Source organism: Oryctolagus cuniculus, chromosome 15 (assembly GCF_964237555.1).
Source record: "Oryctolagus cuniculus chromosome 15, mOryCun1.1, whole genome shotgun sequence".
Lineage (NCBI taxonomy): Eukaryota > Metazoa > Chordata > Mammalia > Lagomorpha > Leporidae > Oryctolagus > Oryctolagus cuniculus.
In genome coordinates this window covers 88268208-88556565 of record NC_091446.1, presented here as the reverse complement: position 1 = coordinate 88556565, position 288358 = coordinate 88268208, and the positions used below count along the sequence as shown (strand labels likewise).

The window sequence follows — 288358 nt, the reverse complement described above, 5'->3', positions numbered from 1 at the left end:
AAGATCAGCTTAGTATACATTAAGTATGGATTTCAACAGTTTGCTCCCACACAGAAACATAAAGTGAAAAATAATAGATGATTTTTTTTTAAAATGATGATGAAATCAGAGCAGACCTATTGTCATGTTTAATCCCAGTGAGAGTCAAGTTGGGAATTGATAATTTCTTTTTTTTTTTTTTTTACAGAGGATCAGTTTAGTATGCATTAAGTAAGGATTTCAACAGTTTGCACCCCCATAGAAACACAAAGTGAAATATATTGTTTGAGTACTCGTTATAGCATTAAATCTCAACGTACAGCACATTAAGGACAGAGATCCTACATGAGGAGTAAGTGCACAGTGACTCCTGTTGTTGACTTTACCAATTGACACTCCTGTCTATGGCATCAGTAATCTCCCTATGCTCCAGTCATGAGTTTCCAAGGCTATAGAAGCCCTCTGAGTTCTCCGACTCTTATCTTGTTTAGACAAGGTCATAGTCAAAGTGGAGGTTCTCTCCTCCCTTCAGAGAAAGGTACCTCCTTCTTTGATGACCTGTTCTTTCCACTGGGATCTCACTCGCAGAAATCTTTTGCCAGAGTGTCTTGGCTTTCCATGCCTGAAATACTCTCATGAGCTTTTCAGCCAGCTCCGAATGCCCTTAGGGCTGATTCTGAGGCCAGAGTGCTATTTAGGACATCTGCCATTCTATGAGTCTGCTGAGTATCTCACTTCCCATGTTGGATCACTCTCCCCTTTATTTACTCCATCAGTTAGCGTTAGCAGGTACTAGACTTGTCTATGTGCTCCCTTTGACTCCCAGTCCCTCCACCATGACCAACTGTGAACTGAAACTGATCACCTGGAACAGTGAGATGGCATTGGTACATGCCACCTCGATGGGATTGAATTGGAATCCCCTGGTATGCTTCCAACTCCACCACTTGGGGCAAGTCAGCCTGAGTATGTCCCAAATTATACATCTCTTCCCTCTCCCATTCCCACCACCATGTTCAACAGGGATCACATTTCAGTTAATTTTCAACACTTAAGAATAACTGTGCATCAATTACAGATCTAAACCAGTCATATTAAGTAGAACAGATAAAAAAACTACTAAGAGGGATAATGTATTAAGTTGTTCATTAACAGTCAGGGCTATGCTGATCAAGCCACCGTTTCCCATAGTGTCCACCTCACTCCAACAGGTTTCCCTCTTGGTGTTCAGTCAGTCGTCACCGATCAGGGAGAACATATGGTATTTGTCCCTTTGGGACTGGCTTATTTCACTCAGCATGATGTGTTCCAGATTCCTCCATTTTGTTGCAAATGACTGGATTTCGTTGTTTCTTACTGCGGTATAGTATTCTAAAGAGTACATATCCCATAATTTCTGTATCCAGTCTATCGTTGATGGGCATTTAGGTTGGTTCCAGGTCTTAGCTATTGTGAATTGAGCTGCAATAAACATTAGGGTGCAGACCGCTTTTTTGTTTGCCAATTTAAATTCCTTTGGGTAAATTCCAAGGAGTGGGATGGCTGGGTCGAACGGTAGGGTTATCTTCAGGTTTCTGAGGAATCTCCAGACTGACTTCCATAGTGGCTTGACCAGTTTGCATTCCCACCAACAGTGGGTTAGTGTCCCTTTTTCCCCACATCCTCGCCAGCATCTGTTGTTGGTAGATTTCTGCATGTGAGCCATTCTAACTGGGGTGAGGTGAAACCTCATTGTGGTTTTGATTTGCATTTCCCTGATTGCTAATGACCTTGAACATTTTTTCATGTGCCTGTTGGCCATTTGGATTTCCTCTTTTGAAAAATGTCTATTGAGGTCCTTGGCCCATCTCTTAAGTGGGTTGTTGGTTTTGTTTTTGTGGAGTTTCTTGATCTCTTTGTAGATTCTGGTTATTAACCCTTTATCTGTTGCATAGTTTGCAAATATTTTTTCCCATTCTGTCGGTTGTCTCTTCACTCTCCTGACTGTTTCTTTTGCAGTACAGAAACTTCTCAATTTGATGCAATCCCAATAGTTGATTTTGGCTTTGACTGCCTGTGCCTCCCGGGTCTTTTCCAGAAATTCTTTGCCTGTGCCAATATCTTGAAGGGTTTCTCCAATGTTCTCTAGTGACTTGATGGTGTCAGGTCGTAGAGTTAGGTCTTTAATCCATGTTGAGTGGATTTTTGTGTAAGGTGTAAGGTAGGGGTCTTGCTTCATGATTCTGCACGTGGAAATCCAATTTTCCCAGCACCATTTATTGAATAGACTGTCCTTGCTCCAGGAATTAGTTTTAGATCCTTGATCAAATATAAGTTGGCTGTAGATGTTTGGGTTGATTTCTGGTGTTTCAATTCTGTTCCATTGGTCTATCCATCTGTTTCTGTACCAGTACCATGCTGTTTTAATTACAACTGCCCTGTAGTATGTCCTGAAATCTGGTATTGTGATGCCTCCGGCTTTGTTTTTGTTGTACAAGATTGCTTTAGCTATTCGAGGTCTCTTGTGCCTCCATATAAATTTCAGCACCATTTTTTCCAGATCTGAGAAGAAGGTCTTCGGTATCTTGATTGGTATTGCATTGAATCTGTAAATTGCTTTTGGGAGAATGGACATTTTGATGATATTGATTCTTCCAATCCATGAGCATGGAAGATTTTTAAGGTGTGATATTTTGGAAGAAAGAAATGATGATGGGAGAGAGGGAAGTATCATTATGTTCGCATCTATGAACTACATGGAATCTGGTTGCATTGTACTAAGATTATTTTAATATGAGAATTGTGTTGTAGTATTTATCACACATTTGCTGTGATCCTGAGAATCCAATGTATTAATAAAGTCCTTAAAATATGCTGTGGGATAGCAGGTAAAACTGCTGCCTGCAGTGCCGGTATCCCATATGGGAGCTGGGAGCTGTCAGAGTCCCGGTTGCTCCACTACCAATCCAGCTCTCTGCTATGGCCTGGAAAAGCAGTAGAAGATGGCCCAAGTCCTTGGGCCCTGCACCTGTGTGGGAGACCTGGAAGAAGCTCCTGACTCCTGGATTCGGATCGGTGCAGCTCCGGCCATTGTGGCTAATTAGGGAGTATACCAGCAAATGGAAGAGCTATTTCTTTCTCTCTTTGCCTCTCCTTCTCTCTCTGTGTATCTCTGACTTTCAAATAAATAAATAAATCTTAAAAAATATAACAATATATAATGGTCAGATAAGGGTACTTGGCCTATCCATGATCTCAAATATTTATAATTCCTTTGCATTATGAACATTCAAAATACTCTCTACTATCAATTCTGAAATATGCAATTAATGAAAGATTTTCTTACAGATGTCTTTGCAATATAGAACATTAGAGGTTATTTTCATATCCAATTGAACTTACATACACATTAATCATCATTTCTACATTCTTCCATGCCTTTATCTGCCCCCAGAGTCTGTTTTCCACTATTTTACTCTCTACATTGAGGACATCAACATTTTTAGAGTCTACCTAAATATAAGGACATTTGTTATTTGTCTTTCTGTGCCAGACTTTCTTCAGTTAACACAGGTCCATCCATGTTCTCACAATGACAGAATTCCATTCTTTATTTTAATGTATGAATAATATTCCATTATGTAGAGATACCATATTGTCTTTATCCACATTTCTGTCAAAGAATAAGAAGGTTAATTCCTTTTCTTGACTATGGCAAATAGTGCTGAAATCCATGATCATGGGAATGCAAATATTTATTTGATTCAGTCACTCCCTTTCCTGTTGATTTTATAAAAATGTATTTTAACATTCTTCATGTTTAGTATCAGCCAAGAAGCAATGAAGTCCCTTAAATAAGAAAGTGTTTTAATGGCATAAAATAATATCAATGTAAAAGTTAATAATTAGAATGAGAAAAATATCAAAATAAAAAACAGCAAATTGAAATACATGTGGACTTGGGACTTCGTGAGTTCTGTAGACACTCTCATTGCAAGCTGCAGCTTAACTGGCTATGCTACAGTGTGGCCCTGATTTGTTTTCAAGCTTTTGTTGGTCTTAATTCTGCCCCTTTGTCTCTGTTGCTCCTCCTTTGCTGTGTACTGTTTGAATGTTTTTAACGTTTTCACTGAGTTTATCTTTAGGGAGTTTTGTACTGCTGCCTGGACTCCTTACGCACTTCCACCAATCCCATGGCTGAATTTTATTAACTATGTTCTTCAGACACTGTGCAGCATTTCTGCTGTTATCTTTACATTTTGACTACCAGGGGGAGGCATGCACAATATCAACTTCTTTGTTTATCTGTGTTTACAGGCACATGTTCAGTTCCCCTGTCATTCCCTTTTTACTAAGGACATTGGCCATGCTCTTAGTTCTAGCTCACTGCCTTTTGCATGCCCAAAACACTGTTTGCCTTCTTCTGAGGCATTGGAAACACAGTCACTCCTCAGTAAGGGCTCTATAAAATTGTTCTATACCCTTTATTTCCTGAAGCCCTAGCTTGTGAACATGCTGCTCTAGATTTCAGTTCCTCTTTTACTTCAGTGTTAAAAATAGCTCTGCCTTCCTTTTTTAGCTCTGCAATTAGGTTTTCTGATCATTTTTACCCCCTATACTACACCTTGTACAAAGTATGAAAATTGTAATAAATAAACTACCTAAACTCTCATCAATAAGTAGACAATAAACTGTGTTTTAGTAGCACAGTAAAGTATTTTACATCAATTAAGAGTATTTCTACCTGCATGTGTCAATAGTGACAAACAACATTTCAGGAATGTACTAGAGAACCAAAGCGCAGGCACAGTATGACTTTTGAAGTACAAGGCAGGTAACAATATAATATAATTTAGGTATTGAACACCGAGACAGGCATGAGCCCTGTGTATGAAAAAAATAAAATTGGGAAGTTCCTGTGGTTAAATGAAGGAAGGGACATAGATGTCTTAGAAGCATGCCTTGAAAACAACCTACCTTTGCACATCAAAAAGGTGTCCTAATCCACTGTTGGTGGGATGTAAACTGATAGAGTCACTGTGGAAGACAGTATGGAGATACCTCAGAAATCTGAATATAGACCTACCATGTGACCCAGCCATCCCACTCTTGGGAATTCACCTCAAAGAAATGAAAGCATATGAAAGATTGATCTATGCCCTCATATTTATTGCAGCTCAATTCACAATAGCTAAGATATAGAATAATCCAGATATCTATCAACTGATGACTGGATGAAGAAATTATGGTATATATACACTACAGAATACTACTCAGTGGTAAAAAAAATGAAATTCTGTCATTTGCAACAAAATGGATGCAACTGGAAACCATTATATTTAGTGAAATAAGCCAGTCCCCAAAAGACAAATACCATATGTTTTTCCTGATCTGTGGTAACTAACAGGGCACCTAAAAAAGGTAATATTTAAGAGTAAAATTGACATTTTGAGCTTCTATGATTGTATGCAACCCTTGTCTTGACTGTTGAGGAACAATGTTTTTTTCTTCATACTATTTGATGAACTCTTAGTGTAGGGTTAATCTTATGAGTGTAAGGTTAACTGAAAATAGATCTTTGTAAAAAGTGGGAATAGGAGAGGGAGGAGGAAGAAGGGTGGGGGTGTGGGCAGGAGGGAGGGTAGGGTGGGAAGTATCACTATGTCCCTGAATCTATATAAAAGAAGTACATGAGGGACCAGCGCTGTGGTTTAGCGGATGAAGCAGCAACCTACAATGCTGGCATCCCATATGGGCTCCGGTTCAAGTCCCAGCTGCTTCACTTCTGATCCAGCTTTCTTCTGTGGTCTGAGAAGGCAGTGTAAGATGGCCCAAGTCCTTGGGCCCCTGCAACCCCATGGGAGACCTGGAAGAAGCTCCTGGCTCCTGACTTCAGATCAGTACAGCTCCAGCCATTGCAGCCAACTGCGGAGTGAACCAGCAGATGGAAGACCTATTTCTCTCTGTCTCTCCTTCTCTGTGTAACTCTAACTTTAAAATAAATAAATGTCTTAAAAAATGAAATACATGAAATTTCCATCATAGTGCTGAAATCAAATTTCAAAAGGAAATAAGTTCAAAAAGGAAAATAAAAAAGAATAAAAAAGGAGTAAATTACATGAATGTATATCAGAAACATTAATAAATGGACTCTTCACAGTTTTAGCCATCTTTTTACTACCTGAAATATTAAGGTCATGTTGTTCTAAATAAAATATGAAATAGTAAAAGAGAAAGTCCAACCCTACCATCTTGTAGTCTGTTTTCAGGAATCTTCCCGCTCCTTCATAACACTGTATCTGATATCACCCATCCAGGGGAGGTGGATCTCACCCCACAGAGGATGTCCCAGAGTAATGTACTTGGCCCCAGCGAACTTTCTGTGTGAAAACAGCCACCAGGGCAGACTCTCACACCTGAGAAACCTTCCTCTCATTATCCTGGAATTGGGAGCAGGTGTATGGAGTAGGGGATGGCCTGAAAAACTCCATCCTGTATCCACAAAAACTTCAACCTATGCAAAGATGGGGCACTCTGTTTTCTGCCAAGTTACATACCTGGTCTGTCAGTTGTACTCCTTTGTTAAACTTCACTAACTTGCTTACCACCAAAACCTGTATCTCATCTGTGTTCTTATTTTATGAGACACCAGGACCAGCCATCATCCCTGCCTGACCGGTAGCACTTTCATACAGGTAACATAATTTTTGGCAGAGATAACCAGAAGTAATCAAGAGCAGTTCCACATCTAAATAACCTTACCAGAGTGCTTGAGGAATGCCCCATATCTAGTTTATTTCTATCATCCCCTTCACTTTGTCTTGCTCAGTGTGAGCCACAGTCTCTTTTTACCACACCGAAGTGGATGCAGGTGGAGCAGTTAAATACCATTAGAGTGATCACTGCAAAGAAATTCCCTTGATAGCATAAGCTGGGCATGGAACAGCGGGCAGGCACTAGGCACTCTGCAGCCCCAAGACAGCACCACGCCTCATAGGCACACTAAAAAGCATCCAACTATGGGGGCTGGTGCTATGGTGTAGTGGATGACACCACTGACTGTGGTGTCAGAATCCTATATGGTCACTGGATCAAGTCCCAGCTACTCTACTTCCCATCCAGCTCCCTGGTAATGCTCCTGGGAAAGCAGAAAATGATGGCACAATTGTTTGGGCCCCTGCACCCACACAGGAGACAGAGAAGCAGCTCCTGGCTCCTGGCTTTGGGCTGGCCCAAATTCCGGCCATTTGGGAAGTGAACCAGTAATGAGAGACCACTCTCTCACTGTCTCTCCCTCTCTGTACCTCTGTCTTTCCTGCCTTTCAAATAAATAAATAATCTTTAAAAACAAACAAAAATAGCACCCAACTGTCTACTCCCCACAGGCAGACCCATCAAAAATATCTTACAAATTAACTGAGGCTTACTTGATGTGGGATAAATAGGCAGGAAGTCAGTTTACTGAAGCTGAAACTCCTGCAAACTGGCATAATGATACTCTCTCTTTAACTGATGGTTTGATATGCCCACCTTCCCAATATGCACCATCTCATCTGGGACGGAGGTCTTTGCTCACACCTCAGGCAGTTTGCACAAACAATTGAAGCACCAACCCCTTCCTTATGAAAGGAGGTGGACAGGTGGATGGCAGGAGGGAGCTGTTGCCCCCATGGAGCTCACCTGGACGTACTGCTCCTGTTTTTACTCTCTCTCCACGAAGAGCACACCTGGACATAAGGCTGCTTGGCACACTCTTCTACCATGAAGCTGATTGAACTTTTCCACTGTCCTACTAACTCACTCCTGGACAGAGCTTCCCAATTACAGGTGCAATTTTTGGTTTTTCTTTTCTTTCTACTTTATGGCAATTCTTTGGGCCACTGGTGTTGGGTATTTCTCAGTGTGAAGTGGCCCACAATCACACATGAATACATACCCCCTCACTACTAAATAAACTCCATTCCTGTTTTTGCACAATTCCAGTCTTCTCAGGAGGTGAGAACCTGGATCAATTTTTTTAAAGTTTTTTTTTATTTGAAAGAGTTAGAGAGAGAAGGAGAGGCAGAAAGAGAGAGAGGTCTTCCACCTACTGGTTCCCTCCCCAGTTGGCCACAACAGCCAGAGCTGTGCCAATCCAAAGCCAGGAGCCTCTTCTGGGTTTCCCACTGAGGTGCAGGAGGCCCAAGGACTTGGGTTGTCTTCTACTGCTTTCCCAGGCCATAGCAAGAGAGCTGTATCAGAAGTGGCACAGCCAGGAATTGAACCAGTGCCCATATGGGATGTAGGCACTGGAGGTGGCAGCTTTACCCACTATGCCACAGTGCTAGCCCCCCTGGATCAAAAATTGATATATTAATTGCACACATCACACTTATTGTCTTTCTTTTAGACTCAGCACCTAGTTCTTTATGGCCTTCCCTTTCTGGACGCCCAGTGCTTGTTTTCTGCCCCTTCTCCCTCACTTCAAATATCAGTAAGGGAGGGGGAATTTTGGCTCTGTTCTGCAGCTGAGATCAATGCCAGGTCTCTGCCCCGTGATAAGAAAGCAACAAAGTTTCCTTTTAAGTTTGCAGGAAATTTTGATCTTTTAATTTCAAAATCTGATTTTCATTAATTTTTTCAATCCATCTTCTAGACCGTAGTTTTGTTTTTGTTTTTCCTCTTCTACGGTTTGGATTTAATTGGTTACTCGGTTCTTCAACTTATATTCAGATCCTATGTCTTAAATGTCCAGATAACAGAATTACCTGAGTGTCATTCTCTGGCTTTTCCTTGATGTATTTCCACTGTTCCTGATAATGAGATGATGTCATGTGCTAATTCTGCTATTCAGTTTTTCTATGGTTTCTGTAACTTATTTAGGAAACAAAAATTTTTATGTATTATGGGGCAAAGATATTGAAGTCTGTGCTCTTACCTTGGGAACCTCAGCTCAGTTAGCAGAACTGTTCACCTTAACCAGGGCACAGAACTAGGCAAGGGAAATGAATATATATATATATATATATATATATATATATATACACACATATATATACACACACATACATACATACACAGGCACACACACAAAAACAGATTTCAAATATGTCTTTTCAGGCTTATATGCTCATCTTATATACTATCTGGGAGGGGGATACTTGTTGGTCTGATGTACCTCCATTAAGTTTGGACATCAAATTCTCAAACTCCTTGATGTGGTAAAACTTAAATACTGCAGAGGCCATTAAAAGTAGTTTGATGACATCTCTCTAGGTAACTCTTCTACAGACTCAGTGGCTAAAAAAGTCTTCCACTTATCCTGCTGTTTTTACTCCTCTAACCCCAGAAATCTCAAAGAAAGCCTCAACTCCAAAATACCACGTGGAGTAGGATGCCTTGGTCAAAGAGCAGGGATATGCCAAGACAATATGAAGATTATGTTAGTGAGAAGAGATAGTATGTTTCTCTAAGGCATTACCATGGGAAATTACAAAAGGCTTACATGATTCCTGTCATTTTGTGAGACAAACTTAAGTTTGTGGTAATTGTTTTATGGAAAGGACCCTGCAAAACTATCCAATGAATCTGCCAAAATTATACTCTGTGCACTACAAATAATCCTCGGCTCCCTGACTTGCACCCTTGAACCCACACTGAAAAAGGGAGTTTACTCTGGAGATTAGTGTATAGATTTTACACAAATACCACTCTGTCAAGGTTCTAAATATCTGAATATCTGATAGTTCTCACAGATATCTTTGCTGGATGGATAAAAGCTTTCTCAAACAGACTCAAAGGGCTCAGGAAGTGGTCAAAATACTCATTAAAAGGGTTTACTCCCCCTCTCGCCTCCCAAGATATCTACCAAGTGACAACAGGGCCTCTTTCATTTGACAGATTGCACAAAAGATTTGTAAATCCTTAGGAATACCTGGTATCTTCATTTTGTTTAGATACCTTAGTCCTTCAGTAAAGTAGGAAACTCAAACTAGATCCTATAGAAAAGTATAGGAAAATTTAGCCAGAAAACAAACAAGAACAAAAACCAAACCCCCAATTTTTAGTTATCTCATTTTCAAAAGGCAATCTAATATCTTGGGCTTCAAACAGGCCAGCATGGCAACCCACTTCATTTATATTCACCCAGAACCAGATTCTACTTAAACCTTGGAAGGGCAGCTCCCTCAGATCTCAGCTCACTCTTTTATGCCATTCTTTTCCCACCTACAGAAATAAAGGTTCCTGGCTTCCCAGCTAGATCCACTATACCAGGGTAAAGCCATACTGCTCTGAAGACCAAGTACACTCCAAGTCAGAGGAGGCTTTGTCAATATATCCCTGAATAACTTGTGTCTACTCTATAAAATGAGCCTAGGTAAGAAAAACATACTCTTCCACAGTCCCCTTTCCTTTATCTGCTAATATGCTTCCATTGGTACTCCAAGATAATGTCTGTTCCTTTATCAGATCAATTCAGGACACAGTTAATTTACTAGCCAATAGTTCCTATGACTCTTTCTGATGGATTTATTTAGATGCACAGGACTCTTTTGGAGAGGCATGACCAACATCTCTGAAAGAATGAGCTTAAAGGAGCTTGTGTATTATTTATGTATTATTCAACTTCTTCCAGGTATCAGTGCTTACATGTATTAGTCATGGAAGATGTCAATTTATATCCTGTTATAGGGGCTATTTATACACAGTTCACCTGAAGGCTATAACCCCTCCCTCTATGACTCCATTCACCTGAGTATTCCCAGCGATATTCTCTAGTTTCCTAAATAACACTTTCTATAACTACATGGTCAACTACTTACTATTGATTGGACATTCACCCCACCAAACATATCTGTGATACATTGACTAAATTAAGTTAGGGGTTTCTTTCAGGGAAGGCCTCTGTCATGTGGACACCTAGCTATGGTGGCCAACTCCTATTGAGGCTGCTAAGGGGTAAGCAGTTCCTCCCTCATCCATGAGGATGACAAAACAGCTCAGACTTTATTGACACCACCTGGGAAGACCTGACAATGTCTCCCACAGCACCACTCCTTATTTTGGTACACTAACCACAGTGTCCTTTGGTGCCATAAATTTCTTGAAATCTGATATTAGCTAGAAAAACAAATTTAATATCCATCATTTTCCAGGATGTCTCTTTCCTACAATAGCATGTATGGGCATGCAATTTGTGGAATTTCTGCCTACCAATGCTTACTACTAACTAGATGGGGCTCTGCACACTAGTCTGTGTCTTACCTACTATACCTGTTGCCTCAACTCCAATCCTGACTCTCTTACTACTTACTGGGTCTCCAGAAGAGTTGGCCCACAGTACCCCATCCTAAAGGGATTAGCACAGGTCATCAGAGAAAAAATTGGGACATTTTCAGTAAACAAGACTTTTGTAAACCTCTCCACTGAATTAGTTGAACTGAACACCCAAATTGCAGTTTCCCCCTGTACCTTTGAAAATCAGTTCATTGCCTGCAGCTATCCTTCAAAACAGATAGATCTTCGATAACTTAACTGCTCCCTAAGGGAGCATCATTGCCATGCTCCAAGAAGAGTGTTGTTTTGGGTTCAGTCAAGTTGGACAGGTACAAAACCATATTCAATGGTTCTTGGATAAGGCCAGACAACTTCAGGACACAGCTTAACATAGTTAAAAAATTTATACTAGCATCTGGTCATGGTAAACCTGGATATTGCCCCTCCTTGGCCCTATAACTCCCATACTGTTATTATTTCTCATTTTGGGCCATGTACCTTTTATGTCTTCATCTGTTTTGTTACCAACAGAATACAACCATTCAGCTCCAGATGGCCGTAAGGGAGGACTTCAGCCTACTGTGTTGGATGATATGACCAGTCTTCAAGAACATGCAGACTAAAATTTTTCCAAACTATTTTCAAATTCCATGGGGCAGACAGCAAGATAATACTTATAACCAACTCTATACCACTATGCCCACAGGAGATAGATACAGAAGACAGACATCTACCCATGCTTCTCCAATAAGATGTTGCTTCACTTGAGTAGGGGAAAGTTAGGCAGGCAGACAGACATGAACCTGTTTGTGTGTGAGACAGAGAGAAGATGTTTTTTAAAAGGCAATTCTATGTGCTATCCTTGTGGGAAGTGGGGGAATGAGGTTTCAATTTTATACCTTGGCAGCGTTCCACCTAGCAGCATGACAAAAGAATAGTGGTAGAGAGAAAACATGGCAGGAAAACTTTCTTTGTACCCCTAAAAGCTCCAGTATAAGAAATGACAGGATTCAGTTTTCTGCCAGGCTGTTCACCTGGTCTCTCATGTGTGCCCCTTCATTAAACTTCATTAAGTTGCTTAATGCTGTCTCTGTCTCATCTGACTTGTTTTCTTACAGGGAGACAAAGACCATTCATTGTTTCTTACTTGTAGCACTTCTAGTCATACTGGTAATAGATATATGAACATATAAAGTTGTAAAATATTTCCAATACATGAAGACATCACTTTCTGAAATTAGATAACTTCTGGAGATATGAGATGCAATTTTGTGGTTATTGCAGTGAATTTTAGCTCTTATTATTTCAGTCTTAAATGATAAAAGCTAATATGGAAAAGTAGTATTTGACAAATCTAGTATACAGCACTCACTACTCCAGAGTGTATTGTGCTACTTATCTATCTATTTTTAAATATTTTACACATTTTCTTGTATTTTTATTTTCTAGGTTGTAACCTTAAATTTTTAGGCTTCCACAGATCACAATTACTATTTTTAAATAACATGTGCATTTCTTGTCCATCTGACAGTAAAAGATGACAAAAATCATCATGCTTGTACCATGTTTCACCTGTTCATCCCCTTTCCTCTAATTCTATACTTTGTATTATTTCAAAGTGTCATTTTTTTTCTCTTTCCCCAAATTTTGGTGGCAATATTAGCAGAGAAATATGTTAATGGAGATGGCTGCCTGGAGGTTATTGTCTTTGCACAAGAATGAATTCAGAAGTGAGACAGAAAGTAGTGGTAAGCAGACTAGTCATTATTAATGAAGAAAATAATGAAAAGGAGTACACCTGGTAGCCCAGGCAGCACCTCAGTAATGGGCTAAGATCCCAGGGTGTGTTCACATTGCAGTTTTTAGTTGACATGAGTATGGTTCCCCTGTTTCTATTCTCCTCCTCCCTCCTCTGGGAAATTGTAGGAAGGTGTTTTCTGAATGTGGATTTCCTGAAAATCCTACCAGAAACTTATCAATACAGTGCTATCATGCCTAACAGCCTCCTTGGTTAGGGGGCAGGGAGAGGGCTAAGCCCATTTGACACGAACAATTAATTTCAGTGTAATTGCTTGTCTGCTTTCAGGATTTGTGATTCGTTCCATTGCACATAATTTTTTTTCAATTCTCATTTTCTTCCCATTTTCATCAGCTCCTCTTACACACCTAAGCTAATATCTACCAAGCTAAACATCACTAATCTTCTCTGTGAGCTACATGTAATATCAAATATTTCTGTAAACATATATATTTAAAATTTTAATGTGTAAACCTATGTATAGATTTCAAAATCCCTACAATCAATCTCTTTTTAGATTCTCTGTCATTTGCTTGACAAAACTGATTCTCTGATATTTTCCATAAAATAGATATGATGGGAGCTCTATTCTTTGGATTGTTAAATATTTAGAACTAGTGATACTTTTTCCTTTTTATTTCAGTGATCACTCCTGTAAATTTAACCAGAAATATTATTATTACTATCATCATTATTATTAAAACCTAGCAGGCACTGAGCCTGTTTGTTACTATATTTTTTAATTCACTCCTTCATTCACAGAAAAAAACATTGACTTTTTAATGTGATTGGCTGTGTTCTAGAGTGAATGCATAGCAAAACAGGATAATACTACGGAAAAGTTTGCATGTGGCATGCTTTATATACATTAAGGGTTAAATATCTTATTAATTTGCTTATAATTATTTTTCCAAGCTTTAACAGGGAAAAAATCATGTCAAACTGGGTCATGCTATAACAATATTCCTTTAATATCATGATTACTATCTGCTATTGATTCTAAGCTCCTTTAAATACTGGAAATATTATAATTGTATATTTAAAATAATATAAATGATTCTTTATTTGTCTTCTTCTTGGGCACATTTAGAACTCCTTTGGTTCTGATTCCTAAAATATAAGTAGGCAGAAATTAAGACTTGGATGCTGAATTAGGTGTTTGGCCCAGCTAGTAAGATACCCAGGCACCAGGTCTAGGATGTCTTGGATTTGACTCCAAGATCTTGCTGCTCATTCCATCTACCCTCAAAGCACACCATGGGAGGCAGCAGTAATAATGTAAGTAGATGGGTCCCTGCCGTATATGTGGGAGACCTGGATTGAGTCTCAGTCTTCCAGCATCAGTGTGGCCCAGTGTTGGTAATACAGGACATTTGTGAAGTGAGCCTGAGCCTGCAGATTTTTTTTTCTCCTTCTTAAAAAAAAGAGTAAGATAAGGATACTGGAACTTAGATATTTCTCTCATTGCATATTGTAAAAAAAATTAAAGAAAATGCCTTTTATTAATTTATTTAAATAGTCTCTTAAAAATATAACAAAAATACAGTTTCTCTGAATTATCTGAGTGGCCAGAAGCTGGTCTCTGATCATTAACAATTTAGTGCTATAAATGTTTCAAACCAAAGGACACATGCACACATATTTCTTTAAAATAATTAAATAGAATGCATTAAAACACAAAAAAGGGCCATATACATCATCTGCAGAAATAGGTGCCCTAGCTATTGTGGGACAGAATCCAGCGCCCCGACCAGGACTAGAACCCAGTGTGCCGGTGCCGCAAGGCAGAGGATTAGCCTAGTGAGCCGCAGCGCCAGCCTTCCTTTTACATTTCTAATAGATTATTTGCATTTCCTAAAATATCATCTTCATGATGTCAAAAAAATATATTTCCAGCCAGATCTGAACGCCTTAAGGGCTGATTCTGAGGCCAGAGTGCTGTTTAGGACATCTGCCATTCTATGAGTCTGCTGTGTATCCCACTTCCTATGTTGGATCATTCTCTCCTTTTTTTTTTCTATCAGTTAGTATTAGAAGACACTAGTCTTGTTTATGAGATCCCTTTGAATTTGAGCCTATGAAAAAACACCTACAAGAAAGATCTGTTAGTGAGATCCCAGCAGAAAGAATGGGCCATCAAAGAGGGAGGTACCTTTTTCTGAAGGGAGGAGTGAACCTTCACTTTGACTATGACCTTGTCTAAATAAAATCAAAGTCGGTGAACTCAGAAGGCTTCCATAGCCTTGGCAACTCATGACAAGAGCCTAGGGAGATTACTGACACCATAAACTAGAGTGTCAATTTGTTAAGTCAAAAACAGGAGTCACTGTGCACTTACTCCTCATGTAGGATCTCTGTCCTTAATGTGTTGTTTAATGTGAATTAATGCTATGACGAGTGCTCAAACAGTATTTTACACTTTATGTTCTGTGTGGGTGCAAACTGCTGAAATCTTTACTTAATATATGCTAAATCGATCTTCTGTATATTAAGATAATTGAAAATGAATCTTGATGTGAATGGAATGGGAGAGGGAACGGGAGTTGGGAGGGTTGCAGGTGGGAGGGAAGTTATGGGGGGGGAGAAAGCCATTGTAATCCATAAGCTGTACTTTGGAAATTTATATCTGCTAAATAAAAGTTAAATATATATATATATATATTTCCAGAATTATTTGCTCTAAGTCCAGTTTTTTATCAAATTCAGTACAAATAGTTTATTTGTATGACATCACCTCTGTCACTGATTATGTTTGACTATCTATCTCCATTTAAATTTTCACTTTTCATTTTTCTTCCACTATACCTATTGCCAAGTTTCAGCCACTTCCTAATTAGGAGATCTCATTTGTGATATAATCTCCAGTGTGTACTCACCCTGCAACAAGATATCACAAGTGAAGAAAAGTCATGGAAATCCTGGTTTAGTTTTATGGGACAATATACCCGTTTGACTTCCCTCAGTTTTTCACTGAGCAGTGCTAGTTTCAAGAGTCATATGCAGGTAACACCTGGAATTATTCTCTAAATTGTCCAGGAGTATTTTTTTATGGACAAAAAAATCAGAGTAAGATTTTTGTGAAAGAAAACACACACATTATGTCATTTTAAAATTATGTAAAAAATACTAAACTATAACTAGTAAATGCTATAAATTCATCCTTCATCACTTCAATAGAAGAAATTTAGTAGCATATATTCCCAACAAGTATACACTTATTCAAAACAGCTGCTTCAATTGTGAAACATGACTATTTGGACCAGAACTCTGGAAAAGAACAGTCCTTCAGACTATTAGAAAACCACTGAATAACTACATATCTTTTCTAACACAATATTTAGATGGAAAATATATATAAATAATTCACCTCAGATTAGCATACACAATATCCATAAAATATTGCCTTGAAAATATTCAACAAAATATTTTTTTAGAGTTGAAGTTAACTATCTTCAAATTTTTTTACTTTCAACATTATAAATAATGTAACAAAATTTCCTGTTACCAATATCAAATGAATATTTTCAATGGTATTAAATATATACAGAATATTGTACATCATCACCATCCATCTACAAAACATGTCTAACTTTGTGAAAAACACATATTGGAGTTGTCTGTAAAATTTACCAAGAAACCATAAAAGTCCACGATAAAAAATAAATTCTCCAATATAAAAACTGAATATATAAAAACTGTTACATTATTATATATGTATGTGTGTGTGCCTGTGTGTGTATATGTACATATACACATATGTATATGTGTATGTATATGTATATGTATAAAGCACATAAACCATTCTGGAGATTAGGGGATTACAAAAAAATGGAGATACTGTGCATTAATGAAAAGCACATTTAAACTGCAACAAGACAGTCATACTTAAAAATAAATATGACAATACAAATGTTTTTCAAGAATACCTAATAGTAAAATATCTCTCTCATCACTGATAACAATGCATGGAGATACTTTAGAAGACATCTTGACATTACTAGAAAACCATCCATAGTATGAGCATATCATACAGAGTATTTGCCCCTATATATTTTCCCAGTTGATGTAAAAATTTATTCCTAGATAAAACATTAATATATATTATATATCATATATTTTATAGCATATATATTAAATATAATATTCTATAGCATATACATATTAAATATAATATAGATATAGATATGCCATATATATATGTAGCATATCTGTAGGCAAAAGGGATGGTAGGAACTTTTGAGAGCTGACATGGATGATAGATTTTAAAAATAACACAATAGTAGCTCTTTCTCCTGAGCATGCCTGTGTTGCTTTGTCAGTGTGCCTTATGCTTTAAGTAAGCCTTACCTCTATTCGATTTTCTTAAATCTCTTCCTTGAGTCCTTCTGGCTAGGGGTCAGCTCAGAACCTAAGAGACTGTAGATTTTGATATAGATGATGAAGGGTGACTAACATTCTGATAAGGTAACATTCCAAGTAATAATAAACCATGCAATCATCTGAGAAAAGAGCCTTCCAGGAAGGAAGGAAGACCACATGCTACTGAAAAGAAGGGGTTGAAGGGTCTCAGGAGGATGACGGAGATGGGCTGGGATGGTGTTGAAGTCTGGGAAGGGGTTGAAGGTCATGTAGGGCTTACAGGCCCTGGAAAGGCTTCAGATTTTTACACCCAAGTAACGAAGCCATTGAAGGAGTTTGGCTTTACTTCAATTTCACAGAGATGTTTCTGGCTGCCTTCTCTGGGAAGCAGGAGGAAGGTAGCTGTGTCAAATCAGAACCTGAAGGATTAGTCCAGGTGAGAGGTTCAGGGGCTTGAGAGCAATTGTGGCAAGGGAGAGGAACTCCTGCATGTCCACCATGATGCCCCTTTCCCTCAGACTTCCATCAGTGGCTCCAGCTCCCCACAATACTGACATTTCTGACACCCGCCTCCTCTCCCTTTCCAAAACCTTCTTCATATGATATTTCCCATACTCTTTTCATGGCAGTTCTCACTGCCTAAATCCAACACCTCAGCTGTGAAGCCTTCTAAGAGGAAGTCCTGTTTTGTGCCTGACCCAGCTTCTCTAAGGCAGCTTCTAACTTATGGTTTGGGAGAACATTCAGCCAAATTCCAGACCTTTCCAGGGCTCTAAAAGTAAAGAAAAATTAAAAAATTAAATAACACAATAGACAACAGTTACATGGAACTGTAGGTTTATGGCATCATAATTGATTAGGATGGTAACCACAACATCACAATGGTTTCTATGTTATCACAATTTATGTTGCCATAAAAAATGTTTTATGACATCACAATAGTATGCTTATGTTTTTGCTAATGGTGACATCACATTTTATGGCATTATACTTGATTATGACATCACAATGGATTTTAGGACATCACAATCATGACACAGCAATAGCTTATGACATCAAAAGTGATTTATGACATCACAAATATTACAAAACTAGTGGATTTATGACATCACAATGGAAGTTTTATGGTATAAAATATTGGTTTGTAATATCATAATCAATTCTATTTTAACATTACAACTAATAGCAACATTATAATAATAGATTTGTACATTACAATAGATTTGGATATTACAATGCTTTTAGGACCTTAGAATTGATTGTGATATCACAATATACTATTTTATGACATCCCCTTGACTTACATCACAATTGCATATGAGGACACTGTTGATTTATGATATCACCATTGATTTTGACATAAAAATTGTTTGACAGCATGATGGTATATGGCATCACAAGTGATTATGCCATTAAAATGGTCATTTTATTATGTTGCAGTGGTTTGATTATGCTTTCACATCATTGGCTTATAACAATGGTGGTTTATCATATTCAAATTTATTATGAATCAGAAACATGATTATGAAATCATGATTCTGAAATAGCACTGATTGCTTTACAACACCACAATATTTATGGGTTGCCACGTTTGATTTTGACATTCCAATTTTTAAAAAATATCACAGTGCTATAAAATTGTTTAGGACAGCATAATCATTTTCATGACATCACAATATTTTCATGACATTATAATTGATTTGGAACACAATTGTATTATAACATCAAACTAATAGATTCATGACTTCACAACTATTGCTTATATATCACAATTCTTTTTATGGCATCAGAACAGATGATTACATCCCAATGATTTTTAGAACATCCCAATTATTACATAATATTGGTGGCTTATGATATCAAAAAGATGACATTGGAATGGTATTATGACATCACAATAGATGTCAATATCACAACTGTATTTATGAAATCACAATAGCAATTTTATGACCTCAATTGTATTATATAGTACAATGGTTTTTGTGACATCACAATTATGGCAGTAAACTATTAGTTTATGAAATCATCATTTATTTTAATATCATGATTGTTTATGGCACGATAGTGTTTTATGACCTTATAATTGATTACATCACAATGGTAGTTCTTAAATTTGAGAATTTATTTATGCTTGTGTTGTAATAAAAATGTGTTTAGTATTTGTCCTGGAACACTGGTGCAAGTATATTAAGGGTTCAAATAAATTGCATCCTAATACTGAGACTTTCATTTACTAAGAAGACAGAATATGCATTTGATTTATGGATCCAATGAATTTTATATTCAATTTCTTAATTTTGTTAAGAGTTTTGACATTGATGGTGTTACTTTGTATATCCAATTTTAGCTCTTTGTTTCCTCCTATAATTTTATTTTTCATGGTTATATAATCTGAGTTTTTGTCATGAGTTATTTCGTATAGTCTCACAATGCCTGATTATACACAAATAGCTTTCTGAGTGTACATTTCCCGAAGTCCCCAGGGTGACAGCTATTATCAAAAGAGCTGTAAATATTTGTAGCAAATATGATGCAAACTTCAAATGACTGCTGTGCATCAATAGGAGGATGTTCACAAGAATTTCCTAATGAATTGGAGTTTCTTTCACATGTAATGATTATTGTTCGAAGGAGCAAGATGCTTCTCTGTATTGTACATATTGAAGAGGTTTTCTTTTCCATTGGTAATCCTAATAGTTCTTTTTTTTAACTTTTATTTAATGAATATAAATTTCCAAAGTACAGCTTATGGATTACAATGGCTTCCTCCCCATAACGTCCCTCCCACCCGCAACCCTCCCCTTTCCCACTCCCTCTCCCTTTCCATTCACATCATGATTCATTTTCAATTCTCAAGATAGCAAGAATAGATTGGAGCTACAGCTAATTTGGAATGAGCACCAGTCAGTGGTAGTGACAAGAGGAAAACAATTTACATTTCCATGATTTTAAATGTGTCACATTACATTTTTGAAACTTGTTTACACAATAACCTTTTATGTTTTAACCCGAGAAAATCACAAGGAAGCATTTTCTGATGTTGACAGTGTGTGGCATATGCATGAATATCTTCAACAATGTAAGTCTTATATTAGTTGAAGTCTTCATGACCTATTTTATTTTTGCCTGTGTGACTCATTAGTCAAACTTGAAATGATTTCCTGCATGTATAGGACACTGTATCCAATTAGGTACTCCAGTTAAAATAAATTTTCATACTCCTTAGAAAACTATGTAATGTAGTATTAAAACCAATATTTTAATTCAAATGAGAACAAATTAAGTAAGTTGACATAATGCAAGTCTCCAAAAAAGAAAAGACATTATTAGAAAGATTTCAGCCCGGCTTTTTTTGCTGTTGAGAAAATGTGTTCTTGATGCCAACTTTTAATTTTTTTTGGATTTTTTTTTCTTTTCAAGTTTTATTTAATAAATATAAATTTCCAAAGTACAACTTTTGAATTATAGCAACATTTCCCCCATAATCTCCCTCCCTCCTGCAATCATCCCATCTCCCACTCCCTCTCCCATCCCATTCTTCATCATGATTCATTTCCAATTATCCTTATATACAGAAGATCAACTTAGTATAGACTAAGTAAAGATTTCAACAGACTGCACCCACAAAGACACACGAAGTATAGAGTACTATTTGAGTAGTAGTTTTACCATTAATTTGCATAGTACAACACATTAAGGGCAGAGGTCCTACATGGGGAGCAAGTGCACAGTGACTCCTGTTGTTGATTTAACAATTGACACTCTTATATGACATCAGTAATCTCCCTAGGCTATTGTCATAAGCTGACAAGGCTATGGAAACCTCTTGAGTTTGCCAACTCCGATCTTATTTAGACAAGGCCATATTCAAAGTGGAAATTCTCTCCTCCCTTCAGAGAAAGGTACCTCCTTCTTTGACAGTCTATTCTTCTGGCTGGAATCTCATTCACAGAGATCTTTCACGTAGGTTTTTTTTTTTTTGCCACAATGCCTTGGCTTTCCATGCCTGCAAAACTCTCATGGGCTTTTTAGCCAGATCCGAATGCCTTAAGGGCTGATTCTGAGGCCAGAGTGCTGTTTGGAACATCTGCCATTTTGAGTCTACGGTGTATCCTGTTTTCCATGTAGGATCATTCTCTCCTTTTTAATTATATCAATTATTTGCAGACACTGGTTTTGTTTATGTGATCCCTTTGACATTTAATCCTATCATTATGATCAATTATGAACTGAAACTTCACTTTAACAAGTAAGATGACGTTGGTACATGCCACCTTGATGGGAATGAATTGGAATCCCCTGGAACATTAGGGGTAAGTTTGAGTGAGCATGTGCCGAACTGTACATCTCCTCCCTCTCTTATTCCCAGTCTTATATTTAACAGGGATAACTTTTCAATGAAATTTAAATAACTAAGAATAATTGTGTGTTAATTAAAGAGTTCAAACAATGGTATTAAGTAGAACAAAAAAAAAACACTATAAGGAATAAAATAGTAAGTTGTTCCTCAACAGTCAGGGCAAGGGCTGATCAAGTCACTGTTTCTCATAGTGTCCACTTCACTTCAACAGGTTTCCTTTTAGGTGCTCAGTTAGTTGTCTCTGATCAGAGAGAACATATGCTATTTGTCCCTTTGGGACTGGCTTATTTCACTCCTTGATGCTAATTTCTCAACATCTACTTAGATACCAGAGTATTATACTCAAATTGTAAAGAAATCATCAAAAAATTTAGGAACTAGAGGCACTGGATATACTTACACAAAATAAAATCTTCAAATACAGTGCATCTATTTTTGGAAAAAAAAGGAATAAATAATAACCATTGTTAAATAACATGAAAAAACACACTTTAATGAATAAGTGATGCATCTGAGCTTTTCGGGAATCGTGGATGTGTATATATTATCTCTAAGGGAGAAGTGATGTCAGAGATGCTGTCATCATTGGCTATGAATTTCTATTTCTAATACATATTCAGCGCAGTTCTGAATATGGCTCAGGCATGGGTTGTATGTGGTTGAACAAGACAGTTTTTCCTTCTTGATTCTCCATAATAAAAAGATATATCCATGCTTCATTTCATATTTACAAGTGTTAAATCTTTCAATACTGCTTGTTCCTGATTTGTTTGATGTGTTTCTGCTTCTCTTTAATTTCATTTGAAAGATTTCAAAAGTAACTTTTACATCTGGTATTGGCATTTGCCCCTATACACAGTGAATGATACAATTAGTCAAGCTATGGAAATCCTTCCAGATTAAGAAACCATTTTGGCCATTTGCACAGTGCTTTTCCATGACAGGTTTTCCTGTGACTAGAATGATATCAATTTCAGTTTAGTGTGATTGCCTCATTGAAAAAAAAAGGGGGGGGAATTTTGATGTTTTGAATTCAGTTATCCCAGGAACCACTGAGGTTAATAGAACACAGAGTTTCTGACCTTGAGTATGTTTCTAATTTAGTGGAGACAAAGGTATAGTTGAGATTCTAAACATGGGAAATTTAAGTACCTTGCTTTAAGAGGAGAGGAGTGACTGGAATATTTGTGCTTTGCCTATTTGTAGAATGGCCATGGTTATTTTTGTTTCCCAAGCACATTTTACATAAAGTTAGTCAGCTATTCCATGCTGTGGTAGAAGGGGACAGACAGTAACAACTTTTTGGAGCCAGTATTGTGCAAAAAGCTATGTTATTGCCTGTGATGCTGGCATTGGAAATGGGTGTTGGATCAAATCCCAGCTTCCTCATTTATGATGAAGTTTCCTGATAATGTGTCTCTGAAAGCACCAGAAAGTGGTCCAAATCAATGGGTTCCTGCATCCAAGTAGAAGATCCAGATCCTGTTCCAGGATTAATAAAGCTTAAAGCAGGGCCAGAAGTGTTTGGGCTTTCTTTTTTTTTAATTCTGGAATATTTACATGCAAATTCTCCCATAGCTTTCCATGGGGTATGTATGGGAGACAGATTTTTGGCTTCAGGCTACCCCAGGTTGGCCATGGTTACCATTTAGGGAGTGAACAAGTGGAATAAATATTTATCTCTTATCCTTGTGTCTATGCATTTAAAATATAAACAGATGATTCAAAAATAAATAACAGCTTTTTATGTTAGAACAAAGAATATCCATTTGCTGTCTATTTTTACATTTGTTAATGTTTGCATTACTAGAGAATGGGCAATTTCATGATTATTTCTATATCAATATATCCATTTTATCTTGTCCAACTTGTCCCTGGCTAGGTAATTCACAAGATGCATAAATTTATTCCCTCACAGCTGGGGACAAGGAATTTTTAGCTTGACTCTTCACTGTATCAGTAACTGGTTCCAGGATGACCCTGTTCTCTTTAGGGTAAGACTGTCTTCACATAGGAGAAGACTCAGGTACCTGAAATGGATGAGTCCCCTCTTAGTTATGTTTACACAAATAACCCATTTACACATAAGCGTGTACTCAGTGACTCTAATCACTTGAAAATGGCCTTGCATCTTAACTCTATTGTCTTGCTGATTGGGTCTCTACATGAATTTTGGAGGGAGACATTCAGATCATACTATTCCCTTAATCTTAAAAAAGAAAATTAAGAACAAACCCATAGACATAAAATGATATACTTCTTTAAGTGGAAAGTCCTAGTGCTGGCTGAGAGAATGACAATACAATCTGCTCACTATTAGGACAACAAATTTAGAATATTTGTACATTTTAAATATTGCCTATTCAGAAAATTTTATGATAAATTTATATAATAAAGCTTAAGGCAGGGCCAGAAGTGTTTGGGCTTTTTTTTTTTTAATTCTGGAATATTTACATGCAAATTCTCCCATGGCTTTCCATGGATTATGTATGAGAGACAGATTGTTTGGATTGCTTCAAGGATTTGGTCCCTTGGAAATGCTGAGTGAACTATGCATTGTACTCCTGTTTTGAATATGATACATCACATGAGGTTACATATGAAATTTCCAGTACTAGCATCATGTCAGCGCATAAAATATCTCAGATATGAAAGCTTTTTGGATTTTGTGCTTAGGAATACACAATTAAATAAAAGTTAAAAAAAATTTTAAAAAAGCAGAAAATCTAATTAACTGGAAAAATAAATGTAATTAAAGAAAACATTTTCCTTAGTATATGCATGGCGATGCATGAAATACCAAACACAAAATGCAAGTATTGTATATCATTAAGCAAACTAAAATTGAAGATTCTGAATTAGTGAAATTAATTTTGTAGCAAGTAAAAAAAAAAAGTTGAAGCCTTTTACATTGAACTATTTTTACATTTTTGTCCAGAAATATCCAACATATTCCCTGTTTGAGTACCAGAGGCCTTAGTCTCTAAATTTCTTCCCAGAAGCTTGAATCACAACTCTATATTGAGTCTGCCTTATTTCTTCCTGGTTTTCATGTCTGGTTTCCTAAATCTAACCATGTGTTCTTAGATACAAATTGGTTCCTGGGCTCTGGGTACATTCCTTCAATCCCCAGTCCTAATAACCAGACATGACTCTACAACTTAAATTCATTATTCTGTTCCTGGGAGTATTTTCTAGAAAGACAATATCCACATTTATAGCTTGGATGTGACTCCACATCCTCAGTCCACCTGGAGGCTTAGAACGTTGTCGTCCACTGAACTTAAGTTCCTAAGTGCGGAATAGTCCCTTGCACTCATAGACACCTATTGTTCATTTCATGCACTGCAGTCTGGAGTATCAGAACTGGAACAGTTTAGTATCCAGTGTTAACTCTTATAGGCAGGGATAGGGAAGGTGGATTGATCCTCTGTGCACCAAATTGGTTCAGCTGAGCAAGGAAAAAGGGTAATTTCTCTGTGCTCTTATTTCTTGCTTTTTTCCTTTCCCCATGAATTTACTCACATGCGCATGTTCAATGTTACATACCAGCTCAAATTGCAAACTGTGGCCCCATGGAGAAAGGGCCCCCCAAGAGAAGTGTCAATGTCCTAACGTGCAGCTGTGGGAACATCAGAAAAAGTAATGAAATGAGACTCAGCCCTTGAGAATCTGATATGTGACTGAGCTGAGAAGGAACAGTACTTGAGGAGGTGGATTGGATGAGCCAAAAGGGACAGAAGGTCTTTTCAGAGAACTGGAAGTTGAAATCATTTCCTTCCTCCCACAGGCAAAATGCCACCTTTGCTGCAGCACTTGCCATATAAATTGCTCACATTATTTATGACATCACATGGATGGTTTATTATATATATTTAGAATATGATGCCAAAATGGTGAAGGATATCACAATGATTTATGACTTAATAATGGGTGCTTTATGACAACATAAATTTTTTTAACATGCTATGGGTTGATTTATGATATCACCATGTTCCATTACATGATGGTTGTCACAATGATGAATAATATCACAATGTTTTGTGATACCACAATAGTTAGATTATGACATCTCTGCATGGTTTATGAAATCTCAACTGTGAATGGTATCACAATGTTTTATGATATCACAAGTTTTGATTTATTACACATGGTTTGTGACATCATGATTTAAATTCTATCACTGTAGTTCACAACATCACAACGGTTATTCAAGTGCATCACAATTCTGAATGTTTATGGCACCACAATATTTCGTATGTGACATCATGAAGTTGAATGACATCACAGTGGTTTGATAATGTCTGAGTGGTGAATGATGTAAACTATTCAGTTTTATCATCTCAATGTTTGGTTCATAACCTCACATGGGTGAATGACATAATTTTAAAATCATGATGGTTTATGACATCAGAATGTGATTGACAAAATTTTACTCCATCAAAAGGTTCGTTTATGACATCACAGAGGTGAAAGAGATCACAAATCTTCAAGACATTACAATGTTTGGTTTATGACCTCACAATGGTACAAAATATTACAAATGTTTTTGACATAACTGTTTTAGGGAATCACAACAGTAAGTTTATAGCATTACAGTGCTAAATTATATCAAACTAGATTATTACAACACAATGGTTTAACAGCACAATAATTCATTTATGATATCACAGTAGACTAAGCACAAATATTTATGATATCACAACAATCAGTTTAGGACATATCAATTGATGGGAACTTACACTAAAAATACGAGTGACATAATATTCTATGACATCACAATGATTGCACTATGGCATGTCAATGATCGGTGTCACAAAATTAATCACATCACACAATATCACAATGTTAGTTTATGATCACAAAATCCTTTTTATAATTTCAGAATTGATAGTATCAGTGCTAAGTGTTTTAAAACACAATGGTGGAGGGAGGAGGCAAGATGGCGGAATAGGAAGGGAGCACACTGATAGTCCGGGGAGAGATGGTTTAATAAAAGTGGAGATACTGCAGGTTCAAGGAAGAGTAGGGGAGGAAACAGCAGAAGAAACTCTTCCGGAACGTGTGATTCACAGCGGACCTGCGTGGAGAGCGTGGGAGCCCACAGTTCGGGACACCAGCGGCAGACTCAACACACCAGCGCTGGAACGCGAGGTGAGCCGAACCTCAATAGCCCAAGACACTGGCAGGCAAGCCGAGAGAGGAGACTAGGGGGAACGACCCCCGGGGGGGTGTGGAAGTTCACCAGGCTAACTGGAAAAGAGAGAGAGAGAAAAAAAAAGGTGACTGGTATGGACACGGGTTTCTCTCTCTGCTCACCTCTCAAGGGAGAGCAAGACAAAGAGCAGGCGCCATCTTGGACATACTTCATAAGCAGAGTGACCTCAGGTCTGCACCGGCCCTGAGCCTAGCAGAAAAACCTGACTCTGGGTGGGGCGAATTAACAGGAGATTAGGACCTAGTGAATTTGTGGTGCTACTGAACTGAGACTGTGAAAAAAGAGACGGTGGGGGAGAGAACTAATGGAATTCATGTCAGCACTCTCCAGAGACGCTACAATTCTGTAACTTTGGCAACCCAGTGGGAGTCTGAAGGAGAATTTGAGCCCACTCTGAGGGCAGAACAGATTCCCTGTGTGGTCCTTGGGAAAGAGCTTCCAATCTCTGGCTCCTGTGGGTATATCATTTGCCGGCTAACTACCTCCAACTTCGTTCAACTGTGCGGAATTACTTTCCTTTTGAATCAAAAAAAGAGAGAGAGAGATTTACCACGCCTAACCTGGGAGTGTCACCTTTGGCACACCAAACAGAGCTCTCAGGCCACACCCATCTCAAGCCCTAAGGCTCCATCAAAAACAGATAGTCCACTTAATCTAGAGTCATAGGATAACAAGAAAAAGCACCACAGTGAAGAAACCAACTATCTCCAATATGCCAAATAACAAACGCAAAAACCGAGGTAATAAAAACAAGGAAGTCACCATGACGCCCTCAAATGAAAAAAATACCCCAATTCAAGATTATGAAGATGATGACATAGAAGAAATGCAAGAAGCAGATCTCAAAAAATTGATAAGAACATTAAGAAGTTCTCAAAAACAAATTCTTGAACTACAGAAATCCTTAATGGACAAGATAGAAAATCTCTCTCGTGAAAATGAAATATTAAGGAGGAATCAAAATGAAACGAAACAACTAGTACAACAGGAAACTGTGATAGTGACTGAAGTGAAGAATTCAATAGATCAAATGAAAAACACACTAGAGAGCCTTACAAACAGAATGGGTGAAGCAGAAGAGAGAATATCGGACTTAGAAGACAGAGAACAGGAAAGGATACAGTCAGACCAAAGAAAAGAAGAGGAAATTAGAAATCTAAAACATATTGTCGGGAATCTTCAGGATACTATTTAAAAAGCCAACATTCGGGTTCTAGGAGTTCCTGAAGGCATGGAGAGGGAGAAAGGATTAGAAGGCCTTTTTAGTGAGATATTAGCAGAAAATTTCCCAGGTTTGGAGAAGGACAGAGAAATCCTAGTACAGGAAGCTCACAGAATCCGTAATAAACACGACCAAAAGAGATCCTCACCACGACACGTTGTAATTAAACTCTCCACAGTGAAACATAAAGAAAAGATCCTAAAATGTGCAAGAGAGAAACGTCAGATTACTCTCAGAGGATCTCCAATCAGACTCACAGCTGACTTCTCATCAGAAACTCTACAAGCTAGGAGGGAATGGCGAGATATAGCCCAGGTACTAAGAGAGAAAAACTGCCAGCCCAGAATATTATATCCTGCAAAGCTCTCATTTGTGAATGAAGGTGAAATAAAGACTTTTCATAGCAAACAGAAATTGAAAGAATTTGTTGCCACTTGTCCAGCCCTGCAAAAGATGCTTAAAGATGTGTTACACACAGAAACACAGAAACACGGTCATCAATATGAAAGAAGATAAAGGAAGGAAACCAAGGAAGGAACCTCACAGCAAAAGATCACAGGGAATTCAAAGCATATATTAGAACTTATCTTTGGCAAATGGCAGGGCAAAGTTACCACTTTTGATTAGTCACATTGAACGTGAATGGCCTGAACTGTCCAGTTAAAAGACACCGATTGGCTGATTGGGTTAAGGAACAAAACCCATCTATTTGGTGCTTACAAGAAACACATCTTTCCAACAAAGATCCATACAGACTGAAAGTGAAAGGCTGGAAAAAGATATACCATGCCAACAGAAATGAAAAAAGAGCGGGCGTAGCCATCTTAATATCGGACAACATAAACTTTACCACAAAAACTGTTAAGAGAGACAAAGAGGGACACTATATAATGATTAAGGGATCAATTCAACAGGAAGATATAACAATTATCAATGTATATGCCCCTAACTACAGGGCACCGGTTTATCTAAAAGATTTGTTAACGGACTTAAAGGGAGACTTAGACCCCAATACAATAGTACTGGGGGACTTCAATACTCCACTCTCAGAAATAGACAGATCAATAGGACAGAAGATCAACAAGGATACAGTAGATTTAAACGACACTATAGCCCAAATGGATCTAACAGATATATACAGAACTTTCAATCCTACAGCTAAAGATTTTACATGCTTCTCAGCAGTACATGGAACCTTCTCTAGGATTGACCACATACTAGGCCATAAAGCAAGTCTCAGCAAATTAAAAAGAATTAGAATCATACCATGCAGCTTCTCAGACCATAAAGGAATGAAGTTGGAAATTAGCAACTCAGGAATCCCTAGAGCATACGCAAACACATGGAGATTGAACAACATGCTCCTGAATGAACAATGGGTCATAGAAGAAATCAAAAGAGAAATCAAAAACTTTCTGGAAGTAAATGAGGATAACAGCACAACATACCAAAACTTATGGGACGCAGCAAAAGCAGTGTTAAGAGGAAAGTTTATATCAATAGGTGCCTACATCAAGAAATTGGAAAGGCACCAAATAGATGAGCTTTCAATTCACCTCAAGGATCTAGAAAACCTACAGCAAACCAGACCCAAATCTAGTAGGAGAAGAGCAATAATTAAAATCAGAGAAGAAACCAACAGGATTGAATCCAAAAAAAAAAAAATTACAAAAAATCAGCCAAACGAGGAGCTGTTTTTTGAAAAAATAAACAAAATTGACACCCCATTGGCCCAACTAACTAAAAAAAGAAGAGAAAAGACCCAAATCAATAAAATCAGAGATGAAAAAGGAAACGTAATAACAGACACCACAGAAATAAAAAGAATCATCAGAAATTACTACAAGGACTTGTATGCCAGCAAACAGGGAAACCTATCAGAAATGGATAGATTCCTGCACACATGCAACTTACCTAAATTGAACCAGGAAGACATCGAAAACCTAAACAGACCCATAACTGAGACAGAAATTGAAACAGTAATAAAGGCCCTCCCAACAAAGAAAAGCCCAGGACCAGATGGATTCACTGCTGAATTCTACCAGACATTTAAAGAAGAACTAACTCCAATTCTTCTCAAACTATTCAGAACAATCGAAGAAGAGGGAATCCTCCCAAATTCTTTCTATGAAGCCAGCATCACCTTAATTCCTAAGCCGGAAAAAGATGCAGCACTGAAAGAGAATTACAGACCAAAGTCAACAACAGGAGTCACTGTGCACTTACTCCTCATGTAGGATCTCTGTCCTTAATGTGCTGTACACTGAGGCTTAATGCTATAACGAGTACTCAAACAGTATATTTCACTTTGTGTTTCTATGGGGGTGCAAACTGTTGAAATCTTTACTTAATGTACACTAAACTGATCTTCTGTTAAAAAAAAAAAAAAAGAAAGAAAGAAACTATCAATTCCCAACTTGACTCTCACTGGGATTAAAAATGACAATAGGTCTGATCTGATTTCATCATCATTTAAAAAAAAATCATCTATTATTTTTCACTTTATGTTTCTGTGTGGGAACAAACTGTTGAAATCCTTACTTAAGGTATACTAAGCTGATCTTCTGTATACTAAGATAATCGAAAATGAATCTTGATGTGAATGGAAGGGGAGAGGGAGTGGGAAAGGGGAGGGTGGTGGGTGGGAGGGACGGTATGGGGGGGAAAGCCATTGTAACCCATGAGACGTACTTTGGAAATTTATATTCATTAAATAAAAGATAAAAAAAAAAGAGAGAATTACAGACCAATATCCCTGATGAACATAGATGCAAAAATCCTCAATAAAATTCTCGCCAATAGAATGCAACAACACATCAGAAAGATCATCCACCCAGACCAAGTGGGATTTATGCCTGGTATGCAGGGATGGTTCAATGTTCGCAAATCAATCAATGTGATACACCACATTAACAGACTGCAGAAGAAAAACCATATGATTATCTCAATAGACGCCGAGAAAGCATTTGATAAAATACAACACCCGTTCATGATGAAAACTCTAAGCAAACTGGGTTTGGAAGGAACATTCCTCAATACAATCAAAGCAATCTATGAAAAACCCACGGCCAACATCCTATTGAATGGGGAAATGGTAGAAGAATTTCCCCCTGAGATCTGGTACCTGACAAGGATGCCCACTCTCACCACTTCTATTCAATATAGTTCTGGAAGTTCTAGCCAGAGCTATTAGGCAAGAAAAAGAAATTAAAGGGATACAAATTGGGAAGGAAGAACTCAAACTATCCCTCTTTGCAGATGACATGATTCTTTATTTAGGGGACCCAAAGAACTCTACTAAGAGACTATTGGAACTCATAGAAGATTTTGGCAAAGTAGCAGGGTATAAAATCAATGCACAAAAATCAACAGCCTTTGTATACACAGACAATGCCATGGCTGAGGAAGAACTTCTAAGATCAATCCAATCCCATTCACAATAGCTACAAAAACAATCAAATACCTTGGAATAAACTTAACCAAGGACGTTCAAGATCTCTACGATGAAAATTACAAAACCTTAAAGAAAGAAATAGAAGAGGATACCAAGAAATGGAAAAATCTTCCATGCTCATGGATTGGAAGAATCAATATAATCAAAATGTCCATTCTCCCAAAAGCAATTTATAGATTCAATGCAATACCAATCAAGATACCGAAGACCTTCTTCTCAGATCTGGAAAAAATGGTGCTGAAATTTATAGGGAGGCACAAGAGACCTCGAATAGCTAAAGCAATCTTGTACAACAAAAACAAAGCCGGAGGCATCACAATACCAGATTTCAGGACATTCTACAGGGCAGTTGTAATCAAAACAGCATGGTACTGGTACAGAAACAGATGGATAGACCAATGGAACAGAATTGAAACACCAGAAATCAACCCAAACATCTACAGCCAACTTATATTTGATCAAGGATCTAAAACTAATTCCTGGAGCAAGGACAGTCTATTCAATAAATGGTGCTGGGAAAATTGGATTTCCACGTGCAGAAGCATGAAGCAAGACCCCTACCTTACACCTTACACAAAAATCAACTCAACATTGTGGGGAGCAACCCGGACTGGACTGAGTTACTAGTACTCAAACAGTATTTTTCACTTTGTGTTTCCATGTGGGTGCAAACTGTTGAAATCTTTACTTAATATATGCTAAATTGATCTTCTGTATATAAAAAGAATTGAAAATGAATCTTGATGTGAATGGAAGAGGGGAGGGAGAGGGAAAGGGGAGGGTTGCGGGTGGAGGGAAGTTATGGGGGGGGCAAGCCATCGTAATCCATAAGCTGTACTTTGGAAATTTATATTCATTAAATAAAAGTTTAAAAAAAATAAAATAACAAACATTAAAAAATCTGTAATTATAAGGTACATTTTAACTGTTATTGCAAAAATTAAAGAAAAAAGAAAGCAAGAGGGGGAATTGAGGGAGGGGGCAAATTGTGGTCATTTTCCTGGAATTGTATCTATAAACTTCATGAAATCTGTTCTTTTAACAGGAATAAAAATTTAAGAAGAAATAAAATTCATTTATAATTACTGTGAGAACAAATGAATAATTTTAGTTGAAACAGTAATTTTGTGAAAAGGAAATATGACATTACTCTAAAACAGACTAATATAAGTACATGGAAAAAAGGAAAACAAAAGTATATTTCAGGAAAGAGAAATCAAAGACTATATAACTTACCACAATAATCATATTTTTCTTTCCTAACCACAATTTTCTTAAAGGAAATATGTATATAGAAGTATTCATCAAAAATTTCAAAAATTGAAGAGTCTCAAATAATTAATATTTGTTAACTGCAAGAACATATTATCAGATGAATCTAGGACATCTCTGAAAATACATGTCCATGATGGTTACCACAAAAACTGTAATATTTTTTGGAGCTGATGATCTCATAATGAAAAATTCAACCATGATGACCATGCATTCACAGTGCTAAGACTGGCTTACAATACCAAGTTAAAGAGATATATAGGGGACCAGCTCCATGGCACAGTATGTTAATCCTCTGCCTGAGGCATCTGCATCCCATATAGGAGTAAGTTTTATCCTGGCAGTCCCTCTTACAATCCAGCTCTCTGCTATAGCCTGGGAAAGCAGTAGAAGATGGTCTAAGTGCTTGGGCCCCTGCACCCACATGGGAGACCAGGAAGAAACACCTGGCTCCTGGCTTTAGGATTGGCGCAGCTCCTGCCATTGTAGCCATCTGGGGAGTGAAACAACAAAAGGAAGACCTTTCTCTCTGTCTCTCCCTCTCATTGTCTGTAACTGTACCTGTCAAATAAATAAATAAAATATTTTTTTAAAAAAGAGATATATAGGTGTTAGCTATAAACTCAAATGCAAAAACAAAAAAGATGTTATGAAATAAGATATAATGATTACTATGAGAATAAATAAATAATTTTTAATAGCAATGATAGAATGACAAGGATATAAAGAAACAGTTGAAAACTAGACTATTAAGGCTGATATTGTGGCAAAGTGGGTAAAGTCACTGTCTGAAGTGTTGGCATCCCATATGGATACAAATTTGAGTCCTGGATGCTCCACACTGATCCAGCTCTCTGCTAATATGTCTGGGAAAGCACTGGGTGATAGACCAATTCTTTGTCCATTGCACCCCAATGAAAGACTTGGAAAAATCTTTTGTACTGTGCCTTCAGTCTGGCCCAGTCTTGGACTTTGTGGGCATTTGGGGAGTGAACCAAGAAGGAAGACTTCTCTCTCTCTCTCTCTCACTCTCACTCTCACTATCTCTATTCCTTTCTCATTGTAACTCTATCTTTCAAATATATAAAATATATTTAAAACATACACTATTGTAATTAAGGTAAAAAGAAAAACAAATAAAAATGTTCCATGAAATATAAAGCAAAGAAAACATCACCTGCTAGAATAATAATACAGGTAAGATACATGGATTTAGAACTAACCTACTGACATTTTCAAAAAAATCAAAGGTAATCTCACAATTTCATAAATATCCACAATTACCAAGAAATACGATGCTTTGTAGGAGGCAGTGTCCAGATTCTCCTAAAATGGCTCTGAAAAACTGTGTCCACGAAAATTCCCAGAACAACTTACACAATTTTATGGCAGTTGATAACCTCATAATGAAAACACCAAGCAAAATGGCCTAAGGTTCACAGTAGAAGGATTTGCATAGAATAGATTGTTAAGATATACATAGGTGATAGTTACAAGACCGGAAAAGAAAATTAAAGGAGGATGCTGGAGATGTTACAAAATCAAATATATTATAAGAAACAATAATTTCACAGAAACAATAGAACAAGTAGGTAAAAGTTTGGCTGGAAACTATATGACTACAATTACTCTACAAAGGAAAATGAATGAAATGATACAAAATGGAAATCAAAAAAAGTTCAAAGAAGTTAGCAGAAAAAATTCAATGAAGCCAGTGTCTGTACCTCCTCTACTGTAACACTCGTACACCGATAGTAATTATAGAGTCCCATAAATTTCATGTAAGTTAAAAATTTGTTCATGAGGGCCAACATCCTGGTGCAGCAGGTAAAACTGCTATCTGTGAAACAATCATCCCACATTTGTGCTGCCTCACTTCCAATCCAGCTCCCTGTTAATGGCCTGAAATATGCAGTGGAAGACAGCCCAAGTGATTGGGCACCTGCAACTCATGTGGATGATGGGAAGAAACTCCTGGCTCCTGGCTCTTGGCTCCTGGCTGCAGCCAGATCCACCCAAGCCATTGAAAAATCTGTGGAGTAAACCAGAATATGGTAGATTTCTTTCTCTCCTCTCTGTGTATCTCCTTCAAATAAATAAACAAATATTTTTAAAAGAAAAAAGAAAAGATGGCTCTAAAAATGGATTACATGGACAGTGTGAGTTTTCAGGGATGCCAAGATTTCTCAAAATATATGTGCATGACAATTTTCAGTACAGCTTAAATAATCTTGCTGGAGTTCATGACTTCATAGCCAAAATTTAATTTGTTTACAGGTTCATAAAGAAGGATAAACAGACTAGGATATTAAAACACACACAGGGGTAATGGTAATCTGAAAGATGAAACATAAAATTGGATTTTTATGAATTGAAATATATTGATTAAGTGAGTAGAAATGAGTAATTCAGTGGGACAAATGATAAGTTAATAAAAGAGTTATGGAAAATTGGTGATAAATAGACTATTACAACACATTAAAAAGACTCAAGAAAAAAAAATCAAAGACAATGACACGTACCATAACAGTCTTCAACTACTTTAGTTTTCCCAATTAAAGGGTAATTTAGAGTCCCACAAACATCCATAAAATATGCACGATATATGACCTGGAAGAGGTGAATGATTACCCCATCCTAAGATGTCTCTGAGAAACTGTGTACTTGAAAGTTGCCAAGACAACTTACAGAACTTTGAAGAAGCTGATGACCTCACAATGTAAACCCTAGCAAAATGGCCTCCATTTCAGCAGGCAAATACTGACTTAAACTAGGATATTAATGATGTATGTAAATGGTATGCTGAAAATAAAACATCAAAAAATTCTAAAATGCTGCAAATATTATGAAATGAAAAGCAATATGCTGCCATTATTGTGACAAGGAATAAGTATTTTGTTCAAAACAATACTAATGTGATAGAAGGAAAGAGAAATTACCTAAAAATAGAGCATTCAAATTACATTAAATCTGTATTTGTGGTAGTTATATATTCAGAGACAGCATCAAAACATAAATGTTGTAGGTGTTTTAAAATAAAAATATGGTAATTATCATGAGAAGCAATGATTATTTTGTGGTGCATCTAATTTAAAATGAAAAAAAGATTTCATTTTTCTGTCCTCTTAGAATTTCACTTTTATAGTAATTATTATTCATTTTACTTTATTTTACAAAATATTAATTTACAGTGGGATGGCGAAAATCTTGGTCCTTCCCTACAGGTGGTTTGAAAAGCACTGCTCTAGTAACAAGGAGCTGCACCATTAAACATTTATTGACATTATGCAGAGTACAAATATTTAACTGAATAATAAACTCCTTCTTAAGAGCAGGCTTTGTAAGTATACCCATAAGCTTTCAGTTTTTTTCAGATTTATTTATTTACGTGAAAGTTGGAGTTACACAGAGAGAGGAAAGAGAGAGAGAGTCTTCCATCTGCTAGTGCACTACCCAATTGACTGCAACTGCTGGAGCCATTCCCATCCGAAGCCAGGAGCCAGGAGCTTCTTCCAGGTCTTCCACACAGGTGCAGGGGCCCAAGGACTTCGGCCATCTTCTACTGCTTTCCCAGGCCATACCAGAGAGCTGGATCAGAAGTGCAGCAGCTGGGTCTCAAACCAGTGCCCATATGGGATGCCAATGCTTCAGGTCAGGGCATTAACCTGCTGCACCACAGCACCAGTTCCCACCCCATAAGCTTTCTAATTATACTCACATTCCATTTCTCAGAATACAAGTAGATATGCATATTACTAATTTAATTTTATATATTTTTTTTTGACAGGCAGAGTGGACAGTGAGAGAGAGAGAGACAGAGAGAAAGGTCTTCCTTTGCCGTTGGTTCACCCTCCAATGGCCACCGCGGCCGGCGCGCTGCGGCCGGCGCACCGCGCTGATCCGATGGCAGGAGCCAGGAGCCAGGTGCTTTTCCTGGTCTCCCATGGGGTGCAGGGCCCAAGCACCTGGGCCACCCTCCACTGCACTCCCTGGCTACAGCAGAGGGCTGGCCTGGAAGAGGGGCAACCGGGACAGAATCCAGTGCCCCGACCGGGACTAGAACCCGGTGTGCTGGCGCCGCTAGGCGGAGGATTAGCCTAGTGAGCCGCGGCGCCGGCCTTTTATATTTTCTTGTCTGTATTTGCTTACTGTATCAGTCTGGGTTCTTAAGGAATTTGCATATATATATAATATGTATATATACATATATTATATATATATATAATCTCCTTTATTTAGATGATGATAGATGTTAATCATATCTACAATATGCCTACACAGCAATGTCAATAACAGTGTTTGGCCAAACTCAGCACAACAGCCCAACTAAGTTGCCTGAGCTAATATTTACAATAGGATCTTTATCAATCCTGAACTCAAAACATCTCCTTAAACCAAATGTAAACCCCACATAAATAACTGTCCTACTTCCATGTCAAATAATACAAAAATACTTAGAACCAAAATCACACAAACTCCCTAGAAGAGAATGCACATTCCTTGCATAAATAGTCACTCTTCTTGATATCTTGTAACAATTTTTTTAGGATTTAAAGTTAAAAATACTTAAATACTCTGAGGCAAACTGTTATAAGATAACATGATAAAAAAGAGCAGTATTTGAAGCACATAAATATTTACATAAATAGATTCATAACAATAATGAAGAAATATTCAAAGAACACAACCCTAGGCTCCAGTTGCCACTGCCATGGCTAGAAGCCAGGTGACCCCATGGCCCAACCACTGGTGTCAGTTTCATCCTTCATCCTAATGGGATTTGCTGCTCATACTTCCCTGCCCACCCCCAAGTAAGATTTTAAGTGGTTGAATATGCATTGTCACACTTAATTTTCACAACAACCATAAATGTCTGTTTTCATCTACATTTTATATATGTGGACTTCAGGCTTAAAGACATTACAATGGTGGCCAACGTCATACAACTCAAAGCCTAGAACTCTCACAGCCTGGATTCAGTCAGTCCATTTGTTCATATAGCTCACACACATCATCCACTCTTTCCTTAAATGAAGACATCAACACAGGATTTCTCATTTCCTTGTGTTGTTATGGCATCACGTTCTGAAATATTTGGTCAATGAAGCAAGGAACAATGACAAAAACAGAGTGTTTCTAACTTGCAGAAACATTCAACTTTGCCCACTGGTTCGACCAAAACTGACTACTTCTGAGCAATAAAATCTTGGTTAAAATATAAAGTTCTGGGTCCCTGGCCCAGGAAACACTGGGGGAAGGGAAAGTACTTCTGTTCTCATGGGCACTACCCAGTGGACATGCAAATCCTATACCAGATCTGATACCAATTGTTTTTGTTAAGTTATTTGAACATGTAATACCAACTACTTCACACAAACAAAAGTCCACATACGAACATACCCTACCCTAAATATAAAACTGTCACTGCAGAAAGGATGATTACTCTCAGAGCTAAACCTCTAAGGATGAAATGCACAGATTTTGGTTTAATACAAGTTTATGATGATGATAAAAAGAATGCACAGAGCCATAAGGAAAGTTAACCAACTTTGGACAACAGTTAATCCTCTGCCCTCTGTAGCTTTCCTTTCCTTTATCTTTTAGTCATTGCGAACTGCCATAAGGCATTGGATAAGCATTTATCAAATAGATCTCTAGTCAATAATGAGATCTCAAAGACTGTGATAAGTGTCCTGCAGGGGAAATAATAGGTTCCACATGCTGGCCCTTATCTGAGCTTTATAAGCTTCACTATGTATTAAAAATGTTCAGGACTTTGTAAACTGATGATTCTGAGCCTTTTTAAAATGAATATTACCCCATATTATTTCGATGAGTTTAGTATTCTCCAGAATATGACTTTGGGAAAAATGAACTATGCAAATAAACACTACTACTAAATGCAGGCTACCTGAAAGAGACTTAAGCCTAGCCACCAATGGTCTTCTTGTCTCACATACTATCACTGTCAATACTGCATGAAGGGATAGGATTAGTACTATACCTCTACCTCAATATGTGTACCAATTAATAATTATATGAACCATTACTACAGTTGTCACAATAACAACAACTAACATTGTCTGGGGCCTTACACTCTGCCATTGTTGGCTGTGTGCACATGGGTAACTGCATAAAAATGTCCAGACATCTGGCCACAGGGCAATGTCACTTCCACCACAGAGACCCCAATCACTTCTTCCACTCGAATCCACCAACTAGGAAGTCAGTACCAGAGAGTGTCATTGGAAATTCATTATAAAGCTTCATTGATGGTGATGCATTTCCTGAGATATGTTTTTTAAAAATATTTATTTGAAAGGGAGAGGGAAGGAGGGAGGGAGAGAGGGAGGGGCAGGATGAATCCAGGAGCAAGGAACTTCATCCAGGCCTCCGACATAGATGCAGGGGCTAACCACTTGGGCTGTCCTCCACTGCTTTCCCAGGTGCATCAACAGGGAGCTGGATCAGAAGTGGATCAGTTGGGACACAAAATGGCATGCATATGAGACGCTGGTATTACAGGCAATGGCTTAACTTGCTACCCCACAATGCCAGCCCCACCATTGGAAATCTTGATTCATTAGATCCTCAATATCCTAATGGTGGGAGAGGCCTCTGACAAACAGCAGACTTGGCAGTTCCCTAGGTGTGTTGACTTCTGGATGACACCCAAAGAACTCAAAGCTGGCTTTGCCTTCTGGGCTTTACTGACACACACACAGTTCCCTGCCACAGCCTACACCCAGCACAGCCAGGTTTCCATCTTGGGAATGGACCATCAATCTGCTATGCTGGATAACTAGCAGCCAAGGCCAACAGAACAGAAGCAATATACAGGAAGACCTTGTGTTCTGACTCAATGTTGGTGTTTTGTGGTACATACCTGGCAGACCTAATACACAGATGGGCAGACAGTCTCCAGCAGTGCATGCAGAGTTCTGATTTTGTCCTCTTCCTACCCACAACACACAGCTGCATGTGAGCTAGTATTTGTGTATGCTGCTGCCTGTTCTCCAACCTTCCTGATGTGAACAGACAGGATGTAAACAGATTCAGAGTCATTTTTAATTTTAAATAGCAGAAAGCTGAAAACTTCTTTTAAACAGGGCAGAGAGCTAATGTGTCTGGATGTTTCTTACATATTTCTTCAGAACCCAGGACACAGCCAGTGCCACCAAGAGCAGATGTTATAATACCACATTACAGACAACAACAAGGTTTCTCATCCACCAGTAATAGTCTTTGAGACTTCAGGAGTTACTTTGATTTGTCAAACTCAGTTGCAGCAGCACCACCACCACAATCTAGTGAGGAGGGGAACACAGTGAACAGCAGCAAAATGACAGGTGAAGGTATAAGAATCCTAGTTAGAATCATGGGGTTAGAAAGAATCATGCCAAATATAAGACCTTGTTAAAACTGAAGCACAGCCAAAAAATTGTTTTTCTCAACTTAACGCCATTGCACTATAAACAGAAACCACAAGAGAGACAACATGTAGACTGTAATAAAGTTGATTCTTCTACTGATTCTGGGAGCTAGATCTGATCATTGCTCTTTTGCAGAATAGTCTGAGGCTCAGAGATGCAGGACACAGCTTGGACTTTTGCTCAAAACAACAGCAAAAGCAAACCAGTACCTGTTAGCCTACCCACAATGAACTGGCATAAGCCCATTTAAAAACAAAGAACAAAAATCTGGAAACAATATTTGGAATCTGACTCTCATTTTTCCTCTTATGCAACCAACAGTATCTCTCACTCAAGCATCTACCTACTTGCTTCTGTTTTTCTGACACCTATCTAACACCTATCTGCCTGCTTGTTTCCTTAACCAGCAATCATGTAACTCTCAATATAACTCCTGGAGATTGATTTAAATATAGCTCTCTGTGTGTGGGCAGCTGTGAACCTGGGTAATCAAGGGGGTCATTATATGGTCATCTAAAGTAACTTGATTAACAGAGTGCCTACTATATTAGCTTTACAGAGCTTCTCTAAAGAAGTACCTCAAGCTGAGTTGCTTTAAACCACAGAAAGGTATTATCTCATAGCTCTGAAGGCCAGCAGTGCAAAATCAAAGTATGAACACCCTTCTGAGGCCTCTGAGGGAGAATCTATTCCATGTCTTTCCAAGCTTCTGATAACTTTTTGGGTTACACAATTTATTTACTTCTTTTAGAGATTTATTTATGCATTTGAAAGAGTTACAGAGAGAGGTAGAGACAGAGAGAGAGGTCTTCCATCCACTGGTTCACTCCCCAGATGGCCACAACAGCCAGAGCTGTGCTGATCCAAATCCAGGAGCCAGAGCTTCTTCCAGGTCTCAAAGCAGGTGCAGGGGCCCAAGGACTCAGGCCATCCTCCACTGCTCCCCCAGGCCATAACAGAGAGCTGGATCAGAAGAGGAGCAACAAGGACTAGAACTGGCACCCATAAGGGATGCTGGCACCTCAGGCCAGAACTTTAACCCACTGCTCCACAGCATTGGCCCTTGGAGTACACAATTTAACACCTAGCAACTGATGTATGCCAGGTACGAGGGCCATGACATTTCATTTGGTCCTAAATGTGTTTATGAAATTTATTAATAGCTATCTATCCTGGAAGCACACAGAAATGTTAGAATGATTTTGTTCTAACTTATTCATGCTTAGTCCCACTAATTAGGTTAAGGCACTGCCTGTGATGTGGCATCCCATATGTGCGCTGGTACAGGTTCTGGTTGCTCCACTTTTTTTTAAAGATTCATTCATTTGACAGAGAGAGAGATAGAGAGAAAAAGAGGGGTTTTCCATCAGCTGGGTCACTCACAAAATGTCCACAGTGGCCAGAGCTGGACTTGCCAAAACCTGTAGCCAGGAGATTCCATCTAATCTCCCACATGGGTTCCCGAGCCCAAACACTTGGGTCATCTTCCACTGTTTTATCAGGCCATTAGAAGGGATCTGGATTGGAACTGGGGTGTCTGTATTGGATGCCAGGGCTGCAGGCAGGGGCTTAACCTATACCACAGTGCCAAAACCTGTCCAATTCTGATCCATCTCCCTGCTAATGGCCTGGGAAAAACAGTAGATATTATAAGTACCCAATCCGATGCCATGCATGTGGGAGATTTGGATGAAGTTCCTGGCTCTTGGCTTCAGCTTAGCCTAGTACTGGGTTCAGCCAATTGGGGAGTGACCTAGGAGATGGAAGACTTTTCTCCATGACTCTCCATATATACAACTTTTTGAAATTAAATAAGTTATTTTAAGAAATATGCAATCTACCAATACCTACACATCTGTTCAATTCTACTAATGTTGCTAATGAAATATTTAACCTGGAGAAACCCATGGAGATTTTCTAGTCTGATCTCTTGTCCAAAGAAGGTTTACATACTCGTTTTCAGCATCCCTAAGAGATGTTTATTCAAATTATGCAAGAACTCTCCCTTTGCATTCATCTCTCTGGGCCCATTTTCCTTTGATGGACAGGAATGATTGTTAAAGTCTTTGTTGGGGACATTATTGGGCACAACAGGTTCAGCTACCTTTTGTGATGCCTGCTTCCCCTATCACAGCATCACTTTAGGTTCCAACGCTCCACTTCCAGTTCAGTTCCTCGTTAATGTACCTGTGAAAGTAGTATATGGTAACCCAAGTGGATGGGCCCTGCCACCCATGTTGGATATCTACTTGGAAAGCCAGGCTTCAAGATTTGGTCTGCCTATCATGGGACATTATAGCCTTTTGGGGAGTGAACCAGCAGATGACAAATACAATTTTTTCTTATTCAGATTTCTCAAAGTGCTGACTGTGGGCCATCTGCAATAGAATTATCTGGGGGGCTTGTTATAGGCACAGATTCCTAAACCCTACTCCAGGCACACTGAGTCAGCATTTGGAACAAAGCAGGAAACCATAGTTTGCATTGCTCACAGGATTCCCAGAGGAGGCTAATTTGTAGGTGAGGGTGAGAGACACTAAGGACATCAGAAGGTTCTCTACAGGTAACTCAGTTCCAACTTCCCAGACACAGTAAGCAGGCTACTTCTATTTTCTCCACAGCAGCTCTTTGAATACTAAAGCTATCTCCCTACCTCTCCTACTTAATACTTGGCTATAACCCACATGATTCACCTCTTTCTCTAACAAGAATCCAGAACCAGAACCACCTTGGGCACACTCTTCTGGGTCCTGTCCTGCTTGCCAGTGTCTCTCCCAAAATACAATGTCTAAAGAGGACACTCCTTGTGATGCAATCTTGGGCAAGAGAGAAGGAAAATTATTAATGCCTTTACTGCACACTGACAATTTTGTGAAACATGTCAACTAATACTCCTCTCAACTGATGATGAGAATCCCCATTTAGCCTAAAGTAGCCAGCAGCAAGTACGCTCAATTCATAAATATCTGCTAATTTAACAGCCTCATGATGGCTGTTTTAATTTGGGTTTTGTTTATATATATATATTTTTTTTTCTGGACAGGCACAGTGGACAATGAGAGGGAGACAGACAGAGAGAAAGGTCTTCCTTTTCTGTTGGTTCACCCCTCAATGGCTGCTGCAGCCAGCATGCTGCAGCCAGTGCACTGTGGCCAGCACACCGTGCTGATCCGAAGCCAGGAGCCAGGTGCTTCTCCTGGTTTCCTATGGGGTGCAGGGCCCAAGGACTTGGGCCATCCTCCACTGCACTCCCGGGACACAGCAGAGAGCTGGACTGGAAGAGGAGCAACCAAATCTGGTGCCCCGACCGGGACTAGAACCCGGTGTGCCAGCGCCGCAGGCGGAAGATTAGCCTAGTGAGCCATGGCACCGGCCGGATTTTGTTTATATTTTACACACACACACACACACACATGGACTAGCCGTCGCTTTTGTGAATTATCTGTTCTTGTGGTTTGGTTTTATTTTGTTTCTTTTAATTCATTATTTTGGCTACTATGCCAAGTAAGCCCTTTCTATGCATCACCTCATCAAATCCTCAACACAGACTAACACTACGTTACAGGTTAAGAAGCTGAGCCTGAAGGAACTTTGAATAAAGAAACACAGTCAGGACTTCAGCTTCCTCATTGATTTATTCCTTCTTCAGTTAGGACTTTTTGGATGAGAGCTTTTGAACTTCCAGACCCTCTGTCAAACGTGTTCACACAGTAAAGTCCCTGGGATGAAATCATGAAGAAGGTTCAGAAACATACTGAAAAGTTTCCCAGCTCGGTTTCCACCCACTTCTACCTAAAATGTCCTTTATTCTATTTTCCCTGTCCTATAAGCAAGAGTGACTAACTAACAAGGAGTTAGTGGGTAACAGTGTTACTTACAAGTGTGATACAAGTTTTGTCTGTTCATATATTTGCCAAGATAAGTAAATATATAGTTAATTCCAAAAAGCCCCAGAAATAGTTAAAAAGGGGAAATCTGGAGATAAGACAGAACTCTGTAGCAAATCACAGTCCATCTGCTAGCAGCACGATTAAAACAATTGTTAAAAAATGTATGTGTAAGCAGTGGTTACATGTTTTCTTTTTAAATTATCTGATATCCCAAGACCAGTGTTCACACAATTAACTAAGACTCAAATGTTAATTAATTTTTATAACATTTTAGTCCAAACAGCTGGACTAAGCTCATTTAATTAAATTATGCACAATTATTCTTTAATTAAAAATACATACACATAAATTTGAAATGACATTATTTGAATCAATTAAACTCAGAACAAAGTTATGGGAAATTTAAACAATTAATTACAGACCTGGGTTAGAAGCAAAATATAAAATAATTTAATCCTACTCTTTTTCTACCTCAGAACAGGTCAAGATCCAAAGAATCTGATTTTGTAATGTCATACATTGAGTGGTAACACTGGGATTCATATCCATGTTTCTTGACTTCAAATCAAGTGGCCAGAGGCTGGTGCTGTGGCGTATCAGGTAAAGCTGCTACCTGCAGTGCCAGCATTCCATAAGGTCACCGGTTCAAGTTCCTGTTGCTCCACTTCTGATCTAGCTCTCTGCTATGTCCTGGGAAAGCAGTAAAAGGTGGCCCAAGAACTTGGTTCCCTGGAATCAAGTGGGAGACCCAGAGGAAGCTCCTGGCTAAGGATATTCACAGCTGCAGCCATTGTGCCCAATTGGGGAATGAATCAGCAGATGGATCACCCCCCTCTCTTTCTCTCTGACTCACCTTTTCTCTCTGTATAACTCTGACTTTCAAATAAATAAATCTTTAAAAAAATCAAGAGGCTGTTCATCTGTGTAACTCCCTGACAAGGAACTGTTCCTAAAATCACTCATACAAATCTTGCTCTTCCTAAAACTCTTGAAGATTATTTCCTATAGGCCTATAAATTAAAGCCTATAAATGCATTCTTTAATAGATTCAACAAACATTATTTATCACTGGACTGGTACCAGGCAGTAAGATATTGCCCATGGAGTACATGAAAATGATCTATAGACACTTGATTCTGAGACTCTGTGATTGTAGGCAGATTATTAATATCATTGGCAGCCAAATGTATTTTTCTGTAACTTTGACAGAAAATAAATGCCTTCCTTATTTATTATTAATATGAATATGTTTGCAATTTCAAAGACCATTTTGTCCCATTTTTTGATGTAATAAAATTTTTATATGTATTATGTCAATAATGACAGTTATTTCCCAAACAAGAAGGCACATATCTTTTCTTTCTTCTTTACTATTCTACTTCTCATTTCTCTCTTTTGGGATCAATAATTTTAAATTACACAACAATTTCTCTTTCTCAAAACTAAGGTTTCATAATACCAACATTAGCCACAATGTTTTCTCTCTTTTTTTTTTTCAGGGAAATAGCTAATAATTCTTTATTGCTTCTGGACTCTAAATATGCCCTCAAGAAATGGAGTATCTTCAGGAAAGTCTCTTCAGTTTCCTGAATTGTTCATTAAATATTACCAAAGTGTTTCCTGCTGTGACATCATATCAACAGACTGCCAGGTCAGGGTGCCCACAAACAGCTTTTGTCCCAGTATCAGGTCTAACTTATTCTTCCCCCTTTGGTAGCTCAGCCCCACCCTTGTAGTCAAAACTACCATTCTGTTGAACCATGAGAGTGCAGACATCTCTACAGGAAGCAGAAAATACCTTCTAGCCAAGCACTGGAAAAAGCTGGACATTTCCTTTTCATAGCATTTTCTTTCCTCACACTCTGGGGATGCTCTAAGTAACCCTCTGTTCTAGGCACTGTCATCCCATATCCTGTGGACTTATTTGCTCCCCAATGGAGTCTGATATCCTGGAATACAGAATACAGTATCTCCAAGAATCAACACAGATTCCAGCACAGAAAAGGCACTCAACAAATGTTTGACAGATTGATGAGTGTATAAATTACTTATTTCTGAACTAATACATTTGCAGGCTGAATAGTTTGTGAAGAATCACTGCCACCTTTGACATCAACATCATCTATGAAGTCCTTCTGAGGTGGGACTTTTCACACCTCATAATCCCATTGACAGATAGGGATGTGGATGCTGAGAGAAGGCAAGTGACTGTGTCACAGGAGGGGCAGAGACAGGATTTAAAGAATGTTCTTATCAACTATCCTCCATTAGACTCTACTTCACTAGAGACGATGCTTGGTTCATTAGATATATTCAGTTTTGGGGCTCCTTGATTCATAGACCACTGGTTCATGCATGCTCCTTTTAAATTTTAATTATGTTTGTGTACCTATTTCACTTTTTAATCATGCACACCACATAAATATGCTCTATATTATGGGTAAAGAGTTTATTCAGTACTGCAGTGGAACAAATGTGATCTCTGAGAAGACAATATTCTTCCTGAACAACAACTGAAAGTGCTCAGGTGATAAGTGAGCATGCTCAGAATAAGCACACCTCCACCAGGGAAGGTACTACATTTAAATTACTATTCTGTGACAGGCATGTAACAAATGCCGACAATATGTACATTGGTGTGCCCAGAATGGGAATTAATAATGTTAATACGTGTGTGCTGAGAGAAGAGGAAATGATGTTAAAATAAAGAACATTAAATTTGGGCACATGTGTTAAAAGCAAAACCAAGCTAAGCACTGTTCCCATACCCTGTTGTTCTCTTATGTATAGGAGAAAGGGATATTTGTAACCCACTCTACTCAAATACAATTAAACACCCAAAGAATGACTCCTCATCAGGACAGGCTGGCAGCATTTCAGAGCACCTATCCCCTGTTGTGGTTGATTCAGGAGGAGGCAAAATCTTTTAGTACACAGGTAGAGGTGGCTTTGACTATGAATTTGATTCCTTATAGATTTCAAAGAGACCTAAGAATTTCAGACTGCAGTCTTCCCAATTAAGTGACTAATTCCTGTGGGTGTATTTTGGTTACAATGTTAACACTGTCTGGTATACAAAGCCCACTAATGCAAGCCCCATCTGCCTTTGGCTCATGGGGAAAACGTATAACCAATGGGACAGAAATGCCTCAAAGGCAAAGTGAGGCCATTCTCTGTCAGGAAAAAAAAATGCTGGTTTGAGCTAGGGCAATCAAATTCCACAATGCTGCCAAAGATAAGCAACACTGTCTACTGATTAACAACTTCAAAGGAACCAATAAAGCACGTGTGCAAATACTTTTTATCTCACAGCTGTAAACCCAGGCAGTAGTGTTACACATGGCTCCTGAAGTTTTAATTTTAGGTTTTAACACACCTGACTTCATATAAAGCAGCTATGGTCTTCCTAGGAATCTAAAACAGAGGTGCTGCGATTTAGCTATCTGAAGACTGAAGATCAATGTTGAAAATAACTAGGTTGGGATGGGGGGGAAATGGCAGATTAGGGAGCAGCAAGCTAAGCAAGGCTAGGAAGAAAAAGTGAGAAGAATAGGGTAGGAGGAGTACAGTCCGTGAATATAAGAGGAAACCACCCAGGAAGCCCTATAGGTGGATGAGAAATGGCTTGAAACTGCATGGTGGGTGCTAACACAGGCACAGTGAGCCATAGCTGCAGACAGCCCCAGCTGGTTGCATTGTTGAGAAAGCACAAGGAGGTACTTCTGCACCAATCTACTGGGATAGAGCCAGACAGAAGGTGGTGCAGTTATGGACTGCAGCAGCGACTGCCAGCAGTTGCCTGGGGTCCTAGTGAAAATGAAGAGGGACAACTGATTCAAACCAATCTCTCCAAAACGAGACCCATGACTCAACTGAGAGCAGGGGTGGGTGCCAGTTTAAATCAATGCTACAATGTGGAACCCTGCAAGCATGTACATAACAGACAGCTTAGCTGGGACATACAAATGCATTGCCGCCAGAAGTGACGGACAGGCATTAAACCAGGGACTCTACTGTGTGCGAGTGATCCAGAGCCTCCGATGAAGGGAACAGCAAGTAGCTCCCATTGCCCCAGAGCTCAGTAGGTGGCCTGGAAAATATGAAACAGAGGAGCAGCTGCACCAACAGAGAGCTCTGGTCTCAGCATCTGCAGGAGCCCTCTATGCTGAAAGCCTGTGAAAAACATGTAGGGCACAGCTGGCTCTGGAGTTCCACCAACCCAATATGAGAAAACTAGCTCAAACCTAGAGTATTAACCACAGCCCCTGGCCACACCCACCACCCACCTCCTGGTATCCAGGAAAGGGCAGACACTCTATGAAAACAAAGTATAACCCCAAAGATAAAAACAAATAGAAGGAAAAAAAATTAAAATAACACCACAAATGATAAAAAATCAGAATTGAAACTCAGGAAGGATGAGGAAACCACCATGACGCTCCCAGAGGAACATAACATCTCAATATTAGAATTAGAATATGGAGATGAAGAGATCGAGGAAATGCAAGACATAGAAATCAGAAAATTAATCATAGTATTACTAAAAAAGAAAGAAGAAGAATCAAATCCATAATCTAAAGCAATCCACAGATGACATGAATAAAAAATTTTCCTAAATAATTGGGAATATAAAGAGAAACCAAAATGAAATTTCAGAAATTTAGAACTCAATTGAATAAAAAATGCAGTTGAAAGTCTTAGTATCAGGTTTGATGAAGCAGAAGAAAAAATATCTGGGGTAGAATACAAATCCTTGAAAGTCTTATGGTCAGAAAAAAAGAAGAAGAAAATAGAAAACTTAGAAACAGTGTTGGATATCTACAGGATACTATCAAACAACCTAACATATGGGTCTTAGGAATTCCTGAAGGGGAGGAAAAGGAGAAGGAATAGAAAGACTATTCAGTGAAATAACTACAGAAAATTTTCCCAATTTGGAGAAAGAAAGGGATATTCGACTAGAGGAAGCACATAGACTCCTAATAAATATGACCAGAAAAGACCCTAACCGCAAAACTGTAGTCAAACTTTCCACAGTAAAACATAAAAAAAGATTCTAAAATGGGCACAAGAGAAGTGCCAGATCAATTTTAGAGAATTGCCAATTAGACTCACAGCTGACTCCTCATCAGAAACCCTACTTGCCAGAAGGGAATTGCAAGCTATAGTCCAAGTCTTAAATCAACAACTCAAAATTCCCTAAAACATACTTAAGCACATGGAGACTGAACAACATGCTCCTGAAAGAACAGCAGATCATATGAGAAATTAAAAAAAAAAAAACTTGTCAACCCAAAATACTGCAAAGCTTGCATTTATGAATGAAGGTTAAATAAAGGCTTTATAACAAATAGAAATTGAAAGAATTTGTTGACACTCATCCAGCTTTATAGAAGATGTTTAACGATTAGCTACATACAGAAACACAGAAATAAAGCCATTATTATGAATGAATGAGAAGGGAAAATGCAGAAATACCACCAAAAGACTACAAAAAATCCAAAGTAAAAATAAAAAGGAATATACATGGAAAAATGGCAGGGTCAAGTCATTGCTTATTAATAGTTACCTTGAATGCATATGGCCTCAATTCTTCAGTTCAAAGATACAGACTGGCTGCATGGACTGAAAAACATGACCCAGCTGTGTGCTGCTTACTAGAAATACATCTCACCAACAAAGATACATGCATATTGAAAGTACTGAATGCATGGAAAAACATAGTCCATACTAACAAAAACCGAAAAAGAATTGATGTTGCGATCCTAATACCAGACAAAGTAGACAACAAAGGAGATGAAGAAGGGCATTATTAATGATTAAGAGATCAATCCAACAGGAAGATGTAACTATAATACATGTATATGCACCCAATTACAGGGTGCCTGGCTACTTAAAAAATGTTAACAGACCTAAAAGGAGATAGAGACTCTAATACAATAGTAATTAAATACTTCAATGCCTTTCTTTTACCAATAGACAGATCAACCAGACAGTAAATCAAACAGGAAACAGTTAATCAACACTACAGACCAAATGAACTTAATATACATCTCATACAACAAGAGGATGAAAATATAAATCAACAACTCAAGATTCTCTAACACATGTATAAGCAAATGGAGACTGGACAACATGATCCTGAAAGAAGAGTGGGTCATAGAAGAAAACAAAAATTTCTGGAAACAAATGAAACTAACAATACATCTTATCAAAACCTATTTGATACAACAACAGCAGTATTGAGGGAAGTTCATAGCAATCAGGGTCTACATGAAGAAACTCAAAAGGCACCAAGTAAAAGAGCTATCAGTGCATTTCAAGGACCAAGAACATCAACAACAAACCATAATCAAACTAGTAGGAAGAAATATTTAACATTATACAATAAACAAAATTGAAATACGGGGCCTGTGGTATGGCATAGCAGGTTAAGCCACCACCTGCAGTGCCAGAATCCCATATGGGTGCCCGTTTGAGTCCTGGCTGCTCCACTTCTGACCCAGCTGTCTGCTGTGGCCTGGGAAAGCAGTAGAAGATGGCCCAAGTCCTTGGGCCCCTGCAGTCACATGGGAGACACAGAAGCTCTTGGCACCAGGCTTCAGATTAGCGCAGCTCTGGCCATTGCAGCCAATTGGAGAGTAAACCAGTGAATGGAAGACCTCTCTCTCCCTCTCTCTGCATATATCCTTCTCTCTCTGTATAACTCTTTCAAATAAATAAATATTTTAAAAACTGAAACATAAAAAATACAGAAAATAAGTGAAATGAAAACCTGGTATTTTTGAAAAAAGAAAATTCACACACCATAGGTGCAACTAACCAATCAAAAAAAAAAAAAAGACCCAAATCGATAAAGTCAGAGTTGAAAAAGGAAATGTAACAACAGAAACAACAGAAATAAAAAAGATTCACTAGAAATCATTACAAAGAGCTATATGCCAGAAACTAGAAAAGTTAGGAGAAATGGATAAATTCCTAGAAAGAGACAATCTACCAAAATTATGTCATGAAGATACAGAAAACCTAACCAGACCAATAACCAATATGGAGATTGACTCAGTAAAAAAGACCTTCCCAACAAAGAAAACCCGAGGATTGAATGGCTTCACTGCTGAATTATACTGGATGTTTAAAGAAGAACTAACTTCAATTTTTCTCAAGTTATTCAAAACAATTGAAAGGGAAGGGATCCTCCCAAATGCTTTCTATGCAGCCAGCATCACCATAACTTCTAAAACAGAAAAAAACGCAACAGCGAAAGAGAACTAGAGACCAATTTCCCTGATGAACATAGATGCAACAATATTCAACAAAATTCTAGCCAATTGAATCCAACAAACATCAGAAAGATCATTCACCTTTACAAAGTGGGATTTATCCCTTGTAGGCAGAGATGGTTCAACATTCCCAAATCAATCAATGTGATATACCACATAAGCAAACTAAAGAACAAAAAAAATATGATTATCTCAGTAGATGCAGAGAAAGCATTTGATAAAGTACAACACACTTTTATGATGAAAAGTCAAAGCAAATTGGGTATAGAGGAATATTCATCAACACAATCAAAGCAATTTATGAAAAACCCACAGCTAGCTTCCTATTGAATGGAGAAAAGTTGGAAGCATTCCCACTGAGATGCGAACCCAGACAAGGATGCCCACTCTCACTACTGACATTCAAGATAGTCCTTGAAGTTTTAGCCAGAGCCATTAGGCAAGAAAAATATTTCAAAGCGATACAAATTGGGAAAGAGGAAGTCACACTACCCCTAATTGGAGATGCCATGATCCTCTATATAGGGGATCCAAAAGACTCCATTAAGAGACTGTTGAAACTCATAGAAGAGATTGGTAAAGTAACAGAATCAACACACAAAAATGAACAGCCTTTACATACACAATTCCCAGGCTGGGGAAGAACTTTTCAGATAAATCCCATTCACAATAGCTAAGAAAAATCAAATATCTTGGAATAAATTTAACCAAGGATGCCAAATGTTTATTTGATAAAAATTATAAAACTTTAAAGAAAGGAATAGAATATACAATAAAAATATAAAAATCTTCCATGTTCATGGACTGTAAGAATAAAAATCATCAAAATGTCCATAGTACCAAAAGCAATTTACAGATTCAATGCAATACCAATCAAAACACCATGGACATTTTTATCAGATGTAGAAACATGATCCTGAAATTCATAGGAAACACAGGAGACCCCAAATAGCTAAAGAAGTCGTATACAGCAAAAGCAAAGCCAGAGGCATCACAATACCATATTTGAAGAGCAATTATCATCCAAAGAGCCTGGTACTGGTACAAAAATAGATGGGTAGATTAATAGAACAGAACAGAAACTCCAGACATCAGTCCAAGCATCTACAACCAACTTATCTTTGAAAAACAGTTAAAATCAGTCTCTGGAGTAAGGGCAGTCTCTTCAACAAATGTTGCTGAGAAAACTGGAAGCCACATGTAGAAATATGAAGAAAGACCCCTAATTTACACCTTACACAAAAAGCCTCTTGAAATGTATTAAAGACCTAAATCTATGACCAAATGCAGTCAAATTATTAGAGAACACGGGAGAAACCCTGCAAGACATTGTCACAGAAAAAAATTCTTAGAAACAACTCCAGAGACACAGGCAATCAAAGTCAAAACTGACAACTAGGATTATACCAAATGGATAAGCTTCTGTACTGCAAAAGAAACAATCAGCAAAGTGAAAAGGAGAAAATATTTGCAAACTACACAACTGATAAACAATAACCAGGGGCCGGTGCCGTGGCTCACTTGGTTAATCCTCCATCTGTGGCACTGGCATCCCATGTGGGCACTGGGTTCTAGTCCTGGTTGCTCTTCTTCCAGTCCAGCTCTCTGCTGTGGCCTGGGAGGGCAGTGGAGGATGGCCCAGGTGCTTGGGCCCCTGTACCTGCATGGCAGACCAGGAGGAAGCACCTAGCTCCTGGCTTCAGATTGGTGCAGCACTGGCCATGGCCGCCATTTTGAGAAGTGAACCAAGGGAAGAAAGACCTTTCTCTCTGTCTCTCTCTCTCTCTCTCTCACTGTCTATGTCTCTACCTGTCAAAATAAAAAAAAGAATTAATAACCAAATTATATAAAGAGATCATGAAACTCAACAATGAGAAAACAAACAATCTGGTTAAAAAAAATGGACAAAGGACTTAAACAGACATTTTTCAAAAGAGGAAATCCAAATTGCCAACAGACACATCAAAAAATGTTCCGGATCACTAGACATCAGGTTAATATAAATCAAAACCACAGGTGGTTTTATCTCAGCCATGTTAGAATGGTTTTCATACAAAACCCAACAAACAACAAATGCTGGTGAGAATTTGTGGGAAAAGGTATTCCAATCCACTCTTGGTGGGAATGTAAAATGGTAAAGCCACTATGGAAGACAGTATGGAAATAATGCAGAAATATGAATATGGACTTTCCATATGACCCAGCTATCCCACTCCTAGGAATTTAAACAAGGGAAATGAAACCAGAAGGTGAAAGAGTTATCTGAACCCCCACATTATTGAAGCTCAATTCACAATAGTAATTTGTGTTGGAATCAATACAAATGCTTGACAAAGACTAGATAAAGAAATTAAGGAATTCTCAAGGGGCTTCCATAGCCTTGGAAACTCATGACTGGTACATAGGGAGATTACTGATGCCATAAACAGGAGTGTCAATTGGTAAAGTCAACAACAGGAGTCACTGTGCACTTACTCCTCATGTAGGATCTCTGTCCTTAGTGTGCTGTACATTGAGACTTAATGCTATAACGAGTACTCAAACAGTATATTTCACTTTGTGTTTCTATGGGGGTGCAAACTGTTGAAATCTTTACTTAATGTATACTAAACTGATCTTCTGTAAAAAAAAAAAAAAAAAAAAAAAAAAAAAAGAAGAAATTATCAATTCCCAACTTGACTCTCACTGGGATTAAACATGACAATAGGTCTGATCTGATTTCATCATCATTTAAAAAATCATCTATTATTTTTCACTTTATGTTTCTGTGTGGTAGCAAACTGTTGAAATCTTTACTTAATGTATGCTAAACTGATCTTCTGTATATAAAGAGAATCGAAAATGAATCCTCATGTGAATGGAAGGGTAGAGGGAGTGGGAGAGGGGAGGTTTGCGGGTGGGAGGGACGTTATGGGGCGGAAGCCATTGTAATCCATCAGCCGTACTTTGGAAATTTATATTCATTAAATAAAAGTTTAAAAAAAAAAGAAATTAAGGAGTTCTGTATACCATGGAATACTACACAGAAGTAAAATAAATGAAATCTGGTCATTTGCATCAAAATGGATGAATCTTGGAAACACTATTCTTAGTGAAGCAAGCCAGAACCAAAGAGACAAATATCATATGTTCTCACTGACCCATAATAAGTAACAGAGCACCCAGAATGCAATCTGTACAAGTGAAATTGGCACTTTGTGAAGCAAAGACTTTGAACAGCCCTTGTCTCTAATTCTGAGGAACAATTTTTTTTTCTTTTTCTCTCTTACTATTTGTTGAACACTTCTCTTAACATAGTTAATCAATGTGTATAAAGTTAAATTAAAATATATACTAGCCAAAAATATAAGTGGGAGTAAGAGAGGGAGGAGGAAAAGGGGTGTGGATGTAGGTGGCAGGGCAAGCACAGTGGGAAGAATCACCATGTTCCTAAAGTTGTAGTTATGAAGTATGTAAAGTTTGCAACTCTAAAGCTGTATAATTCTGTATACATTACCACAGATCTACTTCTAAGGGTACAGTCTAAGAACTTGACATGAGACCCCAGTGTCTATGCTTGAAACCGCAGTGGAAAGAAGTGATCATTAAAGGAGGTACTTTTCTCTGAAGATAGGAGAGAACTTACACATTGCTTATGGTTTTGTATAAATACTGACAGATTTTGTGGATTCAAAAGGCTTCCATAGCTTAGGCAGCTCATGTCAAAAGCCCTGGGTGATCATTGAGGTCAATATAAGAGTGTTAATTGTTTGGGCCAGCACAGTGGTGCAGTAGCTTAATCCTCCACCTGTGGCGCCAGCATCTCATATGGGTACCGGTTCTTCTCCCAGCAGATCTTCTTGCAATCCAGCTCTCTGCTATGGCCTGGGAAAGCAGTAGAGGATGGTCCAAGTCCTTGGGCCCCTACACCCACATGGGAGACTGGAAAAAGCACCATTTCCTTGCTTCTGATTGGCACATCTCCAGCCATTGCAGCTGTTTGGGGAGTGAACCAATGGACAGAAGACCTTTCTCTCTGTCTCTCCTCTCACTGTCTATAACTCTACCTCTCAAAAAGTAAGTAAAATCTTTAAAAAAAAAAAAAAGAGTGTTAATTGTTAAATTAACAACAGGAGTCACTGTGCACTAACTTCTCATGCATAACTTTTGCCCTCAAAGACTTGTATTAGAAGAGTTAGTAATAAAACTTGTTTTCAAAGATTTACTCCATATTAGCGTATTAAATGGAGAATATACTTACATCTCTTATAATTTAAGCCAATGTGTCCAACTCCATTGTTCGTTTTCGTAGGTACTTCATTAACTATCAATAAAATTGTTCCCAAAGATTTACTTTCTCTTAATGTATTAAATAAAGGATACTCATGTCTCGTAAGCTACAGTTATGTCTAAGTGCTCCCAGAAGATGCATCACTCTTGGCTACTTCTTTAAAGTTAAGTTTCCCCCCAAAAAGAAAGGAAATTATCTTTGAGATGCAATGACTTTGTGCAACCCTGTCTTGCTGTAGAGAAAATTTGTTTATTCTTTTTTCTTTTAGTTTTTTTTTTATTATATGAATTGATGAACTCTTGACTTTACCATAGACTTGATCTTCTGTGTATAAAGTTAACTGAAAATAGATGTTAGGATAAAGTAAAACTGACAATAGGAGAGAGAGGAAAAGAGAGGTGGGAGGTTAGACATGGTGGAAGATTCTCTATATTCCTAAAATTGTACTTAAGAAATACATGTAGTTTCTATTCATTCAATACGAGGTTAAAACAAAGAAAATGACTAAGTAAATATTGCTTATAGCTATAGATATCCTGAGAATAATAGAAACATAACATGCAATTTCAATGATGTTTTTAAATGAAAAAGCTGACAACATGACACTCTAGTCCAGAGTCACTCTGGGCTTAATTTACCAAAAAGAAGGCTGAGGAGATGTGCAGAATCAAGATGTTGCAGGCCTGCCTGGGAGACTGCTTTCTTGAAGAAAGAAGAAAAACATTTTAAAGAAAACATCAGAATCTCATACAGAGCTCAAAATTCCCTGTGGGGTCAAAACAATGCCTGAGTGAGCCTTCCACATCTGAAAATCATTTCCAATACGTTAGAATATACTGTTCTTAAGAGAAAGTATGGCATTTCCCAAAGACAAGGAAGCTGAAGGGGCTTCTCTAGGAAAATATTAGTTTAGGACCAGAAATGTAAGCCCTTATTCAGGTTAGAGGATAGGAATGAAGTCTTCCCATTTATGAAAAATATATAGAATTTGGACACTACCAATATCTGCATAATTTTCAAGTAGGCAGAGACCAAAACAACAACTGAAACAAAAAGCAAGGTAAGAAAATGAGGCTCATGAGGTCCCCATTGGAATTCCCTTCATTTCCCAGTAAGACATACTGCATCAACTTTACAGCTCAAAGTTCACTATTACCCCACTCTATTCTCAAGGAAATCATTTACACTTGCAGAGGACTGACCACATTAGCTTGGAGTTATAAACAGGGACATTGATTTGCACCTGCCAGGAAATTACAACTGTGAAAAAGACCAATGCCTGTATCTGAAAAAAACCCACACACAGTTGTCAGAGTTTAAGTTTGTAAGGTGAGACCTGATGGGATTCTAATCAAAAAGGAGGGGTTGGATGAGGAGAGGCTGAGATAATCAAGCCTGACCTCATATACAAAAATAAGAATTAAAAGGTGCTTTATCAAAGCAAAATGATCATCATTGAGCAATGGACAGGGAGAGACAGAGCATCATGGAGAGAAAATGACTAGTAATAAAAAGGAAGAACATGTGAATCACCTTGGGAGTTGTGGAATATTATCAAGCATAAGAGAATTTCAATTTCTTGGCTGCCCATCAAAAGTATCAGAAAAGGGTCTCAAATTTGATTATGAGTGATGCTGTGTTGGTTATTTCTGGCTCTCAGGAAGGGAGTGAGACTTTCCCTATGTTGTAGTACCTAAGTGTGGTCTGAGACTACCTAGATCAGAATCAGGTGGATCTTGTTAAGCTCCAAGTAGGCACAGGAGTCTGCACTTACACAGCTCCCAAGGTATTTCTTCCGAGTATAAAGTCTTAAAACTTTGCTTCTTTGGGAGCAAGTATGCTTGAGCAGGTGGTAGAGCAATAACCTACCAATGACTACCAAAGGAGAGCTCTCAAGAAAACATCAGAGATTTTATCATTGATTTAACTTCCAAATGGGTCTCTGCATTGTTTCATGACATGAACACTGCACTAAGAATTCATCATATCTGATGCTGGACCTGCAAGCATATCAGATTTCTTAGGAGGCCCAGATTCTCAGACTTTTTCACCTTCCTCACCATATAGAGGAGCAAGATCATCATCAGTGAACCAGAGAAAGGAATGTAGTGATAGAAAGATCCACGATGAATTTTATCACAAGTGAGCTACTAAAGAAAAAGGTGTGTGCCCATGAAAGAGGACTGTGTAAAGGAAGCATCTGCTAGCTTCATTAAACCTTCATTAAAAGGCAAATACCCTCAGTTCTAATCATTGGTCTCTACAAACATGATCCAGAAATGGAATTTACGAAGTTGAGCAAGATGAACAGTGGCCCCCACCACCCAAACTAAGGGAAAGATGGAACAGCATCAAGTGAAATGAATAAAGGAGTCTGTGAATATTAGTAATTACCAAGTATTCAAGAATTCAGCAAGTGTCCAGCCCTCAACCTTTCCCTGCTTTTGTCTCTCAGACTCCTAAACAGTAAGTCCCAAAAATAGTGGGTAAGTCTTCTTTGTTGAATGAGATCATAACAAGTTTGCTCATAGCCTACTTTCAAAATTTCCCACTGGGCAACAGTGGAATGTACTTGCTGTATACAATCCCCAAAAGACCCCTTACAAGTATGGAGGCCTTTATTAATCCAGGCTGATAACACAATATTCCCTTTCCTCATTTTCTTCAAGGCAAGTTATTAAAAATATCAATTTTTACCATACCCCCAACATGTATCCATATGCCTGAGCAGTAGGAAAAGAACAGAAGAGAGAGAGAGAGGATGTTGGAGGGGCACTGATTTTCCATCCACTGGTTCACTTCCCAAATGACTGCAGCAGCTAGCATTGGGCCAGGATGAAGCCAGAAAGTTTTTCCAGAACTCCTGCATTGGTTGCAGGAACCAAATACTTTGGCCATTTTCTGCTGCTTTTCCCAGGCCATTAACATGGAGCTGTTTAGGAAATGGAGCAGCTGGATATTGCTCCAGTGTCCACAGAGGATGCTGGCCTAAAGGGAGGTGGCTTAATCTGCTATACCACAAAACCAGCCCCAGAAAACAACAATTTAATATTCTTCCATGAGATCCTTACTCTCATTTTTCATTGAAGTTGAAGGAAATTTATCATTTTCACCAGAGTTTGAAGAGCTTTGTATGGTATTTCTGAGCCACAGTTTTTATGAAAAGAAAACTAAATCTCTGTGGATTTGGGATCTACAACTTGCACCTTTGATTTTCTAAAAAAGTTTAAACAGTACCTACACACAAAATTTTAGGCTCAAAAATGCCTAACTCTCTGATGATTGCATCTTTCATCTATCCAGGAACTTTCCCAGACCATTGTGACTAGAAGAGAACAGGGGAGATGCAAGCTGGCTGAATAGGAAAAAGCTGTGCTGATTTAGACGATGGGAATGTAACAGAATAAAAAGGGAGGAACTGCATTCCCAGGCGACAGTTAGAGAGACTTTGCTGTAGAAATTTTACAGAAAGAAGAGACACACCATGGAGCAGCAGAGATGGTACAATCACATAATAGGGAGCAGGACACTGCCAGTGACTCCTGCAGCCAGTGGGTTCAGGGACACCATTTTCCAGAAGCAAGGTGAGAGGAACTGTGGCAACCCATGCCGCTGGTAATGCTGCCTTAGGGAGAGCTTCCCAGACCCCACTGACTTTGAGTTTGGACTGGAGCATGAATAGGGGGAAGTGAGTGTGCCTGCCAAAGCCCTTGAAGGAAGAGCACATTGCTTTTCTCATGTCGCCACACACTGGTGCTCAGTAAACAGCAGGTAAGTGGCACCATAAGATGAATAGACTGTTGCACCCCAACAGTCTATTCACTGGACCTGCAGGCATATCAGGAAGGATATATAGAAAGGATGAATCTGTGACCCCCATTGAATGTCAGTGTGTTCTGCAGGGATGCTGTTGGTGGGGCACCCACCAACAAGGCACAGCACCAACCAACTTCTATTAGGCATGTGGATGGCTCTAGGAATACTGTGGCTCTATCCATGGATGGGAGAGACTCTTGGGCTGAGAGTGGATCCCCTATTCTCTATTCCTGTAGGAGCCATGCTTCTTCAAGAATTCTGTGATTGTGCAATAGAGTGTGGAGTGTGGCAATATCTTAGTGCAATCACTGTATCTGGCTTCAGAGGCTCAGAGTTCTCTGAGTGCCTGGAGTGGGTCATCACAGAAGTCCTGCACTCACACTGGGGAGACCACAGATCTTTGTGTAGTTCAAGCACCTGCTTGGGTGGGTACATAGGCACTGAGGACTCACCCTGGAGAGTGTTAATATTGACAAAGAAGGGCTCAGGCTGTGTGCACACCAGCCGACATGATCATAATGCTACCCCTTCTGACAGTACAGGAGATCCACCAATCTGTGTGGAGTTGCCTGGTCCACCCAGCACACACCACTGTATATGTGAAGGAGCAGACATTACACTAAATCATAGAGGCATATGTCAAAGATAAAAGCCCTCAAAGGAGAAAACCAAGCATTTCCATAAGTGCCTAAAAATGAATGTAGAAATACAAGAAAGATGAAGAAGGAACAAAACATTATTCACACAACATTTCACTACTAGAATGTGAAAAGGAAAAGGTCAATGAAATGCCTGAAAAGGAGTTCAAGGCCGGCACCGCGGCTCAATCCTCCACCTGAGGCACCGGCACACCGGGTTCTAGTCCCAGTCGGGGCACCAGATTCTGTCCCGGTTGCCCCTCTTCCAGGCCAGCTCTCTGCTATGGCCCAGGAGTGCAGTGGAGGACAGCCCAAGTCCTTGGGCCCTGCACCCCATGGGAGACCAGGAGAAGCACCTGGCTCCTGCCTTCGGATCAGGAAGACCTTTCTCTCTGTCTCTCTCTCTCACTGTCCATTCCGCCTGTCCAAAAAAAAAAGAGTTCAAAACAATGCTCACAAAATTACTCAAAGCACAGAGAAGCAAATATATTAGTTAAGGAAATCCATACCTGACATCAATTAGAAATTAGGGTATCATATGAAGATAGTGAATAGAAATCAAAGTGAAATATCAGAAACAAGAATTCAATGTGTTAACCAAAAAATTCAGTGCAAAGCATTAACAACAGACTTGTTGAGGCAGAAGAATGAAAAGCTGAGATAGAAGACAAATCCTTAGAAATAGCTCAGAAAAAAACAAACAGAAAAATTTACAAAAACTGAAGACAATGTTTTAGACTTATGGGAAACTATCAATCATCCATACATATATCTCTGAAGAGTTCCTGAAGGTGTGGAATGAGAGAATTGATTATAAGGTCTATTCCATAAAATAACAGCAGAACAATTCCCTTATTTGGAGAAAGGCAGAGGCATCCAAGTACAGGAAGCACTCGGAACTCCTGAAAACAATTATCAGAAGATATTTTAACACAACATATTATAATCAGACTTTCAAAAGTAAAATATAAGGAAAAGATCCTAACATGTGCACAAGAAAAACACTAGATTACCTTGAAAGAATTTCAAATTTGACTGACAGCTAATTTCTCCTCAGAAAACCAATAGCTAGGAGATAATGGAAAGATATAGCCCAAGTACTCAAAAAAACTGCCAATCCAAACTATTGTTCCCTGCAAAGATCTCATTTATGAATGAAGGTGAAATAAAGGCCTTTCAAAGCAAACAGAAATTGAAAGAATTTGTTAGCACTAAAACAGCCCCACAAATGATACTTAAGAATGTGCTACACACAGAAACAGAGAAAGATAGTCACATCAAGAATTTGAAGGGAGAGAATCGAGTAAAAGTACAATGGAACTCCAAAACAAACAACAGGACTATTGATGGAAAATGGCAAGAACAAGAAATTAATAGATTTCTGGATACATAGAACCTACAAAAATTGAGTCATGAAGTAATATAGAAGTCCAGTGTACTACCCATTGCACAACAATTCCAGCTCATGAAGGCATATAAACCTAAACAAAAACCAAGACAGAAATTTCATCAGTAATATAGACCCTCCCAACAATGAAAATCCAGGAACCCAATAGCTTCTCTGTTGAATTCTACAAAACTATTAAAGAATAACTAATTCTTTTTTTTTTTTTGACAGGCAGAGTGGACAGTGAGAGACAGAGAGAAAGGTCATCCTTTACCGTTGGTTCACACTCCAATGGCCGCTGTGGCTGGCGCACTGTGGCCGGCACACTGCGCTGATCTGAAGCCAGGAGCCAGGTGCATCTCCTGGTCTCCCATGCAGGTGCAGGGCCCAAGCACTTGGGCCATCCTCCACTGCACTCCCGGGCCACAGCAGATAGCTGGACTGGAAGAGGGGCAGTCGGGACAGAATCCAGCACCCCGACTGGGACTAGAACCTGGTGTGCCGGCGCCACAGGCAGAGGATTAGCCTATTGAGCCACGGCACCGGCCAGGAATAACTAATTCTAATTCTTCTGATGCTTCTCAAACTACTCAAAAAATCAAAAAGGAGGGAATCCTCCCAAACTCCTTGTATGAGGACATTGTCACCTTAATTCTAAAACCAGAAACAGATACACAAAAAAGAAAGAGAACCATAGACCAATATTGATGCGAAAATCCTCAACAAAATACTATCTAATTGAATTCAACAACATCAGAGTGATCATTCACCTGGATCAAGTGGGATTTACTGCCTGAGTGTGCAGGGATGGTTTATCATATACAAATCAATAAATGTGATACATCATATTAAGAAACTGAAGAATAAAAAATCATATAATTATCACATTAGTTGTGAATAAAGCACTTGATAAAATGCAAATATATTCAGGATGAAAAAAAAAAACTTAAACAAAATGGTCATAGAATTTACACACTAACACCATCAAGGCAGTTTATGACAAACTCACAGCCAGCATCAGATTCAATAGGGGAAAGCTGGAAGCATTTCCACTAAAATCTGGAAGCACACCAGTAAGTTCACTCTCACCATTCATACTCAATATAATTCTGGGAATTGTAGCTAAAGCCATTACTCAAGGAAAAGAAATCAAAGGGATGCAAATGGGATGGGAAGAAATCATATTATACTTGTTTGTAAATGATATGATCCTATACATACAGGAACCAAAAGACTCCACACAGAAATTGCTGGAACTCGTAAGAGTTTTGAAAAAGTACAAGATATAGAATCAACAAACAAAAACAGTCTTCATATAAAGAATTTCATGTATGAGAACGAATAACTAAGTTCAGATTCATTCACAATAGCTTCAAAACATGTATACACCTTGAGGTAATTTTAACCAAGTATGTGGAAGAGCTGTACAATAAAAATTACAAAACAGTAAGGAAAAAATAGAAGACAAATAATTGAAGTCTTCCATGTTCACTATTTAGAAGAAATAATATCTTTAACATGTCTAGAAGTATGGAACAAGACTCCTACCTTACACCCTATATATTAATCAACATATAATGTATCAGGGATCTGAATATAATACTTGAAATAATCAAATAATTATAGGAAAACATAGGGAACATTTCAAGAGATTGGCATCAGCAAAACTGCTTGGTTAAAACCCAGATGCACAGAACATCAAGACAAAAAAACAGATAAATGGCATTACATTGAGCTAAGAAGGTTCTGCACTATAGAGAAAACAGTTAACACAGTAAACATCAACCAACAGAATGGGAGAAAATATTTGCAAATTTTTATCTGATGAAGGATTAATATTCCATTTATATAAAGAGCTTAAGAAACTCAACAACAACAAAACAAATGATCCTGTTAAGACATACGCAAAGCAAATGAAAATGCCTTTTTCTGGGAAGTGAACCAGCAGATGGAAGATCTCCCTCTCTCTCTCTGCCTCTCCTTCTCTCTGTGTAACTCTGACTTTCACATAAATAAATTCATCTTAAAAAAAACACAGTGAGGTTTCACCTCACACATGTTAGAATGGCTTTCATCCAAAATTAAAGAATAACAAATGCTAGCTAGAATGTGGGAAAAAGGGTACCCTAATACACTGTTGCCTGAAATGTAAATTACTACAACCATTTTTTAAGACAGTATGGTTGGGGTCGGCACTGTGGCATCACAGGTAAAGCTGCCACCTGTGGAGTCAGCATCCCATATGAGCACCAGTTTGAGTCTAGGCTGCCCAACTTCTGCTTTCTGCTGTGACCTGGGAAATCAATGGAAGATGGCTCAGATTCTTGAGCCCCTGCACCCATATGGGGGATATGGAAAGATGCTCCTGCCTCCTATTTTGGCCATTATGGCCATTTGCATAGTGAACCAGCAGATAGAAGATATTTTCTCTCTCTCTCTCTCTCTCTGCCTTTCCAATAAATAAAAAATAGCTAAAAAACACTTATGATGCAGAAAATTTGGGGAAAATAAGCAAAAATGCACCAAAGTGGCTGCCAGTTTGTAACTGTAAAAGAGACTCATAAAAAAAATCATATGAAGGACTCCCCAAAAATTTGTCAAAAATACAATTCAAGTGGGAAACAAATATGTGTGTAGAATAATGGGCCTAAAGAACTGGAGTGTAGAGCCGAGGTTTCAACTTCTTAAGAGAGGCTTTAAACACTGATAGGAGAAGCCAAAATGGACAATTTCCCTTATTATCTCCTTCCAATGGCAGGTGAAATTTCCTCATACATACTTTCACTGAGGATGTAGCCATTTGAGGTTCCTGGCTTTAGCAGCTGCCACATTTTCCATGAAAGCCCAGAAACCACAGGCCTCCATATGGCTGGTAAAATCCAGTCCTCTTAGCAATGGAAGAGAACAAAGAAAAAGACTGCTTCTTCCAATGGCTTCCTGTTCTCATTTTTAAAAAAAAAATGTTTATTTATTTATTTTCATTGTATTTGAGAAGCAGATTGACAGAGAGATGAGGGAGGAAGATCATCCACTTGCTGGTTCACTTCCTGGGTGCCTGCAACAGCTGGGACTGGAACAGGCTAAATCCAGGAGCTCAGAACTCAACTGGAGTCACCAAATGGGTGACAGGGACCCAGGTACTTGAGCTATCACCTTTTCCTCCCAGGGTGCACATTAACAGAGCTAGGACTCAAAGTCAGGCACTCAGATACGGGATGCAAGTGCCCCCAAAGGCAGCTTACCTGGTGCTCCAAATGCCCTCACTCCTTTTCTCTTACTCCAGAGAAACCTTTTAAACTCAGCAATGCCTTTAAAAGGATATTTAATGTATTTAACTCCAATGTGCTAAATGAATTGTAATTAAAACTTTTTCAGATTATCTAATTTATTAAATTGCTAGAAATGTAAGCACTCAGCAGAGTGTTAAATATAAGATTACTTAGTAAATACACGTGTTAGCTCTTCATTTAAAATCACAGGAATGAATCTGTATAGTCTCATTTGTGCATGTGATAGATATAAATATGTGCAAAAATCTGTGTGTCAGGGGCTGATGCTATGGTGTAGTATGCTGGGCCTCAGCCTGCAGTACTTGCATCCCATTTGGGCACTGGTTTGTGTCCTGGCCACTCTTCCAGTTGAGCTCTTTGCTATGGCCTGGAAAGGCAGTTGAGGATGTTCCAGGTGCTTGGTCCCCTGCACCTGTGTGGGGGACCTGAAAGATGCCCCTGGCTCCTGGCTTTGGATCCATCCAGTTCTGAATGTTGCAGCCATTCAGGGAGTGAGCCAGTGGATGCAATATATCTCTCTCTGTATCTCCAACTCTTTCCAATAAATATATCTTAAAAAAATTAAGAAGTGCAAATTCTCAAGCCATAGCCCAGGAATTCTCTAAGGATGAAGCTGTAATGTGTGTACATTTTTACTGTATGTATGTGTATGTCTCTGTATATGTTTGTGCATGTGTGTGTTTGTGTATGAATGCACATGTGTGTTTGTGTGTATATGTTTATTACATATCCACATATAGTTACTGCAATAAAATTTACTTACTTCATAATTCAAAAAATAAATAAAATTCTGGGAAAGGCAGGCATTTCTGATTACAGCTTTTCATTCTTCTGAGTATGCAAGATAATACCCTTTTCTAATAATTCATGAATATATAGACCCGTTCCAAATTAAGAAAGTTATATAGTTATACTGCACATCTCAACTAAAAGTGCTATATGTTATTTTTCTATTTGAATTGATTTTTATTGTAGAAAATTACATTTAAGGGTTTGGTACAAATAAGGGATCCAAAGATGGCATTTAACAACCAGCGTTAAACTTACTTGTTCACTAACTCCTGCTTGACACAAGTGCAAATAAGATAGTGCTGGGTAAACAGTAAGTATTTGATACTAGGCATGGTGCTGGTCATGAGTGAGGAGTAAGACTGCTATTGTTATGCCTTCCAGATGGGCAGTCAATAAGCACATGATGGTGTGAACATATGGGATGCTTGGTTGGAAAGACAGAGTTCAGTTGCAAGGGCACTGAATAATGAGAGAAGCTGTCCTATAACAAGAGGGTAAAAAAATACTCCAGAAAACACAGTTATACTCCACTTCAAAATGAGTAAAAGTTATCACAGGAAGAGAGGAATGTAAGTGTGTTCTTCTAAAGGAAACAGGATAGTCAAAAGCTCTGGGGTAGAAGAATGCATGGCATATCCATGGTATCATACTATCAGATATTGCCAGCCAGACCCCAGAGGTTGTTAGGATTCAAATTCTACCTATACCAACTACAATTTGTATTACTTTAGGCAAAATATAAAACCATGATGAGTGCCCTTCATCTGTAAAATGAAGACAATTATTGTACTTACTTCATAGGCAGGTTGGATCAAGCAAATTATCATGTAGACAGTACATATCTAGTATTGTTAGTTATTGTTAGATATTATTGTTACATATATTATATAATATGATTTGAAATGTTGTACTACTTGTCTTGATAAAATTAAAACATTGATTATTCTCTCTTCTGTTAAAGGTAAAAAGACCATGCATACACTTTTTTAATTTTTAGAAAGATAAAGCAGTTTGTATATATCATATACATAAAATAACCATGCACTCTAACAGTACTGTTCCATGACTTTTAGTAAATGTAGACAGGTGGAAACCATCACCACAATCCAGCTTTAGGAAATTCCCATCACTCCAAAAGTTCTTACAAGCATTTCTGAAGTCTTTCTCCAATTTTACCCAGCAGACCCATGTAAGTCAGAAACTGCTATCTCTCCATATATATTTGCCTTTTCAGTATAAATGGAATCATAGAACATGTGAAAAAAAGACTGGTAGAATGAGGTGTGTGGTGGAAGAAGGCTTGGGGGGCAGTGGTTTTATGCTGTGCAATGCTCCCATGAAAAGAAACATCAGTAGAGTTTCAACTTATTCTTTCCCTCCCTTTTGGAATCTCCCAAGCCCACAGTCAATAAAACCATGAAATTGCAACCATTCTATTATTTTTGCAGCAACATGTTGTAAGCAATGACCAGAATCACAAAACTATCTTTGAGAATTGTGAAATTTACTTTGAAATATGAAAGGAAGGCCAGCACCTTGGCTCAATAGGCTAATTCTTCACCTAGCAGTGCCGGCACACCTGGTTCTAGTCCCGGTCGGGGCACCAGATTCTGTCCTGGTTGCCCCTCTTCCAGGCCAGCTCTCTGCTGTGGCCAGGGAGTGCAGTGGAGGATGGCCCAAGTGCTTGGGGAGTGCAGTGGAGGATGGCCCAGGTGCTTGGGCCCTGCACCCCATGGGAGACCAGGAAAAGCACCTGGCTCCTGGCTCCTGCCATCGGATCAGCGCGGTGCGCCGGCCGCAGCGCGCCGGCTGCGGCGGCCATTGGAGGGTGAACCAACGGCAAAAGGAAGACCTTTCTCTCTGTCTCTCTCTCTCTCACTGTCTACTCTGCCTGTCAAAAAAAAAAAAAAAAGAAATATGAAAGGAAAATATTCCATAATGCAATTCCAAGGGTACAAAGTAAGAATTAATGTCAATTAACTAACATGAACGACCTAGAACATATTTTAAGTACAAAAGCCATCACACATTTTAAATAAAAATACATTATGCCCCTTACTTCATTCAATAAACCTACAAACTCCTAAAGTACAGGACTGAATTCATAGACTAAACTTGTTACACTACAGCCATGGGCAGACACATATATTTTCAATAAATTACTTCTGAGTTTATGAATGAACTTTACCAAAAAGCTAAGCACAGTTTTCTGATTAGATCAAGCATTGAGAAATATGATTGGGATGATTTGAGTGATGTACCTGGCCTCCCATGTCAGTGTTACTCTTTCTTGAGAGGTATGGAAATCTTCCATATCAACTCTAGTGAAAATTGCAAGTGAGGTGGAATTCAGTGTTAAGTCTAAGAAACTGTAAAACAGCTTTGTAAGATCAATATTAAAATGGAGTCCTATTGCCACAACACTTGTGTCACATTATATTGTGATCACCAAGACATACAGAGTATACTCATCCTAAAACTAGTAAGAAAACATGTAAATGAGCTATTTAGCCAGAATACTTTCCAATGATTCACTTTGCAAAAGTTTCTCCATTCCTTCTGGTTCCCCTCTGCATCTGGGTTTATGTTGCCCCATATTCAGTCCATCCCAATCTTGCTTAACATGGAAAAATAGAATGAGGATCTTTCTAATGTGACTGGACCTAGATATTTACATATTAAAATATACCCATTCATTCACCCTTACTGCTGACCTATTTTAAAGCACCATTTGAGATGTGTAGGATAGATGAACAAAACTGATACAAATCAGTGGCTTTGTGAGCCTTACATTGTATGAGAACCACAGTTTGTCAGACACTGAATCATTTTGTTTTTATTTATTTAAAAGGCAAAATAAAAGATAAAGAAGGCAGTAAAGAGAGATGGGGGAGAGGGTGAGGAGGGAGAATAGTGGGAGAGACCATCCAACCACTGGTTCTATCCTTAAATGCCCACCTTTAAGACTGAATCAGGCCAAATCAAGAGCCAGGAACTCAGTCCAAGCCTCTCACAGGTGTGGCAGGACTCAAGCCCTTGGGCCATCCTCTACTGCTTTCCCAAGTACATCAGTTGCTAGCTGGATGGTGGTTGCTGGCACTCAAACCAGCACTCCAATATGGGATGTGAGCATCCCAAGCTTCAGCTTAACCTGATGAGATGCAATGCATACCACACACTGAATTATTTTACACAAGTTATATATCCCTCACAACAAGGAGGCTGGTGCCTTTATCATCCACACTTTATAAGAAATTGTAATAAATGTTTAAATGCATGGCTACATGTCCAGGTTTACACACAGGAATGAGTCCAATCCAGGCATCTAACTCCAGACCATACAGACTTAACCCAGGCAAAACCCCACACCTTATGAAATGCTGGTAGCATACAAATACATAGCAAATGAGGCATACACCACAATTATCCCCTAATTTGCTAACTTGTAATTGTCCTAATTATGTTTACTTCCCAGAAGAAAGCACGCTTTATGAGACAAGCAGGCTTTATAGCACAGGAGTTAAGGGTATACCTTATTGTATACTGTCCAGCTGCTTGGCCTCTTTTGGCCTCAGTTTCCTTATAGATGAAATAAAACCCCAGTGTCCAACTCACACAGTAGCAGCAAGGATGAAAAACAAATGTGTGAGGGATGCTTGGATTACAGGAAACACAATAAATTGCTGCTGCTATCAGTATTCGTAGACACAGAACTGGCTCCCACAGCTTGCAGCCAAAGCTGGGTATACAGTAAATCACTTAAAAAAAAAAAATATGGGCTATGGGCTTTCTCATATCTTCCAGGTTCCTTGGATATTTCTACTCATTCAACAAATATTTTAGCAGTTTCTATTCCATGTCAGGCTGTTCAAAAGGGTGAACCAAACAGAAAAGTTGTCTTCTACTCATTACATAATATTATGGTTGTCACCCTCAACTTGCTTTCCTTCCTAATACAAAGTTAGAAGACATGCACTCTCTCCAGGAAAATTTACCAAAATATTAAACATCTAACCCTAATGCCACAGAATTACTTTACCACATTCTTGCAAATCAATGCAGTCTGAAAATTATTTTTTTGTTTAACCTGTAAAAATAGGCTGGTTGGGGTCAGGGTTTTTTTTTTTTTTTTTTTTAATTTTTTGACAGGCAGAGTGGACAGTGAGAGAGAGAGACAGAGAGAGAAAGGTCTTCCTTTGCCGTTGGTTCACCCTCCAATGGCCGCCGCTGCAGCCGGCGCACCGTGCTGATCCGATGGCAGGAGCCAGGATCCAGGTGCTTTTCCTGGTCTCCCATGGGGTGCAGGGCCCAAGCACCTGGGCCATCCTCCACTGCACTCCCTGGCCATAGCAGAGAGCTGGCCTGGAAGAGGGGCAACCGGGACAGAATCCGGCGCCCCAACCGGGACTAGAACCCGGTGTGCCGGCGCCGCAAGGTGGAGGATTAGCCTATTGAGCCACGGCGCCGGCTCTGGGGTCAGGGTTTTGAGGTAGGATGTTAAGCTTCCACCTGTGGTGCCAGCATCCCACATCAGCACCAGTTCAAGTACTGGCTGCTGCTCCTTTTCTGATTCTCTAATGTTGTTCTGAGATGGCAGTGGAGGATGGCCTAAGTGCTTGGGACCCTGTGGGCCTCTGTAACCATGTGGGAGATTCAGAAGAAGTTCCTCCACATGTTGCAGCAATTTGGTGAGTGAATCAGATTATTTCTGTCTCTCTATCTCTGCCTCTCTGTAAATCAGCCACTCAAATAAATAAATTTTTTTAAAAAGAAAGCCATAGAGCAAATATTTTTTTTAAAAAGCATAGTATCCTGGGGCTAGCACTGTGGCATAATGGGTAAAGCAGCCAGTTGCAGTGCTGTCATCCCATATGGGAACTGGTTCTAGTCCTGACTGCTCCACTTCTGATCCAGCTCTCTACTATGGCCTGGGAAAGCAGTGGAGGATGGTCCATGGCCCAAGTCCTTGGGACCCTGAACTGACAGGGAAGACCTGGAGAAAGCTCCTGGCAACTGGCTTCAGACTGGCACAGCTCCAGCCATTGCAGCCAATTGGTGAGTGAACCAGTGGATGGAAGACCTCTCTCTGTCTCTCCTTCTTTGTCTCCTTCTCTCTAACTCTCCTCCTCTCTCTGTATTAGTCTGAATTTCAAATAAAATAATTTATTTAAATTATAATATTTAAGAATATCAGATAAGATTCAATCATTACATAACAAGATTAGTCTCTGTGTTACTCTGAATTTCAAATAAAATATTTTTAAATTATATCTAAGAGAATCAGATAAGAATCAATCATTAAATAACAAGGTTCTGTTTTCACTGGAGTAGGCTAATTAGAACACACTTTAAAAATAGCATTTAAAAAGTCAAATCTAATCATTTTTCTTACTTAGAATTTGGAATACTTTTATTCCCTCGGCTCATGATTCAACTATAGATTTGAATTCTCTGTGTGTGTGTGTGTGTGTGTGTGCTTGTGTTTGTGAGTATGTGGGGAATGTGTTAGAAAATCTCTTGAAATCAGTTATTTTATTCTCTAAAGAGTTACAACAGTGGCTGACACTGTGGTACAGCATGTTAAGCTGCCATATGCATCCTTTCTCTCTGTCTCTCTCACTGTCCACTCTGCCTGTCCAAAAAAAAAAAAAAGCCGGCGCCGTGGCTCAATAGGCTAATCCTCCGCCTAGCGACGCCAGCACACCGGGTTCTAGTCCTGGTCGGGGCGCTGGATTCTGTCCCGGTTGCCCCTCTTCCAGGCCAGCTCTCTGCTGTGGCCAGGGAGTGCAGTGGAGGATGGCCCAGGTGCTTGGGCCCTGCACCCCATGGGAGACCAGGAAAAGCACCTGGCTCCTGGCTCCTGCCATCAGATCAGCGCGGTGCGCCGGCCGCAGCGCGCCGGCTGTGGCGGCCATTGGAGGGTGAACCAACGGCAAAGGAAGACCTTTCTCTCTGTCTCTCTCTCTCACTGTCCACTCTGCCTGTCAAAAAAAAAAAAAGCTGCCATATGCAGTGCAGGCATCTGATATGGGTGCTGGTTTGAGTCTTGGATGCTCCATTTCTGATCTACCTCACTTCTAATGCTCCTGATAAAGCAGCAGATGATAACTCAAGTGCTTGGGCCTCTGCGCTCACATGGGAGACCCAAATGAAGTTCCTGGCTCCTGGCTTCAGCCTGGCCTTGCACTGGCCATTGCTTCAGATTAGTGCAGCTCCAGCCTCTCCCTCCCTCCTTCCCCTCCTGCTCTCCCCACTTCTCTGCATTTCAAATACATAAATAAAGGAATAACAACAACAATCTATTGGGCAGCTAGTATGGTTAAAAACATCTTTCCATGGATGAGAAAGACTCTGACACAGCAATTTTCAGGAGACTTATTGGAAAAGGCTGGCTGGAGTGGAAAGTAGAATCAGCAAATTAGAAGTTGAGCCACATTGCAATCACAACAGAAGCCTCCATTGATCTCACAAGATGATCTGAGGTTCCAATGCCCATTCAGAAAAAGCCCAATTTGAGATAAAGGTAAGACTTTGAACACCAAACAGTTGTTGGGCATAGTATCCATCAGAAGAACAGAACCATGGCTGACATGGGAGATAATATCTGAGGAAGACCATCAAGAGCTAACACTACTGACAGATGGCAAAATAAGGAAGAAGTCATGTTGGCTGCAAGCCACAGCACACCTTTTATTAGAGTATTCTCATAAAAAGCTTAATGAAATAAATAATTCTATTATGGCCATTTTACAGATGTGAAAAATGACCTTAGAAAGTGTAAAGTTTAAATAACTTATATAATTCATACAGTGAGTTGGTAATAAGGCCAATGTTTTGCTTCTTAAGTCTGTCTCCAAAGATTCCATTATTATTCATTTTCTCTGAAATGAAGAGGGAGAAGAGAAGAAAGCCAATACACAGGGGAGGGAGAGAAGGTTCTACAATATGGTACAAGGCAAGACAGACAATAGACTGAAATTTCACATTGCTGTGGCATCTATGATAGTATAACCACTCTGATAAGGCCAAGAGTTCAACTGCAAATGTGAGGCCTAATTGTGCACATTCCTCTTGGTTAACTTTACTTTTTAAATAAGATTTATTTATTTATTTAAAAGTCAAAGTTATACAGAGAAGGAGAAGCAGAAGGATGGGGGGAGCTTCCATCTGCTGGTTCACTCCTTAATTGGCTGCAACAGTCCAAAGCAAATCCAAAGCCAGGAGTCAGGAGTTTCTTCAGGGTCTCCCATGCAGATGCAGGGGCCCAAGGACTTGGGCCATCTTGTACTGCTTTCTCAGGCCATAGCAGAGAGCTGGATTGGATATGGAGCAGCTGGGACTTGAACTGGCACGTATATGGGATGCCAGCACTGCAGGCAGTGGCTTTAGCTGCTGTGCCACAGCACTGGCCCCTTGGTTAACTTTCAGAAGGAAGTCAACCAGACAGTGTCACGAATGGATGGCACATAGTAGTTAGAGGGCAGACAGATACTATCAACACAGACAATGAACCAGTGGTGGACTACTGAGTTATGCTTCAGAAGCTTCATTTGTATCATTGGCTTCAAATATAAAAGTGAATGAAACCTGTCACAGACACCAAAAAAGATATTGTTTCCTCATCAATAATGCAAAGTTAAGGCAGAGGCATCTGCGCATCTTAGAAGATACTGACAATGACTGGTAAAAGGAGGTAGGACTTTGCTTAGGTTGTGGTAATCAGAAGTATGCCTCTTTCTCCAGCCTTGAAAAGGGGCAAGACTGGTAAGTTACAGACACAAATTTCAGAACACAGGCTTCCAATATGTGGTGATTAACTGAAGCAACTTCTACTATGGCCTGCTTGAGTGTTGATGCTGCAGAGGGGCTTGAGGAAATGTGCAGGCTCATCATCAGCATACCCCAACTGTACAAGCACTAGGCTTGGTGGAGAAGAGATATTCCAGAGTGTCCATGCCAACCAAGGATCAGAAATGGTAAGTGAGAAGTGGGGAGGAACAATACCAGGGTTCATGGTAAAAGAAGAGTCCTGCCTTAATATGTTGACCATGCAGGTATACTAAGGGCTTGTCCTTTTTGCCAATGACCCAGCAGGGCTAGTTCATCACACTGATGAATACCTAATTCAGTGCCCAAGAGGTCACAATTATTTAGGCTATGAGCCCAGTAAACAGGTGACTGTCACCCAGAGAGGTGTCTGTGGAACACATGAACTACTGTGCCAAGGGACCTGCTATGGAGACTGACTGGGAGGATGAGTCACATAAGTGCCAAGGAGTATCTAAAACAACACATGAGGTTTACCTGAAATGAGACAACTTGGGATCTCCCTTTGGCATGGCATCCAGCAGTGATCACTTTGATGAGGATGGCCAGGTGTGGTACCAGCAATGTGGAAAATGGATGAAGAGATGTCAAAGAAAACAGCACTTGATGGCACACCTCTAGCTGCACAGTTCTGAGTGACAAGCACAGCAGGAAGCTGCTGCGGTAAACACTCCATTGGGTGATTATGCTTGGGTATTTTCTAGGGTGTTGAGGGTCTGCACAGCTAAACTTCAGGGACTATAACCATCAGGGCCAGGAGAGTTGATCTGGACTGCTGTAGGAGTCCTCTTAAAATAATAGAGGGGTGAGCATTGGGGAACAGCATGTAATACGGCTCTTTCAAGACCCACATCCTATATTAGGGTGTGTGGGTTTGAGTCTCACTCCACTTCCAATCCAGCTTCCTACTAAAGTACACCCTAGAAGGCAGCAGATAATAGCTCAAATACTTGGGTCTGTGCCACCCATACTGAGTTCTGGGATCTTCACTTCATAAAACCTGATGTTTTCACATCACAACCTGGTTCAATCCCAGGTGCTGTGAATATCTGGAGAGAGAACAGTGGTTGAGAGATCTCTGTGCCTTTAAAGTGAATAAAATTAATTTTCAAAATTTAAATAAACCTCCTGCATCCATGTGGTCAGAGTGGGATTATTCCAGTTGTGCTCCTTCCCTGTGGGGATGGCAGCCACACAGAATAACTGAAAAATGCCTAAATACCTTAGTGGCCTCCTTTTCTCAGTTGTGCATCATTGTTTGACATAAGGAAGTTCGTGATGGAGTGTGTTATTTTCCACATCACCAACACACACTGCAGCAAAGGAACACCTTATGTACATCCACTCTGCATGGAGGACCCCATCAGTTCTGCTTCCCAGATGATATGAGTCTTCCATGTGGTTACAGGGACCCACATACTTCAGCCATCACTCCTTCCAAAAGTGAGTATTGGCAGAAAGCTGGAATTGAGAGTTGTGACTGTAACCTAGGCACACCAATATGGGATGTGGACTACTAAGCAGGGTTGTAACAGGTGCCAAATGTCGATCCCTCGATGAATTTTGGAAGTGCCTCCGTATATCCAAGGCTTTCAGAGAAAGGAGACAGAGCCTTCTGGGCCCAGCCCCTTCACTACATAGTTTCTACTTCTCCCCAACATTGCACACCGCTTCACATGTCTCTCTCTGTGCATGCTCACATCTGAGGTCTAGACAGAGAAGAGCAGCAGAGCACAGCAAATGGGTGTGGGAGACAAGGCAGATTAGGGATAAAATGCACTGTGACAGTTTCTGCATGGATCCTGCCCAGTTAGAGGCACATCTTTGGGGATGTTGGGACCAGCAAGTAACACCACAGTTACCAAGTGGCTATACACTATTTAGTGACCACATCTGAAGCAGAGGAAAATTGGACATCTACATGCCAAAAACTGAAATATAATATCTTTATATTACACCAGGCATGAAAGTCAACTCAAAATGAATTGAAGGCTTACATAAAAGGTCTGAGAATATAAAACCCATTACAAATGGAAGCAGATTCATTGATATTATTCTCAACGATGATTGTTTAGGTATGACACTAAAAGCACAAGTGAAAAAGCAAAGAATGCAAAAAATCTAAGAAATATTCTGCATACGACAGGAAAAACAGAACAGATAAAGCAAGGAATGGAAGAAAGTATTGGAAAGCCTGAGTTTGAACACAGACAACTCAAAAGCAAATATTGCAATAAAAATCCCACAAAGGATTGATCAGTTTTCCATTGAATATATACAAGTAGCCTACAGATAACTGAAAGGGGGCTCAAAAACTGCTAATGAAGACTACAGTGCTAATCAAGACCACAATGGTTATCATCTCATATATGTTAAAATGATTATTATCCAAAAGTGAAAAGCTAACATTGAACCATGGAGGAAATAATGGAATATAAAAACTGTTGGTGAGAAAGTAAATTGGTACATCCTATATAGAAAACACTGTGTAGGTCTTCAATCAAGATTAAACAGAACATAGTGACAAAACAATCCCACTACTGCATATGTATACAAAGGAAATCAAATCAGTATCTCAAATACACACAGATCTCCACATTAAAGGCAGTATTATCTACAAGAAAAAGATATGGAAACAACCCCATTATCAACAGATCAATAAAGAAAATGTGACACACACACACACACACACACACACATATACACAGAAATCACAGCCAACCTTAAAAGGGAAATTCTTCCATTTTGTCAGAACGTGGATCCAAAAATATGAATGTGGATATTAGACTATTTGAAATAATGCACAGAAAAATAAATGCCATACAGTCTCACTCATATATGTCATCTAGGAAAGTCACACTTAATCACAGGACAGAATGGTGGTTATCATGGGCTGAGAGTGAGGACATGGGAAAATATTTGCTGAACACACATTTGCAGCTGTGAGATAAATTAACACCCCAAGACCTTAATATTCAACACAGTAACTAGATGATTATGGTATCACACACTCAAAACTTGCTAATATCTTACATATTCTTTAATAACATAGGGGTGTAAAGTGATGGATATGTTAGATTGTCCTAATCATTTCATAATATATATATACAAAAGGATTCCAGAAAGTGTATGAAAAAATGTAATCAAAAGATAATGTGAATTGCCCATAACTTTTTAAAATCCCCTCACATAGCAAAACATCAGGGTACACACCTTAAATATGCACAAATTGTGTCAATCATACTCTGACATTCTTGAAAAAATTAAAACAACCAAAACAAAACTTCTATATCAAAATGTAAATCCAAAATAACTTAGTAAACTAGACATATCTTCGAGATTGGGAAGGCTTTAATGGAACAGAAATCGTTTTTAAAACACACACAAATTTAAGTAGCCAAATTTGTATCTTGAAAGTGCAAATATAGATGGCATCTGTTAGGAGGAAGTGTAAGGGCTAAGATGATACCCCAGTACCAAATTACAGGGGCCTCCTGCCCTTCTAAAACCTCGGTAAAAACTCTGAGCCAAATAAAACTTCTGTTTCTACCTTACTCAATCTATGTTACTGTTTTACTGCAAACAGAAAACGGAGACATCCCAGAAACAGTTACGTGAAGAGGCCAGCGCCCTGTAAAAGACCCTGCGGCGACATATTTAGAAACCTCGGGGGAACCAGGTCCGTGTGGGGAAGGGAGGAGAAACCCACAGCGCCTAAGCATAATCGCACACACAGCGCCCGCGTTCTCCCTAGTGACCACCCACACCCCGCTGCACAATCAGGGAGACGCGGAGCTGCCGCCACACAGCTGCCCGCTATGGCTCCGGGGCCCAGAAGTCCCCGGGAGCAGAGAAGGGGCACGACGTCGGGGGTCCTGGTGCCGGCAGAGCCCTCAACCCAGGGGTCTGGGAGACCGAGGGAAGCCCTGGGCCAGCGCCAATATGGAGTCCACGGTGCCGGGCCCGCGTCCGTTTTCCCGTCTCGGGACCCCCAGGCCCACACACTCACCGTGGCGCGGTTTCCGGCTCTCTAGGTACCCAGCGTGCCCGGCGAGCGAAGGTGGAGAGAGGCAGAGCCCGACTTCACTTGGCAGACTCACGGCAGCTGAGCTGCCTCCCCAAACCTCACTCCACCGGAAGGCTAAGACGATTGTGACGTCAAGGCCCCGCGTGCTGACGCAGCGTGGACGGCACCATGCCTGATTGGACAGTTTCTCTTTTCTCTTGTCAATATTTGTTGTCCACTCTGCCTATTGACTTTTAATATTGTCTATTTCTTTCTTTCTGGTACTTGGTAATCTAATGGATTTTTAAATCATTGCTCTTTCCCACAAACTCATTAAATTCATTTATCATTTATTTCCAGTCTGTTGTGAGCCTCACATTGATAGTACATCTTGAGCCAGGAACTCTGAGTCTCCCCCATGGGTGGCAGGTGCTTAACCTTGAACAATCCTTTTTTCTTTCCCAAGCCTATTACTGGGAGCTGTGTTGGAAGCAGATAAGCTGGGACTCTAGCAGTCCAACAACAGATGCCAGTTAAGCAGTAGCTTAACCTGCTTGGTCACAGTGCTGGCCTCTCACTGTTTGCTTTGATTCTCCATAATACTGCTATTCAAAATTCATTATCTTAAAAACTTGAGAAACACAGTGAGAAACATCGCTAATTCCTAAATCTGTATATATGAAATACATCGAATTTGGTACCTTAAATATAATACAAACTGTGTAAAGAAAGGGAGATCATTTTATCTTGAGAAACCATAAATGAAAAGCTAGGAGGAGCAGGTATGTGTGTGTGTATGTGCATGTACACATATGTAAGCCCTAGGAGATCTATGCCTTCTTTCAAGCTTTAGGTCCTCCCTTTTAATCAGATTTGAGTGTCATTTCCAAAAGTTCTGCCCATATATTTCTTCACCCCGATCCTATTTAAAAAAATTAAGTCAGGCTTATCAAGAAAGAAGAATGGTAAATCAGTGATGGTGTTGGCCTTAGCCAGCTATGCTAGTAGTGGGGCTGGTCTACCATGATTCCATGGCCCTCACTGTTCCTTTAGTTTCCAAAATAGAGAGGATTTCAAGTTAAATTACTATAGACGCTGGAAGAAATAATATACTATAATTTCAAAGGTCTGGGACAGGTATCTATGTCTGTTCTACCACCAGGCAGGTGATTCCAGTAGAAACAGATGTGAGGTGTAATTATAAATTTCTTGGTAGTCATATTAAAAAAGTAAAAGTAAGGAGGTAAAGATATTCTAATGCTATTTTCTTCAGCCAAATAAAATACATAAAATATATTTCAATTTATTATAAAAATTATTGGTGAGGAATTTTAAATTATTTTTCCAGTCTGTTGTGAGCCTCACACTGACAGCACATCTTGATTAATGCTAGCTGCATTTTAGGCACTGGGTAGCAATAAGTGCACTCAACATTGCAACTCTAAATCATCCAAGACAGTTTTGTCAGGGAGAGGAAATCCACATTTTTTTTCTTTTTTGATTTTGTAAGGACATTTATATAAGATACATACTTATCATTCTTATTGTTTCAAAACATTTTTATAAGGTAGTGTTCTCATTTTGTGTATATCATTTGCTTCTAGTGTGAGTACACTCTTTCATAAGTGCTGTTCAATCTGTAACACTCCAGATACCTTTTCATGTATGACACTTACAAGGACTCTCAGAGAATGTGAGCAAGGAGTCATATCTAGATATATATATATATATATATATATATATATATATGAGTGAATCTCTGCTATACTCTACTATAATGTAAATAAATCTATTTATATAAATGTATATAAGTATATGTATTTCTCAGTACTACCAAGGACAGATGAAATGTTATTTTTATTAAGCAGTGAAAGAGTTATTTTATATGCTATTTGGGATGGAATTTCAAGGTGGATGTGTACAGAAGCAGCATAAAGCTGTTCCCAGATAAGAAGAGTGGAATAGAGCAAGTATAACATCATAAATGGAAAATACAGAATAAAATATATGAATTTTATTAAGAGAAATTAAATATAAATGTAAATCCCTAAAAGAATGCCCAGTTGCTAGTGAATTTGAGTTCTATTTTATAAATTCAGGAATACTCTCAGTATTCTAAGCAAGGCAGAAGGAGAGTCATGGCAGTTTGTTGAACAATTAAATTTATACCACTATAAATCAAATAAGGAGGTTTAAGAGTTCTGAGAAGAAAGCATGCCTTATAGATTAGGCACACTGTCCATAGTGTAATAAGTAATTTTGCAGTTGGTACAATGAAGAAAAAATAAGAACAGAGACCTGCATTATCTGGGATAAACCAGGTTATACTAAATAAAAGATTCAAATGTGTGATAGCTCAATGTAGGAAGTTTGTTTCTCACCCATATAAAATGGACCAAGAATATTCCAGGAAGTTAGGTGGTGTATTGGGCCCATTTAAAAATATTCAGTCTTCTATAGTAATGCCTTTCTAATAGGCTCCCAAAATCATCCCAGAGGCTCTTCTCCTGTCAGCCAGTACTGAAGAAATCATGTATAATTATTTAATGCCTCAAAGCTGGAACTTTTGCTAATATTCCTTGATTAGAATTTTGTCTAACAATATAACAGTTAGTCATAAGGGAACTTGGGAAATAGGATCTAACTATGTCTCAGAAGAAGAAAAAATATTTTGGCAAATGTCTAAAATTCATGGCCACAAAGGTCATGGGGAGAAACAGGTAATTCCAACTCTTTGGATAAGGAGAAAGGAAGAAAACCAGTCACGAAAACCATCATAATAAAACTATAATGAACACTGACTAACTTCTCATCTCATGCACAGAATTGTGCTTTTTGCATTTTACATTTAATAACATTGTCATTTTTGAGGGAGGTAAAACTATTTTTATAATTTTTATTTATGATTTTTAAGGATATGAGAGAGGCCCTAATATGAATATATTTTAAGACATAGAGTCTAAGGCTCATAGTTAACATGCAAGAAACATGAAGAAAAGCAAAATGGTTCATTTATCGACTTCATCCTTCTTCTAAACCACTTGGGTTAGGTGTATTTATGTAGACTTCAGCACCACAAGACTACCCTCACTTCTAGCATCAACTACAAGTTTAGGAATATCCAGGATTACACTCAGGTTCAATAATATACCAGCAAGACTCATAGAACTTACTAAAAATTGTTGTACTCACATTTGTGGTCTATCACACTCCTCTCCCAGTGGAGTGGTAGAGGGCAAACTAATTTCCCCAGAAATCGTATGTGGCAATTCACGTGGTATGCTGCCAACCAGGGAAGCTCATCTGTGCCTTAGTGTCCAGTATTTTATCTGGGGCAGGTCATATCACAGAATTGACTGCCTACATGGTTGCTCTTAGCCTCTCACTATTCTGGAGATAAAACTGATATCCTATAACCCAAGGCTACCAAGTAAAGAAAATATTGTTATCATCCAGGAACTTCCAACTACCTAGAAAGTACTTTCTTGGAGCTCAAGGCAATTGCTGGACCTCTCCATAGGTTGGTTTACTTCTTTACTTGGCTTTATTGAACATCAGACAAGGCAGGCATGCCAGACATGGGTGTGTTGGGGAGTAAATGTAGTCTAGCAAAAGGTTATGTTTCATCTTTTTCTTGCACGAATCTTTAAAGACTGCTTTTCTTCCTAATTTTAAAAGACTACCACATATTTATTAGGCTCTCACATTTCTCACAGTTTATTCCTTTGTACTTGTTGGACTAGGGGATATAGTGATGTTCAATCATTCATTTATTTAGTGTTTTTTTTAAACTTTTATTTAATGAATATAAATTTCCAAAGTACGGCTTATGGATTAGTCACTTGATACAGCATAGGCAAATACCCAGTCATCACTGCAACCCAGTATCACACCAAGAGCTAGTTTTCAAGTGGTACATATTTGGTTGCTATAGATGATATGTTCTTTCTTGAGAACATCTATGGTTTCTGGGTTGTGATCCTATCAAGGCTAGCCATGAAATCCCAAGAGTGTATTTTCTCACCAGGAATATCTCTGCTACCAGAGTATCTTTCTGGTTTTTTTTTTTTTTTTTTTGACAGGCAGAGTGGACAGTGAGAGAGAGACAGAGAGAAAGGTCTTCCTTTGCTGTTGGTTCACCCTCCAATGGCCGCTGTGGCCGGCGTGCTGTGGCCGGCACACCACGCTGATCCAATGGCAGGAGCCAGGTACTTATCCTGGTCTCCCATGGGGTGCAGGGTCCAAGCACTTGGGCCATCCTCCACTGCACTCCCTGGCCACAGCAGAGAGCTGGCCTGGAAGAGGGGCAACCGGGACAGAATCCAGCACCCTGTCCGGGACTAGAACCCGGTGTGCCGGCACTGCAAGGTGGAGGATTAGCCTATTGAGCCACGGCACCGGCTCTTTCTGGTTTTATAGTAAAAGTTGTGGTTTTATAACCCGCATCTCAGAACTACTACAAAATTCTTTCCCTGTTTGAGTTCATTGTATAGCTGGAAGATCTTTTTACCAAGTAAAATAGTTCAGGGAGTGCGAACTGTGCTGCCTCTTGAAAGCCTACTAACTGTCAGCCTTCTTTCCTGGTAGGAACTGAAGTCCATCCCAAAAAGGAGACTTTTTTTTATAAGAATGGATCCCAGCATACTTCAGATCACTGGATCCCAACATAATTACTTATACGAAAGTCTTGAAGCTTGGTGCAGTTTACCTCTCATATTCTTAGATAAGTTTTAATAAGGTTTGCAATGTATTATTTAGATTTGCTCAACTGGTTTAACTCACATGGTGGCAGCAATTGAGTGTAATGCTGTGTTTTGTACAATAACTGAAAACAAATGTTTTCTCATGAGCTAAAGGAGAATGACAAGCTGAGGTTCTGATAAGACAAAAGGATTATGGAATGGGCAGTGATACACAGTAGTTACAAATTCTATCACAACTGAGATTTTTATGATGATTTCTTTTTTGTTTTGTTTTCTTTTGTTTTAAGGGAAAGGGTTTATTGGGGGAATCCCAACAGACCTGATGGAAGGGGCAGAGAAGGAAAAGAGGGAGAAGGAGAGTGCAAGAGGGATATCAAGAAAGAAAGTGAGAGATTAGGAGATGGAGAGAAAGAGACATGTATTCCGAAACAGCTCCACTTAAAACCTTGCTTGGGGGTGGGCAGCAAAGTATGAGCAGCAAATCCCATTAGGATGGGGGGTGGAGCTGACACTGGTGGTTGGCCCATGGGGTCACCTGGCTTCCAGCCATGGCAGTGGGAGCTAGAGCCTAGGGTGGTAGTCATTGAATATTACTTCATTATTTTGTTATGAATGTGTTTATGTAAATATTTCTGTGCTTTAAATACTGCTCCCTTTGATCATGTTATCATATAACAGTTTGCCTCAGAGTATTTAAGTATTTTTAACTTTAAATCCTAAAAATTTTAGTTACAAGATATCAAGAAGAGTGACTGTTTATTCAAGGAATGTGCATGCTCTTTTAGGGAGTTTGTGCATTTTTGGTTCTAAGTATTTTTGTATTATTTGACATGGAAGTAGGACTGTTATTTCTTTGGGGATTACATTTGTTTTAGGAGATGTTTTGGATTCAAAATTGATAAGGATCCTATTGTAAATATTAACTCAACTCAGTCAACTTAGTTGGGCTGTTGTGCTGAGTTTGACCAAACACTGTTATTGATGTTGCTGTGTAGACATATTGTACATGTGATTAATATCTACCATCATCTAAATAAAGTATATATATATAGTATATGTGTAAATATATGCAAATTCCTCCATTAAGAACCCAGACTGATACAGTACGCAAATACAGGTAAGAAAATATAAAGTTAAATTAGTAATATGCAAATCTACTTGTATTCTGAGAAATGGAATGTGAGTATAATTAGAAAGCTCATGGGTATAATTAGAAAACCTACGCTTAAGAATGAGCTTATTATTAAATTAATTAAATATTTATACTCTGTATAATGTAAATACATTTTTAACGGTACATTCTAGCATGTTGCTAGAGCAGTGCTTTTCAAACCATCTGTAGGAAAGGACCAAGATTTTCCCATCACATGGTAAATTGATATTTTGTAAAATGAACAATAATTACTATAAAAGTGAAATTCTGGGAGGACAGAAAAAGTGTAATCTTGCTTTTTCATTTTAAATTAGTTGCTCCACAAAATTAACAATTGCTTCTCGTGATAATTACCATGTTTTTAAAACACCAGCAACCTTTATATTTTGTTGCTGTCTTTGAATATATAACTACCACAAATACAGATTTAATGTAATTTGAATGCTCTATTTTTAGGTAATTTCTCTTTTCTCCTGTCACATTAGTATTGTTTCAAACAAAATACTTATTCCTTGTCACAATAATGCCAGCATATTGCTTTTCACTTCATAATATTTGCAGCACTTTAGAATTTTTTTGATCCTTGACATTCAGCATACCATTTACAGATTTCATGTATTTTATAGGCACAATTCTAAGAAGATAACCATAGTTCCTTCTCTCTCTCCTTCACCCCTCTTCACCCTTCTTTTTTTCTTTAATTTTTGCAAAAACATAAAATTGAAAAAAACATATTTTTTTATCTTTTATTTAATGAATATAAATTTCCAAAGTACGACTCATGGGTTACAATGGCTTCCCCCCCCAATACCATCCCTCCCACCCACAACCCTCCCCTTTCCCACTCCCTCTCCCCTTCCATTCACATCAAGATTCATTTTCAATTATCTTAATATACAGAAGATCAGCTTAGTATACCTTAAGTAAGGATTTCAACAGTTTGCTCCCACACAGAAACATAAAGTGAAAAATAATAGATGATTTTTTTAATGATGATGAAATCAGATCAGACCTATTGTCATGTTTAATCCCAGTGAGAGTCAAGTTGGGAATTGATAATTTTTTTTTTTACAGAAGATCAGTTTAGTATACATTAAGTAAAGATTTCAACAGGTTGCACCCCCATAGAAACACAAAGTGAAATATACTGTTTGAGTACTCGTTATAGCATTAAGTCTCAATGTACAGCACATTAAGGACAGAGATCCTACATGAGGAGTAAGTGCACAGTGACTCCTGTTGTTGACTTTACAAATTGACACTCCTGTCTATGGCATCAGTAATCTCCCTATGCACCAGTCATGAGTTTCCAAGGCTATGGAAGCCCCTTGAGTTCTCCGACTCTTATCTTGTTTAGACACGGTCATAGTCAATGTGGAGGTTCTCTCCTCCCTTCAGAGAAAGGCACCTCCCTCTTTGAAGACCTGTTCTTTCCACTGGGATCTCACTCACAGAGATCTTTTTGCCAGAGTGTCTTGGCTTTCCATGCCTGAAATACTCTCATGGGCTTTTCAGCCAGATCCGAGTGCCTTTAGGGCTGATTCTGAGGCCAGAGTGCTATTTAGGACATCTGCCATTCTATGAGTCTGCTGAGTATCTCACTTCCCATGTTGGATCACTCTCCCCTTTATTTATTCTATCGGTTAGTGTTAGCAGGTACTAGACTTGTTTATGTGCTCCCTTTAACTCTTAGTCCTTTCATTATGTATAATTTGGGACATGCTCAAGCTGACTTGCCCCAAATGGTAGAGTTAGAAACATACCAGGGGATTCCAGTTCAATCCCATCAAGGTGGCATGTACCAATGCCATCTCACTATTCCAAGTGATCAATTTCAGTTCACAATTGATCATAATGAAAAGAACATAATTTAATAATTTCCTTTATAAGCTCAGATTTAGTGCACCACTAACCATAATATTCAGCAAATAAAAAGTACAAATACCACAGTTTCACTAGAATATATATAAGGGCAAAAAACAATAATCAAATCATATGTCCACTTCATTCTTATACTTTTTATATCCTTATTAATTCACATATATCAGGGAAAACATGATATTTGTCTTTCTTGAATGGCTTATTTCAATAAACATCATGGTTTCCAGTTGCATCCATCTGTTGCAAAGACAGGATTTTATTCTTTTTTATGACTGAGTAGTATTCCATGCTACTCATTTTCTTCATTCAGTCATCAGTTAATAGAAATCTGACTTGATTTCATATCTTAGTTATTTTCATTCAAGCTGAAAAAAACATGAGGGTTAGAAATAACTCTTCCATAGGCTGAATTCATCTTGTAGATTTCATCTGATTTCATATCGTAGATCTGTTTTCAGACTTCTGAGGAATATCCTTACTGTCTTCCATAATGGTTGTACCACTTTACATTCCCACCAACAGTGTATTAGGGTAACTTTTTCCCTCACATCCTTACCAGCATTTTATTATTTTTTTGGTTTTTGGGTAATAGACATTCTAACTGAGATGAAATGAAACTTCATTGTGGTTTTCTTTGCATTTCCCTGAGGGTTAGAGATACTGAGCATCTTTGCATGTGTCTCTCAGCCATTTATATTGCATCCTTTGAAAAATTTCTGTTCATGTCCTTTGCCCATTTCTTAACTACATTGTTTTCTTGTTGTTGTAGTTGAGTCCCTTCAGGTCTTTATAGATATTGGATATTAACCCTTTATCAATTATATAGAGTACAACTATATTCTTCCATTCTGTACGTTCACCTTGCTGCTGAGTGTTTTCTTTGCAACACGGAAGCTTCTTTGCTTTTGCCTCTTTCTTTCATTGCCTGTGCTTCTGAGGTCTTTTCCAAGACATCTTTGCCTATGCCAATGTCTTGCAGAGTTTCCCCAATGTTTTCCTCTAGTAATTTGATAGGATCAGGTCATAGATGTAGATCCTTGATCAATTGTGAGTTGATTTTGTATAGGGTGTTAATACAGGTCTTATTTCATACTTCTGAATGTAAAGGTCCAATTTCTCCAGCACCATTTGTTAAAGAGACAGTCTTTTCTTCAGGGATTGATTTTTAGCTCATTGGTTGATTATGGATGCATGGATTAACTTCTGTGGTTTATATTTTGTTTCTTTAGTGTACATGTCTATTTTTGTGCCACTTCTAGGCTATTTTGTTTATAACTGCCCTGACCCTGTAGTACATCTTGAAATCTAGTATTGTGATGATTCTGACTTTATTTTCCTTGTTTAAAATTTCTTTAGCTATTTGAGGTCTCTTGTGTTTCCATACAAATCTGAGAATAATGTCCTTGGTAATTTTACTGGGATTTCATTGAATCTATAAATTGCTTTGGCTAGTTTGAACATTTTTATGATATTAATTCTTCCAATCCACAAACATGGAAGATCTTTCCATTTTCTTGTGTGTGCTTCTGTTTTTTTTTTTCTTTAATGTTTTATAATTTCCATTGTGGAGATCTTTCACATATTTAGTTAAATTTTTCCAAGGTATTTAATTTTTTGGTAAACATGTTTATAGCATCAACTTCCCAAGGGTTTCAAGGGTTATATTTTGATGCAATATTAAAATTATAAAAGGCACTGTTAAATATGCATCCCAGATAATAATTCCTGTCAAATCATGTGAAAGTAGATATAATTATAGATGTGAATTTTAATTACAAATATAGATATTGATTTTTACTTTTTACTATTGAATTTACTATGGTATTTTTGTTTAAATTTTAAGTCATTCCTGACATGAGTATCATAAAATTTGTGGCAGTGAAGAGTGTTCATAACTTACATTCCTACTTTCTCTGCATTCTGATTGATTCAAACCTAGACATGGAAGGAAAGGTGAGCTTTATATCCCAGAGTTATTAGTCTTGGTGCTTAGCAAAAAAAAAAAAGACTCTCTTCTGTTGCTGCAGTACCTTGTATCCTTACCTAGTCACTAACAGAGCACAGATTTTGTGCTAAATTTACAGTATAAATGAGGGCAGACAAGAACTCATGTTCATTTGTAGGCATCCTAAAAACATCCTAAGTACAACACAAGGAAGTATGGTAGCTCATTTACTCCTCCCCATATCTCCAATCATGTAAGTCATTAATAAATCCCATATAGAGGAACAACTGAGGAGGGGTCAGGAGCAATGCTCCAATATTTAGGCATTTTTCTTTGTGGAGTAGGCTGAATCCTTGTCAGCCTAAATTCAAAGAAAACACTCTGTCCCAGAAAAATAAGAAGACTTGAAAAGTGATCATACCCAAATTGTTTCTTTTAATTTTAGAGAATCACTTGTGTGGGACCAGCATTGTGGCAGAGTGGGTAAAGCTGTTGCCTGCAGTGCTGGCATCCCACATGGGTGATGGTTTGAGACCTGGCTGCTCCCTGTCCAATCCAACTCTTTTCTATGGCCTCGGAAAGCAGTAGAAAATGGCCCAAGTCCTTGGGCTCGTGCACCCACATGGGAGACCTGGAAGAAGCTCCTGGATCCTGGCTTCAGATCAGTGCAGCTTCCACTGTTGCAGCCATCCAGGGAGTGAACCAGCAGATAGAAGACCTCTCTCTGACCCCTTCTGCCTCTGCCTCTCTGTAACTCTGCCTTTCAAATAAATAAATAAATAAATATTAAAAAAGAGAATTTCTTGTGTCCAGCTACAGTCACCATATTAAATACTGAGAAAAATGTGAAAATTTTGAACATTGATCAAGGAATTCCTCTCATATGACATGGGTATGACTATATTGTAAGAACAATATGTATTAGTACATGTTTATAGAATATTCCTGCAGTGGTTTTAGAGTTCTATGGACTTCAATTTTGTAAAATGATGCCAAATTGTTTTATTTACTTGTTTTCTCAAGAGATATATCAATTATTTTTCTTTGAAGCGAAGAGACAGTTTTGCACAGTGGCAGTATCATAGCCAATGAGGTTTATCTGAGGCGCGATTATTGCTAATTGAAGTCAAGAAACAAATTGTAAATGGTTGGAAGCAATTCTGGTAGGTGGTAGTTTGCAATAACCAGTAAGGATGAATGAAAATACTTATATATAGATAATGTTACAATTTTAAAATGCAAATGAAGTGGAAGATGCATTTCAAAATGAACATTTTATAAATGGTTCAAAATGAACATTATAAATTCTCTCCTTAAAATGTATTTCACTTTATAAACTGTCACTTCTTATTCTCAAGACATTAAACTGTGACATGCTTTTATTTGGAAGCAAAGAAAAATGTTGCATTTCACAATATTGAAAACATACAACTTTAAGTTTTGTTGAACAGTTTGCAATAGTTGTACTTAAATTTTTAGGCATAAATATATTTTCTTCATGATGCACTATGATAGATATATTATTTTAAAGGTAGTGGAATATATGGGGTAAGTGATCTAACAAATTTGTTTTCATTAGAGCAAGCAACTTGCCCCTGTGTATCTAAACTTAGACTGAGTTTCATATCACAACATAATTTACCTTCTGTGCAGGAAAAGTAAAGGATGTTAGATTTAAAATCACAAAATAAGACAGTCCAATTTACTTCTGGTTCTCAGTGATATATTAGTGTGGTTTATAACACCATGCATTCATGAAAGCTAGATTTTTATTCAAAAGTTCACATTTGTACATTTTTTTGTTAGCTCTATTGGTCTAAAATTTTCCTAAAGGACACATTTTTTTAAATATATGTTCATATGTGTTTTCTGCTGTAATCAATTTCTAAAGTATATACACTGACAAAAAGAACTACACAAAGTACGCTCATTGAACAAGGTATATCTTTGCTAAATTTAAAGATCGTGGCTTTACCCACTATGCCACAATGTCGGTGATGAGTACTTGTTTCTTTTTTTTTGTAAAGATGTATTTATTTATTTGAAAGGCAGAGTTACAGAAAGGCAGAGGCAGTGAAAGGGAGGGAGGGAGGGAAGGAGGGAGGGAGAGAGAGAGAGTGTGTGTGTGTGTCTTCCATCTGCCGATTCATTCCCCAGGTATCTGCAATGGCTGGAGCTGCACTGATCCAAAACCAGGATCCAGGAGCTTCTTCTGGGTCTCCCTAAGGGGTGCAGGGGCCCAAATATTTGGTCCATCTTCTACTTCTTTCACAGGCTATAGCAGAGAGCTGGATCAGAAGTGGAGCAGCTGGGTCTCGAAGCAGCACCATATGGGATGCCGGCACTGGAGGCAAGCAGCTTTACCTGCTATGCCACAGTGCCAGACCCCATATTTGGTTTTGAGTAATGTTCATCTGCAGTTTTCATAGGTTTTATCAGAAAGTGTCATTTGGTATTAAGATCTCAGTAAAAAATAAGAGTGGGGATAAGAGAGGGACAAGTGGGGTGGGAGTATGAATGGGAGGGCAAGCACAGTGGGAAGAATCATCATGTTCCTAAAGTTCCAATTATGAAGCATATGAAGCTTGTAACTATAAAGCTTTATAGTTCAGCATACACTCCTACGGACTTACTTCTAAGGGTACAGTTAAAAACTTGCCATAGGACCCCAAATCCCCTTAGGCTGCATGGTAAAAATACCGTCATTTTTTAACAATTTATTTTATTTATTTGAAACACAGAGTTACAGAGAGAGGTAGAGATAGAGAGGTCTTCCATCCCGTGGTTCACTCCTGAGATGGCTGAAATGGCCAGAGCTGCACCGATCTGAAGTGTGGGTGCAGGGGCCCAAGGACTTGGGCCATCTTCTACTGCTATCCTAGGCCATATCAGAGAGCTGGATCTGAAGAGGAACAACCAGGATTGGAATCAGTGCCCATATGGGATGCCAGCACTTCAGGCCAGGGAATTAACTCACTGCGCCACAGTGCCAGCCCAAAAAATACCATCTTAAGTGTTAAAGTGATCATATGGATAGGGTTGAATGTCTGGTAATAATAATAATAAAATCCTCACAACAGACTCATAGAATGACAATCACTTTAAATAGCACTCTGACCTCAGAATCATCCCTTAAAGCATTCTGGCCTGGCTGAAAAGCACAGGAGAACATTTCAGGCATGGAAAGCCAAGACACTGTGGCAAAAAATCTCCTACATAAAGGATCTCGGTGGGTGAGACCCCATTGGAAAGAGGTGGTCATCAAAGAAGGAGGTACTTTTCTCTGAAAGGTGGAGAGAACTTCCACTTTGCTTATGGCTTTGTCTAAATACTGGTAGCATTTGTGGATTCAAAAGACTTCCTATTTCTAATGTTGTGCTTAAGAAATTTATATTCCTTAAAACATAAATTTAAAAAATAAAAGCAAAAATTAGCCTTGAGTTATCACTGATGTCATACATAAGAGTGTTATTTATTAAATTAAGAATCACCATGCACTAACTTCTCATGAAGGTCCTCTATTCAAGGAATTGTATTATTACTATGTATAAGTGTTCACAAAAGATGTATCATTCTTGGGTGCTTGTTTAAAGTTAAGTTTCTAAAAAAAAGAAAGATTTGAAATTAACTATAAGATGCAATTATTTTGAAAAGTTCTTGTATCAACAATCAAGGAACTGTTTTTTTTTTTATGGGAATTGTTGAACTTTTTACTTAGTATAGAGTTGGTCTTTTGTGTATGCAGTTAATCGAAAATGGAGCTTAGTGGAGAATGGGACAGGGGATGGGAGAGAAAGGGGGGGGTGGAGACCAGGTGGGAGGGTGGGTGTGGTGGAGAGAATCACTGTATTCCTAGGGTTATACTTATAAAATGTGCTGGATTCTGTCCCAGTTGCCCCTCTTCCAGGCCAGCTCTCTGCTATGGCCCGGAAGTGCAGTGGAGGATGGCCCAAGTGCTTGGGCCCTGCACCCCATGGGAGACCAGGAGAAGCACCCCGCTTCTGCCTTCGGATCAGCGTGGTGCACCAGCCGCTGCACGCCAGCCGCGGTGGCCATTGGAGGGTGAACCAACGGCAAAGGAAGACCTTTCTCTCTGTCTCTCTCTCTCTTACTGTCCACTCTGCCTGTAAAAAAAAAAAAAAAAAAAAAAAAAAAAGATTGTAAAATGCAGACTGCTAGAACAAGCCAACTCCATGATCACATTCACATATGCTACATTATATGCACTTCAAATTGCAATGCAGAATGAACACTGCATATTCAAATGGCTCATATATAAAAGGAATATTTAAAACCCAACATACATACTCTTATGTATTACACTTCCCTATGTTTAAGATACTGAGAACAATTTAACTCTGAATATAAAAGTTGAGTGAATTTGCTACTGTTACATTATTAGACTGTAACAACTTCACTAGAACTTTAACGGTTATAGCTACCTTATGCACATCTGTTAAACTAAAAGACAGAAATGATTTTAAACTATCCTTTCCTTGTAGATAGTAAATATAAAGAATGCATAAAATACAGTAAGCACTGCCTGAGCTAAACAGTACCAAAAACACTGTTGGATTTAAAAAGTCAAAAACCAATAAAAATATTAGCCTAAAATGGAAAATTTCCAAACACCAGTGTGTGTAAAAATGTTTAAATAAGGGTGTTACTTCAAAAATCCCTTTTTTTTTTCTATTTGCAGCAGTTTTAAAGGGCAAAAAGGCTGGTGCTGTGTCTCAATAGGCTAATCCTCTGCCTGCGGCACCAGCATGCCAGGTTTTAGTCCCAGTCAGGGCGCCAGATTCTGTCCCAGTTGCTCCTCTTCCAGTCCAGCTCTCTGCTGTGGCCCGGGAGTGCAGTGGAGGATGGCCCAAGTGCTTGGGCCCTGCACCCGCATGGGAGGCAGGCACCTGGCTCCTGGCTTCAGATCAGCGTGGTGCACCGGCTGCAGCACGCCGGCCGCAGCAGCCATTGGAGGCTGAACCAATGGAAAAAGGAAGACCATTCTCTCTGTCTCTCTCTCTCACTGTCCACTCTTCCTGTCAAAAAGAAAAAAAAAAGGGCAAAGAAACACCTGCAGTTGAGGTAGCAAAACCAAATTCACAAACTTTGGACTAGGAAACATACTCTTCCTATGTTTTAACAGCATCTTCTATACAATATTGATTCTAATTTCAGCAGACTTTTTAATTCATGTGTTATTGTATAAAAATTTAAAATACTGAAAATGTTTCTGTTAAAAAATATTTAGTCCTCACAATTATCTCACATTCAAAATACAGAAAAATCTCAAGTCACCATATATTACATAAAAGTATAAGCTATACTACATTTGCAAAGGTAAATTTCTAGAAGTTGAGGTTAAGCCAACTGCTACTAATGGTTTCCTTTAGATGGTGCTTGCTACTGTCTCTCATCACTTTTTACATAACAGGATTTAACAGAGCATGAGTTTTGAATTTTAAATCATATCACTAATAAATGAAAATTCTATTCTTGATGCAATAAATGTAAATGCAATTTAAGTGTAACAGTATTTTTCATGTAGTCAAGAACTGGTGAAGTAAACAGTCAAAAATTCAAAGTAAACAACAAGCCATAAGCATCAATACTATTCTTTGCAAGTGCATTTATAATAAGAATTTTATTTTCAGATTTTTAAGGATTACAAATTCTCCATTAAAATGCTAATTCTAATATTTTGTTTGCGTTTTTCCTTATTGCTATCATAAAAAGAAATGGAGCTATATTAAAAGACCTCCTACTTGGCTCTGTAGTCCTGTCTTGGGAAAGAAAGAAACTTACAGGTCCCATCAGTGCAAGGAGAGGGAATTCATTTTGGGTTCTGCTGGCCTAGTACAGGCAGGGCATGAGGGGTAGGGCACGCGGTGGCAGTACTTCTCCCAGGCCAGGCTGTACTTGCTCTGGCAGCAGTGCTCATCATGGGCCTTGTGGTGCAGGAGCAGCACTGTGAAGTAGATGACATAGAAGTAGGGCAGCGTGTGTGAGAAGCTGCATGGATGGACCAAGCCAGCACCATCAGGAGATCACCCAAGTAACTGTGGTGGCGGACAAAGCCCCACCATCCAGAGATGAGGAGACATTTCCATCGAAGTATGAATGGTTTTCAAATGTGCCAGCTTGGGATCAGTCCGGTTTTACCAGAATGCATTTTTCCTGAGAATTTGCGCATCAGAAGATCACATACCCTGAGAGTTTCAGAACAATAATTAAAGAAGCCAATGGCCAAGACACTTCATTAAGATGATGGACTTAGTAAAAGGCTTAGAAGCTGTAGATAAATGACACCCACACCAGATCTCCAAAAGCCAGCATGAATCCGAATCCAACACGGATGATATCCATGGTGTCACCACTGCTTCCTCATTCCAGAGAGCATCTACCACATATAAGAGCTGGAAACTGTTAGCAAAAATCATTTACAAGGATGGAGCAGCACGGTTGTTTAATTTCACTTCAGTCAAAAGCAACACCAAGTTAATAAGCACCCATCCAATCAATCCAGGGTGCAATTCACAAAAGTATTTGAGATCAAAAGTACCAATTCAAGGATTTAATTCATGGCCAATGAAGAAATCATAGACAACATTTCCAGAGCTGGCAGGTGACAATTCTTCTCTGGCTGCTTTCAAAGAGCAGAAAACACAGTGGCTGTGAGCACAAACTGAAGGAAATTAGGGTACATGTAATGGAGCTCCAGGCTCCAACAGCTGATGTCAGGAGGAATGCGTAGAAACCATTTAATCTGTTCTTGAGTCTTCTCCCATTAATAAGAGGCATTCCTTCTACAACCTGCCCAATTGGCAGTAGGTAGAACAGAGCTTGAATGAAAAACCAGAGGAGGTAGACCCCAAACACTCTCATTTCCCAGAAATCATCCCAAGCTGGCAGAGGAGGAGGGAAGTTGAGAAGACTGAACTCATCCTGTTTACACATCAACAGCAACAGGAAGAGGAAGACAGGCAGGCCAATCATGATGAGGAACACACCAGGGACTCCTCTGAACTCCAGGTCCTCTGTCTGGGTGGTGCTCACTTCATAGGTCCTGAACAATGCAGGTCTTTTGGTAACAAGTTTTTCTTCATTAAAATCTGTTTTTTTAATTTGATCTCTTCTAGGATGAAGGCTATACTGTGTAGATACGTAACTGCTCCTTGTGGTAAATGGAATTTTCCTGCGTGTTCTTATCAGGCAGCTCATTCTTCTCCACATTCCACTCCACATGCTCTGCTTCCCCATTGTATCTGCTGATGCTATTTCCAAATGGCCTCAACACCAGAGGAGTCAATTTGACTTCCAATATTTCCCTCTTTGTTTCCTGAATGGCAGGCTGGTGGGAAGTGGAGGCAGATCTTTGGGAACTTCTAGGTGGTCAACCAGGGGCCTGGGAGTGTGATCTTGACTGACTCCCTCGACTCCCTTTGCTCCCCCACCATCTGGAGGGAGAACTGGAGGTTGAGCCACTTTTATTTTGCTTAAAAGTAGTTAAAGGTTTGATGTCACTTTCCTCCAATTCCAGCTCAGTTCCATGCTCGTATTTTACAGTGTATAGTTGAGATTTGTCATCGTGGCTCAAAATCTCCACTTCATAATAAAGTGAACTCTGGGCCACCGACCTCTTACCACTTCACCATCTGCAAACTTTCTACTTGGCGTTTTCTAATAGCCTACAGCAAGCTCCAGTGGGAACTCAGACTATGACAGGGAAGAGTCCGCAGCAGCAACTCCCTGGTGGTTCTGCATGCGTGACACTGCCTGCCGTGCTATCCTCCATATTCTTTTTTTTTTAAAGATTTATTTTATTTATTTGAAAGACAGAGTTACAGAGAGAGGTAAAGACAGAGGTCTTATATCTGCTTGTTCACTCTCCAGATGGCAGCAATGGCCAGAGCTGTGCTGATCCAAAGCCAGGAGCCAGGAGCTTCTTCCAGGTCTCCTATGTGGTGCAGGGGCCCAAGCACTTGGGCCACCACCTATTGCTTTCCCAGGCCATAGCACAGAGCTGGATCAGAAGAGGAGCAGCCAGGACTACAGCCAGGACCCATATGGGATGCTGGCACTTCAGCCCAGGGCTTTAACCCATTGTGCTATAGCACTGGCCCCAGGATTTATTTAGTTATGAGACAGAAAGAGCTACAGAGAGAAAGGAAAGACACACAGAGAGATCTTCCATTTATTGTTTCACTTCCCAGATGGCTACATATCTGAGACTGGGACAGGCTGAAGTTAGGAGCCAAAAGATTCTTATGGTTCTCCCACAGGGGTAGCAGGGGCCCAGAGACATGGGCCATTTTCCATTATTTTGGAAATCTATTTTAAAAATAATTACATAATATTTATTTTAAATAAGTTCACACAATGCCTAGATATAAAATGCATTGTGGGCCAGTGCCGTGGCTCAATAGACTAATCCTCTGCCTGTGGCACCAGCACCTCAAGTTCTAGTCCTGGTTGGGGCACACTGGATTCTGTCCTGGTTGCTCCTCTTCCAGGCCAGCTGTCTGCTATGACCCAGGAGTGAAGTGGAGGATGGCCCAAGTGCTTGGGCGCTGCACCTGCATGGGAGACCAGGAGAAGCACCTGGCTCCTGGCTTCAGATCAGCACAGTGCACCGGCCACTGTGTGCTGGCTGCAGCGGCCACTAGGGGGTGAACTAATGGAAAAGGAAGACCTTTCTCTCTGTCTCTCTCACTGTCCACTCTGCCTGTCAAAAAAAAAATGCATTGTGTTCTTCTGTCAGATTATAACTTCCTTACACACACAAACAGCACCTTGCTTATAGCATGGAATTAAGGTAATCACAGGATCTCTGGCATGATTTGCCCACCTTCAATCTCCAACCTTCAATGCCACTGCAGAGAGCTCTTAAAAGGTAAATTTTATCCAGTCACATACTGCTTTACAATTCCATCAATAGCATTTAGATTAAAATGCAAATTCCTGAGTTTGGCATACTAGATCCTCTAATATCTTACTCTTTCTAATCTATCTCCTATTTTCATAGAACTATGTGGCTTGAGCTATGCTGAACTGTATGTACATGAGTTGTGTACTTCACTCTGCTGTCCCTAGGTGTGGGACTATATGTCTCATTTGGCACAGTGTGTCCATCTTTTTTCTCAGTGAATTTCACTTCATTCTGAAAGGCCAGTCCAGACACATCACTTTCTTCTAAGAATCCTTTCCTGACCGGAGACTAGTTAGGGTGACTCTTTTGTACTCTAAGAGCAAAAAGATGTTTGAGTACTTATCATAAGATACCATCAGTTTTGAAGCCTCCAAGAGGATTATTTTCTTGCTTAGTGGCCTCAGCAGATGGCATATGGCAGTAATTAAGGCATGTTAAATAAATCATATAAAGAATCAAGATATTAAGGATTAGAACTGCAAATACATGATAAAACACTTTCAACTTAACTTTACATGGTAGACTATGAAAAATATTTGAAAGGAAATAAGCTACAGAACTATCTGAATGTTTATGTAAATTATCTTTAAGTTTTTGTTTTTTATTCTTAAGCATAGGTTCCTTAGGTAAAAACAAACATAAGGTGATTTTTTGAAAATTAATTAATTTAGAGATGAAACAATAACTACAAATTTTAATAAATAGAATACAGCACTTTGATAAAAACAGAAGCCATAGAAATTAATGTACAATGCAATCATATTTATGTACATAACATGAAGCAAATTACTTAAATTCACTACTTCTCAGTTAGATGCTATTCTTCTAATACTAACTTTTCTATGAAAGTAGCAAGCAAGTAGGAAACTAGTTAGAATAGTAAAATATTACAAATATCTACGATCTTGAGTAATAAATATTGGTGCCAATTTTGAAAGCATTTCAGAAAATGCTTAATTTCCAGAATTAAGTACTATTAATCAGAAACAGAAAATAAAACATCTATAAGGAGCACAGCTTTGTGATTCTACCTGAAAATAATCTCATTATAGTTGGATATCTATAAATTTCAAATGGTGAAAATACTAGAAAGGAGATTACAAAAACAAACACCTCTGGATCTCCAGAGCACTTTTCAATGAGGTGCAGAGTTGACTAGACATAGTAAATAAGGTTAATGCCCCAAATTTCACTTAAATAGGTTATAGAGATTCTGTAAACAATTAAAAATAAACACACACACAAAATAACTGTTTATAAATTCTATGTAGGGTTGTCATATGGCTAGCCCACTGTAGGGGACTATGTAGAACCTGAGATCCTTTGTTGGAGGATGTCCAAATGTCAGTCTGTATAGGTCACATCATCTATTGAAGCCAATTCTCTAGAGAGAAGTGTGTTGAAAATAGTGTCTCATCTTTGATAGTGCAGTCCTCTATGAAGATTTTCTTTGTCTATCTCTCCTGAGAGCAAATCTCTAAATCTTTTGTTGGAATGGAGAATCAGCAATCATGTTGTTGAATAAGGTTGTTGAAAGGAATAAGAGTTATGCTCCTTAAATCCAAGCAACCACCATAGCCTTCACAAATTTGGATCAAAAATTCTAAATTAGCTATAGAATTCTGTTTTAGTCTTGCTGTTCCTTGCAGCATCCAAAACTAAGATCTTCTGACTTCTGTTTGTTTCTTTCCTCTTCTCTCTGCTCCAGCACAATATGGCTTCTTAAATGTCCTAAGGTATAGGGGAGGTAGCTAGAGGAAATGCACTTATTTATCACAATTCATTTAACCTAAGGGTACATTATTTTTATTTTTATATTTTACAATTGTTATAACTTAAAATATTAATTATATATTTAGTAGTGTTATACCAAAGCTAATGAAATTAAGTACAGACTTCTGTTAGAAATTTCCCATTTCTTCTTCCAACATCAGTAAAATGGTGTCAGGTCTCAAAAATGGAGGCTGGGTAAAGAGGAAAGAAAGCAGAAAAAGAAAGAAAACAGAGTTTCTGAATAATTTGTTCCATATTTATTTCTTCTTTCAAAAAATACCTACATCTTCTGCTTCCAAATACCTATATTAGGCACTACTTGGTATGGTATAATGATTTTTCTATCCATTGCTGGAATCTTTATAATTAAATATGCCATTTAAGAAAACTTGCAAAAATTATTTTTGTTTTCTTTAGGTTTAAAGATTTATTTATTTGAAAGGCAGTTACAGATGGAGAAGGAGAAGGAGAAGGAAAAGAGAGAGAGAGAGAGAGAGAGCTTCCATCTGCTGATTCACTTCCTAGATGACTGTAACACCCAAGGCTGGGCCAGGCTTAAGCCAAGAGCCAGGAACTTCTCCTGGGTGCCACATGGGTGGCAGGGTCCCAAGAACTTGGGTCATCTTCTGCTTCTTCCTAGATGCATTTTCAGGGATCTGGATCATAAGTGGAGCAGCTGAGGCACAAACCAGCATCCATATGAGATGCTGGCATTGCACGTGATGGCTTAACTAGCTATACCAAATGCCAGCTCCTCAATTTTATTTTTAAAAAATAGTTCAATATCCTATTAGTTCTTTTTTAAAGATTTATTTATTTATTTGAAAGTCAGAGCTACACAGAGAGAGGAGAGGCAAACAGAGAGGTCTTCCTTCTGCTGGTTCACTCCCCAATTGGCCGCAATGGCTGGAGCTGTGCTGATCCAAAGCCAGGAGACAGGAGCTTCTTCCAGGTCTCCCACACTAAGTATCCCATCAGTTCTAATGTATGGCAATATTAAGTAGGAACAGCATGGAATACCTAATGATTTCAAGAATTTGCAAGGCTGAGAAAATTTTGATCAGTGTAATTAAAAGTTTTTCTGTGAGACTTCCAAGAAAAGATGAGAAAAGCTCCATTTATTACACACTAATTTTTCCAATTTTAGGTATGATAGAAGCCTATTTTTACACTTTCCTGAATTTGATAAATAATGAAATACTTTCTCTGAGATTTTGAGTAAGGAAATTAAAACAAATATTATTTTATCATTAAATGCTTTTAATTTAAAAAAGCTGTAATAGTATATAATTATTACTTGGTTTGTGAAATAGTTAAAGTGATAAAAGTGTAAATATCTTCAATATTGGATATAACTTTTCTATGAGCTCTGAAAGAAATCTTATTTTTCAAATTAAAAATATCCTGGTGCTGTGGCTCAATGGGATAATCCTCCACCTAGTGGCACCAGCACACCGGGTTCTAGCCCCGGTTGGGGCATCGGATTCTGTCCCAGTTGCCCCTCTTCCAGGTCAGCTCTCTGCTATGGCCAGGGAGTACAGTGGAGGATGGCCCAAGTGCTTGGACCCTGCACCCCATGGGAGACCAGGAGAAGCACCTGGCTCCTGCCTTTGGATCAGTGTGGTGTGCCAGCCACAGTGCACCAGCTGCGGCATCCATTGGAGGGTGAACCAATGGCAAAAGGAAGACTTTTCTGTCTGTCTCTCTCTCTCACTGTCCACTCTGCCTGTCAAAAAATATATCCTAATATAGTATAATTCATTGGGAAATTATTCTGTTGAATATTCTTACCTAATACTGCCTTAAATGGTAATCTTATGGTCACTGCAAAAAAAATTATCATTATTGATAGAACACAGAAAAAGCCTTTAAAATATCATCACTTAAAACATTATAAGACCTAAAATATAACATCATATCTTAAAACCCAAATGAGTTAATACCATTCAAAATTTTCAAATATGCATATATTTCACACCGTCAAGCAAATAACCAAATTAATTGGCATGTATAGGCAGTGCTGGCATCACAGGCAGTGGTTGAACATGTTGAGCCACAATGTCAGCTCCAAACTGCAAATAATTTTCTTTATATTGAACCCTGGAAATGATTAACAATCTGTTAGTTCTCACTCTGTCTCTCCTTCTCTCTGTCAGCCGCCTTTCAACTAAATAAATCTCTAAGAAAAATGAGACCAGTGCTGTGGTACAGTGTGGTGAGCTACTACCTCCAAGTCCCAGCTGCTCCACTTCTATTCCAGCTCCCTGCTAATGTGCCTGGGAAAGCAGTGGAAAATGGCTTAAATACTTTGGCTCTGTCACCCCATGGGTGACCCAGATCATGGAGTTTCTGGCTCCTAGTTTCCATCTGGCCCAGTCTAACTGTTGCAGCCATTTGAGGATGGATGGGTGATGGATGATCAATTTATCTCTCTGCCTTCCTCCCTCCCTGTCATTCTGCTATTCAAATAGATAGAATAAAACTTTTTATTTTTAATTTTATTAGATTGAGAGAGAGAGAGAGACTTCATCTACTGGTTCACTATCCAAGTAGCTTCAATGGACAGAACCAGGCCTGTCTGAAGCTAGGAGCCAGCAGCTTCTTCTGTACACAGGGGACCAAGTACATTATTTAGTACATAGAATAAGTACTAGATATTATTGTTAGTATTGAAAGAAACTACAGAAATAATCTAGGCAATAAGCTTTAAAATGCAAATTGACATTAAGAAGTCTAATATGAAATTTCTATGTTCATGAAAATACTCTAAATTTTCTCACCATTTAACTTTATACTCAATAAAATATTTGACCTTATATTAAAAATAAATGTATAAATGTTATCATAAAAATCAATTACTGTATTATAAGATCCCTTTAATTCTAAATGCCTGTGACTCTTAAATCATTAGCATTTACTGACTTCTTTTCACCTAAGAAAGCATAATCCACACTTACTTGACTTTTATGTATTAATACATGCTTTTGCAAGAGTCATATAATGTATGTAGGGAATATACGTTCCTTCCAGTAAAGTTGCCATGCTCAGTCCTGTAAGCTGTGAACAAGACAGTTTCAATTCTTCAGCATTACACACAGCTGTAAATTCCAGCAGTATTATCAGTATATACAAAGGAAGATAGAGATTTACAGAATTTTTGGAAAGGCATTATTATAGTAAATAAATATATTTATTCTAAAGTTAATAACATTTGAACATTTAGAACAGGAAAACTAAGCATGTCCTTGCCAATAATAACCTATATTGGGGCCTATACAGAACTCATTTTCCATCCTATGATACTAAAAGAATTGGGGTTATAATGAAAAAATGAAGTCACACATGCAGAAATTTTAACCAAAACAGAATATAGATAGTGTATTTGTGTCATCTATAATCAAACACATAAGAACATACAATATTCCAGCAAATGATTTCTGAATATTTTTAAGTTTTATTGATGAAGGAATTTCTTTTTTCATTGTACAGCAGTTATTCCCCTTTCCATAAAAGTGAAAATGATGTTTCTTTTTTTTTTAAGATTTATGCTATTTATTTGAAAGACAGGGCCACAGACAGAGGTAGAGACAGAGAGAGAGGTCCTCCATCTGTTGGCTCACTCTCCAGATGACCACAAGTATTCCCTTTCACCCAGTTTCCTCCTTCAGGACTTCTCCTTGTCCTGCTTTCCAAGGCCTCAGAGGTCCTGATTCCAGTGCCCCAATAGCAAACCAGTTCTTAAATGGAGAATAAGAAAGAGAAGAAGGGGAAAAGTAAAGTGGTTGCGGTGTCTGCTATAGGTAAAATATGCCACTTTTCCTTTTTTATATGTCTACTGATGTCCTTTTATGTCACCAGGACTCTCCCTGGTATATATTTTATGTTACCTATTTTGTTTTCATTTTAAAAATTTAGACAGGGGCTGGCGCCGTGGCTCACCTGTGGTGCCAGCATCCCATATGGGCACTGGGTTCTAGTCCTGGTTGCTCTTCTTCCAGTCCAGCTGTCTTCTGTGGCCCAGGAGGGCAGTGGAGGATGGTTCAAGTGCTTGGGCCCCTGCACCCGCATGAGAAATGAGGAAGAAGCACTTGGCTCCTGCTTCAGATCAGTCCAGCACCAGCCATAGTGGCCATTTGTGGAGTGAACCAATGGAAAAAGACCTTTCTCTCTGTCTCTCTCTCACTGTCTATAACTCTACTTGTCAAATAAAAAAAATTTAGATGGAGGGAGAGGGAGAGAAAGAGAGAGAGAGAGAGAGAGAGAGAGAGAGATCTTCCATTCACTTGTTTACTTCTTAGATGGCTGCAATGGTCAGAGCCAGGAGCCTCTTCTGGGTCTCCTACAGGGTTTGAGGGGCCCAGGTGCTTGGGCTACCCCAGGCACATCAGCAGAGAGCTGGATGGAAAGTGGAACACAAAGATCATGAACTGGCTCTCATATGGGATGTTGATTCCACATGTGGCAGTTTTACCTGCTACATCACAGAGCTGTCTGCCAATATGCTACTTTTCTAAAGAAAGACCTCAGAAAAATTAACCACAAGAAATGAGCCCAGGGTCTGACATTGAGCCTCAAGGGGTTGAGACACAGCCCACAGTGCCAGCATTTCATATAGGTACTAGTTCATGTCCTGATTACCCTACTTCTGATCTAGCTTCCTGATAATGTACTTAGGAAGGCAGTGGAGGATGGCCCAAATATTTGCATTCCTGCCATCCATGTGGGAGACCTGGATGGAGTGATTGGCTCCTCACTTTGACATTGCCCAACCCCAGCTGTTGTGGCCTTTTGGGGAGTGAACCAGTGGATGAAATCTCTCTCTCTCTCTCTCTCTCTCTCTCTCTCTCCCTCTCCCTCTCCCTCTTTCTCTCCGCTCCTTTCTCCTTCTCTTTTTTGCTCTATAACTGTCTTTTCAACAAATAAATACAAATAAAAAAGAAAGTTTCAAAAATATGAGCCCATTTTTCTTTGAAAGGGTCCTATTCCTCCTGTCTCCCAAGTGCCCAATGTTGAGGTTCTCTTCTTCCCCTCCTACTTACTATAGAAGCAGCTCCCACAGCAACAGGTTTATGCAGCCTAATGGTGTAGGCCTGCAAGACAGTTATAGTCCTAAAGCCAGGAACAACCAAGGCATGCAATATGGTAACTGCTGCAGCTGCCCTCAAAGTACACACCAAGCACTTCAGGATCATAATGTACATGCCTTCCTGCTGCCACTGCATGCTTCTAGAACAACTGTATGAGGTAAAAAAAAAAGTCTTTGAGCACAGTTAGATATAAAAGACAATAAGCAAGCCAAGAAATTTTCTTTTCCACCTACCAAAAATGTACTTATTTAGTACACATCTAAGGTTGCTCTCAAGAAATTATCCCAGCTCTGGCATTAAAAGTCATTAGATCATTAATCGTTACTGTTCACAGATCCTGTGAGTTGGGAATGTGGAAAATGATTGAGTAGCTGTGTGGTGCAGGGTCTTTCCTGCAGCTGAAATCAGACATCCACTGAGCTGCAGTCCTCTGAGTGCTTGACTGAGGCTGATGGACTCACTCAAAGCTCATTCACATGATTGACAAGCTGTCACTGGACTTTGGCTATATCCCGATTTCTACATACATGTGCCTGTACACAGGGTTTCCTGGGTGTCCTTGCAGCATGAGAATTTCCCTCAGAGGAATTGATCCAAGGCAGATTGGAGTGGTCTTTACAACAGCCTCAAAAGTCACATGTCATCTCTTCCATGACATACTACCTTTTCTACAGGGCTGTCTCGGACTCAGTGAGTGTGCAAAGGGTGAGAATACTGATAAGGATCATTGAGGATCATCTTGGAGATTGGCTGCAATAGCACTTAAAAGAATGAGAAGCATATCAGAAAGTAGATGGAGGGAAAGAGAGAGAGGATGGAAGAGAAGGATATGTTTCAATTCATAAGAGCTGAAAGCAGAGAGAAAAAAAGCACCCAGGTCTTCCTTGAGACCTCTGAGCCCACTGTGATGTCTATTCACCCTAGAGTGCCTGAAGCAGGTCCAGCTTCTAAAGTAGACTCCAGAGAAGTCAGAAAAAGCCAGGATGCTATGAGAAAGCTCCTCTGGGTCTCAGGAATCACAACCATCCCACCCCCTTTTCCTACCTCAACTTTATAGAAGCTATGATGTGACAGCTACCTGAGGATGAATTTGTGGCTTGACACACATGGTCTCAAAATCTAAAATGTGGTGATGCCTCTGGGGAGGGAATTGTGGGGAGCAACTCAGACTAGACTAAGTTACTGGAATTAAGACTTATTCTATGCATCTGCTCTCCCACAATATAGCGCTGGGAGAGGAGTAAACAACTTTGACACAGCTGCCTCCAGTTCAACCAGTAACCTGCAGGAGCTGATCCCGCTCCTGATTGGAGGAGAGCAGCGTACTCGGCGTGTGGGTAGCAGAGTTGGGATTGGTGGAAGAGGACTATAAAGGAGGAGAGAGACAACATGCACGAGGAACATCTAAGGGGAACATCTATCTGAAGGAACATCTGAGCAGCCCCCAATAGAGCCGGCCGGCGGTGTGCCACTCCCCCGTGGAAGTGGGGAAAGTGGCAGGGGGGCCCACCCCTCCACAGAGGTGGAGGGATGGCAGCCAACCCGGGAAGAACCAGCAGCAAACCCGGGAAGGGCCGAGCAGACAAAAGAACAGCGCAGGGTCCTGTGTCGTTCCTCCACGAAGAGGGGGAGCGACAGGGATGATGTTATCGTCACCATGGATGCATTAATGCAATGGCCATCAACATTCTAGCAAATATGGAGCACAAATCTTGAACAGAACAGGGATAAAATAAATGGGAACTTAGCCCCTTACTTGCTCTTGAAAGTAAATACAAGGAAAGGGAGTTGCTATATTCTGAAAAGATGACAGAATTTAAAAACAGAGATGCATCTAAAACTTCAGGGAGGAAAGTAAAGATGAGAAAGCCTGGCCACTCCTCCAGTACTGTGTCCACTGTGGCCCTGCCCTAACTAGTCTTCAGTAATGCTCTCACAACACTTCCATCTCTCATGTCTCTGCCTCCCTCTTCCAAATCACAGTACTTATTACTGGAAGTTCAAAACCTTCATTCCAGTACCTGATGTATTATTACAGCTCTGAGTCTCCCAAATCATTTTCAAAACAGCATGCAACACTGGCCCTCAGTTGTAGATGGAATGCTGAAGCTCAAAAGAGGGAAGTTTGAAAAGTCTGTGAACACTATGAGTGGCCATTGTTCACATAAAAGCTCAGGGGAAGAGACCAAGGCTTTCTGCTCAGCCTAATTAATGATCACTTCCCCCAGATTTCCTGTCTCAGCTTGGACATCTTTGCACAGTCTCTTCCTTTCTCCCAGTGTGAAAACAATGTCCACCACAGGGGAGTTTCCTCAGGACATTCTGGCAATTTCTCAACCCCCTACACTAGGAGGTAGCATGCTGGGGGATTGAAAAAGGCCTGAAAAGTGCAGGTGACTACAGCCTTAGGCTTTTCCATTTACTGCATTCAGTCAGACTCACTCTCCCCAGAGGCCCTGAATAACTACAGGACTATTTAACTATAGAAAGAAAGAAAACACAAATTCAGTAGTAATGGGAGCATTGCTGAAATTCTCTAAAGTTTTTCTAAATATGTGAAAAAATTATTTGCTCTTGACATTTTTTCTTTGAAATTTGCAAGATGTCTGACCTTCAGAAGCCTAATTAAATATAAAAATCAGGGGCCAGTGCTGTGACACAGTAAGTTAAAGCCCTGGCCTGTAGTGCCAGCATCCCATGTGGGTGCTGGTTCTAGTCCTGGCTGCTCCTCTTCCAATCCAGCTCTCTGCTATGGCCTGGGATAGCAGTATAAAATGTTTCAAGGACTCCTGCAACTGCCTGGGAGACATGGAAGAAGCTCATGGCTCCTGGCTTCAAATTGGAGCATCTCTGGCCATTGTGGCCATCTGGGGAGTAAACCAGTGGATGGAAGACCTCTCTCTCTGTCTCTACCTCTCTCTGTAACTCTGTCTTTAAATATATATATATATCAAGGCTTGAGCTGGAGCCATGGCACAGTAGGTTAATCCTCCACCTGCGGCATCAGCATCCCATATAGGTACTGGTTCTAGTCCTGGCTGCCCCTCTTCCAAGCCAGCTATCTGCTATTGCGTGGGAAAACAGAAGATGGTCCCTGCAACCACATGGGAGACCAGGAAGAAGCACCTGGCTCCTGGGTTCAGATCAGCACAGCTCCAGCTGTTGTGGCCATTTGAGGAGTGAACCAACGGAAGGAAAACCTTTCCCTCTGTCTCTCCTTCTTTCTATAATTCTACCTCTCAAATAAATAAATACATAAAATCTTTAAAAATCTTTTTAAAAATCAAGGCTTAAAGTTCACTTACAAATAACTCAAGTTTCAAGAACTAGAAACAATAAAGGCAGCAATTTTGTGCCTTTCCCCTTTTTAAACCCAACACCTACAGTTCTCACTAACTCAATTTTCAAACAATAAATTTCACTTCCTAGCACAAAAATGGCCATGGAAGCAGGCTGGAGCCCAGGGGATGCCAATTTTGACTAGTTTGGGGGCTGCTGGGCACCTGGCACTGCTCCTATCACCAGCTTAGCCCTGAGAGCTGCACCTCTGGTGGGCAAGGCACTTCCTGTGGGTTCCTGGCACCAACCCACACTAGAGGCTGGGTGAAAGTTGGCCCCTCACTGGCTGCAGCCATGGAACCCTGCAGCATGGAGTACTTCAGCACCCAGGTGTTGCAGTAGGACATCAGTGTCAGGTTGCAGGTTGTCCAGGAGCTCCTGTTGTATCTCAGTACCCCCAGTGCCATCTCAGACCTGGAAGAGGACCAGAGCCACCGAGCCAAAATCATCGATGCACTCACTGGCTGGATGAGGTCGAGCAACTATCAGGTATCATTTATAGGATTGGCAATTTTAAGTGCCTTTTTCATAAATTTTCAATGCAATTTAAATCTTACATAGCAATGATTATTGAAACTTTAATAGAATGGGAAATGCCAAAAACAAGGTTTGAGATGAAGCTCAGAGATATTGAAGTTGAATGAAGTAGCACCACCTGTGTATGTATAAGGGACTGTTGGCTTCAAGAATTTTTAATCGTGAGAAGGCACGTGTCTGTGTCTTATTGAAGCATTAAACACTTTTGGGACTCAGCCATTAGTCCTCAGCAAGTTGGTACCACATTTGTGTGTCCTATTGGGGATTCTAATAGTCAGGTGAGAGGAGCTGCACTATTGGCTATAGTGGAGATTTATAGACATGTGGGAGAGAAAGTGTGAGTAGATCTTTAATAAGAGGAATTCCTTCTGCTAGATTAAAAATGATCATTGCCAAATTTAATGAGGTGCAAAATTCAGATGGTATGATTTTGAATGTCTGCAAAGATAAAAGCTTTGGTGATGAAAAAATCTTGAATGGAAATAGGCCATCATCAGCTGCTTCAGCCTTCAAGGTTCCTGAACCCAAAACATCCAGAAATCCTGTCAATAGTGCAAGGAAACCTGGTTCAGCAGGTGGCCCTAAGGTTGGAGGTGCTTCTAAAAGAGGTTCTGGAGCAGTTGACAGGGAAGATTTTATAAAAGCTTTTACAGATGTCCCTTCTACTCAGATCTGTTCTAATCAAGAACTTGAAGAAACTTTAAATAAAATCAGGGAAATTTTGTCAGATGATAAACATGATTGGGATCAGCATGCCAGTCACTGCTGGTTGCTGGAGCTGCACAATATGATTGCTTTCTCCAACATTTACACTTATTGGATGGGTCACTTAAACTTTCAGCTAAAGATTTTAATCTCAAGTGGTTCAGGAAGCTTGCATTACCATAGCTGGAACAGTCACGGCAACTTCTGGATATGCAACAATCATGTTCATCATTCAGAATACTCATGTGCCCAGACTTATACCTTTAATAACAACCAATTGTGGCTGGCGCCGTGCCTCCCTAGGCTAATCCTCTGCCTTGTGGCGCTGGCACACTGGGTTCTAGTCACGGTTGGGGTGCCGGATTCTGTCCCGGTTGCCCCTCTTCCAGGCCAGCTCTCTGCTGTGGCCAGGGAGTGCAGTGGAGGATGGCCCAAGTGCTTGGGCCCTGCACCCCATGGGAGACCAGGAGAAGCACCTGGCTCCTGCCATCGGATCAGCACAGTGCACCGGCTGCAGCGCACCAGCCACAGTGGCAATTGAAGGGTGAACCAATGGCAAAAGCAAGACCTTTCTCTCTGTCTCTCCCTCTCTCACTGTCCACTCTGCCTGTCAAAAAAAAGTAAAAAAAAAAAAAAAGAAAAAAAAAAGAAAAAAGAAATTGCACATCAAAATCAGTCTGTGAGAAGGCGTTCATTTGAATTTTTAGATTTGCTGTTGCAAGAGTGGCAGACTCATTCTTTATAAAGACATGCAACTGTCTTGGTCAAAACTATCAAGAAGGCAATTCATAATGCTGATGCTGATGCTGAGGCAAGAGTAGAAACAAGAAACACATATATGGGTCTTAGAACCTATTTCCTGGTGGAGCTGAGACACTGTATAATTCCCTTGAACAACCTTATCAAAAGAGTCTTCAAACCTGCTTAAAGAGTTCCAGCAGTGTAGCATCTCTTCCACAGACAGGTCCTCATCTAGCTCAAAAGAAAGTCTCAATTGCCCTTTTTCTTCCAAATGGTCTACAGAAAATCTGTCAGCTGTGGCTGGAAGAGTATTAGCAGGTAGCAGCAAAGCCAGTTCCCTTCCAGGAAGTCTGCAGTGTTCACGAACATTGATGTGAATGCTGCTGCTGGTGCCAAGGCACATCATGCTTCTGGACAGTCTGCAAAGTGGGCAGTTGGGTGCAGGTGGGTGCAGGTGCCCTAAATCCAGCTTCCTAGGCTTCCCTAGGCCAGGTGATAGCAGAGCTTTCAGCACCACATACTGGCATGGGAAATGCCAAGATGGGTCCTAGAGGACAAATCTGAATGAAAATGTTCTCTCAGCCACAACCTGATAGCCAGTCAGGTTATCCTGAGCTCTGGTGTTCCAAGAGTCCTGGTCAATTTGCCCCCAGTGCAGAAAAGAAGAAAGATACCAGGCAGCCAGGGATGTAGCAGAGAGGCTAGCCCATCAAGGTCTCAGTTGCCCAGAGAAGTCATATTCCTTCACCAAGTATGAGTAAGGTATGCAGCCAGGAAGCAAGTCAGGAGAGCAGCTGGGATGCAAGTCCTGTTTGCTGTTTTCAGCCCCTGCATCTAGGGTATGAGATCAGCCAATCAAGCTGACTGTCATCTTCTGTCAGTGCCATGCACGTCGTGAACACAGGTTCCAATGTGGAAGAGGCAGTAGCAGATGCCCTGAGAAACCTGCTCAAAGATATGAATCATATGGAATGTATTCAGGTGATGGTGCCGATAGCGATGTGTCTAGTGCTTGTTTAGAAGGCTCATATAGTTCTTGAAATGGTAGTATTCCTACATATCTGAAGCAGATGGAAGATGTTTCAGAAGTCCTTAATAGATGTGCTAGTTCAAATTGGTCAGAAAGGAAGGAAGGACTCCTGGGTTTGCAGAACTTATTAAAAAATCAGAGAACCTTAAGTCAAGTTGAACTGAAAAGATTATGTGATGTTTTCACAAGAATTTTTGCTGATCCTCATGGCAGGGTGTTCAACATGTTTCTGGAGAGTCTAGTGGATTTGATACAGGTCCACAAGGATGAGCCTCAAGATTTGTCATTTGTGCTGCTGACACAGCTACTTATAAAATTGGTGCTGACTTGCTTGGGTCTGCTCAGGCAAAAGTTAAGAAAATCCCTGATATCACCAGAGAATCTTTTCCAATTGATCTTCAGTTTAATATTCTAGTGAGATTTATAGTTGATCAGACACAAGCACCAAGCTTGAAGGTGAAGGTTTCTATCCTTAATTACATAGAAACTCTAGCCAATCAGATGGATCCAGGAGATTTTAAAATTCCAGTGATGATTATGCCAACCAGTTTCCTGATGATCTTTTCCTAGACCATTCTGACCTAGTTGCAGAATTATTGAAGGAGTTGCCTAATCATGATGAACTTATGGAAGAAAAGTCACCCTCTATGAACTCATGAAACTAGCATAGGAAAAATCTTTGAAGGATTAGGATGAACATTTCAAAACAGTATTGTTTTTATTGCTTGAAAGCCTTGGGGATAAAGAGCCAACAATTAGGACTTTGGCATTAAAGGTTTTGAAAGAAATCCTAAGGCATCAACCAGCAAGACTTAAAAACTATGCAGAGGGGCCAGTGCCATGGCTCACTCCATTAATCCTCTGCCTGTGACACCGGCATTCTATATGGGCACTGGGTTCTAGTCCCGGTTGCTCCTCTTCCTGTCAAGCTCTCTGCTGTGGCCCAGGAGGTCAGTGGAGGATGGCTCAAGTGTTTGGGCACCTGCACCCACATGGGAGAAGAAGCACCTGGCTCCTGGCTTCAGATCTGTGCAGCCATTTGGACAGTGAACCAATGGAAGGAAGACCTTTCTTTCTGACTCTCTTTCTCAATGTCTATAACTCTACCTGTCAAATAAATTTAAAAAACTATGCAGAACTGACTGTGATGAAAACATTGAAAGCATATAAAGATCCTCATAAGGAGGTGATGAGATCTGCTGAGGAAGCTGCAGCAGTATTAGCTACTTCAATTAGTCCAGAGCAATGTATCAAAGTGATTGGTCCTATCATCCAAACTACAGATTACCCAATTAGCCTGGCTGCAATCAAAAGGCAAACAAAAGTGATAGCGAGAAAGTCCAAGGAAACCCTTAACCTACTTTTGCCAGAAATTATGCTAGTCCTAATACAGGATTATGATAACTCTGAGAGCAGTGTTCAGGAAGCTGGTGTCTTCTGTTTGGTTGCTGTTCATGCAGTGATTGGGGATGAACTAAAAGCACATCTCAGTCAACTCAGCAGCAATAAAATGTGTGTCATCTTTACAGCCCAGAATACTATATCCTGGAAAGCTCTCATTTGTGAATGAAGGTGAAATAAAGACCTTTCACAGCAAACAGAAATTGAAAGAATTTGTCGCCACTTATCCAGCCCTGCAAAACATGCTTAAAGATGTGCTACACACAGAAACACAGAAACAGGGCCATCAATATGAAAGAAGGTAAAGGAAGAAAACCTCACAGTAAAAGATCACAAGTTCAAAGCGTATACTAGAAAATATCTTTGGGAAAATGGCAGGGCAAAGTTACTACGTATACATACTCACATTGAACGTTAATGGCCTCAGCTCTCCAGTTAAAAGACACAGACTGGCTGAATGGATTAAGGAACAAAACCCATCTATTTGCTGCTTACAAGAAACACATCTTTCCAACAAAGATGCATGCAGACTGAAAGTGAAAGGTTGGAAAAAGATATTCCATGCCAACAGAAACCAAAGAAAAGCTAGTGTAGCCATCTTAATATCAGACACAATAAACTTTAACACAAAAGCTGTTAAGAGAGACAGAGGGGCACTATATAATGATTAAGGGATCAATTCAACAGGAAGATGTAACTATTATAAACATATATGCACCTAATTACAGGGCACCGGTTTATTTAAAAGGTATGTTAAGGAACTTAAAGGGAGACTTAGACTCCAATCCAATAGTACTGGGGCACTTCAATACTCCACTCTCAGAAATAGATCAACTGGACAGAAGATCAACAAGGAAATAGCAGATTTAATCGATACTATTGCCCAAATGGATCTAACAGATATCTACAGAACATTCAATCCTACATTTAAAGAATTTACATTCTTCTCAGCAGTGTATGGAACCTTCACTAGGATTGACCACATACTGGGCCATTAAGCAAGTCTCAGCATATTCAAAAGAATTAGAATCAGACAATGCAACTTCTCAGACCACAGTGGAATGAAGTTGAAAATTAGCAACTCAGGAATCCTTAGAGCATATGCAAACACCTGGAGATGAACAACATGCTCCTGAATGAACAATGGGTCATAGAAGAAATCAAAAGAGAAATCAAAAACTTTCTGGAAGTAAATGAAGATAACATGTCAAAATTTATGGGATACAGCAAAAGCAGTGTTAAGAGGAAAGCTTATAGCAGTAGGTGCCTACATCAAGAAATTGGAAAGGCACCAAATAGATGAGCTTTCAATGCATCTCAAGGATCCAGAAAATCTGCAGCAAACCAGACCCATATCTAGTAGGAGAAGAGAAATAATTAAAATCAGAGAAGAAATCAACAAGATTGAATCAAAAAATTATAAAAAATCAGCCAAATGAAGAGCTGTTTTTTTTTAAATAAACAAAAGAGATACACCATTGGCCCCACTAACTAAACTAAAAAAAAAAAAGAAGAGAAAAGACCCAAATCAATAAAATCAGAGAGGAAAAAGGAAATGTAACAACAGACACCACAGAAATAAAAAGAATCAAAAGAAATTACTACAAAGAATTGTATGCAAGTGAACAGGGAAATCTATCAGAAATGGATAGATTCCTAGACACATTCAATCTACCTAAATTGAACCAGGAAGACATCGAAAACCTAAACAGACCCATAACTGAAACAGGAATTGAAACAGTAATAAAAGCCCTCCCAACAAAGAAAAGCCCAGGACCAGATGGATTCACTGCTGAATTCTTGCAGTCATTGAAAGAAGAACAAACTGCAATTCTTTTCAAACTATTCAGAACAATCAAAAAAGAGGGAATCCTCCCGAAGTATTTCTATTAAGCCAGTATCACCTTAATCCCTAAGTCAGAGAAAGATGCAGCATTGAAAGAAAATTACTGACCAATGTCCCTGATGAACATAGATGCAAAAATCCTCAATAAAATTCTGGCCAATAGAATGCAACAACACATTGGAAAGATCATCCACCCAGACCAAGTGGGATTTATCCCTGGTATGCAGGGGTAGTTCAATGTTCACAAATCAATGTGATACACCACGTTAACAGACTGCAGAAGAAAAATCATACGATTATCTCAATAGATGCAGAGAAAGCATTTGATAAAATACAACACCCTTTCATGATGAAAACTCTAAGCAAATTGGGTAATAGAAGGAACATCCCTCAATATAATCAAAGAAATTTTATGAAAAACCCACGACCAGCATCCTATTGAATGGGGAAAAGTTGGAAGCATTTCCACTGAGATCTGATACCAGACAGGGATGCCCAATCTCACCACTGCTATTTGACAAAGTTCTGGAAGTTTTAGCCAGAGCTATTAGGCAAGAAAAAGAAATTAAAGGGATACAAATTGAGAAGGAAGAACTCAAACTATCCCTCTTTGCAGATTATATGATTCTTTACTTAGGGGATCCAAGAACTCTACTAAGAGACTATTGGAACTCATAGAAGAGTTTGGCAAAGTAGCAGGATATAAAATTGATGCACAAAAATCAACAGCCTTTGTATACACAGGCAATGCCATGACTGAGAAAGAACTGCTAAGATCAGTCCCATTCACAATAGCCACAAAAACAATCAAATACCTTGGAATAAACTTAGCCAAGGATGTAAAAAATCTATACAATGAGAATTACAAAATCTTAAAGAAAGAAGTAGAAGAGGATACCAAAAATGGAAAAATCTTCCATGCTCGTGGATTGGAAGAATCAATATTATCAAAATGTCCATTCTCCCAAAAGCAATTTATAGATTCAATGTGATACCAATCAAGATACCAAAGACATTCTTCTCAGATCTGGAAAAAATGATGCTGAAATTCATATGGAGATGCAGGAGACCTCGAATAGCTAAAGCAATCTTGTACAACAAAAACAAAGCCAGAGGCATCACAATAGCAGACTTCAGGACATACTACAGGGCAGTTGTAATCAAAACAGCATGGTACTGGTACAGAAACAGATGGATAGACCAATGAAACAGAATTGAAACACCAGAAATCAATCCAAACATCTAGAGCCAACTTATATTTGACAAAGGATCTAAAACCAATCCCTGGAGTAAGGACAGTATATTCAATAAATGGTGCTGGGAAAATTGGATTTCCACATGCAGAAGCATGAAGCAAGACACCTACCTTTCACCTTACACAAAAATACACTCAACATGGATTAAAGACCTAAATCTATGACCCAACACCATCAAATTATTAGAGAACATTGGAGAAACCCTGCAAGATATTGGCACAGGCAAAGACTTCTTAAAAAAGACCCCAGAAGCACAGGCAGTCAACGCCAAAATTAGCAATTGGAATCGCATTAAATTGAGAAATTTCTGTACTGCAAAAGAAACAGTCAGGAAAGTGAAGAGGCATCCAATAGAATGGGAAAAATATTTGCAAACTATGCACCAGATAAAGGGTTAATAACCAGAATCTACAAAGAGATCAAGAAACTCCACAAACACAAAACCAACAACCCACTTAAGAGATGGGCCAAGGACCTCAATAGACATTTTTCAAAAGAGGAAATCCAAATGGCCAACTGGCACATGGAAAAATGTTCAAGATCACTAGCCATCAGGGAAATGGAAATCAAAACCACAGTGAGGTTTCACCTCACCGAGGTTAGAATGTCTCCCATAAAGAAATCTACCAACAACAGATGCTGGTGAGGATGTGGGGAAAAAGAGACACTAACCCACTGTTGGTGGGAATGCAAACTGGTAAAGCCACTATGGAAGTCTGTCTGGAGATGCCTCAGAAACCTGAATATAACCCTACCGTTCGACCCAGCCATCCCACTCCTTGGAATGTACCCAAAGGAAATTAAATTGGCAAACAAAAAAGCTGTCTGTAAATTAATGTTTACTGCAGTTCAATTCACAATAACTAAGACCTGGAATCAACCTAAATGCCCATCAACAGCAGACTGGATAAAGAAATTATGGAACATGTACTCTATAGAATACTATACAGCAGTAAAAAACAATGAAATCCGGTCATTTGCAACAAAATGGAGGAATCTGGAAAACATTATGCTGAGTGAAATAAGCCAGTCCCAAAGAGACACATATCATATGTTCTCCCTGATTGGTGACAGCTAACTGAGCACCAGAAAGGAAACTTGTTGAAGTGAAATGGACACTGTGAGAAACAGTGACTTGATCAGCCCTTGTCCTGACTATTGATGAACAACTTAACACATTATCCCTTTTAGTATTTTTTTGTTCTGCTTAATACTATTGGTTGAACTCTGTAATTAACACACAAGCATTCTTAGGTGTTTAAAGTTAACTGAAAAGTGATCTCTGTTAAATATAAGAGTGGGAATAAGAGAGGGAAGAGATGTACAATTTGGGACATGCTCAATATGACTTGCCCCAAATTGTAGAGTTAGAAACGTGCCAGGGGATTTCAGTTCAATCCCATCAAGGTGGCATGTACCAATGCACCTCACTAGTCAAAGTGATCAATTTCAGTTTTCAATTGATCATACTGATAGGTCTAAGAGTCAAAGGGATCACATAAACAAGACTAGTGTCTGCTAACCCTAACTGATAGAATTAAAAAGGAAGAGAACGATCCAACACGGGAAACAGGAAACAGAGCAGACTCATAGAATGGCAGATGTCCTAAACAGCACTCTGGCCTAAGAATCAGCCCTTGAGGCTTTCAGATGTGGCTTAAGAGCCCATGAGAGAATTATAAGCATGGAAATCCAAGACACTCTGGCAAAAAAAAAAAAAAAAAAAAAAAAAAAAAAAACAAAAAAAAAAAAACACCTAAATGAAAGATCTCTGTGAGTGAGATCCCAGTGGAAATAATGGGCCATCAAAGAAGGAGGTTCCTTTCTCTGAAGGGATGAGAGAACTTCCACTTTGACTATGACCTTCTCTAAATAAGATCAGAGTCGGTGAACTCAAAAGGCTTCCATAGCCTTGGCAACTTATGACAAGAGCCTAGGGGGATTATTGTCACCATAAAGAAGAGTGTCAATTTGTTTAAGTCAACAACAGTAGTCACTGTGCACTTACTCCTCATGTGGGATCTCTGTCCTTAATGTGTTGTCCAATGTGAAGTAATGCTATAACTAGTACTGAAACAGTATTTTCCACTTTGGGTTTCTATGTGGGTGCAAACTGTTGAAATCTTTACTTAATATATCCTAAATAGATCTTTTGTATACAAATGAATCTTGATGTGAATGGAATGGGAGAGGCAGTGGGAGATGGGAGGGTTGCGGGTGGGAGGGAAGTTATGGGGGGCAAAAAGCCATTGTAATTCAGAAGCTCTACTTTGGAAATTTATATTTACTAAATTAAAGTTATAAAAAGGAATCTCAAAAATATCTTTTGGAGCTTAACCGTTGTTTCCTAGTTTTAGATTTTTGTTTTGTTTTATTTTGTGCTTTCTGTAACAGGACTGCCCTCAGTGTGCATGTAACTTTTATAATAGTTCTTGCAGATTCATGAAGAAGCAGTATTTTTTTTAAGATTTGTTTTATTTATTTGAAAGACAGAGTTATAGAGAGAGGCAGAGACAGAGACATCTTCCATCTGCTGGTTCACTCCCCAGAGCTACACTAATCTGAAGCCATGAGCCAGGAGCTTCTTGTGGGTCTCCCATGTGGATGCAGGGGCCCAAGCACTTGGGTCATCTTCTGCTTTCCAAGGCCATAGGAGGATTAACCTACTGCACCACAGCAGCATCCCCAAGAGGCAGTATAAACATCATCAGTACAAAGAAACTTTTAACCTTATTCATCATTTCACATATTTGTACTTCTTTGTGTTCCCATTAACCTTTGCTGGTTTTATGATTATATAATTTTTTAAATGCTGGTTAAACAGGAATGCTTAAAGCTTTAAAAGTTAACACACTCAAACATTTTTTGCCTTTATCCCATTGCAGAATAATATTTTTATTCCTACTTTGAGTTTTGTTCTGTATCATGTCCTATGCTAGGAATACTTAAATGATGTGAAACAATGCAGGACTAAGTTGAACTTCAGCTGGCCTCTGTCATTGTGATGGTGATACATGTCATTAGTTGCCACTTCTTCAAGGTGATCTATAGTTTGAAAATTAAGAACCCAAAGAGAAATGTTACAGAATCATCTAGTTCTGTAAAACTGACATTGTTTGTTGGTTATTGATCTTGCCTTTTTTGTTTAAAACAATGTCCTTTCTCTGATCCCTTAAGAAAGCTGCACCAAATCATTTCCCTGTTGTCTTCTTGATACTTATGAAAATAGAAGATTTTATTGCAGGCTTTTTGGCTTGTATCTTTGTTATGAATGATGCCTTTTTATATTTATTAATATAAAATTCACTTTTAAATAAACTTGATAATGGAAACACACAAAAATAAATCAAGTGCATGTGTGTCCTTGACCATGTTCTGTTTCTTATGTAATAGACTGATTATTGAGACAGGGGAGTTGACCAGCACCTTTTTGTTCAGTTATGGAACCTGGTTTCCTGTTACCATGAAATTGTCTTACTTGAAAATGTTGATCCTGATGAGAGAGAAGATGGTGCCAAAACTGTCTTCAGATGATGCGCTCAAATTTTCTACCTCTTCAGGGCTGATATTTCAAACTGAACTGCTGCCTATAGTGTCTTTTGAAAGTTTTAACCTCTACTATGCAGAGACTATACAGAGTATGTACAGTCAGCTGGACTGTGACACATCCAACTAAAATTAAGCATCATCATTAAGGAATCCTTGCAGGTTTGAATGTTGGTTTTTCCACTTTTGTTTTAAATTTATTTATTTATTTATTTGACAGATAGAGTTAAACAGTGAGAGAGAGAGAGACAGAGAGAAAGGTCTTCCTTCTGTTGGTTCACCCCCCAAATGGCAGTTATGGCCAGAGCTACACTGATCTGAAGCCAGGAGCCAGGTGCTTCTCCTGGTCTTGTTATGCCCAGTTCAGTTGTCCCCAAAGACCACCAAGAAGCTGATATCACTGTAAAGCTCACGAGAGTTTTATTGCAGGTCTGGGCCTGGACTCTCAATCAAACTGACGCAGCAGGTCTGAATTGAGAGCCTCAACCCTTCAGTTAACAGGGTTTTTATAGGGTTTTCACAGACATTCTATATATCATGGTATGATTTAGCAAATCATCTCATGCCGCGGGAAATTCAAAGGACTTCTCTTAGAATTGATTCATGCATCCAGTGGTGGGAACAGACCTACTAAAGGTGGTTGGATGGCTTTGGGGTTGATGCCTTTTGAATTGATTGGCCGAAGCATAGGGTCTGAGCTGCTGGGGTGTACGTGCTGAACTGCAGGGTCTCGGGAAGCTATTAATGACCTTATCTGCCCTGAGAAGACACCAGGAACTCTAGGTATTTCTCTGTTATCTGCTAATCGGCTGTTGCTAGGAGAGTTTATCACAAGGGGAGTTCATTTATTTACTTTTAGGAGCTTCTGGCTTAGGGTTCAGGGCCCCGTCAGGCCCAAGTTACAAGATGGAGGCCTAATTTAAAATAGTTACACCTTGATCCAGGCTCAGGTCTCACAGTCTCCCATGCGGGTGCAGGGCCCAAGGACTTGGACCATCCTCCACTGCCCTCCCAGGCCACAGCAGAGAGCTGGACTGGAAGAGGAGCAACCGGGACTAGAACCCGGTGCCCATATGGGATGCTGGTGCCTCAGGCAGAGGATTAACCAAGCCACAGCACCGGCCCCCAGTTTTTCCACTTCTTAGCAATAGCATCTTGGGAAATCTCTGTTCTTCTTCACCTGTAAAATGATAATACCTACCATTTAAGCAAGAATGAAATAGGGCAACACGTTTAAAATGCTAAGAGTCATATCTGGCAGGTAGTTACTCAGTACTAGTTTGCCTTTATTACTACTGTTGTCCCATCAGGCTAAGTCCAATGGGCCACACTTGAGTTTCCATACTCTGAGCCTATAATACATATGATGCAGTCTCAGACATAATAATGTCCCCTGTATCCCCAGAGTGCTCTGGACCTCACATAGTGCAAACTATATGCAAAAGGATTGTAAAAAGTTCACAGGAGAAATGGAGTTAAAAGGTAAGTTAATGTTGGTATAATTTTTAAAAATCAGTATCTAGGTTTTCCCTTATAGACATTTTTTAATGGAATTCTTGCAGACTCCTCATGCACCCTAGTGTCTACTGTGGACAATATGTTGATCGCCAGAGTCCTCTTGCTTGCACATTATCCTTTCTCATCTGATTTCACTCACATAAAAAAGCTGTAGGAAATCATGGGGTAGCCATTAGGAGATCAGGCCTCCCAACAGTCACTGGGTTCCACATTCCCTTTTCTTAACACAACTACTAAGTAAAGGGAAAAAAGTGTAGCTCTTTGTCTTCTCTTCCTGAAAACTTCACTTTCAAAACATTAAGTGAAGTCCTCTTTAGAAATTTCAAGTTGGATAAAGGACACAGCCAAGGTCTATGACCTTGATAGCTGATTATTTTCAGCACCTTTGGGTAGGAATTCTTAATGAGATTTTAATCTGAAGAGCTTAAATCACCAAAGTGTTAAAAGCTTTAGTGAAGCATCACAAAATTCAAAAAGGAAATCTCATCACTCTCTTCCCAGCAACTCTCTTCCTGACACCCACCTCCTAATAAAAGTAGCCAAGAGGATTTCTTAGATCACAGAAACACATTAGTAGAGTTACACTCCAAGTCCTTGTTTACAAATTGGCTTTTAAATTGTAGGAGATTGAGGTAGTATACTTAAATCTCCAAACACAAACCCACAAGACATGCTGTGAGTTAGGAAAGAGGAGAAAGCAAGAAGCCACAGTCAGACCTGTTTTTTTGGAAGACTAAAACCTGGGAGGGGCTCCCTCTCAGGTGAACTCATGAAAGAGAGTTGCCAATGAACATAAAGTGAAAAAAGAACACCCTCCCTTACAGAGTTGGAGTTGGAGTTGGAGTCTTCTGTACTCTGGCTTTTGCTTGCCTGCTATGCTCCCCTGGAATTTATGACCTCCTGCCCCCCACCAGCTCCCCTGGGATTTATGGCCCAATGCTCCCCACCAATTCTCCCCCATGCCATCTCCTTTGTGTGGCCTTCCTGCCACATAACATACATGGTCTTTATGTTTAAATGAACCAATGAACATGTTAGGTCCCAATAACTTGCCATATAGAGAATAAGAAGGTGCCCTACATAGGAGATGGCCTTCACCCTTGTAAGTGTGAGGCTATAAAAACCTCTCTTATGCAAATGAGAGGGCCTTTTGCCTATATACTGCTAAATGGCTGTGTGCAGGTAGGGGGGTCCCAGCTGGCTGGTAACAAATAAACCTCTGCTTTTGCATCCAAGACTGTGCCTTATGCATTGATTGGGAAATTCATACACAACAATATAATACAAAGGGGCTGGAAGGGACTTGGAGGTTTGAGCTGAAGCTGGGCTGCTGAGACAGAGGAAGAGTTTGGGTGAGTTTTAAAGGTCCTTTGAGATAACAGTGTGAGATGGGAGGGGTTTAGACTGAGGCTGGACTGTGAGGATGATCTGAGAAGGGGGAGACAGCTTGGGAGGAGATGGAGAGCTCTCAGACTGATATGAAGAGTCTTCAAATAGTGTTGTGTCCAATAGGCCAGGAAGGGCAGGAATAACCAATGCAGGGTGGGGTTTCATTAGCAAGGTAGAGAAACAAGGGATGGCTTGTTATGTAAGTGAGGGGTTAACATGGATTTAAGGCTTTTGTCCTTGCTCCATCACTGTACAGGAAAAAGTCAGAATAAAGCAGACTTTGATGAAGATGAGTTCTGCTAGAAACTTTGTCATGAAAATTTAGCAATTACAATCTATTGCAGTTCAGATAGATTTTAGTCTTTAGCTAAAAAGATTCATATTTGGTGCCTTTGAGCTGGGAACCTGAAGAAATGATTAACAAAGGTAAATGCAATAGGATTGGCCAGAGACTCCTTTGTGCTCTACCAGAGGCAAAATCCAGCCCTAAAGATGAAACTCCAAACCCCAATGAGTGGCCACACATATAGCATGTTTCAAGGCTGCAAGGACTTTTGCAAGAACTCTCAGTAAGGCCTCACACTATGTGTGTGCCTGTTTTTGTTTTAAGGAAATATTATTTGCTGGGCCTTTTTCAGGAAAGACAGGCAGAATGTTAGCCACATTAGTCCCTTCTTCACAACTTCAAACATCGCTACTACCACCAATTCAGATTTAAGAAGAGGACAACTGCTAACCTTGAGGAGGGGGCAAATGGGATGTACTATCTGCTATCTCTTTACTCTGTTTCTAGCCTGCAAACCTCTCCTCCCCTTCTCTAGTAGTCTCAGGTAAGAAGTCAGCCTGTTCACTCGCTCACCAGACTGTCTTGCAAACCCTATGCCCTACTTTCCCTGTGTCAGATCCTCATTCAGATCATGTATGTGGGTTACTACATTGGCCAACACCCAGTGTTGCACATACTCTTTGCACTGTGACTCACAACCTGCATACATTAACCAGAATCTCATCTGGTGGCCTCTCAGCATCACCCACCCAGGTTATTGGGCTCAACCCAGGCTCAGCTAAGCTTAGAGGAGCATAAGAGGAAGGACACAGGATCAGGAGACCAGTCCACCTTCCCAGGGCTCCTGCCACATCATCCCCTGTAAATGGCATTGCTATGGCAACTCTCCAACCTTGCAGCAGTGCTTCCTCTGACTGTAGGTCTCCATGTATCTGTTGGCCTCAGCAGGCACTCCAGGTGCAGGCTCTGTCCGTGCATGCTATGGTGCTGGCCAGACAGAGACAGGGATAGCTTAGAGTGCTGCCTACCACTCATTCCTAGTGTGTCAGTAGCTGCAGTCAGTATCACAAGGCCACAACTCACAATACACCTTCATGCCCTCTGTGTCTTGCCTCCGCTATGGGCAAATGTGTGATGAGGCCAGCCTCTGAGGCTTCTGCTGGATCCTTTGACCAATGGGTTCTAGTGAGTTTGGGCTTTTTCTCCCCATATGCTTTCTAGGGTGTCAAGATGGTGCCTGCCCCTACTTCTGGCTTTAGGGAATCTATCATTTCCAGGAGCATGTACTCAAGAGGTGGGCAGCTGGGCATTTCTGAGCTATGCAAGATATTTTTTTCTTTCCTTTTTTTTTTTTTTGCTTTTTAATGAGGACTGTAAGGTTGAGCATGACCAAAATCCCCTGCCTCAGTTTTCTCACCTTGCAGTACTCCCATAAAGTAAATTTTGACTCTTAAGATGAGTCTTCTATTTAGATGACACCTCAATATTCTGTGCACTCAATAAGTCATTATCATCTGCCCTCTGATGTGGGCCTGTGGGAGATCTGGTGGTAGGAGAGGTTTATGCTAAGAAGCAAATGCTAGAAAAGAGCCTTCTTATGAAACAGAAAACCTCTGGGTAAAAAGATTCTGGCCTCAAATGTGGGGAGCTCCCACAGTCCCTCTAGTCAGCCAAACACAGAGATGAGTTTCTCTTTCTTGGTAATGCCTCTCTGCAAAGATATGGGCACCAGGACAGAGGCTGGGAGAGCTCAGGCTTGTCCAGGTTAATGATGGGCTTGACAGCCTCCCAGTTAGGATCCATGTTCTGGCCCCAGCTTAAGTTACCATGCCTCTATTTATCATTTGCCTATCTTCATTTCAGAGTAAAGTGTCATTTCTGGACTCCGCCACCTCTGAAATCTGACTTTAACCCAATGTTTCCTGACTGTCATGGGGATAGTATCCACAAATGATGTAGGTGATTCTACTGTGCATCTATAGTGTTTTTCACATTATTTTGTAATTGTTTATATCTTTGTCATCTGTCCCCCAGGAATGTAAGTGCCTTTATGGTAAGCATTATATATCATTCATGTTGTATCAGTTATACCTAGGGAAGTTCCAGGCATAATGCAGACAAGTCACCCCTGTCTTCCTCCCTCCTCAGTTCCTCACTCCCACAGTGCTAGGGGCTCTTGCTCATCTCTTCCTCTGCCACCCCTCCTTCTGCACAGCTATCACCACCATGAGACACCCACACACCATGCTCCTGGCACCTTGTGCTCTCCTGCTCCAATGGCTCCAAACAGCATGATAGAATAATACAGCAAGTGAGTGAGGCTTACTGGTATCCATGAAGCTAAGCTACTGTGCTCCATTCTCACTAAGTGAATTGTAGATGCTGGCCCTGACTGCTCTGATTATGCTCAGTTCTTATGGTTCCATGACAAGTGAGAGCATGGCAGTCTCCTAGAAATAAAAAAAAAAATGCCTGCCTGTGTATTACATTAGTTAGGGCCCATGGAACTCTGCAGCACTCTTGTTGGAGCCCTTTTCACTTCCTGTTCACATCTATTGCTTTATTCTTCTCTTTTTGCCCATCCACTCCCACCAGAGTAGCCAAGACAGTGAGTTTATTTAAGAGCCATGATGCTGACCCAGTGGCATGACACCTCACTTGGACTTTATAATGCATATTTTGTCTATTCTAGAAAATTCTTATTTATTTTCTGCTTCATTGCACATTGAGTACTTGAGGTTGGTGGATACATGAACTGTGAATTAGTGAAGTATGCCAAATTCAGCTTTGAATGATGCAATTTTATAGGTTTTTAATTTAACTTTTTTTATTTAGATTGTTCTTATAAACACTGATTATGTCTTCTAGTTTCTAAGTAACTGCATCATAATAAGGACTATTGTATATGGTAGCAGTTAAAAATGTTAGGTTTGATGATTGACATAGGGCCTGTAGATAGCATCAACCTATGAGATTGTGTCCTGGTTTTATGGGAATCCTATAAATTGATTGGAGGTAGACATTTATTATTGATGAACATTATGTACTGAGAACACATTGTACTTTAAATAATAAAATCCAATTTAAGATTTACACAGGACTTTCCTTCTGCCTTCATCTACCATATTCAAGCATTGAAATACTGTTGATTCTACCTTTTAGATCTCACTGTAATGTGTTGCTGCTTCTTCATTGACAATTGGTGCAGGTCCTACTAAATTACCTGTAAAAGACTCTTTGACTTTCCTGCCTTTTGTCTTTTTACTTTTGTGTCCAAAACCTTTCATGATTCAGCCCACTCTCTCTGCCTATATCTGGTTGCTCAGTATATCTTACTCCAATTGCTAAAGAAATCAAATTGCTGGTAGTTCTATCAACACACCACACAAAAGATTGCTCAATAAATGATTATTAAATAAATAAATGGAATGTCTTACCTAGCTAGGGTGAACATTTAACCTGCATCACCCTGGATGATCTTTGTTTATATACTTCAACCCTGTGTAGTGATTTCTATGCCCCCTTTATGATGAAATTTTTATCAGAACAACAGATTATATATCCATCTAATTGTGGCAGTCATCAAATAGACTTGAATCCTCTACTAGACAGTTTTTGGAGGTCAGAAATCTTATTTGTTTATTTTTTATATTTTCAGTTATTCATTCAGTTAAGAGACTGTCAAGATGCTGAGCTACAATATCAATGTAAACACATTTCAATTTGGCAAGAAAGAGGAATCTACTGAAAGAATATTGCCTAACATAGGTAATACTAGTGTGAAGTAAATGGATACAAATTTAACCATTCCTAATCCAGCAACAGCCTAACCCCATGGACTATAATGGACAGAAGTAATCATAAACATAGAACTCCATGTCATCCAGTTATCCAGTTACATTTTTACTTAAAAACTTTAAAAAAACCCACACATATGCTTAAGAATACTTATATTGCTTTCTTGATATTAAACCTAAGAAAAATGACCATGGAATAATAGCAACTTTGAATCTCCTTCCTTTTTTAGACAAGTTATAAGTTATAATTGTTGGTAGTTCTCTATAGTATAGATTATTTCTCACTTTTTTCCAGATGGGAAATCTGGGGTTTTAGAAACTGAGCCCCAAGACAAAAGAAAGATTTCCTAAACCAGTATTAGATGTTGGTTGACCTTGAACCCAGACCTGTTAGTGGGTAAATGCTCAACTCTTTGCACCTCAGTTTCTTCTTTGTAAACTCCTGACAATACTGTCTCCAGAATTAATCTAAGGTATAAATGATATGATGTAAGGCATTTAGTCCCTTAACTCAGCTCCTATAAGACACACAACAATGTTAGTTCTGTATCCAGTTCCTTTGTTTGTTTCTGTGCTTGGTGAATTAAAAGATGGTAAAAAATAATTTGAAAAGAACTATAGGGGCTGGCACTGTGGTGTAACATGTAAAGCCACTGTCTGCAGTGCTGGCATATCATATGGGTAGTGGTTCGAGTCCAGGCTGCTCCACTTATCAATTTCTCTGCTATGGCCTGGCAAAGCAGAGGAAGATGGCCCAAGTACTTGGGCCCTTGCATCCATGTGGGAGACCTGCAAGATACTCCTGGCTTCAGATAGGTTCAGTTCCAGCCATTGCAGTCATTTGGGGAGTGAATCAGTGCATGGAAGACCTCTCTCTCTCTCTCTGCTTCTGCCTCTCTGTTACTTTGCCTTTCAAATACATAAAATTCTTTAAAAAATAATTATAAACATCAATAAAACACAAATAAAAATTGTATTCTCTAATTTGGATGTTAAACTATGCCTTCTACACCTCTGCTAAAAATTACATTGTATTCGTAGTTGTTTATTATTTGAGAGAAATTTCCAAAGCAGCAAATAAGACTTTTCCAGAAGAATGCATTTTACGAAGGCGCAAAGGTTTGCGTACCAGTTAGCAGCAGAGGGGGTCGCTCATTAAGATTTTTGTTCAGGAAAGGAAGAATACCAACTTATCCTTGAGATTTTGAGGTGAGAAGGAAGAGAAGGAGGGATGTAAACAAAAGCAAATGCCCTCTGAAGCCCTTGGGGAGAGCCAGATGCCCAGCCTGGACTCCATTTCCCAGAGTCCTCAGGTGTCCCGCCGTATTCTGTGTTAGGAAAGAATCTGTGCATGCGCGTTCCTGCCCATGAACCTCTGCGTTAGGAAGAGAGGAAGCTCATTCACAGACCAGAGTCAGTACCAAGAGCGTGCTCTGACTGCTCTGATCCTTTCCACACATTCACTGCCTCTCGCTCCGCCCTGCAATCCCAGGCAATTTGTGAGCACACACCCAGAGCCTGCCGCCCGCTGCGGTTGTGCCTCTTCATTTGCTGCCTGTGGATCCCACGTGCTGGGGATTTTTCTGCCCCACACTCTACTTTGCTCCTCGTGTGCCCTGAAGAAAGAGGACGTGCTCCCTGGACTTTCTATGGCAAGTAGGGAGAATAGGAAGGGGCCGGGATGCGTGTGGGGGAGGGGTGGGTGGGAGGGCAGCTGGCGGCTCCCAGATGTGGCTCACTTGCTTTTCAGTGATCCCGGCAGCTTTTCCCTGCAAAATCAGGGCTGGAATCCGGGCTGTCCTGCCTCCCACCGCTGTTTGCAGCCTTCCAGTGCAAGAAGAGTGGCATGTTACCTCGCCCAAACTTTTCCTTAACGTGCTTTATTTGGTGGTTACAAGGGGCAGGTTATCGGATGGGGGAGCTGCACAAGCAGGACAGGTAAGAGCACAGCAAAGAAGACAGACTCCTGTTCTCTAAAATTCAAATATGTTTATTTAAATATTAATAAGGCTGGTTCTCAACTTTGAGGGGATCAGAGAATGCCGTCTGGTCGGGCCTCCTGCCTATCCGGAGGCCATTCCAGCAGGGCGGGGCTTGATGGCCTTCAGCAGGGAGCCCGAGGGGGCAGGGGTTGGAGAAGGAGGATCAGACTAGAATCTGCTCGATAGTCCCCTTCCTGCACCTCGTTGTCCCGGTTGGGTCCTCGGGGACACAACTGGCAGCTGGGACCCTAAGTGTTCAGCTGACTTTTTCCAAGCTGGAGCAGCAAGAAGGGTGTGCTGTAGCTTTGTGGATTTATCTCTCTTCCTTGTTTAGTTGACAGACTTCTTTTCAATCTTGAATTTGAGGCCATGGAATCATAGCTGTTGATTTATTTTGCTGCTTTTTGAGGTCAGTCTTCCTTCTTCTGCTAGCAAGGATGTCAACAGTTAGTACTGTTAGGGAAAGAGTTGCACATTGGTTCCTCCTCACACAGGCACCACAGTGTTAGGAAAAGAGGCACAGAATAGAGAGGAGGCAGTGTATGAATTTACAGCCAGACTGAGTTTATTCAGAGAAAATAAATTCGTAGAGGTGTGTGACCAACTGCCTTCATGTACATTGATGGAACTTGTGGCAGGATGCCCGGACCCCCAGGGGCTATACCTTTTATTTTAGGAGGGTTTGGGATGGGGTGGGGTAGGGAGGCAGCAGGTTGAGGGGAATTCCTAGAACTGGGTGGGGCTTTGGGAACCTGAAAAGAATGCAGGGTGGGGAATGAAGGCTATAGGGTGTGAGACTCAATTGAGATTCAAGGACAAGGAATACATTCCAATGTTTATTTTGGGCAATGAGCAAGAATGGCTATGGCTTATATCCTTGTTAATCAATTAGCTGCCACATTGCCTTTGCAATGTGAGCTGAAGTTAACACAATCTACAGTGTGGGTCAACTGGAGCTATTTTAATCTGGATTTGCATAAAGTGGAGGACTATGAAAACATATAGAAAAGTAACACTTTTTCTCTGCCAAGTTCTTTACAGTCACCCAATGATCCACCAAGCTGAATATCTTAATAGTCCATATTATTTTAGGAGGGCCCATTGTTTGTCTTATTTTAGGTTCTGTGTTTAAGCCTATGACATTTTTGACATGAGAGGATATTAGTTGTATATTTTCTTTTTTTCTTAAGATTTATTTAATTTATTTGAAATACAGAGTTACACAGAGAGTTAGAGATAGAGAGAGAGGTCTTTCGTCTGCTGGTTCTCTCCCCAGATGGCCACAAGGGTCAGGGCCACAAGGGTCAGAGCCACGCAGATCCGAAGCCAGGAATCAGGAGCTTCTTCCAGGTCTCCCACATGGGTGCAGGGGCCCAAGCACTTGGCCATCTTCCACTGCTATTCCAGGCCATAGCAGAGAGCTGGATCGAAAGTGGAGCAGCCTGGACTAGAACCGGTGCCCATATGGGATGCTGGCACTTCAGGCCAGGGCATTAACTTGCTGTGCCACAGCACTGGCCCCTAGTTCTATAGTTTCATGACTGTTCCTTGGAAGCATCTATACAAGTTGTTAATGTGAGGAAGGGTAAGAAAAGAGAAAAAGACAAAAAAGTACCCCTCTTTCCACACAACGATACCCATATAGTGGAGTAGAAGATGTGGCCTTGAAAACTATCTGTGACTTTCAGTATAATTAAGTTTTCACATGCATAACTGTATTTTAGTGGTTTATGTGTGTTTTTTTTTTTTTTTTTTTTTTTTTTTTTTTTTTGGACAGGCAGAGTGGACAGTGAGAGAGACAGAGAGAAAGGTCTTACTTTTTCCATTGGTTCACCCCCCAATGGCTGCTGTGGCTGGTGTGTTGTGGCCAGTGCACTGTACTGATCCAAAGCCAGGAGCCAGGTGCTTCCTCGTGGTCTCCCATGCAGGTGCAGGGCCCAAGGACTTGGGCCATCCTCCACTGCCTTTCTAGGCCACAGCAGAGAGCTGGACCAGAAAAGGAGCAACTGGGACTAGAACCCAGTGTGCCAGTGCAGCAGACAGAGGCTTAGCCTATTGAGCTGTGCCACCGGCCTATGTGTTGTGGTTTTATCACAGATTACTAATTGTTGAGCATAATGAGACTATCTAGGAAGTAAAAATAGAAAGTGAATCCTGGATAGTGTCCTTGGATAGCTCAGTTGGGAAGTGAATCATGCATAGAGCCTGGAACACCTTTTGGGACTCCCATGTGAGTGGCAGGGACCCAAGTTGTTTGGTTTAAAATAGCTCAGGATTCTGGCCTTTCATACCCCCAGGAGAAGAGATGGAAAAAGGAAACAGATCAACCTCAACAGAGACAGGTTGCTTTATTGGAAACAAAGAGGGGTCACAGCCCATTCTCAGTAGAGGGCTGTGGGCAGGTGAGTCAGGACTCCAGGTTTTATCCAGTTAGGAGGGAATTTTTCACTAAGGGGTGGGGAGGTATAGAAAGCACCTGGGGAAAAATGGATGTCTCTTTGAAGCCTCAGGGGACTTTCCACTTATTTGTTTCATGAGATGCTCTGTGCCACTTATCAGCTTTGCTATTTGCATTGCAAGGAGACAGGAAAGGTCCCTTTGGTACCTAGGATGTCCACAAAAGTGCGGAAGTGGGACAGGGAGCAGGGAAGGAGGAAGAAAGAGAGGAGGAAGGGAAGGGTGGGACAAGTCCTTTACAAGTGTTGGGCCACTTTCTGCTGCCTTTCCCAAGCCTATTAGTAGAGAACTGGATTGGAAGTGGAGCAGCTAAGACTTGAACTGGTGCTCACATAGAATGTTGGCATTGCAGGAGGTACCTTAAACCAGTGTGCCACAAAAGTAGGCCATCAATAGACAACTTCAAGAGGAATTAGTGGCTAAGAAAATGCATTCTATGGGGCCAGTGCCATGGCACAGTAGGTTAATCCTCTGCCTGTGGTGCCAGCATCCCATATGGGTGCTGGTTTTAGTCCTGGCTGCTCCACTTCCAGTCTAGCTCTCTGCTATGGCCTAGGAAAGCAGTGGAAGATGGCCCAAGTCCTTGGGCCCCTGCACTCATGGAGGAGACCAGGAAGAAGCTCCTGGCTCCTGGCTTTGGATTGGCACAGCTCCAGCTATTGTGGCCATTTGGGGAGTGAACCAATGGAAGGAAGACTTTTCTCTGTCTTTCCCTCTCACTGTCTGTAACTCTAACTCTCAAATAAAATAAACAAATCTTAAAAAAAAAAAGAAAGAAAATGCATTCTAAAGTTACAAGGAAAATGGGAAAAATTTCTGCTAACTCCAGTAGGTTCTAAGGGCCTTTATTGGACATCGGCTCTGACTTGGCCAATAAGCAAAGCTAAAGAAGTCAGAACTTTAATTATCATTTTACTCTAAATCAGAGGTGAGGAACAGCCAATCTGTGGGTCATTTAGAGTCCATGAAAACATTTGTTCTGGCCCTGCCAAGGCAAGTGTGTGTGGTACTGGATAATCAATCTATGGCATGTGAATTTCTAATTTTGTAATTTTGTGTGATCCATCAGTGATTATAAATATCCAAATGACCTGGCAGAAAAAAAAAAAAACATTCCGACCCCTGTCAAATGTAAATGGCAGGCCAGTGCAGTGGCTCACTAGACTAATCCTCTGCCTGTGGTGCCGGTACTCTGGGTTCTAGTCCTGGTTGCGGTGCTGGTTCTGTCCCAGTTGCTCCTCTTCCAGTCCAGCTCTCTGCTGTGGCCTGGGGAGGCAGTGGAGGATGGCCCAAGTGCTTGGGCCCTGCACCTGCATGGGAGACCATGAGGAAGTACCTGGCTCCTGGCATTGGATCAGTGCAGAGCACCAGCCATAGCAGCCACTTGGGGGGTGAACCAATGGAAGGAAGACCTTTCTCTCTCTCTCTCACTGTCTAACTGCCTGTCCAAAAAAAAAAAAAAAAAAAAGTCAATGCCAAATCCAAGGCAGTTCACAAATCTGAATGAATGGCTACAATTACCAATCCTGTGGAAGACAGACACTTCTAGACAACACATTCCAAAGACATCAATTATGTTTCTACATACTATCAAAGGATGTCAATCATGTGGTTGAAATTGATTTATTACTTCTCAGAAAGAGAAATAGGAATCCTGTGTGATGAGAGAGGTGTGTGCATCAAAAGTAGTGTTGGTACTATTGATTCACAAAGAGCCTTGTTTCTGGAAACAGTTTTAAAATGGCATGTAGAGATGCATGTTATGGCCAGTGTGCATGAAGTATCCATGTGTACAATTTGTATCAACTCATGTACAGATCTTCTTTTCTAGATGTGCATGATGTGGAGATTCTTCAGTGTTTGGTCTTTGTTGGGGAGATGAAGGGAGGATGCATATGTGGGTGAATTGTAAAACTCAAAACTGGTCTCTGAATATCAGGTCTACCTTGAATGGTGCTTCTTTAAAATATAGATTCCCCCACCTACTCTATTGGGTGACTTGGCTTTGCAAAGTTCATTCCCATGGAATATTGTGTTTGAAGGTTTTTGTAAGCCTTTTTCTTCACTTGATTCAGGTTCATTTCACCTGGAATGTGTATAGACCAGTCAGCTATGTATAGACAACAGAAAGCTGTCTGTTGATTTTTCTGAGTGACCATGATGTGCTGCTCCCCCTCAGTGGCCCCTTAAACCTGTGGTGGGTCTTGCCTGAGCATCTGTAAGCCAGAAAGATGGAGTCTCCACAAATTGAGGTTTCCATTTTTTTTCTTCCCTAACTTTCTTCTCCACTTTTTCTCTTTGCTGTTACTGCTGGTCTGCAAAGGGGGTGCTGGCCCAGCAATAGTCACTGCCTTGATCCAAGATGCCACTTGGCCTCTCTCACTGGGAAGACTGCTTCTCATGTGACTGTGGCCATTGAAAGAGACTGATGGATGGACTCACATTGGGCACTTTCAAGTAGACAACTTGTTTTACCTTCCAAGGGTTTGTCAGTGGAGTGAATGCCACCACATTAGCAAGTGTGGGTTCCTAGGGAATTTGATGGGGGAAAAGCTCTGAAGAAACTCATCCATTTCTAATTTCATTGCTTTTCTCATTATATTTCTCTGGTCTTGATATTATTTTCTAGCCTTTCCATTGATTCACATCTAGTAGACTGCATGTAATTCTGTTTTCATAACTGTCAGCTCTTGTCCACTTCAAGCCATTTTTTAGACAAGAATAAAGGTGTTATCAGTCACCATAAAGCATTTCAGGCAGCTGAATTTTCTTTGTGACTGCAAAGCTAAAAAGCTGACTTCTCTTGGGATCTAACAGGTTTACTGAGGGGTTATTCTGGGGCTCACATTGAGCACTAGACATAGTTGTCTTTTGTGTCTGGTTCATAGTTCATGTTTCCTCTTGTGGAAAAGCTTTGCTCATATTCTCTGAGTGCCTGGTTGGGTGACACCTGCCATAGTGGGAACTAAACTGTTATTTGGCTCACATGGGCAGTTTTCCTGGCTCCTGGTGAGAATTGATGAATTGATGATGTTTTTTCAACCCACATTATATTCTGAGATTTACTTCATTTTATTTTCTTAAGAAAACTATATCTGAGTTTTTATCCTCCTCTTCTGAAATTGGTATGCTTCCATCTTCTTTATAACCACAGATATGAATACCTTTTCTTCTTCTGTTTATGATGTTGAGAAGAGTAATGGAGACATTTCAGCTCTCTCCACTGTCAGCACATCTTCCTCAGGCTGTCTCTTTGAATTAGGCACTGGGTTAACTTGGGTGCACTAAAGGGGATCTGCCTATTGTTAGTGTGACTTTACAGTAAAAGTCATCATAAAATCAACCTGCCTTGTAAACCTCTCATCTGTTATTTTGAAATATGCTGTAAGTGTCTTTTATGTCAGTGTCTGTAAGCTGAAGACTTCCCACTTAAGGCAGAAGGCTGCCGAGGGATAGCAGAACCATAGTTTTACTCTGTTATTTGTATGTGGCTCCTCTTTTACCTTTTCCCTTTTTTTGTAAGAATTAAGCATTTTATTTTAAAAGTAGATTTACAGAGGAAGAGGGAGACACAGAAGGAGGAGGATCTTCAATTTGCTGGTTCATTGCCACAATGAGCAGGATTGAGCCAGTTGAAAGCCTGGAGCCTGGAACTCCATCCAAGTCTCCCATGTGGGAGCAGGGGCCCAGATGCTTGGATCATCTGCTTCTTCCTCAAGTGCATTAACAGATCAGAAGTGGAGCAGCTGTGACTTAAACTGGCACTCATGGGGCCAGCATTTTGGCACTATGAGCTAAAACCACTGCCTGCAATTCTGGCATCCCAAATAGGTGATGGTTCATATTCCAATTGCTTCACTTATGATCCAGTTCCCTGTTAATCATCTGGGAAAAGAGTGGAGGATGGCTCAAGTGTTTGGGTTCCTGCTACCTATGTGGGAGACCTGGATGAAGCTCCTGGCTCCTGATTTCCACCTGACTCAGCCCTGGCTGTTGTGCCCATCTGGGGAGAAAAAACTGGCACTCATAGGGGATGCAAGCATTTGAGGCTGTGGTGGCTTAACCCACTGTGCCACAATACCAGCCCCACCATTCCCCTTCTGTGGAATTGTGTGTCAAAGTCTTGGAGATGCCTGTTGAACAGGTGTCAGCAATCCATTAGAATGTTCTATTTTAGTTTGTCATTTGTTGAGTGAGAGGTAGTGATCAAGGCTAGCTGTAATGTGATCAGTGGCTAAAGCTGCTATGTGTTAGGATGGAACTGACTCAATCTTTATTTCCTCAAATATAAGTAGAAAATGAAACTCTGAAGGCTAATATGCTACAAAGTAACCACTGGAGAGCAATATTCCTTTCTTCTCACCTAACAGATTCAGTTGATTTTTGTGTTTCTTTTTTTTTTTTTTTTTTTTTTTGACAGGCAGAGTGGACAGTGAGAGAGAGAGACAGAGAGAAAGGTCTTCCTTTTGTTATTGGTTCACCCTCCAATGGCCGCCGCGGCCGGTGCACTGTGGCCAGTGCACCGCACTGATCCGAAGGCAGGAGCCAGGTGCTTCTCCTGGTCTCCCATGGGGTGCAGGGCCCAAGCACTTGGGCCATCGTCCACTGCACTCCCTGGCCATAGCAGAGAGCTGGCCTGGAAGAGGGGCAACCGGGACAGAATCCGGCACCCCGACCAGGACTAGAACCCGGTGTGCTAGCGCCGCAAGGCGGAGGATTAGCCTAATGAGCCGCGGTGCCGGCATGTTTCTATCTTTTAATTCAAATCTGTATCAGAATCCTAGAGCTTTTTAGTCCATTCAGATCTCATAGATGTTATCCATTCTCCTCAGAGCATCAAAGCCATAGCTCTGCTATTAGCCTGGTTTGCATTGTGTGGTGGTGCCATGCCCCCAGGGAAATGGATTCTTCACACAGGAATATATCTGAGTGGAGAAAAGGTCAGATAGTCTATTTCTTGAACCAAAATGGCATTTTGATCAGGACATTCTTGAGATTGTGGTCAGCAGGGTAGAGAAATTTTGTTTAACACAATTCTGCCTGTGGAGTGCTCTGTGTTCTCCTTCCAGTGTACACACAGGGAGCCTATGACAATGTCTGTGATTGACTGTGTTTGGGCAGCTCTGCAGTATCTGAAGTTCCCTGTGTGACCATCTCCAATTAGAAACCAAGGTGCAAAATGAGGATCCTGTCACCCTGAAACCATCCTGGGTTTGTGCCCCTTGCTCCTTTTCTTTTCCTTCAATACTGAAGCAGCCTTAAACAGAGTTATACTGGGTAGCATTGGTGCTTTTGATATTTGAGTACTTGGAAAGCAAGATAAATGATTTTTCTGTAGGAAAGCATTAAGGGGCACTAGACAGCAGTAGCTTTCTTGGATCCATCATATGTCAACTTGAGTCATAATTTTTATGATCAGTTTTTCATTTTATAATTTTTTAAATCAGAAAGGCAGAATGACAAGAATTTTTTTGTTTTTGTTTCTTTTTAATTTTAATTATTTCTTTTATTCTATGATGTTCCATCTGCTGGTTCACTTCCCAAATAGCTGTAATAGCCTGGGCTGTGCTAGACTGAGGCCAGGAACCATAAGCCAGATGCCTGATGTGGCTGCAGGAGCCCAAGAAGTTGGACTATCCTCTGCTACTTTTCCAGACCATTAGCAGGGAGCTGGATGGGAAGTGGAGCCACCAGGAAATGAACTGGTACCTGTTAGGGATGGTGGCTCTGCAGGCTATGGTTTTAACTAGCTGCACCACAGTGTGGATCTTTTTTTTTTTTTTTAAATGTTCATTTATTTACTTGAAAGGCAGAGTTAGAAATAGGGAAAGATACCTGCACCCCCACCACTCACAGAGATAGAAATAGAGAAAGAGAGAGAAATGAATCTTCCACCTACTGGTTTGTTCCCTCAGTGGTCTCAACAGCCATGGCTGGGCTGGGTCAATGCAGGAACCAAGAGATTCATCCAAGTCTCCTATGGAGGAGCAGGGACATAACCACTTGGGCTATCCTCTGCTACGTTACCTGGAAGCTGGATTAGAAAGAAGTAGGGTAGCTGGGACATGAACCACAGCCCATGTGGGATGCCAGTGTCATACACAGTGGCTTTACTTAATATGCCACAATGCTGGTTCCACATATGCTAGAAATATAGTTAAGGGATGTTAGAAGACCTGTTTATTGCCATTAGATGCCATTTAGGGATGCCCTACAGAATCATTTTGAAATAAGTAACATTCCTCACATGATTGAATGACAGTCTACAAGACTGCTCCAAAGGGAGAGAGTTGCAGGGGCATATGGGGCAATGATGCAGAAAAGGGATGTGGGGTGAGGGAGGAGGGGAAAGCCAGAAGAGAGGTCAGGAAGTATTCAAAGGCACAAATAGGGCACCTTTTAGTTTTTATTTTTTAAATTTAGAGTTCAATTTTTAAAATAGTTTCTGATAGACTCATTTTTCAGTTTTTTATGGAGGTTTTTTATAAGAGTAGAGAACTGCTATAATTAAATGCAAAAAGATACTCCTAAATAAGCAGTTTATAATAGTTTTCATACAGGGGTGAATATGGCTGTGTGCGTGTGTGTCCCTTGCTAAGAGCAGAAGTTTTATGACTGAATATGAGGTCATTAAAATCAGTTGTATAATGCAAACACTGACCACTTCTACCAACATGGTTACTGCTGGCTCACATTCTACTTCCCTATACGGATAGTTCACATGTGAGTAGAATGAAAAGGGGTGCAGACCTGGAATAATGCACATGGGCCCTTTGCTTAAACCAGGGGACTGAAGGACAGTTCTTTGTTTCAGGTTGCATTTTTCTGTAGAATGAAATATAGCCATTTGGGTAAAGTGTCCTTTCTCCTAGAGGATGACTCCAGTTGGCTTGCTTGTCCATCCATCTGACATCACAAGTGATTTCCAAGGCAGTTGTTGGGCTATCTGGAAAAAAAGAAGCCTCTTCAGGAGTGAATTATTTCCCCTGAAAAAATAATGCAAATAGGAACAATAAAATGAAGAAATTATGAGCTATTGATTCCAAGACAATAATACTATCCAGTATGGAATATAGAAAAAAAGATTTTTTTTTAAATGAAAAATGAGATAAGTAGTTTGCAAGAAGAGCTTCATGTAGGGTGCAGAATTCCCTGGGTATGGGACTGAAGTAATTTCCTTTAATTGTTCCTCCCTGAGGTAGTTCCTGGTGCTCATTGCTCAGGGAAATAGTAGTAATAATAATAATGATATTTATAGACCAATTGCAAATGGCCCATGTGTATCCTACATACGAATTGTCTACAGATATGTTCCCCAAGGCCTTTAAAATAAGACTTTACAACAGAAAAGAAGGTCGGCATTGTCTGCTGTCTTGGGCTAGAATCTGCATTTATTACCCACTTATCACCCTGGCTCCTATTGTGCACATCTGTTGCTAGTTCTTTTTAGGTCACTCTTGTATCCAGATTCCTGAATAGGTGACACAATTTTTTTTTAAGATTTATTTATTTATTTGATAGGCAGAAACAGAAAGGCATCTTCCATATGCTGGTTCACTTCCCAAATGGTTGAAATGGCTGGAACTAGGCTGATCTGAAGACAGGAACCAGGAGCTTCCTCCAGGCCTCTCATACAGGTATAGGGGCCCAAAAATTTGGGCTATCTTCTACTGTTTTCTCAGGCCATAGCAAAGAGCTGTATCAGAAGTGGAGTAGCCAGGACTTGAACTTGGGCCCATATGGGATGCCAGCATGATAGGTGGTGGTTTTTACCCACTTCACCACAGTGCTAGCCCATTGATGCAATCTTTGGCCAGCCTGTTGGTCTGTTCACTCAGTCTAAATTGGAGTTGGCTAGTTTGTGCACCCATTCCAGGTTAAGGGGGCCCAGAACTGCCATGGCTGGCTCTTCCTTCTTTCTCACTCAGGAGATGGACTCTGCTCACAGGTCCCAAGTGGCTTTGCTTGGTCCTCTTTCCTTGGTTTCCCTAGTGAGCAGGCTGATTCTCAGGTAAGCAGGAAACCTGTTGGCTCACAGCAGCCTCAGGGTTAATGCTTTGCTCTCCTCTGTGATGCAGCTAAAGTTTTCTCTTAGATCCCAAAAACCTTCAATAGGAGGTGTTATGTTATACTGAGATGTGTGTTCATAAAGGCAGATATCACCGAGGGCTCTGTCCTTGGGATCAGCTCACCTAGGCCTGAATGGAGTTCCAGGATCCTGGCTTCAGTTTGGCACATTCCCAGCTGTTGTGGGCATTTGGGGAGGTACCAGCAAATGCAAGAAATCTGTTCTCCTTCTTCCCCTGCCTTTCAAAGGAAATGAAAAAATAAATAATTAAAAAATTGGAAAAAATATATTTTGCCTTATGTCCTCAGGGGGAATAAAAATCACTGTTGCTGTATGTAGTACTCATTTGTACACTTTGCAAATATTCATAAATCTCAGCTTAAAGGCTGATTGATCACTGCTGTCTGGGCTGCCTACTTTAGCTCTCATTCTGTGATCCATCCTTTTCCATCATCTGTAGTTCACTGTGAGTGTTCATAAATCACCAAATTGCCTCACAACTTTATATCCTTGTGTTCTTTATACATAGTTTGGCCATAATCTCACTTTCTTAGCAGCATGCTTATTTCTAAGATGCTTCACAGGCAGAAAGAGAGTGAAGTCATTGATTTTTCTCTGAGCCTTCCTCATAAGTGGATTATTTTATGAAGCTGATTCTGGGTGATTGGTCAGGAGTTGGGATGCAGAGGTTGCTGTTAGAGGAATAGGGCTGTCACTGCCCATTCTACTCTGCCCCAATCCTGCAACCCATGCTTGCCTTTGGATTCTATTTTTAGAGCTCTGGAATGAGGCAGTAGCAATTCAATAAAAGAAAAAAAAGCTTTTAATTTTTAAACAATTTATATTTATTTATATAAAGAGAACAGATTCCATGTATTTAATGGATACAATTCTAAGAACATAACAATACCTCTTTGCCTATTTCCTCCTCCTTTCTTCATTTCTGTTTTTAAGGCTTTAAGAAGTTGGCTTTATTTCTTAACCTTATTTTTATTACCTCTTCTCCAGTCTTCCTGTCCAATATGGTACTTATAGGTTTTAATTTTTTTTCCTTTCTTTCATCTACTTTTTTGCCTGCTCCCACTCCAGTTCCAAAGAAGGAATAATGAATAAAAATCATGAGTTATTGTTTCAAAAACAGGAATTCTATCTAGTATGGAATATAGGAAAAAAATATTCCATTTTTTTTAAAGATTTATTTATTTTGAAAGTCAGAGTTACACAGAGAGAGGAGAGGCAGAGAGAGAGATCTGATGGTTCACTCCCCAGTTGGCTGCAACAGCCAGAGCTGTGCCTATCCAAAGCCAGGAGCCAGTTGCTTCCTCTGGGTCTCCCACAGGGGTGTAGGGGCCCAAGGACTTGGACCATCTTCTGCTGCTTTCCTAGGCCATAGCAGAGAGCTGGATTGGAAGTGGAACAGCTGGGTCTTGAACTGGTGCCCACTTCAGGGCAGGGTGTTAACTTGCTGAGTGAGAGCGCCCACCCTGATTCCATTGTTTTTAAAGTTACTTGTAAATTTTTTTATAAGGTTTATTTATTTCCTTGAAAGGCAGAGTTACAGAAAGAGAGAGAGAGAGAGAGAGAGAGAGATCTTCTATCTGCTGGTTCACTCCCCAAATGACAATGGCCAAGGTAGGGCTAGACTGAAGCCAGGAGCAAGGAGCTTCATTCAGGTCTCCTACATGGGAGCAGGGGCCCAAGCACCTGGGTCATCATCTGCTGCTTTCTCAGGCTCATTAGCAGGGAGCTGATCAGAAGTCGAGCATCCAGGACTCAAACTGGCACCCTTATGGAATGCCTGCACTAAAAGCAGGAGCTTTAGTATGGCTATGCCACAGCAGCAGCCCCAGACTCCATTTCAACAAAAGACAATATAGAATTCTTCTAGATGGCTTTTCCCTGTGGCTACACCAATAGGAATTTATTTCTTCTTATAATGTGACCTAGACTAATTATTTCCATGTTTCCTGATTAACATTCTCTATTGGTTCAGGAGGCTGGCAGGTTGGGAGGCCAGGGAAAGAGCACCTGTTTTCTGTTCAGTTGTGCTGAGCTCCATGGAAGCCATACAGGAAGTTTGTGAGCAGGAAAATGAGGTTGGAGGCAGGAGAGAAGGCAATGAAGAGGGTGAGTATAGAGGAAATAAGTGCAGGACCATATTCATAGAGAAGTTGGTAAGAAAACTGTGATCAGAGAGCTAGAAAGAAGAAAAGAAAGCTTAAAGATAGGCATCAAAAGAGATGGTCAATGGAAGCATCTGAGGGAATTCTGACTGATCACACATGCACTTATTGAAGGTGTGAGTGTAATGCAGCAGAGTCTCTTTGGAGGAAACATTTGACAGATCTCTCTACAAAATACTTTAAATGCAAATGTTCTTTGGTATGATTCAACTGCAGGAATTTATCTTACATATATTTGGGCAAATACATAAAGCCATGTAAGTTCTTTGTAATAAAACAGAAACAACCTAAATGTATATTGATAGAGAATTAATAAAATACATTATGGTATATGTGTACAATGAAATAGTAAATATGTAATGATCTGAAAAATGATTTAGGTACAGAGTGCTTGTAAGTAAAACAAGGTACAGAAAAAATGCTGCTTTGCAATGAAAAAAAGCATGTGTGTGTGTGTGTGTATATATATATATATATATATCTTTTAAAAATTTTATTTACTCCTTTTCATTTCATTCATAAGATAGACAGGCAGGGAGGGATTTTTCACCTGCTGATTCACTTCCCAAATGGCTGCAATGGCTGGGGCTGGGCCAGGCTGAAGCCAGAAGCTCCAACTGGGTCTCCCACATGGGTGCCAAAGCCATGGACTTTGGCCATCTTTTGCTGCCTCTCAGACACATTCACAGATATTTCAATCAAAGTAGAGTATCCAGGACACAGACAAGTGCCTATAAGGGATGCCAGTATCAAAGACTTTGTCTTCACCCACTACACCACAATGCTGGCCCATGAATATATATCTTTATGAAGGCCCTTCAAAAGGTTCATGGAAAATGGAGTTAAAAGCTGACATTATCTTGGTGCAAAAATTAAAATTATTTGAATATTTTTTGAGAACACACTCAAATGGTTTTGAAACCTTCTTGTATGTATGCATTTAAATTTGTTACAGTAAAACAGACAATAATTTAATTCCACTTTTTTATGATGCTTTAAAGTACCCTTATATATGCATATGGAAGTCTCAAAATGAAATGTAAGAATCTTTTAAGAGTAGTTTGTTCTGGAAAGTGTGACTAGTACTCCCTAGAAAGAAGGGAATAATACCTATGTTTTTATGTTCTGCAATTTTTAATAGCTAATATGCACATTATTGCTAAAGATGTATTTTCTAAAGGTAGAGACTGAGAAAATGAGAGGGAGTGAGAGATAGATCTTCCATTACTTGTTCACTCCCCAAATGGTTATAATAACTAGGGTGGGCCAAGATGAAGCCAAGGACCAGGAACCCCATCTGGATCTCCCACATAGTTGATGGGGACCCAGGCACTTGACCATCTTCCTCTGCCTTCCCAAGTGCATTACCAGGAAGCTGGATTATCAAGAAGCTGGAACAGAAGAGGAGCCAGGACTCACATCAGGCTTTTATGGGATGCTGGCACTCCAAGCAGCATCAGCTTAACCTGCATAATCACAATACTGCCCCATGTGTTATTTTTATAATTAAAAGGTCTAAAAGATTCTGATTTTCAAATAATTTGGAGTTACTAGAACAGAAAAAGGATATTATGTGTCTAATCTGCATGTTAGATTCATTTCCTCCAGACATGAAGCAATGAAATTCTAGATGGCCATGCACATGAAACCTCAAGTGGAGACAGTTTCTGTGAGCTGATGTTGCAGCCCCTTGAGAAGCCACCTTCTGCCAGAACCCTGTCTTGACCATGAGTCCCTATATCACCCATATTCAGCTTGAAAAAGTAAGAGCTGTCCTCACCTTAACCTCTGATGGCAGCCAGGGTTTCCAGAAGCAGAGGGAGGAAATGGGGGAGCTCAGGACTAGAAGCAGACCAGGTTAACTGCACCCTGCAGGTCCTTGCCAGCACATACACACTAAACACAACAGGATGTTCAGACATATAACTGTCTTCACACTACGGACAGGACTCTTGCTTTCCTACATCCCCCTTCATCCTCATCATTCTGGCCATCTTTTCCACTAGGGGCAATGTTTCTAATTTCTCCTTTTAGCCCCATAATCATAGTGCTCCTATACCTACCATGTATAATTATAATTGACATGCTTCAAAGATCTTTACGGGAGCATATGACTGCTCTATGCCAAGCCATCATGCAAGAACACAAGATTGCTCTTCTTCAATCAATCTGATCCAGAGTATAGATACCTCATCCCATTTCCATGCTTCATATCAGCAGTAAGTAGCTGGAAAAAAAAAAAAAAGGCACCCCATCTCCTTATCTGTACTCAGAGTCAGGATTGATGGAACAAGGACACAAGCCTCAATCATTTTAGGTTTTTGTTACCCCTGCCTTCTTTCAAGAAACCAGTGCAGTCTCATATCCTGTATTGTTTCCCACCCTACCCCCTGCATTCTTCAGGTTTGACCACCCACAAATGAACTTGAAAAACCTGTGTGGAAAAGCTCACCTCCACATACTGTTCTGTTGTTCTGTACCCCCACTCCTAGCCCACCTAAGTTATAACAAGGCCCAGCTTCCTGGAGTCTTTGCTCTCTGCCATGTGTTTGTTCTGTATGCACACTGGTAGTTGGTAAACCTCTGTAACATTTTTTTTTTTTTAATAAATGTGGTCTGGTTGTCTCCTCTCTGTTTCAGCCCCCTTTTCCTTACAGCTTGTCCCAGTCCTAGTCATTGTAGTCACTTAGGGAGTGAACTAGTGGATGAGAGACTTTTCCCTCTCTCTGTAAATCTGCTTTTCAAATGAAAAAAAAAATTTAAAAAAGAAGATTGTATATAAATAGTATCACATTGGTTGTAGTAAGTGTACCATGTTAATATGAGATGTTAATAATAGTGAGAACTGGGGTGTGGGATATCTGTAAACACTTTTGTCTTTGTAATTTTTTCTGTAAATCTGAAAAATCTTTTTAAATAACATTTATTTTGAAAAAAAAAACTTGGAAGTCTTTATTATGGGAAATGGCAATAACTTGACATTTAAAAGTTGAAAATTGAAGTGATGGGCCAGCGCCAGGGCTCACTAGGCTAATCCTCCACCTGCGGTGCCAGCACCCTGGGTTCTAGTCCCAGTTGGGGCTCTGGATTCTGTCCTGGTTGCTCCTCTTCCAGTCCAGCTCTCTGCTGTGGCCTGGAAGTGCAGTGGAGGATGGCCTAAGTTCTTGGGCCCTGCACTCATATGGGAGACAAGGAGGAAGCAACTGACTCCTGGCTTTGGATCGGCGCAGTGCACTGGCTGTAGCAGCCATTTGGGGGGTGAACCAAGAGAAGGAAGACCTTTCTCTCTGTCTCTCTCTCTCTCTCTCACTGTCTAACTCTGCCTGTCAAAAAAAAAAAAAAAAGATTGAAGTGGATCTAGAGCAAATTAATTGGTTATGCTTCCTTCAAATGGTGAAATGAATGGAAGTATAGTCATAGTTGTTAGAAAAGTCATTTTGTTTTCAAAATTAATTTGATGAATAAGGTTTTTTTTAAAGATTTTATTTATTTGAGAGATAGAGTTACAGACAGTGAGAGAGAGAAACAAAGGGAAGGGTCTTCCTTCTATTGGTTCACTCCCCAAATGGCCACAACAGCTGGAGCTAAACTGCTCCAAAGCCAGGAGCCAAGAGCTTCTTCTGGGCTTACCACACAATGTGGTTATGTGATGGTTATTTAAATCTCATAATCCAGAAATCACAGACTCATTGCAAGCTATGTGGTGAAAGAGTTTAAAAATGAAGGCCTTAATGTGGGTGTTATTTTTTTTTTTCAGATTTATTTATTTATTTGAAAGTCCAAGTTACACAGAGAGAGGAGAGGCAGAGAGAGAGAGAGGTCTTCTGTCTGATGGTTTACTCCCCAAATGGCCACAGCAGCCGGAGCTATACCGATCCAAAGCCAGGAGCCAGGAGCTTCTTCCTGGTCTCCCATGTGGGTGCAGGGGCCCAAGCACTTGGGCCATCTTCTACTGCTTTTCCAGGCCAGAGTAGAGAGCTGGATTAGAAGTGGAGCAGCTGGGACTAGAACTGGCACCCCTATGGGATGCCAGCACCACAGGCAGCAGATTAACCTATTGCAGCACGGTGCCAGCCCCGATGAATAAGTTACTTAAAAAATTAAGTGATGGTTATTTAAATCTTATAATCCAGAAATCACAGACTCATTGCAAGCCACATGGTGAAAAGAATATAAAAATGGAAGCCTTAGGGTGGGTGTTATGTTGTAGTGAGTTAAGCTTCCACTTGGGATGTCTTCATCCTATGATGGAGTACATGGAATCTTGTCACCACTCCAGTCTAGCTTCTTGTTAATGCTGAAGAATGAGAAGCAACATATGATGGTTGAAGTCCTGAGATTCTGTTCTGTCCAGCAATATGAGAGAACCTGGTTCCTGAGTCAGCATGGCCCAGTTTCATTTGGGAAGAAAACCAACAGATGGAAGATTGTCTATCTTTCTCTTTGTGCATTTCCCCTCTTTTGTTCACTTTTTCAAGTAAATGAATCAGAGGAAAATATTTTTTTGAATGAAGAGACTTAAAAGTGATCAAATGCTTGTTTTCTTTAAGTGAACAAAATGGAGTGGACAGAAAGCAGATGTGATTTGTTAATGTAAATCCATTTAGCCAGTTCTGTGAGTGGTGATTTCTATGAGGACTTTTTTCTTCAAGATGGCATGATAGGAGCCAGGTCATGACATCTCATTCCTAGTCATCTTACAAATTAGATCCCTTTGCTCCTCACGCAACATCAGAGGTGATTGCAGCCATTGGCTGAGTTCTTTGCAGGATTAGGATTGAGGAACAGAGCCTTACCATTGACTCAATATGATATGTGCTCATCTCTCTTCTTGCCTTTGGTTGAGACCAAATGTAAGAATTTCCCCCTTTGAATCAATTTGTATTCTCACCAGAGGAAGGCACCTTGGCATTACCTTTCTATGTACTGGAGGAAGAATCTCTGGACCCTATTACCAGTTGTTGGCACCCAGTTTAAGAATTGGTATCCTTGGTAGTATAGGGTACAGCCACTCTGGTATATTTTAATGCCATTTTCTATTTCTTCAGGATTCAAACACAGGTACTACTACACATGATGAGTAGCTTGTTACCCACTCTTCCAAATATACATATCTCATTTTGATAGGATTTCATTTTGTCTATTAAGATCTATCAAGGATCAGTTTTTCTGATAAGAGTCGGAGAACTCAAAAGGCTTCCATAGCCTTGGAAACTCCTGTCTGGAGCATAGGGAGATTACTGATGCCATAAACAGGAGTGTCATTTTGTAAAGTCAACAACAGGAGTCACTGTGCACTTACTCCTCATGTAGGATCTCTGTCCTTAATGTGCTGTACATTTCAGATTTAATGCTATAACAAGTACTTAAACAGTATATTTCACTTTGTGTTTCTATGGGGGTGCAAACTGCTGAAAGCTTTACTTAATGTATGCTAAACTGATCTTCTGTTAAAAAAAAAAAAGAAAGAAATTATCAATTCCCAACTTGACTTTCACTGGGATTAAACATGACAATAGGTCTGATCTGATTTCATCATCATTTAAAAAATCGTCTATTATTTTTCACTTTATGTTTCTGTGTGGGAGCAAACTGTTGAAATCTTTACTTAATGTATGCTAAGCTGATCTTCTGTATATTAAGAGAATCGAAAATGAATCTTGATGTGAATGGAAGGGGAGAGGGAGTGGGAAAGGGGAGGGTTGCGGGTGGGAGGGATGGTATGGGGGGGAAGCCATTGTAATCCATAAGCCTTACTTTGGAAATTTATATTCATTAAATAAAAGAAAAAATAAAAAAGGATCAGTTTTTCCTAAAATTTTCTTTAGATAATTTTCCTAGAATTATAATATACATTTATAAATGAAACTCACTTTTAAGTAACAGTTCACTATTTATTGGGCACTCACATCATATTTCTATAATTTTCTAAAAGATTTGTTTATTTTACTTGAAAGAGTTACACAGAGAGAGAAGAGGGAGAAAGAAAGAGAGAAAGATCTTCCATCCACTGATTCAATCCTCAGATGGTTGCAATGGCTGAAGCTGTGATGATTAGAAACCTGGAACCATGAGCTTCTGGGTCTCACACATGGGTACAGGAGCCTAAGGGCTTGGGCCATCTTCCACTGATTTCCCAGGCTACAGCAGAGAGCTGGATAGGAAATGGAGCTGCCAGGACATGAACTGGCATCCTTATGGGATGCCATTGCTGCAGATGGTGGCTTTACCCACTACACCATGGCTCCTCCCCCTTCTATAATTTTTTTTTTAAATTTCTATTTGAAAGAGTTACAGAGAGGTGAGAGATAGAGAGAGATATCTTCTATCTGCTGGTTCACTCCCCACATGGCTACCAAAGTTGAGGATGGGATGGGCTGAAGTCAAGAGATTCATCTGGGTCTTCCATGGGAGCGACAGGGGCCCAATCAGGCCACTTTTGTTGCTTTTCTCAGGCTGCTATCAGGGACCTGGATTGGAAGTGGAGCAGTTGGGGCACAAATCACCATCTGCATGGGATACTGCCATTGCATATGGTGACACCATGATGCCCACTCTTCTATAATTTCTTTTATCTATGAGAAGCTATAATTAGCTAGTTCATTTTCAATATTATCATTTTGAATAAACATTTATCTATTAGAGCATATGGAAAGAAAGTAAATATTTCATTATACTTTCATTTAACACTTACCACACTCCTTTTTGTGACCTGGCATCTAAATCTATATCTCTTTTTCTCTGATGAATTCCTTTCTTATTTAAGAGACTTTGAGACAGAGGATTCCTGTTTGCTAATTTATTAAACAAATGCCTACAAATGCCATGGTAAGGGTCATGGCAAAAGCTGGTTGCTGAGAACTCAATACCGGTTTCCATGTGAGTTTCATGAACCCAATCATTTGAGCCATCAGCACTGCTTCTCAGTCTGCACTAACAAGATGTTAGAGTCAGGAGCTATATCCATATCTAGGAATTGAACTCAGGTACTCCATAAAGGACAGAAGCTATTTAACTATTGGGGTTAATACCCACCCTCAGTCTATATTTTAAATGTGAGACACAGATAAAAGTTTAATGACCCTCTGTGTATTTTGATAGCAATATTTGAATAGACCAGGATAAGTATCCTCCCATTTGAGTTCAAGTTTAGCTTCCCAACACTGACATTTTCAGAATACCAATTTATCTGGTTGCAAATCATGTAAAGGCTGATCAGAAAGTTATAGTGAAAAGGCCATCTTGAGCTGCTGATTTGGGGGCATATATTTCAATAATCAGTGACAGGGATGGAAGGTATTGTCTTCTAACTCTATTTTATGGAAAATGTTTTCTTAATTTCATTTTTAAATAGTTCATTGGTAGTATATGCACATGCCTCTGATTTTTAAAATTTTATTGAAACAGTTATTAATGTGTACTACTCATTCATTATTATGGGGGATAGTTAATATTTGAACACATATATATCATAGAAAAGCTAGACAACTAATGTTTCCATTTCCTACCAGCTCCTGTCCTTCAGTTCTTTATACAGTACTTAATTTGTACTCAGTTGTCATCTAACTATACTATGGAACAGCAGAAGTTACTCCTGCCTCACTGTATTTTGCTACCTGTTATCCATTCCCCCTCTCTCCCTAGCCTCCACACTTCTCAGACTTTAATAATCATAATTCTATGTTCACATCAACTTTTTTCACTTCTATATATGACAAGGAAAGTGGGACATTTGTCTTTCTGTGTCTGGCTTATTTCAATTAATTTAATGATCTCTTTTTATACATTTTGCAGGATGTAACAATGTTGTATTTTTTTGTGTCTAAATGATGTTCCCTTGTCCACTTTTTCATTGATAGACAGCTAGATTGGTTATAGTTCATGGCTGCTGTGAACTGTGTTTTAGTGACTATAGGAGAATTGCTGTCTCTTTGATATGAAAGTTTCATTTTCTTCTGATATATAGCCAGGAGTAAGATAACTATGTCATATAATAGATCAATTTTTATCTTTTTTGAAGAATGACCATATTGTTCTCCATAACACCTGAACTAAGTTGCATTTTCACCCACAGTGTCTGAGAGTTATCTTTTTCCACATTGTCACAAGCACTTGTTCTTTTTTATCTTTTTGGTATAAGATGACATAATATTGTGAGTTTTTTTCTTCTTATCAGTTTATTAACTTGTTTATTAAAATTTATTTGCTTATTTGAATGGCAGAGTTACAGAGAGAGAAGAAAATACAGAGTTCTTTCATCTACTGGCTCACTCCCTGAAGATTCACAGCTTGGGCATGACCAGACTGAAGTCAGGGGCTTTAGCTAAGTCTTCCACATGAGAGGCAGGGGGTCCAAGACCTTGGACCATCTTCTGCTACTTTCCCAAATGCATTAGCAAGGAGCTCATTCAATTTAATGAAGTCTTATTTTTATTTCAACTATTCCTTTCAAATTGCTCTTCCCAAGATCATTAGTGATTACCATATTGGTTAAATGGAGTTTATGCTTTAAATTTCTCATTTACTGAGTGCGTGGACCAGTGAATGGAGGGCCCCTGTCTGTCTCTCTGCCTCTATCTCTGCCTCTGCCTCCCTGTGACTCTGCATTTCAAATAAATGAGTAGATCTTAAAAATAAAGCAAAATAAAATAAAAAAATTAAATGCTGCTTTTGGTAGTATGGGCCTTTTGGTGATATTAATTCTTTCAATTTATTAATAGGGAATATTTTTCCTTTCAAGCATTTTCTTCTATTTAATATTTTGTAATTTTCATTGTAGAATTCTTTCACTTTCTTGATTTATTCCAAGACAATAAAAGTTTTTTTAGCTATTGTGAATGGAACTGACATGTAAGTTCTTTATCAGCCATAAGATTTTTGTGTGTTGATTTTATATCTTGGGACTTTACTAAACTCTCTTAGGAGTTTTAATAGTCTTTTAGTGAGATCTATTGGTTTCCTTATATATAGGATTATGTAATCTGCAGGCAGGGGTAATTTTATTTTCTCCTTTCTAATTTGCATCCCTTTGATTTCTTCTTGCATTATTGCTCTGTTCAAAACTTTTAGAACTGTTTTGAATAGCATGGTAAGAATGAGTAACTTTGGTCCCAGATCTTACTGAAAATGCTCCCAATGTTTTTCATTCAGTATGATGCTGATTGAAGATTTATCATATACTGCCTTGAATGTGTTAAGAAATGTGTTTTTTATACCCAATTTGCTTAAGGTTTTTATAATGAAAGTATATTGTATTTTATCAAGTGCTTTCTCTGCATCAATTGGGATCATCATGTGGTTTTTACTCAGTGCATTTGATGTGTCACATTTATTGATTTTCTTATGTTGAATCATTCCTGCATAGCAGGCATACATCCCTCTTGGTCCATGTTAATAATTTTTCTAATGTTTTGTTAAATTCCACTAGCTAGTCTTTTGATGAGGATTTTTGCATATATATTCATCAGTAGTATTATTCTGTAATTCTCTTTCTTTGTTGTATATATTTTTTCTGGTTTAGGAATTAAGGTGATGGTTGGCCTAATAGAAGGAGTTTGAGAGGATTCCCTCCCTTTCAACAATTTTGAATAGCTGAAGAAGAATTGGAATTAGTTCTTTAAAACTGGTAGAATTTAATAGTAAAGCCATCTGGTCTTGGGCTTTTCTTTGTTTGGAAGGTCTTTATTACTGATTCAATCTCTTTCTTGTTTTTTGATTTGTTTAGGTTTTCTATGTGTCTTCATGACTCAAATTTGGTATATTGTATGTGTCCAGGAATCTTGATGACTTTTAGGATTTCCATTTTGTTAGCCATCACATCAAATGCTCACAGTCTATTTTGCAATGGTAATCTGAGTTTTGGGGACACCACTTCCAAACCAGTTTCATGCTAACATCCCTGGGAAATAGCGGATGATGTCTCAAATTCCTTAGTTCCTGTCACCTAATTGTTCTGTCACCTAAGTGGAGGACTTAAGAACCTGGTCCAGTCACAACTGTTGCAGACATTTAGAGAGTGAACAAGCAGTTGGAGATCTCTCTACCTCTCTCTCCCTCTCTCTCTTTCTGTGTGTGTATCTCCCTATCTTTTTTAAAATCAATTTAAAAATATTTACTTATTTATTTGAAAGTCAAGAGTTACAGAGAAAAGGAGAGACCAAGATCTTCATTAACTGATTCTCTCCTGAGATGGCTTCAGTGGACAATGTGTGGCCAGGTTTAAGCAGGAGATTGTTCTGGGTCTCCCATGTGGGTGAGAGTAACCCTAATACTTAGGCCAGCTTCCTTCTCTCAGCCCATTGGCAAGGAGCTGGTTCAAAAGTGGAATAGCTGGGACTTGAACTGGCACCTATACAGGATGCCAACTTAACGAGTGACAGCTTTGCCCATTGAGCCACCACACCAGCTCCCCTCTGCCTTTCAAATAAATAATTCTTTAAAAAAGAAAAAAAAAAGACCTAAAGTAGTAAAAGTCATCATGATTGAGCATTGAGGAATCTAAAGATTTATTTATGTATTTGCAAGTGTCATAGAGTGAGAGAGGGAGAGAGTGATCTTTCTTCTGATTTGTTCACTCCCCAAATGGCTGCAATGATTGCGGCTAGACTAGACTGCTATCAAAAGCCTGGAGCTTCTTCCAGGTCTCTCACATGAGTGAAACATCCTATGTTGCTTTCCCAGACACATTAGCAGGGAGCTGGATCAGTTTGGAGCATTAATCTCTATGATATTCTCCTTGCAGTTCAAGGATACAAAACCCACCTGGCACAATGTCCCATTTATGGGTGGGCCGAGTATAACAGCTTTCAACTCTCTAAGGTTTGGGCTAGATTGGTTCTGAGTAATAGTGTTAAAATAGACATTAAGCTACAACACTTGGTTTATGCCTTTTTTTTTTTTTTTTTGGACAGGCAGAATTAGACAGTAAGAGAGAGAGACAGAGAGAAAAGTCTTCCTTCCATTGGTTCACCCCCCAAATGGCCACCATGGCTGGTGTGCTGTGCCAATCCAAAGCCAGGAGCCAGGTGCTTCCTCCTGGTCTCCCATGTTGGTGCATGGCCCAAGCACTTGGGCCATCCTCCACTGGCTTCCCAGGCCACAGCAGAGAGCTGGACTGGAAGAGGAGCAACCAGGACAGAACTAGCTTCCTGACTGGGACTAGAACCCGGAGTTCTGGTGCCACAGGTGGAGGATTAGCCTGGTGAGCTGCAGCACTGGCTATGCTTTGGCAACTGATAATGTCTCTGACAACTTTAGGTCTCTGTATTGCAACCAATGAAAGCATCCAGAATAGCCGTAGTGATACCAACAGGCAGAAGAATGGTGTCCAGCTGAACTTAAGTGGCTTTTCTTGTTTGCTAGAGAGGTGGTTTTCTGCAGTAACCTGACATCTGGACATAGACAGTAGACATTGGAGGCCATCCTCTCTGCCAAGTGGGGTATGCCAAGTTTGGATCCATTCTATGGTAAAGAGGCCTCAGTAGACATGCTCAGGTTTTATTGTTCTATATCCATGGCCAGAGTCCTAGTAGACAACATGCCTTACACAAAAACCCAAGGAATATAAGATATTAGCCCTGTTTGTTCTTCACAATGTGTCAAATAGTGTCATTCAAGGAGGATGTCAATCAATGTGATGTATGCTTGTATTCCCATTGGAAAAATTGTGTTTGCTGGCAAAATCAATGAGGTGCCAATGTATATCCTAAAAGTGTCCCTTCAAAGTGAAGGCAGAGACTGAGGGACTTTTGGAAAAGCTTTGAAGAAAATGCAATCTCCACACTTGTAATAGTGGAGACACATCATTTATCTATTGAAGCATCAGATACATTGATATTGATATATGGTACAGTGGACATAATGGGTGACACATAGGATTAAGATTTAGTCGTCTAACTTGAGATGATATTTATTTTTTCCAGATTTAATAGATAAAATTGGGCTGCCAATAGGGGCAGTGTGGTGGTGCAGTGGGTTAATGCCCTGGCCTAAAGTGCCAGCATCCCATATGGGCTCTGGTTCAAGACCTGGCTGCTCTGCTTCCTGTCCAGCTCTCTGCTATGGCCTGGGAAAGCAGTAGAAGATGGCCCAAGTCCTTGGGCCTCTGTCCCCATGCGGGAGACCTGGAAGAAAGAAGCTCCTGGCTTCTGGCCTTGGATTGGTGCAACTCCGGCCATTGTGGCCATCTGAGGAGTGAACCATCAGATGGAACACCTCTCTCTCTGTGCCTCTCCTCCCTCTGTGTAACTTTGACTTTCAAATAAATAAATAAATCTTTAAAAAAAACAAACAAACAAAAAAAATTGGGCTGCCAAATGGAGAATAGTTGAAATAATCACCTTTTTTGATAATTAAGTCTAAGGTAAAAAATTTTAATGCATGAAGACCTTGAGTTGTTTTTTTGTGTGTGCGTTTAGAGCCATCTTAATAATTTTAGTTTGTGATCTATGAATTTTTATTTTCTGTAGCCAAGTAACTTACAAACTTTATTACTCACAATGTTAGACCATCTCTGCCACCTGTGGGATTTTTTGAGTACATCTGACTATTGAAAATTTAGGCAGTACTATAGTAAAGTGAGATGTACCAAGTAAATTAATTATTTTTCTTCTGATACATGTTTTGAAACTTTTTTAAAATTTCTGTTGAATACCCTGCTTAAATTTAGTGGGATCCCTGGATAAGACAGTTATTTGAGCCTCACTACTGATTGCACCTATGAAACTTGATGAATAAGTGCATAATAAAACCTGCAAAAGTTGATGTATATCTTACGGTGTAGGACTCAAGAATCAATATCTTTTAAAAACAAATTTAAAATTTTTATTTGTATCAAGTTATGTACTTTTCAGAAATGCATTCATATAAACAACCACAATTTATTCACCTCATATTTTCTTTCTCTAAATTTTAGGAAATATTTATTGAGGCTTGTGCTGTGGTCTAGCAAATAAAGACTCCACCTGCAGTGCCAGCATCCCATATGGGCACTGGTTCATATCCCAGTTGCTCCACTCACTTCTCATCCAGCTCTCGGATAATGTGCCTGGGGAAACACCAGGAGATGCCACAAGTCTTTGGGCTCTTGCATCCATGTGGGAGACCCAGAAGAATCTCCTGGATCCTGGCTTCTTATTGACCTCTGCCATTGCTACCATTTGGGGAGTGGAGTAGTAGATGGATGATCTCTATATGTCCTTCTCTGAAACTCTGCCTTTCAAATAAATAAATAAATCTTTAAAAATATTTATTAATTTGACAGGCATAGTTACACAGAGGTCTTCCATTCATTGATTCATTGATCAAAATGACTGCTATGGCTAGGAGTGGGCCAGGCTGAAGCCAGGATGTTCATCTTGGTCTCCCATGTGGGTGGCAGAGGCCCACACACGTGGGCCGTCTTTTGCTGCTTTCCCAGGTCCAATATCAGGTAGCTGGGTCACAAGTAGAGTGACTAGAACAAAAACTGGCACATGTATGATATGCCAGAATTGTAAATAGCAGCTTAATCCACTGTGCTACAGTGCTAGCCTCATCTACATTTTTGTTATATATCTTTCTTTTAATCTTTTGCTTTTTTTCCTCTTTCTCTGGTTTAGGTCTTTAGATTCTAAAGCCATAGTTTACTTATTTTTTTTAAAGATTTATTTTTTGAAAGGCAGAGTTACACAGAGAAGGGGGGAGACAGAGAAAGATAAAAATGTCTTCCATCTGCTGATTCACCTCCCAGAGGGCTACAAATGCCAGGGCTGGGCCAGTGTGAAGTCAGGAATCAGGACCTTCATTTGGATTTCCCTGATAGATTCAGAGCCTCAAGTACTTGGGCTATCCTCCATCATTTCCCCAGGTGTACTAGCAGGGACCTGGATAAGAAATGGAGCAGTCAGAACTCAAACTGGTACCCACATGGATGCCAGCCCCATGGGGAGTGGCTTAACTGACTGCACCACAGTGCTAGCCCCATCAATTTGTAATTTTTATATTTCTCTGAAAACTTGTGTGGATCATGTAGGTGGCAGCAGATAATGCAGGCAGAGGTGGACATTGTTTAGTTTGCCAAATTCACCATAACAAATTACTGAACATTGGATTGTTTAAATAAAGACATTTATTTTCACATAGTTCTGTAAGTTGGAAGTCCAAGATCAAAGTGTCAGTAAGTTTGCTTTCACCTGACAACTCCCTGGCTTCCATCCAGTCAGATATCATCTTGCTGTGTCATCTCATATTTCCTTTTTTCATGTCCATCTCTTGTTTCTCTTATAAGGTCATCAGTCTGGGTTAAAGTCTCACACATTTGATTTTTTTACTTTAATTGTGCCATTAAAGGCACCATCTCCAGATAGAGTCACACTGCAGGTTAAAGCTTGAAGATAGAAACTTTGGAGAGACACAGTTCAGTGCATCACGATGGAAAGCACCCAGATGTCTGCCTAATGGGCAGCCAACTCTAAGTAGGACTTCCTGTGTAGAGTGAGTCTTAGGATTCCTTTTGTTATTATTTTAATACTTTCTTACCAACCTGGGTGCATGCATGTACCCAACAAATTATCTGTCTACACCTACACAAACTAGAATATAGATTACTAATAGTAGTGTACATGTAAAATCAATATGGTAGTCCATTAGATAGAATATTTTGAAACTAAAACTGATGAGTAGAAAAATAACAAAGTCTGGCCAGCACCATGGCTCACTAGGCTAATCCTCCACCTAGTAGCACCAGCACACCAGGTTCTAGTCCTGGTCAGAGCACCAGATTCTGTCCCGATTGCCCCTCTTCCAGGCCAGCTCTCTGCTGTGGCCAGGGAGTGCAGTGGAAGAAGGCCCAAGTGCTTGGGCCCTGCACCTGCATGGGAGACCAGGATAAGTACCTGGCTCCTGGCTTTGGATCAGCACAATGCACCAGCCACAGCATGCCGGCTGCAGCGGCCATTGGAGGGTGAACCAATGGCAAAAGGAGGACCTTTCTCTCTCTCTCACTATCCACTCTGCCTGTAAAAAAAAAAAAAAAGAAAAGAAAAAGAAAAATAACAAAGTCTGAGCTCCATTATGGTATATATGATATCTACTATTCATATTTTAAATAAATCACTATGAGAAATATAACAAAAATATTCACACCTTACAGATCCATTTACATGCAGGTTAATCAGGTAGTATTGAAATTACAACAAAAGGAATTTTTTTTTTTTTGACAGAATCCGGCGCCCCAACCAGGACTAGAACCTGGTGTGCCGGCGCCGCTAGGTGGAGGATTAGCCTATTGAGCCTCAGCGCCGGCCAACAAAAGGAATCTTAAGACTCTATACAGTAAGTGTAATATTCCATATTAATTTCCTCATACAATGTGACTTCTTTTCTGCACGATACATTCTATACTTATTTGTGAATATGGCTATTAATTCATAAGGAAATGTGTGAGTGTGTCTACTGACCTAATATGCTTAATTCAGGAAACAGACCTTTTGTGCATGTGGGAAAGGTGCCATTCAATGTTATCCTCTGTTTTTACAAAATATGTTAATGAATCAAATAATTAGAAAATAAAACATGATGAGACAATGCTGGTTGGTACATTACTGTGTATTAGTGATGAGTAGCTCAAGATTGACCTCAACTTTTAGTCCTTAAGGGATCCTGAATTAGTTTCTCTGTGTTCATCACTCTCTCTATATCACAGGGGCTATATATTTCATTCTTCAATACGTACTAATAAGGTATTAGAGCTCTTCTCTCTGACTCAGTGCTTGAAATTATAAATGCCAGCCATTACTCAGAAGGTATAACTAAGATGACCCAGGGAGAGAAAGTGAGTTGTAAAAGGCCAATCAACAACAACTTAGAGTAGCCTTCCTACTTTCTTCTCAGGAATCCCCACAGAATCTTCATCTCCAATTCCAAAATGAGCAATTTTTGCTGGTAGAGGTATGTGGCTACCCCTATAGAGAGCAATAACTCCTGGAAAGGACATGGGAATCCACTATACCACTGTAGTTCTTTTATGCCTGCAACTTGATTTTCTGTTTAAATTGTACGATGCTGGGAACTAAGAAATAATTTACTTCTATGTCTGAGGTGAAATTACTTATGATTGAAGCTCAAGACTGAGGTCCTGGCATTGGCACTGTGACATAATAGATTAAGCATCTGCCTGCAGTGCCAGCATCCCATATGGACACCAGTTCATACCCCAGCTGCTCCTCTTCTGATCCAGCTCTCTAGTATGACCTGGGAAAACAGTAGAAGATGTGCCCATTCACCAGTGTGGGAGACCCAGAGGAAACTCCTGGTTCCTGGCTTCAGATCAGCCCAGCTCTGGCCATTGTGGCTATTTGGAGAGTGAAGCAGTAGTTGGAAGACCTCTCTGTCTCTGCCTCTCTCTTTCTATCTATAACTCTGCCTCTTAAGTAAATAAATCTTTTTAAAAAAATTCGGTAAATATAGAAAAAGAGACTGACCTCCCTCAATTTGCATAATAAAGTCACTGAAAGGCAATTACCAGATTAGAGATGATACAAGAATTTGAACAGCACAATTAATACATTATACATAGAAAACTGACCAATAGCTGTGAACCAAGAGTCAATGGTCTATGCTACTACCATTCAAATCCCCAAGAAGTTGATCATAATTTCATGCCCATTCTCATTTAGACAGGAAAATGAGTAAAAGCAGGAACTCCATGACATCCTGTCTTTGCCTAGTTTGTGGGAGAAAGTACAATTCTTAAAAAAATAAGGTTTTGTTAAATATATACAGATGACTTGGCTGAAAAGCCCATGAGAGTATTTCAGGCATGGAAAGCCAAGACGCTCTGGCAAAAAAAAAAAAAAAAAAAAAAAAAAAAAAAACACAACACAACCTAAATGAAAGATCTCTGTGAGTGAGATCCCAGTGGAAAGAACAGGTCTTCAAAGAAGGAGGTACCTTTCTCTGAAGGGAGGAGAGAACCTCCACTTTGACTATGACCTTGTCTAAACAAGGTAAGAGTCAGAGAACTCAGAGGGCTTCCATAGCCTTGGAAACTCATGACTGGAGCATAGGGAGATTACTGATGCCATAGACAGGAGTGTCAATTGGTAAAGTCAACAACAGGAGTCATTGTGCACTTACTCCTCATGTAGGATCTCTGTCCTTAATGTGCTGTACATTGAGATTTAATGCTATAACGAGTACTCAAACAGTATATTTCACTTTGTGTTTCTATGGGGGTGCAAACTGCTGAAATCTTTACTTAATGTATACTAAACTGATCTTCTGTAAAAAAAAAAAAAAAAGAAAGAAAGAAAGAAATTATCAATTCCCAACTTGACCCTCACTGGGATTAAACATGACAATAGGTCTGATCTGATTTCATCATCATTTAAAAAATCATCTATTATTTTTCACTTTATGTTTCTGTGTGGGAGCAAACTGTTGAAATCTTTACTTAATGTATGCTAAGCTGATCTTCTGTATATTAAGAGAATCAAAAATGAATCTTGATGTGAATGGAAGGGGAGAGGGAGTGGGAAAGGAGAAGATTGCGGGTGGGAGGGACGGTATGGGGGGAAGCCATTGTAATCCATAAGTCGTACTTTGGAAATTTATATTCATTAAATAAAAGTTAAAAAAAATATATACAGATGACTGGATGAAGTGATGAATAGATCCATTTCAGTAACTTTTGGGTATAGAATTGCCAGGTACTACAATTTTAAATATTCACAAATCTTTCAGAAGACACTCACTTTGTTTTCTAACCATATTAATCCATTTAAAGTATTAGAATAATTTTCCTCACTCTGAAAAACAATCCGAATGAACAAAATTTAGTTGATATTACCTTACCTCATCCATAAGTTATGAAAGCCCAGGGGGCCAGCACCATGGCTCACTTGGTTAATCCTCCACCTGCAGTGCCGGCATCTCATATGGGTGTCAGGTTCTAGTCCTGGTTGCTCCTCTTCCAGTCCAGCTCTCTGCTGTCACCCAGGAGGGCAGTGGAGAATGGTCCAAGTGGTTGGGCACCTACACCTGCATGGGAGACCAGGATGAAACACCTGGCTTCTGGCTTCAGAGCAACACAGTGCTGGCTGTGATGGCCATTTGAGGAGTGAACCAAACTTCATTCCACACTCATGATTTCCAGAAATGGAGGTCTGTGAAACCTAGTCTGCCCTACACTTGGTATCTTGAATTATGCTGCTGCCCCCTGTACCTCAGTAATTCTTCCTGGTAGCTCAAGGAACATCTGTGAGGGTCTCTGCATGTAAAATGATGAAATTACATTTCAGGAGATAAGTGGTTTGAGTCACATGATTTGTAGATACCTGGCATCCTAACTTTTGGATGGTGATTTCTATTTTGCCACACTTGTGGGGAGCAACTGGGAGCAACTTGGACTAGACTGTTACTGGAATTAAGACTTATTCTATACATCTGCTTTCCCACAATATGGCGCTGAGAAGGGAGTAACAACTTCTACATAGCTGCCTCCAGTTCAACCAATAAACTATAGGACCTGCTCCTGATTGGAGGAGAGCAGCATACTCGGCGTGTGGGTAGCAGAGTTGGCATTGGTGGAAGAGGACTATAAAGGAGGAGAGAGACAACATGCACCAGGAACATCTAAGGGGAACATCTATCTGAAGGAACACCTGTGCAGTCCCCGAGAGAGCTGGCCGGCGGTATGCCGCTCCCCCGCGGAAGTGGGGAATGTGGCAGGGGGAACCGTCCTTCCACGGAGGTGGAAGGGTCGGTAGCCAACCCGGGAAGAACCAGCAGCAAACCCGGGAAGGGCCGAGCAGACAAAAGAACAGCGCAGGGTCCTGTGTCGTTCCTCCACGAAGAGGGGGAGCGACAACACTTCATTAAAAAACACATTTATTTTTCAGATTAATTTCAGAAACTGTCACCAGTATTGCTTTAGAAGATTGCCCTGAGCATGACTTTCCCTTTGATCCTGATGTTATGTATGTATTGTGTGACTTCAAAAAGCATATCAAAATTTCCCACTCAGTGTCAATAATTTCTTCTTGAAAGTTTTATCCAATATTTAGTATACATGCAGCTTCAGAAAATTACTGTGAGCTTTTTTCTATTTTCTGAATAGTAAAATTATACTAAATCAGATTTCATATGCTAATAAGTTTCTTAAAATATAAACAAAAAGAATATGACCACATATAAGCAGAAATGTGAAACATTATCTTTTGATCTCCAATGAATTTGTGATTTCCCAGGACTAGATTTTTTAGTATCAGCAGCTTTGCTAAGATACAATTGACAGGCACAGATCATGTAAGATTTTTAAAAATTATTTAAAAGTATATGAGAGAGGGAGACACACTAATCTTCCATCTGCTGAGTCACTCCCTGAGATTGCTGCAATGGGCAGGGCTGGGACAGGCTGAGGCCAAGAGCTTCATCTGGGTCTCCTATATTAGCAGCATTTACCCAAGTACTTGGGCCTTCTTCTAGTGCTTTTCTCAGGCCACTAGAAGGGAGTTGGATCAAACGCAGAACAGCCAGAATACAAACAATGGGGTTGCTTGCATTCCAGGTGGCAGCTTTACTTGCCATGTGGCAGTGCAGGTCTCATGTTTATGGAAACTTCTGCATGAGATTGTGAAGGTCTATTAATTTTATTTTGCATGTAATGCAACTTTCTTCCCTGCTCACCAGGGTGTATCAGCATTTGATGTAGGACAAATCAGAAAATACAATGGTTTAACAAATAGCCATTTGATTTATAATTCTAATTCAATATTTTGGGATGGGCTCATCTGGGCAGTTCCTATCATCAGCTTGGGGTCAGAAATGATGAACTGATCTGAGGTACTGATTAATACTCATGCCTTAGAGATGGTTTCATTTAAAGGTCTGGTAGTTTGTGATAAATCTTGGTAACACCCTATCTTCCAGAAGATAAGGAAAATCTGAGAAGGCAAATACTTTACAAACTATATGTTTGTATCAGATTTGCTGATATCCTGGGGGGTTAAACAAATGAAAAATGAAATCCAGAGTCTTGTAAAGGGATGGATACCAGGAATGGTTTCATTTGGAATCATTACTGGTAAAGTAAGTTAAATTAAATATATATATTAAATATACATTATGTAAATTTGTTCCAATGCAATTTTGCCCAAAAAAATCTGAATCTGTAAATTGCATGCTTTCTATAGAATTTCAGGTCTAAAAAATAAAAAGTGTTCTAAAGTACACACAGATATGGAGTCCTGTGTGATACTTTTGCATTAATAGAAAAATGGTAATTCAAAAATAAGTGTCTTGGCCGGCACCACAGCTCACTAGGCTAATCCTCTGCCTTGCGGCACTGGCACACTGGGTTCTAGTCCCGGTCAGGGTGCCAGATTCTGTCCCGGTTGCCCCTCTTCCAGGCCAGCTCTCTGCTGTGGCCAGGGACAAGTGGAGGATGGCCCAAGTCCTTGGGCCCTGCACCCCATGGGAGACCAGGATAAGTACCTGGCTCCTGCCATCGGATCAGTGCGGTGTGCCAGCTGCAGCGCACTAGCTGTGACGGCCATTGGAGGGTGAACCAATGGGAGAGGAAGACCTTTCTCTCTCTCTCTCTCTCACTGTCCACTCTGCCTGTCAAGAAATAAAATAAAATAAAATAAAATAAAATATAAAAAAATAAGTATCTTCAGTGTAAAATTTAGTGAAGTATAATGTTTATCTCTTTAATAAGCTCATTTATTTGAACAATCACCCTTAAATTTTACTATCTCAATATTACATTATTATTTTATAAATTTGTAGACAATGCTTTCATTAAGCCAATGATAATTATTCAATCTCTACTACTTAATAGAAGTGAATGTGCTTTTTTATATATTTTCTTGTTTAAATATTTCTCCACAGGGAAGCTGATGTTTCCTAGGTTAATATATTCATTATTCTTTGTTCATTGTATTACATTCTTTTTTTTTTCCTCAGTGCAATGTAGAAGGAAACCTGATAAGTTTTCTTTTAACTCCTTCCATTTGTCTTCTCTTCCAGATATGATTCTTGGCACCTTCACATATTTCCAAAACTAAATAAAATTATTACATCCCCTGTAAGTGGTTTTCTTAATTATTGCTCAGCTTGTTGTCAGTTTTCATTTTAGGAGGATTATTATTATTATAGTTTATTAACTAAAATGGAAAAATAAGCATAAAATTTATTCTCAGAGAATGTACACAAACAAGATGAATGATGAATTTGCTATGATTCTGAAATATTACAATCATCTAAGATATGGCTATTTGGCCTCTGGTCTTTCTGTTGCCTTAGCAAAATATACATTTGTTACATGTTTTGAGTTGAAACTTTGAGTACAATATGCTAAATTTTTTGGTCATGATGTCTGAAACAACAAAGATGATGTAGTGAGCAGTGCTTTCATGTGTCCCTGGAAATAAACACTTAGCATTCTGCAAGGTTAAGAGTTACCTATTACTAAAAAACACAAATCAGTTTTCAGTCCTTAATAGTTTTGAGAAGCTGAATTTGATTCAGGGATAGGATCACGAATGTGTGGGGAAAAGAATCTCCTATAGGTTCTTTTATTTTTTAGGATTTATTTATTCAAAAGACAGAGCTACAGAGATTGGGAGAGATGGGCAGAGAGAAAGAGACCCTCCATCTACTGGTTCATTCCCCAAATGACCACAATGGCTGGGACTGGGTCAGACCAAAGCCAGGTGCCTGGAGTGCAATCTTAGTCTCTATATTCATTGAAGGGGTCCAAATACTTAAGCAATCTTTCACTGCTCTTTCAGGAACTTTAGCAGAGATCTGGATTAAAGTGGAGTACTCTGGACTCAAATAGTCTTCACGTGAGATGCCGCCATTGCAGTTGGAAGCTTAACTGGCTGCACCATAATACTGGTGCCTATTGCAAGTTCTTAAACAAATCTCTATGTATTTCTATTGGTCACAAATGCAGGTTATACTACACACTTTCCCAGGTTCTGTTTTTGGGCAATTAATTCCATTGTTTTCACTTTAATTTGATATAATGTTATCTCAGTTCTTCAAATGTATGTTAGTAGAATAAGCATAGTCAAAGTCAAAAACTATTTTCTATTCTTTGTCTTACTTGAATCTTCTCTTATTTAGAAATATTTATGAGCTTGATTGAGAAAGAAGTTGATGGACAGAGAGAGAACAAAAGAGATTACTCCCGTGTACTTATTCACTATAAAAATAGCCATACCGAGCAAAGGTTGGGCAGGACTTAAGCCAGAAGTCAGGAATGGAGTCTAGCTTTTTCTCATTGGTGGCATCACTAGTGCTTCTCCAGCATTAGCTGGGAGTTGGAAACTGGAACTGGCACTGGAATTTGAACCTAGGCACTTTGAAGTAGAAGTAGGGTATCTTAGCTGGCATCATAAACACCAAGATGGATGCCTGCCCTCTTTTTTAAAATATTTTTTTCTGCCATATTTGAAGTGACTTTGCATGGTGTTTTTCTGGAAATTCTTCTCTGGTTATTCCCAACATAGCTCCACTGATGGTTTCTTGTCTTTTCACCTGAATACATTCTTCACCTTAACATAGCTCATTCAAGAGTCAATATTGTCTTCCTTTCAGCCTGCTGTGCAATTCCCCTTGACATATGTGGCCCTTTGTGACCTGAAACTCCTGTTTTCTTCCAGTTGGGGCATTTTTCACAATCTTTAGACCATAGGTTTGACTCCCTGCTGAAAGCTTCTGTGTGGTTGTCCAAATGCTCAACAAGTCTAAAATGAAACTACATCCTTCTTTCTTCCTTCATTCCTATGTATAAAATAAAAATGGTCAGTGTTTATTTTGTGACAGAGTTAATATGTTGACCAGAAGTGTTCTATTACAGGTGATGCTAACATTTGAAGACCTGGCTGTTTACTTTACCTGGGAGGAATGGCAGAACATGAACAAAGCTCAGAAAATTCTGTACAGGGATGTGATGTTGGAGACCTACAGCAGCCTGCTCTCCTTGGGTGAGTGACACCTATAATATGCCCAGTGATAAAATGTTATTGCTGTTTGAAAAAGAAGTGAACACTTTATAAAGTTTAATGGTGGGCAGGTAAAGAATTTGAGTCCATGAATAATCTGAATGTCTACCATCTAGGAAAGGACTCAAATTGGAACATTTGTTGCATAGTTCCTGGAATAACCTGTAGTCCTTTAAATAACTCAAGATAATGATTTCACAAAAGCTTACATTGTTTCCATTAATAGGGAACTGCATTACCAAACCTGATTTGATCTTTAAGTTGGAGCAAGAAGCAGAGCCATGGATGGTGAATGAGTGCCTAAATCAGAGCCTTCCAGGTCAGTATGTACATAATGATGAAGGAGGCCAAGGCATAAAGACTGCAGCAAATGTTGACTGAGGCTCTTTCTATGAATTTCTCCCAAGTGTTATTCCTGATGAAAGCTGGCTTTTTTTGCATCAGACAATGGATTCTAGAGTTTTCTAGGGAAGCCATTATATCTCTAACTCTTTTGTTCTTGATGAAGTTGTTCTTTGACTTAATAAAATTCCAATCCTTTTCTGATGTTACTAAAGATTTTTTTCTAGGTTAGATACATTGCCCTTCTCTGTATTTGATATGTTTCTTTCATGCATTTATTCTTCAGTTCTTGTCAGTTTGGCAAGTTATAGAAACTTGTTTCAGATTGAGTCCCCACTCATGGTTTTGATGAGGCACAGAACTTGCTATTTTAAGGATCTCATGACTGAACCAATGAATGTGAACTCTCTCTCTTTTCTTTCTCAGTGCCTTTCTCATAAAATAAGAAAAAATGGGTTGCTAGAAACATTGGAGGAGGAAGCCTATGGCTGGCAATCTTCTGTTTCATTCTCCCTTCTATCTAATTCTGTGTCTGACTCTCAAGCATATAAATACATAAATAAATGCTAAGAGATGTTCAGAAGTAAGCCTCTGTGCAGTGACATCAGAAATCCTGAAGCTAAGCATGCACTTATATAGAAAAATGAAAATAACTGATCCTAAACTCAACCAAGAAAGTCTTGCAATTCTGAATCCCAAGGTCAAATGAGCTCATTGTTTCATGTTGAATGTCTCAGATTTGGGAGCAAGGTTTGAAGTATGAATTCTGACTCAAGCAAAAAAGATAAGAAAGGCATAGGAAATGAAGATTTTCTTGAAAATAAGAGACAGCTGATAAAAAGCCTCCAGAGACTCAAATTATCACATAAGTGTGTTTATGTAAAAAACTGAAGAGCGATACCCAGGGCTGGTGATTTAAGAATCAGCTACAAAACATTTTTCAAAGAAGGTAAACACATTCTAGGTTGCAAAATTAAATTCTTTAAACCCTTAGGGAGTGTATACCCAAGGTGGTTTATTGTGATGTTTCTGTACCTGTTATCGTTCTGAGAAGCTGAAGATGTTAAATTTCCTTAGGAATATGGGGAAGCTGTCATAGAGTGCAGATAAATGCAGAGTTTCTCATTTGAAAATTCCTTCAAATGCTGTTTACCTGGGAAGACTGAACATGAGACAACTATAGATTTAAATCTTGTCTCTTTTTTTTTTTTTTATTTATTTTTTGACAGGCAGAGTGGGCAGTGAGAGAGGGAGACAGAGAGAAAGGTCTTCCTCTCCCATTGGTTCACCCTCCAATGGCCACCACGGCCAGTGTGCTGTGGCCGGTGCACTGTGCTGATCCGATGGCAGGAGCCAGGTACTTATCCTGGTCTCCCATGGGGTTCAGGGCCCAAGCACTTGGGCCATCCTCCACTGCACTCCCTGGGCACAGCAGAGAGCTGGCCTGGAAGAGGGGCAACTGGGACAGAATCTGGCACCCCAACCGGGACTAGAACCCGATGTGCTGGTGCTGCTAGGTGGAGGATTAGCCTAGTGAGCTGCGACGCCGGCACAAATCTTGTCTCTTAAATTTGATCCTGTTTGAAAGTCAGACACATTTCACTCTTCTTCATGTGCAAGTAACTGATCCAGTAAAACATTCCCATATTTATGGTTGAAATACCAGAGAAGCACAAAACATAAAATTTTAATAATAATAAAAACTAAAGAAGAAGGACCGGGAAAAACTGGTAGCTAGGCAATGGGGGAATATACTGACTAAATATTTGTCCATTCTTTAACATCTTATAGTACTGTCATCATTGTTAAAGACAGTGACAATGAGAGGAGAAAGAGAGAAAGAGATCATTTGGTAGCTCAAGCCCCCAATGCCTATAACAGTTAGATCTGACTAGTCTGAAGCCAAAAGGCTGGAATTTCATCTAGTCTTCCCTGACATATCACAGGGTCCCAAGCACATGAATCATTATTTGCTGCCTTCTAATTTACATACACTAGAGATTTATTGGAATCACAGTAACCAGAGCTCAAACTGGCACTATTTTGAGATGCAGGCACCCTAAGCAGTGAATTAACAAATCTAACAAGGAAAGCCGTTCTGCCATACTTGAATAAAATTCAAGTAGTAAACAGGATAAATCATGATTGAACATTGGGAAATCTATTGGTACAACCAAGAACCATATAATAGGTATAAATAAGTGTCTTTTACTGATTATGTTAAAATCTTATGCCACTTTGATAACAAGCAACTTCATTCCCTTTATATCAGTATTTCAGGAGAAAGCACTTATATGTGATTCAGTGAATTTTTTTCTCATTTCAGTTGCCATGAAAAGTGATGACATAATTAGGACCAACAAGAAAATTCAAGAAAAAAAATTTAATAACATGGCAGAGAAACCTTATGAATGTAATGACTGTGGCAAAGCCTTTGGCTCTAAGTCAGCACTCATGAAACATCAGAGAATTCACACAGGAGAGAAACCATATGAATGTAATGTCTGTGGAAAAGCTTTTGGCCAAAAGTCACATCTCACAGTGCATCAGAGAATTCACACAGGAGAGAAACCTTATGAATGTAAGGACTGTGGAAAAGTCTTTGGCTATAAGTCACTACTCATAACCCATCAGAGGATACACACAGGAGAGAAACCTTATGAATGCAATGCCTGTGGAAAAGCCTTCGCCCGTAAGTCACAACTCATGTCACATCAGAAAATTCACATGGCAGAGAAACCTTATGAATGTAATGACTGTGACAAAGCCTTTGGCTCTAAGTCAGCACTCATGAAACATCAGAGAATTCACACAGGAGAGAAACCTTATGAATGTAATGCCTGTGGAAAAGCCTTTGGCTGGATGTCAGCACTCATCGAACATCAGAGAATTCACACAGGGGAGAAACCTTATGAATGTAATGACTGTGGAAAAACCTTCAACCGTAAGTCACATCTCATAAGTCATCAGAGAATTCACACAGGAGAGAAACCTTATGAATGCAATGGCTGTGGAAAAGCCTTCGGCCAGAAGTCATATCTCAGAGTGCATCAGAGAATTCACACACGGGACAAAGCTTATGAATGTAATGACTGTGGGATAGCTTTTGGCTTGAAGTCAGACCTCATCAAACATCAGAGAATTCACACAGGAGAGAAACCTTATGAATGTAAGGACTGTGGAAAAGTCTTTGGCTATAAGTCACTACTCATAACCCATCAGAGGATACACACAGGAGAGAAACCTTATGAATGCAATGCCTGTGGAAAAGCCTTCGCCCGTAAGTCACAACTCATGTCACATCAGAAAATTCACATGGCAGAGAAACCTTATGAATGTAAGGACTGTAGAAAAGTCTTTGGCTATAAGTCACAACTCATGACCCATCAGAGAATTCACACAGGAGAGAAACCTTATAAATGTAATGACTGTGGAAAAGCCTTTGGCTCAAAGTCACAACTCATAATACATCAGAGAATTCACACAGGGGAGAAACCTTATGAATGTAATGACTGTGGAAAAGCTTTTGGCCAGAAGTCAAATCTCATAAGTCATCAGAGAATTCACACAGGAGAGAAACCTTATGAATGTAATGACTGTGGAAAAGTCTTCAGCCATAAGTCAGAACTCATAGCCCATCAGAGAATTCACACAGGGGAGAAACCTTATAAATGCAATGACTGTGGAAAAGCCTTTTCCAAGAAGTCACATCTTGTAATCCATCAGAAAATTCACACAGGAGAGAAATCTTATGAATGCAATGCCTGTGGAAAAGCCTTTGCCCAGAAGTCACATCTCATAATTCATCAAAGAATTCACACAGGGGAGAAACCTTATGAGTGTAATGACTGTGGAAAAGCCTTCAGCCTTAAATCACATCTCATGATCCATCAGAGAATTCACACAGGGGAGAAACCTTATGAATGTAAAGACTGTAGAAAAGCCTTTGGGCAAAAGTCACATCTCAAGGTCCATCAGAGAATTCACACAGGGGAGAAACCTTATGAATGTAATGTCTGTGGAAAAGCCTTTGGCTCAAAGTCACAACTCATAATACATCAGAGAATTCACTCAGGGTAGAATCCTTATGAATGTAATAACTGTGAAAGAGTCTTCAGATATAAGTCACAGCTCATAATCTATAAGAGAATTCACACAGAAGAGATGCCTTATGTATGCATTCCCTGTAGAAAATTCTTTCTGTGAAAATCCCACCTTGTCAGAGAATTCACATAAGGGAGAAACATGAGTGTAATGACTGTGGGAAAACCTTTGGCCAGAAGTCACAACTTATAATACTGCAGAGAATTCACACAGGTGGCCATGGGTTTATCATAAGTTGCCTTGATTGTGTTGAGAAATGCTCCTTTTATACTCACTTTAAAGATTTTTACCAACAAAGGGTATTGTATTTTTTCAAATGCTTTCTCTGAATCAACTGAGATAATCATATCACTTTTGTTCCTCAGTTTGCAATGGGAAGAATCACATTTAATGATTTGGAAATGTGGAACCATCTCTGCATATAGTGATAAATACCACTTGTTCCAGGTGAATGATCTTTTCTGATGTGTTGTTGGTTTCAATTAGCTAGTATTTTGTTGAGGATATCTGCATCTGTGTTCATCAGAGATATTGGTGTGTAGTTCTTTCTCTATTATCTTTTTCTGGTTCAGGAATCATGATGCTGGCTTTATACAAGGATGTTAGGGGTACTCCTATAAGGAAAAGGCAGAAGAAACAGAAAGGAGACTGGATACAAATGCACAGCAAGTCTGAATTTATTCAAAGAAAATTAACTCATAGTGGTTGATCAGTTGCCAGTGTAAACATAGAATAAATACATGGCTTGAGGGTCAAGACTTCAGGATTTGGGCATTTTTATATCTTAGGCTGGCTATGGGTGGGGGTGGTGTTAAAAGTTGGAGATGAATTCCTTTATACAGGATCTTCAAGTTTGCTTGTACCAAACCAGTGGTTGAATGCAGGGATTTGGGTGGAGAATAATAGGGTGTGAGAGTGAATTGGGATTCAGTGACAGGGGATGGCTTCATGACTCAATATTGGTAGATTGTGTCCAGGAATCTATCCATTTCTTCTGCATTTCCCAATTTTTGACATACAGAACTTTGTAACACTTTCTGGTGATTCTCTTTATTTCTCTGGTATCTGTTGGTAGATCTTGTTTTTGTCTCTGATTTTACTTATTTAGGCCTTCTCCTTTTTTTTTTGTTGATCAGTTGTGCCAATAATGAATGGATTTTGTTTGTTCAAAAAACCAGCTCTTCATTTTACTGATCTTTTGTAAGTAATTTGCAGTTTGGGCTGTTGTTTTTCTTGGTCCTTGAGATTCATTAATAGCTCATTTGTTTAACACATTTCCAATTTCTTCAGTAGGCACCAGTTGCTCTAAACTTCCCTCTTAACACTGCTTTTGTATTATCCCATAAGTTTTGATGTGATTTATTATCATCTTCATTCATTTCAAGAACTGTTTTGATTTCTTCTATGACCTACTGTTCATTGAGGAGCATGTTGTTCAGTCTCCCTGTGGTTGCATATGATCTAGAGATTCTTGAGTTGTTGATTTCTAGCTTCATTCCATTTTTGTCAGAGAAGGTGCATGATTTGATTTTCACTTTTTTTTAAATTTGCTGAGACTTGCTTTATGGATGACCATATAGTCTATTAAGAAAGTTCCGTGCACTGCTGAAAAGAATGCATATTCTGCAATGATGGGTTGAAAAGTTCTGTAGATAGCAGTTAGGTCCAATTGGTCCATAGTTTGAATTAGTTTTGTTCTTGTTAATTATTTGTCTTGTGGATCTGTTCATTAATGATTTGGGTTGTGAAGTCCCCCATTACTATTTTATTGGAGTCTATGTTTCTCTTTGTATCTTTAACATTTCTTTTAACATCAACATTTCTTTTAAATAGCCAGGACCCTAAGCATTCTGTGCATATACATTTATTTATACTCACATCTTCCTGTTGAATTGATCCCTTAATCATTATATAGTGCCATTCTTTGTCTCTTAATAGTTTTTGTTGAAAGTCTCTTTTCTTTGCTATTAGCATTTCTGCATCTACCCTTTCCTGTGTTCCATTAGCATAGAGAATCTTTTCTTATCCTTTCACTTTCAGTTTGCATGCATCTTTGTTCCTGAGATGTGTTTCTTGCAGGCAGCAAGCAGATGAATTTTGTTTTTAATCCATTCAGCCAGTCTGTACCTTTTAACTGGAGAGTTGAAGCCATTTACATTCAAAGTGACTTTGCCCTGTGATTGTTTCATAAATTTTCCTATTGTTTACATTGGATAACTTTTGTTCTTTTGTTGAAGTATTTTTTGCTTTCACTTTTTTTTTTTTTTACAGGCAGAGTGGACAGTGAGAGAGAGACAGAGAGAAATGTCTTCCTTTGCCGTTGGGTCACCCTCCAATGGTCGCCATGGCCAGCATGCTGCGGCCGGCACACCATGCTGATCCAAAGGCAGGAACCAGGTGCTTATCTTGGTCTCCCATGGGGTGCATGTAAGTACTCCCTGGCCACAGCAGAGAGCTGGCCTGGAAGAGGGGCAACCGGGATAGAATCCGGCGCCCTGACTGGGACTAGAACCCAGTGTGCCACTGCCGCTAGGTGGAGGATTAGCCTATTGAGCCGCGGCGCTGCCATAAAGCTTTCACATTTTTTAAATATTTATTTATTTGAAAAGCAGAGTTATGGAGAGGTAGAGGCAGAGGCCAGAGAGAGAGAGGGGGGTCTTCAATCCACTGGTATACTCCCCACATGGCTACAATGGTTGTAGCTGGACCAATCTGAAACCAGGAGTCTGGAGCTTATTTCAGGTCTCTCATATGTGTGCAGGGGCCCAAGGACTTAGGCCATCTTCAGCTGCTTTTCTAGGCATATTAGCAGGGAGCTGGATCAGAATTGCAGCAGTCAGGACTTGAGCCAGTGTCCATATGGGATGTTGGTGCTGTAGGTAGTGGCATTATCTACAATACAGTGCTACATTATGCTACAATACTGTGCCAGCCCCTCTCATTCATGATGACTTTCTGTGTTTCTTAATGTAGTAGACTGAAAATTCTTCCTAGTTCAATTATGAATGGTCTTCATTTCACTGTCATTCTTAAATAAGAGATTTGCAGGGTGCAGCATTCTGGATTGACAGTGTTGTTCTCTTAAGACTTAGACTATAACCTGCCATTCTCTCCTTGCCTACAGGGTTTCTTATGAGAAGTCCATTGTAAGTCTAATTGGAGATCCTCTGAAAGTAATTTGATGGTTTTTGTGTACATTTTAGAATCTTTTATGTTTTACCATTGAAAGTTTGACTACAATTTTTCACTGTGAATATCTTTTTTATTGGTTATGTCCATTAGGAGTTATATGTGGTTCCTGGATTTGGACAGTCCATTCTTTCTCCAAATTGGGCAATTTTTCTCTATGTATTTCAGTAAATAGATTTACTAATCTATTTTCTCTTTCCATGCCTTCAAGACCAATATGTTGGGTACACTAATAGTATCACATAAATCTCCAACATTGTTTTCAAGTTTTCTAATTTTTTTCTTCTGGGCTTTTTTTTTTTTTTTTTTTTTTTTTTTTTTTTGTCCAACTGAAAGATATCCAAAGGTCTGTCCTGTAGTTCAGATAATCTTTATTCTGCCTCATCACGTCTGTAATCAAGGCTTCCCCCTGCATTTTTATTTGATCTATTTTTCATTTCTAATATTTCATTTTGGTTTGCTTTTAAAATCTCAATTTCATTGGGATGATTTTCCTTCATGTCATTGATTGCTTTTTAATAATGCTGTGGTTAATCTTTTGAATTTCATTTCCAGGATTTTTTAATCTCTTATCTTCACGGTCTAATGTTGAAATGTTATGTTCCTTTGGGGTACTCATAATGCATTTTTATTCTTGTTTCTTGAATTTCTGTGTTTATTTTTAGGCATTTGTAGAGTTAGTTGTTTTTTTCTTTTAATGGCTTTTATCTTTGAACTATATGCTTTTGTGGCTTGGAATATCTGCACTTTAAATAAATAGCAAGAGTTGAATGTTGGATGTGACCAGAGAGCTCTGTTCAGTGCTCCAGGATGCAACAAGTATTCAGGGTTACAACCAAGTTGGGCACCATAGATGACCTCCTTTTAACAGAGGGGGAAATGGTCACCTCTGTTGGTATGATCACCCCCATGCCTCCTCTCCAAGCTGAGCAATGCAGTGTTATTCCCCAGTGGGTTCAAGATTCATCAACATCACTGTATGAGCCACATGAATGACCTATGCAGTCCTCACTAAGAGTGCAGTGCCCACTGCAATGACCAGCCCCAGGAAACCAAGGAGGTCTGAGTATGTGAATCCACACCCAGTGATTGATCCAGAGACTCAGCTATACCTTGCACTGTCTCATGTAACCACAGAGTCCACACAGTTTCAGCACACAAGTCTGCTACAATCTCTGGGTGCAGAGTTTCTACTCTTGATCTGCCAGCTTGTCCAGTGACCAGAAAAACGCATATTCCCTGAGACAGCTCCACTGATGCAGCTTGATCCCCAGAACCTGTTTTATACCTTACTCGGGTTGCCTCAGAGTTCTTCATGGTTGTCTTACCACCTCTCTGACTTTGGCTGCAGCATCTGTGTGTTGTGTCCTTGTTCATGCTGCATGTCCATATCTTCTACACAGGTCTATGGCAGTCCTCTACCTTTTATAGTTTCCAATGTGATTTTCTCTCTCATCTCCACTGAGAGTGCATTACCTATACTTTTTTTTTTTCTATTTATCCCTAGCCTAATGCAGTGCTTTGCTCTCTAATCAACCATCTTGGAATCTCCTAAACCTTATTTCCCACAATAAAAGATTTATATGTATGTATGCAGGTGTGTATTCATTTTGTTTTCATTAGAGCAAATGACTTGTCCATGGTATATTATAACAGTTTATCTTCTCTGCAGAAAAAGTAAAGGATTTCTCTTAACACTTCAAATCACCAAACAAGATAGTTCCATTTGCTTTTGGTTCTCAGTGGTGTATTTACATCTTCCTGGTTTATACCATCATGACAGTTTTGCATTTTAAGAAAAATATATTTTTCAAAAGCCTGTATTTTTATCATCTTTGTAGTTTTCCTTTGGATTGTTATGTTTAAAAGTCTTCTAAAGCAAAACTTGGCTCAAGCAGTCAAATGTGCACACTGATATGTGACTGATTTCACAAATTTCTTATTTAACTGGGCTGATCTTTGCCAAACAATGTTTAATAGCTATCATGGAACAATCATTTCATTTTAAATTCTCTAGAAACCAAAATGACTTTTCAACATAGAAACATTCACTTCCTCATGTGTCAGTGAAATAAAACTATGGATAGTAAGTATATAATATATCTCACCCAGATAGATTTTACTTCTTAATGTTTAGAAAACTATCTGAGAGGTAGAGAAATTTAATTCTCCAAATGTCTGAAATGCTTCTGGGCCAGGAGGCCCTGAAGCCAGAGGCTAGGAATTTAATCCTGGCTTCCCACATTGGTGGCAGGAATTTGATTACTTAGCCAACCCTACAGACCCCAAGAGCTGTGTTATCAAGACCATGGAGTCAGGAGCTAGAATTCAGAGAAAAAGCAAATACTCAGAAGAGGGATGGGTGTCTTTACCTACATCATCATAACCAGGTCAAATGTCCAGCCCAGATGCATTTCAAATGAACATATTAGGGTTGTTAATTTTTATCAACATTGAAGATTTTAGTATTCCTCTCTTCTTCCTTAAAAGTTTACTTAATTATTTGAAAAGCAAGGTTGGAGAGGGAAAGAGGGGGAGAGAAAGAGACAAAGAGAGAGAAACCATCCTTCAACTGGTTCACTCCCTAAATGGCCATAATGGCTGGGACTCATCTAGATGGAAGCCAGGATTTTCTTCCAGGTAGCCCTTGTGGGTGACAGGGGCCCAAGCACTTGAGACATCCTCTACAACTTTCTGAGGCCATTAGCAGGGACTTCGATCAGAAGCAGAGATACTGGGATCTGAACCTGCACCCATATTAGATGCTGAAGTAGCAGGCTGTGGCTTTGCCTGCTTCAACACAATGCCATCCCAAAATATTTTCTTGATTTATTGCTTGAAAACCAAAGTTACAGAGACAGAAGGAGAGACAGGTCTTCCATTCACTAGTTCCTTCCCTGAATGGTCACAATTTCCAGCACTGGCCAGGCTGTAGCTAGGAGCCAAGAGTCCTATCCAGGTCTCCCATGTAAATGCAGAAGCCCAAGCATTTGGTTCATCTTCTGATGAGGCACTGTAGCAGGGAGCTGCATTGGAAGTGGAACAAATGGGCTGTGAACCAGCACCTATATGGGATGCTGCCATGCAGGTTGCATCTTAACCTACTACAACACAGCACTGGCCCTTCTCTGAGTTAATCATCATCAGTATTTATAAGATAGAATAAAAGGTGATGACTCTGTAAATCTAAGCTGAACACATTGTAGAATAACCTGAATTATAATATTTCTTCCAAAATGAAAAGGTATTACTGAGTAAAATCAAAGTCATTAACTGTAAGTGTCATTTAGGTTTTGTGCTATTCCTTTTTTGTATGAAATTTAGAGATAAATAAATTTTTCATGTGCTGACAACATTACAGAGATTTCAATCATTTTTTCTCAGTTGTCAATTTATTAAGAGCCCCACTAGAGTTAGAGAATAGAATATCCACTAACAGAATTTTATGCTTCATATTTTCAGTGTACTTTAATCAACTTGGTCTCATCAAACTCTGGTCTAGGGGGTAATAGAATATTTGGCTTGGAGCAATGCTCATCTGCAGCAATTGCACAGGTTTTATCAGAAATTATAGTTTGATGTTAGGATCCTTTTAAAGGATATAGGAACTATACAGAACATTGAATTTGGAAAATAAACAGGTTTCATTCAGTTCATGCCTAGTCCAGGACTTCACCACTTTATGATTTAATGTCCTTGGGAAACCAGTTACTTAGTTTCTTTAGGCTTCAGTTTCATTTTCTTTAAAGTTAAGATAATAGAACCATTCCCATTTTTTCCTGAAAACACAAAGTGTTGGAAATATTCTTTAGTATAGAATAACTATTAGCTGTTATTTTTATCATCTTTTTATTTTTACTAGCTAAAAGAATCTAAGTGTCATTTTTGCATGTTATACTATACAAATTTAGGTACAATTAAAAATATTTGAACCTAAGTTGTGTACATTCAACTTTACATTTATAATTTGAAAGTATATTTCTCTACATTTAATAATAAATTCCTTTCATTTCCTCTTTAATTAGATTAATAAGCCATCTCCTACATAATTTTCTAGATACTGTAATTTATTTACTCATTTGCTATTTGTGATGGTACCTTCATATTTTGAAAAAAAGTAAATTAAATGGTGTAATTTTCTTATTTCAAAACTGACCATTGATTTTGGGGCCTGGATTGTTGCTTAGGAGGTAAATCACTGCCTGCAATGTTGGCATCCCATATGAGTGCTGGTTAGAATTCGAGCTTCTCTACTTCTGATCCAACTCCTTGCTAATGGTCTGAAAAAAGCAGCAGAAAATGGCCCAAGTGTTTGGGTCCCTGCATTCTTGTGAGCCATCTTCCTCTGTATCTAGCCAGATGAAAGGAAACAAAAGCATGGAGGTGCACACTCACCCTTAAGGCTCTAGTCTGCAAGTGACACACTTCACTTCCACTCACATTCTTTTTTTTTTTTTTTCTTTTGACTGGTAGTTATAGACAGTGAGAGAGACAGAGAGGAAGGCCTTCCTTCCATTGGTTCACTCCCAAATGGCTGCTATAGCCGGCACTTCGTCAATCTGAAGCCAGGAGCCAGGTGCTTCTTCCCAGTCTCCCATGTGGGTGCAGGAGCCCAAACACTTGGGCCATCCTCCACTGCCCTCCTGGGCCACAGCAGAAAGCTGGACTGGAAGAGGAGCAACCAAGACTAGAACCTGGTGCCCATATGGGATGCCAGCCAGCACTGCAGGTGGAGGATTAACAAAGTGAGCCATGGCGCCAGCCCCTCCACTCACATTCTGCATGAGGGATGTTGGCTCACTGCTTCACTACTACAGAGGAGCAGAATAGGAGCACAGCTGGGAAATGTAGTCTGGCCATTTGTCCTAGAGTCCCATAACTTTGGAAGGTAGTAGCAGATTGTGGTAGATGGCTAGCAGTCTTTCACAAATGCTTTCAGTATGTATTAATAACTGTACTTTGATGATCACACTTGTTTACAAGTCTTGGTGTACCTGGCCAAGGAGAGCTTCTCTATATACACTGCAGAGTGAAACTGCCCAGAGGGTGCATCATCAACTTTAGTAGATATGGCCAAATTGTTTTCAAAGTGACTGTTAACAATCCAAACCATACAGCAATTTACTTTGCTCCAAAACCTAGATACACCTCATACTGTCAAACTTAGTTTATGTTTATTCTAATGAATTTATTTTTTTAAACTTTTTCAAAAAGCTTAACTCAGTGTGGTTAGGATTATCCATATTGAATTCTGCTGATCTCTGGCCTCAGGAAGTAACAAAGGAGTGTTAGAAAAGATCCCAGTTGAAACTAGGCAAGTTTCCTATACCAATTTATTTGATTCTCAATCTGTTCATTATAAGTAGTGGATCTCAGGAGTGAAAGAATTACTGCAATAACTGTCTTTATTAATAACTGCATTTATTAAGCATTTGTGGGATACCCATTATTTCTTCTCTTTTCTTTTCTTTTCCTTCTCCCTTTTCTTTTCTTTTCTCTTCTCTCCTCTCCTCTCCTCTCCTCTCCTCTCCTCTTCTCTTCTCTTCTCTTCTCTTCTCTTCTCTTCTCTTCTCTTCTCTTCTCTTCTCTTCTCTTCTCTTCTCTTCTTTTCTCTTCTCTTCCCTTGCCTTCCCTTCCCTTCCCTTCCCTTCTTTTCTCCCTTCCCTTCCCTTCCCTTCCCTTCCCTTCCCTTCCCTTCCCTTCCCTTCCCTTCCCTTCCCTTCCCTTCCCTTCCCTTCCCTTCCTTTCCCTTCTTTTGCTGTGGCAGCTTTTATTGTTGTACTATGACTCTATAAACAAGTGGAGTGTCTGCTTTCATTGAATCACTAGAGGCTTGTAGTGGTTGTGTCCAGAGAGCTCTGTTCAGGTCTCCAGTGTTAAGTGCATGCTTAAGGTGACACACCCAGGTTTGGTGTGGTAAATCTTCTATCTCTCTATTTTTAATCAGAAGGGAGGTACATTCTTCTCAGCTGATGTCCTCTCCTCAATGGAGACCAGTGCCTGAGTGCTAGCCCCAGTTGGTATAATATTCATCTACTCTGTCCCAAGGACCACACAAAAGATCTATGTAGTCCTCAATGTAAGTTCAGAATCCCCAGCAATGTCTCTCACCAGGTAACCAGGAACCCCCAAGCTTGTGGAGTCTACCACTGAGACTGCTCAAAGTCCCATCCACACTGTGAGTCCTCCCACACATGCTCGGTCTTTTTTTTTAAAGTCCTCATTCAGAAGTTTCACACAGTTGCAAGCTCATAGTCTCCTGGTAATTCCCCCCACCAGAGTCAGGAGTCTCCACTTGGCTGGTTGCTGGGCACAGGCATGAGCTGGCACAGCTGTTACCTATGTCCAAAATGGTACCCACTCTATCAGCTTGTTACAGTACTTGTAACAGGCTTGTAAAGTGATCAGGGAGAGAGAAAGATGTTTTTCCTGTCTTTTCTTGCTTCTGTAGTTTGGCTGGTACACTTTCACCCATGGGGTTCCAAGCCTTGTTTCCTCTAGGCTCTACCTGCTTAGTAGCTTGGGCTGCTGCAGTCTGGCCTCACCTCACTTTCCAGCACTGCTGTGTAGGTTCTTGGCTATTGAAGTCCTGAGCTGTGGGTGCCCCTCCCCATTCCATCTTGGAATCTCCAATGTCAATTTCAAACAAAGAATGTAACTCCCATTAAATGAGTTTTTCAGTTATAATGGGGAGAATCAAGCAGGAGTTCATAGTATTCTTTTAAGAAAGATTTTTATTTTATTTGATAGGCCATGTGACTGGCGGGAAAGTCAAAGAGAAACGAATTTTCTATTCACTGGTTCACACCTTAAATGGCCTTGATGGGCCAGGCTGGGCTAGACTGAAGCCCAGAATTCCATTTTGGTGTCCTCCAGGGGTGGCAGGTCCCAAGTACTTGGACCATCATTGCCTTCCTTCCCATGTGCTTTAGCAGGGAGTTGGATTAGAGAGAGTACCTGGTACTAGAACTAGTGCTTGAATATGGGAGGTTGATTCTTTAGGTGGTGCCATAACCCACGGTGCCCCAACACTGGCCCAATGTCAAAGCTCCTATGAGCAAAACTTCAAAATATATGAATATTGATAGAACTGCCAGAAAATAGCCATTGAACAAAATTGATATTTAACAGAGATTCCAATGCCATCTTGAAAGCATATAATATTTATCAAAATGTTATATCCTAGAGTACAAAACTCTCTTAATATATTTGTAAGAATATAACTTATTATATAAAGGTAAGGATATCCACTACAAATAGGACATTAGAAAGCACCTATCCAGACATTTTGAAAAGAAAGATGATATTTTCTTCCTTTTGGGTACTCACAGTAGCAAACCTCTTGTTCTTATTATAATTGGAATGTCTGAAAAAAATAGCTATCCTTTCTCAGCTTTAGAACAAAGCTATAACTGACACGTACAGAGGTTGAAGAGAATTATGTCTCAATTTTGAGTTGGTAAGTTAACTAAATTCTAGGTCATAAGACACAATCAGTTGTGTTCTGTGATATTTTTATAAAATTAGTATTCTTCAATAAGTAATAATAGAATTATAGTTTGTAATTTTTTTCTCTTTAAAGATTATGATGTAATTATTAAATATATCTACAACTACTATTTTTTATAATACTGATATTTAGAATTGAATGGCTTTATATAGCTAAAGAGGGCCCTAAGAATGGAATTCTCACTAATTTAATTACTTGTGTGGCTACCATTTTTTTGCACTTTTGTTCTGAAAGTTTTACAAATCATTATGTTCAGGCATTTTATCATCCTTTTAACTTTTGTTTGCATGTATTGTGTAGATTTGAAAATTGTATGCCAATTTTTCTGAATATTATAGGATAAACTTCACTTTTTAAGAACAAAATTAAAGATGATAAATTATATATTGTAAAGAAGGGATGCCAAGAAATTTAGATAACACCTTCAATAAGATGGCTTATGTTTTCAGCAAAATGTCCTTATGTTATGAGGCTGTAATGTGTGCTTTAGCGAATTAGAACATAATGAACTTAGTGAAAGTTTTCACAGATGTTCAGATGATGTCATACTTATTTATAGATAATTTGGGGAAATGGAGAAGTAGATACATGAAATATTTTTATTGGCATACTCATTTATGCTAATAGTACTTCTTTCCTGTTATATAGTGGCTTACATATACTGTGGCAAAACAAATATAAATTGCTTAAACTTTGCAGTGAAAAAGTTCCTACATCTTCCCATTAAACAGTTTTCTGTATATCAGGTATGGACATCTAGATCAAATCTTGGAATTTTGAAAAATAAAGAATATGTCTTAATAAATTCTTGCAAGTTAAAAATACACAAACTAAACTTATTGCCATTTTAGTTTGGAATGCATTTAAGGACAGTTGATATTTAAGTTTCATATGGTAAGTCTATTGTACATTAGAAAGCACACCATCAAGACGAATGGAGCATCAGTTAACGTTGTTTGGAAGGCCTACATCTTGGGTTCAATACCTATTTCCTCTTTTTATTCCAGCCTATAACTAATGAATACTTTGATGGTAGCAGTTATGGTTCAAGTAGATGGTTTCTGTTACCCTTGTGGGAGATTCAGATTCAGTTCTGCATCTGGTTTCAGCATAGTCTAGTCTCAATTTTTGTGGCATTTAGAGCATGAAAAAGGGACTGGAAGCTCTCCTCTGTGTTGTCCCTGCCTGCATCTTTCTCTTTCACTTTTCTTTCTTTCTTTCTTTTGTTCTTTCTTTCTTTCTTTGACAGGCAGAGTTAGACAGAGAGAAAGAGACAGAGAGAAAGGTCTTCCTTTTGCCAATGGTTCACCCCCCAAGTGGCCGCTATGGCTGTTGTGTTGTGGCCGGAGCACTGCACCAACCCAAAGCCAGGAACCAGGTGCTTCCTCCTGGTCTTTCATGAGGGTGCAGGGCCCAAGCACTTGGGCCATCCTCCACTGCACTCCTGGGCCACAGCAGAGAGCTGGACTGGAAGAGGAGCAACCGGGACAGAATCTGGTGCCCCAACTGGGACTAGAACCCGGGGTGCTGGTGCCACAGGCAGAGGATTAGCCTAGTGAGCCACAGCACTGACATTTCTCTTTCTTTTAAAAAATAATAACAACAGTAAAATATTTTTTGGGTGGCCATTGGGTGAAAGCCTGGCCTGCAGTGTTGGCATCCATATGGGTGCTGCTTTGTGTGCCCACTTTTGATCCAGCTGCCTGCTAATGCACCTGGGAAATCAGCAAAGGATGGCTCAAGTGCTTGGGCCCCTGCACCCATGTTGGAGACCCAGAAGAAGCTCCTGGCTTCAGTTCAGCCCACCTCTGGCTATTGAGGCCAACTGAGGAATGAACCAGGGGATGAAAGCCCCTCTTTCTCTTTCTACCGTGATCTCTTTCTGTGAGTCTGTCTTTCAAATAAATAAAGTAAATCTTTAAAAAAGGTGTTTTTTCTATTTTGATAACCCTAATATTTAAATTTTCATTTTAAATAAGAACAGCTGCATAAACTTAGAGATATTAACCATTGTGTTGGGCCACATATTTATTATCATTGTGACACATATATTACAAAAGTCAACTGTAGTTGCTTTTTTATATATTATGAGTTACAGTGAATGTTTTTGTGAGATAAACATAGAAAAATAATTCTGTTGCTTTTTTTTACTCATACCATGGTTTACACTAACTACTGTGAATGAATTGAGAAGCTTAACTCTCAGTGTTGAGAATAATTCTGTATAATAACTATTTTTTTCAACAATTATAATTAATTTTGTCACTTATAGGCAGAAAGATAACTAGTTTTGTTTCTTTCAAAACCACTTGTCAACCCAAAAATAAGCATCCCCAAGAGAAATGGGCTTTCAGTGTTTGTCTTTAAGAAAAACTAGTTCACATATGTCATCTTATTAAAATGAGAGAAAAAGTGTCCGCCTTTCAATGCTACTGTTAGTATTAAAGAAATGATAGTAAAGTTTTTGGTATTCAAAAAGTGGTTGGAAAATAATGTTAACCATCCATTCTTTCATCAAACAAATGTTAACTGAGTTATTGCTGTGGGCTTTTCACTATTATGGTCTCAATGTTTAATATTATTAATACACAATCACACCCACTTCTTAGCCATTCTTGATATTATCAAGTAGTAGGCTAAACAAAATTCTATAATTTACAATAATCAGAACAAAATACAGGCATGGATGCATGAATAAATTTTAGTCATTCTGTTGGAATGTAGGCAGTAAAAATCATTTTGAGCCCTAGGTGTCTTTACAGGCACTGTGTTCAGAAACATGCTTATATAACTTCATTTCAAACCAGCAATAACTGTAAGCTAGGTACCCTTATCTGTGGTTGGTAGAGGGAGTTATTTAAAGGCAAAAAGTAAGTATATGGCCACAGTCATGCACAGAACAGAAGAGTCAAGGCTCTTTGGTGCCTGCATATTCCACACACTATTATCAAAGGGCTCAAGTCATATATGATCAAATGTCAAACAGTATGAAGCACAGTATAATTTTTGCTGTAATTTCTCTAGGTCTATACTTGAGTTAATTGGTGATAGTTATGAGGAGGCAGGGAGAGAAGAGACATAGAGGCTAAATTTGTGTTGTGAAGGGTAATCAGGGCAAGAGAATGTGGCAGAATTTCAAATAACCTGCTTGGGTAAACCAAAGATGATGCTACTGGAGGTCAGAATGCCTCCTGGGGAGGCCAGTGATATCTCCAAGAATCAAGGGGGAGGTTGTGTACCTCTGGTTGATGAAGAATAGTAAAGGAGTGCACAGACAGGGGTTACCTAATCATGTCTGTGGTTCTGAGAATGATGTCCATGTCTGTGGAATGAGAATGATCCTAGACAGAATATGGAAATTATTCTACTTAAAATTGGGAAATAAGATGAATGACTAGGAGGAGTGATAAGCAGATATGAATGAAAGATTAACACAATTCCATTAATATGTGGAGATATAGATGAGAATTCAGGTTTATGGGTGAGTAAAGTAACATTTGTGATCAAATGCAAAATTTGTATTTTTGCCCTGTGTCTCATCTCATGAAGGAGTTTGTCAGAGGCACCAGAAAACCTTTAAAGATCATTGCAACTGTTCTCCATTGCTGCCAAAAATCTCTGATTAAGAAGTGATTGACTAAATCTTGCTTCCTTGTCCTCTGAATATGTTCCTTTGTTACTCCATTATACTACTTTCTGAACGAAACTAACCAGAAGCAAACAGCAAATATAACTGTTCTGGTGATTCTGCTGGCATACAGTGAACATTAGACAGCCAGTTCAGGTTCTGTGGAGGGTGAATATATGAACAGCAAACCACAAGTACTACACAATAACAAGGTGGCTGCTCACCATATATTGGTGATGAGATTTGAAATTTAAAGTGCAGCATAGAATGCTTATGTAGAATTTTAAAATGTTTGTGTGAGAGAGAATAATGTCAGCTAAATCAAGCTCTCAGTAGATGGTAAAAAATACAATCCCTTTTCTGTTTCTCTGGCCCTCAACCCCTTTCAGGATCAACTTGTTGCTCCAAGCATGCAGACATTCACTGTATCCTGGGACCCTCAAAGATGGGCAGCCTGGCTCACCGGACACCCAGGGTCCTTTACAGTCACATATAGAGTTTCCATTTGGGATCAACATCAGCAAGTATACTCACAGTCAAAATTCAGATGATGTTAGAGACTTGACTTTAGAGTGGGGCCAAAAGATGCAGAGGTGGGAATTTCTCCAGTATTTACTGTCATGTTGGTATAGACATGGGAATCCAGAGAGTAGTTCAGACGAAGTACCGACATTAAGATGGATCATCAGGAAGCTGGAGCTGTAGTGTATCCAGTAAAGCTGCTGCCTGCAGTGCCAACATCCCCTATGGGTCCTGGTTTGAGTCCTAGCTGTTCCACTTCCAATCCAGCTCCTTGCTAATGCACCTGGGAAACCAGCAGGGGATGTCCTGAGTGCTTGGCCCTTCACCCACATGGGAGCGTCAAAACAAGTTCCTGGTTCCTGGCTTCAGATTGGCCCACCTCTGGCCATTGTGGCCATTTGGGAAATGAACCAGGGGTGGGAAATCTCTGTCTCTTCCTCTCTGTCTGTAACTCTGTCTCTCAAACAGAAAAAGACTGATGATCACGAGTATGGAATGTGATGACTTTGGAGATGTTACCAAATGGTCCAAATGATATTTTCTTCTGTCTTACAGGTACCAGGATCTAAGGAATAACATGTAGAACTTTGTATATAAAAATAACAGGGAAATATGATCCTTTTCTGTAGGAACTTGACATTCTGCAATTCAGATTTCATTTAGGAATTTTGTATCTCTCCTCATTGGTTTTAGTTATAAGGAGAAATGTACATTCCATGTACATTCATATAAAAAAATCTGTAGCTTAGAGAATAACTGGCACAGAGAGAAAGAGGCAACATGGGGACTCTAGGACAACATGAAATAACTAGAGGCTTTGTGGACAAGAAATTCAATTACATGCAAGAAGAAATGTGTGGACTAGCCCTACAGATTAGAATGCCACAGAATCCAATGCTGAAGCCCTAGGCTATTTGACACACAGGATGAGAAGCTTGAGTACATTGTGATTCATGTACCTGGCAAAGATTCAGCAAGTATATTGATTTTGTTGCTGCTTAGCTCTCCTTTATATTCTTCCTGCCATGATATGAGTTGTGGATCTGGCAATCTGACCAAGATTCTAACTCTCTAACAAATTGATTCTTCACAGTGGAGGCCATTTCACGTGAGGATATCCAAACCCACACCAAAGGATAAATGGTGTGTTGATTCCCCAGTGGGATCAGAATAAGTGACCTTGTCTAGATTGGGACAATGTGTGTTAACATGGGATCTTACCTCCCCAAATGCCTTCAGAGTGAAGATTGAGCCAACAGCAGCAAAGTTATAAAACAGGCTCATTGGAGATTCAACCTAGGACAAAGGGAAGTCAGGATATAACAGGAGACCACTTGGTTTTCTCTAATGTTCTTATAGCTAAAAAATGTTTAATCAGTCACCATCAACATTCAACTGCCAGAGCTGCATATTCTGTAGTAGGCTATCAAGAAAATAACTTCTTGACATCTACTTCCCTAGGCTGTTTCAGCAAAGATCTCCCCAAATTCCATCTGGGCTGCTCATCGTGCACCTCATGTTATGTACATAATAACACACAATTACACAACACTACCCATACTTTTAGACTTCAGGATCAGCCTCGGTTCAACAAGGATTCAGATGTAAGGATACAGAGATGTGTTTCAATAAGGCTGCCTCTTTTAGGTTATATGACCCTGTATAAATCTCTCTGCCTTCCAGGACTCCATAGACTGGGAAAGTTAAAAGAGTTATAACTACTGATGGTGAGGAGTGGTGGAAATAAAGGGACTGATAAAGACTATTCTTGAATAGACTTAAGAAGGCTGTTCTGAATCTTCCTTTTGACTATGCTTGTCCTTTGAGCACTGTACTAGACCTGAGGAGACAACTTTTACCAAGAACATTAAAAATTTTGTTTTAGCAGTAATTCCCTCATCCTTGGTACATGAGGACCTTCCTTACCACCCTTGATTTGTAAGTCTTAGGCCTGCCTTTAAGAAAATCCCTACTATACATGAGATTTCTACTTGATGGGACTGCTGCTGTGTCATAATATGTTAAGTAGTTGCCTATCACATCAGCATCACTTATTGGAGTACAAGTTTGGGTCCCGGCTGCTTGGCTTCTGATTGATTTTCTGCTAATGAGCCTGGGAAAGCAGTGGAAGATGATCCAGATGCTTGTGTCCCTGACATCTGAGTGGAGTTTCACATTTCTAGCCTTGGCGTGGCCCAGGCCCAGCCATTAAATATTTGGGGAGTGAACCAGTGGATGGAAGATTTCTTTCTTTCTCTACCTGTCCTTCTTTCTCTGTAACTCTCCCTTTCAAACAAATATTTTAGAGTAAAATTTAAAATAATTTTTTGAGTTTCTAATTCTCAATTCATATTATATTATATTTTATGGAAGTTATTTCCTACTCAGATTTATAATCTATTAGCATAATGTTTAATACTAGTATTTAAATTTTTTTAAAGAATAGCTTAATCAAGAGTTTTAAATGCTGGGATCTGCCTTGTGGCACAATGCATTAAGTCACTACCTGTGATGTCTTTATTCCATAAGTGCTAGTTCAAATCATGGCTGCTCCACTACTAATCTATCTCCCTGTTAGTGTCCCTGGGAAAGTAACAGAAGATGGTCTAAATATCTGATCCTGTATCACAAAGATTTCCACTTCCTGCTAATCTGTACCATGGAAAGCACCAATCATTCAAGCACTTGGGTTACTGACACCCACATGGGCACCAGGATGGAGTTTCTGGCTCCTGGCATTAACCTGACCCAGCTTTGGGCATTGCAAGCATTAGGGAAGTGAATGAGCAGATGCAAGATATATATTTTTATGTGCCTCTTTCCTTTTCCACTCTCTTCCTACCAAACATACACAAATTTAAAAAAAAATATTAAGGAGTAGCAATAGATTGCATAATTTTTAAAAAGAGGGCAGGGGGCATCCAAAGCAAGCAACATAGAATAGGAAATCCCAAACTTCATTTGCCTACAGAAACAGCTACTTCACAGCAGCAAAGTGTCCAAAAGGCCTTTGTGAGAACTTCAGAGACTAGTCATGTTGCAGTGTCCCAGCCAAGCTCAAAGCCAAGACAACCCAAGACAATAACACTGTAATGAGCAGGGAAAGCCATTTCATTCCAAATACATCAGCCTTTCCCCCAAGCCAGCTCAGTTGAAAACAGGAGGAAAATTCATGTTACAGTTTCTGTCTTGGTAGGGCTGTGGAAGTGTAGAATACATATCTGATTTTCTGATTTGTGGGGATGCTGCCTGAGGGTCTGGTCTGTTTCACCTGACTTGGGGCACTAAGTGAACTGATTATCTTGGATGCCTGAGTGCCACAGACTACAAAAGAATTCAGTCAATTGTGCTAATATAGAATCAACAGTACTAATGCTGGATATCAGAGAGAGAAACAGACTACAAGCTCCCAGAAAAGAACCAAGCAACCCTCTGTAACTCGGAAAGTAGACACACCAAGTATAGATGATTTACCCATACAGAAGACTTAGAGCCCTCAAGATTTCTAACAGCTGATTGTGAAGATATTTTTCCCTCTATAAAGCCAAAAACTTCTCTAAAGACTGAGAGAGGTAACTTTTATTATATGCACAAAACAGCAAAACAGATGAAGAAACAGTAAAACATATCTCAACCAAATGATCAAAAGAAATACCAATATCAACCCTAAAGAAATGGATATCTGTGAATTATTTGAAAAATAATTCAGAGTATGACTCTTAAAGAAATTCAGTATGGCACAAAAGAACAGAGACAATTAAAAGGAAGATAATGATACAAAAACAAAATGAGAATATCAGGAGAGATAGAAACTATAAAATGGAACAAAAAAGATATCCTGGAGCTAAACAATGCAATAACTGAATTGAAAAAAAAATCAAAATGGGAGAACAACTATAGGTCTGATCAAGCAGAAGAATCAGCAAACTCTAAGACCAGTGTGTGAAATTATTGATTTAGAGTATTTCATAGAGAAAAAAATGAGGAAAAGTGATGAGCTATAGAGTACTCAAAAATTGAATGCTATTCAATACTACAGGGAGTGTGCTGTCCCATCATTAACAGATATGGAGAAGAATTTTTGAGAGGATGATGGCCTTTTAAAGTTGTTGTATTTATTTCATTTTATTTGAGAGGGAGAAAAAATGGGAGATTTTCCATCTACTGGTTCCTCACCCAAATATCAACATCAACCACGGATGGGCTAGACTAAACCTAAGAATTCTATATAGGTCTCCCACATTGGTGACAGGGACCCAAGTATTTGAGTCATCACCTTTCCTGATTGCACATTAGCAGGAAGCTGGCTCAAAGTCAGAGTAAACAGGACTTGAACCAGGTACTCTAACATTGGATGTGGATGTTCTAAGTGGTGACCAATGTGCTTTGCCAAATGACTTCCTCCCTAGAGGAAACCTGAATGCATATAACTAACTGAAGACAGTCTGAGAAAGCTGCATAGTGCATATTCAAATTCCATTAAATTCTTGGAAAGGCAAATGATGGAGGCAATGAAAAGGTCCATGGTTGCTAGGGGTTCAATATCAGGGAATGATGAACAGGTAGAGCTCAGAAGGTTTTAGGATAATGAAGTGACTGTGATAGTACAGTTACATGCACATGCCACTTTGTATTTGTCCAGAGTATCAAACACCAAAAGTGAACCTTAGTGTAAACCATGGACATTCAATGTGTCCATATATGACCTTCAGTTGATGTGAATGTATTGCTCTGGTGGAGAATTGTGACAATGGGGAAAGCTCTGTATGTATGAGTTCAGGAGGTGTATGGGAAACCTGTGATTCTTTATTCAGTTTTGCTGTGAACCTAGAGCTGCCATAAAAATAAATTCTAAAAAAAAAAAAAAGGCAATGGATTTGAATACACATTCACAGGCAAAAGGCTGAAGCTAGAACCTTCTTACACTACCAAAAAAGTAGATTCCAATGAGTCAAAAACAGAGACTTATGAGTTCCAATCATGGCAGTCTTGTAACAAAACACAGGGGCAAGACCCCATGATGTATGATTTGCCAATGGTTTTTCAATGACACCACAGGCACAGCAGCAGAAGAAAAATATTCAATTTGTACCTCAGGAAAACTAAAAGTATTTCCTGAAAGAACATTCTTGAGGGAGTTAAAAATAAAATCTAATAATGGCAGAAGATACTTGTAATTCATAGGTCTGATGAGGGTCTTAAACTCAAAATATATAAAGACATCTTAGCACACTACATCAAAACAGAAACAAGCTTTCTGAAAATAGGCAAAGGACCTGAGCAGAAACTTCTCTTAAGAAAGACCAAGAAATGCCCAAGAATCCTGGAAAGATGTAATACAGAGTGTGTGGTGTGACATGAAGGCAGACTAGACCACAGTGAGCCCACTCAACATCTCTAGAGTAGTTATGAATCAGAAAAAATAAAAACAGAACATAATACCTGAGGGGGGATTTTTGAAAAATTGAAAGATATGGACTGTTTGGTGAGAGAAGTTGTAAGATGCAATCACATGGGGAGGTAATAAGTGGCTCTCAGAAAGGCAAGCACAGCATTACCATTTGCACCTGATATTCTGTCTCCTTTTCATACCTCAAGATTCAAATGTAGCTGTTTGAACAGATACCTGTTTGTCAATTTTCATGGCAGCATTATTCACAAAATATTCCCAAAGGGGATGCAAACATGTATGGATGGTGGAAGATCAAGTATTGATGAACCCTTTAAAGCATTTGAGTGCTATGAGGAAGGAGCACTTCATCATGGTACATGGACAGACTTTTCTATCCTTGTACCAAAGGATACAAGTACCAAGTACTTTCTAAGACAAAAAATGTAAAGAATGGATGCATAATGGACATAGAAAAATCCTCCAAGACATACAAGTTTCAGACTCTAGCAAGATGTTGAAAATAATATATGTGTTTATCAGTAGTGCATGGGTGAATGACATGTGTGTTCCTACAATGGATTATGATTCAGCCAACATGAAATTGATAGAGTTGATAGGTGATCTAATGTAGATGAACCATGAACATGTGACTGTATGAGAAAGAAGCTGCTTGCAAAAGGCTGCAGATTACACCATTACACTTGTGTGCAAAACTGAGAACAGATAAGTGAATAGATGTAGCTCTCACATCATGGCTGTCAGGGAATTGAGGGAGTGGGAAATGGGGAATAACTGCTTGATGAGCACAGGATTTCCACTGTGGATAGGAAGAATGATTGGATCTAGGCAATAGGAATTGTGTGCAGCATATGCATGCAGTTGGTGTGAAGGAATTGTGTTATTTCAAATTTTATAAAGTAAACTATTTTATATCATTATGATATAAAATAAAGACAACCATAAGAAACATAAAAATAAAAAATTCACCAAAAAGAAAGGACCCTCTTGCATGTAGGTCTTGCAGGAAGTCTCTGGTTTGGTAGCTGGAATTGGCAGTTTCTGGTGCTAGCATTGGAGCTGGTGCCACAGTGGATTCTGGCTATGAGTCTGGTCCTAACTCATGGGCAATACCAAAATTGCTGCTGTTAGGAGGAGTGAAGCTGGTTCTAGGTCTGAAGCTCACATTGGTGCTTTTTCTGGATGTGGGGTCACAGTATGATGGGGCTCTGCCACTGAGTTTGGATCTGGCCCTAGAGGTGTTTCTATCTCAGGAGGGAGCTGCCTTACTCTGAAAGTTTCCGGCAAGTCTAGTTTGGAGTGTGTCCTGATTTTGCATTGGAGCTGAGCCATTATTGTGCCATGGGAAGCAGCGCAGATACCTGGATTCTGGCTCTGCCTTGGAGCCACAGCTGCTGTAGAGTAGCTGCTCCTCTATAGCTTGTGCAGGTCTTGTTCTGGGATCTTTCAGAGCCGGCTTAGCTCTAAAGCCACTGTTCGGACTATCACAGAGGAGGCCCAGATTTAAGTGCAAAGCCACTCCAGCTCTTCAGCCACTGAAGGATTGAACTTGCTCATTCCTGATCTTTCCCCATATCCTGTGCCCAGCCTCTGCTCCAAGTTCAAAACACTATGCAGCCCCATGGTACTCCAGGGTGCCAGCATTAGGTATGTACTTAATGCCCCTCAACTGTAAAATTTCAAATGACTACAAAATACAGTTCATTCAATAATAAAGAAAATAACAGGAAAGAATAAAAATCACACAAATACCATTACAAGGACAGGAAGGACAGCTCTACCCTGGGCTGGCACTTGGCACAGTTCCAGAGCTGGTGCTAAAGCATCTTCCAGAGCTGATTTCAGCTCCACAGAGCTGACAGCTAAACAGAGCAGGGGTGGAATTGCAGAAGAACCTTTTTTTCCCCAAATAAACAGTAAGTTCTCAAAAAATTACACATGAAACAAATATTGATCTAGTCTGATATTAAATGCATAATTCAATTTATGTCCAAGTTTTGACCTATATCTAACCAGACACAATTATACATGTGTATTCTGCTGTCCCCTTTGCCTCTCAGCTTTCATGTCAATCTCTCAAGATCTGATTTTGCTTGAGAAATAACAAGACTCTGGGGTTTCATAGCAATAATCTAGATTCAGGTAGCCTTTCCTAAAAAACCCTGTAAAAAATGCCATCTTCCTACTATGCTGCAGCACTCCCTTCTGCCTCATGAAGCCTCTCATTTTTCAGTGAGGACTGGATAGAATAACTCATGTAAAGACACCTTTTGAGCACAAAGCAGATCTGTGAAGGTGTTAGTGACCCCCCCGCATCTCTTCCTCTTAAACCACTGCCCTGCATCTTACAACATACAAATGCTCTCCATATTGGTTAAATGAAATGGTAGAAAGATCTCCAAAGGTTAATATAGGCACTATGAAGTAGGATTAGACTATGACCAATGCCATACTAGTGTTATTTTATGGTGCAGCATACATACAACTCAGCATTCTAAGATCCTAAGACAAACAGGAAAAAACACCTCAAACCACAGCATAATATAAACTTTTGCATTTTGAGACAGCACAGTCTTAAATTTGCTTTAGCCTCATTTAGAAAATTTCAGTCTTTTGAGCATTATTTTTAGGGGACTTTTTAAAGTGAACCACTGAAAGCATCATTCTACAAGTTAACACATGGCAACACTACTTTGTTCCCTTTCGCAAATAAAAGATTTTGACAGTAGCTGCAATTGTTTCACATTTATAATCCCACTCTTGATTTTTAATGTAGTGGAAGATAAGCAAAACAATGAGGATAATCAACCTTTTCACTTAATCTATTGTCATCCTTTTTTATTATGAGCTTGCATTCCCTTGCCACCAATATACTAAGGAATCATTATACAAAACAAACTTGCCTAAGCCTATTTCTTTCCCTCAGAGTAAGCTCAGAAGTTTAAAACTACCATCACCGTAAGTGAATTCACTCTAAAAAATTCTTTAAAATTATCATACATATTTTATACAAAATCCACTAAATATCAACAGAAACTTATTATTGAAAGATACAACACAATTAACAGGAGGCAAATAAACATAATAAAATCATTGACTATAACAAAAATTCCCATTTATTTTTCATTTCATTTTTCATCCTTGACCATGAGTCTTCTCTATTTTTGCTAATTTTCACAGCACATCTTTAGGTTAAAAGGACAATAATTCTGACAGGAGTACAGGGTTCAATGTTAATCATGTAAACAAAAACACACTTCCTCATTCTCTGAAAGAGCCATTGCTGTACTCATGCACATGTAAACAAAGCAGGATATCTTTGTTGAGTACATAAAGACACACTGCTCTTTTTCAAGGAATCAAGACTTGAATGATTGTCTGCCACACAAGACTACAAGAAGTTGACTTGCCAATAGTGAAAGAACAAAATATCAGAAATAAAAAAATCTATCATGACATTCAGCAGCTATTCCATTTATGGTAATTACCATGAAGCTATAAATTGAAGTTCCTGTAACATGCATTCAATACTTTTTATAAGAAATTGGGGCAAAATTATAACTTCACATTATTTTGATAATGTCAGCCTTGTGAATTATGATATATAGAATCATTGGTGAAGGCAGATATTGCTGACACTCTATGCATAATAATGCCAAACTAAAAGCTACATTTGCTAATTGTGATGAATTGTTGGAAACATTGCTGGGACTTAGTGCCTTCAGATCTTCACATCCTGACAAACACTGAATATGACCAAAGCTATTTGTTTCAGTCTTGAGACTTAAATAAAATTTTAAAGATTTTGGTGAAATGGAAGCAGAAAGTATATCAGAGGATCTGAAACCATCCATTTCAAAGATCAAGACAATGTAAGTAGGTAGCTCTCAAATAAAATTTAGCAGGAAAATACAAATTTTTCAAGCACAATCTTATTGAGGCTCTCAAATGCAACCAAAACTGTGTTGCTGCTCAAGGTTTACGTGTCTATGAGGGTTCTATTGTACATGCAACTCAACAGAATCAAGCAGCTTTTAGAACATGTTAAAAACCTCTGATTGAAGGCATATTGAAGACCGCATTGCAATATAAAAAGTGAGCTATATTAAAAAACAAACAAAAATTCAGTCATTGCAATTTTACACTAATTTTTCTACCTAAAAGGATAAACCTCAAAAAGCAAACATAACCAAATAAAAATGAAAGATCCCAGTTATGCAACTGGCTCTCCAGTGTTAGTGATAGTGAGATTACTAATAGTTGTAAGAACCTAAGAAGCATGAGAGCTAAAGTGAAATATGTTGACAAAATGTAATGCTATCCCAATGAAATACTCTAATATGAAAAGCAATTCTTTATGTGGTGCATTTAACAAAACTGCTAATAGACTGTCAACTTCCAGGCCCTATGGAACTTTTCATTTGATGTGTAGTGTATACTACTTTCATTGCTTCTGACAAAATGTTTTTCTGTAGCACTCAGTTGAATTATGCTTTAATACTGAGGATTTACAAGAGTAACATATATCCCTTTTTAAAACTAAGTAAACATATTTGTATAGGAAAACCATTTTCTTTTTTTGAAAAGATTTCTTTATTTATTTGAAAGAGTTACACACAGAGAGAGGGAGAAGCAGAGAGAGACAGAGAGAGAGAGTTCTTCCATCTACTGGTTCACTCCCCAATTGGCCTCAAAGGCTAGAGCTGTACTAATCCAAAGCCAGGATCCAGAAGCTTCTTCTGATCTCCCATGTGGGTGCAGGGGCCCAAGGACTTGAGCCATCTTCCACTGCTTTCCTAGGCAATAGCAGAGAGCTGGATTGGAAGTGGAACAGCTGGTACTCGAACTGTTGTCCATATGGGATGCCAGCACTACAGGCAGTGGCTTTACCTGCTACATCACAGCACCAACTCCAAAAACCATTTTTGTAAGTTGATGCCCAAATGTCAAAATGTTTTCATGTCATTTATAATCTTGTCACAATCTACTTAACAAAGTTTGTTTAGATTTCAGGGACAATTAATTTCAGATATTACTCCCCTCAGATGGGGGTAAGAGTGGGAAATAAACTTACTATAATTAGAATGTATCTTGCAAAATTTTATGCAAAAGAAGTTTGCCAGTGGTGTGATAATTTAAAGATAATTAAACAAAAAATAAAGAATGCACAAAAATTCTGCTGCTTATAACATTGCAGCTTCTAGGACCCAGTTTCATTTACTGATTTAAAAATAGAACAAAATGAAATTTAAACAATTTAATAAAATTTATCTGACACAAATCTTATTTTTATTTTTAGCTGTAGCCACTTGTTCCAGTGAATTGAAGAATGCAGGCACTTGACCCACGTTTTAGCTTTTGTTGCATTTTGTTTTATTTAAATTTTATTTAAGGTATTTAAACTTGATGCATTTCAAATATACAAATTTGGGAGCATAGTGGTCTTTTGCACACTACACTCCTTCTCTCTCACACTCCTAACCTTTCTTCTCCCTCTTCTATTCTCATTCTCAGTTTTTACAAAGATCTATTTTCTGTTAACTTTATACTCTTAAGATTCACTTTACATTAAAGAATTACAAAAATAGTATGAAGAAAAAAAGTTCCTCAACAATTGAGACAGTGGCTGTTCAATATCATCACATTTTAAAGTGTCAATTTCTCAGCTAGAGATTAGATTACCTTTTAGGTATGCTCTTAGTTACCACAGATCAAAGAGAAATATGGTATTTGTTTTGTGAGGGCTAGTTTATTTCACTAAGTATAATGGTTTCCAGTTGCATCAAATTTGTTGCAAATGGCATGATTTCATTTGCTTTTTACTGCTATGTAGTATTCTATAGTTTGTATATACTATAATTTCTTTATCCAATCTTCAGTATTTGGACATTTGGGTTGATACCAAATATTAGCTATTGTGAACTGAGCTGCAATGAACATGGGGGTACAGATCATTCTTTCATATGTTGATTATTATTCATTTGGGTGTATTTCCAGGAATGGAACTTCTGGGTTACATGGTAGATCTATATTGAGATTTTGGGTCTACCGCCATACTTTCTTGTACAGTGTCTAGACTAATTTACATTCCCAATAGTGGAATAGGGTACATTTATTCCCATATCCCTTTGAATGTGAGCCATTCAAAATGGGGTGAGGTGAAACTTCATAGTGCTTTTGATTAGCATTTCCTTGATGGCTAACTACCCTGAACCTTTTTTTATGTATCTGTTGGTCATTTTAATTTCCTCTCTTGAAAAATGCCTGTTCAAATTAGTAGGAGGAAATAAATAAATAAAACTAGAAAATAAATAAGCAAAAAATAAGTTAAAAAGACCAATGATGTGAAGAGCTGATTTTTTTGAAAAAAAAAAAAAATTGGTACAACAGTGGCCTAAGTAATTAAAAATGAGGGAGAAGACACAAATCAATAAAATCAAAGGTGAAAAAGGAAATGTAACAACTCATACCACAGAAATAAAATGAATCTTCAATAAATATTACAAAGAGGAGTTATATATCAACAAATTGGGAAACCTTGAAGAAATGAATACATTTCTGGACACAAGCATCAGTCAACATTGTATCATGAAGACACAGAAAATTTAAATAGACCAATAACCAAAATGGATATTGAATCAGTAATAAATGTCCTCCAAACCACAGAAATCCAGGAACAGATGCCTTCACTGCTGAATTCTAGAAAGATATTTAAAGAACTAACCACAATTCTTCTGAAGCTATTCAAAACAATTAAAAGGGAGAGAAGCCACATAAACTCCTTGTATGAAGCCAGCATCATTTCAAAAACAGGAAAAGGTACAACAAAAAAGAGAACTATAGAACAACATCCCTGATGAACATAGATGGAAAAATCCTCAACAAAATGCTACCTGAGTCCAAGAACATATAGAAAGATCATTCACCCAGACCAAATGGGATTTATTCTTGGAATGCAGGGATGGTTCAACATTTGCAAACCATTCAATGTGATACTTCACATTAAATAAAAAAAAGAACACAAACCATATGATTATCTCAATAGATGCAGATAAATCATTTGATAAATCACAACATTCTTTAATGTTGAAAACCTAAGCAAATTAGATGTAGAAGGAACATTCCTCAACACAATCAAGGCAATTTATGACAAACCCAAAACCAGAATCCTATTGAATGGAGAAAAGTTGGAAGCATTCCCCCTAAGATTGGGAATGAGACAAGGATGCCCCACTCTCCATGTTGCTATTCAATATTTTATACAGAGTTTTTTCCACAGCTATCATGCAAGAAAAAGAAATCAAGAGATACACATTGAAAGGAGAAACTAAAAATATCCTTATTTGCAGGTGACATGATTCTATATATAGGACATCCAAAAGACTCCACTGTAGACTATTGGAACTCATGAAAGAGTTTGGGAAAGTGGCAGAATACAAAATTAACACAAAAAAATCAATAGCCTTTGTAAACATATTCAATGCCATAGTTGAGAAAGTACTTTTAAGATCAGTCTGACTCACAGTAGCTCCAAAAAGAATTAAAAACCTTGGAAAAAATTTAACCCAAGATGTCAAAAATCTCTACAATTAAATAACCAAGCATTAAGAATGGAATAGAAGAAGACAATTAAAAAGTGGGAAAATGTTCCATGTTCATGGATTGGAAGAATCAATATCATCAAAATAACCAAATACTGAAAGCCATTTCGAGATTCAATGTGATTCCAATCAAAATACCAATGATATTCTTTTCAGATCTAGAAAAAAAGGATATGAACCACACAGATGACCTGTACAATCCTCACTGTGAGTAAAGTTCCTGCTGAGATCAACTATCCCAGGCAACCAAGGAGTCTCAAGCATGTGAGATACACTGAGTGATTGCCCAGAGACCCAGCATCACCCTGCATCTTCTCATATAGCCACTAAGTTCTTAGTGTCTCAGAAAGTGGCTGGGTGCAGAGGTTTCAGAAAATTGCATGCTGTTCTTTTACACTCAAATTTTTTCAGTGTCAAAGCTGATGCTACTTAACTCTGTTGGTCGTATTTACCCTATCTTTCATTATGTCACTATGCTAGCTGCATTCATGATTTTCCATTCTGTGTTTTGTTTCAGTAGTCTTTGAAGTTCTTTCTTTTTTTAAACTTTTATTTCATAAATACAAATTTTGAAAGTACAACTTTTGGATTATAGTGGTTTTTCCCCACATAACCACCCTCCCACCTGCAAACCATCCCATCTCCTACTCCCTCTCCCATCCCATTCTTCATTAAGATTAATTTTTAATTATCATTATATACAGAAGATTAACTTAGTATATATTAAGTAAAGATTGCAACAGATTGCACCCACACAGGCACACAAAGAATAAAGTACTGTTTGAATACTAGTATTAGCATTAATTTGCATAGTACAATGCATTAAGGACAGAGATCCTATGTGGGGAGTAAGTGCACAGTGACTCCCGTTGTTGATTTAACAATTGACACTATTATTTATGATGTCAGTAATCACCAGAGTTTCTTGTCATGAGCTGCAAAAGCTGTGGAAGCCTCTTGAGTTTATAAACTCCGACCTTATTTAGACAAGGCCATAATCAAAGTGGAAGTTCTCTTCTCCATTCAGGGAAAGGTACTTCCTTCTTTGATGGCCCAGTTCAATTTTGGTAGGTTGTATATGTCCAGAAATCTATGCATTTCTGCAAGATTTCCCAGTTTGTTGGCATATAACTCTTTGTAGTAATTTCTGATGACTCTTTATTTCTGTGGTGGCTATTGTTATATTGTCTTTTAAAGCTCTAATTTTATTGATTTGGGTCTTTGTCCTTTTTTTGGTTAGTTGGGCCAATGGTGTGTCAATTTTGTTTATTTTTTTAAAAAATCAGCATTGCCGGCACCACGGCTCACTAGGCTAATCCTCCACCTGTGGTGCTGGCACCCCGGGTTCTAGTCCCAGTTGGGGTACTGGAGTCTGTCCCAGTTGCTCCTCTTCCAGTCCAGCTCTCTGCTGTGGCCCAGGAATGCAGTGGAGGATGGCCCAGGTCCTTGGGCCCTGCACCCTCATGGGAGACCAGGAGGAAGCACCTGGCTCCTGGCTTTGGATTGGTGCAGAGCACTGGCCATAGCAGCCACTTGGGGGGTGAACCAACAGAGAAAAAAAGACCTTTCTCTCTGTCTCTCTTTCACTGTCCAACTCTGCCTGTCCAAAAAAAAAAAAAAAAAAGGCACTTCATTTTGTTGATCTTTTGTAATGTTTTTTTTATTTTTGGATTCAATTTTGTTGATTTCTTCTCTAACTTTAATTATTTCTCTTCTACTAGTTTTGGGTTTGGTTTGCTCTAGTTTTCCTATATCCTAAGATGCATTGATAGACTATTTATTTGGCGCCTTTCCAATTTCTTGATGTACATATTGCTATAAACTTTCCTCTTACACTGCTTTTGCTGTATCCTATAAGTTTTGATATGTTGTGTTGTTACCTTTATTTGCTTTCAGAAAGTGTTTGATTTCTCTTTTGATTTCTTCTATGACCCACTGTGCATTCAGGAGCATGTTGTTCATCTCCAGGTGTTTCCATATGCTCTAACGTTTCCTGAGTTGCTGATTTCCATCTTCATTCCATTGTGGTCTGAGAAGATGCACAGTAAGATTTCAATTATTTTGAATTTGCTGAGACTTGCTTTATGGCCTAGTATGTGGTCAATCCTAGAATAGTTTCCATGTACTGCTAAGAATGTGAATTCTTCAAGTGTAGGATGAAAAGTTCTGTAGATATCTCTTAGATACATTTGGTCTATAGTGTCAATTAAATCTGCTGTCTCCTTGTTGATTTTCTGTCTGGTTGATCTGTCCATTGCTGAAAGTGGAGTATTGAAGTCCCCCAATACTATTGTCTTAGAGTCTAAGTCTCCCTTTAAGCCCCTTAACATATCTTTTAAATAGCCCAGTGCCCTGTAATTAGGTGCATATATGTTTATAATAGTTACATCCTCCTGTTGAATTGATCCCTCAATCATTATATAGTGTCCCTCTTTGTCTCTTTTACAGTTTTTTGTTAAATTCTATTTTGTTTGATATTAGGATGGCTACACCAGTTCTTTTTTTGCTTTTGTTGGCATGGAATATCTTTTTCCAACCTTTCACTTTCAGTCTTCATGCACCTTTGTTGGAAAGATGTGTTTCTTGTAAGCAGGAAATAAATGGGTTTTGTTTTTTAATCCATTCAGCCACTCTATGTCTTTTAACTGGAGAGTTGAGACCCATTACATTTAATGTGACTATTGATAAGCAGTGACTTTGCCCTGCCAATTTTCCAAAGATATTTCTAGTACATAGTTTGAACTTCCTGTGATCTTTTACTGAAAGATGTTCTTCCTTTACTTTTTGTATTGATGACCATGTTTCTGTGTGTAACACATCTTTAAGCATCTTTTGCAGGGCTGTTTGCTATGAAAGGTCACTATTTCACCTTCATTTACAAATGAGAGCCTTGCAGGATATAATATTCTGGCATGGCAGTTCTTTTCTTTTAGTACTTGGGCTATATCTCACTATTACCTCCTTGCTTGCAGAGTTTCTGATGAGAAGTCTGCTGTGAGTCTAATTGGAGATCCTCTGAAAGTAATCTGTTGTTTCTCTCTTGTACATTTTAGAATCTTTATGTTTCACTGTGGTGAGTTAGATTACAATGTGTTATGGCAAGGATCTTTTCTGGTCACGTCTGTTGAAAGTTCTGTGTGCTTCCTGTACTTGGATGTCTCTTTCTTTTTCCAAACCTGGGAAGTTTTCTGCTAGGATCTCACTAAAAAGGCCTTCTAATCCCTTCTCTCTCTCCATGCCTTCAGGAACTCCTAGAACTCGAATGTTGTTTTTTTTAATAGTATCCTGTAGATTCCCAACAATATTTTTAGATACCTAATTTCCTCTTCTTGTCTTTGGTTTTACTGTACACTTTCCTTTGCTCTGTCTTCCAAGTACCATTTCTCTCTTCTGCCTCACTGATTCTGTTGTTAAGGTTCTCAACTGCATTTTTTATTTGTTCTAATTAATTCTTCATTTCATTTTGATTTCAATACCTCAATTTCATGTTCTATTGAATTCTTCATTTCATTTCCATTCCTCCTTAAGATTTTATTTTCATGATAGAGATTTTCTTTCATGTCTTGCATGGATTTCAGTAGTTTGTGTGTTTGTTTTTGATTACTTCTAAGCATTCTTATCGTCAGTTTTTTAGTTCCATTTCTTGCATTTCTTCTATTCACCATCTTCATAAGCTTGTATTGAAGAGTCATGTTCTTTTGGGAGCATCATGTTGTCTTCCTTATTCTTGTTTCTTGGATTGTTGCTTTTGTTGTTTGGCATTTGTGGAGATATTTGTTGGTTTCTTTTTTTGCTGCTGCAGTGGCTTTTCTCATTGTACTATGACTCTGTAGATAAGTGGATTGTCTTCTTTCAGTGAATCTCTAGAGGCTTGTGATGGGTGTGGCTATAGAGCTCTGTTCTTTTCTTCAGGTTTAAGTGTGTGCCTAAGATAACACACCCAGGTATGGTGTAGTAAACCTCTCTCTCTCTCTCTCTCTCTCTCTCTCTCTCTTTTAATCAGAAAGGAAGTAATTCTGCCCAGCTGAGCTCTTCTCCTTGGTGGCAATCAGTGCCTGAGCACTAGCCCCAATGGGTATATTATTCATTTGCTCTGTCCCAACGATACAAAGAATCTGTGCAGTCCTCAATGTAAGCTCAGATTCCCCAGTAATGTCTCTCACCATGTACCCAGGACCACCTGAACCAGATTCCCCTGCAGTGTCTCTCACCGGGTAACCAGGGCCATCTGACCTTGTGGCATCTCCCACTGAGACTACTCAAAGTCTCAGCCACACTGTGAGTTCTCTCACACACTCTGTTTTTTTTTTTTTTTCACAGTTCTGGTTCAGAAGCTCCACACAGTTACTAGGTGTTTGTATCCTGTTATTACACCCCACCAGAGTCAGTTTTCTATGCTCAGCTGATTGCCAATTAAACTATCTTCTCCTGGACTAGATCAATAAGCTCCCACCCTATTCTGCCATCTTGGAACTGCCCTCTAAAGTTCTATTTTGCTTCTTGTTTGTAAAAAAAAGTAATGTAATTATGTATTCCTCCAGTTCAGATATTTTAAATTGTTTATTCTAGAACAGGTTAAATTGCCTTAATGTAACCTGAGGAGTTTTTTTTTTCCTTTTTTAAAATTTTATATTTGTTCTACTTCACTGCTATTTTAGGGAAGAGTGGAGGAAATGCATATCAAAATTTTTTAATTTGTATTTCCTGGTATTTTATATTAGCTCTGGTGTCTAATTTACTCAGTTTAATTGAACATTATGAATATCCTCTCCTTAGTTATATTAATAAAGAGCAATATCCCTTATATCTTTTTAAACAAGAAAGACATAGTAAAGGACAAAGCATCCAGGATACATATTGGTGATCTTTTCACTTGTTCAATCGACTTTTATGGCATCCCTTGGATATATCCGGTCTTTTCTCTAAACTGTTTATACTCATTAGGAATTTCTTTTTCTTTCAAAATCAAAAAAATAAGTGATTCAACAGACATATTCCTGTATTGGCTGTGACTCAGGGTAAGTAGGAAGAAAATTGGAAGATTTCAGGAAATTCAATTTACATACTACATAGTTAAAATATTCTGAGTGTAGTAAGGCAGATAATTTCATAAGTGCATTGAGATCGCAAATAAATCCAGAATGTTGTGCACAATATATCAAATTCTGTACTATTATGAACTTTTTTGATAACATTTAAATGTTTTTATTTTCTTTGTGTCTGTGTGTCCAAATACATTCTGAGAGCCCACTCAACATTAATACATTTTATATAATTCATCAGTTTCTTTCACTTTTAAGAAATTCTTCTTTTAGTTTTATAGAAGATGGAATAACTACTTTGCTCTGTAATGAAAAGGAAACTCATTCATCAGTTAAAGTTAAAAATAATCAGAAATTGTTTGGTGGAATACCATCAATTATGTGTTTTAGTTGACATTGATTAACTTTCTATACTTTGTTTCGCTAAAAATTTCTGCATGTATGAACCTATTTCTTCTTTATAACCCAAAATCCATTGGTGCATTGGAATGGAAAATGAGTTCTATACTGGTCACAATATGAGTTATTCTGACAATGGAATACTCAGCTTTCTTTTTCTAAATCTTCAGATATTACAACTTTAGAAGTAAGTATATTTGTTTATGGTATAAATGCCTTTCCTACCATTTTGCATATCTTTATCTTCCTCTGTAATTACTCCTAATCTACTGTTATGATACTGGAATTTACAGCTGTGTATAATGCTGAACAACTGAAACTGTATTATTTACTGGATAGGGCAACTTTACTGGAAGTAAAGGAAGTAGTATACATATACTAAAATTCTTGGAAAAGCATATATTCATATATAAAAGCATATATGTTAGTCATTTAAGAGTGAATTATGATGCTTAACCAGATGTAAAGAATCAATAAATGCTAATGATTTAAGAATCACAAATATTTAGGATTAGAAGGATCTTAGAAAGCTTTCAATACAGCCATGATTTTATGAAAAATATTAATTTTTAATATAGTGTAAAATATCTTATTCAGTATAAAGCCAATTTTGAGATAAATGAGACCATTTTAGTGAACATAGAAGTTTGAGAATATACTTCTTGTATTAACTTACAGCTTAATGCTCATTTCTTAGTTTATTTCTGTATTTCTTTTTTTTTGCAAAATTACTTTTTTAAACTTTTATTTAGCAAATATAAATTTCCAAAGTACAGCTTATGGATTACAATGGCTTCCCCCCCCCATAACTTCCCTCCCACCCATCTGTATTCCATTTTCATACTAATAACAATACCTTCTACTTGGTGGGTAAATATGTGCTAGGTAATGTTCTAAAAAATATATAGATATATGGGTTATACAATTGTACTGTAGATAATAAAAGTTCTTTGCAAGAAATCAAGGAAATCTTTATGAATATAGTAACATAAGCAATAATAGTTCTTTAAATGGCTTTCAAAGTCACAATAATATTCAATTAAACTAATTAGCTCAATAGGCTAATCCTCTGCCTAGCGGCACCGGCACACCGGGTTCTAGTCCCGGTCAGGGTGCCAGATTCTGTCCCAGTTGCCCCTCTTCCATGCCAGCTCTCTGCTATGGCCCAGGAGTGCAGTGGAGGATGGCCCAAGTGCTTGGGCCCTGCACCCGCGTGGGAGACCAAGAGAGGCACCTGGCTCCTGCCTTCGGATCAACACGGTACACTGGCCACAGCACGCCGGCCACGGTGGCCATTGGAGGGTGAACCAATGGCAAAGGAAGACCTTTCTCTCTGTCTCTCTCTCTCTCACTGTCCACTCTGCCTGAAAAAAAAAACTCTTAAAAATAAATAAAAATTAAAAAATAAATTTTTAATTTAAAAATTAAAAAGATTCTATCCTGGTTGTTCCTCTTCCAATCCAACTCTCTGCTGTGGCCCAGGAGTGCCATGGAGGATGGCCCAAGTCCTTGGGCTCTGCACCTGCATGGGAGACCAGGAGAAGCACCTGGCTCCTGGCTTCGGATCAGCACAGTGGACCGGCCGCAGCAGCCATTGGGGGCTGAACCAATGGAAAAGGAAGACCTTTCTCTTTGTCTCTCTCACTGTCCACTCTGCCTGTCAAAAAAATTAAAAAAAAAATAAGGTTCTGGGGACAGCGATGTGGTGCAGCGGGTAAAGAAGCCACCTGCAATGATAGCATCCCATATGGGCACCAGATCAAGAGCCGGCTGCTCCACTTTCAATTTAGCTCTCTGCTATGGCCTGGAAAAGCACTAAAATATGACCCAAGTCCTTGGGCCACTGCACCCACATGGGAGACCTGGAAGAAACTCCTAGCTACTGGCTTTGGATTGGTACAGCTCTAGCCATTGTGGTTCCCTGGGGGCGTGAACAAGCAGATGGAAGACCTCCCTCTCTCTCTCCCCCTCTCTGTAACTCTGCCTTTTAAATAAAGTAATTAAATCTTTAAAACAAAATAAGGTTCTGCAATCATCTGCTTTATGATAGGCATGTAGCAAAAATTTTATATAAAATCAAACCCTAAATACCATCTCCATTAATCTTTCATCAATGATTTACTTAAAAATTTTATAAGTATTCTGAAGACCTATGCATTTCTAATTATAATGCTTAACCTTGAACTAATAATCTATGCATATAGATGGATCCTACTAACCTATAGATTTGGGATCTATAGGAAGTGATACATTCAAGGAGGGAGTTCAAGATGAGGGAATAGAGAATGATGTACTGCACTAGGGTAGGGATAAATAGTTTTTTAAACAAGTGTAGGAAGTCAGGCTCAGGGGAGAATTAGAGAGAAAACTGCACTGGAAATTCTATGAAAGGAAGAGGAACATCATGGGCCTTTGTGGAAGATGCGGATGCACAGCAAAATACCAGATACAACACAAACATTGACACCACTTGGTATTCATTGAAAGTGAAGATATTCCACTAAGGCACAGAGGCATATTTCAAAGATAAAAGCAATCAGAGGAAAAAAAAGTAACTCCTCAAATACTTAAAAATAAATACAAAAATTCAAGAAAAGAGTAAGAAAGACATCATGACCCCCCCACCAAAAGAACACAACAGCATTTCAATAAAACAATGTAAAGAAGAGATTCTTATAATAGTGGAAATGGAATTCCAAAGATTCATCATAGGATTATTTTATTTATTTATTTATTTTGACAGGCAGAGTGGACAGTGAGAGAGAGAGAGAGAGAAAGGTTTTTCTTTGCCATTGGTTCACCCTCCAATGGCCACTGCGGCCGGCGCACCACATTGATCCGATGGCAGGAGCCACGTGCTTATCCTGGTCTCCCATGGGGTGCAGGGCCCAAGCACTTGGGCCATCCTCCACTGCACTCCCTGGCCACAGCAGAGAGCTGGCCTGGAAGAGGGGCAACCGGGACAGAATCCGGCTCCCTGACCAGGACTAGAACCCAGTGTGCTGGCACCACAAGGTGGAGGATTAGCCTAGTGAGCCGTGGCGCTGGCCCATAGGATTACTTTAAAGCAAGCAGAATCCAATCTACCAACTAAAGAAAACCATACATGACATGAAAGAATACTTTCCCATGAAATTGAGACTTTAAAGAAAAATCAAAATAAAATACTAGAAATGAAGAATTAAATAGATCAAATAAAAATGTAGTGGAAAGCCTTATCAAGACTTGGTGAGGCAGAAGAGAGTATCCAAGCTACAACTGAATCTTTGGAAATCTTTCAATCAGACCAAAAAAAGAAATTAGGAAACATAAAAATAGTGTTGGGAATTTATGGGATGCTGTCAAATGACTCAATGTATGTGTATTAGGAGTTTCTGAAGGTGTAGAAGTATAGAATGGGCTGGAAGGTCTATATAGTAAAAAAATTACAGAAAGCTTTTCCAACTTAGAGAAAGAATGGAACATCCAACTATAGGAAGTACATAGAACTCCTTAGAAGCATGACCATAAAAGATTATCACCATGAAGCATTGTAAAACATAGGACCGTAAAATATGAAGAAAGGATTCTAAAGTGTGCATGAGAGACATGACAAGATTACTTTCAAAGATTCTCTAATTAGGCTCACACCTGACTACTCATCAAAAACTCTACATGTTAGGAGAGAATGGTGAGACATACTCCAATTTTCAAAAGGAAAAAAAGTTGTCAACCCAGAATATTGTACCTGGCAAAGTTCTCATTTGTGAATAAAGGTGAAATAAAGATCTTCCATAACAAATAGAAATTGAAAGAATTTGTCTCTACTTATCTATCATTACATAAGATGCTGAAGGATGTGTTACACACAGAAACACAGAGATAGTCATCCTTATAAAAGAATGTGAGGGCAGATATTTTCACAATAAAAAACTGCAGAAATCCAAAGTAAACAATATGACTACTTATAGAAAACTAGCAGGACCAAGTCATTACTTATCAATAGTAACCTTGACTGTAAATGGCCTCAAATTTCTAGTTACAAGATTCAGACTGGCCAAATGGATTAAAAACAAGACCCATCTATTTGTTGACTACAAGAAACACAGCTCACCAACAAAGATATATGCAGACTGAAAGTCAAAGGATGGAAAAAGATAATCCATGCTAATAGAAAGCAAATAAGGGCAGATGTAGCCATTGTAATATCAGACAAAATAGTCTTTAACACAAAAACTTTTAAAAGAGACAAAGAAGGACACTGTGTAATGATTAAGGAACCAATTCAACAGGAAAATGGGATTATAATAGAAGTATATACAACAAAATCCATTTTGTTTGGCTATTTAAAAGAAACATTAATGGATCTAAATGAGACATAGGCTCCAATACAATAGTAACAGGGAACTTCAAAATCCCACTTTCAAAATGGACAGATAAACTAGACAAAAAATCAACAGAGTTAGTCGACACCGTGGAACAAATGGACCTAAGTGATACCTACCAAGCTTTTCACTTCACAGTTACAGGATACACATTCTTCTCATTAATGCATGGAACTTTATCTAGGATATACCATCTGCTTGGCCATAAAGCAAGTCTCAGCAAATTAAAATAAAATCAAAATCATACCAAGTGTCTTCTCTGACCACATGGAATGAAGTTGGAAATCAACAACTCAAGAATATCTAGATCATATGCAAATACATGGAGAATGAACAACATGCTTCTGATTGAACAACAGGTTGGTTCATAGAAGAAATCAAAGGAAAAATCAACAAGTTTCTGGGAATGAATGAAGACTACAAAACATCATATCAAAACTTGGACATAGCAAAACAGTGTTAAGATAAAAGTTTATAGCAATTGGTACATACATAAAACAATTTGAAAAGTACCAAATAAATGATCTGCCAATGCATCTCAAGAACCTAAAGAAACAACAACAAACCAAACCCCAATTAGTATGAGGTAACAAATAATTAAAATTAGGGCTAAAATAAAATTGAAACAAAAAATACAAAAATCAGTGAAAGTTAAGAGCAGCTTTTTTTTTTTTGACAGGCAGAATGGACAGTGAGAGAGAGAGACAGAGAGAAAGGTCTTCCTTTGCCATTGGTTCACCCTCCAATGGCTGCCGTGGCCGGCACACCACTGCCAGCGTGCTGCGGCCGGCGCACTGTGCTGATCCAATGGCAGGAGCCAGGTACTTATCCTGGTCTCCCATGGGGTGCAGGGCCCAAGCACCTGGGCCATCCTCCACTTGTCCCTGGCCACAGCAGAGAGCTGGCCTGGAAGAGGGGCAACCGGGACAGAATCTGGCACCCTGACCAGGACTAGAACCCAGTGTGCCAGCACCACAAGGCGGAGGATTAGCCTAGTGAGCTGAGGCGCCGGCTGAAGAGCAGTTTTTCAAAAAAATAAACAAAACTGGTACATGATTGGCCCAACTCACCAAAAGAGAGAGAAGATCCAATTCAATAGAATCAGAGATGAGAAAGGACATATAACAACAGATACCACAGAAATATAAAGAATCATCAGGAATTACTGCAAAGGCTTGCCTGCTAAGATATTGGGAGAACTAGAAGAAATAAATAGATGGCTGGACACATAAAATCTACCAAAATTGTGTCATTAAGGCTTAGAACACCTTAACAGATCAATAACCAGGACAGAGATTGAATCAGTGATAAAGACATTCCCACAAAGAAAAGCCCAAGACCAGACTGCTTCACTGCTGAGTTCTACCAGACACTTAAAGACTAATTCCAATTCTTTTCAAGCTATTCAAAACAATTAGAATACAGCAAATCCTTCCAACCTCCTTCTCTGAAGCCAGCATCACCTTAATTCCTAAACCAGAGAAAGATAAAACAGAGAAAGAGAATTATAGAGCAATATCCCTGATGAACAGACACAAAACTCCTCAACAAAATAAAAGATAAATGAATCCAAGAACACATCAGAAATCTTTTACCTGGACCAAGTGGGATTAATCACTGATATGCAGAGATGGTTCAACATTCAAAAATCAATCAATGTGATACATTAACAAACACAAAAAAACATATGATTATCCCAAAAGATATAGAAAATGCATGTGATAAAATACAATAACCTTTCATGATGAAGACCTTAGCAAATTGGATAGAGAAGAAACATTCCTCAACGCAGTCAAGGAAATTTGTGACAAACCCATGGCCAAAATCCTATTGATTGACAAAAAACTGGAAGCACCCCCCCTTAATATCCAGAACTAGAAAAAGATGCCCATCTCACCATTACTACTTAATATAGTCCTGGAAGTTTTAGTCAGAGCCATTAAGCAAGAAAAAGATATCAAAGGGAAATAGATTTGAAAGGAGCAATTCAATTATCTTTATTTGCAGATGACACAATTCCAAGAGACTCCACAGAAAGATTATTGGAATTCATAAAAAATTTGGTAATGTGGCAGGATATAAAATCAACACATAAAAAATCAATAGCCTTTCTATTCACAGACAATACTAAGGCTGAGAAAGAACTTTTAAGATAAGTCCCATTCACAATAACCACAAAAAATTAAATACCTTGGAAAATTTAGTCAAGGACATCAAAGATATCTACAATGACAATTACAAAACATTAAAGCAAGAAGTAGAAGATGACATAAAAAATGGAAAAATCATCATTATGGACTGGAAGAATCCACATAATCAAAAAGTCCATACTACCAATTTACAGATTTGATATGACCCCAATCAAAATACAAGTGACATTCTTCTCACATCTAGAAAAAATCATACTAAAATCCATATGGAAGCAAAAGAGTCTTGAATACCTAAAGCAATCTTATACAACAGAAACAGCCAGAAGCATCACAAAACCAGATTTCAAGACATACTACAGAGCACTTATAAACAAAACAACCTGACACTGGCTCAAAAACAAGTTTGCAGACCAATGGAACAGAATACAAACTCCATGAATCAATCTACACATCTCAACCAACTTATCTATGATCAAAGAGCTAAAAATCAATCCATGGAACAAAGACAATCTCTTCAACAAATAGTGCTGGGAAAATTGGATCTCTGCAGGCAAAAGTATGAAACTAGACCCCTACTTTACACCTTACACAAAAATCCACTCAAATGGATCAAAGACCTAAATCTATGACCCAAAATGATCTAATTACCAGAGATCAGTGTTTGAAAGACATTGACATTGGCAAAGACTTCTTGGAGAAGTCCCCAGAAGCACAGGCTACCAAAATGAAAATTGACAAATGGTATTACTTCAAGTTGAGAAGATTTTGCATTGCAAAATAAACATTCAGCAAAGTGAAGAGGCAGAATGCTAGAAAATATTTGCAAACTATGCAACTGATAAAGGGTTAACATCCATTATCTACAAGTTTAAAAAAATCAACAAAACAAACCAGTTAAGAAATGGGTAAATGACTTAAATAGGCATTTTTCAAAAGAGGGAATTCAAATGGACAACAGGCACTTGAAAAAATACTCAGAATCACTATCCATTGGGAAAATGCAGATTAAAACTGTAATGATGTTTCACCTCTCTCAAGTTAGAATGGCTCTCATACAGAAATTAACCAAGAAATGCTGGTGAGGATGTGGGAGAAAAGGTAGCCTAATCTACTGCTGGTAAGAATGCAAACTGGTGCAGGTATTGTGAAAGACAGTATGGAAATACCTCAAAAATCTGAATGTAGACCTACTATATGATCTAGCCATCCCACTCCTGGGAATTTGCCCAAATCAAAAGAAATCAGCATATAAAAGTTATCTGTATGCCCATGTTGATTCCAGCTGAATTCACAATAGCTCAGAAATAGAATCAGATGTCCATCAACTATTGACTGGATAAAGAAATTGTGGTATAAATACACTATGGAGTACTACTCAGCTATGAAAACAATGAAATCCTGTCTTTTGCAATAAAATGGATACAACTGGAAACCATTGTATTTAGTGAAAAAAGCCAGTTCCCAAAAGACTGACACCATATGTTTTCCTGTGATCTGAGGTAACTAGTAGAAAACCTGAAATGTAACGTTTTGAGTGAAATGGATGTTTTTTGAGATTTGATGATTGCTTACCATCCTTGCCCCTTCTGTTGAATAACAATGTTTTATTTCATACTATTTGTAACATTTTTACTTAGTGCAGGGTTAACTTTACCATCAGAAAGTGAACTGACAGCAGATCTTTGTAAAATTTAAAAGCAAGGATGGGAGAAGGAAGAAGAAGAAGGGTTGAAGAATGAGCAGGATAGAAGTTAAAGTGGGAAGTATCACTATGCTCTTAAATCTGTATATATGAATTACAGATAATTGTATAACTTACATAAAATTAAGAAAACACATCAGTGAAAACAAAAACAAAAAAAGACTCATATTGTTACCTTGCATTCCTTTAAAAACTTGCATTTGACTTTAATAATTGTAGTTCTTATATATGGAAAAAGAAGTGCAGAAAAGGTAAGTCACTTGTTATATGTCATGCACATAGTAAAATTTCAGAGCTCTTACGAAAGCAAAATCTATGTTTCTTCAAATGTCATGTGTTTTCCATGGTACTTTTACATTGGCTTCATATATAATTTTGAAAATTTTATAAGAACTCTAACTGTAACAATCATATAATATCCAGTTATACAAATAGAGTGTTAGATGCTGAATAACATAAAAATTTAAATAAAGGGATACAATGTGCACACTGAAATTAAAATATATGTCAGCCCAATTCTGTTGCAAAAAGCTTCACAAATCTTTCTAATCTTAAAAAAGTATCATTTTTAATCCCAGGTAAAAGTATAATGTGTATTACTCTCTCAGTAGGAACTAATTTGGAATATTCTCTAATTTCCTGCACATATATACAGTATGTATATTTATCTAATTATATTATTATATAATCTATATTTATATTATATATTTATATTTATTTGGCTCAATAATATCAAACCATATTAAACAAAAATGATGTTTTCTTTTTTTTTAAACTTTTATTTAATGAATATAAATTTCCAAAGTACGACTTATGGATTACAATGGCTTCCCCCCCATACCGTCCCTCCCACCCACAACCCTCCCTTTTCCCACTCCCTCTCCCCTTCCATTCACATCAAGATTCATTTTCGATTATCTTAATATACAGAAGATCAGCTTAGTATACATTAAGTATGGATTTCAACAGTTTGCTCCCACACAGAAACATAAAGTGAAAAATAATAGATGATTTTTTTTAAATGATGATGAAATCAGAGCAGACCTATTGTCATGTTTAATCCCAGTGAGAGTCAAGTTGGGAATTGATAATTTCTTTTTGTTTTTTTTTTTTACAGAGGATCAGTTTAGTATGCATTAAGTAAGGATTTCAACAGTTTGCACCCCCAACCAGCTCTTCATTTTGCTGATCTTTTTAATGTTTTTTTAAATTCAATTATGTTGATGAGAAAAAATACCTAAATAAAATAGTTTCAGAGTCCTATGGAACAACAGATCATGGGAGGGACTGGGATGTTTTGGTGCAGTGGGTTAAGATACCACATGTAACACCAATATCCAGTATGAGCACTGATTTGGATGCTGGCTGTTCTCCAAGTTTTTATGAGCTGCCTGATAATGTGCCTGGGAAAGCAGCAGAAGATGGCCCACATGTATTTGGGTACCTGCAATGACATGGGAGACCTGGATGGAGTTTCTGGCTCCTGGCTTCAGCCTGGCCCAACCCTGGCTTTTGCAGCCATTTGATTAGTGAACTAGTGGATGGAATCTCTCTCTCTCTCTCTCCCTCCCTCCCTCTCTCTCTCTCTACCTCTCTCTCTCTCTCTCTCTGCCCAACCCCTTCCTCTCTCCCTTCCACTATCCTGCTGTAACCCTTCCTTCCAAATAAATAAATTTTAGAGGAAGGAGTAGCACATATTCTTAGAAGGTCAAAATTTAATCCCACTATGATGAAATGGGGCAATATAAAAAGATTTCATATGTATGTACTTGAAGTCAATATGAAGAGGAGAAAGAGAAATTAAGATCAAAAGTATGGAGATATCCTATAGATAGTTAGAAATCATAGAGGACCCAACATTGTGGCTCAGCAGGCTAAGGCACCAACTGTGACACTGGCATCCCTTATGGGTACTGGTTAGAGTCCTGGCCGCTCCACTTCTGATCCAGGTCTCTGCTAATGCTCCTGGGAAAACAGTGGAAGATGGCCCAAGTCCTTGGGCCTCTCTACCCACATGGGAGACCCTGATGGAATTTCAGGCTACTGGCCATAGCCTGGTTGTTGTGAGCATTTCAGGGTTGAAACCAGCAGATGGAAGATCTCTCTCTCTCTCTCTCTCCCATATCTTTCAATTAAAAACTTAAAAATCAAACCAAAATTGTTTTAAATTTTTCTAAAATAGTTCCAGATATGGCTAGGTAGAACCAAAGATAATTATTTCTTTTTTTTTGACAAGCAGAGTTAGACAGTGAGAGAGACAGAGAGAAAGGTCTTCCTTTTATTGGTTCACCCCCACAAATGGCTGCTACAGCTGGCACGCTGTGCCAATCTGAAGCCAGGAGCCAGGTGCTTCCTCCTGGTCTCCCATGTGGATACTGGGCCCAAGCTCTTGGGCCATCCTCCACTGCCTTCCCAGGCCACAGAAGAGAGCTGAACTGGAAGAGAAGCAGCTGGGACAGAACCGGCACCCCAACCAGGACTAGAACCTGGAGTACCAGCACCGCAGGCAGAGGATTAGCCTAGTGAGCCATGGCACTGGCTGATAATTATTTCTTAGTAAGAATAATTTGTGACTAAAATCTACTAGAGAAAATAGAAAACTCAATTCAGCAGAATGATTAAGACAAAAATCAACCACAATCATATATGAAAAAATAATATTGGAAGCTGCCAGCACAAGAGATGTTTGTGGTATGATAGTAACTGTACTGGGAATACATGGTTAAGAGAAATAAGGCCAGCTCTGATGTTTCACTTCACAATTATAGAGAAATAGCAAACAATAGATGCAGAGCCTCACTATACTGGTAAGATACCAAAATAAATAGGTTAAAATACCCACATTTACTAAAGTGTTCCAAGGCAGAATTATCTAATAATTATTACATTTTGGACTTTATATAAAAATTATTTTATCAAAATGTAGAAAATATGATATTATTATATATGATACAGTTGCAAGAATCTAAATAGAAGTGTAGGTTTTATTCAATTGCACAATTTACTAGTATACTCCTGGGTAGCACAATGCTTAGTAACCAGGACTGAGGAGCAGGGGATTCAGAAAAGCTAGAAGCAGGGTGATTTTTAATCAGAATGGTAAATGTGAATTGGCCCCCATACTGTCTGGGAATATGGTGTGTTTCAGCTCTTAGATGTTAACTTTGAATAAGAAATATAAAAACGCTAAAATTTGCTGCTGCTGTCTAAAAAATACTCCATATCCAGTTCAATCAGATGTTTCTTGGTTATTTGTTAACTTGGCTCTGAAGAAGGAATTTGAAGTCCCTACAGACAGAAAGCTTAACTTTACAATTTCCTCAAATATGGAGATTACATGAGGACAATTATTTTTCTGGCCACCAGGTGGGCCTCATATGCCCAATATGTGTTAATAATAATAAAAAAACTCTTGCTCAGTTTATTGGTAGTGATCAGCCTTTTATTTTTATATGGCTTAAACAGTACAGAACTACAACTTCATGAAGACAATAATGGGTCATTATTGGCACAACACACCTGCTCCTCAGAGAACAATTCAAGAATGAAATAAACATTGATAAGAGCATAACATCAAGGAGCTATCCAGAAAATACTTGGGGAAACATTGTGACTACTCTCCAAGCATTCTCATGTTGACGGCTCCAAGGATGTTTGTTCTGCACAGTGAAAGAAGGACCAGAATGATTAGGTTGATCTATGGTTTATGTCTTCTCACAATAGCCCCTTAATTTTTTCTTGCTCTAGATGAAAAAATCACTACCCATTTGAATGTGCTAGTCATTAGCTTACCATAGTCCCAGCAGGAGCCCAGAAGTTTATATTCTTCAGTGTATTAAATCAACTGATGAGTTGATACAAGGTCTATATTCTCAAAATGTGGGGTTGTCTATAGACTTAGGAACCATATGAGAATAATCTTATAATTACTATTAGGATGCACAAAATAAACTAGGAAAGTCTTCCCCAAATCCACACTTAATCAAAACATTGTTCTGCTGCTGCACTCTCTCCTATCAAGGAAAATTCTGAACTGATTGCTATAGTTGCAAGAAAAATAGTGATCTCCCAATGATTTAATCATTCATTAAATGATTCTTTTCCCTTAACAAATCAGTGGCCTTTTATTATTATTTCAAAACTGGCCAGTCTTCCGAAAATTTCTTTAGTAACATATAACATGTCTTGGACTGTATTAACCTAGTAAATGAAATCTATAATTTATTTTATCCAAAAGGCACTTCATGTGGAGTCAGTGGATCTGGAACTTTCCCGTTCTAACAGGTCTGTGTCCTCAACCACTGAAGCTGGTCACCTGCTACTTTCTATTTTTTTTCTATAAAGGCTTTGTTTAACATATCACAAAGCATGAATAATTTCCTTTCTTTTATCATAAATATTTCACATTTATTTGATACTTGAGCAGCTTTTTGTTTGTAGAAAATGAAGTTCAACAAAATAAAATTTGAACAGATTTGGATTCAGAAATCATTACAGTATTATTTGCCTAACAAAAACTTAATTTATAGAAATATGCTATAACATAAAAATACTATTTAAATAGCAATTATAAAAGAAATGTATGTTATGAAATGTTATTTGAAATTGACAGAAAATTGTATATAAAAATTGTATATAGAAAAAATATATAGACTATATAGAAAAATATATAGAAAAAATTGTATATAGAAAATTGTATATAAAATATCCTATCTTCCAGTTTGGAAAACATACATGCAGATACAGTGGTTGAAAAAGTAGGACAATTTAAATTTTGTATCTAAATTTTTTGAATGATGAGGATAAATGACCTACACAGTTTTAATAATAAAAAAGGTAACTTAGGCAAAAATGCCTGAACAAGACTTGGTATATTGGCAAACAGGAGAATTGTTGGGTATTACACACTGATGTAGAATAATGGCATTATAGGTGGTTTTTGTTTTCTTCTTTATACTTCTTATGCCAATTACCACAAAAAGTTTAAACAAAAGATATCATCATTTGTAGAGGAACTTTTACAATTTCACAATAAAAAGTCAATTTACACTCCAATAAAACTACAGGCAATGTAAAGAACACATAATCTAAGAGAGATGGTTACATTGATCAAATATGGTCCTCCACATGTGTGATCGTGAAAGTTGCCAGGACAACTTAATAAAACTTTGAGTAAGCTGATGACTGCACACTGAGAAAATGACTAATGTGGTCTCAGGTATATAGAGATTGATTTTATTCACAGTTTGGAAATTCAAAATTACATGTAAATTTAAAATCCCATGGAGCTCCAAAAAAGATAAAAGTATGTCACTTATAAAGAAAATAAAATTAACTGGTCTAAGAGGATATGAGAAATTATAAACAGGAAAGTTGCTAGGAGAACCTAAAAATTTTAGAGGAAATTGATCATGTCACAAGAACAAGGCCACCAAGGTGATGTAAAATTCACAGTACTAACATTGGACTGTACCAAGATACTAATAATATATAAAAGTGATATTAGTAAATTAAACAAAAGGAAGTGTGCATGTTATGACATAAATTATATTATTAAACTACAAGTAGCATTTAACACTATAATATAGGAGCCATAATAGGGGTTCCTGCAGATATAGAGGACTTGTTCAATAGTCCAATACAATTTTGTTACAATTGAAAATTATGAAGTTACGAAAGCAAAGGTCATGACAATAACCAGGATAATCTTAATGTGAAAACTTTTTTGTTTAAAGTTACATTTTGAACTTAACATTGAAAAAGTTAAGTTAGTTCTTTAGATCACCAGAAATGCTAAACAAATATCTGGGAAAGGGGAATGAATTCACAAATATAAGAGGGTTCTGAAAAAGTGTATGTGAACATTGTTAGCACAACCTAGGGAATTTTCTGATTTGATGATGTCACAATGAACAAGATGTTTTGACATCCACAATGTTAGTATATGCAAGCTTTAGGGTAAAATTAATATTCTCATTAATAAAAATTCATTTAAACAAAACAACAAAAATGATATGCACATGTTACTACATAAATTCTATATTGATTATTGGGTATAGCATGTAGTAATAGGCAAAAATACAATGGCAGGAAGGTGTGAGATAATTTAGTCAACTAAAAGGCATAACAATTATACTACATTTGAGAAAAGAATAAATGAATATAGGAAAATCAAGAAATGTTTATTGTATTCACTATAAAAATCACACATGGAAGCTTTCATCATCTAAATCTATACTTTGTAAAATATAAGCAAAGATGTATTTACAATCCTATAGACCACCAGAAAAGTGAATATTTATATCACCTCAAAATATAAAATTACTTTATTGCCCCAAGACAGCACTAATGAAAGGTAGACATGAACATGGCCCAGAAAACTTATCAGAAATTTTGGTTTTGATGGTCCCATCATGAATAAGCCAAGTAAGATGGATTAATTTTCAAGTGCTATGATTGGCTTACCTTAGGTTATTCATGATGTAAAATGTTGGTAGTAATAAATTGAAATATATGAAATATAATTTATATTTTGATTATAAGAATTAACACCAAAGTATGAACTATCATACAGTGACAGTAACATATTTATGCATTTAATGAACAAGAGTCCATTACAAGGCCCCGTGCTGTGCCATAGTGGGTAAAGCCACTGCCTACAGTGCTGGAATCTCATATGGGCACTGGTTCAAGTGCCGGCTGCTTCACTTCTGATCCAGCTCTCTGCTGTGGCCTGGGAAAGCAGTAGAGGATGGCCCAAGACCTTGGGCCCCTGCACCCACATGACAGCCCTGGAAGAAGCTCCTGGATCCTAGCTTTGTATCAGCACAGATCCAGTGGTTACAGACAATTGGGGCAAAATGGGATGCCAGTATTGCTGGAGGTGGCTTTACCTGCTATGCCACAGCACTGGCCCCAAAGTAAAGATATTTGTATTTTGAGATGCTCTTTAACAATGAAAGGTAAATTTACTGTTTCATAGAACTCAGGAATATACAAAGCATATATAACATTTAAAGGGAAAAAGGAGGAGGCAAGATGGTGGAATAGGAAGGGAGCACACTGATAGTCCGGGGAGAGACAGTTTAATAAAAGTGGAGATACTGCAGGTTCAAGGAAGAGTAGGGGAGGAAACAGCAGAAGAAACTCTTCCGGAATGCGTGATTCACAGCGGACCTGTGTGGAGAGCGTGGGAGCCCACAGTTCAGGACACCAGCGGCAGACTCAACACACCAGCGCTGGAACGCGAGGTGAGCCGAACCTCAATAGCCCGAGACACCGGCAGGCAAGCGGAGAGAGGAGACTAGAGGGAACGACCCCCGGGGGGCGGGGAGTGTTCACCAGGCTAACTGGAAGAGAGAGAGAGAGAGAGAGAGAAAAAGGTGACTGGTATGGACACGGGTTTCTCTCTCTCTGCTCACCTCTCAAGGGAAAGCAAGACAAAGAGCAGGCGCCATCTTGGACATACGTCATAAGCAGAGCGACCTCAGGTCTGCACCGGCCCTGAGCCTAGCAGAAAAACCTGACTCTGGGCGGGGTGAATTAACAAGAGATTAGGACCTAGTAAATTTGTGGTGCTACTGAACTGAGACTGTGAAAAAAGAGACGGTGGGGGAGAGAACTCATGGAATTCACGTGAGCACTCTCCAGAGATGCTACAATTCCGTAACTTTGGCAACCCAGTGGGAGACTGAAGGAGAATTTGAGTCCACTCTGAGGGCAGAACAGATTCCCTGTGTGGTCCTTGGGAAAGAGCTTCCGATCTCTGGCTCCTGTGGGTATGTCATTTGCCTGCTAACTACCTCCAACTTCGTTCAGCTGTGCGGAATTACTTCCCTTTTGAATCAAAAAGAAAAAAGAAAGAGAGAGAGAGAGAGAGATTTACCACGCCTAACCTGGGAGTGTCACCTTTGGCACACCAAACAGAGCTCTCAGGCCACACCCATCTCAAGCCCTAAGGCTCCATCAAAAACAGATAGTCCACTTAATCTAGAGTCATAGTATAACAAGAAAAAGCACCACAGTGAAGAAACCAAATATCTCCAATATGCCAAATAACAAACGCAAAAACCAAGGTAATAAAAACAAGGAAGTCACCATGACGCCCTCAAATGAAAAAGACACCCCAATTCAAGATTATGAGGATGATGACATAGAAGAAATGCAATAAGCAGATCTCAAAAAATTGATAAGAACATTAAGAAGTTCTCAAAAACAAATTCTTGAACTACAGAAATTCTTACTGGACAAGATAGAAAATCTCTCTCATGAAAATGAAATATTAAGGAGGAATCAAAATGAAACGAAACAACTAGTACAACAGGAAACTGTGATGGTGACTGAAGTGAAGAATTCAATAGATCAAATGAAAAACACACTAGAGAGCCTTACAAACAGAATGGGTGAAGCAGAAGAGAGAATATCGGACTTAGAAGACAGAGAACAGGAAAGGATACAGTCAGACCAAAGAAAAGAAGAGGAAATTAGAAATCTAAAACATATTGTCAGGAATCTTCAGGATACTATTAAAAAAACCAACATTCAGGTTCTAGGAGTTCCTGAAGGCATGGAGAGGGAGAAAGGATTAGAAGGCCTTTTTAGTGAGATATTAGCAGAAAATTTCCCAGGTTTGGAGAAGGACAGAGAAATCCTAGTACAGGAAGCTCACAGAACCCCTAATAAACACGACCAAAAGAGATCCTCACCACGACACGTTGTAATTAAACTCTCCACAGTGAAACATAAAGAAAAGATCCTAAAATGTGCAAGAGAGAAACGTCAGATTACTCTCAGAGGATCTCCAATCAGACTCACAGCTGACTTCTCATCAGAAACTCTACAAGCTAGGAGGGAATGGCGAGATATAGCCCAGGTACTAAGAGGGAACAACTGCCAGCCCAGAATATTATATCCTGCAAAGCTATCATTTGTGAATGAAGGTGGAATAAAGACTTTTCATAGCAAACAGAAATTGAAAGAATTTGTCGCCACTCGTCCAGCCCTGCAAAAGATGCTTAAAGATGTGTTACACACAGAAACACAGAAACACGGTCATCAATATGAAAGAAGGTAAAGGAAGGAAACCAAGGAAGGAAAGCTCACAGCAAAAGATCACAGGGAATTCAAAGCATATATTAGAACTTATCTTTGGCAAATGGCAGGGCAAAGTTACCACTTATCATTAGTCACATTGAACGTGAATGGCCTGAACTGTCCAGTTAAAAGACACCGATTGGCTGATTGGGTTAAGGAACAAAACCCATCTATTTGCTGCTTACAAGAAACACATCTTTCCAACAAAGATCCATACAGACTGAAAGTGAAAGGCTGGAAAAAGATATACCATGCCAACAGAAATGAAAAAAGAGCGGGCGTAGCCATCTTAATATCGGACAACATAAACTTTACCACAAAAACCGTTAAGAGAGAAAAAGAGGGACACTACATAATGATTAAGGGATCAATACAACAAGAAGATATAACAATTATCAATGTATATGCACCTAACTACAGGGCACTGGTTTATCTAAAAGATTTATTAACGGACTTAAAGGGAGACTTAGACCCCAATACAATAGTACTGGGGGACTTCAATACTCCACTCTCAGAAATAGACAGATCAATAGGACAGAAGATCAACAAGGATACAGTAGATTTAAACGACACTATAGCCCAAATGGCTCTAACAGATATATACAGAACTTTCAATCCTACAGCTAAAGATTTTACATTCTTCTCAGCAGTACATGGAACCTTCTCTAGGATTGACCACATACTAGGCCATAAAGCAAGTCTCAGCAAATTCAAAAGAATTAGAATCATACCATGCAGCTTCTCAGACCATAAAGGAATGAAGTTGGAAATTAGCAACTCAGGAATCCCTAGAGCATACGCAAACACATGGAGATTGAACAACATGCTCCTGAATGAACAATGGGTCATAGAAGAAATCAAAAGAGAAATCAAAAACTTTCTGGAAGTAAATGAGGATAACAGCACAACATACCAAAACTTATGAGACGCAGCAAAAGCAGTGTTAAGAGGAAAGTTTATATCAATAGGTGCCTACATCAAGAAATTGGAAAGGCACCAAATAGATGAGCTTTCAATTCACCTCAAGGATCTAGAAAACCCACAGCAAACCAGACCCAAATCTAGTAGGAGAAGAGAAATTAAAATCAGAGAAGAAATCAACAGGATTGAATCAAGAAAAACATTGCAAAAAATCAGCCAAACGAGGAGCTGGTTTTTTTGAAAAAATAAACATTTAAAGGGAAAATGATTACACTGGACTATGATGGTTCTGAGAAATGTTTACAAAAAGTAGCTAAGAGAAATTAGGATAAGTGATCCCACAGTTAAAAGCTGAGAAAGATGCCCTAGGAGTGGCTGACAGTAGAATATTGATGATGTACAATCTGTGGAAAATAAATCCAAAGACAAATGTAAAAATACAAAAAGGCTGTACTTATGACTATAAGTTATATGTCATTTACTGTAAAAATCAGTACATTGGTGGGAGCTATATAAAAATGACAATTATAGTGACTATTTGGTGAACAACTCTCTATTACAATTGCGTAAAAATTGAAAAAAGAAAAAAAACACAAATGAACAAGAGTAAAATGCTGAATATCCAATAAATCTTAAAGGAAAGATACTTATATCTAGGGTCATATTATCATAGTCAAAGCAATTAAGATAATTTGTGGAATATCAGAACTGAAGAAAGATTTTAAAATATATCACTTGCAATAGGAAAATGATTACACTGGACAAAATAGTTCTGAGAAACTGTCTATCAGATTGTCAAAAGAATCCAGATATTTTCATTAAGTTGATGATATCTTAAAGAAGCAGCTTTTCTGGGTGCATATGGTTTTGATTGACAGTCATTAGGACATTAATAATTTATTCAGGTGTTATTAGTAAATTAAAACAAAAATAGAATAAAAAGAACACATCTGTTTTAATATACATTATATACTAATTACTGGAACTAATACTTAGCAATAATATAAGAGCAGTGGTAGAATAAGAACAGAAAAAGGAATTTGCTGAAAAATATTCAGTGACAATAAATAATCAGATTGTTACAGAAATTGATAAGTTTAAATCAAGGAAACATCAGGGCAACTGTCAGAAAATTATTTGAGAAAAGATACATACATCACTAAATACACTTGCTAATTTTATAATTTATTATTTACATTCCTACACAGCCACAGGAAAAAGTAAAGAATACATCACATTGAAAGGGAGGATACATTGGTTTAAGAAAATGTGTAGTGGGCAAGTGTGCTGATGCAGTGGGGTAAGCTGCTATTTGCAATTCCTGCATCTCAAATCAAAGTGCCTGTTCAAGTCCTGGCTGTACTGCTTTGGATCCAGCTCACTTCTAATGTGCCTGGGAGTGAGCAGAATATAGCTAAAATTGTTAATTTTTAGATTAATTGTATTTATTTGAAAGATAGAGATAGGGAGAAACAGGGAGAGATCTTCTATCCACTGGTTCACTCCCCAAATGGCCACAACAGCCCAAGTTGGTCTGGTCCAAAGACAGATACCAGGAATTTCTGGCTCTCCCATGTGGGTACAGGGGCCCAAAGGCTTGAACCATCTTCTGCTGCTTTCACAGGGGCACTAGCAGGGAGCTGGATTGAAAGTGGAACAGCCACTTCTCATATAAGATGCTGGTATCACAGGCAGACTTTTAACCCGCTATGTCAAAATGCAAGCTCTGATAAATAAAGTTGTTGTTTGCCTGCTACCACCCATGTTGGAGGCCTGATGATATCAAGATTCCTTGCTTTGGTTTGGCCCAGCCTTTGATGATTTAGTCTTCTGGGGAGTGAACTATTATATGGTATCTCTCTCTCTCTCTATTCCTCCCTGCCTGCTTCCTTAAATATGTGAACATGAACAACAACAGGAGAATGTGTAAGAATATCCCTAAGTCAGTGATATCAGAATAAAAAACCCTACCAAGTTGGTCACAGTTTCTCTGTACTAGCATTGGTAGACTACTAATGGAAAGATTCCTTCATGTTGAAAGATACTATGGGAAATTTCATTACCAATGATAGATTTGGAGTTATCTAAAAAAACACAAATTGCAAAATGTGTGTGATTCTGAAAGCATAGAATAGCACATTGGTGTTCAGCTATTCAGAGATACTGTGCACATGAAAGATTCCTAGACAACTCAGAAAATTTTCAGGGGGCCGATAATCTTCAGATAAATAAAACAACATATATACAGACTCATGTTACGACCAATGTACACTAAGATACCAATATCATAAGTAAGTGTTAGTGTTGAATTCAAAAGAAAAGGCAAAAGCAAAAGAGAAGTATTGTGATAAAAATGATATTTTGATAACTGTGAGTGAATATCTGGGCAGGAACAATGAATGCCAATAAAATATTAGTAAATGTAGTGAGTAATTATCCATTAATATACCATGGAAAAATCATACAAGATTTTCAATTACCTTTAAAGTATAAGAGAAAAGTGGATAGAAATAAAGCAAAGATCTTGGCAATTACCAGGGGAATCTTGAGGGAAAAACATTTGTATTTATAGCTACACTTTGGAGGTTCAAAAGGAAACATTAATTTATAGTTTTGTAGAATTGTAGAAAAGCTAAATTAACTTAACCCTTGGAATTTGAGGATGATTGAGTGGGTCACAATGGCTCTGTGATTTTGGGGACTTGAAATAGTTGCAAAGAGAATTTAGATCCTTTGATTCAAGTTTTCACAGAGAAAAAGCCACCCAAGAAAGCCTAAATTTAAAAGTAATAGGATTGGCTTACAATAGGATATTCATGATTTAAACAGGTCACACTAACTACAACAATGCATAATTTATAATATAAATTTTCTTTTGATAAATAGAATAGAATAGAATTGACTGGCAAAATAGGAACATTATACAATGATCAACAGAGAAAAAGGAATTGGGTAAACAATATTCCAGCAAATTATTGTCCTATCAAGAAATTTTTAAAAAGTGTGATACTTTGTTTTTTTCAGATTAATATATTAATACAGTGGAAATTAATTCAATATAATACAGATATAATTAAATGAATATAATAATACTCCTTTACTCCCTCCTCCCCTAATCCTCCAATTTCTCTACTCTGCTTTCTCTTTTCCTCTTAGTTTTTGAGATAACAATTTTTAAATTTTTCTTCATTTTCATTTTAATTAGTTTTTAAAAATTCAATCTGGTTTGTAGTATATTTCCCTTCCTCCCTCCTTCACTTCCATCCTCCTTCCTTCTACTTTTCTATCAGAAAAAAATTAAAATCAAGAAAGGTGAATCAAGGAAAGTTGAAAAATAAAATTTAAAGAATTTTCATCAAATTGAAATCACAATGAAAAAGTTAACCATGTTTGGTTATGGTTCTCTAAAGTAGGATTGGCTTACACTACAACATCATTGATGTATACAAGTCATCAAAATAAAAGATAAACAAAAGAAATACGCATTAGTATATAATTTACAGTTTGATTATTGAATGTAACAGTGAGTACTAATATAGGAGAAATAATAGCATGAAAAACATATACAAGGTAATTGAGTAAACCAACATGTATTAAATATGTACTAAACTTGAGAAATGAAAAAATAAAAATAAAAAATGATTAAAAATATGTTATTTACTAGAAAAACCTTAAATGAAAGATACTGGCATCTATAGCTACAATTTGAAAAATTCAATAATCAAAGTTTATTTACATTCACATAAAGCACCAGAAATATTAATGGTATATCACCTGGAAAGAGAGAATGATGCTATGAGCCCAGAGTCCTTCTGATGAACTCTATATATAAAATCATCAAGAAAATTTACATAATTTTGATTATGCTGATGAGCTTCCAATGTAAAAATCAAGCAATATACTGATTGGTTTATTCTCAAGATGGGCTTTCATTAGGTGGTTAATCATATACACAGGTGGTCAGAATAAATTAAGAGGGTTCAGTGTTGTGGCATAGCAGGTTAAGTCACCACCTGTGAGGCCAGTTTCCCATATGGGTTGCAGTTCATGTTCTGGCTGCTCCATTTTTGATACAGATACCTGCTAATGTCCAGAGAAAGCAGGAGAAGGTGGCTCAAATACTTGGGATCTTGACATCCACAGGGGCAGACCTTCAAGAAGTTCTTGACTCCTGGCTTTGGCCTGGCCCAGCCCCAGCTATTGTAGCCATCTGGGGAATAACCCAGTAGTGGAAGATCTCTCTATCTCTCCCTCTCTGTAACACTGACTTTCAAATAAAAAAAAAACAAAGTAATTCAAAGACAAAATATGCCAAAAAAGTGTATTAGTTACCATATAGATATACTTTTATTATTGTGAGTAGAACTCAGTTACATGATAGTAACAATAATGTGACAAGTACATATAAGAGATTTTTGTGAAAAACATTTCATCTACATTAAAATAGAAAATAAAAAAAATGAAGCAATGTAAATAAAATAATGATTATATCAAGAGCCAGGAATAGTTTAAAGCAAAGATGTTTTTATCTAGAGCTATAGTCTCAAAATTTATATATATATATATATATATATATATATATATATATATATCATTTATATATCATTAGGAAAGGACAGTTGAGAATTCCATAACAATCCAGATCTTGGTCACTACAGAATGGGGAGTGAACCACCAAACTGTAACTCACACTACCTGTTCTTCAATGTCCCTCTCTACCAATTTCTAATATTAAATAAACAATAAATAAATAAAAATCATCCTAGGATAAAAATGAAATCAAGAGCTTGCCACTTACCATATAATTTTCAGAACATGTACCAGTATTTAGACCAACAGAACATTTCAATAAGTAACAAAATTGAATAAACAAAAAATAATTCCAAGTTCTATAAATATATATATATATATATATAATTACATATATTTATATATCTATTACCTTGAAGAGAGAAAATGAATACCCTTGTTTAAGATAGCTCTGAGATATTGGATACCTGATGATTTCCTGAGCACATATAGAATGTTGGAGGTGATGATGATCTCACAATGAAAATTTAAAACTTCATGGCCACAGGTTCACATCACCGTGGGGGGGAAAAAAAAAAAAACTGGGCTCAATGAATTCAAAGACCAAAAAACAAAAAAAATTAAACTAAATTCCCAAAATAAAAGTTAGCTTCAAATTCTATGGAAGCCCAGAAAATCTGAAAGAATCACCTGATAAGACTGTGCTTAGATACTGTAAACATAAAATTTGCTTGGAAAAGTTCCATAATTTAGAGAGGTGATAGCCTAATAATGATAAAGCAAACCAAAGAAGCCTGATAGATCTCATGCTAGGTTCTTGACTATTTTCTGATAGCAGCAATAAATTCAAATATAACATGAAAAATAGAGAAACGTATATAATTCCATATACATTGTATTTTGACTATTGGGTTTACCAATGGGAAATGTGGTAAATGCAGAAAGAGCATCACAAAGAGAAGTAATAGATATAAATAAAAATAATACTAAAATTATACTTAAAATACAGAAAATTTGCAAGAAGCAAAATCAAGGAAATCATGCAATTTAATTCAATAATCTTACAGCAAAAATAACACCAATGCAATCAATAAAATGCATGGAAATTTTAAAATTAATGACCAATTTTGAGTCTAAAAATGAATAAAATATAAAATAAATATGTGTCCTCAAAATGTGAAAGACTTTACTGTCCTAGAATTATCTGACAGATTTTTAAGATGGTGAATTTTTAAGTTGAATAGGAGAAATTCAATAATTTGAAGTGAATACATAGCATTACAATGTAAATGCTCTAAAGAATGACCATACATTGGCATTGATAAGATTGGCTTGCATATAAATGTTGATTATATAGACAAGTGAAAGCAACAAAATGAAACCCAAAATAAAAAATAAGAATTTGATGCACATGGCAAGGTAAAACTATATTTTTATTGCTGCTAGTAAAAATGAGTATTTTCGTGTGAGCCAGAAAATGAAAAACAAACATATGGATGGGAACTTGGTTAAAAAGAGTCAAGAATAAACTGGAAAAATTATAGCTATTGGGAAATGCACTTTGCAAAATTTCTAAAATCAGAAATTAATTCACAATTCTAGGAACACCTAGAAAGATGAAGCATATATCCTCTGCTGAGGAGAATAATGGTGCTGGCTCTAGAATATGTTCAAATCCATATAAGTGGCAGTTCCTAAGGTAACTTTAAGCATTTAGAGCGAGTTGATGAACTCTTAAAAAAAAAGTAACCGAAGGATGATCATGGCTTCCCAGTGCTAGTGTTGGAATAGACTAGATTACTCATGATAGACATGAGTGACCATAATCAAGTGAAATATATATTAAATAAAATAAGAATCAATGTACATGACACATGATGTACTGTATTGTGATCATTGTGAGCAGAAATGGGCAGGAGCAGGAACAGATTTCCAAGGGTATATAGGGGACATATTTGAAAAGTATTTCTAAAATCATTTTTAAAAGAGATAACAGAAACATGGCAAGAGATTAAGCTTGTAAAATTAATGTTATGTTACTGAATACTCAGAAAGGAAAAATACCCATGTTTTGACCTAAAGGATGAACAATTTCACAATCAATGATTAAGTTGAAATTCAATAAACATCAAAAAACTGTAAAAAAATGTATATGGTTTGAAAGGGTGAAAGATGTAAATGTCCACATTGTTTGGGAAACTATATCTTAAAATAACTGGGAAAACTGACAGGCTGTAGTAAGTTGAAGGCCTTACTGAGAAAATAACCAAAGATGGCAACAGGCTCTTTATGTTACTATTAGAATGAACTATTATTGATGCTAGACACAGGAGAGAGTAAAATATTCAATGGCGACGCAAAAAGTAATAAGAAATACACATACTGAGATTCATTGAATTTTGGTTGTGAGCAGAAATAAACAATTTGAGGTGAACATTAATAAAATGATGAGGATTTTTGTGCAAAATATTATAATAAACTTACATTTAAAAGCTTTTATAAGATGTTGGAAGATGGTGCCAGCACTGTGGCATAGTGAGTAAAGCTGTTGCCTGCTGTACCAAAATCCCATACTGGCTCCAGTTTGAGTCCTGGCTGCTCCACTTCCAATGAAGCTCTCTGCTGTGGTCTGGGAAAGTGGTAGAATGCCCCAAGTCCTTGGGCACCTGCACCCATGTGGGAAACCTGGAAGAAGCTCTAGGCTCTTGGTTTCAGATCAACACAGCTCTGGCTGTTGTGGCCATTTGGGGAGTGAACCAGCAGATGGAAGACCTCTTTCTCTCTGCCTCTGCCTCTGCCTCTTTGTAACTCTGCCCATCAAATAATAAATAAATAAATAAATCTTTTAAAAAATTTAAAAATATTGGAAGATAATAAGAAAATATTATTATAGGAAGGATAATTTCCTATAAGAAAGCTACTAGAAAGAAAAGTGGCAGCTTGAATACTTTCAAAGATCAAATAATAATTTTTAAGTTAATAAAAATCTTTGGGCCTCTGCACTCACATGGGAGATCTGAATGAAATTCCTGGCTCCTGGCTACAGCCTGGTCCAGCCCCAGCCATTGTGGACATTTAGGGCAGTGAACTAGAGGATGGAAGACTCTCTCTCTCTTTCTCATTCCCTCCCTCCCTCCCTCCTCACCTCCCTTCCTTCCTCCCTCAGTGTGAGACTCTGCCTTTCAAATAAATAAAATAATTCTTTTCAAAAGCAAAAGAAAAATGAACACTGCCTGCATAGGATCGAAGATGTCAATGGTTATGGATGATTACAATTAATTCAGATAGCTTTAGTGTTATAGGATGACAATCAGGGTGTAAACAAATTTGATAAACTGATAATAAAGTCAACCAAGATGGCCACCATCTCTCATGGTAGGGTTACCACTAACTAAATTATTGATAATCAAAACAATAATAATAAATTTAGAGTCAAAGAGAAAAGTAGTAAATGGTTGGAAATCTTATCACTTATATTGAATTTTCATTTCTGTAGTTAGGGATGAGTAAGTTAGTATATGAATGGAGTGAAACACATCTAGGAATATCATTGCAAAAGATGTCCTGACACTTAATTTATATAAAATATGGCAAAAATTATATTCATTAAGTCCAGAAAATATCGTGGAAAAACAAGCTTAAAAGTAAGATACCTTCATTTCAATCACTATTATATCAAATTTCAAGTGAATCTTGAATAACAGTGACACTTGGTTTGAATTACATCAAAAAAGTGCTAAAGAGAACTAAAATTTGAAGGGATGAAGAGGGTCCATGGTGTCAAAATACTTTGGAAAAATGTATAAGTTCAATTTAGTAGGATTATTTACCTAATTTGAACTGACTAGGTACACTCACAAGGAAAATGCTAACTGCATTGTACAGATCTTTTTCAGGCACACAATTGACCTGCCATGAAACACTGATGACAAAAAGGAGATCATAAAATTAAATACAAAACAGAAAAGTGAGAGTGGCCTGAAAAAAATGATATTGTGATTCATGTGAGTAGAACACAGTTATTTAGTAGGAGCAAGACTAGCCTGACAGACACGAAATCAGAAATTGAGTAGAAAATTATTCATTAAATTTGCACCTCAAGCAATATAAAGACAATTTCTGGAACTTAAATGAAGAAAATGCATCATAGAGTAGTTATACTTGACTATAAAATACCAATACAAATGAACTGTAGATAGAAAATTTGAAAACATCAAAGATTAAATTTCAGTGCCATAAAAATCCAGAAAGGAAAAGAAAAAATAAACATGTATATTATCTCAAAGGAGAAAGAGACCACTAGTGCTGGACGACTCGCAGATGCGGTGAACGTGAAAGTTGCTAGGATGAATTGCAGGATTTACAGAAAAGTTAATGACCTCACAATGCAAAAGCAAACTCATATGCCACAGTGTCCCTGGGCTAGAATTGAAGTCAAGGAATTTACTATTGATACACACAGGAGACAGTAATAAAGGCAAAATGAAAATAAAAATTTATGTATATGTTATTACGTATTGTAAAGTGATTATTCAGAGTAGAAATGAATAACTAGTAGGAGCAGTAGTGGGTCCACAAGTATACGTAGGGGATGATTAGAAAAGATACTCCTCAAAACACATTTAAAAAAGTAGAACAGCTGGCGCCGCGGCTCACTAGGCTAATCCTCCGCCTAGCGGCGCTGGCACACCGGGTTCTAGTCCCGGTCGGGGCACCGGATTCTGTCCCGGTTGCCCCTCTTCCAGGCCAGCTCTCTGCTGTGGCCAGGGAGTGCAGTGGAGGATGGCCCAAGTGCTTGGGCCCTGCACCCCATGAGAGACCAGGAAAAGCACCTGGCTCCTGGCTCCTGCCATCGGATCAGCGTGGTGCGCTGGCCGCAGCGCACCGGCCGTGGCGGCCATTGGAGGGTGAACCAACGGCAAAGGAAGACCTTTCTCTCTGTCTCTCTCTCTCACTGTCCACTCTGCCTGTCAAAAAAAAAAAACCAAAAAACCAAAAGTAGAACAATTACAGAAATTCAATATAGAAACTATACTGCTACTAATTTCAGTGGAAAGACATGATTTTTAGTCTAAAATACAGACAATACACAGGATATTCAAAAGCAATATAGATTCAGAGACTTTAAAATCTACTCTGAGGCCCCAAGATGGGCGTGCACTGGTGCAGGTCGCCCGGCCCCACCGGCTCTCCCACAGCAGGGGCGGGGGGGGGGGGCGGCTGAGTCCAGCGGGCCTTGTGCGCGCCTTCCTCTTTTCCTCTCGTTTTGAAACCACACCTGCACCCGGCCCTGCTCTGAGCCTGACGCTGGGATAAGGGTTGCCGTCAAAGGAAGCGTGCAGCCGTCCCTCTGACCCGCGGTCAACGGTCCTGGGTCGCCAAGGTTCCCGAGAGGAGGATGCTGTGGTTATGCCACGCCGGCCATCCATGCTGGCTAGCACATCTCAGGTTCCGGTTCTGGTCGCAGTGGCCTGCTGAGTGCTGGCCTTGCTGGCTCTCGGCCCACCCACCCCCTCATGAATATTCATTACCCGCCCGGAGCTCCCACTCACTTCTTCCCCACAACCTGGGTGGGGGGTGGGGAGGTCCTTGGCGTCCCCCAGGCCAACAACCTGCCCAGTTCCACATCACGTTCAGAAAACAGGTCCCTTCCGTCTTCGGGACCGCAGACCCTGCTGGGAGAGGGGTGGGCCCTCGGGCCCGGTCTGTTCTCCCATTCTCCCCAGCCCTTCTGTCCCCCTCCCACTCCACCTGTGGTTCAGGCCGGCCGCGGGATGCCGTCCTGGCTCACCCGTTATCGTTGGGCGGCTGCAGAACTGGGGGGAGGGGGGGCGGGGCACGGAGAGGCAGGGCTGAACCCTGGGGATTCCCTGCTGTGAGCCAGGCTGGGACGCCACCCCCGCGGCCGGCTTCAGAGTTCTGCGGGTGGCCGCTAGGTGGCACCAAGGGGCAAAGGCCCAGTCTGCCCAGAAGCTGCCCGGGCCCAGGGCTGGGACAGGAAAAGGGTTGAGGGCAAGGTGGAGATCCCTGTTTGTGTGTGCATCTTTGGGTGTGTGCTTGTGTGTGAGAGAGACAGAGACACACAGAGAGAAAGAGAGGTGTTTGTCAGAGTCAGAGGAGTGAGAGAGAGAGAAATAGAGAGAGGTGTGTTGGAGAGGGTTGTTTGTGTGGGAACAAGAGAGGAAACGAGAGAAAGGGTGACGGAAAGAAAGAGAGCAAGAGAGAAGGAGAGAAAGAGAGAACCCGAACCCGAGCAAACTGCCAATCCCCCCACCCCACCCCCCACCCCCGCCAGGGGCCTCCTGGGCCCGGGAAGGTGTGTCTTGCCACAGACATTCCAGGATTGGTGGTGGCATGCTTTGTGCACCTGCCGGGTCCGGACCTGGAGTGCGGCAGCATCTGGTTGTGTCCTCTCCCCCAGGCTCAGAACACCCTGGGTGGCACCCAGAGCACAGCCTTTGTCTCCCAGGGCCCCAGCATCCCAGAGGGCCCGGTGCCTTCTGACTCTGTCGCCCCTCCCCACCCTACCCCAGCACCCTTCCCCCCACCTCTCTCTCCTCACGCCCTCGCCCCCTCCCCACTGCCATCCTCACTGGGTCTGGGATATTTCTGTCAGGAGGGAAGCTCCCCGCGCCCCAAGGCAAGTTGCCTGGCAACCCCTAGACCTGCCGCCCCGGGGAAGCCTGCAGCAGCTGGAGGAGAGCCTGGTATTCGCTCTCGCTGAGGGGCGGCTCTGGGGCTGCCTGAGGGCCCACCTCACAGCCTTCGAGAGGGCCAACGGCCTGGGCCATGTTGAGGAACTCCGGGCTGGACAGCAGCTCGTCCAGCAGGCTGGGAGCCTCCGCCAGGGCTAAGAGCCCTGCTGGCTGGCTGCCGGCTGCGGCTGCCCTTGGAAGAACTTGGCCCGGGCCAGTGAGGCGTTCACCTGCGGCGCAGGTGCACAACACCACATCTGGCCCTGGGGCCCGGAATGGCCCCCCTACCAGGGACCTGGAGCCGGCCCAGCGGGATTTCCGGAGGGCAGCAGCAGGAAGAGGAGTCCTGCAATGCCCTCGGGCATCCCGCACCTTCCTTGGTATGGGGGCCACCACGGTGCCTGACTGAGGGAGAGCCCTGCCGCTCTGGTGGGCTGTGGCGCCCCAGGGCCTGGGAGGCTCAGAGGGGGAGCCCAGGGCTGCCACCCTGGCATGGCCTGGCTGGGCGTGATGCCCCTGGGCACGGCTGCCAGGCTCCCGCGGCCAACAGGGGGCCTTCCGGGGCCGGTGAGTCCGCGGGGTGTGCGAGGGGTCAGCAGAAACACCACACTGCTGCTGCAGGGGCCGCAGCCAGGAATCGGAGCAGCCCCCCCGGGGCCTCGTTCAGGGCAAGGCAAAGCTCCGCCTGAGCTCGGGCTCTGCTGCTGCGGGTGGCAGGCTCTGCGGTACTGGAGGCCCCGGTGCCTTCGGACTCTGTCGCCCCTCCCCTCCCCCCCCAACACCCCTCCCCTCCCCTCTCCCGCCACACACCCCCCCCACCACCACCATCTTCACTGGGTCTGGGACATTTCTGTCAAGAGGGCGGCATCCCCTAGACCTGCCGCCCTGGGGAGGCCTGTAGCAGCTTGAGGTGAGTCTGGTATTCCTCCTCTCTGAGGAAAGGTTCTGGGGCTGCCTTTGGGCAGCCTTCCAGATAGCCAATGGCTTGGGCCATTTCAAGAAACTCTGGATCTGCGGATGGCCGCTAGGTGGCACCAAGGGGCAACGCCCCATCCTGCCCAGAAGCTGCACAGTCCCAGGACTGGGGCAGGAAGTGTTGAGGGCAATGTGGAGATCCCTGATTTGTGGATCTTTGCGTGTGTGCTTGTGTCGGTGTGTGTGTGTGTGAGAGATGAGAGAGACAGAAAGGTGTTTGTGAAAGACAGAGAACAGAGAATGAGAGAGAGAAGAAAGTGAAGACACAGAAAACCTAAATAGACAAAAATAACCAATATGGCATTAGAATCAGTAATAAAGACCATCCCAACAAAGAAAACCCCACCTTCACTGCTGAATTCTGCCAGATATTTAAAGAACAAATCAAAATACAATCAGGTTTCACCTCACCCCGGCTTAGAATGGCTTTCATACAGAAATCAACAAATAACAAATGCTGGAGAGGATGTGGAGGAAAAGATACTCTAACCCACTGTTGATGGGAATGTAAACTGGTAAAGCCACTGTGGAAGACAGTATGGAGATGCCTCAGAAATCTGAATATACACTTACCATATGACCCAGCCATTCCACTCCCGCGAATCTACCAAATGGAAGTGAAAACAACATGTGAAAGTCCTATCTGTACCTCTATGATTATCTTTGCTCAATTCACAAGAGCAAAGAAATTGAATCAACCCAAATGCCCCAAAACTGAAGCTTGGATAAAGAAATTATGTCCTACCAACAAGAAAAAGCTCAGGACCAAATGGCTTCACTGCTGAATTCTACCAAACATTTAAAAAACTAACTCCAGTTCTTCCCAAGCTATTTCAAACAATTGAAAGGGGTGGAATCCTCCCAAATTCCTTCTACGAAGCCAGCATCACCTTAATTCCTAAATCTGGAAAAGATGTGACAAAGAAAACTATAGACCAACTTTCCTGATGTACAAATATGCAAAAATCCTCAACAAAATCCTGGCCAATCGAATTCAACAACACATCAGGAAGATAATTCACCCAGACCAAGTGGAATTTATCCCTGGTATGCAGGGATGGTTCAACATTCACAAATGAATCAATGTGATACATCAGATTAACAAATCAAAAAACAAAAACTATATGATTATCTCAATCATTGCAGAAAAAGCATTTGATAAAATACAACACCTTTTCATGATGAAAACTCTAAGCAAATTTGGTCTAGAAGGAACATTCCTCAACATAATTAAGGCAAGTTATGACAAACTCATGGAAAGCATCCTATTGAATGGGGAAAAAATGGAAGCATTGCCACTGAGATCTGGAACCAGATGAGGATGCTTACTCTCTGCAATGCTGTTCAATATAGTCCTGGAAGTTTTAGCCAGAGCCATCAGGCAAGAAAAAGAAATCAAAGAGATTCAGGTCAGTAAGAATGAAGTCAAACTATCTTTATTTGCAGATTCTATGATTATATATATATAGGGGAACCAAAAGATTCCACTAGGAGACTACTGGAACTCAAAAGAGAGTTTGGCAAAATAGCAGGATATAAAATCAACACACAAAAAACAACAGGCTTTGTGTATACAGACAATGCCATGGCTGAGAAAGAATTTCTAAGATCAATCCCATTCACAATAGCAACAAAAAATTAAATACCTTGGAATAAATTTGACCAAGGAGGTCAAAGATCTCTATGATGAGAATTATAAAACTCTAAAGAAAGAAATAGAAGACATAAAAAATGGAAAAAAAAAACTTCCATGTTCATGGATTGGAAGAATCAATATCATCAACATGTTCATTCTTCTGATAATAATTTACAGATTCAATGCAATATCAATCAAAAAACCAAATATATTCTTCTCAGATCTAGAAAAAATGATGCTGAAATTCATTTGGAAACACAGGAGAAATCAGCTAAAGCAATGATATAAAAGAAAAGTAAAGCCGAGGCATAACAGTATCAGATTTCAAGATATATTACAAGGCAGTTATAACCAAAACAGCCTGGTACTGGTACAAAAACAGATAGATAGACCAATGGAACAGAATAGAAATGCCAGAAATCAATATAACCATCTACAAACAACTTATATTTGACCAAGGAGCTAAAACTATTTTCTGGAACAAGACAGTCTCTTCAACAAATGGTGCTGGGAAAACTGAATTTCCACATGCAAAAAAATGAAGCAAGACCCCTACCTTATGCCTTAAAAATCCATCCAAAATGGATTAAAGACCTAAATCTATGACTTAATTCCATCAAATTACTAGAGCATTGGGGAAACCCTGCAAGACATTGGCCTAGGCACAGAGTTGCTGGAAAAGACCCCAGAGGAATAGGCAATAAAAACCAAGATTAACAAATGGGATTACATCAAATTGAGAAGCTCCTGTACAACAAAAGAAACAGGAAAGTAAAGAGGCAACCAGTAGGATGGGAGAAATTATTTGCAAACCATGCAACTGATAAAGGATTAATAATCAGAATATATAAAGTGATCAAAAAACTTAACAATAGGAAAGCAAACAACCTAGTTAAGAGATGGGCCAAAGACTTAAAAGACATTTTTCAAAAGAGAAAATACACATGGCCTGCAGACACATGAAAAAATGCTCAGGATCACTAGCCATCAGGGAGATACAAATCAAAACCACAATGAGGTTTCACCTCACCTTGATTAGAATGGCTTTCTAATACAGAAATCAACAAACACCAAATACTGGAGAGAATGTGGAGGAAATTGTACCCCTAATCCACTGTTGGTGGGAATGCAAACTGGTAAAGCTACTATGGAAGACAGTTTGGAGATACCTCAGAAATCTGAATCTAGTCCTACCATACAACCCAGCCATGCCACGCCTTAGAATTTATCCAAAGGAAATGGAATAAGCAAATAAAATATTCATCTGCATCTTCATGTTTATTGCGGCTCAATTCACAATAGCTAAAACATGGAATCAACCTAAATGCCCATAGATGGAATGGAATATGTACTGAATGGTATCCTACACAGCATTTTTAAAAAAGAAATCTGGTCATTTACAGCTAAATGGATGAATTCAGAAAATATCATACTTAGTGAAATAAGTCCCAAAGGGACAAATACCCTATGTTCTACCTGATCTGTGACAACTAAGAGAGCATCAAAAAGAAACCTGTAGAATTGAAGCTGATACTATGAGAAGCAATTACTTGAAAAGCCCTTGTCTTGACTGTTGAAGAACAGTTTATTATTATTTTACTTATTTATTTTTATTCAGTTTTTCTCTACCTAATACCATTGGTTAAACTCATTACTTAACATGGAATTAATCATAGATGTAGTAAGTCAATTGAAAATAGATCCCAGTTAAAAATAAGAGTGGGGATGAAAGAGGGAGGAGCTGTACAGATTGGCACACATTCTCACAGACTTACCCCTAAGGGTGAAGCTAAAACTTGCCATGGGATTCCAAATCCCATTTAGCTGGGTGGCACTAATCCCATCTTATGTGATAAATGATCATATTATCTACAGAATTGATCATATACATAGTACCATAAATCAAAGGGATCATTTAAATAAGACCAAGTACTGGTTATAAAAATAAAGAGAATTACAAAGGAGAGAATGATCCAACATGGGAAGCAGTCCACACAGCAGACCCATATAATGACAAATGCCCTAAGTAGCACTCTGACCTCAGAATCAGCCCTTAAGGCATTGGGATCTGGCTAAAAAGCTCATGGGAGTATTTCAGGAATGGAAAGCCAAGACACTGGGGCAAAAAATGACATACCTGAAAGATCTCTGTGAGTGTGACCCCGGTAGAAAGAAGAGGCCATCAAAGAAGGATGTCATTTTCTCTGAAGGGAGGAGAGAACTTCCACTTTGCATATGACCTAAAAACTGATGCAGTTTGTGGACTCAAAAGGCTTCCACAGTCTTGGAAGTTCATGGCAAGAGCCTCAGGTGATCACTGACATCATAAATGAGTGTCAGTTGTTAAATCAACAACAGGAGTCACTGTGCACTTGCTCCCCATGTTGGACCTCTGTCCTTAATGAGGAGTACTATGAGAATTAATGTTAAAACTTGTCTTCAAAGTGTACTTTATACTTTGTGTGTGGGAGAGTGCAAATAGCTGAAATCTCTACTTAGTATAAAGTTGGTCTTCTGTATATAAAGTGAATTAAAAATTAATCTTAAAGGAAAATGGAATGGGAGAGGGAGTAGGAGATGGGATGTGAGTGGGGGTGAGAGTCAAGAATGAGGAAAAGATGCACTATATCCCTAAAAGCTGTATATATGAAATGTGTAGTCATTAAATAAAAACAGTAACAAATAAAGAAAAAGAAATTATGGATAGCTACACCATGGAATACTACACAGCAGTAAAAAATGAAATCTCTTCATTTGCAACAAGATGGATGAAACTGCAAAACATTATCTTTAGTGAAATAAACAGTCCCAAAGGAAAAATTTCTATATTTTCTCCTTGACCTGTGATAACTGATAGAGCACCTAAAATGCAACCTGTAGAAGTGAAATAGACACTTTTAGAAGTGATGACTTTGAACAGCATTTTATTGACTATTAAGGAGAGTTTTTAAATTTTTTTGTTTTTTCTTTTATTTTCATTTATCTTATTTTATTTATCTTTTTTTAACTTTTATTTAATGAATATAAATTTCCAAAGTACGATTTATGGATTACAATGGCTTCCCCCACATACCGTCCCTCCCACCCACAACCCTCCCCTTTCCCACTCCCTCTCCCCTTCCATTCACATCAAGATTCATTTTTGACTATCTTAATATACAGAAGATCAGCTTAGTATACATTAAGTAAGGATTTCAACAGTTTGCTCCCACACAGAAACATAAAGTGAAAAATAATAGATGATTTTTTTTAAATGATGATGAAATCAGATCAGACCTATTGTCATGTTTAATCCCAGTGAGAGTCAAGTTGGGAGTTGATAATTTCTTTTTTTTTTTTTTACAGAAGATCAGTTTAGTATGCATTAAGTAAAGATTTCAACAGTTTGCACCCCCATAGAAACACAAAGTGAAATATATTGTTTGAGTACTCATTATAGCATTAAATCTCAATGCACAGCACATTAAGGACAGAGATCCTACATGAGGAGTAAGTGCACAGTGACTCCTGTTGTTGACTTTACTAATTGACACTCCTGTCTATGGCATCAGTAGTCTCCCTATGCTCCAGTCATGAGTTTCCAAGGCTATGGAAGCCCTCCGAGTTCTCCGATTCTTATCTTGTTTAGACAAGGTCATAGTCAAAGTGGAGGTTCTCTCCTCCCTTCAGAGAAAGGTACCTCCTTCTTTGAAGACCTGTTCTTTCCACTGGGATCTCACTCACAGAGATCTTTTGCCAGAGTGTCTTGGCTTTCCATGCCTGAAACACTCCCATGGGCTTTTCAGCCAGATCCGAATGCCTTAGGGCTGATTCTGAGGCCAGAGTGCTATTTAGGACATCTGCCATTCTATGAGTCTGCTGAGTATCTCACTTCCCATGTTGGATCACTCTCCCCTTTATTTATTCTATCGGTTAGTGTTAGCAGGTACTAGACTTGTTTATGTGCTCCCCTTGACCCTCAGTCCTCTCATTATGATCAGTTGTGAACTGAAATTGATCACTTGGACTAGTGAGATGGCATTGGCACATGCCACCTTGATGGGATTGAACTGGAATCCCCTGGTATGTTTCTAACTCTACCATTTGGGGTAAGTCAGCCTGAGCATGCCCCAAATTATACATCTCTTCCCTCTCCTATTCCCACTCTTATGTTTAACAGGGATCACATTTCAGTCAATTTTCAACACTTAAGAATAACTGTGTATTAACTACAGAATTAAAACAGTCATATTAAGTAGAACAGACAAAAAAACTACTAAGAGGGATAATGTATTAAGTTGTCCATCAACAGTCAGGGCTATGCTGATCAAGTCACAATTTCCCATAGTGTCCATTTCACTTCAGGAGGTTTCCTTTTTGGTGTTCAGTCAGTTGTCACCGATCAGGGAGAACATATGGTATTTGTCCCTTTGGGACTGGCTAATTTCACTCAGCATGATGTGTTCCAGATTCCTCCATTTTGTTGCAAATGACTGGATTTCATTGTTTCTTACTGTGGTATAGTATTCTAAAGAGTACATATCCCATAATTTCTTTATCCAGTCTACCATTGATGGGCATTTAGGTTGGTTCCAGGTCTTAGCTATTGTGAATTGAGTTGCAATAAACATTAGGGTGCAGACCTCTTTTTTGTTTGCCAATTTAAATTCCTTTGGGTAAATTCCAAGGAGTGGGATGGCTGGGTCAAATGGTAGGGTTATATTCAGGTTTCTGAGGAATCTCCAGACTGACTTCCATAGTGGCTTGACCAGTTTGCATTCCCACCAACAGTGGGTTAGTGTCCCTTTTTCCCCACATCCTCGCCAGCATCTGTTGTTGGTAGATTTCTGAATGTGAGCCATTCTAACCGGGGTGAGGTGAAACCTCATTGTGGTTTTGATTTGCATTTCCCTGATTGCTAATGACCTTGAACATTTTTTCATGTGCCTGTTGGCCATTTGGATTTCCTCTTTTGAAAAATGTCTATTGAAGTCCTTGGCCCATCTCTTAAGTGGGTTGTTGGTTTTGTGTTTGTGGAGTTTCTTGATCTCTTTGTAGATTCTGGTTATTAACCCTGTATCTGTTGCATAGTTTGCAAATATTTTTCCCATTCTGACGGTTGTCTCTTCACTCTCCTGACTGTTTCTTTTGCAGTACAGAAACTTCTCAATTTGATGCAATCCCAATAGTTGATTTTGGCTTTGACTGCCTGTGCCTCCTGGGTCTTTTCCAGAAATTCTTTGCCTGTGCCAATATCTTGAAGGGTTTCTCCAATGTTCTCTAGTAACTTGATGGTGTCAGGTCGTAGAGTTAGGTCTTTAATCCATGTTGAGTGGATTTTTGTGTAAGGTGAAAGGTAGGGGTCTTGCTTCATGATTCTGCATGTGGAAATCCAGTTTTCCCAGCACCATTTATTGAATAGACTGTCCTTGCTCCAGGAATTAGTTTTAGATCCTTGATCAAATATAAGTTGGCTGTAGATGTTTGGATTGATTTCTGGTGTTTCAATTCTGTTCCATTGGTCTATCCATCTGTTTCTGTACCAGTACCATGCTGTTTTGATTACAACTGCCCTGTAGTATGTCCTGAAACCTGGTATTGTGATGCCTCCGGCTTTGTTTTTGTTGTACAAGATTGCTTTAGCTATTCGAGGTCTCTTGTGCCTCCATATAAATTTCAGCACCATTTTTTCCAGATCTGCGAAGAATGTCTTTGGTATCTTGATTGGGATTGCATTGAATCTATAAATTGCTTTTGGGAGAATGGACATTTTGATGATATTGATTCTTCCAATCCATGAGCATGGAAGATTTTTCCATTTCTTGGTATCCTCTTCTATTTCTTTCTTTAAGCTTTTGTAATTCTCATCGTAGAGATCTTTAACGTCCTTGGTTAAGTTTATTCCAAGGTATTTGATTGTTTTTGTAGCTATTGTGAATGGGATTGATCTTAGAAGTTCTTCCTCAGCCATGGCATTGTCTGTGTATACAAAGGCTGTTGATTTTTGTGCATTGATTTTATACCCTGCTACTTTGCCAAACTCTTCTATGAGTTCCAACAGTCTCTTAGTAGAGTTCTTTGGGACCCCTAATTAAAGAATCATGTCATCTGCAAAGAGGGATAGTTTGAGTTCTTCCTTCCCAATTTGTATCCCTTTAATTTCTTTTTCTTGCCTAATAGCTCTGGCTAGAACTTCCAGAACTATATTGAATAGCAGTGGTGAGAATGGGCATCCCTGTCTGGTACCAGATCTCAGTGGAAATGCTTCCAACTTTTCCCCATTCAATAGGATGTTGGCTGTGGGTTTTTCATAGATTGCTTTGATTGTATTGAGGAATGTTCCTTCCAAACCCAGTTTGCTTAGAGTTTTCATCATGAACGGGTGTTGTATTTTATCAAATGCTTTCTCGGCGTCTATTGAGATAATCATATGGTTTTTCTTCTGCAGTCTGTTAATGTAGTGTATCACATTGATTGTCTTGCGCACATTAAACCATCCCTGCATATCAGGGATAAATCCCACTTGGTTTGGGTGGATGATCTTTCTGATGTGTTGTTGCATTCTGTTGGCCAGAATTGTATTGAAGATTTTTGCATCTATGTTCATCAGGGATATTGGTCTGTAATTCTCTTTCACTGCTGCATCTTTTTCTGGCTTAGGAATTAAGGTGATGCTGGCTTCATAGAAAGAATTTGGGAGGATTCCCTCTTCTTCGATTGTTCTGAATAGTTTGAGAAGAATTGGAGTTAGTTCTTCTTTAAATGTCTGGTAGAATTCAGCAGTGAATCCATCTGGTCCTGGGCTTTTCTTTGTTGGGAGGGCCTTTATTACTGTTTCAATTTCTGTTTCAGTTATGGGTCTATTTAGGTTTTCTATGTCTTCCTGGTTCAATTTAGGTAGGTTGCATGTGTCCAGGAATCTATCCATTTATGATAGGTTTCCCTGTTTGCTGGCATACAAGTCCTTGTAGTAATTTCTGATGATTCTTTTTATTTCTGTGGTGTCTGTTGTTACGTTTCCTTTTTCATCTCTGATTTTATTGATTTGGGTCTTTTCTCTTCTTTTTTTAGTTAGTTGGGCCAATGGGGTGTCAATTTTGTTTATTTTTTCAAAAAACCAGCTCCTCGTTTGGCTGATTTTTTGGAACGTTTTTTTGTATTCAATCCTGTTGATTTCTTCTCTGATTTTAATTATTTCTCTTCTCCTACTAGATTTGGGTCTGGTTTGCTGTAGGTTTTCTAGATCCTTGCGGTGAATTGAAAGCTCATTTATTTGGTGCCTTTCCAATTTCTTGATGTAGGCACCTATTGATATAAACTTTCCCCTTAACACTGCCTTTGCTGCGTCCCATAAGATTTGGTATGTTGTGCTGTTATCCTCATTTACTTCCAGAAAGTTTTTGATTTCTCTTTTGATTTCTTCTATGACCCATTGTTCATTCAGGAGCATGTTGTTCAATCTCCATGTGTTTGCGTATGCTCTAGGGATTCCTGTGTTGCTAATTTCCAACTTCATTCCTTTATGGTCTGAGAAGCTGCATGGTATGATTCTAATTCTTTTGAATTTGCTGAGACTTGCTTTATGGCCTAGTATGTGGTCAATCCTAGAGAAGGTTCCATGTACTGCTGAGAAGAATGTAAAATCTTTAGCTGTAGGATTGAAAGTTCTGTATATATCTGTTAGATCCATTTGGGCTATAGTGTCGTTTAAATCTACTGTATCCTTGTTGATCTTCTGTCCTATTGATCTGTCTATTTCTGAGAGTGGAGTATTGAAGTCCCCCAGTACTATTGTATTGGGGTCTAAGTCTCCCTTTAAGTCCGTTAACAAATCTTTTAGATAAACCGGTGCCCTGTAGTTAGGTGCATATACATTGATAATTGTTATATCTTCCTGTTTAATTGATCCCTTAATCATTATGTAGTGTCCCTCTTTTTCTCTCTTAACGGTTTTTGTGGTAAAGTTTATGTTGTCTGATATTAAGATGGCTACGCCCGCTCTTTTTTCATTTCTGTTGGCATGGTATATCTTTTTCCAGCCTTTCACTTTCAGTCTGTATGGATCTTTGTTGGAAAGATGCGTTTCTTGTAAGCAGCAAATAGATGGGTTTTGTTCCTTAACCCAATCAGCCAATCGGTGTCTTTTAACTGGACAGTTCAGGCCATTCACGTTCAATGTGACTAATGATAAGTGGTAACTTTGCCCTGCCATTTGCCAAAGATAAGTTCTAATATATGCTTTGAATTCCCTGTGATCTTTTGCTGTGAGCTTTCCTTCCTTGGTTTCCTTCCTTTACCTTCTTTCATATTGATGACTGTGTTTCTGTGTTTCTGTGTGTAACACATCTTTAAGCATCTTTTGCAGGGCTGGACGAGTGGTGACAAATTCTTTCAATTTCTGTTTGCTATGAAAAGTCTTTATTTCACCTTCATTCACAAATGATAGCTTTGCAGGATATAATATTCTGGGCTGGCAGTTGTTCCCTCTTAGTACCTGGGCTATATCTCGCCATTCCCTCCTAGCTTGTAGAGTTTCTGATGAGAAGTCAGCTGTGAGTCTGATTGGAGATCCTCTGAGAGTAATCTGACGTTTCTCTCTTGCACATTTTAGGATCTTTTCTTTATGTTTCACTGTGGAGAGTTTAATTACAGCGTGTCGTGGTGAGGATCTCTTTTGGTCGTGTTTATTAGGAGTTCTGTGAGCTTCCTGTACTAGGATTTCTCTGTCCTTCTCCAAACCTGGGAAATTTTCTGCTAATATCTCACTAAAAAGGCCTTCTAATCCTTTCTCCCTCTCCATGCCTTCAGGAACTCCTAGAACCCGAATATTGGGTTTTTTAATAGTATCCTGAAGATTCCCGACAATATGTTTTAGATTTCTAATTTCCTCTTCTTTTCTTTGGTCTGACTGTATCCTTTCCTGTTCTCTGTCTTCTAAGTCCGATATTCTCTCTTCTGCTTCACCCATTCTGTTTGTAAGGCTATCTAGTGTGTTTTTCATTTGATCTATTGAATTCTTCACTTCAGTCACTATCACAGTTTCCTGTTGTACTAGTTGTTTCGTTTCATTTTGATTCCTCCTTAATATTTCATTTCATGAGAGAGATTTTCTATCTTGTCCAGTAAGGATTTCTGTAGTTCAAGAATTTGTTTTTGAGAACTTCTTAATGTTCTTATCAATTTTTTGAGATCTGCTTCTTGCATTTCTTCTATGTCATCATCTTCATAATCTTGAATTGGGGTGTCTTTTTCATTTGAGGGTGTCATGGTGACTTCCTTGTTTTTATTACCTCGGTTTTTGCGTTTGTTATTTGGCATATTGGAGATATTTGGTTTCTTCACTGTGGTGCTTTTTCTTGTTATACTATGACTCTAGATTAAGTGGACTATCTGTTTTTGATGGAGCCTTAGGACTTGAGATGGGTGTGGCCTGAGAGCTCTGTTTGGTGTGCCAAAGGTGACACTCCCAGGTTACGCGTGGTAAACCTCTCTCTCTCTCTTTCTTTTTTTTTTTCATTCAAAAGGGAAGTAATTCCGCACAGCTGAACGAAGTTGGAGGTAGTTAGCAGGCAAATGATATACCCACAGGAGCCAGAGATTGGAAGCTCTTTCCCAAGGACCACACAGGGAATCTGTTCTGCCCTCAGAGTGGGCTCAAATTCTCCTTCAGTCTCCCACTGGGTTGCCAAAGTTACAGAATTGTAGCGTCTCTGGAGAGTGCTCATGTGAATTCCATGAGTTCTCTCCCCCACCGTCTCTTTTTTCACAGTCTCAGTTAGTAGCACCACAAATTTACTAGGTCCTAATCTCCTGTTAATTCACCCCGCCCAGAGTCAGGTTTTTCTGCTAGGCTCAGGGCTGGTGCAGACCTGAGGTCGCTCTGCTTATGACGTATGTCCAAGATGGCGCCTGCTCTTTGTCTTGCTTTCCCTTGAGAGGTGAGCAGAGAGAGAGAAACCCGTGTCCATACCAGTCACCTTTTTCTCTCTCTCTCTCTCTCTCTCTTCCAGTTAGCCTGGTGAACACTCCCCGCCCCCCGGGGGTCGTTCCCTCTAGTCTCCTCTCTCCGCTTGCCTGCCGGTGTCTCGGGCTATTGAGGTTCGGCTCACCTCGCGTTCCAGCGCTGGTGTGTTGAGTCTGCCGCTGGTGTCCTGAACTGTGGGCTCCCACGCTCTCCACGCAGGTCCACTGTGAATCACGCGTTCCGGAAGAGTTTCTTATGCTGTTTCCTCCCCTACTCTTCCTTGAACCTGCAGTATCTCCACTTTTATTAAACTATCTCTCCCCGGACTATCAGTGTGCTCCCTTCCTATTCCGCCATCTTGCCTCCTCTTATTTTATTTATCTTTTTTCCTTCATTCTAACCTTGAACTCTTTATTTAACATATAGTTAACCACATGTATATAAAGTTAATTGAAAATAGATCTTAGTCAAAAATATGCATGAGAATAAGAATAGGAAGAGTAAGGGGGTGTAAGTGTGGGTGGGAGTAAGTGTTGGGCATGGTGGGAAGCATTAGCATGATTTTAAAGTTGTAATTGTTAAATGTGTGAAGTCCATAACTATAAAGCAGCATAGTTTTGGATACATTTCTATGGACTTGCTTCTGAGGGTATAGTTTATAAAATTGTCATGGGACCCCAAATCCCCTTAAGATAGGAGGTAAAAGTAGCATCTTAATATTATATAGATCATATGGATAGGATTAAATGTTAAATTGTTCATATAGATACGATCAAACGCTAAAGTGATCATAGAAATAGGACTTAGTGTTTGGTGATAATAACAGACAAAACTAAAAAGGACTAGTGAATGCACCAACATGGGAAGCAGTCCATACAGCAGACTCATAGAATGACAATCACCTAAGTAATACTCTGACCTCTGAATCATGGTTTGGAAACATGGAGAGTACATGAAATTGCCAACATGGGAAGTAGTCCATACAGCAGACTCATAGAATGACAATCACCTTAAGTAATACTCTGACCTCTGAATCATGGTTTGGAAACATTGAGAGTACATGAAATTGCCAGATAAATCAGGGCATAGGAAAATCTTCCATTCTCTAGTGAAAACCTTAGATTGGAAGACAGCATGATCTCAGATTCCTTCACAAGAATTAAAAAGAAAATAAACTCACAAGAATATTGAATAAAAGCTAGAAAATATAACAATAAACATAGATGAAATGCTTATAGTAGCATGATAAAAATGTTTTAAAAATCAGCAAAATTAATAAAGCACTAGTGTGATTTAAAACATGAAAAGTAAAACTAATAAATTTACAAATTAAAACAATCTGTTTTGGGGCCAGTGCCGTGGTTCCTTTGGTTAATCCTCTGCCCACAGTGCCAGCATCCCATATGAGCACCGGGTTCTAGTCCTGGTTGTTCCTCTTCCAGTCCAGCTCTCTGGCCTGGGAAGGCAGTGGAGGATGGCCCAAGTGCTTGGGCCCCTGTGCCTGCATGGGAGACCAGGAGGAAGCACCTGGCTCCTGGCTTCAGATCAGCATAGCTCCAGCCATAGCTGCCATTTGGAGGGTGAATCAATGGAAGGAAGATCTTTCTCTCTGTCTGTCTGTCTGTCTCTCTCACTAACTCTGTCAAATTAAAAAAATCTTTTAAACAGTTTATAGAGCTTAGCAAGATGCCAAGAAGACTCTCTAAAATACTTAGAAATAAAAAATATTACTACAAAAACAAAAACCATCATATTCTGAAAATCATTTTAAAAAACACAAACATAGGGGCTGACACTGTGATATAGTAGACTAAGCTTCTGTCTGCATGCCAGCATCCAATATGGGCACCAGTTTGTGTCATGTCTGCTCCTCTTCTGATCCAGCTCTCAGCTTATTGCCTGAGAAAGCAATAAAAGATGCCTGATTGCACCCATGTGGAAGACCCAAAAGATCCTGGTTCCTGGCTTTAGATGGACCCAGCTCTGGCCATTGTGGCCATTTGTGGAGTGAGCCAGGGGTTGGAAGATATCTCTATGTGTCTCCCTCTCTGTAACTCTACCTCTCAAATAGATAAAACATTTGTAAAAAAAAAAAAAACAAATATAAAATAGGAAAAATGCTATATAAACTAAGTAAGTTGACTTGTTTTTGAAAAGTCAAACCAACAAATCAACAAACAAAGAAGCTCCACAAGTAAAATGTCAGGTCCAGACTTAATGGGACACTCTATATTTTTAAGAAAGAAAAATCATGCAAATTTCCCATACTCATGCAGAGTGGAAATAACTGAGAAACATTTTAAAAAACTTTTCTGGAAAGCAAGATTATATCAACTTGCAATTAGATCAGGACATGAAATTAAAGAGCATCTCTTTCATAGAGATTAAATATTGAAAGTAAAATATTATTATATAAATGACACTATACATGGAAACACAATAGATCAATAATAAGTAAGATAAAAATGCATGAATAGTTACCATTCCCAAGTAAATCATAGAAATCATCCATGTATGAAATGTAGGTAAAAATTACAAGAAAACCATGTGTTCATTAAATAATTAAAGAAATATAACATCAAAAATAATGGATTCCTTAACTCAATCAATTTTTTTCTAAAATGAACATGCAAAAATTGATACAGGATCAATGAATACCTTTTTCTCTGAGTGGAGTCAGACAAGGTTCCTCTCATCACTAACTCCCTTCAGCATAGCACTGGAGGTGTAGTCATAGAAACAAACAACAAAAAGGAAATGCAAAATATAAGGCTCTATCTTTGAGCAACCACACATGTGTATCACACCATTATACACAAAGATAACCTGACAATATCCAAAATACAACAATTAGGCTGGCACCACAGCTCAATGGGCTAATCCTCTGCCTGCGGCACTGGTACACAGGGTTCTAGTCCTGGTCGGGGCACCAGAGTCTGTCCCGGTTGCTCCTCTTCCAGGCCAGCTCACTGCTGTGGCCAGGGAGTGCAGTGGAGGATGGCCCAGGTCCTTGGGCCCTGCACCCACATGGGAGACCAGGAGAAGTTCCTGATTCCTGGCTTCAGATCAGCATGGTGTGCCAGCCACAGCACACCGGTCACAGCGGCCATTGGGGGGTGAACCAATGGAAAAAGGAAGACCTTTCTCTCTGTCTATATCTCACTGTCTGCTCTGCCTGTCCAAAAAATAAAAAAAATTTAAAAAATACAACAATTAAGCAAAATCGCTGGATCCAAGATCAATAAATAAAACTAACAGGATTACTATATACCACCAAGAAAGCAATGGAAAACATATTAAAGAACAAAACACGAATTAGAAGAAAATATCTAAAAGAAAATGAACCAAAAGAAGATTAATATATGTAATATCTTTCAACATTCTTAAAAACAATATTTTGGGGGGCAGGCACCATGGCGCATTGGGTTAAAACCCTGGCCTGAGGTGCCAGCATCCATAGGGCACTGGTTCTAGTCTGGCTGCTCCTCTTCCAATCCAGCTCTCTGCTATCACCTGAGAAAGTAGTAGAAGATGACCCAAATGCTTGGGAGCCTGCACCCACGTGGGAGACCCAGAGGAAGCTCCTGGCTCCTGGCTTTGGATTAGTGTAGCTCTGTCCATTGCAGCCATCTGGGAAGTAAACCAGCGGATATAAGAGAGCGCTCTGTCTCTACATCTCTCTGTAACTCTGTCTTTCAAATAAATAAAATAAATCTTAAAAAATTTTTTTTAAAAAGACCTGACAGATGGGGCAGGCGATCTGGTGCAGTGGGTTAATCCTCTACTTGTGGTGCTGGCATCCCATATGGGCACCGGTTCTAGTTTCGGCTGCTCCACTTCCTATCCAGCTCTCTGATATGGCTTGGGAGAGCAGTAGATGGTGCAGGTCCTCCGGCCCCGAAACCATGTGGGAGACCCAGAAGAAGCTCCTGGATCCTGGCTTCAGATTGGCACAGCTCCGGCCTTTGAGGCCATTTGGGGATTGAACCAGCAGATGGAAGACCTTTCTCCCTGTCTCTCCCTCTCACTATCTGTAACTCTACCTCTCAAATAAATAAATAAAATCTTTAACAAAAAAAAAGACCTGACAGAAAAATGAGTGGAGAATGAAGAAAGTCGAGAAGCTAAAGAACAATCAGTGAATTGTAACTCACCCACCCGCAGCAGTTAACAAAAGCTCCAGATCACAATTTCCTAGCAGGAACATGGACACAGGAGGTAAGGAAGGATCCCAAGAGGTGGGAGCACTTTGAAGGTGATGACACCCCAGGCTTAATGGAGACTCTGGGTGAAGGGCAATGAGGCAGCTTCAGATCTGAACTCAAACCCCTCCACTCATTCCTGCTTCACAGAGCACAAGTGGTCTACCTATTTATATGGAAGGTCTTAATTGGCTCCACCTACTGTGACATCATGCATAATCAGCAGCTATGCAAGGTGCCCCATCAAGAAGTACCTTTGTCACAACACTATGTAATCTTGTAAGATTATCATATATATATTTTTTTAACTTTTATTTAATGAATATAAATTTCCAAAGTACGATTTATGGATTACAATGGCTTCCCCCACATACCGTCCCTCCCACCCACAACCCTCCCCTTTCCCACTCCCTCTCCCCTTCCATTCACATCAAGATTCATTTTCGATTATCTTAATATACAGAAGATCAGCTTAGTATACATTAAGTAAGGATTTCAACAGTTTGCTCCCACACAGAAACATAAAGTGAAAAATAATAGATGATTTTTTTAAATGATGATGAAATCAGATCAGACCTATTGTCATGTTTAATCCCAGTGAGAGTCAAGTTGGGAGTTGATAATTTCTTTTTTTTTTTACAGAGGATCAGTTTAGTATACATTAAGTAAAGATTTCAACAGTTTGCACCCCCATAGAAACACAAAGTGAAATATATTGTTTGAGTACTCGTTATAGCATTAAATCTCAATACACAGCACATTAAGGACAGAGATCCTACATGAGGAGTAAGTGCACAGTGACTCCTGTTGTTGACTTTACCAATTGACACTCCTGTCTATGGCATCAGTAGTCTCCCTATGCTCCAGTCATGAGTTTCCAAGGCTATGGAAGCCCTCTGAGTTCTCCAATTCTTATCTTGTTTAGACAAGGTCATAGTCAAAGTGGAGGTTCTCTCCTCCCTTCAGAGAAAGGTGCCTCCTTCTTTGAAGACCTGTTCTTTCCATTGGGATCTCACTCGCAGAGATCTTTTGCCAGAGTGTCTTGTCTTTCCATGCCTGAAATACTCTCATGGGTTTTTCAGCCAGATCCGAGTGCCTTTAGGGCTGATTCTGAGGCCAGAGTGCTATTTAGGACATCTGCCATTCTATGAGTCTGCTGAGTATCTCACTTCCCATGTTGGATCACTCTCCCCTTTATTCCATCGGTTAGTGTTAGCAGGTACTAGACTTGTTTATGTGCTCCCTTTGACTCTTAGTCCTTTCATTATGATCAATTGTGAACTGAAATTGATCACTTGGAATAGTGAGATGGCATTGGTACATGCCACCTTGATGGGATTGAAATGGAATCCCCTGGTATGTTTTTAACTCTACCATTTGGGGCAAGTCAGCTTGAGCATGTCCCAAATTATACATCTCTTCCCTCTCTTATTCCCACTCTTATGTTTAACAGGGATCACATTTCAGTTAATTTTTAACACTTAAGAATAACTGTTTGGCTGTGTGTAAGTGGCTCAAACTGCTTCCTGTGACCTTCCCTCAGCAAAAGAGCTGGCAAGCAGGATGCTAGGACACCTTGAAAGTGAGAAATGGTGAGTGTATGTTCCTGGGCATCAGCTAGGGGGAGTGTATAACATGTTGGAATTTTCTGCAATTGATTTTAGTGAGATCCAGGATTCACAATGATCAGCTCTGGAATCTATGAACCCAAGTTCCCTCTGGGGTAGCTCCTTCCTTAATTTCATTGGCCTACAGGGTGTGGACTGGGCCAACACCCAGGATCCCAGAAATCCCATCACATCACTGGAAGCAGAAACTTCAGACCAGTCAAGGAACTCTTGCTGGGAAACTGTGCTCTCAGCTCTCCTCTCCCTCATTGTGCAGTGAGGATGGCAAAGTCATTAAGGAGAATGAGGATTGTGGCCTGTGGGGTCCTCAGTTACTCCTTTCTCCATAGTGGCTAACTAAATTATCTGAGTTTTCTGTTTCAGGTCCTCTCAACATAGCTCTTCCTAGGGGTCTGATCCATTTTTTCCACATAATACAAAGCCACAAATTGGGTATTTTGGATAGAAAATAAATTTATTTTAGCTATAAATTGTGATCCAAAGCTCAGAGGAAGTATGTTCTATCTGACACAATCCTGAAGCTGTGCAAGACATACCATGGCCTCAGAAAGACAGTTCAAGACGAGCTTAACATCAGATGCCCTGGAGAGAACCCATTAATGGATGCTCCCATCCACTCTTGAGGAAAAAATCCTACTTGTTCTTTAAAGGTTCCACCTGATCCCACCTTTTAATATCTGATAACGGGGATTCAATTTTTCATAAGGGATTCTGTTCAGATAAAGCAGATGTCTCCCCTGAGCTGGTCCCCTTCATATCCTTTATGGAATCTTGCTTATATTTGATTGCTTTTAGCCTATCAATTTAATTTAGGAATTAGTTCAATTAGTTTCATATTGGGGGGCATGAAACTTGAGTTGTTTCAATGATAATGTCTGGCCTAAATATGAATTAGTGGCTCAAAATAGCCATAATTCGGCACTTTTTATTTCCAAATTCTCTGTGACCTTAATAATTTTACACAGAGAAGATGAAAATGGTTAGAGGTTTCTTATGTTCAAGCTTTCTTCCTCCTTTTGGGTCAATTTTTCTCACTCCAATTTCTCATAGAGGAAGGAGGCTAGAACCCTTCCCTTAAACTTTCTACCTCCCCAACCCACCTTTCTCTCTCTCCACCTGAGAAGCTGGCACCTCAGGTATATGCCCTTTAGGTCACTACACCTTTATTTCTTTCTCCCCCATCCTCCTCTTCCACTCCAATGGCAACAGCAGGCATAGTTGCCACCATCCCACTCTCTTCTTCCCCAAATTATTTTTATCCAGTTCTCCCCAAGGAAGAAAAAGTCATTGTAAGCCTTCAGCCCTGTCACCATCCCCGCCTTTATCTCATCCACTCTGTGACCCTGATCCTGCAGATGATCCCCCACCCTATCCTCCATCCCAAGGAATTTTGGAGCCTCAACTTCCAGACTCCTCTCTGACCAATCCATCTATTCCTCCATCATATCCCACTCCACCCTCCCACCACTCTATCCTCTCCCACCCTGCCTCCTTTCACTAGCCGATTCTCTCCAACTTCACCTTCTGCCCCCATCCTATCTCCTCCTCACTTATGCTCCCAAACTATGCAACCCAAACACCTCCTCCTTTTTTCTCTATCAGCCCTTAGTCAGACTGAAGAATGTCCAGGCTCATTTTCAGAGAATCCCTTTAAATATAGAAAGGGATTTCTCCACCTGGTTCAGTCCTATAGCTTCTCTTGGAATGATCTGTATTTAGTTCTGTCCTCTACCCTAACTCCAGATGAATTTGAATGTATCCAGCATGCTTCCAAGTAGCACGCAGATGACATGCCCTGACAGACAGATGCCTAGAGGCAGCTAGAGCTGTACCCAGAGCCAACCCTAACCGGATTGGACTTACCAACCCAGGGACTCAGGGCTACAGGTCTGAGACCACATGATCTCATGCCTACTGGTGGCTATGGATAAGAACAGCCATAAACAGATTAATTATAAGAAGATCCAAGAAGTTACTCAGGAATCCAATGATAATTCTGCTCTTTATGTCCTGTCTTACAAAGGCAATGATAAAGTATACTAACACCAATCCCAATTCCCCAGAAGGACAGCTATTTTTAAATTTCCATTTTATGTCTCAGTCAGCTCCACGTATCTGTCACAAACTCAACAAACTATAATGTGGTCCACAAACTCCTCAGAGGGACCTCATAGATATGGCTTTTTATGTTTTTAACATTAGATTTCAGGAATTAAGTATTCAGAAGGAAATAGAAAACTAAAGTTTCAGATGCTTGCCTCTGTAATCCATCAAGACCCCAATTGTCAGCTAAGTCCCACCTCTCAGCATCCCTGTTATCAATGTTGCAATGCTGGGCACTGGGCAAAGGCCTGGTCCAACTCAAAGACCACCTTAGTTAAAGGATCTAGCCCTCCTGGGGCCTGTATTAAGTGTGGCAATACTGGACATTGGACCAGGAACTGCTCTAACCCAATGCCTTCCCCTGTTTCATGTTCCAAGTGCAGATAATGAGGTCACTGGAAGATAGACTGCCCCCAGAGATGGAGACTCCCCATTTCTGGAACAGCCCTCTGCTCAAACCCCTCTGACACAGGACATCTCATCTCAAACTTAACAGAATGAGGAGGCCCAGATTCCACAGCCTCCATCACAAATGAGTCCAGGGACTCAAGAGTAATACGGGACAGTGTCCAGCAAGTGAGTTTCTTTCCTGGTGGAAACTGGGGCTAATTTATTTGTTTTAAATAAATATTGTGGTCCACTCCTTCCTCCCTCAATCTCTGTTGTTTGCAAGAAAGTCTTAAATGAAATGCCTAATAAGACCCCTCGCTCATATTGATCCTTCTGAGATGTTACTCTCCTGCATTCCTTTCTCATCCTTCCTAACTGCCTCACCCTCCTTTTAGGCAGGGACCTTCTCCAATGCTTGGGGTCATCTATCTCCACTTCTACCAGGAATAAAACACAAGCTTTTATATTTCACATTATGGACTTTCCTCTCCCCATCTCTCCACCCCAGATTCACTCCCTTCCCTTGGTTAATCCTGTGGTGTAGGATACCTCCCACCTAGTAATTGCCACTCACCATACCCTCATTCACATCTTTCTACAAGACCCTACAAAAACTATTGTTGCCCAATATTCTTTAAGCCCAGAAGGCCATAGAGGTCTAAAGCCTGTTATAGACCACCTCGTCCAAGCTTACATACTCATTCCCACCCACTCCCCCATAACACACCTATATTTTGAGTTAAAAAATGAGATGGCTCCTATCACTTCTTAGAGGACCTCTGATGTATTAATTCTTCTGTACATCCCATATATATTTCTCTGTAGCCCCTTCTGAGACCTGTCTCCAATATACTAGTCTTTTAAACTTTCTAGCTGAGAAAGGTTACAAGGTATCTATGAAGAAGGTTCTTCTATAAGCACCTGCCTTGAACCTTCCCAATCCTCTTAAAAAGTTCCTCCTCTATATTCATAGTTCTAAGGGGCAAGAACTCCACCTCCTGGCCCAAAAGGCTGAAGACTCTATTACAACTGAGGCCCAGTTCTCCAAACAATTAGATGGAGTTTACCAAGGCTGGCCCCAATGCCTAAGTGTCCTGGCCACAGCAGCTCTTCTCATACCAGAGGCCCAGAAGCTGACCCTTTATCAACTCATCTAAACCTGCTCTTCTCATGGGTTGCAAGACCTCCTCAGCTACTGGGCTTTTCAATCTGTATCACCATCTCAGATCCAAGTTCTTCACTCTACCCTTCTCCAGCCGACTGTTAGCTTTCATCGCTGCTCTTCTCTCAACACATCTACTCTCCTCCTCCCCACCACTGTCTCTGATTCCCTAGAACCCCATTCCTGTCCTGACTTCCTTGATTTTTCCCTGACTACATTTCACCACCTCACAGACACTCCTATCCCCAAAGCTCCAGATTGGGTCATTGATGGTAGTGCTTCCAAAACTCCCCCTTTTCCTGCTGGATATGCAATAATTGAGGGGCATTGTGGTGATACTTCCTCATCTTCCTTTTTTTATATTTTATTACTTTAATTCAAATTTCTATTCATACCCTTTTAGGAAAATGCATCCAATAAAGACTACTAAGTACATTTCTATATAACAAAACCAAGAAAACTGTATAGTACAGCCATCAAGATTGCATATTTGTAACACTAGCTATTCACTGACATAGATTATAATTCAGTTTCCAAAAGTACATTACATTTTTTGTCCATAATTAATGATCATGCATTTTTAAAATACTTAAAGTTGATTAAGTACATTCTAATTTTCTTTTCTGATGTTTCTAGTTTGTTGGTGGTCGATAGATTTAGTTTTTTTTTTATCTTTTATTTAATGAATATAAATTTCCAAAGTATGACTCATGGGTTACAATGGCTTCCCCCCCCATACCATCCCTCCCACCCACAACCCTCCCCTTTCCCACTCCCTCTCCCCTTCCATTCACATCAAGATTCATTTTCGATTATCTTAATATACAGAAGATCAGCTTAGTATACCTTAATTAAGGATTTCAACAGGTTGTTCCCACACAGAAACATAAAGTGAAAAATAATAGATGATTTTTTTTAAATGATGATGAAATCAGATCAGACCTATTGTCATGTTTAATCCCAGTGAGAGTCAAGTTCGGAATTGATAATTTCTTTTTTTTTTTTTTACAGAAGATCAGTTTAGTGTACATTAAGTAAAGATTTCAATCGTTTGCACCCCCATAGAAACACAAAGTGAAATATACTGTTTGAGTACTCGTTATAGCATTAAGCCTCAATGTACAGCACATTAGGGACAGAGATCCTACATGAGGAGTAAGTGCACAGTGACTCCTGTTGTTGACTTTACAAATTGACACTCCTGTTTATGGCATCAGTAATCTCCCTATGCACCAGTCATGAGTTTCCAAGGCTATGGAAGCCCCTTGAGTTCTCCGACTCTTATCTTGTTTAGACAAGGTCATAGTCAAAGTGGAGGTTCTCTCCTCCCTTCAGAGAAAGGCACCTCCCTCTTTGAAGACCTGTTCTTTCCACTGGGATCTCACTCACAGAGATCTTTTTGCCAGAGTGTCTTGGCTTTCCATGCCTGAAATACTCTCATGGGCTTTTCAGCCAGATCCGAGTGCCTTTAGGGCTGATTCTGAGGCCAGAGTGCTATTTAGGACATCTGCCATTCTATGAGTCTGCTGAGTATCTCACTTCCCATGTTGGATCACTCTCCCCTTTATTTATTCTATCGGTTAGTGTTAGCAGGTACTAGACTTGTTTATGTGCTCCCTTTGACTCTTAGTCCTTTCATTATGATCAATTGTGAACTGAAATTGATCACTTGGAATAGTGAGATGGCATTGGCACATGCCACTTGATGGGATTGAACTGGAATCCCCTGGTATGTTTCCAACTCTACCAATTGGGGCAAGTCAGCCCGAGCATGCCCCAAATTATACATCTCTTCCCTCTCTTATTCCCACTCTTATGTTTAACAGGGATCACATTTCAGTTAATTTTCAACACTTAAGAATAACTGTGTATTAACTACAGAATTAAACCAGTCATATTAAGTAGAACAGACAAAAAAAACTACTAAGAGGGATAATGTATTAAGTTGTACATTAGCAGTCAGGGCTATGCTGATCAAGTCACCATTTCTCATAGTGTCCATTTCACTTCAGGAGGTTTCCTTTTTGGTGTTCAGTCAGTTGTCACCGATCAGGGAGAACATATGGTATTTGTCCCTTTGAGACTGGCTTACTTCACTCAGCATGATGTGTTCCAGATTCCTCCATTTTGTTGCAAATGACTGGATTTCGTTGTTTCTTACTGCGGTATAGTATTCTAAAGAATACATATCCCATAATTTCTTTATCCAGTCTACCGTTGATGGGCATTTAGGTTGGTTCCAGGTCTTGGCTATTGTGAATTGTGCTGCAATAAACATTAGGGTGCAGACCACTTTTTTGTTTGTCAATTTAAATTCTTTTGGGTAAATTCCAAGGAGTGGGATGGCTGGGTCAAATGGTAGGGTTATATTCAGGTTTCTGAGGAATCTCCAGACTGATTTCCATAGTGGCTTGACCAGTTTGCATTCCCACCAACAGTGGGTTAGTGTCCCTTTTTCCCCACATCCTCGCCAGCATCTGTTGTTGGTAGATTTCTGAATGTGAGCCATTCTAACTGGGGTGAGGTGAAACCTCATTGTGCTTTTGATTTGCATTTCCCTGATTGCTAGTGACCTTGAACATTTTTTCATGTGCCTGTTGGCCATTTGGATTTCCTCTTTTGAAAAATGTCTATTGAGGTCCTTGGCCCATCTCTTAAGTGGGTTGTTGGTTTTGTGTTTGTGGAGTTTCTTGATCTCTTTGTAGATTCTGGTTATTGACCCTTTATCTGTTGCATAGTTTGCAAATATTTTTTCCCATTCTGTTGGTTGTCTCTTCACTCTCCTGACTGTTTCTTTTGCAGTACAGAAACTTCTCAATTTGATGCAATCCCAATAGTTGATTTTGGCTTTGACTGTCTGTGCCTCCCGGGTCTTTTCCAGAAATTCTTTGCCTGTGCCAATATCTTGAAGGGTTTCTCCAATGTTCTCTAGTAACTTGATGGTGTCAGGTCATAGATTTAGGTCTTTAATCCATGTTGAGTGGATTTTTGTGTAAGGTGTAAGGTAGGGGTCTTGCTTCATGCTTCTGCACGTGGAAATCCAGTTTTCCCAGCACCATTTATTGAATAGACTGTCCTTGCTCCAGGAATTAGTTTTAGATCCTTGATCAAATATAAGTTGGCTGTAGATGTTTGGATTGATTTCTGGTGTTTCAATTCTGTTCCATTGGTCTATCCATCTGTTTCTGTACCAGTACCATGCTGTTTTGATTACAACTACCCTGTAGTATGTCCTGAAATCTGGTATTGTGATGCCTCCGGCTTTGTTTTTGTTGTACAAGATTGCTTTAGCTATTCGAGGTCTCTTGTGCCTCCCTATGAATTTCAGCATCATTTTTTCTAGATCTGCGAAGAATGTCTTTGGTATCTTGATTGGGATTGCATTGAATCTATAAATTGCTTTTGGGAGAATGGACATTTTGATGATGTTGATTCTTCTAATCCATGAGCATGGAAGATTTTTCCATTTTTTGGTATCCTCTTCTATTTCTTTCTTTAAGGTTTTCTAATTCTCATCGTAGAGATCTTTAACGTCCTTGGTTAAGTTTATTCCAAGGTATTTGATTGTTTTTGTAGCTATTGTGAATGGGATTGATCTTAGCAGTTCTTTCTCAGCCATGGCATTGTCTGTGTATACAAAGGCTGTTGATTTTTGTGCATTGATTTTATATCCTGCCACTTTGCCAAACTCCTCTATGAGTTCCAATAGTCTCTTAGTAGAGTTCTTTGGATCCTCTAAGTACAGAATCGTATCGTCTGCAAAGAGGGATAGTTTGACTTCTTCCTTCTTGATTTGTATTCCTTTGATTTCTTTTTCTTGTCTGATGGCTCTGGCTAAAACTTCCAGAACTATGTTAAATAGCAGTGGTGAGAGTGGGCATCCCTGCCTGGTGCCAGATTTCAGTGGAAATGCTTCCAACTTTTCCCCATTCAATAGGATGCTGGCTGTGGGTTTTTTATAAATTGCTTTGATTATATTGAGGAATGTTCCTTCTATACCCAATTTGCTTAGAGTTTTCATCATGAAAGGGTGTTGAATTTTATCAAATGCTTTCTCTGCATCAATTGAGATAATCATATGGTTTTTCTTTTGAAGTCTGTTAATGTGGTGAATCACACTGATTGATTTGCGAATGTTGAACCATCCCTGCATACCAGGGATCAATCCCACTTGGTCTGGGTGGATGATTTTCCTGATGTGTTGTTGTACTCTATTGGCCAGAATTTTATTGAGGATTTTTGCGTCTATGTTCATCAGGGATATTGGTCTGTAATTTTCTTTCAGTGCTGCATCTTTCTCTGGCTTAGGGATTAAGGTGATGCTGGCTTCATAGAAAGAATTTGGGAGGATTCCCTCTTCTTCGATTGTTCTGAATAGTTTGAGAAGAAATGGGATTCGTTCTTCTTTAAATGTCTGGTAGAATTCAGCAGTGAATCCATCTGGTCCTGGGCTTTTCTTTGTTGGGAGGGCCTTTATTACTGTTTCAATTTCTGTTTCAGTTATGGGTCTATTTAGGTTTTATATGTCTTCCTGGTTCAATTTTGGTAGATTGCATGTGTCCAGGAATCTATCCATTTATGATAGGTTTCCCTGTTTGCTGGCATACAAGTCCTTGTAGTAATATCTGATGATTCTTTTTATTTCTGTGGTGTCTGTTGTTACGTTTCCTTTTTCATCTCTGATTTTATTGATTTGGGTCTTTTCTCTTCTTTTTTTAGTTAGTTGGGCCAATGGGGTGTCAATTTTATTTTTTCAAAAAACCAGCTTCTCGCTTGGCTGATTTTTCGTAATGTTTTTTTGGATTCAATCCTGTTAATTTCTTCTCTGGTTTTAATTATTTCTCTTCTCCTACTAGATTTGGGTTTGGTTTGCTGCAGTTTTTCTAGGTCCTTGAGGTGCGCTGAAAGCTCATTTATTTGGTACCTTTCCAATTTCTTGATATAGGCACCTATTGCTATAAATTTGCCTCTCAATACTGCTTTTGCTGTATCCCATAAGTTTTGATATGTTGTGTTGTTGTCTTCATTTACTTCTAGAAAGTTTTTGATTTCTCTTTTGATTTCTTGAATGACCCAGTGTTCATTCAGGAGCATGTTGTTCAGTCTCCATGTGTTTGCATACTTTCTGGGGTTTCCTGAGTTGCTAATTTCCAGCTTCATTCCGCTGTGGTCTGAGAAGCTGCATGGTATGATTCTAATTCTTTTAAAATTGCTGAGACTTGCTTTATGGCCTAGTATGTGATCAATCCTAGAGAAGGTTCCATGCACTGCTGAGAAGAATGTGAAGTCTGTAGATGTAGGGTTGAAAGTTCTGTAGATATCTGTTAGATCCATTTGGGCAATAGTGTCAATTAAATCTGCTGTTTCCTTGTTGATCTTCTGTCCGGATGATCTGTCTATTTCTGAGAGTGGAGTATTGAAGTCCCCCAGTACTATTGTATTGGAATCTAAATCTCCCTTTAAGTCCCTTAACATATCTTTTAAATAGACCGGTGCCCTGTAATTAGGTGCATATACATTTATAATAGTAACATCTTCCTGTTGAATTGAACCCTTAATCATTATATAGTGTCCCTCTTTGTCTCTCTTAACAGTTTTTGTATTAAAGTTTATTTTGTCTGATATTAATATGGCTACACCTGCTTTTTTTTGGTTTCTGTTGGCATGGAATATCTTTTTCCAATCTTTCACTTTCAGTCTGCATGCCTCTTTGTTAGAGAGATGTGTTTCTTGTAGGCAACAAATAGCTGGGTAGTGTTCTGTGAGCCAGTCAGCCAAACGGTGTCTTTTAACTGAAGAATTCAGACCATTAATGTTCAATGTGACTATTGATACGTAGTGACTTTGCCCTGCCATTTTCCCGGAAATATTTTCTAGTATATGCTTTGAGCTTCCCATGCTCTTTTACTGGTAGGTGTTCTTCCTTTCCCTTCTTTCATATTGATGGCCGTGTTTCTGTGTTTCTGAGTGTAGCACATCTTTAAGTATCTTTTGCAGGGCCGGACGAGTGGCCACAAAGTCTTTCAATTTCTGTTTGCTATGAAAGGTCTTTATTTCACCTTCATTCACAAATGAGAGCTTGGCAGGATATAATATTCTGGGCTGGCAATTTTTCTCTCTTAGCACCTGTGCTATGTCTCGCCATTCCCTCCTAGCCTGTAGTGTTTCTGATGAGAAGTCTGCTGTGAGTCTGATTTGAGATCCTCTGAGAGTAATCTGACGTTTCTCTCTTGCACATTTTAGGATCTTTTCTTTATGTTTCACTGTGGTAAGTTTAATTACCACGTGTCGTGGTGAGGATCTCTTTTGGTCATGTTTATTGGGGGTTCTATGAGCTTCCTGTACTAGGATATCTCTGTCCTTCTCCAAACCTGGAAAGTTCTCTGCTAGTATCTCACTAAAAAGGCCTTCCAATCCTTTCTCTCTCTCCATGCCTTCAGGAACTCCTAGAACCCGAATATTGGTTTTTTTAATAGTATCCTGAAGATTCCCAACAATATTTTTTAGATTTCTAATTTCCTCTTCTTTTCTTTGGTTTGACTGTATGTTTTCCTGTGCTCTATCTTCTAAGTCCGATATTCTCTCTTCTGCTTCACCCATTCTGTTTTTAAGGCTTTCTAATGTGTTTGTCATTCGATCTATTGAGCTCTTCATTTCATTTTGATTTCTCTTCACTATAACACTTTCCTGTTCTACTAGTTTCTGAGTTTCATTTTGACTCTTCCTTAAAATTTCATTTTCACGAGAGAGATTTTCAATCTTGTCCATTAAGGATTTCTGTAGTTCAAGGAGTTGCTTTTGAAAACTTCTAAATGTTATTATCATAAATTTTTTGAAATCCGTATCTTGCATTTCTTCTATCTCATCATCTTCATACTCTTGGCTTGGGGTGTTTTGCTTATTTGGAGGCATCATAGTGTCATCGTTGATCTTGCTCCCTCTATTTCTGTGTTTGTTACTCGGCATAGTTAATTCTTCTTGCGTCACTGTGCGTTTTTTTTTCTTTTTTTTTTTTTTATACTGTGTCCGTGTTAAGTGGACTGCCTGCTGTTGGAGGAGCCTTGGAGGCTTGAGATGGGTGCGGCCTGAGAGCTCTGCCTGGTTCTTCCTGGTTAAGGGTGTGCAAAGGTGACACCCTCAGGTTATGCGTGGTAAATCTCTCTCTTTTTATTTATTTATTTATTTATTTATTTATTTATTTATTTATTTTATTTATTCAAGGGGTAAGTAACACCGCAGGGCACGGCACGGCTGTGCAGAATTGATGGTATTTCGCTTCCAGTATTTGGCTCCTCTGGACTCCCACTGGGTTGCCTAGGCTACTGAATTCTAGTGACTCAGTTCCTTAGCTCTCCCCCATTGATATGTAAATCCAGAGAGGAGGCCTGATCTTTGTCTCTTGGGAATTCTTCAAGCCTTGCAGCCTTGTAACCTTTGCAAGGTTAGGGGGAAGAGAAACCCCAAAGCTTTTTTTTTCCTTCTTTCCGGTAGTGAGTTTGCTGCACTTTCCGGCCCCCCTCTAGATTCTGACCCCCGTTTCGCCACCAATGTCTCGGGTTATTGAGCTCACCTCCCCTTCCAGTGCCGATGTGTGGACTCGGAGCCCTGAGCGTCCCAAGTCTCCCCGCTGTTTTCTGTGTGGCATGCACTCCCCTTCGAGCACTGGTGCGCAGACCCTGGGGCTTCCGCGGCTCAGTCCCGCGACTTGGCTTCCGCAAGGTGGGCGACCTTGTTCTCCCAGTAGGTCCTCCGATTCACGGCAACTCCATCCAGAAGGGTTTCCCCTGAAATATTTTCCTGGTTCTTTTTTCTGCGGCTACCGTAACTCCCCTTTTATTAAACTAAATTTTCCCGGACTATCGGTGCGCGCCCTCACTATTCTGCCATCTTGGCTCCGCCCCTCTCCCGATCCTCATCTTCCTTGCATAGGGTCATAGAGGCTGGGCCCCTACCTCAAGGTACTACCTCTGAGCAGGCTGAATTATTAGCCTTGATTCAAGCCTTCATCTTAGCCAAAGGAAAGACAGTCAATATATACACAAATTCCTCATATGCCTATAATATCAGCCATTCCAATGCCCAGATTTGTCGGGAAAGGGGTTTTCTGACAGTGTGAGGGGTCCTTATAATAATGGCAAGCTGATGAAAGCTCCTCTTGTTGCTGCCCAGCTGCCAACAAAGGCTGCTATTCACTGCAAAGGACACCAGAAAAGTAAACAATACCTATCTGAACCCACAATCAGACTGATCTGACAGCTAAGCAGCGGCTCATGGGGAGATGATCCCGTATTTTCTCTTTAACCTAACTCTAGTATATTCAGACTTAAAAATATCTTAGTTCCAGCAATTAGGGGCATCTAGAAGGGACTCATGGTGGTTTCTAGATGAAAAACTAATACTCCTTTCTTCTCTCCAAGTTACTTTTCTAAAAAACCTCCATTCTCTCTATCATCTGCCAAACTGCTAACCCCAACTCTAATATCAGACCATTCCCATTCCCCACTCACCAGGCCCATGGATCACTCCAAGGGGAGGACTGGCAGATTGACTTCACCCATATATACCAGTTAGGTGAATATGTTACTTTCTGGTGATGGTGGACACCTTCTCAGGGTGAGTGGAAGCTTCCCCCACTACTATCAAAAGCGCTTCCACCATTCCCACTATATTATTAAGTGATATTATTCCAAGATTTGGATTACGTGCTTCCATTCAGTCAATGGACCAGAGTTTACCTCTCAAATTACTCAAACAGTATCTTCATATTTCATGGCATTTTCACATTCCCTATCATCTCCATTTTTCAGAAAAAGTAGAATGGATGAGTGGAATTTTAAAATAGGCTCTAACTAAATCCTCTGCCTAGGTCCACTTAGACTGGGTAAAACTCCTTCCTTTAGCTCTGTTAAGAATTAGAGCTCTTCCCTGGAAGCCCTTAATGCTTAGCCTGTTTGAAATTCTCTATGGAAGGCTTCTTCATTCATCTAACGTCCCTCCCCTACAAAACTCTGCAGCTGAAAGACCAGTTCCAGGAATTCATTTCCACCTACTACTTCCTACCACTCCTCCATCCCTATCCCTCCTAAAATATAAAAAGTCTGCCCCTGGGGTCAGGACCTTCTGCCATGTGTTCCATCACGTGCATGCCAACAGTTGAGCACCCACTTTTGTGAATTTATTTTCTCTGAATAAATTTGGTCTGGGTGTAAATTTGTACACTGCCTCCTCTCCATTCTATGCCTTTTTCCCAACAGAATCATTATATAAATCTACCATAGTTGATTCAGCTGATCTTATATTGATGAACATTGGGTTTCCTTCTCAAATGTGGTATGTTTTCTTTGATCTTTTCTTTCTCTTTATTACTTAGTGATCAGTGCATATTTTTCTATAAATTGTCTTTTATATAAGATTTTAGCTTTATGTAACTCTTGTAGTCCCAGTTTTTCAAGATTGTTTTTTCTTCCTATATTAATCAATATTGCTATTGGCCAGGAGCATTCTCTTCCTTCTTTTCCTCTCTTTCAATGAATTTGGTAAAATATTCTTCTACTACCAGCTGCTATCAACAATCAGTTCTACCTTCTTCTCTCCATCTTCTCTTGTGTCTTTAATATTGTAGAGCAAATACCAATTAGATGTATGCTGTCACTCATATTTTCTGTCTTTCAATCTTATTGATACAGTTAATTATGCTCAATGAGCATAGTAATCACAAATCCTTAAATCCTTATTTTAAGTCTGCAATCATTTGTAAGTTTTCTGAAGTAAGTTGTCAGACACGAGCTCTTGCATGTTATTAGTAGTAAGACTATGTGACCTTGATACTTGTAGATCAATTTAACTGAAATGTTTTGGATCACTTTTTTTTTTCTTTTAAGCATTTCAATTATGTTCTGTGCTGGTCTAAAGTATTGTTTTCTCCTAAATTGCTGTTAATTAAGTGGATATCCAAATAACTTATTTCATTTTATTTTAATCTACTAATTTTACTAGGATATATCTTAGTGTAGGTGAAGGATCAGCATATTTTTTCTATAAGTTTGTAGTTAATCAATATTGTATGTTTTGTAGGTGGCACAGTCCATGTTGCAAGTCTTCATCTCAATCAAGCAACTAAATGTATATGCACAGCGGTGGCTATCTTCCAATAAATATTTATATACAAAAAATAAACAAATTTTGAATAATTTGATATGAAATATTGATACTATGCTGGAAAGATTTATTTTTCTTTTTGCACACAGGCTGCTATCTGAGGCTTTAGTTCAACAAGTTTACACTCTCATTGCACTGCTTATGACAATTGGCATCTTTCAAGTATATTTTTTGAAGATGTTGACAGTGTCATTGTAAAGGACAATGCATGGTAGATTTTTTACATCATGTGAAAATTGTTGAGTTGTAAGTTGTGGATAAACTTAAATTTGGTAGATAGTGTTGACAGAGTATACAAATTAACTATCGGATCTCTTGCTTGTTCTTTTGAATAACTTTATAAGCAGTGCTATGATATTTCTTGTAAGTTAATTTTTTGTCTTTTACATTGATTTTTGAATGTAATTGTAATTATCTGCTTTTCAGTCACTTTGCCTATATCCATTCATTTTTCCATTTTTTCCCACAAAAGTATTCATTTTTCATAGTAATAACAATAGCTTTTTGACAACAGCTGCTGTCTTTGTAAGTCCTTATATTTTTCTTTGAAATTATAACTGTTACATGTGCCTATTTGTAAAATCTTACCCTGAACCAATCCTAGCACTCTTTTTTTTTAAACTTTTATTTAATGAATATAAATTTCCAAAGTGCAGCTTATGGATTACAATGGCTTTCCCCTGCATAACTTCCCTCCCACCCACAACCCTCCCCTTTCCTGATCCCTCTCCCCTTGCATTCACATCAAGATTCATTTTCTTTCTTTCTTTCTTTTTTTTTTTTTTGACAGGCAGAGCGGACAGTGAAAGAGAGACAGAGAGAAAGGTCTTCCTTTTCCGTTGGTTCACCCTCCAATGGCCGCTGTGGCCGGCGCACCACGCTGATCTGAAGCCAGGAGCCAGGTGCTTTTCCTGGTCTCCCATGCGGGTGCAGGGCCCAAGGACTTGGGCCATCCTCCACTGCACTCCTGGGCCATAGCAGAGAGCTGGCCTGGAAGAGGGGCAACTGGGAAAGAATCCGGTGCCCCAACCGGGGCTAGAACCCAGTGTGCCGGCGCTGCAAGGCAGAGGATTAGCCAAGTGAGCCATGGTGCCAGCCCAAGATTCATTTTCAATTCTCTTTATATACAGAAGATCAGTTTAGTATATATTAAGTTAAGATTTCAACAGTTTGCACCCTCATAGAAACACAAGGTGAAAAATACTGTTTGAGTACTAGTTATAGCATTAGATCTCAATGTACAGCACACTAACGACAAAGATCCTACATGAGGAGTAAGTGCACAGTGACTTCTGTTGTTCACTTAACAAATTGAGACTCTTGTTTATGGCATCAGTAATCACCCTAGGCTCTTGTCATGAGTTGCCAAGGCTATGGAAGCCTTTTGAGTTCACCAACTCTGATCATATTTATACAAGGTTGTAGTCAAAGTGGAAGTTCTCTCCTCCCTTCAGAGAAAGGTACCTCCTTCTTTGATGGCCTGTTCTTTCCACTGTGATCTCACTCACAGAGATCTTTCATTTAGGTCATTTTCTTTTGACAGAGCTTTCCATGCCTGAAATACTCTCATGGGCTCTTCAACCAGATCTGAATGCCTTAAGGGCTGATTCTGAGGCCAGTATGCTGTTTAGGACATCTGCCATTCTATGAGTCTGCTGTGTATCCCACTTCCCATGGGTTAGTATTATCAGACACTAGTCTTGTTTATGTGATCCCTTTGACTCTTAGTCCTATCATTATGATCAATTGTGAACAGAAATTGATCACTTGGACTAGTGAGATGGCATTGGTACATGCCACCTTGATGGGCCAATCCTAGCACTCTTAACCTGTGATCAGCTTGTTTAACATTTTTATTGTGAAATTCTCAACTCTCAAAATTCTATAGGCCTTCCCTGGCACCATGGCTTACTAGGCTAATCCTCTACCTGTGGTGCTGGCACTCTGGGTTCTAGTCCTGGTTTGGGCACCGGTTCTGTCCTGATTGCTCCTCTTTCAGTCCAGCTCTCTGCTGTGGCCCAGGAAGGCAGTGAAGGATGGCCCAAGTGCTAAGTGCTTGGGCACTGCACCTGCATGGGAGACCAGGAGGAAGCACCTGGCTCCTGGCTTCAGATGGGCACAGCGTGCTGGCCATAGTGGCCATTGGTGGGGTGAGCCAATGGAAGGAAGATCTCTCTCTCTCTCTCTCTCTCACTGCCTAACTCAGACTGTCAAAAAAATATTCTGTAGGTCTCCTGGAAATTCATGTACAGAGTTTCTGAGGGACATGTTAGTCACTGTAATTATTCACCCTTTTTAGATAAATCATTTACTTTTTTGGATGCTTATGGAACTAAATTGAAGTTTAATTTTTAATATTTTTCTAGTATAATCTAGTTATGAGAATCTATTCTCTCATATATTATAGAACAAGGCATGATTTTTTGTATTTATGTTTCTGGGATTTTTATTCATATTTCCAATGTATATGTAATTGTAATGAATTAATCAGAAATTCTTTAAGTTTACCCCTCACATCATTATTACACATTTCTTGTCACTTTAATCACAAAATTTTCACTTCATAGCATCTATATCTCTTTTTGCCTTTGAATTTATTGCTATATCCTGTGTATATTACTAACATTTTAGTAAGTCAATGGTGTGATCTGGGGCAATCTTCATTTCCATTTTCATTATGGGACCATCAACTTGCTCAAATTTGGGTAAGTTCTGGAAAATTTCATGTATATAATTTATCAGAGTGTTGGCCACTGTATTTATTCTCCCTGTCCAAGTAACATTTTTGTCTTTTTTGCAATTTTGCCATTGATGTGTGAAATCTTCCATCATTTCTTTCTTGTAATATATTGTGAAATTAGAATGATCTCTTCATCACTTAAGACACTCCATTTTAAAAATAACTTTACAGGGCTGGTGCTGTGACATAGTGGGTAAAGCCATTGTCTGCAGTGCCTGCATCCCATATGGGTACCAGTTTGAATCCCAGCTGCTCCACTTCTGATCCAGCTCTATGCTATGGCCTGGGAGGGCAGTAGAGGATGGCCCAAGTCTGTAGGTCCCTTCACCCAACTGGGATACCTGGAGGAAGCTCCTGGCTATTGGCTTCAAATCAGCACAACTCTGGCCATTGTGGCCAATTAGGGACTGAACTAGCAGATGGAAGACCCTTCTCTCTCTCTGTCTCTCCCTCTCTCTCTGTGCAACTATGGCTTTCAAATAAAATAAATAAATCTTAAAAAAAAACTTTACATGTGATTGTAATGAACTTTTTTTAAACTAAATTCCCTTATATATGCTAGTTACTTTGTTGTTACCACTAACAAGTTATGTCATTTTACTTACAGCATTAAGTAACATATTTTATATTATGAGCATCCTTTTTCATCTTGTGCTTGAAGTTAATGATGTATGTGTAATTAATATCCTAGTTTTAGTCAATCCTTGTACTGTGACATTCTTGTTTGATGTTTTTCATTATGCTGTACTCAGATCACTCAAAATTCCTTAAGTTGTGCTGGTGACATTAATGTGTACACTCTCTGAGCTGCATAGAGTTTAGTCTTTCACACTTTTAAAGTCACACATTTTTAACTTTCTTGATTTTTATAACTCCAAAGTTATAATTCACTGGTATTTTCTAAAGTGTGCATCTAGATACACTTTCTCAAAATATTTGTAGTAGGTTGAATGAAGTTTTTTTAAAATTTACTTATTTATTCAAAAGGAGAGCTACAGAGAGCCAGAGGCAAAGAGAGAGAGACAGAAAGGTATTCCATTAATTGGTTCACTTCTCAAATGGCCACAATGGCGGCAGCTGAGCTGATCCAAAGCCAAGAGCCAATAGCTTCTTCCAGGCCTCTGATGTGGGTGCAGGGGCCCAAGGATTTGGAACATCTTCTATTGGTTTCCCCAGGCCATAGCAGAGAGCTGGATCAGAAGTGGAGCATCTGGGAAATAAAATGGCACCCATATAGGATGCTGGCACTGCAGGTGGTGGCTTTACCCCCTCCACCACAGTGCCAGCCCTAGAATGAGTTTTATATTCATGGATTTTTGGTTTTCACTTTATGCTATTTTAATTATTTTTCACCAAATTTCCTTTATATGTACATTCTATATAATTTATTAACTATAACTTAACATTTGATTTTAGAAATATTCTGAAGTGTACTTTTAGATACTTGGATCATTCCTTGAAGATTATTTTTAAAATGATTTGATCTACGGTATTGTGAATCCCATATGTAATGGAATATTTTCCTCCAAATTCCCATATCTGCATGTCAGTCTCAATCACATAAAATATTTTTATCATGAGCATCTTTTTGATTTTTAGGTTTTGAAAGATATTTTGCCCATATGAACAAAACTATGTGAATGTTATTTTTATTCAATACTTGAAGAATGTTTTCCAATGTAGTGCAATTTGTATGTATTCCAACTAGATATCTACTGTTAATGTTCTATTTGATCTGCAAAAAATGCATATTTTTCTTCTCCAGGGATTTTCAGATTTTAAATTTATTTCTGGGCTTATACAGCTTAATTCTGATCTTAATTGTGATCTTTCTTAGCATGGTGCTTTTTTTTCCATCCTGTGATTGGAGTGAAATGACCTCTTTGGTTATGTGGATTTATAGTTTATATCAAATAGAAAAATTTGACCATAATTTTCCCCAAACATCTACCAGACCATTTTAGAGTCTCTCTCTAATATATATATTATGTAAGTATATATAATTATATTATACATTATATTATATATACATTATATTAACATTATATTATTTTTCTTTTCTTTTTTTTTTTTGACAGGCAGAGTGGACAGTGAGAGAGAGACAGAGAAAGGTCTTCCTTTTCCCTTGGTTCACTCCCCAAAGGCCGCTGCAGCCGGCGCGCTGCCGCCGGCGCACGGCACTGATGCGAAGCCAGGAGCCAGGTGTTTCCTCCTGGTCTCCCATGCAGATGCAGGGCCCAAGCACTTGGGCCATCCTCCACTGCCTTCCTGGGCCACAGCAGAGAGCTGGACTGGAAGAGGAGCAACTGGGACAGAATCCGGAACCCCAATCTGGGCTAGTACCCGGTGTTCCAGTGCTGCAGGTGGAGGATTAGCCTATTGAGGCATGGTGCCGGCTTAATATATATTATTTATATATTATTATATATACATTGTATTAATACATAATGTTATATAATATATATTATTGTATAATTATATATTATATATAATTATATTAGTTTTTTTTTTTTTGACAGGCAGAGTGGACAGTGAGAGAGAGAGAGACAGAGAGAAAGGTCTTCCTTTTCCATTGGTTCACCCTCCAATGGCCGCCGCGGCCAGCGCACCGCACTGATCCAAAGCCAGGAGCCAGGTGCTTTTCCTGGTCTCCCATGCGGGTGCAGGGCCCAAGCACTTGGGCCATCCTCCACTGCACTCCTGGGCCACAGCAGAGAGTTGGCCTGGAAGAGGGGCACCCAGGACAGAACCCAGCGCCCCGACCAGGACTAGAACCCGGTGTGCCGGCGCCGCAAGGCGTATATTAGGTTTTGAAAGATATTTTGCCCATATGAACAAAACTATGTGAATGTTATTTTTATTCAATACTTGATGAATGTTTTCCAGTGTAATATATATATAATATCATTATATAATATTATATATAATATATTATACAATATTATATTATTATATTATATAATGTATATAATTATATGTATACATTATGCACATATTATATATATATATATATATATATATATATATAATTGTGCTGGGGACCAGGGCCATGGCTCATTTGGTTAATCCTCCAACTGCAGCACTGGCATCCCATATGGGTGCTGGGTTCTAGTCTTGGTTACTCCTCTTCCAGTCCAGCTCTTGGCTGTGGCCTCAGAGCGTAGTGGAGTATGGCCCAAACAATAGGAGTTTTTATGGGAAAATGGCAGGGCTAAGTTGTTGCTTATCAATAGTAACTTTGAATCTGAATGTCCTAAACTTTCCAATTAAAAGATGCATACTGGCTGAGTGTGTTAAATGCAATTCCCATCTATTTGCTGCCTGCAAGTGACACACCTCAACAACAAGGATACACACAGACTGGAAGTGAAAGAATTGAAAAAGATAGTCATGCTAATGGAAAGCAAAAAGGACTAGGTGTAGCTTTCCTAATGTCAGACAAAATAGACTTTAACACCCACATGGGATACCCAGAAAAAGCACTTGGCTCCTGGCTTCATATGGGTGTGGCTCCAGCTATTGGGGCCATCTGAGGAGTGAACCAGCATATGGAAGACCTCTCTCTGTGTCTCTACCTCACTCTGTAATTCTGTCTTTCAAATAAATAAAATAAATCTTTAAATAACAAATGCTTGGCTAGTGCCATGGCTCACTAGGCTAATCCTCTGCCTGAGGCACCGGCACCCCGGGTTCTAGTCCCAGTTGCTCCTCTTCCAGTTAAGCTCTCTGCTGTGGCCTGGGAGAGCAGTGGAGGATGGTCCAGGTCCTTGGGCCCTGCACCCACATGGTAGACCAGGGGGAAGAACCTGGCTCCTGGCTTCAGATCAGTGCAACACGCTGGCCATAGCAGCCACTTGGGGAGTGAACCAATGGAAAAGGGAAGGCCTTTCTTTCTGTCTCTCTCTCACTGTCTAACTCTGCCTGTAAAAAAAAATGCTAATGAAAAAATTAAAAATAAATAAATAAAAAATGTTAATGGATCCATATGGAGACATAGATGCTAATACAATCATAATGGGGAATTTAAATATCCCACTTCCATCAATTGACATATCAACCAGGCAGAAAATCAGCAAACAAATAAAGTGTTAATCTACAATATGGATCCAAGAGACTAACTGATGTTTACAGAACAGTTAATCCTATAGTTGGAGAATACACATTTTTTAATCACTGCAAGGAGAATTCTCTAAAATCATATACTGAGCCATAAAGCAAGAAAGTCTCACAAATTCAAAAAAATTAAAATCATTCCATGCATCATTTCTCACCACAATGAATGAAGATAGAAATCAGCAACTCAAGAATCTCCAGAACATATGCAAACACATGGAGACTGAACAAAATTCTCCTAAATGAACAGTAGGTCAAAGAAGAAGTCAAAAGAGAAATAAAAAAAATTCTGCAAACAAATGACAATGACAATACAACATATCAAACTTATGGTATACAGCAAAAACAATGTTAAGAGGGATGATTATAGAAATTGATGTCCACATCAAGAAGTTGGAAAGACACCAAATAAATGAGCTATCAATGTTTTTCAAAGATGTAGAAATACAACAAAAAACCCCACAAAATTAGTAGGATGAAAGAAATAAATAAAATTAAAAATAAAATAAACAAAATTGAAAACAAAGTATACAAAAGATCAGTGAAATGAAGAAGTTTAAAAAAATGGTATGGCATGGTTTAACTAACCAAAAAGAGGAAGAAGACTCAAATTCATAAAAATAGAGATGAAAAGGGGAATGTAGGATCGCATTAACAAACTGAGGAATAAAAACTGTATGATTATTTCCATAGATGCAGAGAAAGCATTCAATAAAATACAACATCCTTTCATGATGAAAGCTTTAAGTAAATTGGGCATAGAAGGAACATTTCTCAAGACAAGGAAATTGATCACAAGCACACAGGCAGCTTCTTATTGAATAAGGAAAGTTGGAAGCATTCCCACTGAGATCCAGAACCAAAGATGCCCACTCTCATCATTGCTATTCAATATAGTTCTGAAAGATTTATCCAGAGCTACTAGGCAAGAAAAAGAAATCAAAAGGATACAAATTGGAAAGGAAGAGTCCAACTTTCCCTATTTGCTGATGACATGAGGCTATGTATAGGGGAACCAAAGGACTCCACTAAGAGACTATTGGAATTCATAAAAGTTTTTAGTAAAGTGGCAGGATATAAAATTAACACACAATATAGCAGCAGGAGGTTTTGAGTCATGCAGGGAAAAATGGATACTTAGTGAGCAGAAACAAGCAGGCAGCAGAATCAAGAGAAGTTTGTGCAGAATGGGCCAGGAGTCAACAAGAGACTACTCAGGTCCACGCTGTGGGAAACAGTGAGGAAGGAGATGTGGTCGATGTGTAGTGAAGGAGCAGCACAGGGACTGAGAGAGTAGATTGGTGCCACCACCCCCTGCAACGAACCAGGTGAGAGGTAGCAAGTCCATGGAGCTGTGGATAGTGGTGGGCAGAGAAACATGGTGAATTGCATTTGACACTCTAGGTGGGAAGAAAGAGAAATTGTAAGGGAATGGGCAGAGAGGTTGAGCGTGCCATAGTCAATCTGTGTCTTCCCCCTTCCCCCAGCTGGATCTGCAGCTGGCAGGGAAAAGTCATATTGATTGTTTACATTTTAGAATGAAAGCAGGAGACTGCTGCATTTGCCACACATGCACACAACCATCAATTGCAGGGTCACCTCACAACACACCCCACCTGGGAACAAGATTCACAACATTGCAGAGTTATTTCCTCTGTACCATGCAAGTTGTATAGCAAGACGTAATCCTAAACAGCAAAAACCCAAGTTCCTTTATGTAGAGTTACACAAGGATAAGAACCCATCTTTTGAATATGTGATAAAATTTTGAGTGTGGCCTGGTAATGCTGAGGGTAGGACTCAGGCTCTACCCTGAGAATTGTAGCTAGTTGTGGATTCTCGGGCAGCCCTAAAGGCAGTGGGAAAACATAGAAGAGAAGAGTGCTTCAGAATGGGGGTGGACAATCTTGCCAAGGTTTAAAGCATCTATGGTCTTTTGGAAATATCCTTGGGCCAAACTAAGGAACCGTAACTGAAGACTTAACATCCTTAGTCTGATAATTTCTGTCCATGTCCACAAGGATGCAGACATTCCTCTCTGGGTGGGTAGTTGGCTTGCTCATTATATAAACCCCACAGAGCTGGGGACCAAGGGGTCTTTTTTAAAGATCTATTTATTTATTTGAAAGTTAGAGTTACATACAGAGAGAAGGAGAGGGAGAGGGAGAGGGGGAGGGAGAGGGGGAGGGAGAGAGAGAGAGAGAGTTCTTCCATCTGCTAATTCACTCCCCAGTTGGCTGCAATGGCCAGAACTGCACTGATCCACAGCCAGGAGCCAGGAGCCAGGAGCCAGGGGCTTCTTCTAGATCTCCATGGGAGTGCAGGGGCCCAAGGACTTGGGCCATTCTCCACCGCCTTCCCAGGCCATGACAGAGAGCTGGCTCAGAAATGGAATAGCCAGGACTTGAACTGGCACCCATATGGGATGCCAGCACTGTGGGCAGCAGCTTTACCCACTACATCACAGCACTGGCCTTGATCAAGGGGTCTTAAGGGCTCATTTTTTCAGGGGCTTTTCAGATGGATGATGGATCAGATATCTTTGTGGTTAGCAATACTTATGATGGAGCAACATCAGTGGATCAAAATCAGTGCTAGCCTCCCCTCCACCATTCCAAGGTAGATGGATGAAGAGCATATTTAATAAGTCACTCATATTTCTGACCATGAGTTTCATTCCCATGTTTGAGCTGTAGCAAGGGGATGTTGCTGTGCATGTTCAAAGCAAAGGACACGTTGATGTGCATGTTCAAGGCAGAGGATTCAGGCCCTTCAGAAGCTCCTTGGCTCTTAGCTCTAGGAGAGTTTCAGATAACATTTAGGACTTTAGTGGTAGTGAGCAGTCTTCTTGGATAAATAAACTCACACATAATCAACTGTAAATTAAGAAGTAACTAAGACACAAATATGTATGTGCATATTTGTTAATATGTATAAAAGGAGGTAACAATACAATGAAAATACCTGGAGAGTCTATGAAATACATGTTTATTCAAACATATATTTCTCAATGGATGATTCACCTTAGCATATAAGACACTCATAAGTTCACTTCATTATATATGGATATATTTACACATATGATAATTTTTCATACTTTCAAATGAATTACATGGACAAAGTTAATTTTTAAATGTCCCAAACAGGAGCATACAAATAAATGTAAATGCAGCTATATAATGTATATATATATATATATATATATATGTATTACTGATAGGAATGCAATACCTGACACAAACACAGTGGTTCAAACAGGGTCCACTGAAGCTTTAATGGAACCCTTGCCCTCTTCTGAAATCTGCCAGTGGAAAAATTACCACAGTCCATTGCTATCTGTTCCAGCATTTATGGACTAACAGCAGGCTCAGACTTACACTGTTCCCCTTTTAGCCCTTTCTTTAGGTTATTCACTTCATTTGTAGAACTGGTGAATTATAATTTTTGGTTTTACTTATTTACATATATCTGTACTTCCTCTTGAATATAGAGCAGAATCCATCCTCTATGTATATTTTTTGCTTCTCTTAGGATTGTGTCTATGATATGGTAGACACAGTAACTGACTTACTGAGTGGGTGAGCATATGAATAGATGTTTTTAAAGTTCTTTTCTTTTTTTAAGGATTTGCATATCCATGTGAAAAGTAAAATTAGAGACACAGAGGGAGAGACAGAGAAGGAGAGTCTTCCATCTCCTGGTTCACAGCTTGGTCTTGGCCAGGCCTAGGCCAGTAGCCTGGAACTCCACTCATGTCTCCCATATGGCCGGCTGGGGCCAGGGTATTTGAATTGTTATCTGCTGATTTCTCTTGTGTATTAGCAAGGAGCTGGATCAGAAGCTGAGCATCAGGGATTGAATCACTACTTCACTGTGGAATACCAACATCAAAATTTACAAGTTAACCTGCTTAACTACAATGCTGGCCCCTCCTGCTTCCATTTAGATTCATTTTTGTCCTTATTAAAATGGTAGGGAAGTTATCATCACACTATTTAGAATAATTGCTCCCACAACATAAGTTTACTTAGCCTGGGAAAAAAATCAGTCAATAAAATTGTATTCAATTTTTTTATAGGAAGGTTTTTTAAAAAAACATATTTTATGCATTTGAAAGACAAAGCTAACAAGAAGAAGAGAGACAGAGTGAGCAAGACAGGTCTTTCTTCTACTGGTTCACTCCACAAATGGCCACAATGACCAGAGGTGAGTTGATCCAAAACCAGAAACCAGCAGCTTCTTCCTGGTATCCCATGAGTGTGCAGGGGCCCACCCTCCACTGCTTTCCCAGGCACATTAGCAGGGAGCTGGATTGGAAGTGGAGTATCTGGGATTGTAACCAGCTCCCACATGATGCTGGCATGCAGGTCAAGGCTTTAACCCACTGCACTACAGCACCAGCCCCTATAGGAAGATTTTAAGTCATCTATTTGTGCCTCTAATAATTTTTCTTCCTCTTCTAAAATTTCCACTTTCTCCACTCCCTTTGTTGACCAGATCTAATCAAAACAGGCTCTAATCAAAACCTGACTGATAAGGACTTCATTGGAGGGGTGCTGTCCTATCTGCGACACACTTCTCCAATTCATCTTCTAAGCTTTCTCTGAATATAATTAGGACCTCACTACCTGCAAACCTGAATGAAGACTGAAAAATGAGGTAACTTAAAGCTGCCATAATCAGATCTCAAACTGTTCATCTCTTTCCTAAGATGATCTGATAGGAGTCAACAGATGTCTGACCCCAAAGTTACATTCTCACTTTTGTTCAAAGAATTGTGGAGGCCTACTGAGGTCACAATACATTTCATTTTTACTTGTCCTAGATCTACTCAAATCCATCACTGTGACAATAAGAAATTACATAGATCCTAATAAGGTTTTTTTCTTTGTTATAAATGTATATAAGTTCTTAGTACTCCAGGCACTTCCATCTGTTTGCTGATTGATTATCTGACAGTCAGGTCAAGCATCTCCTCTGAAGGGCTGGCATTGTAGCACAGTAGGTAAACCACTGTATACAATGCCAGCATCCCATATGAGAGTGCCACTTTGAGTCCTATGTGTTCTTCTTTCAATACAGCTCCTTGAAAATGCACCTGGAAAAGCATCACAGTATGACTCAAATACTTGGGCCTCTGCTACCCAAGTGGGAAACACAATGGAGCTCCTGCCTCCTAGATTTAGCTTGGCTGGCTCCCCAAGTGGCTGCAAAGGCCAGGGCTGGGCTAGGTCAAAGCCAGGAGCCAAGAGTTTCTTTCAGGACTCCCACATAGTGGCAAGGACTTGGGTCATCTTCAGTTGTTTTCACAGGTGTCTTAGCAGGGAACTGGATAGGAATTGGGGCAGCCAGGACTCAAACTGGCACCCATGTCAGATGCTGGTTTTGCAGGCATTGGCTTAACTTGCTATGCCACAATGATGGTCCCTGGAAATAATCTTTTTTAAAAAAAGATTTATTTTATTTATTTGAAATGCAGAATTAAATAGAGGCAGAGGAAGAGAGAGAAAGAGAAAAAGAGTTATTTCATCTGCTGGTTCACTCCCCACATGGCTGAAATGGCCAGAACTATGCTGGTCTGAAGCCTGGAGGCAGGAACTTCTTCCATGTCTCCACATGGGTGCAGGGCCCCAAGGACTTGAGCGATCATATACTGCTTTGCCAAGCCACATCGGAAAGCTTCATTGGAAGAAGATTAGCCAGGAATCAAACCGTTGCCCCTATGCTATGCCAGCACTGCAGGAGGTGGCTTTTCCTGCTATGCCATAGCACCGGCCACAAGATAATATTTAATCAGGCCCAGATCCTGGTAAATAGCGAACTAACTTGCCCTATGTCTGGAAAGCCTTGGTGCCTAAATCTAGGAAGGAAATTAGTGATACAGGTCTTTAAAATATGGACTACATTATGCACATAGGCATTCAAATGAATAATTAAATTAATAAGTAAATATCCTAGAGAGAGAGATGTAAAATGGCCCCAATAGATCAAACTGAGACACAGATAAGGTTTTACCTTCAGGAACATGGATGGGAACCTCTCCAAGAGATGATAACAAAGCTCTGTAGTTAGTTTACTCACTTTACTGAATAAACTCACTTCAAGCCTAGAAACATCCATACATAAGCCATTGCTATGAAGCAGAAGGCAGTAAATGCCATAATGGAAGTATCAAGTGATTATGAGGATTCAGGTTCATAGGCAATAGGTATGTGTGGGATTTTAGTCTCATGACCCACTAAGGTTTACTCATTGACTGAAATCTATATCTGTAAGAGAAATACTACAGTGTATTACGATTATAGATACTTTTTTCCTAAACCAGGAGATCTTACATCATCAAATTCCTAACCCACCAACCAGGTATACTTATGAAGCCAAAAAAAAACTGCAGTTTGAAAAACCAGAGATGATTTTACAGCACAGACAAAAGAAAGAAGCAGAAAAAGTATGGCATGGAGCACTCCCAAAATGATATTCCCTTTCACCTGTAGTTTTTTTTCAGGACTTCTCCTTATCCAGATCCTGTCTTCCAAGGCCTCAGAAGTCCTGACTTCAATGCCCCAATGGAAAACCACTTCATAAATGGAGTATAGGAAAGAGAAGAAAGGGAAAATTAAAGTGGTTGTGATGTCTGCTAAAGGTAAAGTACACTACTTTTTTTATGTGTCTACTTATGTGGAACTGATCCTTTTGTATCCCCTGAACTCTCCCTGCTATATATCTTCTGTTCTTTATTTTTTTTATTAAAAATTTTTTTAGACAGAGAGAGAGAGAGACAGATCTTCCACCCACTATCTCACTTCCCAGATGGCTGCAATGCTTAGAGCTGAGCTTGTCTGAAACCAAGAGTCAGGAGCCTCTTCTGGGTATCCCACATGGTTTCAAGGGCCTAGGTGATTGGGTTATCCCCTGATACTTTCCCAGGCACATCAGTAGGGAGGTAGATGGCAAGTGGGGCAGCAAAGTCATGAACTGTCTCCCATATGGGATGCTGACACCACTTGTGGTGGCTTTACATGCTACATCACAGAACTGTCCCCCCAAATGCTACTTTTTTAAAAAGATTGATTTATTTACTTGAAAGTCAGAGTTACACAGAGAGAGAAGGAGAGGGATGGAGAGAGAAAGGTCTTTCATCTGCTGGTTCACTCCCCAGTTGGCCACAATGGCCAGAGCTGCATTGATCTGAAGCCAGGAGCCAGGATCCTCTTCCGGATCTCCCATGGGGGTATAGGGGCCCAACGACTTGGGCCATATTCTACTGCTTTTCCAGACCATAGCAGAGTCCTGGATTGGAAGCAGAGCAGCTGGGATGTGAACTGGTGCCCCTATGGGATGGTGGCACTGAAGTGGGTGGCTTTATCTGCTACACCACAACACCGGCCCCCAATATGCTACTTTACTAAAGACAGGCCCCAGAAAATTCAACCACAGAAAAAGAGCCCAAGCCCTGAAATTGAGCCACATTTGGTTGAGACAAAGCCTGCAGTGGCAGCATCTCATGTGGGTACCAGTTTGATTCCTAACTATCCCACTTCTGATCCAGCCCCCATCTAATATACCTGGGAAGGCAGTGAAGGTTGATCTCCTGCCATTTATTGGAGACCTGGATGGAGTGACTGGCTCCTGGTTTTGACATGACACAATCTCAGCTATTGTGACCTTCTGGGGAGTGAACAAACAGATGAAGATTCTCTCTCTCTCCCCCTCTCTTCTGCTTTTCCCTTTCCCTCTCCCTCTCCCTCTCCCTTTCCCTCTCTCCTTTCTCTCTCTCATTGTAACTGTGTCTTTTAACAAAAAAAATACAAATTAAAAGAAAGCATTAAAAAAGGAAATGAGCCCAGTCTTTGAATGGGTCCTATTCCTACCTGTCTCCCAAGTGTCCAATGCATAGGTTCTCTTCTTCCTCTCCTGCTTACTATAGAAGCTGTTCCCACAGCAACCGGTTTATGCTGCCCAATGGTGTTGTTCTGCAGGACACCCATAGTCTTAGAACCAGACAAAAACCAAGGCATCCACAATACAATAACTGCAACATCTGAACCCAGTTATCCCCTCAAAGTAAACACCAAGCATTTCAGAATCATAGTATACTTGCCTCTCTGCTGCTACTCCACATTTCTAGGAGTATTACTATATGAAGTTAAAGGTCTTGGAGCACAATTCATCATAAAGGAAAATAAGCAAGCCAAGAAATTTTACTTTACAACCAAAAAGATACTTATTTAGGTTATCTAATGATGCTTAAGAAATTATCTCAACTGCAGCTTTAAAGAAATCATTAGAACTTAAGTTGCTATTGTTCATAGATCCTGCATTGGGAATATAAGGGAGGGCTGAGTAGCTGTGTGGTGCAGGGTCTCTCCTAAGGCTGAATTCAGACATTCACTGGAGCTGTAGTCATCTGAAGGGATGACTGAGGCTGATGAATTCATGTAAAGTTCATTCACATGATTGACAAGCTGTCACTGGATTTTGGCTATAGCCCAATTTCAACACACATGCATCTGTCCAAAGGATTTAGTGAATGTCCTTGCAGTATAGGGTTTACCCGCATAGGAAATGATCTAAGGTCGAGGGAAATGATCTTTTAACAGCCTCAGAAGTCAGATGTCATCTCTTGCATGACATATTACTGTTTCTACAGGGCTATCTCAGATTCAGTGAGTGTGCAAAGGGTGTGAACACTGATAAGGATCATTAGGGATCATCTTGAGGATTGGTTGCAATAGTATTTGAAAGAGCAAGAACCTGTGCCCATATGGGATTCTGGCACTGCAGAGATTGCTTTACCCTCAACACCACAATGCCAGCCCTGAGATCTGACCTTAAACCTGATGGTTCCTGCCTGATGGGCATGGCATCCACAAATGATGCAGGTGATTGTATTGTGCACCTACAACTTTTGTCACATTGTTTTTAATGATCTATGTCCTTGTCATTTGTCCACCAGGATTGAAATTGCTTTTAATGTAATCATGGTATTCACATTATTCATGTTGCATCACTTATACCCAGGAGAGTAGCAGCCATAATGCAGATAAGTCATCCTTGTCTCCATTCATCCTCTGCTCCTCATTCCCACAGTGCTAGGGGCTCTTGCTCTTCTCCTCCTCTTCCACCCCTCCCTCTGCACAGCTATCACCACCATGAGACTCACACACCATGCTCCTTTACTCCCTCTGACCCCATATGCTCTCCAGTTCCAGTGGATCCTAACAGAATGACATATAAAGTGTGGAGGTTTAGTTGTTATCATAAAGCAAAGCTACAGTGCTCCACTATCACTAAGTGAATTGTGGATGTTGGACTTGAAAGCTCTGATTGTTGTACTCAGTTCTATGGTCCTAGAACAATTCAGAGCATGGCAGGAATTAAGGAGATGCCTGCCTGCATATTACATTCAGTTTGGAGCCACAGAGCTCTGCAGCATTGTTGTTGGAGCCCTTTCCATTTATTCACTGCTCAAATCTATTGCTTTCTTTTCTGCTTTGTGTCCATCCACTCATATCAGAGTATCCAAGACATTTTGGTTATTCCCGGAAATTGTTTTTTTTAAGGATTTATTTATTTATTTGAAATAGTTACACAGAGAAAGAAGGAGAGGAAGAAAGAGAAGGAAAGGTCCTCCATCCATTGGTTCATTCCCAATTGGCTGCAATGGCTGGAGCTGTGTCAATCTGAAGCCAGAAGCCAGGAGCCTCTTCTGGACCTCCCATGTGGGTGCAGAGACCAAGTCCTTGGACCATGTTCTACTGCTATCCCAAGCCATAGCAGAGAGCTATAGCAGAAGTGGAGCAGCTGGGACTCAAACCAATGCCCATATGAGATGCTGGCACTGCAGGTGGCAGCTTTACCCACTATGCCATAGTGCCACTCCCCACGGGAAAATTTTTTTCACTTTTTCCTGCTTAATTGTGCTTTAGTTACCTAAGGTTGGTGAATATATAAATTGTGAATTAGCGAGGCATTCCAAATTTAGCTTTGAATTATATGATTTTGTGGGTTTTTAAATGTAACTTTTTTTTTTTTGACAGGCAGAGTGGACAGTGAGAGAGAGAGAGACAGAGAGAAAGGTCTTCCTTTGCCGTTGATTCACCCTCCAATGGCCGCTGTGGCTGGCGTGCTGCAGCTGGCGCACCGCGCTGATCTGATGGCAGGAGCCAGGTGCTTCTCCTGGTCTCCCATGGGGTGCAGGGCCCAAGCACTTGGGCCATCCTCCACTGCACTCCCTGGCCACAGCAGAGAGCTGGCCTGGAAGAGGGGCAACTGGGACAGAATCCAGCATCCCAGCTGGGACTAGAACCCGGTGTGCCAGTGCCGCAAGGTGGAGGGTTAGCCTAGTGAGCAGCGGCACTGGCTGATGTAACTTTTTAAAATAAATATTGACCATTACTCTTCTTTTTTAAAAAAATATTTATTTATTTATTTATTTGAAAATCAGAGTTACACAGAGAGAGGAGAGGCAGAGAGAGAGAGAGGTCTTCCATCTGATGGTTCACTCCCCAATTGGCCACAATGGCTGGAGCTGTGCCAATCTGAAGCTAGCAGCCAGGAGCTTCATCTGGGTCTCCCATGTGGGTGCAGGGGCCCAAAGACTTGGGCTTTCCTCTACTGCCTTCCCAGGCCATAGCAGAGAGCTGGATTGAAAGTGGAGCAGCTGGGTCTCAAACAAGCACCCATATGGGATGCTGGCACTTCAGGCCAGGGTGTTAACCTGCTGCACCATAACGCCAGCCCCTGAATTTAACTTTTTTATTTCGATTGTTCTTATAGACACTGATTATGTCTTCTCGTTTCTAAGTAACTGCATCATAACGAGGACCATTGTATACTGTAGCAGTTAAAAATACTTGGCTTAATGATCAACGTAAGGCTTGTAGATAGTAGCTACCCATGAGATTGTGTCCTGGATTTAGGGGAAGTTTATAAGTCAGTTGGAGGTAGCCTTTTATTACTGGTGAACATTAATGTACTGAGAACTCCTTACCTATAAAATATAAAATCAAAATGAAGATTTACACGTGAGTACCCTCCTGCTTTCATCTACCATTGAAATCCTGTTGTTTCTGCCTTTTAGATCTCCCTGTAATCTGTTGCTTCTTCATCATTCCCACTACCACGATACCTTGGTTCAGATCCTACTAATTACCTTCGATATACTTTTTAATTGACCTCTCTACTTTATTCTTTTCTTACCTTTGTGTCAAAAGCCCCTTAGTTCATCCCAGCCTTTTTCTGATTGCTCAGGATCTCTTACTCCAATATCTGGGAAAATCATGTGGCTGGTAGTTCTTTCAACACACCACACAAAAGAATGCTCAGTAAATGCTTACTAAATAATGAATGGAATGCCTTACAAAGCTAGGGTGAACATTTAACCTACTTGGCCCTGGATGGTTTCTCTTCATACATTTCAACCCTGTGTCATTATTAATATGTCTCTTTTATTATCAAATTTGTCTCTGAGCAACAAATTATATTTTCATCTAATTGTGGCAGTTATCAAATAGATATCTATTTCATTGTCTCTTCAACTAGGTAGTTCTTGGGGATAAGAAATTGTATTTGTTTAATTTTTATATCCTTATTTATTCATTCAACTAAAAAGAATGACTCTATCAAGATGCTGAGTTTTCATGTCAAAGCAAACATGTTTTTTGCCCTCCTAATTTTCAATCTGTCAAGAAAAAGCATTCTACACAAAGAATATTGCCTGATTTAATAAACATTAATGTGAAATGAATGGATATATTTAAGCATTCCTAATCCAGCAATTCTAATCCCATGAATTATAATTGACAGAAGTAATCACAAACAGAATTCCATGTCATCCTGCTTCCATTTACACTTCTACTTAAAAATCAAGCACATATACCTAAGAATGCATAATATTTATATGCTATCTTGATATTAAACATGAGAAATATAACCATACAGCAATAGCAACTTTGAATCTCCTTTCTTTTTTAGATAATTTATAATCCAATGTGTTTCTCTACAGTGGAGATTAGCATTATAGATACTCTTCCTCTCCTTCACTTTTTATTTTAAAGATGAGAAACCTGGGGTTTTAGAAACTGATCTCCAAGATAAAATAAATATTTCCTTTTTTAAATAAGATTTACTTTTTTTTATTTGAAAGGTGGAGTTACAGAGAGGCAGAGGCAGAGAGAGAAGTCTTCCATCCACTGATTCACTCCCCAAATGGCTGCAATGGCTATAGTTAAGCTGATCCAAAGCCAGGAGCCAGGAAGTTCTTCTGGGTTTCCAATGTGGATGCAGGGTCCCAGGCATTTGGGCCATCTTTTAGTGCTTTCCCAGGCTAGAGCAGAAAGCTGTATTGGAAGCGGAGCAGCAGGGACTTGAATCAGCACCCATATAGAATGCCGGTGCTGAAGGCAGCGGCTTAGCCCACTATGCCACAGTGCTGCTCCCGAAAGATTTCTTAAACCTGTATTTCACTTTGGTTGGCCTTTAACCTAGACTTTTTAACCATATTTCCATGGGCAAATTCAATTCTAAACTCTTTCCACCTCAGTTTCCATTTTGTAAATTGATAATACTGTCTCCAGAATTAATCTAAGGTATAAATGATACAAAGTAAGGCTTTTATTCTGTTAATCTGGCCCCTAGAAGATACTTGGCAATGTTAGTCCTGTATCCAGCTCTCCTGGTTTTTTTTTTTTTTTTTTTTTTTTTTTTTTTTGTACTTGTTGAGAGGGTGGTGTAAAATAATTTGAAAAGAAAAATAAATATCAACAAGACACAAATAAAAACTCTATTCTCAAATCTAGATGTTAAACTATGCCTTGTACACCTGTGCTAAGTTACATTGAAATTGCTGTCATTCATTACTTGAGAGAAGCTGTCCAGGAATAAAGCAGCAGTAAGATTTTTCTGAGGGAAATAGCATGTGTGAGGGAACCGGGATTTGGGACTCAGCAGCAGTGGCTGTCACTTCTTAAGATTTTGTTCAAGAAAGGAAGAACAGCACCTGACCCTTGAGATTTGGGGTGGGAAGGAAGGGAAGGAGGGATGTAAACAATAGCAAACGCTCTCTGGTTCCCAGCCTGTCCCCGCCCACCCTACACTGAAGCCCTAGGAGAGGGCCAGTAAGTCTATCTAGGAATGCCCTGGCCTGGACTCCATTTCCCAGAGCCACCTGGTGCTCAAACGCTTTTTGTGCTCTGAACGCCCCTGCGTTTGTATGTGGGAGAACGTGCGCATGCGCGTGCCTTTCCCTGTGGCTGGGGGTTGGGAACAGAGGGAGTTCATTTACTGATCACAGTGTGCCCTGAGAGGCCGTGCTGCGCTTTCTCCCACATTCACTGGGGAGTCTTGTTCTGCAAGTGCAATTGCAGGCGGTTCGGGAGCACATGCCCCAGATCTGCCAGCCGCTGCTTCTGTGCCTCTGCATCTGCCACCCCTGGGTCCAAGTTCCAGCGACTTCTGTCCCACCCTCTCCTCTGTGCTCCCCTTGTGTCCTGAAGAAAGGGGACATGCTCCCGAGATTTTCCACGGCAAGTATGGAGAACAGGAAGGGGCATCTATGTGTGTGTGGGAGAGGGGTGGGTGCGATGGCGGGTGGCGGCTCCCAGACATTGATCACCTGCTTCTCAGTGATCCTGGGAGCGTCTCCGGCAGAGTCAAGGCTGGGCCTAGGTGTTGTGTCTCCCACCACCACTTCCCAGTCTCTTGACGCTCGGCCAGTCCCACAGGCTGCCTCGCTCAAATTCCTTAAAGTACACTGTACGAGGAATGGCACAAGCAGGGCAGTTTAGGGCACAGCAGAATGGAGTCCCATTCTCTATATTTAAATAGGCCCAGTTCTCACTTTGGGTGGGTCAGAGAATGCCTTCCTGCTGGGCCTCCAGCTATATCCCATGGTGGTTCCAGCTGGGCGGGGTTTGGTGGCCTTCAGCTGGAGCCCGAGGCAGTGGAGAGGTGGGATGGAGGATCAGAGTAGGATCTGGCTCCTGGCCCCCATGCTGGACCCCGCGGACACATTTGACAGCTGGGGCCCTATGTGCTGCTGACCTTCCCAGCAGCACGTGAAGCTTGTGCAGTAGCTTGTGGATTGATCTCTCCTCCATGTTTAATTAACAGACTCTTTCAGTCTGGAGCTTGAGGCCATGGAAATGTAGCTGATGATTTATTTTCCTGCTTTTGGATTTCTGTCTGCAACCCTTCTGTCTTCTCATGGTATTAGGGATGTCAACTATTATTATCTACTGCTAATCCCATTGCAAAGTGAGAAGTGAACTGAAATTAGTGCAAGTCTACCGTGTGAGTTAATAATGAGCTACTTAAATATGGATTTTCATAAAGTGGAGAGCTATGAAAACATAAATACAGAAAAGTAAATTTTTCTCTTCTCTCACTCAGAGCTCTGCTAAGCTGATTCTCTTATAGTCCATACTGTTTTAATTAAGAGGGCCAGTTACTTTTTTTTTTAAAGATTTTATTTATTTATTTGAAAGGCAGAGTTACAGAGAGGCAAAGACACAGAGAAAGAGAGGTCTCCCATCTGCTGGTTCACTCCACAGATGGTCACAATGGCCAGAACTGCATGGATCTGAAGTCAGGAGCCAGGAGCTTCTTCCAGGTCTCCCACACAGGTACAGGGGACCGAGCACTTGGACCATCTTCCACTGCTTTCCCAGACCATAGCAGAGAGCTGGATCACAAGTGGAGCAGCCAGGTCTCAAACTGGCTCCCATATGGTTTTACCCGCTCGGCCGCAGCACCAGCTTCAAGTTACTTTTCTTATTCTGGGTTCTGTGTTTAACCCCATGACATTTTCAACATGGGAGGATATTAGTGATAGATTTTCTTAATTACCGTGATCTGTGGAAGCCTTTGTACAAGGTGTTAATGTGGGGAGGGGTACGAAAGAAAGAAAATATGCCCCTCTCCCCCCACAGCAATGCCCACACAGTAGGGTAAAAGATGTGGCTTTGGGCTGGTACTGTGACATAGTAGGTTAATCCTCTGCCTGCGGAGCCAGCATCCCATATGAGCACTGGTTCAAGTCCCATCTGCTCCTCTTCTGATCCAGTTCTCTGCTATGGCCTGGGAAGGCAGTAGAAGATGGCCCAAGTGCTTGAGACTCTGCACCCATGTGGGAGACCCAGAAGAACCTCCTGGGTCCTGGCTTAAGAACAGTGCAGCTCTTCTGGCCATTTTGGCCATCTGGGGAGTGAACCAGAAGAAGGGAGACCTTTCTCTCTGTCTATCCCTCCCACTTACTGTAGCTCTACCTCTCAAATAAGATGTTTTATTTAAATATCTTAAAAAAAAAAAAAAGATGTGGCCTTGAAAACTACTGCTATAGACTAATATATGCAGTATAATGAAGTTTTCAACTGGATTAACTGAGTGATTCATAGGTTCTGTTAGAATCCTGTTGTCACCATATTAGTAATCTGTGAAACTCATTTAGCATAGTAAAGTGACCTAGGGAGTAAAAATAGAAAGGGAATCCTGGATAGAGGTTGCTAAGGTAACAGCATTCTTCCTATCAAACCCAGTGTGTTTTTGACCTTTTCTCCCATGTACTCTATGACAGTGCTTGTGAATGGACAAGCAGTTATGTGTTTCTGCTGAGAAGAGTTGCTTCACACCCAGGAAACAACTCTAAGACCACTTTCTCAGCAACTGTGTTGTGTGTACATTAATGCGAACTTGAAAACAGCCAAGAACAGGCTTCTAGACTACTCACGCTGACTATCCTTGGCACATCATTCCCTGCTCTGCTATAAGTTTCTGGCAAGTTCTTAAAGATTTTTAGGAGAGACAATTTTTTTTTTAAGTGTACATCATACATTTATTACCAACAACCCTCTCAACTCCAAAATTGGGCACAGGGATTAAAAATAAAAATTCATTGCACTACTTAGTAAAGCATTACTAGTAACTTTCATAAAAAATGTACAAACTTTGTTAAAAATTTATCAAGCCTTCAAATGATTTGGTTACAGATATTTATAATACATACATTTAAAACTATATGTTAACTGATACAGTGGAATATGATTTGAGGAAATGACTCAGCAAATGATTCTAACAAACACCCCTGTGAGCTTTCATAATCTGAAACAAACAGCAAATTGAGGTAACCGAAGGTACCAGCAGGGGAAAACAGCTTTCTGATGAAGATTATATGAGACATAATCTGGAGATGTCTTTAAGAAAAGGTGCCATGTGAGGAAGCAGTCTGATGGTGTCCATTCATCTTCCCATTAATAACTTTCATTGATGTCTAGCACAGGGTGGCAGAAGGCAATCCTCCTTCTGAATTGCATCAAGCCAGGAGGATTCATCTACAGTTTATCTGAGCTTTCTTTGTATGAAAGAATAGCCAAAATACTACTTTGTATAGGGTTTTTTTTTTTAATTCATTTTATTTACTTGAAAGGCAGATTTACAGAGAGGTGGAGAGACAGAGAGAGGTCTTCCATCCATTGGCTCACTCCTCAGATGGCCACAATGGCTTGGGCTGGACCAGGTGAACCCAGGAGCTAGGAGCATCTTCTGCTTCTCATATTTGATTGCAGGGGCTCAAACACTTGGGCTGTCATCTTCTGCTTTCTCAGGTGAATTAGCATGGAACTAGATTGGAAATGGAGCAGCCAGGTCTTGAACCAGTGCCTATGTGTGGTGATGGCCCTACAAGGGGCTACTTAACCTACTACACCAGCCCCATGTGCATTTTTTCAAAGTGGGGGGAGGGGTTAAATTTTTTCTATTATGACTCTCAATATAAAGATAATAATTTGTAGTAGATGATGATTTTGGTTATATTTTGAGTTTCATTAAATTTCTATATTTTTGAAGTTGAGTACTAGTAGTTATGTTATCCTTATTTTGATAAACAAACTCTCTCCCATCCCTCATTTAAAATGCTGTTTAAGATAGATTTATTTTGGGGACTGGCACTGTGGTGTGGCAGGTGAGGCCACCACCTGCAGTGCTGGCATCCCATATGGGTGCTGGTTTGAGATCCAGCTTTTTGCTCTGGCCTGGGAAAGCAGTGGAAGATGATCCAAGTTCTTGGGTTCTGCACCTGACCTGACAGAGGCTTCTGGCTCCTGTCTTTAGGTAGATCCAGCTCTGGCCATTGCAGCCATTTGGGGAGTGAATCAGTGCATGAAAGACCTCTCTCAGTGCCTCTGCCTCTCTGTAACTCTGCCTTTTAAATAAATAAATAAAATTTTACATGCTCTGCCACAGCGCTGGCCCCAAGACCTAACAGGTTTTCTGGGTGCTTATCCTGGGGTTCACTTTGAATACTAAGTACAGTTCTTCTGTGTGACTGCATATTCCATGTTCCTTCTATGGAAAAGCTTTTCTTATGTTCTGAGTGTCTGGTTGGGCTACATCTGCCCATAGTGGAAACTAAACCTCCATTTGGCACTTGGAGAGAGAGAGTGCTGAGTCCCGCAATCTTCTGAATGAATTTAATCAGAAAATGTGTTTTGAAACATTTGGTCTGTGGGTAGGCAGGGCAGTTTTCCTGGATCATGGTGAGAAATAATGAACTGATGGTGTGTTTCTCCCCTACATTATATTCTGAGATTTACTTCATTTTATTTTCTTAAAATAACTATTTGAAATTTGCTCTCGCCTTCTAAAATTTTTATGCTTCTGTCCTTATAACCATGGACATGAGTAGCTGTTTTCCTTCTCTTTATGATGCTACAAGAACAGTGGGGGCATTGCAGCTCTCTCCCCTGGCAGCACATCTTCCTCAGTACGTCTCTATGAATTGGACCCTGGGTTAACTTGGCTGCACAAAAGGCACATATCTATACCCAGTGTACCTTTTGAATAAAAGTCATCATAAAATCAATATGCCTTGTAACCTCTCATCTCTTGTTTTGAAATGTGTTGTGAATGTGTCTTTTATGTCAGTGTCTGTAAGCCAGAGACTTCCCACTTACGGCAGAAGGCTGCTGAGGGACAGCACAACTCTAGCCTTGCTCTGTTACTTTACTGTGGCTCCTCTCTCACTCTTTCCCTTTATTTTATTAAGATTGAAAAGTTTTATTTTAAAGGCAGAGTTACAGAGAAAGAGGCAGAGACAGAAGGATGGGGATCTTGCATCTGCTGGTTCACTCAAGAGACTGTAATGAATAATGCTGGTCCAGCCTGGAAGTCCAACCAAGTGTCCCATGTTGGTGCAAGGACCCAAGTACTTGTGCCATCTGTTTCTGCTTCCCCAGTTGCATTAGCAGGGAGCTAGATTAGAAGTGGAGCAAATGGGACTTGAACTACTGCCCATATGGGAAGCTGGCATTGTAGATGGTGGCTTTCCCCATTGTGCCACAGTGCCAGCCTCATGAGTGCCAGTTTGAGTAACAGTCCCTGACTGTGTTCTCAGTCCCTGAGAAAAGTAGCAGAGGATGACTTAAGTGTTTGGGCCATTGTAACCCATGTGGGAGACACAAAGTGCCTGGCTCTGGGTTTCTATGTGGTTCAGCCCTGGCCATTGCAGCCATCTCAGATGGAAGATCTCTCCTTTTTTTTTTTTTTAGCATTTATTTATTTATTTGCAAGAGATAGAGAAAGGGAGAGAATGAGAAAGAGATTTTCCATATGCTGGTGTATTCCCTAGATGGCTGCAATGGCCAGGACTGGGCCAGAACTGGGCCAGGCCCAAGTCAGGCACCAAGAGCTTCATCCGGGTCTCCCACATGGGTGGCAGGGACCCAGGTATTGGACCATCTTCTTTTCCAAGGCCACTAGCAGAGAACTGGATCAGAAGTGGAGCAGCCAGGACATGAACTGATGCCTCTATGGGATACCAGCATTGCAGGCAGCAGCTTTATGCTAATCCACAATGCCACCCCATCTGACTCTCCATAACTCTGATTTTTTAAAGATTTATTTTATTTAATTGACAGAGTTACTGACATAGGTAGAGACAGATAGAGAGGTCTTCAATCCACTGGTTCACTCCCCAAATGGCCACAATGGCCAGATCTGAGCTGATATGAAGTCAGGAGCCAGTTGCTTCTTCCAGGTCTCCCACATGGATATAAGGGACCAAGGACTTGGGCCATACTGTGCCACTTTCCAAAGCACATTAGCAGGCAGCTGGATTGGAAGTGGAGCAGCCAAGACCTGAACCAGTGACCATAAGGGATGCAGGCCAGGGCCTCAACCAACTGTGCCACAGCACCAGCTCCCAAAACTGACTTTCAAATAAATAAATCTTTTTTAAAGGATGGACACACATATTGGATCCCAGCATTTTGTTTGGTGGTGGCTTAATCCACTGTGCCACAAAGCCAGCCCACCCTTTATCTTTCTGGTGATTTGTGTGTCAAGATCTTGGTGATATCTGGTGAACAAATGTTGATATTTTGTTAGACTTCTGCTTTGGTTCTTGTTTGTTATTTTGGCTGTCACTTTTGGGTAGCAAGCTGTAATGTCATCAGTGGCAAAATCTGCATTGTGTTAGGCTGGCATTGATTCTACCTTTCCATTTCTTCAAGTAGAAGTGGAAAATGAAATCCTCTCAAAACTAACATGCTACAAAGTAACAACTGGAAATCAAGCTTCCTTTCTTCTCACCTAACAGACCCAGCTGGTCTCTGTGTTTCTCATTTTAGCCCAAACCTATATCAGATTCCTAGAGCAGAAGGAAGCTTATTTTTTAAGGCAGAATTCATAGATGTGGTTATCCATTCACCTCTGAGAATTAAAGCCATATCTCTGCTTTTTGACTGTTTTTCAGTTTGTGGTGGCGCCATCTCAACAGGAAGACAGATTCCTCACATGCGAATACACCTAGGTGGAGAAAAAATTATGGAGTGGGTTTTCCAAAGTGAAATGGAATTCTGGCCTGGACATCCTTGAGATCATGATCAGCAGAGTGGGGAAATTCTTAGCTATGTCCATTCACAGCCTTTCCTTTTGTGTTCAATGTATTCCTCCCTTACATAGTGCTCTGTGCTCTCCTTCTGTTGCACACAAACAAGGAGTGTCTGTGATTGAGGCTGTTTGTACCACTGCAGTTGCCTTTGT

The 288358-nt window shown here is 39.4% G+C and overlaps 1 protein-coding gene, 1 long non-coding RNA gene and 5 pseudogenes across 3 annotated transcripts; 5 read left to right on the top strand and 2 right to left on the bottom strand.

The window, feature by feature from the left end:
- The first annotated feature begins 88267 nt into the window (after positions 1-88267).
- LOC127484309 (U4 spliceosomal RNA) lies at positions 88268-88375 on the top strand (annotated as a pseudogene).
- Positions 88376-91741: 3366 nt separating this feature from the next.
- LOC100339670 (delta(14)-sterol reductase LBR pseudogene) lies at positions 91742-103129 on the bottom strand (annotated as a pseudogene).
- Positions 103130-106446: 3317 nt separating this feature from the next.
- Positions 106447-107883, top strand: LOC138845293 (CLIP-associating protein 1-B-like; annotated as a pseudogene).
- A 344-nt stretch (positions 107884-108227) lies between these two features.
- LOC138845292 (CLIP-associating protein 2-like) lies at positions 108228-108779 on the top strand (annotated as a pseudogene).
- Positions 108780-109069: 290 nt separating this feature from the next.
- LOC127489449 (CLIP-associating protein 2 pseudogene) lies at positions 109070-110005 on the top strand (annotated as a pseudogene).
- Positions 110006-131417: 21412 nt separating this feature from the next.
- LOC127489452 (uncharacterized) lies at positions 131418-228319 on the bottom strand. 2 transcript variants are annotated; one of them, XR_007917375.2, is made up of 4 exons: positions 227855-228319; positions 182586-182660; positions 156908-157093; positions 131418-135770 (listed from the first exon to the last, which is right to left on the bottom strand). It is a non-coding gene; the product is annotated as an uncharacterized lncRNA (long non-coding RNA). The 2 variants fall into 2 exon arrangements; XR_007917376.2 differs by lacking the exon at positions 156908-157093 and adding an exon at positions 181377-181647 and having other exon boundaries at positions 227855-228100.
- On the top strand, positions 161466-168812 carry LOC127484096 (zinc finger protein 268-like). Its single transcript, XM_070058246.1, has 3 exons — positions 161466-162051; positions 162296-162388; positions 164738-168812. The coding sequence occupies exons 1-3, from the start codon at positions 161898-161900 to the stop codon at positions 166489-166491; spliced, it is 2001 nt and encodes a 666-aa protein (XP_069914347.1). The 5' UTR covers positions 161466-161897; the 3' UTR covers positions 166492-168812.
- Positions 228320-288358: the final 60039 nt, after the last annotated feature.

Excerpts from the sequence above, each read along its gene's own strand:
- LOC127484096 (XM_070058246.1), top strand. The coding sequence starts at position 161,898 with ATGTTGACCAGAAGTGTTCTATTACAGGTGATGCTAACATTTGAAGAC. Across the intron at positions 162,052-162,295 it reads CAGCAGCCTGCTCTCCTTGG|GGAACTGCATTACCAAACCT; the intron begins GTGAGTGACACC and ends TTCCATTAATAG. Across the intron at positions 162,389-164,737 it reads CCTAAATCAGAGCCTTCCAG|TTGCCATGAAAAGTGATGAC; the intron begins GTCAGTATGTAC and ends TTCTCATTTCAG.